The sequence below is a fragment of the Falco peregrinus genome, chromosome 4, assembly GCF_023634155.1.
Source record: "Falco peregrinus isolate bFalPer1 chromosome 4, bFalPer1.pri, whole genome shotgun sequence".
Classification (NCBI taxonomy): Eukaryota; Metazoa; Chordata; class Aves; order Falconiformes; family Falconidae; genus Falco; species Falco peregrinus.
Window position 1 is genome coordinate 42,806,520 of NC_073724.1, and position 288,358 is coordinate 43,094,877.

Genomic DNA, 288,358 nt, shown 5'->3' on the forward strand with positions numbered 1-288,358 from the left:
GCTCCCCATGGAAGATGTAGTGTCCCCCACCTGCACAGTGGCCTGCCCGTGCATGACGACCGTAGAGGCGAACTGTGCTGCTTGCGTCTGCGCACTGCCAGGCGACGTGGGCGAAAGGCTTGTACCAATGGTATCTGAGGTGTCTGCGTTGGGGGACGTGCCGGCAGTGGAATCTGATGGCTGGGGAGTGGTTGTGTCTGAAGCTGGGCTGTGTGTCGCGGAATCTGCTTTCTCAGCGCCCGACCCAGCACTCGTCACAGCGGGAGGGGATGAAGAAGTGGAGGATGCAATTGCCATGGGTGGGTGGGACGTGATGTCCACGTCCATCCCAGTGATGCCGCTGGCGCTGCTTTGCTGTGGGCTACGAGTGGCACGTGAGGAGCCCACAGGCAAGGAGGTGGGCCTGAGAGGCAGATTGGCAGCACTGCCACTCGCTGTGCCCACAGCGGTGTCAGTGGTGTCGCGCATCATCGTTGTGACGGCGGGGCTCTGCCCTGCCCTCGCGGCAGTCACTCTGAGGGAGCTCCCATCGCCACTTGGCGTCATGGGCACAGTGTCTGTGCTGCCTTCTCCGCCTGCCATGCTCGACATGGAGGCGGTCACCAAAGCTGTGGCAGGGAGATAAAGGGAGGACTTGGCGTCGGGCTGTGTGCTCGTGCCACTCCCCTGCACTGTGGTCGGACTTTTGCCTTTGCCGGGAGCCGTCATCTCGTGGCTTGACACAGAGGCTGTTGCCGCGTCAGGCAAGGGGCTCCCCATGGAAGATGTAGTGTCCCCCACCTGCACAGTGGCCTGCCCGTGCATGACGACCGTAGAGGCGAACTGTGCTGCTTGCGTCTGCGCACTGCCAGGCGACGTGGGCGAAAGGCTTGTACCAATGGTATCTGAGGTGTCTGCGTTGGGGGACGTGCCGGCAGTGGAATCTGATGGCTGGGGAGTGGTTGTGTCTGAAGCTGGGCTGTGTGTCGCGGAATCTGCTTTCTCAGCGCCCGACCCAGCACTCGTCACAGCGGGAGGGGATGAAGAAGTGGAGGGTGCACGTGCCATGGGTGGGTGGGACGTGATGTCCACGTCCATCCCAGTGATGCCGCTGGCGCTGCTTTGCTGTGGGCTACGAGTGGCACGTGAGGAGCCCACAGGCAAGGAGGTGGGCCTGAGAGGCAGATTGGCAGCACTGCCACTCGCTGTGCCCACAGCGGTGTCAGTGGTGTCGCGCATCATCGTTGTGACGGCGGGGCTCTGCCCTGCCCTCGCGGCAGTCACTCTGAGGGAGCTCCCATCGCCACTTGGCGTCATGGGCACAGTGTCTGTGCTGCCTTCTCCGCCTGCCATGCTCGACATGGAGGCGGTCACCAAAGCTGTGGCAGGGAGATAAAGGGAGGACTTGGCGTCGGGCTGTGTGCTCGTGCCACTCCCCTGCATTGTGGTCGGACTTTTGCCTTTGCCGGGAGCCGTCATCTCGTGGCTTGACACAGAGGCTGTTGCCGCGTCAGGCAAGGGGCTCCCCATGGAAGATGTAGTGTCCCCCACCTGCACAGTGGCCTGCCCGTGCATGACGACCGTAGAGGCGAACTGTGCTGCTTGCGTCTGCGCACTGCCAGGCGACGTGGGCGAAAGGCTTGTACCAATGGTATCTGAGGTGTCTGCGTTGGGGGACGTGCCGGCAGTGGAATCTGATGGCTGGGGAGTGGTTGTGTCTGAAGCTGGGCTGTGTGTCGCGGAATCTGCTTTCTCAGCGCCCGACCCAGCACTCGTCACAGCGGGAGGGGATGAAGAAGTGGAGGGTGCAAGTGCCATGGGTGGGTGGGACGTGATGTCCACGTCCATCCCAGTGATGCCGCTGGCGCTGCTTTGCTGTGGGCTAGGAGTGGCACGTGAGGAGCCCACAGGCAAGGAGGTGGGCCTGAGAGGCAGATTGGCAGCACTGCCACTCGCTGTGCCCACAGCGGTGTCAGTGGTGTCGCGCATCATCGTTGTGACGGCGGGGCTCTGCCCTGCCCTCGCGGCAGTCACTCTGAGGGAGCTCCCATCGCCACTTGGCGTCATGGGCACAGTGTCTGTGCTGCCTTCTCCGCCTGCCATGCTCGACATGGAGGCGGTCACCAAAGCTGTGGCAGGGAGATAAAGGGAGGACTTGGCGTCGGGCTGTGTGCTCGTGCCACTCCCCTGCATTGTGGTCGGACTTTTGCCTTTGCCGGGAGCCGTCATCTCGTGGCTTGACACAGAGGCTGTTGCCGCGTCAGGCAAGGGGCTCCCCATGGAAGATGTAGTGTCCCCCACCTGCACAGTGGCCTGCCCGTGCATGACGACCGTAGAGGCGAACTGTGCTGCTTGCGTCTGCGCACTGCCAGGCGACGTGGGCGAAAGGCTTGTACCAATGGTATCTGAGGTGTCTGCGTTGGGGGACGTGCCGGCAGTGGAATCTGATGGCTGGGGAGTGGTTGTGTCTGAAGCTGGGCTGTGTGTCGCGGAATCTGCTTTCTCAGCGCCCGACCCAGCACTCGTCACAGCGGGAGGGGATGAAGAAGTGGAGGGTGCAAGTGCCATGGGTGGGTGGGACGTGATGTCCACGTCCATCCCAGTGATGCCGCTGGCGCTGCTTTGCTGTGGGCTACGAGTGGCACGTGAGGAGCCCACAGGCAAGGAGGTGGGCCTGAGAGGCAGATTGGCAGCACTGCCACTCGCTGTGCCCACAGCGGTGTCAGTGGTGTCGCGCATCATCGTTGTGACGGCGGGGCTCTGCCCTGCCCTCGCAGCAGTCACTCTGAGGGAGCTCCCATCGCCACTTGGCGTCATGGGCACAGTGTCTGTGCTGCCTTCTCCGCCTGCCATGCTCGACATGGAGGCGGTCACCAAAGCTGTGGCAGGGAGATAAAGGGAGGACTTGGCGTCGGGCTGTGTGCTCGTGCCACTCCCCTGCATTGTGGTCGGACTTTTGCCTTTGCCGGGAGCCGTCATCTCGTCGCTTGACACAGAGGCTGTTGCCGCGTCAGGCAAGGGGCTCCCCATGGAAGATGTAGTGTCCCCCACCTGCACAGTGGCCTGCCCGTGCATGACGACCGTAGAGGCGAACTGTGCTGCTTGCGTCTGCGCACTGCCAGGCGACGTGGGCGAAAGGCTTGTACCAATGGTATCTGAGGTGTCTGCGTTGGGGGACGTGCCGGCAGTGGAATCTGATGGCTGGGGAGTGGTTGTGTCTGAAGCTGGGCTGTGTGTCGCGGAATCTGCTTTCTCAGCGCCCGACCCAGCACTCGTCACAGCGGGAGGGGATGAAGAAGTGGAGGGTGCACGTGCCATGGGTGGGTGGGACGTGATGTCCACGTCCATCCCAGTGATGCCGCTGGCGCTGCTTTGCTGTGGGCTACGAGTGGCACGTGAGGAGCCCACAGGCAAGGAGGTGGGCCTGAGAGGCAGATTGGCAGCACTGCCACTCGCTGTGCCCACAGCGGTGTCAGTGGTGTCGCGCATCATCGTTGTGACGGCGGGGCTCTGCCCTGCCCTCGCAGCAGTCACTCTGAGGGAGCTCCCATCGCCACTTGGCGTCATGGGCACAGTGTCTGTGCTGCCTTCTCCGCCTGCCATGCTCGACATGGAGGCGGTCACCAAAGCTGTGGCAGGGAGATAAAGGGAGGACTTGGCGTCGGGCTGTGTGCTCGTGCCACTCCCCTGCATTGTGGTCGGACTTTTGCCTTTGCCGGGAGCCGTCATCTCGTGGCTTGACACAGAGGCTGTTGCCGCGTCAGGCAAGGGGCTCCCCATGGAAGATGTAGTGTCCCCCACCTGCACAGTGGCCTGCCCGTGCATGACGACCGTAGAGGCGAACTGTGCTGCTTGCGTCTGCGCACTGCCAGGCGACGTGGGCGAAAGGCTTGTACCAATGGTATCTGAGGTGTCTGCGTTGGGGGACGTGCCGGCAGTGGAATCTGATGGCTGGGGAGTGGTTGTGTCTGAAGCTGGGCTGTGTGTCGCGGAATCTGCTTTCTCAGCGCCCGACCCAGCACTCGTCACAGCGGGAGGGGATGAAGAAGTGGAGGGTGCAAGTGCCATGGGTGGGTGGGACGTGATGTCCACGTCCATCCCAGTGATGCCGCTGGCGCTGCTTTGCTGTGGGCTAGGAGTGGCACGTGAGGAGCCCACAGGCAAGGAGGTGGGCCTGAGAGGCAGATTGGCAGCACTGCCACTCGCTGTGCCCACAGCGGTGTCAGTGGTGTCGCGCATCATCGTTGTGACGGCGGGGCTCTGCCCTGCCCTCGCAGCAGTCACTCTGAGGGAGCTCCCATCGCCACTTGGCGTCATGGGCACAGTGTCTGTGCTGCCTTCTCCGCCTGCCATGCTCGACATGGAGGCGGTCACCAAAGCTGTGGCAGGGAGATAAAGGGAGGACTTGGCGTCGGGCTGTGTGCTCGTGCCACTCCCCTGCATTGTGGTCGGACTTTTGCCTTTGCCGGGAGCCGTCATCTCGTCGCTTGACACAGAGGCTGTTGCCGCGTCAGGCAAGGGGCTCCCCATGGAAGATGTAGTGTCCCCCACCTGCACAGTGGCCTGCCCGTGCATGACGACCGTAGAGGCGAACTGTGCTGCTTGCGTCTGCGCACTGCCAGGCGACGTGGGCGAAAGGCTTGTACCAATGGTATCTGAGGTGTCTGCGTTGGGGGACGTGCCGGCAGTGGAATCTGATGGCTTGGGAGTGGTTGTGTCTGAAGCTGGGCTGTGTGTCGCGGAATCTGCTTTCTCAGCGCCCGACCCAGCACTCGTCACAGCGGGAGGGGATGAAGAAGTGGAGGATGCAAGTGCCATGGGTGGGTGGGACGTGATGTCCACGTCCATCCCAGTGATGCCGCTGGCGCTGCTTTGCTGTGGGCTACGAGTGGCACGTGAGGAGCCCACAGGCAAGGAGGTGGGCCTGAGAGGCAGATTGGCAGCACTGCCACTCGCTGTGCCCACAGCGGTGTCAGTGGTGTCGCGCATCATCGTTGTGACGGCGGGGCTCTGCCCTGCCCTCGCGGCAGTCACTCTGAGGGAGCTCCCATCGCCACTTGGCGTCATGGGCACAGTGTCTGTGCTGCCTTCTCCGCCTGCCATGCTCGACATGGAGGCGGTCACCAAAGCTGTGGCAGGGAGATAAAGGGAGGACTTGGCGTCGGGCTGTGTGCTCGTGCCACTCCCCTGCATTGTGGTCGGACTTTTGCCTTTGCCGGGAGCCGTCATCTCGTGGCTTGACACAGAGGCTGTTGCCGCGTCAGGCAAGGGGCTCCCCATGGAAGATGTAGTGTCCCCCACCTGCACAGTGGCCTGCCCGTGCATGACAACCATAGAGGCGGACTGTGCTGCTTGCGTCTGCGCACTGCCAGGCGACGTGGGCGAAAGGCTTGTACCAATGGTATCTGAGGTGTCTGCGTTGGGGGACGTGCCGGCAGTGGAATCTGATGGCTTGGGAGTGGTTGTGTCTGAAGCTGGGCTGTGTGTCGCGGAATCTGCTTTCTCAGCGCCCGACCCAGCACTCGTCACAGCGGGAGGGGATGAAGAAGTGGAGGGTGCAAGTGCCATGGGTGGGTGGGACGTGATGTCCACGTCCATCCCAGTGATGCCGCTGGCGCTGCTTTGCTGTGGGCTAGGAGTGGCACGTGAGGAGCCCACAGGCAAGGAGGTGGGCCTGAGAGGCAGATTGGCAGCACTGCCACTCGCTGTGCCCACAGCGGTGTCAGTGGTGTCGCGCATCATCGTTGTGACGGCGGGGCTCTGCCCTGCCCTCGCGGCAGTCACTCTGAGGGAGCTCCCATCGCCACTTGGCGTCATGGGCACAGTGTCTGTGCTGCCTTCTCCGCCTGCCATGCTCGACATGGAGGCGGTCACCAAAGCTGTGGCAGGGAGATAAAGGGAGGACTTGGCGTCGGGCTGTGTGCTCGTGCCACTCCCCTGCACTGTGGTCGGACTTTTGCCTTTGCCGGGAGCCGTCATCTCGTGGCTTGACACAGAGGCTGTTGCCGCGTCAGGCAAGGGGCTCCCCATGGAAGATGTAGTGTCCCCCACCTGCACAGTGGCCTGCCCGTGCATGACGACCGTAGAGGCGGACTGTGCTGCTTGCGTCTGCGCACTGCCAGGCGACGTGGGCGAAAGGCTTGTACCAATGGTATCTGAGGTGTCTGCGTTGGGGGACGTGCCGGCAGTGGAATCTGATGGCTGGGGAGTGGTTGTGTCTGAAGCTGGGCTGTGTGTCGCGGAATCTGCTTTCTCAGCGCCCGACCCAGCACTCGTCACAGCGGGAGGGGATGAAGAAGTGGAGGGTGCACGTGCCATGGGTGGGTGGGACGTGATGTCCACGTCCATCCCAGTGATGCCGCTGGCGCTGCTTTGCTGTGGGCTAGGAGTGGCACGTGAGGAGCCCACAGGCAAGGAGGTGGGCCTGAGAGGCAGATTGGCAGCACTGCCACTCGCTGTGCCCACAGCGGTGTCAGTGGTGTCGCGCATCATCGTTGTGACGGCGGGGCTCTGCCCTGCCCTCGCGGCAGTCACTCTGAGGGAGCTCCCATCGCCACTTGGCGTCATGGGCACAGTGTCTGTGCTGCCTTCTCCGCCTGCCATGCTCGACATGGAGGCGGTCACCAAAGCTGTGGCAGGGAGATAAAGGGAGGACTTGGCGTCGGGCTGTGTGCTCGTGCCACTCCCCTGCACTGTGGTCGGACTTTTGCCTTTGCCGGGAGCCGTCATCTCGTGGCTTGACACAGAGGCTGTTGCCGCGTCAGGCAAGGGGCTCCCCATGGAAGATGTAGTGTCCCCCACCTGCACAGTGGCCTGCCCGTGCATGACGACCGTAGAGGCGAACTGTGCTGCTTGCGTCTGCGCACTGCCAGGCGACGTGGGCGAAAGGCTTGTACCAATGGTATCTGAGGTGTCTGCGTTGGGGGACGTGCCGGCAGTGGAATCTGATGGCTGGGGAGTGGTTGTGTCTGAAGCTGGGCTGTGTGTCGCGGAATCTGCTTTCTCAGTGCCCGACCCAGCACTCGTCACAGCGGGAGGGGATGAAGAAGTGGAGGGTGCACGTGCCATGGGTGGGTGGGACGTGATGTCCACGTCCATCCCAGTGATGCCGCTGGCGCTGCTTTGCTGTGGGCTAGGAGTGGCACGTGAGGAGCCCACAGGCAAGGAGGTGGGCCTGAGAGGCAGATTGGCAGCACTGCCACTCGCTGTGCCCACAGCGGTGTCAGTGGTGTCGCGCATCATCGTTGTGACGGCGGGGCTCTGCCCTGCCCTCGCGGCAGTCACTCTGAGGGAGCTCCCATCGCCACTTGGCGTCATGGGCACAGTGTCTGTGCTGCCTTCTCCGCCTGCCATGCTCGACATGGAGGCGGTCACCAAAGCTGTGGCAGGGAGATAAAGGGAGGACTTGGCGTCGGGCTGTGTGCTCGTGCCACTCCCCTGCATTGTGGTCGGACTTTTGCCTTTGCCGGGAGCCGTCATCTCGTGGCTTGACACAGAGGCTGTTGCCGCCTCAGGCAAGGGGCTCCCCATGGAAGATGTAGTGTCCCCCACCTGCACAGTGGCCTGCCCGTGCATGACGACCGTAGAGGCGAACTGTGCTGCTTGCGTCTGCGCACTGCCAGGCGACGTGGGCGAAAGGCTTGTACCAATGGTATCTGAGGTGTCTGCGTTGGGGGACGTGCCGGCAGTGGAATCTGATGGCTGGGGAGTGGTTGTGTCTGAAGCTGGGCTGTGTGTCGCGGAATCTGCTTTCTCAGCGCCCGACCCAGCACTCGTCACAGCGGGAGGGGATGAAGAAGTGGAGGATGCAAGTGCCATGGGTGGGTGGGACGTGATGTCCACGTCCATCCCAGTGATGCCGCTGGCGCTGCTTTGCTGTGGGCTAGGAGTGGCACGTGAGGAGCCCACAGGCAAGGAGGTGGGCCTGAGAGGCAGATTGGCAGCACTGCCACTCGCTGTGCCCACAGCGGTGTCAGTGGTGTCGCGCATCATCGTTGTGACGGCGGGGCTCTGCCCTGCCCTCGCGGCAGTCACTCTGAGGGAGCTCCCATCGCCACTTGGCGTCATGGGCACAGTGTCTGTGCTGCCTTCTCCGCCTGCCATGCTCGACATGGAGGCGGTCACCAAAGCTGTGGCAGGGAGATAAAGGGAGGACTTGGCGTCGGGCTGTGTGCTCGTGCCACTCCCCTGCATTGTGGTCGGACTTTTGCCTTTGCCGGGAGCCGTCATCTCGTGGCTTGACACAGAGGCTGTTGCCGCGTCAGGCAAGGGGCTCCCCATGGAAGATGTAGTGTCCCCCACCTGCACAGTGGCCTGCCCGTGCATGACGACCGTAGAGGCGAACTGTGCTGCTTGCGTCTGCGCACTGCCAGGCGACGTGGGCGAAAGGCTTGTACCAATGGTATCTGAGGTGTCTGCGTTGGGGGACGTGCCGGCAGTGGAATCTGATGGCTGGGGAGTGGTTGTGTCTGAAGCTGGGCTGTGTGTCGCGGAATCTGCTTTCTCAGCGCCCGACCCAGCACTCGTCACAGCGGGACGGGATGAAGAAGTGGAGGGTGCACGTGCCATGGGTGGGTGGGACGTGATGTCCACGTCCATCCCAGTGATGCCGCTGGCGCTGCTTTGCTGTGGGCTACGAGTGGCACGTGAGGAGCCCACAGGCAAGGAGGTGGGCCTGAGAGGCAGATTGGCAGCACTGCCACTCGCTGTGCCCACAGCGGTGTCAGTGGTGTCGCGCATCATCGTTGTGACGGCGGGGCTCTGCCCTGCCCTCGCGGCAGTCACTCTGAGGGAGCTCCCATCGCCACTTGGCGTCATGGGCACAGTGTCTGTGCTGCCTTCTCCGCCTGCCATGCTCGACATGGAGGCGGTCACCAAAGCTGTGGCAGGGAGATAAAGGGAGGACTTGGCGTCGGGCTGTGTGCTCGTGCCACTCCCCTGCATTGTGGTCGGACTTTTGCCTTTGCCGGGAGCCGTCATCTCGTCGCTTGACACAGAGGCTGTTGCCGCGTCAGGCAAGGGGCTCCCCATGGAAGATGTAGTGTCCCCCACCTGCACAGTGGCCTGCCCGTGCATGACGACCGTAGAGGCGAACTGTGCTGCTTGCGTCTGCGCACTGCCAGGCGACGTGGGCGAAAGGCTTGTACCAATGGTATCTGAGGTGTCTGCGTTGGGGGACGTGCCGGCAGTGGAATCTGATGGCTGGGGAGTGGTTGTGTCTGAAGCTGGGCTGTGTGTCGCGGAATCTGCTTTCTCAGCGCCCGACCCAGCACTCGTCACAGCGGGAGGGGATGAAGAAGTGGAGGGTGCAAGTGCCATGGGTGGGTGGGACGTGATGTCCACGTCCATCCCAGTGATGCCGCTGGCGCTGCTTTGCTGTGGGCTAGGAGTGGTAGTTGGGGATCCATCTTTATAGGGGTAAGGGCTTCTTGATGCTGAGCTGAGGCTTTTGTAGGTTAAGGCAGCACGTCTATTTACTGTGACTTCTTTTTTGGTAGTGGATTCTGGCTTCATTTTTGGAATGGCGGTGTTGTTCACCTGGCTCTTGGCAGACACTTTAATTGAGGTCCCTTTACCACGTTGTGTCATGGTCATAGTCTCTGTGCTCCGTTCTCCATTGAGAGTCCTTGTAGTGGAGGAGGTCACCAGTGATGTTTCAGGATACGAAAGGTATATCTCCATATTTTGTTCTCTTGTCATTTTATTTGAGCTGTGTGCTACCAGGCTTTTTGTGCCTTCTGGCTCTGTATTCCTAGGTGTATTTACGTAGTTCTGAGTGCTGTTATTTGTTACGCTTGTTGCTTCTGTCAGTGCCATAGTAGTGTTTGTACCTGTTCACATTTTAGAAAGAGGGCTGTGGATATTTGCATTGTAATTATGTGAAGTACTTTATTACTCTCTCAGGTATAATTTTGTTCTTGTTTGAAGATTTCATTAATCTTTCTCATTTTCTTTTCTTTCCTTTTCTTCCTGTTTTCCAGTGACATATATTTTTTTCTATTCCTTAACTACCATGAGATTTCTATTCTATTTTTTTCATCTTCATAGATTTAAGGAGCTCTTTACCTTACTTATTTCCTGATAATATTTTTTTCTGAGTCATTTTAGAGATTTAAATTACCTTATTATATGCTTTACTCTTTCTACTCCAATAACCTTTAATTTTTTTATGTTCTTTTTTTCTTCCTAATGTGATCTCTTGTACACTTAGATATATGTTTTATTGGTGGATGGACTTGGTAGTGTTAGGTTTTAGTTGAACTCGATGAATTTAAAGGTCTTTTCCAACCCAAATTATTCAATGATTCTATCATCTCTCTAAACTATCTAGAAAATTAATGAGGGAATATAATAATGAATGGGATGCATTTTTTTCAGCATCAATTTCTCCTCAGCTCTTTGTGTGTATTCTATTATTTTTATTTCTGTGTTTTGCAAGGCAGTTATGTCTTTCTTATTTACTAGCTGTCAGGCAGGAGAGAAAGATTTTTCTGTGTGTATCTTTATGTTGATATTCCAAATCATTATAAACATGTGAGAAAATTAATTGTTTTCCTGTGTTTACCTGTATCTCTAACTATGAATAAATTGTAACTAGTTTATTTCAGAAGTATGAGAATGACAACGTTTCTAACACTCCTGAAGTTTCTTTGAACGTAAAATCAGATCCTTTTCCCTTTGTGGTTATATACTCTGGCTAATTTAGGCTCATTTTATTTACTTCAACAAGCAATCTAACCTTAATTTTGAGGAATGGTTTTGTTCCTACTAAAACCACAAGCATAGTCTTCTGTCTCATGTTAATATTACTCCTCAGCAAGAATTAGTTATAATACTGGGTCTTTAGTTTTGTCTATAAAACTTAAAGTATTCTCAGAGAGGATATACTGGAGTAGCTCTACCAAATTCTTAAGAACTACATTAACATCTTTTGACTCTACTTACCTGTAAAACCAAAGTGGTATTTTTCTGTCATTTGGTGCATACATAAAAGCCTGTAATGTAACAGTACATATTTTGCAAAATTCCTCCTGCAGACTGATACATTTTCTACATCCCAACACAGCTTGAATTGTAAGACCTTGTGCTTGTATCCCTTGGATTATTACAAAAAATACTGATCACTCAAGAAACTTACACTCATCTGCATTGAGTGACGTAAAACTAGACAGTAAGAATGAAATAATGCAGCCCTCTGAATTTCTGCTATTTCAAAAAACTTTTGCAGTACCATGAGAATACAACATAATTAATACAATCTAGTCCGTGCTGTCTTACGAGTCTTTTCCTGGAGAGTCTCTTGGGGAGGGGGGGGGTGGGGGGCTGGAAATTGGCAAAGCAGATCTTTCATTGGTTCATTGGTCTCATAACTAAGCCTAAGGGTAAAAAAAACTTAATAAAATCTGGTCAGATACTGCACGTTTCATCTTTTAGATGAGAGCTTTCCAAACATTTTGCTCTAGTTCTTTTGTCTACTTACAGCTTTATGTCCCTACTAAAATATCTGCTGAAATACTACATGTTCAAGAGAGATAATAATAACAAAAAAGTAACTGTAAATATTGCATGTTGTTACATTTTATATTGATTTTTAGCCATCCAGTCCCCCCTGCCCTATTATTGTTTCAAATATATCTCAAGGACATCCTCTAAATATGTATCAATGGTAAATAATCAAATAGATTTTAACTTACACAGAAAAGAAGAGAAAATGAAATGCCAAAGGTAATTCCAAGTCCCCATGTTGAGTTTTCACTCCTTGCAGTACTCTTTCCATTTGTAAACTGACATTTTGAATTGAAGACTTCAGTAATTTAAACAGAGGTGAGGCTGCATTGTTACATCTTGGCCTCAGCTAATCCCTCATGCCAGTGGGATCACAGCCAATGTAAGGAAATTCTCACACCTGACCCGTAGTATAATAATTTCCAAAGTTTTCTGATGAAGTATGCTTGCTTTTCTATAGTGGAAAAAAGTCTGAGTGTGATCCAAGGTCTAGTGAGTCAAAAGGAAAGACAGAATTCAGTGAGTAGTGCATCACACCCGAACATCTTTTTATTCAGGGTATTCAATAAGCAGAATATTCTAACAACCCTGGGCCTAGGCAATGCATGGCTAAGATACAGAACTGAGAGGCCTTGAGTCCAAAAGTCTTGCCCTAATCAGGAGATACAACTTTTTTCCTCCACATTTTCCTGTACTTTTAGTTATTTAGGAGTAAATACTTAAGTATTCAGTTCTACCTTGTATTTTTATTGTATTAGAATGCCAAATTGCTAGAAACGTACCAGACATCAGCCTTTGGTTTTCCAATACTGTAAAGAGCCTGGAGTGGTGATAAATCTCTGCTACTTCACCTCTTTAAACTAGGTAGAAAATACTGGATCAACAGGCCTCTCATTCTTAGCTGAGTTTCTCCACATTTTCTTTAGCAGTTAAGTTCCTCTTAGCCATAGGCAGTTGATGTGGACAGTCACTGCTGGTTGCCTGCTTTGGGTCACAACTTTACCCCAATGATATCACAGCCGCCTTCCTTCTTTTCTGTGACAAATCATTACAGAAACCCCAGACCTCTGGGTGCCTGTGGGCTCATCAGTAACTTCAGTATTTACATTATGTCATATTTTTAATGCCCTTCTCTGCCTGAGGTTTATGCTGATAAAAGCCCTTATTAAATTATTTTTGGTGGGATTTTTTTTCAGCCACACTGTGTGCAAAGGAATGCTGCTAAACAGACAGCACTTGTGGTCCTTTGCAAAGGGAAAGGGGTCCCTCTTACTCTGCAGGACACCAGGACTTAATATCTGCCTCTCTGGGGGGTGCTACCAGTGCTGGCACAGCAAGAGCAGTGAATGCACTTAAATTTCCTACCTTCCCTGTCTGGAGTAGAGTGGAGTGGAGCAGGGTAAGGCCTGAAGAAGGAAGACCATTACTTATCTGAACTTTTTGCAAGTTTTTTATAGATATGTCAAGACCTGGCATATCTATAACTACCTAAATTCTAGATTTTGCTCCTGCAGTTAAGTTTTCTGAAAGTGGTTTCATTTTCATTTTAGTTTGACAGGGAAGTAAGATGAAGGCAAATAGTCCTTTAAATGAACCCAGTAAAGGGTACTGTTCTCTGGTATGAGGTAGCAGATTTCAGCTTTGTGCCTTGTTTAATGTAGGAACTCCTGATGCCATCAGATGTTTTCTTAGCAATTGCTTATTTACAGCTTTAGCTGAAATGCTTAAAGAATGCATATAAGCTATTTCCTCTTGTATAAGTAATTGTAATTCCCATCTTCCTTTTATTTAGGAGGTCAATGTCTTCAGGATCCTCCCTCTCTTGGACTCCTATTAGTCTAACACCAGTCTTTAACTCGTACTCAGCTTGGGCACTCTAATGACATTACCATTCCACACACAAGGGTGGTGTTTGGACCTATGATTGTTTGGACAAAAAACGTACAAGCAACAATGCTCCTGCAAACTAGAGCCTTCTGTCCTTATCAAGGAATGGGCAGGATATGCCACTCCCTACCTTTCTTAACCAGGATCTTCTATGAAATGAGAGACATAGAAAATTGGCTGCAAAGTCTATTGTCAGGTTTTTAACTACCTTGGAAGTAGCACCACTGTTTTTTAGTATACAAAGACACTTACCTTGTATGAAAATAAGTCCTTTATGAATGAAAAGAACAAAGCACGTTCAAATTTAGTAGTATAAGCATATTTTCACTAACATACAGCAAATGACATATTAACTAAAAAAAAAATAAATTCTTTTTTCAGGGGAATAGATACAGCAGGGTGACTGGTTGCTTCGTTACAGCCTGTCACCAGAGCTGAGGTTTGGGTAAGCCTCTCTGTTAAGCAGCCTCGATTCCACAGTTTCTCTTTTTACACCTGTAACAATCTATGCCCCAAAAGTAAACTCACTTCTAATTCAGCTTGCTATATATTTTATGATAAAAGTTGCTGTCTGGCAAATACAGAACAAGTTTTACCACATGCCTCAAAGATATGAGATTTCCCAGTATGAAATTGGTGACCCCTTACAAATTTTTTAAATGCTTGTTGACTGATCTCACCAGCCTATGAACTCAAGACTGGACTGGTCACCTACTTCTTACATATATCTTTCAAAGCTTGTGAGCAAACTCAGGTTACACCTAGAGGCAGGAGATGAAGATAAACAAGGAAATAACAAGATTGCATTGCCATATAGTTCACTTGCTAAAACCTTGGCATTCCTTTGAGATGTTCAGAGACTCTGGACTTTACATTGCAAAAAAACCCTTAAGATATTGATTTCCATCTGCTTAAGAATACGTCATCAGAAACCTATGTTTACCAAGGCCTTAGCTTCTCAAAAAAAGGATGAAGCTAAAAGAAATACCGAGGGCAGCTGAATTGGCAGAGGCAGTGTCTTTTATTAAGTCAAAGAATAAAATGAGGAGAAAAACAAAATTCTTGTGGGCATCTAAGACCCTCAGCCAACTTGAATCACAAGCAGCAAATATTGGGGAGAAACACTAGTTACTTCACAGCTGAAATATAAACAACCATTTTGAGGTACTCAGTTTTTGAATGCTCCCTTCTGCCAGCTCTCACCAAACACTTCCAAACTCTCACTTGCCCATTTATTACTCAAAGATGAAATTTCTTGGGGAAATCACAGTTCAGGGGAGGAGGATAGTACTGTTTTTAACTTCTTTTATTGTGTTGTAATACCAAACTAACATATCCAAGAACCTCCAAAACTGTGTCAGTACTGTCAGTGAGGATGTGTATTGCTCTGTGGGTGTTGGGAGTGAAAGAAAAAGGGGGTTTTAGGTAAGAACTGTATTTTCTACAGGTATAAGGGTGTCTGTGAAGCCACATAACTGTTAATAATCATAATCTGTTCCACTATGTTCTTATAATAGTACTAAAGGAGCTCTGTAACCAAACTGTTCCCATACAGTAATGCCTGTAAATGAAACAGCCTCAGTCAGAAGCAGAATCTACCAGCACTGTCACAAAGTGCAGCCACAATACGGATTTCAGACAGACAAACCCTCTTGCCTTCTGCAGTCACTCAAGAGGTTTCTGCTGGAGAGATAAATGATTTTTTTTTTTTTAATACTAGCTGTGGCTCAGTGACATTTCCAGCTCACATTCTGTATCATTTTACAAGTACACTTGTCTAAGAATTGCTCTATCATGGAAATTTTTTTTCAGCTATTTAATATGTGAACTTCATTCCAGAGAATTCAGCCCACCTGAACAATGTAAAACTGCATTATTCAGTGGAAATCACTGAGTTTGTTCTAGTATCGGCCTATTATATATTAATTCAAGACTGTCTCTTAGGTTTTTTATTTTATGTTTTCTTTCTCATTAATCATGCATGGAAGTGAGGTTCTTCCCTGTCTAAAACTGCTTCCAGAAGAACTGCCTTCTCATTTTGCAATTTCAGCGCCAGAGAGAATATGGGTTTTTTTTCCAACAACTCTCCTAATTGCAACTGATTCAAGCATTTCTAATTCAGCAAATTTCTAATTCTTGTGACTCCAAGAAGCACAGATATGATATGTATTTCCTACTGGTCCCAAAAGTCCAAGACCATTCAAAGTGTATAAGTTTAAATGTGCACTCAAACCTTACTGGTCATGAGGCTTTGAAGTGTTCTAGAGAAAAGAATAATGCTGAGGAGCATTAAAAGTTAATCAGATATAAGGAAATTAGATGGTATTAGCACTAGGCATTCAAAGGAAATAAACTGTTTTGACCAGAGATCCGAACAGCACAACATGTTCCAGCAGGGTCCCTGCTCCTACATTATCCATACTGAAGACCTGATTGAAACAAGCTGGATTTCCCCCTTGTGTCTTTACATTTGGTGAGAAAGCAATCTGAGGGAGGTACAGGAGTATTCTTGTCCCTCACCCCAATAGGAAATCAGTGTTCAAGGGGCATTTCGTAGAATATGGGAACCATGTAACTCCCCCACTATAGATATTGTGCACATAGGTACTGATATAACTCTGTGAAGCCACTTGTTTTTTAACACACCATGTGAGCTACGTGTTGTGAGACCTCTTTTTCATAGACAAAGTGAGGGCTGGGGGCATTTATTTACTCACAGCATGATTAAGAGAAAAATTTCCTGTCAGGCTCCTGAACAATCCAGTTGATAAGAAGGAAGGAAATTTTTCTCTTGTGCTACACAGGACTTCCAGATACCTTTAGAAGGTTTCTATTCACTAAGGCTTACCTATACTTCACTAAAGACATGCCTGTGCCTGCAGTCCTCCTGCTCATGTGTGGAGGAACTAAGGAAACCCAAGTCATTTATGGGCCCTGAGGCCATAAATCATGCTACCATTTCTGAAATACTCAGTCAGTACCCCTTGACGATAAATCACAGTGGGCTTTATGCATGTGCATATTACATAGATGGTGAGACAATTCTAAGGTATGCTTTGTGACGACACTGACCCACTAAAAAGCAGCACATTGCATGTATCTTAGTCATTTGGGTCTCAGTACAATATGAAGGGAGGGAAGGGGAAGGATGCTCACAGGTGGCTAAAATGACTTTGTGGTTCCCTGACCACAAAATCACACAAAAGCCCACTTAATTCAGGGAAACAATTCACAGGAGCCTTGAACTCTTTCAGCTTCCATCTCCTCATACCGAACTATTTGAAGCTCAGCCCAATCAGGCTAAGAAAATTCATGATCTTGGCTTGAAAAAAAAATGAAAGAAACCAAAAGGAAACAAACAAGGGCAAGAGGTGGCCCTATTTGCCTTCTAGATTTGGGGAACTTTAAAGTTCATGTCAAGTACTTTTTGCTGCATTATAATTATTGAAAATATAGGACAGCTTGAGGCCTAAAAAAACCCAAGTGTCATCAAACAAGAAGTACCAGTCTTGCAATGAAAGAAAATGGGTTTCCTAGAAAATATTCCTGTTTAAAGTTGGCAAAGCATAGTTACTTTTGTGGAGGGCTAATGAGGCATGGGGCTGAGAGCAGAGAGCCACAGAGGTAATAAGTGTTCTTCAACTAGCTCTGATGAGATGAAATCCACATTTTCCTTTACAGACTTGCATTGGATTATCCCAGAAAGAGCAAATGGAAGAAAAATCAAGTACAAAATACCAAGACAATAGTAAACAGCATAAATAAAGAATCAGAGATACAACTGAAACAAACCCATACCCAGAGTTCACAATCTGACTCAGAAACTGCGGCTTCCAAACAGGGATCTCATGGACTGGTCAAAATGCTCTACTCCGGAAATAAGAATAGCAGAAAATAGAGAGAAGCTTTCTGTGCAGGAGAGGAGGTATGTCTTCTAGGAGAGAGGAGGTATGTTCTGCATCTGAGCAGGGCACAAAAACAAAACCACACCAACATCAGAGAATATGTCTGCCTCACCCAGTATATATATATAGCAGTATATAGCAATGCTGAAATTGTTGTTGAGAGGGGCTCTTTGCTCACTCCCCTGCTGTCTGGTTTTGCGTTGGTTGAATAATACAGCCACAAGAGACAGCTGACCAAGTTAGCTCATCTATCAGAAAGCTCTTTTCAACAATTTTTCATCTTCTTTGAAGGATCCATTTTACCAGTATCTGCCAGCCACCAAATCCTGGAATTTGAAACAACTGCTGAGTACATAAGGCATATGGTAAGAGAATAGGGTGGAACAGCTCTTCTTGGCAGCTGCCAGGTATTAGATTGACAGGGTTGTCAAGTCATGTTGCAGCTTCAGTGCTTTCTGTAAAACAAATCCTGGTGCAAAACCAGCAACTGCGTAGAAACATTTTTGTCCCACCAACATAGTCCAAAACCAGACCTCTGATACAGTATATCTACCGTTATGATCAATTGTTTTATTTCACCTACCACACACTGGAACAAAGAATTCTTTCAATAAGCACCTTTTTCCTACAAATAGTGTTTCATGATATTTTCAAGAAGCGTATTTTGTAACTCAGTTTCTCCTCTTACCAGCCTTAGTCCATAGAAGTGAGTGACACAATTTTGAAAATTCTTTGGGCTCAGCCTGGGTGCAGCAGGCATGAGAGCCACAGGAATCACTGTGTTCTTTCAAGACTTTAAACTTTTACCTCATATTGACTCAGAACTCAAAATGTCACCACTCTCCAAATAACTTCTGAAACAAAATGTTCTGAAAAAACTTTTCAGTCTTAAGGAAACTTTTGATTGCATTATGACTGAATGGTCTGGTTTTGACTCTTAATCCGAGTCTAAATGCTTTGATTTCCCAACTGTATAAAATTGTAATGTTATCTAAAAATCAAAATTATAAAGGCAAAATAAAACCTATTTGACAGTGTTTTGGAAATAAGTGTTGTGATAACTTCTCCCTGGTAATTTCAGTGAAATTAGTGTGCTTCTCAGAGAGAGTTTCTTTTCACATAAACAAGATTTTTTTCAATAGTGCTGTTCTCAAATCAGCAAAAAAAAAAGTGAAAGACCTTTCAATGGAGCAGTTTTTGTCAAGGATTCCTCTATGTTCATAATTTTCTTTTAAATAATTTAGGTAGTGACTATGCAAGAAAACCTTGCTCCATCTTAGGTTACCCTTTTCCATACCTACAGACCTTTCATTAGAAAGCATTAGCTCTGCTACAAAATGATGCAGAGAGTATCACCACAGCCAGGATCAGGATTCCATTGCCTTTTTCCTAAAGAGCTATGATTAGCTTCATGTGGCTGCACAGAAGGCACAAGGTCAAGGTTTTATGGAAAAAGACTGTCTTCATCTAGAAATGGGAAGTGAAAAAGAGGTGCCAAAAGATCATTATCAACACAGATATTGAAAAATAGAAGCTATGCTCCTGGACCCCAAAGCTAGAGACAACAGCTGGCTCAAAATTACAGTGCTTAGAGCTCATCCCTCTAAAGCAGGTGTCTCTTGGAGAGAACCAGAGAGTGAGCTAACAGTTGAGTACTGCAAAAGATCAGAGGTTTAGTGAGTCAGCTCTCTCCCTTATCTCTTTTTGTTCAGAGAAGACATTTGTGGAAGCTTTTCTCTGATTTTTTCATGGAGGCTCCAATCATGCCTTCTCCATTGCCTTACTGACGTGTGCCAGATCTAGAAGATTTCAGGACTAAAATCAGAAGATGAGACCATGAATAAAACATACTTATGCTAAGGGTATGTGGGGATCTCTTTTGGCTGTGGAATAAATGCTAAACATTAATTAGTTGCTGTGCTAAATAAGCGGTTTCTTTCCAAGAATTCACTCTATAACTTTGGCTTAATCAACTGTGTTTAGCAGCTAAATATTCCACGTTTGAACATCCTTGGAATACAGCTGAGTTTTTACAGTCTGGGTTGGATCCCCCTGCACAAATAGCACAAGGGCAACGGAACTGCTCCCTGCTAAACGTTCAAGTGACGAACACTGTATATCTCACTAGTCCAGTAGAGGAACACACAGGCTGTTAGTTCAAATATTCTTTCACTAGTTTAAGTTTTCTTTCACAAATAATTATTACTTTTGCTTATTAGCAAGAAGACAGCTACAGCCTTTTTTTCTAGACAGGTAGCCCTTATATGGAATTACCCCAGGGAAAGTCTGTGCTCTTTCCTCCTTAAATACAGTAAGTAAGTGAAGGCATAGGTAAGGTAAATGACAACATAATTAACATCTTCAAAGGACTGAGCATATACAAAAATGAGATAATAAGTGATGCATATAATTATACAAATATAAATATTATATGCATTATAACATGCATTACCCTGAAAGTATGCACAACATCAATATAAATATACAATATGACTCTCCCACCCCTCTGCCTATCCCCAGCACCACAATAGAATGTCAATGTAAATTACTGCAATTAGTGACAAAGTTAATTCCATGAATATGTGGATTATTGAATGCTTCCAGCTGCTTTTTTACTCCCCATGAAGTAACAGTCCCAAGCTTTGTGGATTTTGAAAAAAAATTAATTACCTGTAATGACTGCCTAATGTACCTGGTATGGCAGCACAATCCCTTTTTGTACTCCAGAGCTACACAAAAATGACCCTGTGCAACACAGGTGTGGGAACAAGGAGCTGGCAGCATTTGTGAATAGGGTACAGATAGCTTAAACAGTCTTGGCTTGCTACCATATCAAGCAGGATAGACAATTTTTTAGTGGTCTGCGTAAGTTCATGAAGGACGATTTAGCTTAAGGAATGACTTTTAATTTGCCTGCGATGTTGCTCTGGTGCAATTCAAAACCATCAAGCTCCTTTCTAAGTTAATGTAACTGCAAAGCAAGGGCAGCTAGGCTTCAGCTCTTCATGCCTGTTCCAATGTTATTTATGAGGAAAAATTTTGCAAGTCAGATATTGAAACAGCAAGGGCTTAGCTGAAATGTAAATTACTCTTCTGGAGCCTGCCACAATTAATGGGAGGAGGATGGGACCCATATTCTTGTTTTGTTCAGTTTCAGGATTAAATATAATGGAAAGCTTTGTTTCCTTGTTATTGTCTTCCTCTGGAGACTCCGTTGGGAGATCAAGGACTAAGATTTGTCCCCTAATGTTATTTATTTGAGCCTTAGTTCTTTACAATGCTCTTTTCTTCTCTCACGTTCTTTAATTTGGTCTGATTTGCTCTCTCAAAGTGATATTAATTTAATAAATTCCTAGCCTACCCTCTGACTTTGAAGAACTTCTCCTCCACCAGCCTTATCTGTCCATAGCTTTCAAAATACACATGCAATAAATTAGCATCTTTGTCTAGCAAGGATATTCCCAGAAACAAAGGGATTTATTCTAAGCAAATTTAGCTGAAGATCCTTCTCTAAAACACCAATTCTTTCAAAAAAATTCTTCATGTATGAGCTCTCCAAAGGAAATAAGCCTGAGAAAGTGCAAATTAGACACAACACCTGAAACTTTTCTTCAGATTGTGAATTTGCATCTAGTTATGGCTACAGATCTTCTCTTGAATTCCTCAAGTATTTAAACATTTTTCTGCTTCTTGAAACATTGGTCATTTAGCAGAAATACTGAATGCCCTGTGCTCATTGTTACTGCTATGACTTTGAAAAGTCATACCAGTTTAGTGGTAATGCCATAGTCACTTCAGGGATCTCGATAACTTGCATGGCAGCACATTGCTGATAGTGAGGATCACAGCTTAGCAAGGCACTGGAGTGTTTAAGTACAGAAGAAAGGCCGTAAGTACATGTTTACCATCAAGCAGGTGCTGCTGAATTACAGTTTGAGGCCACACAGATGAGTCAGGAAAGCATTTCAAGTGTAGAATGCACAGGATAACAAGAGTACCTATGATCACTAGCAAATAAAACAATACTACAATCATTAAAAATATTAACAATTAGCAGAGCAAACTCCAAGTCCTCCAAGCCAGCCACTGGCATTGCCAAAGTCATTTGACTTCAATGCCTAAGGACTGTGAAACACACCCTTAAAGTCTGCACCTTTATAGCACCTGTTGTTTGAGATTTTCAGAACATTTTCCTAGCATGATTTGGCTACATTTCATAAGGCACCTGCCCCAAGGGTTTCTCTAAGCTGTATTTCCCTGATTTTATTAACAGTGAAACTGAGTGGTTAGATATCTGGCTCAAAGTACTTACACAAAAGAGTTCCTGAAGCCTATGAATACCACCACTTAGAAGCTAGAAACCTGTCCGCTTTTGCCAAGGATAGCTTTCAAGTGAGTGCATGCAGCAGAGCAATTGGTACCACAAGAGGTGAAGAACTGGTATGTTGACATTTCAAACATTTGGAAAATTTTCTATTTCCTGGAAGAAAGCTTAAAAGCCAAATAAATTTAAGTGATTAAACAACATGAGGATATGTAACCTGTTTATTTACTTCTACAATAGGAATGCAAGTTGGAGAGAGCTGTAGGTAAAAATTCTTGCTATATGGTAGGTGAACAGAAACAGAGATGCTTTAGGAATAATACTATATTTCTATATTAAGAAAATCCCGTTTGTTTTTGAGAAAAAGGCCGCACCACTTCCTTATGATGTATGTGTCACAGTCATGGTGTGAAATCAGCCGTTCCACTGAACTTATTCAAATTTTGGACATTTCATTAAATGACTGGCAATACAGAAATGGTATTACAGTATGTACTAGAATCTGTCTTTCTCAAACATTTTATGTAAGATGAGGCTGGCATTCCTGTTAGTCCTGGTATGAACCTTGGCTCTACAGGCATCCTGTTGCACTAAGAGTGGACAGAGGAATTCTTTGCAGCACATTGCCTGACATACAAATTCAACTCAAGACCCCACAATTTCTATGTGATGTGATATGGGTAGAGACAAGCCCCTAGACTCCTATTATGAGGTTACAGTGGATGAATCCATAACAAAACTAGCAGTATGTGACCTCTGCCCCTGTACAGGAAGACTGATCACTGAAGCATCTGACATCAGTTTACTCTCAGCAAAGTCTTCCCAAAGGGTAGTGGTAAGGTGGGATTAAAATGAGAGCTCCTAGCTTTCAGAGAGCATTTAACCACTCCTGAATTATTTTTTTTTCTTCTCTTCATGAAGCAACTTTTCTGGGATTTATTTCTCCAACAAGGAATGTAGGGAAAATCCAGATATTTATGGCAGATTCCTCTAAGAGTCATCTTTCAAGCAAGGTTTCCTCGAGGATCTCTTTAAAATTTCAAAAGTTGTACTTGAGCCAGACAGTTCACTGGTTTGTGCATCCAGAGCCAGGGCATCACTGCAGGCCCTAGATGTTAGAAAATCACTGCCCTTTGGTCACTCAACAGAAACCCACTTGAGGATCTTCATGGTTGTGTCTATGCTAATCCTAATCTCTATATTCATACCATCAAACTGGGTGATAGATTCTCTTGCCATGAAATCATTAAGCTGAACCAATATTCAACAATCATGGCACATTGCAGAAGAGGTCAGGATACTTCTGTGGCCTTCCTGTAGAAGCTCACAACCATCTATAAGTATAGCACATATGCTTAAACTTTTAGTTCACCTTAACCTGGTAGTGCACCATTTCAGTTTTGTGCACCGTTTCACTATACCAGCATGACTTAGTATTTGTTAGAAAGTTCTCACAATCGCCTTTCACTAAAGACTTTGAGATGCACTTCTCCTCTCCAGGCTGACTAAGGAGTGCTGTACCTATAGTATGAATGAATCATAAATGTTCCTTCAAGAAAGGAAGAAACTGTTACCTACTGATAAGTAGAGTACTTCAAGATGCATTGTCCATATACACATTTATTACTGATTCTCCACCGTCTCTCTGATCAACAGGTTTCTGCAGGCGAATGGAAACCACAGTGTATAAAATAGGTTGGGTGTGGAGGGTGGTGTACACCCCTTTGTGTGGAACATAAGGGGAGGTGGGTGCAAAAGCTACTGAAATGAAAGTCTTAGTGCTAAGATCTTTATGACATATGTGTCCTTACACCATACAAGTACATAGAAAATATATAAAAACACATGAAATATAAACAACAAAGAACACTAGCTGTCGATAAGTAACTTCCTTCTTTATGATGTGACACATATTACTGTATGGGAGACATATTACTGTATTACTCAAAAATAAACATAAATCTTTTTTAGATCAGCTATTGGGCATTTCATATGATACTTTATTTCTTTCACTGTCACTTTTTACGCTGAAATCTCTTTGGAGAAAGGACAGCTATGTCCTACAAAGTGTCAGCACCATTCCACAGCCAATCTGGCCTCCCTGCTCTACTGTAACACAAATTATAAAAATATTTGTTTAGCATTTCTATCAACCTCTTCTTCTAGTTACTGTTGAAGACACAAAAGGAACGGTGAGCTCAACCTTAAGAAGTGAAAACTGGCTGCACAAACCAGATGATTCTGAATTAATCTTGCAACAAGCTGCTGACATCTCTCTGTTCAGCTCTGCTAAATAGGATGGGGAAAATTACACTGGTGGGTGAGGTGAAAGGGAATAGGAGACAAGCCAAGGAAGGAGCCACTCCTTCGTTGTATAATCCTCAGTGTTCACCTCACTTTGCAGTGCCAATGGAGAGGTGAAAACTGCCTTTTTAACCTCCACTTATCCTGTTAGCGACTCAAACGGCAGGTGAAAAAAAAATAACAGGGAAAGATTTACAGACAAATGTAAAAGAAAAGTACACATTCAGAGTATTTAAAGAAATACAATAATAGAAGTACTCTTGAAGTATAGTTCCTTTTAGGTTTCTTGGTTAACTGCAGGATTTGTTGGGTGAGTGAAAGCATTTTTATAAACCTGACTCCAGTTTTCAGTATAAGAACTGTCCAAATAAACGACACCACCCAAAAGTTAATGTCAAGTCTATAAAATTAACCTACAACAGTCAGAATCTGCATTCATTTAAGGAGAAAAAATGTAAGTGCCAGTTCTGATCTTATCAATTGCAGATCTGTGTTTGTTTTTTCTTCAGTACATTCTTTTCTCCTTGCTCCTGGAGCTGAGCTGTGTAAGCACCTCATGGCATAGCTTGACAACAGGATTGTTGAGGGCTTTTCCCATCGTCCATTACTATGGTGGCATGTTGTGGCTGACTGCACTTCGTTGGCACAAGGTACACATGAGGGAGAAAGGAGAGGGCCAGGACTACACTACCTGAGAGGAAGTTTGGTAAGAAACCGTGGCTCAGTCACAGCCCAACTCTTCCAAGCACAAAAGGGTAGATCTTGACTAGGGACAAAACATGCCCCACTGGAGTGTTCAGATGATGTGTGTTCTCTAGAAAGTGATAGACAGCAAGGCAAAGTCATGCTCTATCTCTTCCCTCCAAGTGTTACCAGAGACCAGTCACCAGGCTAAAAGGTATCACAGCACCATACAAGGACAACACCCTGAAGTTATACCCGAGTGCTAACATTTGTCTTTGCTCTAGTCACATTATAAGCACTTTGTTTTGTACTCAGATCTGCAGATAAGATGCACTTAAAAGCATCTTTTCTTTCTCCAAAGTGCTGTTTTGTAAAACTCCTCCTCATTGCTGCACAAGCAGGCAGGAAGCTGTGCTTTGAGTCACTGTCATAGCTGGTTGCAGGGGACAGGTAATCAGATCATTCCCAGGACCAGCAGATCTCTTGGTAAACAAGGCCAATCTCTAGGCTTAAGTAAGCAGCACAGCAGGCCCCTAAAAGGTCAGGCTGGCAAAGAGGCTCAGTGGGCCGAGCATTAAGGAATGAGCTTTGCAACTCTCTGAACAGCAGTGTGCATGCTAGACATACTGCGGGCTGGGCTGACATACTCACACACAAACTTCAGCACTTGCCTCGGAAGTCTCAGACCTTACAGCCACCTCTTTAAGTGAGCAGAAACCTCCGTGGAGAAAATGAAGGAGTCACAACTGCACTGGACTATGCTAAGGGTTTGCATACACCTTTGCCAAATGCTCATCCCACGTCCAGCTTCAGTGTCCTGGACCAACTTTATTAATATTTTATCTCCCTGCCCTCCTGCATCATCACTCCTTCAGATGTAGGTTCTCTGGGAGAGGAGTTATCTGATATTCTCTGCCTAAACTGTGTCTCTACTTTCCATAATGTAATACTCCTTTGGGAGCAGTGGATTGCAGTGTGGTATTGTTACTGTCCTAGCTCATCCAGATAATTACATAAAGATGGCAGGTAAAGGGGGAGTTTGTGCAATCCTAGATAAGCAGTCTTGAACTGCCAAGACTTAAAAACACAAATGTGAGGCCCCTCTTCAAAAAACAGCAAGGAAGGGGATCCAGAGAACTTCAGGCTGGTCAGCTCCACTTCAGTTTCTGGGAAGTTTATGGAGCAGATCCACCTGGAAATCTGTTATTCCAGACACATGAAGGAAAAGAAAGTGATTGGGAACAGCCAGCATGGATTTATTGATCACAAACTGTGCCTGACCAGCCTGAATGCCTTCTACAATGAAACATCTGGCTCTGCGGACAGGGAGAGTGAATGTCATTAACCTGGGCCTCAACAAGGCTTTTGACAATTTTTTCCACAGCATCCTTGGACCCTTGTGCCCAGCTGGGGGGGACATATGGATGGGATGGGTCAAGACAGGTAACTGTTTCCTCTAATTGGAAGTTGTGAGGCCACAGTGCAAGTCTTGTGTTCAGTTGTAGGACTCCCGAATACAAAAGCGATATTGTGATACCAAAGCAAGGCCAGCAAAGGGTTACCGAGACAGTTAAAAGGCTGTGCACATGACATTCCGGGGCTTGAGAGTGTCCCTGGTCAATAGGCATAAAAAAAAGTCCTCTCAACAGTCTGCCAATAGGTTAGTTCTGAGTATAACATATTTATACAAAGCCCAGGGTGCTTTCCCCACAACTCCGTAGACAGTGCTTTTGTTTGGGTGCTTCAGGCAGGGAAAGGGAGATGGAAACTCTGTCATGCTGTGCTGCTGGAAGACATTGGCCTGGTCTGTGCTTTGTTCTTGTACCGACAAACTATGTCAAGGTTGACTTTTTTAATCAAGAGAGATGTAGCTGCATAGCTTACAGTGCAAGTGTGGTTAGATGAACATGAAGGTGCCTGAAGCTGGAAAAGCTTCTGCCCTTTCCCATACAGCTCACTAATTCTAGTTTGAGTGCATCCTGGACAGGGGACTTTTGCTTTCACAACTCGAATACAAAGAAAGATGACAATACTAGTATACAGAAAAAAGGCATTTTTGTGTTTTGGGGAGCCTTAGTGGGTGTCTTCACTAAGACCATCAAAAGTTCTGGGAAATGGGTCATTGCTTTTCAGAAACAACTACGTGGCCTCTACTCTTTCCCAGATACTATTGTTCTCCAGCTGGATGTGTTTTTTTGGGATCCGCTCTCCCTTCCTTCTTCACTGTTCCCCCATGTTCACCTGTGACCAACGTCAGAGTGGAAGTATGCCTATTCACACAAAGAGCCTACGAGAAGAGATGTCAACAGCACAAAGATTAAGTGTGATCCAGCAAAAAAATTGTCTGTTTTTCTGGATCAGTCAGTGCATGCATGAATCAAACTTACAAATATGTACTCATATTTCTTTTTTGTTTGTTCAGAAACTGTCTATTTGATTTGGTGTGTTAAAACAGATAGCCTAATCCAACTGGCACTGCTTAGTCCATGATGATTTGTGTTCCTGTTTACATAAAAACTTATTCTTTAAAGGACAATTAGCTGTCTATGTCTATGGACAGGTTTCTGGTTTTGCTTGTTTTCTAAATAATAGCACTGGGAAGCAACTCTCTCCCAAACCCTGTTTGACTCACGTTACTTGAAATTATAGCTATTAATATTTCTGCCAATCCAGAAATAAGGGGGGAGAGGGGAGTTAGAGGTTCATTTTCTGACTGGAGAAGTGTATTTTCTTTCTTAGGCTGATCTTCTCTCTGCCAAGTTATTCATCCAAAGACATCCTCTCATAGGATCCCCAAAAGGACCCCCCCTTCTGCCATGAAGCCTGAGATTTTATTCTTTCTGGTTGGCTCCAAACTGCCTTAACATCCGAAAACTTTTTCCCCTTTCTTCAAGTAAGTAAAATCTTTGCTTCTCCAAGAGTCTCTCTGTGGATAAGAGGACAAAACCAGAAGAGGTCTGGTGAGATTTACCACCCGAACTGTGGTTTCTTTCCACCATGGGTGGGTTCATTTGGCTGTTGTAGTGAATTTACCTGTTACACTGTAGCCTTGCCAGACACTCAGTATTCTAGTTTTTCAAAGTATTTTCAGACAAGCTATTGTTCACTGAATGGCAAGAGGAGTCTGTCCACCCCAAGAGAAAGGAGGGGAAAGGGGAAAGGAGAGAACTTTGAATCACGAATGAAAAAGTAGTTTTCAATAGTGATGTAGTCAAATGGCACAAGACCTCAAAAAAGTAGAACTATTAATGCATTCCAGTTTTAATTGAGAAAGTTCCTGCTCACCTTCTAGCTGGTCAAAACTGGAAAAAAATGAACAGGTGTAGGACAGACCGAACGACACACCTAATCTTGATGTTGGCTCACTCATACCTCTCCTTGGCTTGTTCTTCTAACCTGGGGAAATTCCCTGTAACAATGTGAGTAGACAGTTAACAGCTTTGCTAGATGGTTATCAGCAAAGAAGTGAAACTATAAAATGAGCCATTTCATCATCTTTAAAGATCAGTGACAAATAAATGTTTTATTGCATATAAATATGGGAATGTGCAAATACATGCTCATCCACATATGTGAATGTAGTAGTTGGGAGAGCTAAAATATTGCATACCTGGATAAGGCCTCAAACCCTCTTTAGGTCATGGGATGCTTTCCAGAGAGGTCATGGTCAGATGAAAAGAAAATACATTCAACAGCACACCAGAGGCAAAGCTACATGAAGGAAGGGTCACACTACCCCTGCCCTCCAAAATCTGGGCCTTCACTTCTGCCAGAGGTCATACTGTGTGCTACAGAGTTCTGCGTTTTCTCTTTGATTTCAACCTGTCTGACCATGTAAGTGCTCAAATCATGCCACTGGCTGCAGCAGGAGAAGAGTTATTTGACTGACTTAAAGATATAGAACAGGATCTGTATTACGGAAGCTATTTACATTTGAAGAAGTGTAGCAATTACTCAGTTTCCAGTTCTGTAAAGGAGTGCTATGGCCCTTGATCTGCATGGCATTGTATAGAATGTGTCATTTGCCGCAGGACAAAAATGTGAAAGCCGTAACAGGCATTGTGAATTTATCAGATGAAAGTACACAGGAAACAGCAACAAACTGCTAACACCTAAATTATGATATCTGTTGCTATTTTAAAGGGAGAGGTTGAGAAAGTTGTAGAGGAATGACTGAAAAGCTTTTTACCTGCTCTCAGAACCACCAGCACAGATTTAAGAAGTAGCTACAGATCAGGCAGCTAGGGAAGAAGTTCTTTACATGTTTTGTGTGTGACCTCTGTATCACATACGGATTATCAATAATGAGTTTCTTGTGCATGGCTTCGCAAGTCCCTTTGACAGCTAAAACTACACACTGAGAATTCACATATATCTGTGGTACAAACAGATAATATGTGGTTCATATTATTATATGACATATATTACGTGGTAATAAATGCACCCTGCCAAAGCATGCTGTCATTAAGCTTTAAAATCTGCCAGCAAATATAATACTTTAAGTAGTTTATATCAGAAATATTAAACATATTCACAACGGAAAAAACAATTTTTTGTTTACCTGAAAATAATATGGTAACCTGTGGTATTCTTAGCATCTATACCTAGCACCTATTCAACAATACAGGAACAAGTATGTAGGGGCTATGCACTTCCTGGGATCTTAGTTAATGTAAAACTTGTGAGAACACTCACAGTTTCCCTGTCAGCAATCACCGAGCAAGCTTTAGAGGCAATTGATTCTGGTTTTGACAGTCATCTTACATGTATTTTTAAGATTAATTAGCAAATTAGAGTGTGCCCCATTTTTCCAGGCCATACAAAAACAGAGATAATCCCTTTCTAATAAGTATACATGTATCTAGCAGACAGAGCTTTTAGTAGGTGTGCAGCTTTCTCACAAGTGCAAGAATTCTTTCATACTCAGCCTTGGTGATTGTTAGGTGTAATGCAAAAATTAACTCAGAAATAGGAAGATCAACTTCAACAAAGGTCTGCTTTGTTTAGTATTTAGTGTTATGATGTTTATATTAATTCATGTATCCACCATCCATATCCTATAGTCAGAAAATAAAATTAAAACATGCATTGATTGATATATTTGGGGCATGGTTTCAAACTACTTTGAACAGTTAGTTATATGTCTTCTTCTGTTTAGCAGATAAACAGGGATAATGTGCCAAATCACTAGAAAGTTCTCACTGCAGAATGAAATACTGTAGTGAGAATGAAACAATACTTTCATTTCAGATACTGAACAGCTTCCACCTTCTCCTGGGAAGGAAAATTAATCAGTGCAAAATCCATGGCAAAGAAATAATGTGACAAAAGCACTTTTTCCATGCATGACTCATCACTGGCTTACCATAGCATGTGTAGTAGACTGGTTTCCTCCTGGTTTTGTAATTATGAAATCTGAAAAATGAGGCAACTGTCTTCACAATGTTATAAAGTAGAGCAAGAATTAAACACAAGTGTAAGAGATAAACTTTAGGGCTTGTTTATACTCTGCTGATGTGAAAGGGAAATTTAAATGCTTTCCACACCAACCTTTCTCAGCTGAGGAGATTTATCTTGCTAATGCAAGGTTACTACTTTAACAGCCCCCCCAATCTTTAACTACAACTTTGGGTCAATGCAGCCTCAGAGATGTTCCCTTGCTAACTTCTTTAAACATGCTTATTAGGATATGCTGCAAGTGGAGTTAGTCGCGGTGATTACAATCATCATCACTATCTCCTCCTCCTCATCTGGCCACTTTCTATCAAAAACAGCACACTCAGATTAGAGGTGCCTAGCGACAGTTAGAGACTCCATGGTCTGCATACTGAGTGGACAGAGGATCCTTATATCAAACACTAACACGGATAACCAAGCTGCAGAGAAGGGCAAGAGCTCATACCAGTTTCTTCATATCACTTGGCTGCGGGCTGTAGGCCTGCTCAGGATATCAGCTTCTTGCATTTTCCTCTGAAAAGACTGCAAAGGGCATTTAAGACCTGCCAGAAGTGGTATGGTGCAATTTATCCTGCCAGCAATGTGTATTTAGAAAATTTTAGGACTTGTGGCAATAATGCCAAAGAACTGGGCAATCGACATCTGCTGCTGCATCATAGTGAGCACTGGTGAAACCTGTCCCTGGAATGAAGTTGTTGTCAGAGTAATGTACATAAGATACAGAATCCCATACTGTAAATTTCACGTTTTTGTGGGCATGACCTTGATAAGGCGCAGCATTCATGGTGACAGTTGAAAAAAGAAACCCTCAAGTCCAGGGGGAACCTCACAGACCACCAAGGCTGCCTCCACCCTGCCTGCAGTCTTAGGCCTCTCCGCATCCCTATCTCTCAGCAAGCTGGGCAATTCCTGCTACAAAACCCTTGCTACACTTTTCCTCCATTGGCCCTGCCTCCTGCAAGGGGGGAGGTCCCCAAAAACATCTCCCAGGTCCTCAGAGGGGAGGCAAAAAAGAGCTTTTCATGTCCATCCTGTCCTGGGCCAACAGCCCCCCAACCCCTCATACTTCAGGCCTCCACAGGCACTTCCCATCCACCTCCCCACCACGGCAAGCAGTGAGCAGACACCCTCCAAGCAAGCTGGAGAGCCACCTGGCCAGCCTCGGCGTCCCCAGCAGCTCACTGACCCTCTCTGCCCGCCTTGGGTGCTACCCCACTGCTGGCACCAGCACACAGCAAAGCGATGACAGGACTGGGTGAAAAAAGCAAAGCCAGCACTGCTGGCAGGAGGAAAAACAAGGTCCATGTAGGAAGGCAGAAGAAGGGTTGCCCTCTCCCTTCAGCAGGAGGAGCCGCTTACCGCCAGCTGAGCACAGGCAGGGGTCAGGGACTGAACCCTCAACCAGGGGATCTCCAAGAGGCTGGAACAGCCCCCGAGTCCTGGGCTAGGAAGGAGGCCACGGTCCCAGCCCCTGCAGCAGGCCCTATGGCTGGTCACTGCAGGAGCAGCCTGAGGACAGAGCTCAGGAGGCACACTGACCCCTACTGCTGTTCACAAGGGCCCCTTGTCAGGGTGAGGCGTCTCCAGCGCCATCTGAGGAAGATGGGCCACCCTGGGCTCAGGGCTGGACCCCAAGGCCATTGACAACCGCCAGGGCTCAGGGCAGGTCTGGAAGGCAAATGGGGGCTGAGGAGGCAGGAGGGTGGCTGTTTCACCGTGGGGGTTGGCTTCAGGGTGGGCAACAGGTTGAGGTGAGGCCACAGGCAGGGACACCAGCACAGTGTAAATCCTGTCAGTGCCGGTCCCTGGTTTTCCTCCAGACACAGCGGCGAGAGGAGCAGCAGCACGGCTTGCCTGGCTAGGGAATGGCCTACATCAGGCAAGCTCCTGTCAGCCAGTCTCCTTGTCCTTCTGCTACTTGCCTCGTGACTGGCACCAAACCACTCAGCTCACCTGGCAAGGCGCTTCTCTGTAAAGCAAATCGGGGTTTTCTCTCTCTATTTTCACAGCAAGATGTTGTTATCAGCTGCCAGAATCCTGGTCTATGCCCATTCAAATCCCTCTGTGTATCTTACATACAGAACAGTCACATACAACTGTACAGCTGTGAGGAGCTGCTTCTCACTGCGGTGAAGTCGTCTTGTAGCAAAGCAGAGGCCAAAGACACCACCATGTGTCCCCAGGAGAGAGCACAGAGAAAGGGGAAACAGGTACAAAACATTAACTCACCCAGTTGTGCTGAGAGTATTAGTCAAGGCTGCGTTTACAGGAAAAATGCAGTAAAACTTTCCATGAGATTTTACTTAGACATATTATTAATGTAAGGTTGGTTTTCAAGGACAACATGAAGAACTTCTTAAATACAGCAGCTATAATCACAGATTTCGTGTGTAAATAGATACATGCAAGTAACTAAACACGTGTCACTAAATGTGCAGAGCGTTGCTAAGTGATTCTGTCAGAAGCCAGTTAGTAGGATCCATCTTACTCCCTGAGGAAGCTCTAAAATAAAAGGCAGTTCTGTTTGTGTTTATATGGGGACTGGGGAAGAAAACAATATCCTAGCAAGTGTGCTTAGAGCACAGATACATTTGTTCAGCTGAAAGTCACTAACGTGTTGCTTAACAGGAAAAATAAGCCATACAATCCCAAAAAGAATTTAAAGGCCTGTTCTCTCCTTTATCAGGTCTCCTGTTTCATCCACCATCTGCCAAATGCAGCAGGAACTCCAGTAAGAAGCTGACATGCAGATTTTCCTCAAATATCAGGAACTTGCACAAAGGGAGGTTGTATTTTTACTCAGCATCTCACTTTCAAAAAGCCCAGGCACCAATACATTAAGTTCAACTGCATTTTTTACTCTTAATTTCAAATTTCATTTGCCTCCATAAAATAACTGATCAGATGCCTGCATAGGCCTGAATAAAGGCTTCTGTGAGACAATGTATGTCACATTTTGCTCTCAGTGACAACTGGCTGAGGCAGTCACAGCAGTTAATGAATATGAATGCCACTGGTGCTTTGCTGGGGTTTGAAAGCAGTAAAAGAAAAGATGCACTGTACCCACACATGGTATAAATGTCAGTTGCTTGGATCAGCGGGAAGACAGTACTGTTTGTGGTTACAACAAAGGCAGGCGGTAAGTCAGTAGCATAGGCCATCTCAGGTGTTCCTTTCTCTCATGTGTATGGCTTTACTCCATTAAAATGCCAATATCAGTTTAAGAAACAAATTCTGGGGGAAGTGCTAGAAATAATAAACCTGGGAATTACTAAACATACCTTCCCAGGGAAGCCATGCAGCCTCCAAGGGTCTGTATAAGGGAGTACCAGAAGATGGATAGTATTTTATCTTCAGTAGTACTGTCTTAGAAGTCCAGGATATAGGACATCTAGGATACAGGACAAGGACCACAGCCTGGACATCGTGGCATACTGACTTTGGCTTTTATAGAAGTCAGGTGAAAGTTAGATGTCATTTCAGGGGGAAGACTAAAATTTACAAGGTGACGCTTCTCATACACCTGTAAGGCAACAGAGGTGCCTTCCTCCTTTTCAAAAATAAGATGTCACAGCTGTAGCCAAAAAAGTGAAAAGGAGGAGAACAAGTAGTCAAATAAATGCTGAGAAACACAGGAAATCGGCAGCAGTATCTAGTATCTCCTAAGAATAAGTCAGCTGATTTTTAAATAGACTTCAAAATGTAACCTCAAACAAACTATTAGCTGAAAATCTTTCTGGGACATAAAGAAAATGCCTCCAGAAGCCAACAGCATCTTGTTCAACTGTTACTCCTGACTTATGCCTTACTGACATAGTTAAGAGCTGTGGCTTTTGCTTTGGTCCTGTGCTCTGCAAAAGCTGTTCTGTAAAAATTACAGCTGGAGTCAGTAAACACCCCATTCCAATTCCATTTCAACCAAATTTTCACATTCTTTGCTGAGTAACTCAGTGGACAAACACTACATTCTTACTGAGCAGGTATAATACAGTGCACAACTAAGTGTGCTAGACTAAGCTTAAGAAAGCTATTCATATATAACACTCAGTAATTAGTATCTCAAAGTTGGCACTAGAACAAACACAAGACTGTTCTATCTTCATGTACTAGCAATGGCCATATTTGTTCAAAACATTGATGTGAAGCACTTCATCCTTTCAAATTGCCAGATGCCAAAGGCAACTAATAAATGGGAGCATTTTTTGTGGCTGGCATTTCATATCAAAGCTCTAGGCAGTACAAGAGGCAAAGCCAGGCATTTCCTGAGTGGATCTGAATAGTTTTAAGTATTACTGAACATAAGCCATGAAGAACCCACACTGTCAATAGTGTTATTAGCTGCCAGCACATTCCCAGGCATGTAGTGATATTGTTTGCTGGCAAGATTTTTACTAAATGAAAATTCTACCCAAATGCCTCTGTTAAAAAAAGCAGTCTTTGCTTGGAATTCAGTCACCTTCACGCTCCTGGAGTGAGCCAGGTTTCTTGGTGCTTTAGGATGGATTTGCATCAACCTGTTGAGAATACTACTTCCCCATAACCTACTGCACGATGCCTGATCCACTTCCAAATATCAGTGAAAATAGCTCCATAATGACACCATACTTGGTGTTCCCCAACATTTGTCAATGTTTAAATCAAGCTTTCCTATTTTTACCTTGGATTTTCCCAAAGGCTCCATCCAGGTGAGGAAGAAGTAAAATGTTCCATGTAGCAAGGTGCCAAATATGCACTGCACCATCAATAAACTGGGGCATATTTTCTCTTAGGTTTTTATCTTCCTTAGAATTATCTGTAGCAAAAGCAGACACAAAACAGTCAAATAAAAGCAACTGTCAAGAGATTGTGTTCTTCTCAGGATAAAAGAGATTTAAAGAGAATAGTGTGAGCGGACATTCTGGGATCCACTGAAGTACTACATCAGTGATTTATTACTGACACTTCCATACAGCATTTGAACTTCACTGTTTTGGTCCTTTACTGCTTTTTTCCTTGCCGTCTCCAAATGTTCTGACTTTTTCTCAGTTCCTCTTTTATGTTTGTGTTATGATTGTTTTTAGTGTACAAGTCTCCATTAAGTCTCTGAAACTCTTCTTTCTGTAAATTTCAGAGGAAATAATCTGCTTTGGGAAAGAAAAGCAGAAGAGGCAGAGAGCATTTTCAGGGGAAATTGCTGCGTGTGGAAAGGTGCTGCATTGGCAAGTCTTGTGTTACCCTCTGGCAGAGCGTCACACCCAGACATGTACCCAAGAGTGTCTTTAGCACAAGGTTGCAGCTGTCCACACAGCTAGAGGAAGGTGAGTTGAAGAAACAGGCAGAGATTCCTTGAAAACTCTAGGCTGAAGTACTGTCTACACTGGTCCTGCTAGGATCTGGAGATAGCAAGGACAGAAGAGAAATCTGCAAAACAATAGAGAGGGGTCTTGAAGAAAAATAGTACCTCTACAAAGAGGTTACTATTCAGTTCCAGGTTTGCCACAAGCCATGCAGGACAGATCCTCAGGCAGCACAAAAGTTAAGGAGCAAATCAAAGAAGCCATTAGGTGGCTCTGTGCTCTAGGCTTTCTACAAGATTATAGCAAACATCATGTTTTTAAATCAATTGCAGTCAAACATTTCAAGTTCCTTTAACTTGTTTCCTTCCGCAGCCTACAAACTTTCCAAACAGGCATTAAAAAGTCAGCTCTTCTGTATTTTAACGGCCAAGGAAATTTTCCAATTATCTCCGCTTTTTCTCAACCCTTCTGGGACCAGAGTTTGGCAGCATCATAATAGGAAAGGAATAATGATGAGTGTTTTGCATCAGGTATCAGCAGTGTTGTGTTCTCAGTGAACAATAGGGACATTAGGCACGCATATCACTGCTCTGAAGTGCTTCTTAGGAAACAGTGTAAGAGGTCAAAACTAAATCTTCATTTCTACATATTTTTCATCCATTGTCTCAAATAATTATCTAGAGCCAGTGCTTCATTAACAGAACAAAAGGTGGGCAACACCAGACTGGAAACAGGAGATGGTCGATGCTGCTCCTGTACAAGATTTCTCCTTGGTCTCAGAACTACTTGTTAGGTGAGATTGCCTGATCACTGATATGGGGAACTGACCACAGCAGTCTAAAATGAGCCCTCCAAAGCCATCAAAACTTGTCTGAGCAGCAGATGGGGTGAAATGGTAGAGACAGAGGGATCCTACTGCACCTCATATGTTTCCCCCTTCACAGGAAACACCTGTGAAATGCCTCAAAGAAATTAGGGTATATTCCTCTAAAAAGGTGACATGGTCAATAGCCCACCTTCTGTGCCTCTTTTCCAAAGCACACAGCATGGGTAACAAACAGGAGGATTTGGAAGCTGACATGGTGGAACAAATCACATGACTGGAGCACTGCAATCGATGGCTATAAAATGTTCATAAGGGACTGGCAAGGAAGGACGCATGAGGAGGTTGCCCTCTGTAAAAAAATTGATTGACTGCACAGAGCTACCTTTGAAAAACAGCAATGATCAGATCGAGAGTTTATGGGTAAAAATTACAGGCCAGGCCAACAAAGGAAACTTTGTAGCTGGTATTTACTACAGGCTGCTCATTCAAGGGGAATCTGTTGACAAAGCTTCATACTTGCAGGCTTTGGTCCTGCTGGGAGACTTCAACCACCCTGACATCTGCTGGAAAGGCAGCACAGAAAGATGTAAACAATCCAGGAGACTCTGGGAGTGCAACAAAGATAATTTCTTAATCCAGGTGGTAGGCAGCCCAACCAGAGAAGAAGCATTACTAGACCTGCTGCTGGCCAGCATGGATGAACTAAATATAGATGTCAATTCTGTCAGCAACCTGGGCTATAGTGATCATGCCCTGGTGGAACTCAGTCTTGAGGTATATGGGGTAGGTGAAGAGTAGTGTCAGGACACTGAATTGTAGGAGAGCAAACTTTCAGTTGTTTAAGGAATTAGTGGATGGGACCCCCTGGGCAACTGCCCTCAGGGATAAAGGAGCTGAACAGACCTGGCTGCTCCTTAAGGACATATTTCTTAGAGCACAATACCTCTCAATTCCCATGTGAAAGAAATCAGGAAAGGAAGCCTGGAGACCAGTATGGCTGAGTAAGGACCTCCTCATCACACTAAAGTATAAGAAGAAAATGCACAGGTAGTGGAACCAGGGATGTGTATCCTAGAAATAATATAGGGATGCTGCTCAGATGTGTAAGGATGGGATCAAGAAAGCTAAGGCACAGCTGGAGCCAAATTTGGCAAGGGATGCAAAGAATAGTAACAAGGACTTCAGCAGGTCCATTGGTCAGAAAAGGAAGATTAAAGAAAATGTCATCCCCCCTCCCTGTCCACTGATAAATGAGACAGGAGAACTAGTGACAACCATCATGGAGAAAGTTGAGATACTCAAATATTTTGGCCCAATTTTTAATAGTAATCTCTCTTCCCATATCACTCAAGCCCCTGAAACCTCAAAGCAGGGACTGGGGGAATGAAGTCTCTCCCATCGAAAGTGAAGATCAGGTTTGAGACCACCTGAGGAACCTGAATATACATAAGTCCCCGGGACACAACAAGATGCATTCCAGGGTCCTGAGGAAACTGGCTGATGTAGTTGCCAAGACACTCTTCATCATATTTGAAAAGTCATGGCAACCAGGTCGAAGTCCCTGGTGACTGAAGAAAGAAAAAAGAGGACCCTAGGAACTACCAAAAAGTCAGCCTCACTTCTGTGCCTAGTAAGATCATGGAACAGATCCTCCTGGAAGACATGTTAAAACATAGGGAAGACATTGAGGTAATTAGAGACAGCCAGCATGGCTTCACTAAGGGCAAATCATGCCTGGCTGATCTAGTGCCCTTCTATGATGGAGTGACTGCATCAATGGACAAGGGAAGAGCTACAGATGTCATTTACCCAGACTTCTAGAAGGCCTTTGATACAGCCCTCCCCAATATTTTTGCAGTTAAATTGGTGAGATATGGGTTTGTCAGATGGACTGTTGGATAAGGAATTGGCTGGATGGCTGTGTCCAATGAGTTACAATCAATGTCTCAGTGTCTGAGTGGAAACCGGTAATGAGTGGTGTCTCTCAGGGGTCCATACTGGGACCCATACTATTTGTATTTTCATCAATGACATAGTGGGATTGAGGGCACTCTCAGCAAGTTTGCAGTGACACCAAGCTGAGTGGTGTTGCTAATTCAGTAGAGGGAAGAGGTGCCACCCAGAGGAACCTTGACAGGCTTGAGGAGTGGGCCCATGTGAACATCATGAAGTGCAACAAGACCAAGTGCAAGTTTCTACACCTGGGTCAAGACAATCCCCAGTATCAATACAGACTGGGGTATGAATGGATTGAGAGCAGCCCTGCAGAGAATGACTTGGGGATACTGGTGGATGAAAAATTGGATATGAGCTGGCAATGCACTTGCAGCCTAGAAAGCCAGTTGTATCCTGGGTTGCATAAAGAGAAATGTGGCCAGCAGGTCAAGGGAGATGATTCTCTCCCTCTACTCGATTGTCATGAAAACCTGTCTGCAGTGCTGCATTCAGGTCTGGCATCCCCAGTACAAGAAAGACATAGTCCTGTTAGAGCAGGTCCACAGGAAGGCCACAAAAATGGTCAGTGGGCTGGAACATCTCTCCTATGAAGAAATGGTGAGACAGAAGGGGTTGTTCAGCCTGAAGAACACTCCAGGGAGACTTTATTGTAGCCTTTCAATATAAAGAGGGCTTATAAGAAAGATGGAGACTTTTTATGAAGGCCTGTAGTGACAGGACAAGGTAAAATGTTTTTAAAGTGAAGGAGGATTGATTTATATTGAATATAAGAAAGAAATTTTTTATGATGAGGCTGGTGAACCGCTGGAACAGGTTGCCCAGAGAAGCTGTGGATACCTCATCATTGGAAGTGTTTAAGGTCAGGTTGGGTGGGGTCTTGAGCAACCTGATCTAGTGAAAGATTTCCCTGGCCATGGTAGGGAAGTTGGACTAAAAGACCTTTAAAGATCCTTTCCAACCCCAAAAATTGTGTGATTCTTTGATGCCTCAACCGAACAAACTTCTGTGTCTCAGCATGAAAAGGGACACAAAGGGAGACAGTGCTGAGAAAATAGTGACTGCTAGCCACTGAAACATAGCACAGAAAAAAATGACAAAAAAAAAAAATGGGTGGCAGCTGTGCAACACTTTTGCACAGGGATGAGAAAGGAAGCATTTGGAGCAAGTGCTAGTGCTCTTCCTTACTTTTCACACTTGGATCCAGACAAGTCCAGTAATGCCCCCAGGGTAAGCTTCCTTGAGGGTAATCTCTGAATACACTGCTTTTGGAGCAGCTGTCAGAACTGTACAAATCAAATGCCCAGGGAGGCTGGTGTGCCATGAGTTTCAGATTGGATCACCACATTGCTGCAATACTATTATTGGACTGGGAATGTTGAATATTCTTTTGGTTGTCCTTGCTGCAAAGCATGAAACTAAAAATTTATTTGCCCTTTGTAATGTTGAAGAAAGAGATTCTTAGTAAATGTAGGTACATAATTGTTGCTAAGTGCAGTCCATTGGTGTTTGGATAAGGTCATGTGTTTTGAGTGGTGTTTGAACATTATACTGATACTTTAACAGTTCTTCAGAAGCTGTCACATCCACACAATGCACATGTCAATACCTGTGACTAAATCATAAAAGGAAAATATAACAGGACAAAAGTCAACAATAAGTTATGAGTGCTTTTATTAAGACATCAGAACTCCAATAAACAGCCTCAGATAGTCACAATAGCAGTTTCTGCCAAGCATGCAAAGTATCAAATACAAGCTACTGTTTTACATTTCTTCCTGAAGACTAGTGCTCAGCCTTTGTAAATGGCAGAGCTCCACTGAAACCAATAGGCAGATCTCTAGTCTGTCACTTTCAAGCAGTTCAGACTGTAAGTACTAAAAACTAGAAAAATATTTATAGTAAAATAACTTAACCTTTCACTGTGTGGAGAAGGCAAACACATTAGATATATTTGAGAGTAAATGGAGCAAAAGTTAAAAAACTCCTACATAATAAAAAGCTAGTGGTTATGTTCATCAGACTCTAAGATTGCAAAGATAATTTGTAGTTTCACTAATGAATTGCAACCATATGGATCATTTTTATGTCAGGATCTGGCAACTGATATTTCAGCAAGCAAAAGACAAGGATTTTTACTCCTTAAAGATCCATTTGACTCAAAAGCAGAATGCAAATGATCATTCCAAAATTTATTGATGCATTTAAAAGGTGTATACATAACCTCTAAGATCGATCAGTATGACCTTTTGCAAAATGTAGAAGTCCTTTACCCAGTGATCTTATTACCTAGCAGAAATTGGACTAGGAGGTTAGAAAAAAAGCTTTCCAATGTTATTCTGTACAAAAAAAATTAGTACCTAAATGCTATGGATACTAAGAGCATTTGCAAGTTCTATTTAATGACCAGTTTCCACTGAGTTATTTGTAATGGTGTCCATTGAGCTTAAAGAGGAGTTAACCTTATTCACTGTAAATTACTGAATTATAAGTGACCTAGATACAGCAGACTCTGTCACTGTGTAGGAGAAGTGCATGCAGCAATCAGAACCAAGGGGTGAGGGGACAAGTTACCACACTTCTTCACTCTCCATCTTCTCACACGTTTACTGAAGTGGAGGTTTGGGGCAGCAGAGTGAAGAGTGCCCTGGGAAAGAGTCCTGCAGGTGATGTTTACTGTATGGAAAATATTTTTGTTCTAGTTTATCCAGCTGAGCAGGCTGTTGTTGTATCCCATGGAGCATGTAAAATAAACCTTTACTGCTGCACTAATGGTAGGGTCTTGCAGCCAGGCAAAATTCAGCTCAAATTTATAATATTATGTTGCAAATGGAATGCTCTCAGCTAGGTAGGCATCACGCTTTGTGGCTTGACTGCACAATCATTGTGGTCTAATTAAACAGAATACGGAGGTACCAATTGACTTATCTGGAAATCATGGGCTGCCAGTAGCAAAAATAGTTTATTTTTTCCTTTTTCTTTTTTTTGTTTTTTGACTGAGTCCTTGTAGATTAAAGAGTTTACAATCAAATCCCAAAACTCATGCTGAAGAACATTCTGAGTAGGTTAAGCCCCAGATTCACGGTGCCTTTTCTTTATATGGTGGCAAATCCAATACTTGTTCTTCTGCTTCTGTGTACCTAAGGCGTTGCACAATTAGGTCTTCAGTGTTACGGCAGACCAAAGTTTCAACCTCACCTTAAGTAAATAATTAATTACAAACTGAAAAGTAAATCTTTCTAAGGGTCTGCTGATTTACTTCCTGCAAGATTTATAGAAACATGCAACTTGTCAATAGTAATGACACAAATGATGCTACGATGGGCACAGAGCAACATGGTACAGGACAGCCAGATCCTGAAACTTGATTAGAGAACCATGAAGTCTTTCTTTATTCCTCTCTATTTAATCAATGGGAAAAAAATGCCAACATTCACTTCAACCAGGAGCTGTGGTCACAAATAGTTCTTAGGACACTAGGGATGAGCCCAATGATTGCAAAAAAAAAAGGGGAGGGGGGGGATAGAAGCCTTTTATATGTGACATTAATGTGGAAGAGTGGAACAGTCGGTGTTGCAACTAGTCAAGGCCACCATTGTGAACAGTAATAAAAGCCAAATGCTGAGTGAAGACAAGCTTCAGTTCTCCATGTGATGAAATACGATCCAACTAGAAAAAATAAAAAAAGAACTAATCACAATTGATAAAGATGATTGGTTACCTTCCAAAGAAAGTAAATACATAGGAAAGAAGAGCTGAGTAGTTCTAGCATCTAAAAGGAGCCAATAGCTGAGGCTCCAACATGGCATATAAGCGTTATGAACCTGACAGTATCCCTTATGCTACAACCTCATTGCACAACTCCAGAATTCCCATTACCATCAAATATTGCAATCACTCATGACCACTGATAAGAGTGGCTTCTGTGAGAAGTTGCTAGAAGCTTCCCCTGTGTCCAATGGAGCCAATGGCAGCTGGCTCCAAGATGGACCCACTGCTGGCCAAGGCCAAACCCATAAGCAACAGTGGTAGCACCTCTCTGATAACATATCTAAGGGAGAAAAAAACCTGTGCAACAAAATTGCAGCTGAAGAGAGGTATGTGAAAGTAACAACTCCACAGACACCAAGATCAGTAAAGGAGCAGGAGGAGGTGTCCCATACACCAGAGCCGGGATTCCCCTGCAGCCCATGGGGAAGACCATGGTGAGGCAGGCTGTCCCCCTGAAGCCTATGAAGGTCCACGGTGGAGCAGATATCCATGCAGCCCATGGAGGACTCCATGCCAGAGCAGGTGGATGCCTGAAGGAAGCCACAACCCTGCGAGAAGCCGACGCTGGATCGGGCTTCTGGCAGGACCTGTGGACCTGTGGCTGAGGAGCCCATACTAGAGCAGGTTTGCTGGCAGGACTCATGACCCCACAAGGAACCCATGCCAGAGCAGTTCATGAAGAACTGTAGCCCATGGGAAGGACTCATGATGGAGAAGTTCATGGAGAACTGTCTCTTGTGGAAGGGACTTCATGCTGGAGCAGGGGAAGAGTGTGAGGAGTCCTCCCCCTGAGGAGGAAGGAGCAGCAGAGACAACGTGTGATGAACTGACCACAACCCCCATTCCCCAGCCCCCTGCGCTGCAGGGGGATAGGTAGAGAAATTGGGAGTGAAGTTAAGCCTGGGAAGAAGGGAGGGGTGTGGGGAGGTGTTTTTAAGTTTCAGTTTTATTTTTCATTATCCTACTCTGATTTGAATGGTAATAATTTCCCTAAGCTGAGTCGGGTTTGCCTTGACTGTAATTGCTGAGTGATCTGAGAGAGCCCATCTGTATCTTGACCCATGAGCCTTTTGTTATATTTTCTCCCCCCTGCCCAGCTGAGGAGGGAGCAATAGCATGGCTTTGGTGGGCACCTGGCGCCCAGCCAGGGTCAACCCATCACATCTCTGAAATGTAAGACTAGAGGAAGTAGAGCTAAGAGTGACTATTCAAGACTTTAAAAGCAGATAGCTGGGATATAGTGTTCCCTGTCCCTTCGCTGTGATATATATTAAGCATTATTGTACTTAGTGAAACTAAATTATCTGCAAATTCCATCATGGTGAGTCTGGTGAATTTACTGTGGCAGCTGCATTGTCATGTACAAGGCCTCCACCAGGAAAGAGTTATTAACTCTGCTAACAATGTCAAATAAGCTGGTTCCCTGGAACAGAATTGGATCCGCAGTAAACATCCTTGAGCTGTGAATCAATGTTACATGCTCTCTCTCTCTCTTCCTCTTAAAGGGACAAACATACAAATGGTGGTGAGCTGCTAGAACACACTCATTTTACAGAAAAAGTGCTGAATCCTACGGTATTCTGGAAAAGTGTTAAATTCCCAAGTTGCAGAGGCAGAACATGTGGTAGTGGTTAACACTCTTCCGAGCTCTCTTTTCAGGCTCTCTGCAGGTACTTGTAAGCGCTGCCTATCCATTATCAATATCTCAAGCTCTTTACGTCTAACATACCACTATTACCTTGAAAAACACCCCCTCAAAAAAAAAAAAAAAAAAAAGAATTCAACCCAAGTTTGGCAGAAGGGGATAACATTTGAAGCAAATCAGCTTATGAAGCAGATTTATAAAGATAACGATAAAGTTTCTGTCTTTTATTATACTAATCCATGATCCAAAACCAAAAGGGATACTTTTTTTCTAGAAATGGTTACTAGTGTCCTTCTAAAGTGGTGTGTCATTTACTTTGACTGAGACCAAAGCCATGAAGGAATATGAAAACTGTCTTCCTCCTCTGTAGTCTGCAGCATTTGAGAACAGGCAAAAGTAGGAATTTCATTGCTACTTCTATAACCTTCACCCACAGCAAACACGGCAGGATGTTCAAATACTCTTAAACAGAGGATGCTCATCTGCAAGTATTTAACCATTCCAGGAAGAAATAAACAACTAAAAAAAGTAACTGATCATAATTCACTACTTACATCTGGTAACCTGGAAATCACTAATCATAGAACACTTGGTAGCTAAAGTTGTCTGACTTGATTCTGAAGTTGTATCTTCTCGTCTTTCGCTGGTACTGGAAAATGAGAAGGCTCACAACTCCCAGCACAAAACCAAACACAGCAAAGGCAATGAGGATGATGTATCCAACTCCCATCCCAGCCTCCTTCCCTCTCTTCAGATCAGATGCTAAAAAGAACAAGGGGTGAAAGAAAAAAGTCTTGAAATTACTGAATCTTTTCCTGGGGTAAGAAACAAGCCTTTCTTACAAATTAGCCAACACGCATGTTGAAGCACAAATCTGTGATACAGAAATGCATCAGCCTTTTGGAGAGGGTGATTCTCATGTAAGGTCTGTGAGCCATGGTCCAAGTCCTCTTTTTGCATACAAGTGTATAGTCCCTGCAAACATGAATGTAATATGTCTTTGGAATTTGACACTACAATTTTCTGCAAAAATAAGAATTAAAGCATCAGCACTGGTGACTTTTTGAAATGTTGCCTTACTTCCAGAATAACCCTAGAGGTGAAGCATTCTCGCATCTTTATCCTGTCCCCATTCACCTACAATTAATACAAACAACTTGATTTGCTTTTATCTCATATGTAACACTTCTTTAAACACAAACTATTTGGGGAATGATTCTTTGTGTGTGCTGGGTCTCTAAGCTCCCATTCTAGTCAGCAGAGATCTGGCTGGGACAGTCAGTGGAGGCAGGTAAGTGAATCACACTGAAGTGGTCATCATGGGCTCAACTTTGCAGCCTGAGTGTAGGCATCCAGTGCCACCTGAGAAGCCAAAGGTTCCTACAGTGTCTGCACAAGTCTGGCCGACATGGCATGGGACCTGCAGGACACCTATAGTCTTTTGGAATAGCACTCAGACACTGAGGGGAAGGAAAGAATGGGCACCATGGGTCACGAGCACTAAATGCCTATGTGTGGGCAAGAGTCAAGTCCCTTGTTGCCAGCTATGTCCCTAGGCTCCACTCACCAATGACAGAACATGTTCAGATGGTTCACATGTAGTCACTTCCATGTATTTGTCCAAATCTGCAAGCAGAATTCTCTCTCCCATTAACATTATGCCTCTATTCATGTTTGTACACGTACTCTTGCAGACTTCTAATTCACTCTTGTAAATGCTTGATGCACGTACAAAAACATCTATTTGTCTGCATACATTTTCAGGAAAGCACTTATTTAGCCAAGCACTTGTGCAGCACCTGAGGTGCACAGAAGACAAACACTAACACATACATGCCTGTAGAAACAAGACCTTTGGCCAAAGATCACTGCTGCCAGCCACAGAGGTATGTGATAGTGGTGTCCAAGCTATGCAGTATCCAGGGCATCATTCCAAGACAGGCCAAAGCAGTTTTCCATAATATATTTAGGCTTATTTCTGAATTTCAGTATGAAACAAAGGAATCAAAAAGAAGAATCACAATGGAAATGGCAGCCTGTAGCCAGATGCAGACAGAACGGGCCTTTCTGAGGATGTTACCAGTGGTCTTTGCTATAGCATGTGGCCAAGCAGTATAGGTGGACCAGTTCAAGCTTTTTTCATGTTTCACTGCAGCAGCTTACCTGACATCATAATTCACGTTGCCTCCTTGAACACAAGAGATGTATAGCACTGTCTAGGTCTAGCCTCACACTTAAAATGTGATATGAGTACATAAATTGGAAATAAGAGACAACATCTAGTAGTACCACTTTTGCCTAGGAATCAGGGTATGTCAGCCCAAATAAAGCTGCCCTCACCAGAGTTCCTTTTGTGTAATGACCATTTTTCAATATTAGAAATACACTGGAGTATCCAGTGAAAATGAGAGTGAGATCTACTTGATCTAAGTGCTGTACAAAGAAAGCTGCAGTAATTGTTTTTAAAACAATTTAAACTTTGTTTTATTTAAACAATTTTAAACAAAACTTTAAAAAGTTTTTAAGAAAGAACTAATTCAGAAATGAACTGGAGGCTTATTCTAACAGAATTATACTTGCATATAATGGAATTAAAATACAAAATGCTAAGCCAAAGCCAGTTTTTATCACATCACAACTCAGGAGAAAAATATACCTGGGACCCACTAACAGTCCAGCATTAACTGATCTCCACAGTCATAAAAGCGTTAAGTGACTGGCAGAACAGGCAACTAGCAGGAGGCAAGGGGGTGATTTCTGTCTGTTCACAATAGCTACATGTTAATCTGATATCGATGTGTACAAATACTCTCAGTGAGTGTTTTATGCTAATAAGATATGAATACAAATGACTAGAGGAGGCCAGGTGACTGAAAATGTTAAAAGCTCACAGGCGCCCTTGAAAGCATTACTCAAAATAAATGCAGGAGAGGCAGATGCATAACAAATTAGACCTTGCTTGCACACAGTGCTCATGTTCACTCTCTGTTAACCTGTACTGTACCACTCCACCAGATTAACCAAGGTGCTTTGTATCAGCTGTGCTCTGTCACTTTCCCTCATGGTAGTAATGAAGTCAATAAGGAAACACAACAAGACATTCTCTTATCTCCTCTGATTTTGCACTTCAGAGCTCAATATAATTGCAGTCTAACAACAGCGTAAACACTTGTAAAACTAATTGCAATCTAAAAGATTCAAGCTGCTTTCGCACTTTACAATTGTAATAACTGTTTGATTTTGTGGCTGTTGTACTTGCTACTCTGTGCAAATAGCTACTTTATCCTCTTCCTTTCTACATTCCCTTGACAGTCTGACAGTAACTTCAATGAGGAGGGCACATGCTTTCCCACACTGTCACATGGCTTCAGGAAGAACGCCTGCTCTTCAGAAAAATATGTAGAGGGGCGGGAAAACCTTGAGGTTCCTTTGCCACTGAAGAAGAATCTTGACAGAATCTGTGTCCCCTTTTTGTAAGCATCTATTCACAACTCACCAGCTGATTTACACAGGGGTCCCCAGGATGTTCTGTGTGTAGCAATGGTTTCACCAGTCTTCAGGAATCGAGCTGCATGGCATCTCTGTAAAATCAATTCAAACTTCAACAAGTAATATCGTTTACTAATTAAAACTACAAAGTCTTCTCATAAGTATGTGAAAGCCCAGTGCTGTTCTCACTCATTGGGGGTTTGGTTTTGTTTTGTTAAACTGAAATGAGCACCAAATGGAAGTTCAAAAATAATGGTATTGGGGAAACATCAGCATAAAATCTGTAATTAGTTATACTGAAAAATACTGCTGTGAACAGACGTTTCACACAGACAATCTTTCTTTTTATTAACTTTCTGTTTTAGAGAACTCTCATGGGAGAATAAAATTCTGATGATTTCTATAAGCCAGGGTTTTGTAAACATTATTGTTTGGGTGCTTACGCTGCCCATGGCAGGCAGCACCAGCAAAAGCAGTGGCAACTTTCAGCCCCTGCCAAGCTGTGTGCCATTTTGGAGCAATGCACAACTTTTCAGTGACATGTAAACTACTCATCTGGGAACTACTAGTTTGAAAGCCCTGCCCTGTGAAATGCTGGGGGTTAGCTGCTTTAGCTTTGTGTGAGCAGCACTTGCAGAATACACAGCACACTCCTCTTCTGCATACTTCCTCTGTAGCACCTTTCAGTGTGTTTGCTGCCTTTTTGTTTTAAGTTGCAATCCATAGCCTGTTAAGATTATTCAAATGATACTGTGGCTCTCCTGGAAGTGCACATAAAAACAGAGAAACTGCAGTACCATACTACAATCAAGCAAAAGAAAGCAGGGTAGTGCAAAGCTGTCTTACCAGCTTGTCTACACAAGAATGTCTCACCAGCGTTACCAGCCTGGGTACGCTGAAAAATCTTTATAAACCACTGTCAGCAAGTGTCTTTAGCTGGGTCAGCCCCCAGAAAAATACCCATGCAGCTATGACTTTGGCCTACCCTCAAATAGCTTTCCCAACTAGGCAGACCCATTAGAGATTATGGTTACGTAGCTGCTCCCTGATGTCAATGATTTTTTGGTTCCATGTGGCCATGGAGCAGCCATGTCCCACTAAACGTATGCATGGCAGTAGCACATCACTCTTCTCCCCGTTCAAAGTCATGTTTCTTACTCATTTCTTACTACATGCTCCCCAGCCTATTTTTTCTGCTCTAAACTTCAGAGCACCTTGCTTTTTTCCACCAGAAAACAAGGAATAAAAAGACTGAGTAAAAAGAAATAATACAACATGTAAGTCTCAAATTTGTGGGCCAACAGATGAAGCAAATCTGCCCTGAAGGAAGTCAGATCAGAAGATCAGATCCCAGACCTGGACACTTTCCCAGCCACCTCATGTTATTTGCAAATATAACCTGTTCTTCCTCCAGTTTTCTTTGATATTTCTACTTCCTGCAGCTCCCCCTCCCTTATTCATAAAAGCCATTGTCATCCTGTGTAGATGTGCCTAGTAATTGTCTTCTCTGCATAGCATTTTAATCTCGATTTGAGATACAGAATTCACTAACTTTTCATAGGGAGTACGTTTTGCACAGGAGAAAGAACAATATACCTCATATAAATGAATAATACAGAAATTAATGGTATAGAATATATGAAAGAAGAGAGCCCCACAGATTAACTTTTCTGTGCTTTGTTTACTGAAGTTGTCAATCTCAACCAAACCTCATCCTGGGCTAGCAGAATTATCCCATCACAGACCCCTGTAGTTAGATCAAAGCCAGACATTTAATTAACGGTGTTACTAACCTTCAACCCGTACAGCTAAAGCCTGCTCTAAAAATAAACCCACTGGCTCCTAGCAAAGCAACTGTTTGACTCCTTGTAGCAGCCATATCAGCCCACTCGGTCCCTGTCCCGCCCATCCTTCTTATTCCCCTGCCTTGCACACACCACAGTGTCCTTCCTCAGCTGTGCGGGACACACGGGGAACTCATGGAGGGCACCACCTCCACTGAAGCACTGATTTTTAACACACAAATTCAGCTGTGGAAACTGGAGCCATCTTTCCATCTGTCAGTTGTGTTTCCTGCCCCAACTTTTTTTTTTAATCTGGAGGAAGCTTTATACTTTGAGAAAGGAAACAAGTTTCTTCTGCTAGCCATTTTTAATCCTTTAGGAAAAGATCATTTGCTTTATAATGGGGTTAAACTGAGTTATTTAGAGCTAGAGGAAAGTGTTAAACAATGGAGGAACACCAAACTGCTAATGAAAACATCCTTGGTAGAAAAAGAGCCAGGAAGGCTGGCAGAGGGACAGGAGAATTCCTGTGTGTCTGCTACAAAGAAAAAAAAAACCAAACAAACCCTCAACAGCAAAACCTATTTTCTTCTTATTTCTATGGTAGCAACGCACTTTCATATGAAGCAGTGTGCATCACTTACTTAGAAGTAAAAAGAAACAAAGCAATGCTTTGGAACACAGAAAATTAGAATCTGAAGTTGTTATCAGAACATTGCTTGGTTTATTGCTTCAAAAAGCAATACAGCTTTAAAAAATCATAAATTCTATTAGTCACGGCCCTAGAAACTTAATGCCACAAAGCTTCCTTTCTTGCCACCTAGACTCTCACCCGGAGAAGCAAATCTCTAGAGGGGAAAAAAAAAAGCACAGAAAAACATCCCAAATCAATTTACTCAGACTTTCCTGCTGACACTGCCGATATAGGTGCTTGCTTTTTTGTGACATGTCCATCTGAGCTGTCATATTTCTGAACAGCCTATCTCATTGTGACTTCTGTTCATTGCCTTCTAGACATCCCTATGCAGAGGTGAAAGATTCAGTTCTTATGTTCCCCAACTTTGATTTCCGCATCTTACATGCAAGCTACATGCTTTTAAATACAAGGATGAGGAACGGGAAGAAAAGCAGACACTTCCATATGGTTGCAGTTCTTCCCTGATACTCTCTGCTTTCAGCAGAGAATGAAAGAAAACTTCAAGCGCTATTTTAAACCCTGTTTGGAAACATTACTCCTTCAATTCCATAGCAGGAGTGCATATGGCACGTCGGAGAAAAATAGAATATTGGAGAAAATCACTTACTGTCCTGCAGGTGCTTCCTGGGCTGTCCATACAAATACGAATTTTGCAGTGTAAGTAAACCACAGAATTGTTGACAAAGGAAAAAATTTTCATCTTAAACTGTGCTTTGCTTGAATTCCCATTCTCTAGCAGTGTGGTATACGTATTTGGGACAGGACAGCTGAAAAGGAAGAGAAAAAACATACATAACCGCCAGGGCTATAGAAGGTTATAGCATGTAACTCAGATTGTAAGGCTCCTTTAGCAAGTCACAGCCAGACCCTCCGTGAAGCAGCTCTCCAGCACTGCAGGGGTGATAAGGGGCTATTTGCTGCTTTATTCTTATAGTAACTGAATAGAAAGAGGCTGTAGAGTTTGAAAAGAAGGGAAAGAGAGACAGTAAGGATTTAAAGTTGACTTCACCACACTCAAGTTGAAAGAACATCATCATATTAAAAAGAATAGATTTTTTTACTGAGTGAAAGGAGTATGCTGTATTTTAAGGTGGTAGGTGAGCCCAAAGAACATGACATCAGGGTGATGTTAAGGATCCAGACAGGAACAAGCCTCCTCTTTTACCAGAGGCTGTGTTAATATTGTGTGTGAGACATGACACATAGGAATCAACTAACCTATGTCTTCACTGAGGAGAGGTACATAAGCTCTTGGTAAAGCTGAACCACAGAGAAATAAAGCACACACTTTTCAAATGCTCTTTCGCTACTGATTGCCAAAACCACTATCAGGAAGACAACCAAACTGGAACAACTACCACATTACCCTTTGAAAATATTTTCTTTTCATACCTACCTTACTCGTTCAAAGCAGGCATGACCAGTCTAAATGGTAAGGAACGATGTATATAAATGATAAGAACACACATAAAAGGCATTTAAAATCCAACACATTAGTAGTTAGCACCACTGGAAGAGCTAAGACATGGCACATGTTATTGCAAGTGGCATTGCTGTACCTGTTGCTAATAAAAACAAATGAGAGGGGATCCACTGAGTTATTAGTTGGAGTTGCCCAGCAGTCAGTGAGGACCACCTTGAGCTTGCTGTCTGCTCTCTGGATCCCCACTTCAATCAGTACGTTGTCACTGGCAGAGATGCTGAAATTTTGGGGTATTGGAGAGTTTCCAATAAACAACTGCATTTCTGTTCTGAAGCGTCCAGATCCATGCAAATCCTCAAAGATGGTGTAAAGCCTGAAACGTCAATTAACCTCCTTTAAAGACCACAAATTTGACTGTGTGTTTCTGTAAGTCATAAATCAGTGCCCGTTTCTTCATCTCTTGTGCATTTAAGTAGTGAAGAGTTATCTGCAGTCAAAAATGTTAGAACACCATTCAAGAGGAAAGGGTGAAAATGCATCGAGTTTTCAGTTGGAAAGGTGGGCACCATGGAAAGCAAGTGGGAAAATCCAAAGGGTGGAATGTCTTATCAATACAGATAGAGCAGAGAGAAATATTTGAGTGGAATAGAAGGAGAAGACTATGAGCTGTCTTAAAGTTCAAAATAAGGAGACTAAGAGCTTAGTTCAGAAGAGAAAAGAAAAAAATGAGAAGGGCTGAAATTGAACAGTAAGTGAGGAACATGAGAAAATTACAGAGGTCAGAGAGGGCCTGACAAAGACTTTGCAGGAGGGGATTGAAAGGAAAATATGATGTCTGAACAGAAAGTGGATTTGGTGATGATAGCTTAAGCATGGTGCTACACAAGAGAGAGGATGTGCACTTGTATGAAGGGAGAACATTCACCATTAGAGCAAAGGTGGTGCTGCCACCTTTTCTCTCTGTGAGTGTGGGCTCGATTTTCTGTGAACAGTGGATTTGATTCCATCTTACTTGAAGATGGGGCCTTCCATAAAAAAGTATTTAGATTACATATCTTCCTTTTTTCCCAACTTAATTAAATAAGGATTTGTGGGGGTTAAAAATTGCCATCCTCAGAACCCACATAGCAGTCTGCATGCCTGCATCACTTGAAAAGATACATCATTTTTATGTTCCAAAAGCAGGAAAATACTGCTATTGCTACATGTGATTGCCCAGGAAGGCAAAGAGAAGTCAGAAATTCTGACTCCTGAACCTGCACCAGTAGCTCCCAAAGGTTTATTTTCACCTATGGTGTAGTCAGGCAATGGCCAAGCTTGTTGGCTGTTGGATCTATTGACAAATGGAGTCGAAGAGAAGCACATAGCAGGGGTCACTTGAGCACAAGACTCACAGGATGGCAGACTACTTATCATAACAAGTAATGTCACTGGATATAGCTAAGGTCCCTGGGGATTTTTCCAACGCAGCATTGCTCAGCCACACAACAGCATTTCAAAGGAGAGAGGGTTGTTACCCTTCCGCAGAGTATCCAGAGGAAGCCAGGAGATCATTTTGAAACACACAGTGAATGGGACTGGCAATTTTTAAGTGGTGAATTACTCTCTGAGCAGAAACATCATTCCGAAGGATGGTTTTCACTACAGTATTAGTCATGTTCTGCAAGACAGGAAGAGGAAAGTGCAACTTGTGAACATTCTCCTGGCTGCAAAAATCAAACAGATTAAACCTCTAGCATCTTAGTTGCTGTACTATGAGGTAATGAAAATCCACCAGCCTTCCTCCTCTTCCTTAGTCTGTTATGATCATTGCTCCATAAGGGAATTCCTGTGCTTTGGTGTGGCCTGAACATAACTTTTGGTTTGGGATCCAAAGACATAACCATCACTCTATGTCCCCACTACTGGTAGCAATTGGAGTATTGTCCAATACGATGATAAAATTGCTTTTAAGAAAAGAGAAGCTTCTGACAGCTGCAAAGGGAACCCAGAGAGGCATGGGAAGTGACTCTCAGTTTGGAGAGGCCCTTGAGTTTTGCTGCCTGGCCTCAAAGATTCCCCTTCTCTTTCTTGCTTGACCCTTGTCCCAAACAGAGGTAACTTTCCATCATAAGGAGGGAGTTTCTTTCTCTGAAGAAATTCCTTATCCAACATTTCAGCAACTAATAGGATGGTATACCTAGCTAAGGATCTGCCATTGCCCCTCTCCTCATCACCCCACCCCCTCACAGAAAAATTGTCCCAGGGCTTCTCCACATTCACTGGCTCAGGGGACTTACAGTCTCAACTTCAGTGCCACAGTCACTCCAGCCTGCCTGCAGCACAACGTGAGTGCCATTGCTGATGCTCACGTTGCAGCGAGGCTCCCCCAGGTACAGGGAAGTTTCTGGGATAGACTCCTGCTGTAAAAACCTTTTCTGGACAGCAAGGACAATCTTCTCAATTTCACAAAACACTCTCACTGCATCTTTAATGGAAAACTCCTGGGCAGGTTTAACAAGGGGGAGAGGAGATGCTTGAGGAGAAACATCAGGAGTTGACACGGGATCCACGGTGAAAGAAGGCAGCACCACGCTGGAGAATGTGGTGTCCTCAAGAGCTCTTCCTTTGTGTTCAGTAGCAGAAAAGTCCAATAAAGCAGCGGAAGAAACATGAGCTGAAGTTTGCAAAGATGTTGAAGGTAAAACTGTGCTGTATACAGGTTTCTTTTCCATCATTGTTGCCTTCTGGCTGATAGGAAATGCTGAAGAGTGCCAAAAATAAAGGTACTGTTGTAATTTACAGGTTCAGATTGATATCATAAGGTAAAAGCAAACTTTTAGGAGGAAATCACAGTTACTGGCAGGAAACTAGCTTCTTTTGTTTTTTTAACCTACTCTACTTACTGCCAAAGCTGTGGCTTTCTTAAAGAAGAAGCCAAAGAGATACATAAAGTGCCTGTGAGTAAAGCTGAAGTGCTCTGTTTCCTGAGAGCTGCAATAATTAGCATGCTCAAGTAAAACACATATACACAGCTTTTGGAAGATCAGTGATTGCGAGAGATCCCCCCTGTAAGTTGATCAGCAAGTGTTCATATGTTTTTGCCTAGTACTATAGGAGACTGCACACTTTGGGATGTGAGGTACGAACAGAAGCAGAGCTTGATAAAAAACCTGGCCCTATTTGTGACCAGTTAGTACCCAAAAGATGCGACCCTGAGCGCTTTGGAAAACCCATTTTGGGGAAAGTGCAGGACAAACCTCACAGTTTGCAGGCCCACATTGTACATATGTGTCTTGAGAGACAGAGTAGGGAGTTCAACAAATGTGCTTGAAGAAATCTTTAGTGGTTTCAGGAAGAAAGCAAGCAGGGGGAAAGGGGAAGCAGAGGCTGAGATCAACATCAGTGTGTATGTTGAACACTCAACATCCAGCACAAGCTCTGGGGTTACCCCATGACTCTTTGCTGGTAGAAACCAAAGTGCTCATCCACCACTGACTTAGAGAGCACCAAGATAACAAACTCCATTTGCAGTGGAACACAAAGAATGTGTCTCATTACACAAAAAATCTCTGAAATAATTTCAATGGGTTGTATATACAAATAGCATCTCTTTTCCAAGCAACATATAAACTCTGTACATATATATATATATGTATAACATATACACACACACACACGCACGCACATACTCCTAGAACTTCCCAGCTTTTGAAAATGCCCCAAATTAAGAGGTTGTTGATTTGAATATAAGAGGAAGAAAAAGAAAAATCTGAGCTCTTTCAGAGCTAAATTTCCCAAATGCTCGTTGTCATAATGCTAAATATCTTGGTTAAACAAAACTGAGGAAATGCTGGTATCAGCTGACAAATCACTGTGACTTCAGCCAGAGAGTAGCTTATCACTGTGGTTACAAAACCAAATATAAATTACTGAAGAAGCCTAAAAGAATTTAGGACCTTAAAGACGTCATACGTCAGCTAACAAATGATTTAAGGAAACAGTGAAGCTAGATGAATTGACTCATACAAAAAAGTAGTTTGTAATACCAACATATCATCCCTGCTGCCATACCGAGGTCAAACCATATACCTAGTGCTTTCTGTTACCTTCTTTATTATCTCTGCTGTCCCCTCTGCTACTGCTAATGAAAATAAGTAACAATCTTGACAATTCTATCTCATTTTAATGGCAAATATGAGAAAACAGAATTGTTAAAAGAATCTTATGAAGACAGCATAAAATATTAATATAGTAAACTTTCATGACAGAGTATTACAGTCAGAAATACTTAGTCTGCTGCAAGATTTTTCCCAATAGGATCCAGCTGAAAACAACAAACCAAATTCATCCCTGGCAAAATTTCAAGACCTGTGGCATGTGTGACCATGATCCAGTAAAGATCAGATCACTAAGCATTCAGTTAGCCATTAGATAATAAAACTGTATTTGCCTTCACAGCTTCTTCCAGGCCTTTCTGGATGCACATCAGCAAATCCTTCATTGCAGTTGCACTGGTAAAATCCAAGCATGTTATGGCATGATGCGTCTGGGGAGCAGTCATCGTCTTTGCTTTTGCACTCATCATAATCTGTCGGGTATATTTAAGCAAAAGGCAAAAATGGAAAGAGTATGAAAGAAAACGTGATGGTTCTGAAAATGGAGCACGGTCTTATCTTCATAATACTATGGTGGGATTACACCTCTTAGGTGTGATACTCTACTGTGTCATGCAGCTGCTGGGTCTAGAAGAGGTGGGATGCTGGAAGCACAGCCTAGAGGGCTAATTGCAAGGCACTGACAAAATCCTCCAGGAGCTGTGCTACCGATGGTCCTCGGCAGATACCCACCCTGCTGCAGAGCTCCTATCCTCCTAACCTGAGCAACAGCCTGGTGGGATGCTTCTAACCCCGGGGGCTTCCTCAGTTGCCTCCCCCATTTCACACTCCTGAGGAGATGGTTAGTAAATGCCTAGCATGAGTGAAGCAGGAGGGATGTGCCACTGGTCCAAGTTGCTTTCTTAATTTTTACCTTGCCAAAATTTTCACTTTTAGAAGGAAATTCCCTTTCTCTTCCCAAGGTCTAATTGTAACTGTGCAAGTAAGGATGTACCAGCACAGGTGAGACTCAGAAAGCAGCACTAACTGCCTGCTCTGTGGCGACCTGCCCCTGAAGCAAACTGTTTTAGCACAGGTTTAAGGAGGTCAGGCATTCTACAAAGCGCTGCCACAAGACGGTCATGATCTAATACTAATTGATGGGATAACTTTCCGAAGTCACAGCTGTGAGGCTAACAGGCAAAGAAAATGTACAGGGCAGATCATAAACATGTTTCTGAAGTCATTTTGCATGAGATTCTAATCGATAGCTTATAACGATATCCTTTAGACAAATGTATCATGTTAAGGATATAGAATTTGGTATGTTTTTCAAAGATGACACATCGACTTGTGAAACACAATTCAACAGCAGTTAGTCAGGAGACTAACATTTCTTTTACTGACATAAAATACATATACAGGAAAAGAAGTTGCACAATCAGCCATGGTACTGGTCTTGTTAAAATGTGGAATTTCACCTAAACTCCCGATTTACAGGTGTGTGAGGAAAACACATACTCCCAGTGCAGAAGAATTTGCATGTTTATTCATTTGTTTGTTGGAGTTTCTACCTCATGCAAAATTATCAGTGCAAAGCAGAGGGTAATGTGTTTCAAAATTATTTTAAACAAAGCTATTTATGTCTGTGTACAGGGACCTGTTTCCACTTGCTAGCTTATAAAATCCTCAGTTTGTTACCACTGTTTCTAATGTCTCTATACTTCTCTATAAAATTAATCTAGCTATAGACCAAAAGACCAATTGGTTTTGTCCTTTTGGATCAGGAGTACCTCACTTCTTATTTCATCTTTTGATGTTCCCTGAAAAAGTTTATTGATGCTTAAGCAGAAGCAGTATAAAGAGAATGGCTTTTCATCCATCTGTTTTACAGACACTTCCACCTCAAAAAAATACAGATTAATAGTAGACTTTATCACCTTTCTAGTTCTGAAGAACTATTGTAGGGCACAAGGTGCTCCTTACCAGTTATGGAGAGACTGCTTTTGTCAACCGTGAAATAGGAGCTGTGTTCAAAGGCATCACGAAAAGTGGTGATGATGTAGTAGATATCCACATCTTCTGCAATCAGTAAATTGAAGCTTACTACTGTGCTCCCATTAGTAATACCTGTTATCAACACTTTAATCAGACCAGCATCCATCTGCTGCAAAGCCTCCAGGGGCAGAGATTTATGTACCTGGAATAAAAACAAAATGCATGTGCAGATAGACACATAGAAGCAATTACATTTTAGGTTTTGTACACTGCCCAGAAAAGAGCATTATTGTCATGGCTTAACCTCAGCCAGCAACTAATTGCAATCGTGCTTCATATTCTGGAGGGAAGCAGCAGAAAACTGACTTTTTGCTTTATAATGTTTCCACTCTACAGCAGCTGAAGAATATGGTATATATTTAACCATTAATATTAAACAAGTTAAGCAAGTAAGATTCATCACTAAGAATCATCTGTCATTTGGCACAGGTCCTTGCCTCTGACAATAGAAAGGGAGGAGACTGCAGGGAAGCTCCCATGTTCTGCCTCTCAAAATGCCTCCAGGGAGTGGGGGCAACCCAACATGAGGAGAAGCTGCTGATGGAAGTAGAAATGCCTCCTGACACTCCACGCTGCATATATATCTCAGAGGGGTCCCTCAGCTCAGGTGTGTTACAGCTTAGAGCAGACCACCCTCAAGCCTTTCTTCACAGGTGGTTTCTCACCAAACAAGTGAGCCAAACAAGTAATGCCTCTTTTTAAATGCCTGGACCAGGGTAAAGAAAACAGAAAGGTGTTTCATTTCACCAGCACTGCCACACAGTTCAACCTCCCATCAAACTACTCTTCAATTTGATTTCAGAAATATTTCATTAAAGTCTTCTTTGAGGAGTATTGTATTATTTCTGCAAATTCTGACTGTCATCAGGGCACAGAGCCCTGACTCATGGTCCTCCTCAAGAGTCCAAGAGCCAGGCTAGGATGGGTCTGCACTATTTTAAATAGGAACAGTCACCCTCGGTGTATTGCAGCACCAAATCACAGCTGAACTTAGCCTAGTCTGAAAAATCAATAAAATAAACATCCACAGTCTGTACACAGTAACCTTGGACTTCACTAGCGGTCTAAGAAAGCAAATGCCACCTTTTTCAAAGCACACTGAGCATTAGTCATAACAGCCCCAGAAGAAGCCTCCTTTACCACACTGGAGAGCAGGATGGTCTGCTTCTGTGGGATGGGAAAACACAGCCCTATGTGAGGCTCTACATCACCTGGGCTGCTCAGCTTCTCCACCATCCAGCTCCAATGGAGGCACCAGCCCCTCTTGAAGGGATAAACTGACTGGAGCTGTATGTTCGACCTTTTCCCTTTCCACCCTTCAAGGCAGGGTTGGGTACCTCTGGAGAGCAGCCACCCACGGGAACATCTGCTCCTCCTCCTCCCACAGGAGAGCAGTCCATAGGGTAGGGCATCTAGACATATACAGGAGCCCTGGGCGGGGGGGGGGGGGGGGGGGGGGGGGGGGGGCATACAACAGCATTTGCGTTTCCAGCACCATTCCCCTTCATCTCCACGCCCAGCACCAGCCACTGGAGGAGCAGACACAGGTCAGATGACATCATCTCATAGGACCAACCCCAGGACAAGACACAGGGCTAATATTAATTTAGCCTTCAAGGCTATGTTGAGAAAACATTATACAGAGAAATACAGCCTATTTCTGAGAAACTCACCACAAAGAGAAACTGGTAAACATCCACAAGTTCTCCCCTCCGTCCTTTTCCTCTGGTCACCCAGACAAAGGGCCCGATTAGACTGCACTGTACTCCCTGCCAATCCGCATGTCCCAAGGGAAAGCAGGGTGCGCACACACACACACATGCACACAGATTTACATGCCAGGTCTTACCCCAACATCTAGCCACTATGCAGGAAAAATGCATACCTGAAGACCAGTTGCCAGGGTAAGCCCAGGCTGCGTGATACCATCCATCAATGTCCTGAATTTTTCCATTAGAGCTGTGTATTTTCTTCTCTCCCTTTCTCCAGGAGATGCTCACAGATCCTCTGTGTTTCGTAATATCTTTCATGTTTGTCTGGGAAGTCTTTTTACATTCTTCCATACTTACAAATAGTACAGCAACAGAAAGCGTGGGACATAATTTCAAAGCCTGCATCAGGCAGGTAAGACAGGCTGTCCTGAGCTACTGATATTAAAATTGACTTAGAAATTGCCAGCAACAGTGCAACAGGAGACTGTCCACAGTAAGAGATCAGCTCCCAGCAGCACATGAAGAATAAATCCCATGCCATCCCTGCCAGGCATCCTAAGCCTGAGATACACACAGCTTCCTTGTATGTAACAGCCACTAGCTTCAATACAGGACACAGAGAGATGGAAAGAGCCACAGAAACACCTAAATTTTTGTGATTTCTCAGCGTACTTGCTCTTTGCCTTCACCTTCCAGCAGCTATCAGGGTCCCAGGAGATACCAGTATAGAGGAAGGCGCAGAGCAGCAGAGCAACCACACCATATGGGCCAGACAAGCAGCACTTGGCCCAGGTAAGATCTGGAATGTTGCTGCCCTGCACAGGAGAGTTGCACCTCTTTCCCAGCACCTCACTTTGGTTTAGGCCCTGTGTTTATGATGTATTCCTCAATTCTCTAGCTCAAATTTCCAGATAATTAAGGGGGCAGGTGGGGGCTATGTTGCAGTCGCCTCCAAACCCTTCTTCCTCTACATGTCTTCTGCAGGAAGTATCTAGAGCAGCAGGGCTGGATTTCAACCATGAGTTTAAGGCAGGGCTTACGTCAGTGATGTAACACTTAGGGATGCAGGCAGAGACTCCTACCAGGGAGACCCTGGGGAAGAGGCAAGGCAAGGGGCAGCGATGGGGACCAACGGGAGAAGCAGCCTCATATCTCTTGCACCCATGCACAGAGCTTGTGCATTTTGTGCTGGATTCTCCCGGGACATCAGAGCTTTTGCACAGCTACATGCCAAGCCTGACTTACCTGTCTGCTGTCTGTTATCCAGCCCTAACTTACTTGCCCGCTACATATTATCCAGCCCTGCAGACCACCCTAGGTTTCGCAGGCATGCTGCAACCCTTTTCTGAGTTGTCAGAGCTGATGTGTGTTGAATGCACTTGGTGGCAAAGTAACATTGCACGAATCAAACCCCTTATGTGCACCTGGAAAGGGCTCCCATGCACCTGGAAGTCCTAGGCAGCAAATCCTGCCAGTGACCCGTGGGGCACACAGGCAGAGCCAGGAGGATGGGAAGAGCTAACTTCCCTACGGAAGCCTGGGTAGATCGTAGGCTGTCCTTGTCAGCCCAAACATCTCCTGTTTCACCAAGTCAGGGGGCTCTAGGGCCCTTTCTCCTCCCTCTTTCTGCTGTTTCACAAGCATGTAGTGAAAAGTTGGAGGTCAGCCCTATGTTTTCATCCTTCTTAGTTTTTGTCTGAACTTCTAGACATCAAATACACACACCTGTGATGTCCTCTTAGCTCACCCCCTATTTCACCTGGATTCCCTTCTCATCTATCCTGAAGGTTTTATTTTATCAGTGGTTCTTGTTACCTCAGGCTTGGGAAATATTTGTGTCTGGTTTTTTGTTTGTTTGCTTGCTTTTTTTCTGTCCTTGTTCATATTTTTCCTCACAAAGCAGGACTCAGAGCCTGAAGTGTCAGGGGAAATTCACGGTGTTTATGTTTAGCCACTAGATGACACTACAAAACCCTTTTTCCAGAAGGCTACAGGCTTTCACAACAGGTACCACACCCTAGGTTATCAAAATAACGGTTGATACAGAGGGGCTAGAACAAAAGGAAAAGAAAGACTGAACCTTTTTAGAAGGAAACATCCAGTATATAATACCCTTGAAAATAAAGTTCTCTTACTAGACAAATAAATTACCTTGGGATCCATCATTGTATCGACAATTTCTGTAGCACAAAAGGAAACATGAGCAATGCCAGACGAGGACAAATCAGTACGCCAGAAGAAGAGCCACAAGAATGGGAGAGAACATGAGAAAAATTAACACCAGCGTCGAGGGAAGGGAATGCACCTTGCTCAGGCAAGAAAAACGGGAGGCAGATAAAGTCCAACTTCAGGGCCAGATGGAAGCCACACTAAAACCGGTTTAACAGGGTGGAAAAGGCCAATGTTTTTTTGAGCAAAAAGAAAGTGGCAGACCCAGGCAGCCAGGCTAACCCCATGAGTGGCTGTGGTATGTTTGGTGGGTTTTTCTCAGACCACTCCTCTACAGGTCCCAGGTAAACAGCAGTTCATTGGAGCTATTGTGGGTACCCGCACCAGAGCCGGCATGGCCAGCAGAGCAGGGAACACACTGGCAGTCTGGAAACTGGAAATAAGTAAGTAAAAGGTACATTAATTTGAACAGAACGCTGCATTAAGCCTGGTTTTTTCACTCAAAAATAATCCTCTCCACTGTCTGTGCTTTGCTGCCCCTTCAGGGAGAAGGTACTGGAGCACACATCTGCCCAGCCACCATCACAGCAGCTTTCAAGATGTCCCAAATTGTGGATAAACGCAAATTAACAAAAGGAGTGAAATTACACTGGAATAATGAAACTGCCTTAATCTCTGTATCAACACTTATTCCACATTCAGACAGCTTTAACTGCCATCATTTTAAGTACATTAAGCTACATCAAACAGGCTATGTCACTTCCAGATGAGCGGGTCACCTTGATAAAGCAATGTCAGTTATTAGTTTCACACTTTTTGTCACTCAGATAACTCCAAGACACCCAAATTCAAAACACCCTTTTCACTCAGGAATTTAATGCGCCTCAGTGAATGCATTTTCAGTTCAAACCTTTTATTTTCCTGATTCATTTTCTTGAGGACAAGCCCTAGCTGCCGTGATATTCCTCTAGGCTGTTGCAAAAGACAGATTGAGCATAACCTAAGACGAGTAAAATACTCTTTCACCCTTAGCTATGTTGTTTTCCAGTTGCATTGCAAGGAGGATGGTGAAACTAGCCTGCACAATGACAGTCAAACTGTCACATCAAGTTTTCAACTCATTCTCATCTACACATTATTTAAATGACGGTATTTCCATTTGCTGTACTGCCAATTTAACTACATGGCACTCAGGCGCTGGGGCAGCTCTACACTAAAGAACTTTATACACATTAGGATTTATAAATCCTCTGAATTGCAGATGATGACTCCAAAGAGGTTTTAAAAAAATCTCTGCCAAAGCCTATTTAACTGGAACTTGACAGTGCTTTTAAAGCCCATGAAACTTTCCTCACTTACTTTAAAGGATCAACTTCTGGCCCTTATAACCTGAAAAGAAAACATGCAGATCTTTCTGTTTTCCTAAACTTCCTTTTCTTTGGCATCTAGAAACACAATGTTTGCAATAAAACACTCGCAACATATTTTGCCATATACAGTAGCTGTGCAACTATAGGCTATTTACTGTGGTACAGAGATAGATGGAATCAACGCTAAAACATCTCACCAGCTGATCCACAAAACCAGTGCACTGGAAAAAGGAGTTAGTTCCTCATAACCACAAGTGATCACTTTCTGCCTGAAACTTTGAGAACCAGGTAAAACTGACACAAAACTTACTTTAGTTCCTTTATGCAATCATTTTACAAATTTTCTGAATATATTCATATCTGTGATGTTCTGGATTAAGATATCTGACTGAACGAAGAAAATATATTCATTTCAGTCCATCTTAATACTATTCCAAAACAGCCTCAGGCAGAGCGTATTGCTGAATGAGAGTGAGGTCAGTGGAGAATTGCTCCCTTTTCACTTTGCTAATCATGTCACTCTCATTTTGTGACTGTTTTCCTGATGTGACGGCTTGGGGCCAAAAGAACTCTGAGAAAGCTGTGCTCCGCTAACACATCGAGAAACGTGTGAACCAGTAATGACCAGTGGGAAACTTATTTGATACCCAAGAAAACAGCATGCACAGCTAAACAGATTACACTTTGCCATCTTTGCAGTTGACTCTAACAAGACGCTGGCCTGACCTCTGCCCGAGCACACGCTGCTGTCAATGCCCCCGCGGTGGACAGCTATATTTCATTGACAGGTCATAACTCTGTAGACAGCGAGAGTTTGGGGACACCTCTGCAGGATTTGAAAATTCATACAATTGTCAGCGATGGATTTATCATCAGAGTTATTGAGGCCTCTAAAAACACAGATAGTTAAGGGAGATAAGGAAGGCAATAAAGCAGCTCAGCGTAAGTGGTTTTACAAGCACAGGTGTGTTTGAGTAAGTAGCAGCAGGAATAAACTTCTGATCAAATCACCAAGACATTTGGAAAATGATACTGTCAAGGCAATGCCTGGGAATTATGAGAGCATTGAAGGCACAGCTATTATCACAGTGTGCTTTGATATCCTGTGCTCTAATTAGAAGTGAGGGCAGAGGTGACTTACCAAGAAACCACTCCCTTTCCAGATACTGAGTTACAAAAACATGGATGGTTATGAGAAATATCAGCCTTAAGATTCTATGACAAAGGGTAATAACGGTCATACAGTTCATCAATATACCGCTGTGCAGAGCAAGGGTATCAGAGCACTTTGAAAATAACCATTAACTTTTCATCACACCCCTGGAGGAAATCAATAAGCCAGTATAACCAGGTAAGAGAAGCAGAGGAAACGGAGGCACCAGAGAATCCCAAAATCCTGATCTCACTCTAAAATACAGCCGCATGCTCATGTTGTAGTTTCCAAAAGTTAGGGGAACTCAGACCTTACAGGTGTGTCAAGGGACACACATGTGGCATATGGCCTTCATGGGAAAAAGAACGTATATGTGGTTTCATTGAGGCTGGTAGCAGGTCACATCCTTCTTAGCTACTTACTTCGTCAACAAAGAGCTGTGCAAAGGTTTGGTATTCCTCACTGCTTGTATTGCTAAAGCGTGGAGAGTATTTCATGTTTGTTATCCGTACTGTGCCGCTAAGTTTCTGGACAGCTGCAAAGTAAGAAAAAGACAATTTAAATGCATGTCCCATGGACTGTAGTCCATAAACAAGTGTGTGACAGTCACTGTCATGCCTCACCACACAGGGTATGCATCAACTCATAACAGCAGAAGGCCAGCCCTCTGAAATGTAGCCAAAACCCTAAATGCCTAAACGTAGCCACCCAACACCTTAGTCTGCCCTCTCTGACCTCCAGATGACTCTCAAGAAGGGCACCAACCTGCTGTAGGTCTTACATCAGCCAGCTCTGTCTTGGATGCTATGTGGCATCTGAAATGCTGCTCTATGGCTATGTTCAGTCACCTGAATAGCTCTCCCAGCTCCCTCTACATGCAACAGGGAGACACCAGTCCCTCCAGAGAGCAAATCATTGCAGCACCAAGGTCCTCTCTCCACCTTCAGAGTAAGGCTAGACAGCTGCCTGAGATCAGACGCCTACATTTTAGACAACTATTAAAAGACAAGACAGAATCACAGAACCATAGAATCATTTAGGTTGGAAAAGACCCTTACTATCCAGTCCAGCCATTAACCTAACACTGCCAAGCGAACCCCAGCAGGGTGAGTGCTTCCTGGAGCTGTATTTGCTGAATCACATTAAGGCGGTTTCAAATGTTTTAGGTTATTTCTCAACATCACTGGGTTTGGCATTGCTGCTACAGGCACCGAAAGTGATCACAAGCAGGAGAGAAATTGCTTCTCAAGATATGATTCACACCCCTAGTATCCTTTTAGTGGCCAGCCGGGCAAGCTGACTGCTATCACCCAATACCATGACCCTTGCCAGGCCACTGTCTTCACACTGCCTTCCTAACTCCTCGCATAACAAGACCTAAAGTTTCAATGTTTTATATGAATATAGGGTAGTCTTCACCAAAGTCTTCACCAAGAACTCTATCATCTGGCTAAGGATTCAGTTTAAAATTGTTTCTGAATCAAGTTACCAGTTTTTACTTTCTGGTGTACCAGCTTGCTTTCCTCCCTACAGACGTCCTGATTTCAACAGTATATAAGGCACCGGGTTCCAGCTGTGAGACTGTCAGACTCCTATACTGAGTTTTAGTCTCCCATGTTAGTTGTTTTCTCTGAAGCAGCAAGAATTGAAAAGCAGGGCTCTGCGTAAACTCCGTGGACCTTGTTACATCAAAGTCAGTTCTAGTCACGCTGGGAACAATAATCCTTTGAACTGGGGCAAGTACTAGAGGAAAAGAAATAATCAAGTAAAGCTTTGCAGGGGAGAGGAGGAAGTCATGCCTGCTTAAAGCCAGCCACCAAAGCAGGCTTCCTTTATCCTAGCATACTTCTGATCCCAAAGGAACTCTCACAACCACTGATCAGATCAAAGGATTTGGGCTTGCTTTTTGCTATGGCTTGTCCTGTCATGTGAACATAGGTATTTAGGAGATAAACCACATTCAGTTATCTGATGGTGAGAGGGGAAAATGTTCTGAACAGTTTTTAAATGGGGGGGAAAAAAAGAATTGGTATTTAAAAGACATGACAGACTATGAAGAGCTGGCTGAGGTTGACCCTCCAGGCCAGAGATGTTGCCACAGGGAGGAGCTATGTATTAAACTTCACTGAACGTGGAATTTTGCTCTCTGAATTTCCTGCCCCTGTTAGTGAGGTACCAGTATGGTGGCTTTTCCTCATGTTCCCTTATTCCTCTTGTTCTTGTCCCAGCAAAAGCACTTGACTGAATATTTGATTCATCAGACGAAGAAAACAAGTTTTTATAAACTGAACTTGTTTGTGTAGAATCTTTCAATTTGTTTTCCAGCTGGAAGAAAACGATCGGGGGGGGGGGGGGGGGGGGGGGGGGTGCAGTTTAAATAAGCTATTCTGATATTTTTACAAAAATAACATTTTTTGTTTTCATTTAAAACAAACAAAAATAAACACAGCACTTTTTTTTACTCTTCCCTTCATTGAAAGGGGCAGGGGGAACACAAAGCAAAGCAGTACATGCAGCTTTTCGGTTCAGGTCAGTGTTGTTTGGTCCAAAATTATTTGCTTCCTCCTTTTGGCCACTGAGGTCCCAAATCAGTTATTTGTCTGGCTCTGTTCCCAGGTATCACTCATGCCAGGCAGAGTGAAGAATACAACATGAAAAAGAGAGAACACAAAAGCTGAACAGAGGCATCGTCATGACTGCCCAGAGAGCTTAGCAGGACTGGAGAAGTGGACACTGTGACACTGGTGATCAGGACTGGTGGTACAAGAGAGGCTGGAGAAGCAGCATAGCTGGCCTTACATGGCTAAAAAAGAGGTTTTGCAGGCAAAAAGGAATGAGGGAGAACCAGAGGTAGGGCTGGATGAGTGGAGACCCCCTGGAACAGAAGATCATAGGGGAGAGGAAGAGAAAAGAGCAGAGGGGATTGTGGTTTGGGATCGGAAAGACGCGGAGGGCATGAGAGGCAGAATAATGACAAGTAGAAACAAAACTGAAATAGGTATCACTTATTAACACACTAAAGGAAAAACACATTTAGTGATGGGCAGACACAGCAGCATTCCTATCCCAAACAAAACCATAATTAAAAGACAAAATCTGATTCTAACCTTGAAATATGATTCAGCTGCAATCAACAGAGAAATCACCTAATTAACTGCAATACATCTGCCCAAACCCGAACAGATTAAGCCCTCCCTGTCAGCCTAGTTACTCTCAATTACAGCTCTTGAAAAAGTGGCTCACAGGTTTCCACGCAGCTCCTGCCCCACAGGGGATTTGTAGGGCTTTGCCTAATCCACCCTACACTGAAAGGAATAGGAAGGCAGGTCGTTTGCCTTCCCAGGTCTCTGAGGTAACTCTACAGGTGGCTGCTGCTGTTGTACCCTGGTGCCAGAGCATGCAGGAGAAACGCAGACGTGTGGCAAAAGGACAAGCAGCATATGCTTCAATGAGCCACGCTCAGTGCACTGTGTAGATTTGCGTCATCTGTTTTGAGATGAAGAAACCTAACATTGATAAATCTGTCAAACTACCAGAAAAAGAAATTATTTTGACATGCTGATTTAGGGAAAAGTGCCAATTCTTGCAAAAACATAATTTTGACATAGAAAAACTAATTTCAGACACCTTCATCCCAGACCACCGATTCCAGCTGTGCATCTTTCCTGAGTGAGGCTTTGCTTCTCACGCAGCCTAATTACCACGAGTGCAGGTCCCTGCCAAACGTATACTCACTGTGGTTCATGGTGGGGCCTGGCGTCAGGCTGGGAGCTGGAGAGGCCCCTGGCAAAGCTGGTGACCCCAAGGCACCAGCGTATTTCTCAGACCAAGAGCCGTTGTCTCTTCCCATCTCTACACGTGCTCTGAGAGTGGCATTGCGGGGGGGGAGTGCCAGCATCCCCTATGGCCGGCAGAGCTGTACCAGGGCCAGCTTGCGAGCTGGCTTGAGGCACAACAAAATCTGTGTGACTTCTGGTGGTAGCACAGGCTGTTGTGTGCAATGGCAAACTGAGTTGCTCTTGCCTGGCTGTGCCTATGGATGTATTTGTGGGAGCGGCCGTTTGCTGTGGTGCACCAGAGGAAGCTTCTGCCACAGAGCTCTGCTGCGGTGGACTTACGGCTGCCTGCCACTCTGCACTCATGGCCAGTTCCTTGCTGGCTGCAACCCCCGTGGCCATGGTGCTGTTGTCCCTGCTGAAGCCCATCTGTGGTGCAAGGTCTTTTCTCCAAGGGGTTGGAGGAGCACTGGTGGGAGAATGACTGTGGGGTGCTTGCTTGTTACCCAGGGGTAGTGCAGCAAGGAGGTGCACAGTGGTGCCCATCTCAGAGCCTACAGCAGCCACCATCTCAGTGGTGGCAGGGGAAGCAGGGCCTGCAGGGCTCACTTCTTCAGGAGCAAACTCTGTGCTGTTTGTAATTTCAGGAGCCATCGTTTCGCTGAGAGTGTCCACAATCTCACCTGCAACGCAGCAAACACATTGAAATGGGAATTCAAACTGGATGAGGAGGCACCAGGGTCTGACCTGAAAATGGGACTGCGACCACTCAGCCATGCATAACAGCATTACAGAAACTGGTCTTGGGTATGTTGTTAACACATTGTAGGATATGTGATTTTTATGGTGTTGAATCTGGTTTGTGCCTACAAAAACAAGCAGATTTGATTCCCTGGTCTCTTCTCCTGGTTGACAGGCCATGGATCATTACAGTGGGAGGAAATTAGCCACAGTCATACCAAAAGAGGAAAAAATTATGCCTCATGTTGCTCAGCAGTCAGTTATTAGGCTAATCAAGGAGGATCTCAGAGGGATTTCATCTGGAGATATATGTAAGCTTCACCTTTATGTTCAGAGACAGATCATATATAGTCCTTCAGCCAGAGACTGCAAAGGTGCATCTATATACACATTGTGGGCTATATAAGTTGCAATAAAAGCAGAGGTAAAAAAATCTACAACTTATTCCAGCCTTTTATGGCAAAGGGAAACTACATGACAGTCTTTTGCTCACCCTCACAGTTTCTTCCAGGTCGAGATGGATTGGTGTCCATGGTTGTCTTGCATCTGCACAGGTACGAGCCCATCAAATTGACACACTCTGCAAACACAGAGCAGTCATTCTCGGTGGGAGAAGCACATTCATCCCAGTCTGTAAGACCAAAATCACAACATCAATCAGATAGATGGCCTTCTGGCTGCATTAAGCTAGAAATAATCATAAAGTAGTCTTTTCTTCAGTTTTTGAATTTATGAATGTGTCTATCTTTTTCATCATTTACCTGACAGCCAAGCTCTGAGTAGTGCAGAACACTATCTGTGTTGTTATTCTCTCACATAAAAATCAACTTTTGTCCTTGTAATTTGAAAAATATTTTCTCCGGGTAAAGACTTTTTCTAATATTTTTTTTTAGAATTAAACAATTATTTGAAGTGTAAAAATACTGTAAGTTTGTACTATAGCTATATCAGAAGCATACATTATACCAAGTTTTGTGTACAGTACCTCCAGATACATCAGGTAATGAACAGGTCTTTTATCACTTGCTCCTTGTAGACAGAATATTAAATAGACACTTAAATCAAATAATCTTCTGCTTCAAATAAAAGGTAAATACAAGTAACTCCCACGAGAAGCACTCTTCAGTTCTTAACAGAGGAAGTGCTAAGGGCAAAAGCTTTTTGTATAAAATATTTTTTTTCAAAGGTAATACTGTAACACTGTGACCCTCTTTCTGGTAGTCTCAGAAAAAAAGATCCTGGTTCATCAAGGCATGAATATGCTCTAAGGGTGTTCCTTATGTTTAATTTCTGTTGCTCTGAATCAGTCAGAGATGCTTCTTTCACAGAGTTATAGACCTATTTTATTGCTGAGTCTCTTCGTTCTTGAGGGATTTAGATCTGGAGTCTTACATTACCATTCACGCCCTGTTCCATCAAACATGCAAAGGCTGAGTTAATGCTTTGGACATGAATAATCTCAGTGAATCCCACGTGAGCCCTCCCTGTGTGCACTCCCTTGTGCACGTCTTAACTGCCTCAGGACTGTAAGTGAGGGAGAGCAGAAAACTAGCCTGGAAACTGTGTCTTGGGACAAGTAATTCTGATCAGAGGCTAGAAAATTGTTTTGAATAATGCATTATTCTAAGTGCTTGTTCTGCAAACATGCAGAGATTAATCACTGTGATTATTTCTCCGAAGCAAAGTCCCATTCTAGAAAAAGAAAGCTTGGAGCAGGTGTGTGCATGCGCATACATGTGTTCATCTTTTTGCTTGCAGACAGCCTTCCCCTTTTACTTTCTTCCACCTAATATTTCAATTCTTTTTCCTTTCCTCATCATTAGACAGTGGTTGTATCCGTGATTGTTTCCATTAGACAATTTCATGTGCCTGTGGCCAGCATCTGCCTATTATGTTACAGCCTAAGCCACTTGGAGGGAATACAGAAGTATGCAGGACTGACTAAAGCAACAGCAATGAAAAGTGCTCTCATTAATGACTTACTATGCTATGAAGTAATTGTGACTCTTCATGGCTTCAAACACCATCTGAGAGATGCTCCCATGCTAACTGCCAAACAACTTACATTCACTGGCTCCATTGTCTCTGAGGGTTTCCTTTCTCATCACTCAGCATGGCTTTTTAAGCAAATTTCTTCAACTCTGATGGCCACATTCAGTCATGAATCAGGCCAAAACATTTATGTTGTCTTAGTGCTCACTGGCACTAGTACATCACTCATGCACATAGACACCCACACACACTGCCCTTTTTTCCTCTATAACCATTCCATCTAGCCAAGGTGTGCTCTGTGCTCTCTTTCTGCACTCTTGGCATCTCTCACCTTTCACATTTGGCGAGCACCTTCCACACACACAACCCTCAATGAACAGTCCTATTCCAAAAATTATTAAAAAAACACCTTTGTGTTCACTATGATTACCCATTATACCTGTAAGAGGTACATGCAATGGGTAAAAGTCTGTGAAATGCCTTACCTAATGATGTTGCAGATACTAAAGGTTTGCATGACTTCACAGAGAACCCTGGAGGAGAAATCCAAAGAAATCACTTTGGATTCAAGGAGTCCTGTAACTGAAGACGGTGGCTAAGAGAGTATTAGTGAGAGGCATCATCTACACTTGCTGTATTATTACACTTCTCCAGGAACTGGCTCCTGGCTGCTACTGAGGACTTGATATTGTGCTAGATGGATCTTGGACCTGACTCAGCACATGTCCCTTTGTCTTTTCTTACCATGCCTCACACAACAGACAGATATTTTAGTGTCTCTGTTCATCATGGCAGTAAGCTTAACAATTTCTGAATCTTCGAAGAGACATGCAATTGCCTCACTCCTTTCAGTTGTGCTATCCCTTCTGACTTCTCATCCTTGCTTTTTTGAAGTTGAATTCCTTGCTCTGCCACTGCCACTAAACCAGGCACACAGCCTTCTGTTGGCCAGGCTCCACAGAGGATCCAGGTTGCGTTTCTCCACTGGTGTAAGAGGATCTGTGCAGGTTTACTGTCAAAGGGCCCATTCCAGGGCTCTCAGGGGTCAGGAAGAAAAACAGCCCATTATACAGAACTTTCCTTTATGTACTTCATTCCTTCGCCTTGTTTTCCACATTTGACTTTAGGAAACTCATGTCAACCAAATGCTTGTTTGGGCAGAACTAAGAAATATCCCCCTTTTCTCTACCCTAAGGAGGAGTGGAGGAGTTGACTGTGCTCCTTGTTAAGAGTGGTGCTACTGGAAGCCATCTGGTCTTCTGATATTAAAGTAACAGTCCAGAGCTATTGCCTTCTTCCTCCCCACTCCTTCAGTCCCAGGATCAATTGCATTTGTAAAGTATTTTGGCAGACATCAGCACCTTGCAATTCAGTATCTGCTACCACTGTGATATTTGTAGGCTTCGGGTGCAATTTGTCTCTTCTTGTTTTTTCTTGTCCTGTTCTGATGAACCCCCACATGCTCTACAAATCCAAAGGGAGTTTTCCCTGATCACAGTAAATAAGCTTCTAAAGGGCTCAATACACTGGGAGAGAAGAATAACCCATTCTGCTACTCTGGCTTTGGCAGCTTTCTGAACTCTGGCTCTGCCAGCTGGGAAAGCTGAAGCCAGAACTTGGCCCTTTGAAGATAAAAATGGTGATTACTGAAGATCAAACAAATGCCTAGTTTAACATAAATTCCATGCGTGCTTCTTTAGTCCTGTTCATTGAAAGGACATTTGGGAATTTCTCTGGATGGATTTCTATAGTGAAGATGTTAGATTTCTTTTCTTAAACCCTGGCCCAAATACAGCCCCACAGCCCTGAAGTACAAAACTGTGTAGCGGGCATGTGTATCTAAAGGCTACAAATATTCCACAGTAATCCTATCTGCAACTCAGTGTGAGAAAGATATGGCAAACTTCCAACTGCTCGCAAAGAGGAGAGAGAAGAAAATTAATAGGGAAACCACGGGCTTCGCTCCTTCTTAAACACAGTGGAAGGAAGCAGTGTCTGCAGGTACCTGGGCACAGCCAATGTTCCTTCATCTGACCCTTCTGAACTTATGGATAAAAACCCATGGAGGAGTTCTCACATCACAGTTTTCCCTCCAACAAACCACATATGTTGTCTCTCTATAAAGTATTTTCCATGAAGAATGCTGGTGATACCATGAGTGATCAAAATACAGACCCTGTTTTCTTGTTTGAAAAAATAATAACAATAAAAATTACCTTCTACTACAGTGTTTTGCTGATCCACCAACAGCACAGAGCCATTGTGCAGGTAGGAAAGCACTGGGGCAAATGTAGAGGCATCAGCTGGGAACTCGGGGTCCCGCACAGTGATTCTGACCCTCGCAAAGACGCTTCCAGCTTGCAGTGATTCAGTCTGCACTTTCAGCTTCCCAGATTTGTATAAAGCAGAAATGTTGGGTGGAAATGAATTTCCAAGCTGAAAGAAGGGAGAGAAACATCAACAATTAGGAACCCAACAGGAACATCTCCTTTTAAAACTGAACTATGGTGGTACCATTTTAAAAATGTGTGTATGCACAACATAGAAAATGTAAAAAAAAAAGTTTCAAGGTGTTTCAGAAATCTTACTTTTCAGAGCTTACTGAGGCACAGAGGAGTGTGAATCTCCTTGGTGCACATAGGTACCCTTGAAAATGGTACCCATCTGATCACTGGTCTTACAAACGAAATTCCATTTCGACTCAAGGGGAGTAAAATTCCTTCTGCCCCTGTTTTCCTGCATCAGAGCTGAATTGGCATGGTAAGTCTGCATGCATCAGACCCTTGACGTTAGCTCTGTATGTCACACAAGCTTTTCATCCCAAGCTTTCTATATACTTACCTCTGCACTCCCAGACACTGGAACTTGGTCATCTCCACTGTCACTGGAGCCGGCTCTGGCTTGATTTTGACTACTACCAACTAGCAGTCCCCCAACAGTCCCCAGGCAGAGTTGGGACACCATGCGCTGGCCAGGGGCCAGCCCCAACAGGCAATCTGTATGTGACCATCGTGCTTTGGAAGACGCAACTGCATGGATGCAGGCTGGTTTGTGGCAGTTGGTGTTCATGCCAGAGAATGGTTCAGGAAATGTTTCATTTACTGGTATGGGCATAGCTTTAGCTGCCAGGGAGTATTTGAAACTAACCAGTCCAAGTCCAGCCTGCAGCCAAGACCAATGATAAAGAAATCTCAGGATGAGAGACAAGAAAAATGGGGGTGGATAACGTCACGAAAATGTGTTTAAGACAGCCCCAGCTTCAAGGGAATATCACAATTACATCATGGTTGATTACCAAACCAGTAAGTAAACACATCAGTTGAACAAATGGTGTTACTTTCAACATTAAAACTGTCATACTGCTGGCAATATTTGAGCTGTGCAGGAGTTGGAAGTTTTATCTTACATCTCTAGAAGGCATCTCCTTGCCTTTTGTTCCTACATACACCTCAAAGCACACCTTTGAGCATGCAATGCAGAGCCACAGATCAACACAGCTTTGTTCCCATTCAGACAAAGTTTGCTCCAAAAATTCCTACAAACAAGCTGTTTAACTGGTCTAAGCTCACATCAGGGTGGAGAGGCGCGAAAGAGAGAGAAGTGAGAGGGGTATGTTGCGCTCCCAAATACCCAAGGAGGCAGAAGCACACAGATGGGCAAGGCTTCTTTTCCCTCCTAACCCCATGATGCCAATTAGGTCTGCAATAGTCTCAGAGAAGGTTCACTCACAAAAATCTTCCTGCACAACAACAGTGAACAATTTGAAGCTATGGGAAATAAAACCATGTCAGGAACTTCAGCTTGCAATTTCTCATGAGCAAATCGCTCTTCCGTGCTGTCTTTGAAAGTATAATTCCATTACTGGTTTTTCACATCAAATTTATATTCACATATGTTTATGAATCACCCTTTGTTTTGGGAAAGTGTCGGTTTGGATGGAGATCCCAAGTGCTCTCTACGGGCCCTGCTGTCTACAGCAAAACTGCAAGAGATTGCTGTGTCTGAAATGTCCCCCCTGCCTGGGAAGCTGAGAGCTGGTAATAGGCTTCATAACTCAAGTTTCGTTTACGGTTGTTTACACCTGAACATGGACAGTGGCTATATGTGTGCATGCAATGAATGGGGCTGCAGAAGAAAGCCTGACACGGTCACTCTTCCTTAAAGAAGAATGAGCTTTGACAGCAGTCAGACATTTATTGAGGAGACAGCACTGAAATGAATGTCAGCAGCGTCATTTCAACAATCCATTAAAAAGCCTCAAGTCAATTTAGTGTGTGTTTATTGCCTAACTAAAGATCCAGGGAAAGGAGTCCCTGTTGCATGCCTGCATTTTTAGTTCCTTTACTCTTCGGTAAGGGAAAACTCTCATTGGCTCAATTGCTAATAAGGCCAAGGGCCTGATCTGTCTAGTCAGTTGAATTTTGTTTTAGTTATAAAGAAAGGTCACAGGAAATAGTGTGATTTTCAAGGGATATTTCAGCCAGGCATAAAATCCTCTATTACATTAAATAAATTCCAAACTGGAAAAAAATGTATTACCTACAGATATTCTAGCATTACCTCTGTAAGCAATAGTCTTGAAAATTCCTTATATGCTGAGCTGCTGGCATTATGGAAATCATCAGTGAAGTTGTAGTTGAGAATCCTCATAGTAACACCAAATAACTTGGCCTCTATAGGACACAATATTTAAATATTATTTTTATATTAAAAATACAATATTAAAACACACACTGACAAAGCAGAAGAAGAAAGGATTCAGTCAAAATTGATGAACCCAAACCAAAATCTGAGATGATGGAAGGAGAAGGGGGGGAAAGGTCGAGAGAGTTTGGTATTAAACCAAGAAAATAAAGCAAATATTCCACTACAAGCTTGCTATACATAGAGGAGATACACTTACATCAGGTCCATAAAGATATTTAGGTGCCTAACTGCAACTGCACGAGAACTGGGTATACACATATCCCTGTGGACCTGACCCTATGTAACTCCTGCATTTCTGTTACACCCAGGGTTGAATTGCCTGTGAACTCAACTTTGGCCCACCACTTAGAATTACTGTTTTTTTCCTCATCTTGGTAGCATGGATAGTAAATATATTCTTAAACTGAAAACAATAACAAAAAACAGTGCATGCCACTTCTCTGCCTGGTAAACCCTGACAGATAACACACAGAGAACATAAGCCAAATCCAAGAGCCAAGGAATTTATAACCACTTTAACCTGTATAAACAATCTGAAGCTGTTACTCTTTGGACTGATCTTTGGAAAACTTTTCTTTTTCTCAAGGGCTTCAACTTCATACTCTGAAGTTCAGCCCTCTGTTTCCATAACCACTAGACCTCCTACTTACCCTCTACAAAGGGAGTAATTTTCTTCTGCCCTAACCTAGAGTCATCCCTCATCTGATCAAAGCGAAGGCTCTTATGGATAAACGTAAACAGCAGCATTCTCACTGTGACCAGTATTAGATGGTTCACTGCCTGCTTTGCTGAGAAAATGGGGAGATATTTATTTATTTATTTGCATGAGCGTTTAGGAAATAATTTAAGGGTAAAGGAAAAGCAAAATTATGTTTGATTAACACACTAGGGACTTGGGGAGCTAGCATCACTAGCTAATTGAACAACATTATGCAGGTACTCTGCTGGCTTCCTTACACAGCCTTTGTTATTCCCTTTAATCTTGGTCACTCTCAAATATTAGCTGAATCTGGCCTTCCTCTGTGCACTCTTGTTAGCTCAGCTGAACCCTTGACAAACGAGCTGACTGGATTTCTCACTGGCCATGGCCATCAACCAGGAAAAATGGGACCTGATGGGAGATGGGTGGCAGCAGAATGCAGTGGTAGGCACAAAAAAATAAAAAAGTATTAAAGTTTATCCTGGTATCTGTAATAGTTTGAGTCAGGTCCAGCACTACTTTATGAACTAAAGCCGGAGTTCTGCTGCCTGATAGTCCAGGTTGCGTAAATGCTGGGGTAGAGAAGAGAAGAAGTGCTAAAGGGGTTGGGAAATGGAGTTTGGCAAGGACAGAATGGATCATCGTTGAACTGCAAGGGGATGGGGGAGTGCAGGGAGAGAGAGAGAATGTATATATATTTTAAAGTGACTATTTACCTGTTTTAACATTTTGATGAGAGGTGCTAGTTTTTCCACAGGTTTCATAGCTGATCTCTACTGAATACATCACACCTGCTTCCAGTTGAGACACATTCATTTTCATTTCCTCTGTCTTCAGGTTTTGTACAATCTCTTTACCCTTGAACACTTGGACTTGGAAAGTATGGTTCAGAGTAGAAGTGACATGCCAGGACATTTCAAAACTGTTGCTGGTAACGCTGAAGATTCGGTGGTTTGTAAGTGCAGAGGGATCTATTGCAGTCCCAGGAAGAATGGTCACAGAAAAAGGAACATTTCACCTTGTATTGTGCTACCCTAAATCCATTATAGATAAGCACTTTGACAATCAACAGGGGAAGCTCCTCTTTACATTATGTCAGGACAGCATCTGCCCCTTTGACACTACCAGGTCCCTTCACACATGAACTATCCCATGAAAGTAATTAATTTGGTGTTTATGCTTTTTATTTCTTTTTACTGTACGTATTTGTGTTGAATCTCTAGTAACACTAATAATCAGCCAGTGAGCTACAGGTTCACGCAACAGGAACAAGTTTGCAGTAGTGGATGTGCGTACTCTGCATACACTGACAGCAGCTTCGCCTCTTGTCACTTCAATCATCAAAATGCACCTCTTCAGGAAAAGGCTGCCTTGATTTATGCCTGGAAAAAACCCACAGCCCCCAGTTTACAGAGGCTGGAGGATAAATGGTGGGAAGTGTTTCACCTATTTATGCCACTCTAATCCAGTGCAATCATTGTCATGCCAATGGGAAAAGGCAGGATTCTTCAGAGATGATTCCTCTCCTTAAAGGAGGAGGAGGTGTCTAAATGGGATTAATAGGATTAATTGCCCTCCAGCAAAGCCAGTCTGCCTCCACCAACTAGAGAGAGAGAGCCCAGACTAGACACCTCTCCTGTAGACAGCTGGGGTCAGGTGGGATGAACATCAACCCCCACGCTAACCTAGAGACCATGGTATGTTGCTGCCACAACTTCAATTCTTTCATGCTAAGGGTTAGCCTGAGGAAAAGCTTGCTTTCTTAAATTGTTTCAATAGAAAACAATTGTTTCCAGGACTCTGAGCTAGGTGGCTGTCAAACACCCCCAAAGCCACACCACCCCTGCACTACAGGGCCTTCAGTTTAATTCCCCCGGCTGCAGCTTGGATCAGAAGTTGCAGATGAAGGATCAAGAAAATGCAGCCTGTCTCTCTGAACTAGGCAAAGAACTACTCCAAAGATATTTCCTCCCACAAGAGGAACAGGATGTTGTTAGATGGATTGTGATAAATCTTGCCTGAAAGGGCTGAAGTCACCCATACAGAGACAAACCTACCGGGGGCTGCTCCCACTGTGGTCCCTCAGACAGCTATAATGCGTAGCAGGGACAGTATTCACAAAGACTGCCTCCAGTGTAGGGTAGCTGTGGCCAGCCTCCTTGACTCATGTTCCCCCCCCCAGCACCTTCACGGACTCGAAAGCAAGAGACCCGCATCCCAGTGGTGTGACCAGGAGGAGCTCCTGTGGTCAGTAACAGAACCTCCCCTACCTTGTTCCAGGACAAGTCTGGGGCATGCAGCTGGGTCCAGAGCAAGTGAGTGGTACTGGCCCCACACCAGCCCTCTCCGGCATGCTGCCCATGCTGGAGGATTATCCAGCACAAGCCCCGTGATGGGATTTGCACTTGAATGGCTCACCAGGCACAAGTGGCTCAAGAAGCCCAGTGCAGCCACCTGTACTGCCAGAAGGCCAGCTCCCTTCAGTAGCCATGGGGATAACAGTGGGGCTTCTGCAGTGGTCACTCAGCACCACAGCTCCTGATCTGAAAGTCCTGCTAGGGAAGTGTCTGTCTTTCCATTTTCATAGGTGGAGATTCACTACCAGCCTTTGTGAAAACCCTCTTGTAACTCAACTAGCCCCAGGAAAAAAGGATCAAAGAGTGGCTGAATTAAAAGCAAGACAAGATTCATTCAAATCCAAGGTTACTCACAGCATCCAGCATCTGCAGATTTGTTAGTTATGGACAAGAGGCTTGAATTACTTATAGACAGGGAGCTATTGCTAGTGTTAATGGGTTCTAATGCTGAACTTGGAGTAGATGCTGCCATGCCTAGAAGAGAAATAATATTATTGAAGAGTTAAAGTATTCCTAACAAAGAAAACCCAAAATAATACCGTTCATGCTTTCTGCAGCTGAAAAGCAGTAATAGAAGTAATATAAATAGAAATTAAAATAAATGTATTATCATATCATAAAAGCATAAAGTAATACATTATCTTAATTTTTGAGATTAAAGGATTGTGAAATTGTTTTCTAACTAAAGCATTAAATGTGCAAGCACTTATTTATCTCATTAACTTAAAGCTTATTAGCAGGCCCATTGATGGCTGTGGGCTGTAAATACATGCCTCTATGTTCTGCTGAACTGGTACCACCAAGTATTACTTCCCCTGGTGCCAAACTCCAGCTGCCTCCAGCAGAAGACTCAGAGACAGTGTAGCAGCTCAGGGTGGGATTATACAACCACCGAGTCCTAGCTGCAGTCACGCAATCAGAACGGGAAGGAGGCACTGTGTACAAATAGTGTCATTAATTGTATTTTCCCAGAAGGCTGGGGAGCTGTACTGACAAAGATTTTGCTCTGAGAAGCAGTCAGGGTCTGACACTAGAGGTTTTGGCAGGTGACTGAGGACAGCTGAGGGTGAGACAGGAGAAACAGCAAGGAAATGTGATACAAATAAACTGCATTTTGATCAGAAATAGCTAACAGCTGGCTTACGTGGTGTCTTCTCCCAACAGCAGGAGAAGGGGCACTGCATGCTCCAGAAATCTTTGTCTTGCAGGTGATGTCTGCAATGGACCACAAAGGCCTGCAGAAACTTTCTCAGTATTTCCCAAGGTGAGACCTGCATTTCTTACCTTCCATTCTTCGACTCAGCTGGTGAGGGATGACATCTGCCTGTTCACGCTGAGGGTTACAGCGGTAATAACCCTCCAGATTCACACAGGTGTTTTTCTCAGGACAAGCATTGAATTCAGCATAGGAACATTCATTGACATCTAAGAAGAGAAACACACCTTGTACAGGTATTGATAAAAGCATCAAGCTTGATTTGCAACGTGTATGTAGACCAGGCTCTGGATACGATAAATGCAGTGTAAATCTGCAGTAACTCTGCTGAAGTAACTCTGGATGTATCTGGGTGCAATGAAATCAGAGCACTGCCCTTCCCCAAAACAGTTATAACCCGATCGCTTTTTACTCCAACTCTTTGGAATAAGAGGACAGTTGGTGGCAGCTCCTGCTTACGGTTGCAGGATGTCATCCAAAGCTAAGAGATGTCAGCAGCAGGAGCAAGATTTACCCAGTGATTTCACTGAAAGTTGGACTGAGTTTTCAAATGTAAACACAGAATAAGAAGTAAATGACTGGTGTTTATGGATGCATTTCGTGAGTGAAAATGTTCAGATAACTACACAGTACTAAGTCGATTAAAATAATTTAAACCAAATATATTTAAATATTTCACTAATATTTTAAAATAAAGTAGTAATACAATATAGCAATTATTAGGCTAATAGGCTACAAATATGACTTGTTTCATGCAAGTAACACATTTCTATACAAACAGTATATCTGCTTCCCAACAAAACACTCTTTTTATGAGCCTGTTTAATACAACCAATGATTGTGCTACAAATACGGACACCCTTGCTTTTTCATCTGAAGATGGGCTATGATATTAGGAGAAAGAAAATTTAGTTGAGGAATTGGGAGTATCCCCCTCCAAACTATTCACTGCAAAATAATTATTTACTACAACCCTCTCCATCTGTAATGGAAACGTTAGGGCCATATTTGGAAAGTTTACAAGGTCTGCTACGGTATTTTTGAAAGCAAATTAGTTCTATAGTCATATAGATGAAATCCCAAGTGAAGAGGGATGAACCCCCTAAAAAAGCTTCCCCCCGTGACAGGATTATAACAAGTAACCTTGCACTTCTGTGTCAATCACTTCATATGTGCGCTTCACAATGTCCTTCAGAGAAGAAGAAACCTCTGCTAGCGGAGCTGGCTGGTACAGTCCGATGAGAACCTGGGAGGCCACTGTCCCAGCATATACTTCTGCACGGTTGCTCTGGATATGGTGCACAGAGGCATTCAAGGGCTGTAATGCACCAGTAATCTGGAAATGGGGAAAAACAATTCAGTATCTCGTTCCTTTCTCAGCACAGCTGTATACCAATGAGGCATATCTTATGCAAAGATTATCATCCTAATCTGAGTGTAGAAAGAACCAATTCAGAAAGCATAGCAAAGTGGCATCATTTAGGTCTGTATTTATGCAAGGTGAGCTCTTCTTACTATCACATTTCACCACAGAGTTATGGTATAATGCTGCCAAGCTAAGGCAGGTGTGGAGCTGCAAGTCGGGTTTCAAAATGCTTAGGCAGGGGTATGCAACCCAGGAAGATATGGGAAAAGTCACTTTGGTTTGTAGTGTTTAATCATTACATAAACAAACCAAACAAACATTACAAAATCACAATAGAAAGAATATACATTAGACATGCTATTACAGTTCTTCTGTAATAAAGCTGTCCAACATTTCTCACTTTAAGCAGCTAAAAAGACTGCTGGCAAAGGAAATAGAAAGAAAAAGAAGAAAAGCAATAGACTGAGGAAGAAGGGACTAAGAGTCACAGAAAGACCCCAGGACTGATCAAGTCATCACAACTGTGAGTCAGGAATGAGGGAAGGGACAGGGTGGTGGGCTGAGCATTACAAGTCAGTGGAGCAGACAGGGCCTGGAAGACATTCCTCTAAACAGCAGCTTATTGCAAAGCTTCCGTTTATATTTCCTATTTCTGGTGTGTCTGACTTTTCCAGAACTTGATTCAGGCCAAGATATAAAAGTCTTGGTACATCATTACCCTCTACTCCTTTATACAACATCAGGACCAGGGTTTCTCGCTTTTTTAGGGTATGAGGAGTTCAGGTAGGAGGAAGAACTACACACATGCAACATCCCCATGCTACTGCTACTATTTCAGTTCCCCTGTGTGTCAGTCCTAGCTGATGATGGGAGAAGGGTTTTCTGTGCTACTTGCCCACCCCCAGCTTGAAACTGGGGAGAAGTTAGAAATAAAAATGGAGGTATATAGGGACCTGCCCTCTTAGGTATCTTTCAAAGACCACATCCAAGCGTGGTTTTCTCCATGGCATGGTGATATGTACTAGGGAAATGCTTTGGTTTTATGGCCTGGAAGGTCTCTGTCCTAGTTCATCAATCCATTTCTAAAGACCACTGAGAGGACAGAGCAAGCCCTTCTGTGCAAGCATGGCTTTAGTTTGCAGCCTAATTCTTCCTGCAGACACTCCTGTGCCTCATACCTCTGCTAGGGCTGTTTTTCTTGGTTGCCTTGGACTCTTCCCACCTGCTGTGTTATGGATAGAGAGATGCGCTGCGCTGCTGTTGCACAGCCTTGAATGTGTTGTTTACAGGCTGCCCAGAGAGGTTGTGAAGTCTCCTTCTCTGGAGACATTCAGAACCTACCTGGACACAACCCTGTGCAACCTGCTCTAGGAGAACTGCTTTAGCAGGGGGTGGACTAAATGATCTCCAGAGGTACCTTCCAACCCCGACCATTCTGTGATTCTGTGATTCTACTGCTTTGGCCACTGCTAATCTATACACAAGTCAGAGCCTTGGTCCTACAGCAAAAGCAACACCCTGCTGTCTCCCCCAGCCCTGCTCCTCTGGCAAGAATGACCACAAAATGCCCTTGATCCAAGACACAGTCGCCTGCTGTAATCCTGGGTTTTCACAGCAAAACTTCTGGTGTTGCCGAGTCCACCAGCCACGTAGGTCCCAGTGCCGTAGATCAGGTTTGTCTCTTGAAAGGTTTAATTCAAAACTCCTTATCATAAAGCATCACACTTTGCAGGTCTTGAAATCTGGACCCAGTCATAGGCCAAAAGCTGAACTGAGACAGAGCTGGAGCAAGCATCATTTAAGCAGGAAAAAGCCCTATACTTCTTGTCTTTAAAAACATATATACTATATGTCTTTAAATTGCCCTTGGAAAAGACCTTAAAAATTTACTAAAGAAGCTGATAAATCAATATTAATTGAGCTGCTTGAAGATCATCTGACATTCAGTAATTAGGAATAAATTAGTGCCATAAAGCATGATCTGACAGAACAAAGAGGGAGCGACTGGCTGGCAAGGTTATGCCCAGCACAGAGGGCTATGAAACAAGTGGTGGTTACTGAGTAACAGGAACATGGATGCAACAAGCAACACACAGGAACGTTTGCGTTTGTACATACCATGGAGTGTAAAAGGCGTGAGTGATTCAGAAGGTGGGAATCCACTCTAATTAATTCATTAAAATCCATTTTCACAAGCACTGTCACATTGTACCAGAATGTCCTTCCTGAAGCGTACAAAATAAAACAGCCAAGTCATCCGAGGTCTGATGCTATAGAAAGTGACAGAGCTATAGGAACACTCTGAAGCTTTAACTTGGCAAGTATGAAGGGCCCACGTACAGCCATCAGTTACAGCCTCATTCGCCATATGCCGCAGGCAGCAGCACCAGTGAAGGAGAAGCAGCCAAGGAAAGTACCTGCAGTACTCACGCACCGTTTAGTTCTCATGGGTGCAAGTGCTGAAGCCGAGTATCCTGGAATTGATCCAGAGCAGATTCCCATATTTGTTTTCTAAAGAGCTATGGTAACAGTTTTCCTGCCCATTCCCACCCTCAGAAGGAAAAACTAAGCATATTTCTATTAGAAGCAGTCTTAAATTTATCAGTAACATACCCTCTGGCATTGGATCCACACAGCCTGCTCCTTTGGATGAGTTGCAGCATTTTTTAAGCCCTGGACATTCAGTATCAAACGTGCAAGGATAATCACATGTTTCCATATTCTTCATTGGACAAATACCAGGTCTTGAGGCAAATACACTGGATCTATTGAGTGCTAAGTAACAAAAACATTTCTGAGAACAAAAATACAGAAAATAGTTTCCAAAAAATTGTGCTATTTAATTTTAGCAAACACCTCCTCCTCATTTTAGAAGCACATCTGTTCTAAGGTTTTCGTGTGGAGAAAATAGGAGCCTAAAATACCATTATTTCATTTTAAGAGTGTAAATATTCTCAGAATTTTCTCTTGTTCATGACATTCTTGTTACAGAAATTTTGAATTTATAATTTTCCATTAATAATTATGGGTGGATGGATAGATAGATAAGTTTCTAAATGTGGAGGTACTGAAGCACTGCAAAACAGAAAATGTGCCTGATGCCAGCTATGACTAATCCAAAGAATATATAATGATCAAAAGAAACAGGTAATGTCTGGGCTAGAAATCGGGAGGTTTTATTTAACCTTTGGTTGTGACAAAGTTAACCTTTAGTTATAGTGATTGAAGATGTCACATGAGAGTGGAGGCACAATGCTGTTCTCAGGTACAGTTAAGGGGGTTGCACAGAGGGACAGCAGAGCAGACCCGAGCCCGCGGTCTGCAGCCTGGCAGCACTTGCTCCGCATCAGCCAGCCGCCCTGGGAGGCCAGCAGCCCACGCCAGGCAGCCCTGAGGGCGCAGCTAAGGCAGAAGGTTACTGCTTCCCAAGCCAGGGGCAGACAGTGGTCCTGGCTCAATGCCCCCACGTACCCTTCTCCGGAGGAAAACAGAAAATACTTCTAAGCTCTACGAACATTACTTTCATCCATGCTCTCAAACGTAACTCTAAGTAAGGCTCAGCTCTGGTCTTCCCAATCAACCTAAAAGATTTCTCTTTTCCATTCATTTTGCACCTACAAACTCTTGATCCATTACTGATCAATTAAGGCCAGCCAGGAGAAAAATAAAAATGATTGTTGCAACAGAAACAGGTTGTTGTGCAGGAAAACCACACTCAGCATGATAAAATCCATAGCAAATGAAAGGTCCATAGCAAACTATAAATCTATCATGAACCATCATTTCTGTGGGTTTACAATTTCCATTATCCCAAGACTCTGAATAATAGTAAATCTGAGGTTTCCAAGAAGCAGAAGGGAATATTGAATCGAGGACTTTTGGCCTCAGCAAAGTAACCTTCTCAAACAGGCAAATGGTCTTGATTAATTAAGATTTAGCCTAAATCTATGTAACTTGCTGCCACATGCACATTCCAGGTCTCCCTCTCTGCCAGTCCGTGGAAGAGTAGAGGCTATTGCAAGCAGAGAGCCTCAGCTTTTCAGCCCACTCCTTAACAAATCTCATTTTTAGTACTCCAGATCCCAAGCTCAATCTACAATCCAGGGACTGGGCTCAAAATATGGCATACAAAACTCAACATGTATAATTCTCAGCCACTTCTGCAACTGGACATACAGTCATATTTGCAAAAAGAAATAGACTGTTAAGACCAGTGGTTTTAAGACTATGGTCTGTGTCTTTTTGGGGGCCCACAGTGTGCTTGTCAAGGGTCTCTGAAAGGTAATTAAGAAAAGTAAGCATAATTTAATGACAGGAGTCCACACCTCCACTGAAAAATCTGCCAAATCCCACAAGCTGGAGAACAGGGAAGGCACTGAATTGAGATCTCTCAGCAGCACACAGGTTACTTGCACGTGTATTTTAAAAGATTTGCATGCAGAATACATGGGACAGCACTTTCCCACACTGATTTTTATAGTATTTGATACAACGTGTGTGTATACTTTGTGTGCACACAGTCACTGAGCACATGCTTTAACAGTGCTGTGAGCATCTTTCAGGTTGGTGTTAGACCCACAGGAGCTCTGGGCAGCAAATTAGGAAACTACCCCCACTCCCAGCCCCAAAGGATGGCTGGCTGCCTTACAGGGAGCCGGATTTTTTCTGCTGCCTAATGCAGCCTACCTAGTGTGGGCCCCTTCATGCCTGCGAACCAAGGACCCTTGCCCTCCTTAGTCTTCCCCAGGACCAATACTGCCTCCAAAGTTCATTTAGAGTTGTAGACCAAGGTTTACAGTAGGAAGACAAGCAAAGAAAAAAAAATCCAGCCTTGTGCAATCTTACTCAAGTTACTTCTGGGTCCAGAAAGTCCCAGTAGTCCTGTTCTGCTTCCCAGCAGGAACCTCTGCTACTGTCTCTGGGGCTGGCACTACGGGTCATTCCCCCAAATGGGTCCTACTGCTAGAAAACCTCTTCCTGATTTCTAGTCTAAAGCCACAGTAAGGTGTGAAACAGCCTCAGTTGCCCTTAGATGAGTCTCCCACACATTCCCAGTCTCACATGATTGCTCCATCCTGGCCTCCTGTGCAGGGAGGCTAAGCAGCCTCTCACACTGGGAGCCTGCACAAACATGAGCGCCAAGGGATTTCCCTGCATTAGTAGGTCACCAGTGATCCTTACTATTCAAACCAGGTGGATCTTGGTAAGCTGGACCCAAGCATGCAAATGCCCCCAGCTCTGAGATTCAGGTACAGTTCAAGCAGGTTTGAGGTTCAAAGCAGCCTTTTTTGCACCTAGGTCTTTCTTTTTTTGGCATGTTTAACTGCAGTGTAAAAGGTTTAATGAGTCACATGCAATCTCAGAAAACACTACTGAATCAATGGCCATGCTAGCCATTTGCCAAAAATCAAAAGGTCATAATTTTCGGATCAGCAGAAACAGAGATGGATTCACATCACATTTCTGCCTAATTGTACCAGATGCACTTTGAAAATTCGATTTATACTCTCCACTTCAATCACCTTGGGGACAGTCACCTACCGAGCAACACTGCCAGCACTGGGGAGCAAGCCAGCTAACTCCTCTGTCAGCTGGATAAAGTATAGGCTTTTCTCCTTTGTTATTTGCATAAACATACAGCAGAAGAAATGCAGCACCCAGCGCTTAGCAACAAAAGGTCAGTTACCAGCATGCCCATGAGAGCCACTGTGTCTGCTGTGACCACAGGATGGGGGGATCCCCCAGGACATAGATGCTGAGGGACACCACAAGCTCAGCCATAACCCCCTTCCTCTCCCTCCTTCCACCTGGAGGGGACAGGTTTCATCCAGAGGGTGTGACAGACACAGGGACCAAAATCCTGCATTCATCCCAGGCATCAGGAGGTGGAGACAAATCTATGAGATTATAGAAAGAGCTCCTGGCAAAACCTATTACAAAGGCAGAACAGCAGTTTTCATCATATTACCCTGTTTTCAGGGTCTTTGAGCACTGCTAGACTCTGCTTGCTCAGATGGGTATTGTCCATCCTGGTTGCCTGACCGGGAGTTAATCAGGATGGAGAGCAGCGTCAGGATGTGCTGTTTCCGCATCTGACAAATATTTAGCACCCCTCCCTACGAAAAGCCATATCATTCACTAGAACATATTCAGGAGCCATGGACTGAAATTCGGCAAGGAAGGAGCTGTTGGATGATGGAGGAACATGGCCTTCAAAGCACAAAATCAGTCTGTGCATGCTCAGGAGAAACTTAATGAAATATAGGCACTGCCACTTCCAAGGGGTTCATCCTGCCGGCAGCACCGTGACGTGGCCACGCTCTGCCCTGTCGGTGCTCACACCTGCAGTCAGTGGAGGGCCATCAGGGACCCATGGTGAACCCACAGCTCGGACGTGGCCGTAGATACCCCTGCTCCCCCTGGGGATAATGTGGTCAAGAAAGGCACGAGGTGAGTAACTGAATGGAGCAGATAACTTGCAAGGAAAGACTACTAAAAAGGTTGGGATTTTTTGCTGTGGAGAGAAGTAGGCTGATCAAGGTTTACAAAATCCCAGAGGCAGAGGGTAAGGTGAAAGTGGAGCTGATATCCACCAGAGCCACAGTAATGAAATGGGTAGAAGCACACACTTTACCCAAATGGGTGTGAACTTCTGGAATTTGTCAGTGTGGGGGTGTGAAGGCAGACAGCTTCGGTGGGCTCACACAGGGGCAACTCCCAGACAGGAGTCCATAAGCAGGCACCATGAGGAATGGGCAGGGACATACCCTCCGACACCTGTAATCCCATTTCTGCAGCTGCTGAGGGCACACAAAAGACCCAAACTACAGGGCAGCCAGAGACATCTGCTTGTGGGTGAGGTCCCGTAGGGCATCTTGGCACCTTCCCACCCAGGCTGACGCTGCAATGCTGCCCACATGCCCCATGCGGTGACGCTGCTGTCCCATGGCTTTCTGGTGACAGCCCATGCAAGGAGGGGCAGCTGTGCCACTGCTCCCCACTGCTCTGGTTGGGCTCAGCAAACAAACATCTGCATGCAGGCTCTGAAAGGTCCCAGCCCTGCGGAGGAGCTACCTGGGCACCTAAAATAAATATGGGGGTGGTGGGGGGTGGTGGTGGTGTTATTTTACAGTTGTTTTCTGAAAACCTTAGGGAGTTATGCACACAAAGCATACTCTGATTAGAGTGTGGCCTTAACATTGCAAATCAAGCACTCTCAAGTTAAGAAACTCCAGGATTAAAGTTTTGGGGGCTTCTTGTTTCAAGGTATTTTTTGTATATGTCTGCTTAAAAGAAACAGCCTTCATTACATGCTGATGCACTCTTTTGCTCCCTAGCTGGGGATCAAGCAGGGTTAGATGGCAGATAAGGAATCTCTCTGGTTTCATCTTACGCAATAAGGTAGAAGGCAGGCAGCTAACCAGTCACAGGGAGAAGTAACCCAAGTAACCCTACCAGTGCTTCAAGCAGCTGGAAACAAGCCTGGAGAATTGGACCCTGTCTTTACCTTAAAAAAAATACCCTGCAAGATGCTGGGGAAGTTTTGCACAACAAACTTAAAACAACCTTTCAGAGCCGTGGGTTTCACAGGTCCAGGAACATGACCAGCAGCCCTGGGACCTGCTTAGCAACTGGGGGGCTGCTCACAGTCACCATCAAGGACATGGGGCTCTACACTCCAACCACACAAACTGTTAGAGGCAGCACTAAGCACTCTGAAAATCAAAATCAAAATAAATTTAAGAAAAAATTTAAACCACGCCCTAGGTGTCTTAGAGTGGGCACACAAAATGGTTTGATCTCATTTTCTCTGCAGTTCGGCTGCCCAGCTCTGAAGAACAGAGAACCTCCTTCCCTTCCCACAGGCTTCAGGAAGACAAATCGCTGTCTGTGAATTGCCCCAGGATTCACCTCAAGAGGTGATAAATAATTCTGTATTCAGAGAGAGGCGCGGCAGGGCACTGCACCACACAGGGAACGCAGAGGCCAGGGTGGCACACTGCTGAGGAGCTCCTTAGAGGGGTTCCATCATCCCTGAGCACCTCAGGGAAATGTGGTCCTCGGGCAAGGCAGCACTGCATCAGGTAATCAGAAGAGTTTACTACTCGGCATGCATAGGCACAAAGAGAGGAAACAAAGGTTGTTTTATTTAATTCAAACTTTAGAATTAATTCTAGCACGTCCTAACTTTTAGATACTTAATTTTTTTTATTTTATTTTAAAATGTTAAAGTTGTTTGTGTGTGCGTGTGTAATACTATCCTCAAGTGATTGACTGGCAACTAGTGAGAACTCCCAGAACAATCTGACTAATGATCTAAACATTTTTTCCCAACAGTAAAAAAATAAGAAAAGCAGGACCTGCCATATCCCTGGCAGGGGTAAATGTTTCCTTCTAGAAAGAAAGGGTGTGGCCAGGAGCAGGTTGCTGTGAAAGGTCATGGAGACCTTTCCACTCCTAGCAGGATGGAGAGCATGCCAGCATGGATAACGTCAAAGAAGAAAATAACAGTAGTTCAACAGTGTGCTGTGCAGTAATTTCAGCATTTCCAGTTTCTCTTCTCATCATTTATTTAAGACTGTGTCTAGACAGTGCATTACCATTCACCGAGTTTATGACTAATGCCCTGAAAAGCAAAGATACCGGAATAATGTAAACACAGAAATCACCTAGAAGCCATACAAATCCTTTTATGGTTTAAAATATTCCCAATTTAACTTTGACAGGAAAAAAGAGTCAAGGTGACCACAGTATTTCATGGGCAAACTTGCCAGGAGTGCCTATCAACAATGTGGCAAGGGCAGAGTAGAAATTCTGTAGCTAAGCTTTACAAGAGATTTACAGATTTGTTAATGTTAGATGAAATAAGCTCATCAAGAGCTCTCAAGCCTAAAATATCCCTAGAGATGCTTTTAAAAGGCATAGAATTATACTGAGAAAAAATATTTAAAGTCTTACCAGGCTGCCTTTCTTTTCCACCCAAGAAGATGGTCTTGATTTTCAGAGGTTCTGAAACACCTTGAAAATCATGATCACTCATAGTTTCTTGTGCAAATAGAGACAACTAGAACTAGCCAGTGACTCGTCAATGTTTAGCTCACACAGCTATTTCCTTGTACTACAGAATTAAAAAAGCAATTTTCTCCAATTGCTTCTCAGTCTTGTAATTTGATAAGTATGTGCACACATGTATGCATATGCATATTTATCAAAAATCCCTTACTGAAGTAACTTTTCAACTATAATTAGATCTACTGGAGATTTTCCCATGTGGAACTGATGCTTGGAAAGTACAGATGATCAACAGCAGGTCCTCTGCCCATCTGAGAAGACTGCCTGGACACACCATAACCTGCAGGTCAAGTTTTGCACTGGCTGACACTCCACAACAGCCACAGAGCCAAACAATGGCAGGATACAATAAATTAAGAATTATGTGTATCTAATTATGCTTTCATTTCTCTTCTTTAGCAAATAATTTTAAGAACAAGTGCAACACAATGACCACTTCTGTGTTTCCATCTTTCTGTTAAAAGCATTTTCCTGCTAGACACAATATTCTACTGGTAACTTTTGAGAAAAAACCTAGCAAAAATTATCTGGAGGTTAATATTCCAATGCTCTGAAGCAACTTAGAATTAGGATGAACACACAGTTCTCAGCAGATCCCATGACAAGACTTATGGCTCATATCCTCTCATGTCATGTTATATCGTCCAAGGCAGGAGCAGGTTCGGGGACATTCCCACAATCTGAGTCACTTAAGTCTTATGACCCAAAGCAAGAGCCAGGGCTGCAGTAGAACCTTTTCTTTTCAATATTCTGTTACAGTGTTGTTCACTATGTAAATTCCCAGGAACATAACTTTATAAAAGGGAAAACGGAGAATATGCAGTATCATACTGAAAATAGGAGACAAATTTTTGTCCTGCAGAACTTTTCTGGATGCTGAAACAGTCCAGTGCTGGCCTAGCTAATCCAAGATGCCTATTCATCTTAAAAGCATGTCTTTATCCATTAAACAAAAAGAAGTTACTTTTACCCAAGGAACCCCTTCCATCTACATCTCAAATTCTGCTAACATAGGGGTTTTCTTGTTGACAAGTGGTAGCCTTGATGTGGGAGGGAAAAAATCTTCCTCTTGAGTCAAAGATGATTTACGTCTTCTGGAGCAGAGTCTTTGAAACTCAGAAGTTAGATTAGATCCACCAAAATGTTCATGAGTTTCCAGACCTCCCTGGAAGGCAGTTAGTACCAACTTGCTCTGAGGCAACAGGTTGTTTTAAATTAACATCAAAATTGAGTTTGTATCCTGGAAACTGACCCTGCTCCATATCAAAGGAGTTGTTATCCTAAGTGCATCCTGAATCACTTTTGAGGAGAAAGCTCCTACTGTAAATGCAAGTACGCTCAGAGCAGGTACAGCATCAGGCAAGGCTACTTGGCCATGGATATTGGCCTGAACCGTGACGAGTAATTAGCCTTTGCAGGGGTACTGAGCAGGTGCTGCCTTCATGCTTACCTGGAACTTTAGTGACTTTTCAATTAGGGGTGGCAAAGAGCAAGGATCATTAGTCTTTCATGTCTACTCCTTACCATGTTGGACCAAGTTCACTGTAGATTTTTGCAGACTCACAGATTTCCATGAACAGGAACCTATTGTCCAGAACCAAATTAAGCCTTTACATGCCTCAGTTTAAGTGAATCCTCTTCTACCAGAAGCATTTATTTGAACTGGTAATCTGACTAAAACTTACCTAAAGAGCAGTAGAGTCCAACTTGTTCGTATCCTTCACAGCAATCTGTAAGAGTGATGGTTTCAGGGACTTCAACGGTATGATACTGCGTCTTGTAGTACGTCCGGGGACACACCATCCACGGTATCCATCCTCCACAGGAAGTGTTTTTCTCATAGGACTTTTGGTAGGCAACCATTTTAAACACAGTTTTGGTCAGGCTATAGTTGCACAGATGGTACCCTAGCAAAGAGAGGCCTTTTTCTAGGGAAGGGGGGGGGAAAAAACCAAACAGGAAAGAAAGGGATCAGCACTAACTTGTCACCCCAGAGCATAAGTTCCCTGCAGTATCTCATTAAAAATACCATTATGAGAAAGCAGTGACAGAACCAACACAGATGAATGGTTTCTAGGAAGGCTGATGTTAGGAAGAATGTCACTTTAGAAAACAGACAGAAAAAAGAATTAGTTGTGACTGTCATGGGCAACACTTCAGTCAGAAAAGAATGCAGATTGGCAGAAAATTCAAAGAGCTCTCCATACCTTCAGGTACAAAGCAGAAAAAGGGTAATTTAACTCAAGTAAGTATAAAGGAAATTAATATACATTAGTAGAAATTAACAGTAGAGCAGAATAGGCACTTCCAGGGCAGAGTCATCCAAGTAATTCAGATGTCCACTCCAGGCTCATGCTGCCAAAGTGTTCATCTATCTCTGCTGACTATAAATGGAACAAAGGGTGAGGAACTCACGGGCAGGTGTGTCACAGTAGATGTCTGGAATGAGGCACCCTTCAGACATCGCCCTAGGCTAAAACTGGGTACTCGTACATCATTGGGAAGGACTTTCAGGTATCTGACACAAAAGGTATTCCTGGAGCTCCTATGTTGCCTGTCTGTATTTGTAGCAGACTGTATTAGACCAGGCCTTTTGAGAGCTGCAGTGGTTCATCGCCTTCAATTTAAACAAAGTCAGTGATAAGTTCATTAACCATAATTTCACGCAGGTCTGGGAATGGGAGTCAGTTTCTGGAGTTCTGAAAGCAGCCATGATGAGGAGCAAACTTGTTACATGCTTTACTTAAAACTGAAATACTTGAGCAGGAGCAGGAAAAAAACCCAAACAATACAAAGAAACCCAAAACCAAACAACCGCAACAAAACCAGATGGAATTCAAGAATTAGCAGTAAGCAACCTACAATCATGTCACAGACAGCAAGCTGTCTTCTAAGGAGATGTTACAGAAGCCAGAGGGGCTGTGTCACCCTGTGTCCCATTTGGGAAGCAGATGGGACAGAATTAAAATTCTAGTATCATCCTCTAGACAAGGCAAAAGAAACTTTTATAAGGATAAATACGAATTAGCTGCAGAGATGCAAGTATGGCAAGATTGTTACTTCTGAGACCTCTGAGGGGACCAGGGCCAGTCAACAGACAGACTGAAGCTAACATAGTATACACAACAGGCACACAATTAAAATAATTACAGCTTACCTTTGTTTTGTACAACTTCTATAATATTTATATTTGTACAAATTATCTCCTGCCTGAAAATACAAAATGTAAAAACAATTCAAGAAAAAAAGAACTGTCAGGTTCTTGGGAATCATGTGCTTTTATCATGTTTAAAAGATATATGCACCATTTGAACAGGACTGGTACAAAAAGCTTTGAACAGGACAATCCGTTTGTAGTGCAAGGAGAGTCCAGAAGAAAGCATGGGATACCATAAGCCATGATACATCCCTCAAACTGTCTCAACCAAATCACCCGAAATGTCTTCCTCCAGCCCTAATCCTAGCCACTCCTTAAATAAGAACAGCCCGAAAGACATCCCCTGACTTAGATGTTTGAAAGGCCATGAAGAAAAATTTGCTTGGTGCAGTTTGCAGAGGCACAGACACCTCCCTGCAGACAAGGGCACTTTGGAAGAGCAGAAGGAAGGAGACGTGGCTGGGATTGACCACCCCCAGCATAAATAACCTGTGTTTGACCATACCCAGGGAGAGCATCGGCACCCTGAGAGTCCAGCCCTGCTCTGCCTAACCCACCTGTGCCTTCCTCCTGCAGCACAATGCAAAGTTTGATGCAGGGGAATGCTACAGAGGGCAAGTGTAAGAGCAGGAGATCTCCCAGCAGGCTCCAGGGAGCCCTGTGCTGCTGCTTAGAGTGCGTCAACAGGAAAACATTGAGAGTAAGAGAACATCTGGAAATCCCACTCCCTGCTGCTGCTTCCTCCTCAGCCTCAAGCAGGTCACCTCTCTGCCTGGTACCTGAAGCTAGACAGGAGCTGAAAGGTCTTAATTTTCCTAAAAAACCACAGGGCTGCTCATCCTTAAGAAGAGAATGAAAGGAGATGGTCATGAGGGGCAGGACGACACCCAGTCTGTGTCAAGCTGAGGGGCTGAAACCCATGCCCTGCCTGGCCCAGGAGAGCACCCAGTGGCCAGGATGGAGGTCTGACCAGGACCATGAAAGCCCATAGCCAGCTGTTGCACATAGGTGGCTGTGCAGGAGGGAAAGGAAGGTGAAGTGAGCCAGAGAAAGCAAGGTGGCCTCCCTCCCCTGTTTAACTTTAGGACATGCCTCTGGGAGAGGGGATATGAGAACAAATGTGAGTCCCAGAGCAGAAATCTGAGATTAAGGGCTGCTTTTTATCCAGTGGATTTGATCAATTACCACTTCACATCAGGCAAAAGTGCCTCACAAGAAACTGGTAGCTGTCAAGCATTCCATTGCCATGTGTTAAGAGTCCTCCAAGAATACCTACCCCAGCAAATGCTTCTAGGCACGTAGGCGGGGGGGTGGGGGGTGGGGGGGGGGTGGGGGGGGGTGAAGAAAAAAAATATCTTGTTTCAGCTTTTTTTTTTTCCATTACTTTGGGACCTGAATGACTGAATACCCAAAGTGGAATGGAAAGAATACCTAAGTCATTTTGAATCTAGTCTTCATGTGGAGAAAGTGCACAAACATCTGTTGGTGATCATGGTAAGTAGGAGGAGAAAGACAAGTTTTGTTCTATGAAAACAAGAAAAAGAAACTACTGTATTAAAGAATCATACTGTTATAGCATAAAATTAGGTTAGAGAGGGTAGGGGAGGTAAGGAAGAAGAAGAGTTCAGCTTCGTTCCTTGTTACTGTGATCCCTCCACTTCTCTTGAGCTCACAAATTACCATGGATAGAGCAAAGCAGGGAGTGGAAGAGAACAGCCAAGTAAGGTTGTAAATAAGAGCACTGAAGTTCCATGTTGTCCATGCAGAGCTGAGGCTGCAGCAAGGACGTAGCACTGGAAAGCTAAAAATTCCAGTGTCAGCTGAGCTGGCTCAGGCTCTACAGCAATGTGCCACATAAATACAGGTATGAAACTGAGAATAAAATGGTGTAGAATTAGACAGTTTATAATTAGAAGCTACAGCTGTCAGAGCAGATATGAAATCATATTTCATACTTAAACATTGATACTAGGTATAGAATGAGGCTGCCAAAGCCAAGAGAGAAAGCTGTAGATACGGCTATGGTGGTACAAAAAGATACCCTCACTGGAACAGGTTAGACTGAAGGTGACAGGGAAAGGTGCAGCACCACCTACCCTACCAACACCCACCACTTCCATACAGTTTAAAACAAGCTTTGACACTCAGAATTCAATTATTTGCTGACAGCAGTTTCCTGCTGAGCAATGTGGCTTAGATCAATTTGGGCTTTTTAGCAAATTGGCTTTCTGTTCTCATTACTCCCATCTTTGCGATTATGGCACCATCAAATGGAATTAAATTGCGCTGGCTGTTGTTTCCAGCAACACAAAGCTGAAGTCAATTGCAAAGTAGAAGGCAGTCACTTGACATTAGTAGGGCTACATTATGCCTATCATCTCAGGACTTCAGGTTTTTATCTTAGCAACCACCAGCTTTCAGCACTGTCAGGGAAAGTATAACATTTATCATCTTAAGCAAGAGCAGAAACAATTAAAGCAAATAATTTATTAATAGAAACAACTACTGAGGGGAAAGGCTGAAAGGAAAGTCTGCACAGGAACAGGCTGCTTATAACTCAAGGTCAAACCCAAATCAGAATTGAGAGCATGATCAAGTAATCAGCAATAAAAAATGCTTGATAGCATTTATGCCAGAGACTTAGCCGCAATGCTGGAAACTTCACTGCTCAAGTGCCAGAAAAAGCCACTGTGAGCTGTGATCTGCAAAATCTTTTCTTGCTGGAGAACAGCAAGAGCCAAAGACAAACCCCTTTCTTCTTGCCTTGACATAACCTTAAAAGTGATCTGTTCAAACAGGTTCCTGGAGGGCAAATTCAAACTCAGCTTTCAAAGATGAAGGCTCCAAAACATGAAGAAAAATGGATCAAGGGCTTGATTTTTCTGGGTATTCCAAATTCTTTCTAAATCAACACCATTTTAAGTGGCAGTAGAAAGGGTATTCTGCTGAATCTCAAACTGTAGAACCTGCTTCTCAGTTCTGAATTTGACTGATAATAACAGAAAAGTCTGCAAGGCTTTAGGAAATATGCTTTGTATTTTAACTCAGACTTGGAAAACCATTTAAGTAAAAAAAAATAAACAAAAAGCAGCCAAAATTCACAGTCTTTTCTCATCTGAATAAATCAAACCAGAAATTAAGAGCAAATTAGGATTTAATTTAGCAGTTACAGCCTAGCAATTGGGTTAGGTTTTTCCAAATTACAGCCCATACTATAGATGAAAGGTAAACATGCCTTCCACAGCTTCATTTTATGCACCTCTAGGAATTTGCCAGGTACATTACTACACAATTTCCTCCAAAAGTTTATTTTAAAGACTATTTTCATACAATTTTACACATTACTGAATACAAAGCAGTAATTCTACTCATTCATTTCCAGCACAAAGGAAATAACAAGGCTTTTTCCTGGGGATGACAAGTTGGGGACAAAGGTTGTATTTTGGCTTGGTTAGATTTTCTTTGTTTAAGAAACAAACAGAGGATTCTTAAATGGTCGCTTAGACATTGCCAGTTCTCCAGAGAGTGGCCACCTTGGTCAGTATATTTCAAATAAAGAGATATCCCACACCCAAGCTAAGCTGTCCTACATAACAGCCATGGTCCTCTGACCAGGTTTGCATCGCTTACCTGTAATTTCATTCCCGCTACCCTGCTGTGTGGCTGCCCAGAGGATGAGAACAGAAATAATAGTGATCCTGGCCATTGTAGCACCAGTGAATAAGCCCTCCTTATCGCTTCGTTTCCAAGGTGGTAGAACTTGATTGTCCTTGCATGTAGGCTTTTGGATTAGGGGAAAAGGTGCTCTGGTTTTTTACCTTTTGCAGGTGGATGATAACTACTGGCAACAGAAACAAAGAGGCTCCTTTGGGGCTTTCGCAGTTTCTTCCTACTTTGCACTCTCCTGGGGGAGCCTGCCTGCTCAGCTTGCCCCCCCCACCGCCTGACTTTGAGAAAAATGCATTTCAAAATTGCTGGTTTAATCCATGTTTATCCTTCTGAGCACTGATTCCCTCTCGCACCTTGAACATCTGACAGATAGGAGCCGGATTTACATACCTCGAATGTCAGGTACATGTATCTTGAATTTAAACTCTGTCCACACATCAGGTGATACCATTTTGTAGGTCTTTCATTCTGTATCTTGAAAACAAACTAGGAGAAAAAGTAAACGTTGATGTTGATGTTTTTTCCTGAATTTAAGCTGTTTCACTAGCTGTTCTCATTGTGCTCCTCATTTCATCGCAATTTCAGCATCACATAAACCAGAGCAATGCTAGGCAAACAAGAACCTTACTAGGCAGGGCATGAATCAGGAAAATTGAGAAATCAAAATCCCTTTCTTTTCATTGTGTAAATCACAAAAGATAGATGTGCTTGCAGCTTTACATCACAGGACAATAACTTCAGTGCAATATCACTTGGCTCCTGCAAAGAAAAGAAATAAATACAATATGATATTTTATGAGGACCTGACACTAAAGTTTGGAAAATCACAGGTACAGTTCTTGGAGCTGAAGCAGTGTGCTCAGACCTGCACTTAAATACGTTTAACACATCACTTTAAAACCATGGAGTTGAAAGTTGCACGATATCAACATTATTCTTCATCTCTTCAGCAAGGTGCTAGAAGTCAGTAAGAAAACTTCCCATTGCCACAAGAAAGAGCAATTTCAGTGTTGTAGGCAATTTCATGTGGATGAAAGAGCCAGACGTAAGGCAGCTGGAACCATAAACTCTCATATGTGTATGTTCAGAATATCAGTAATATCACTTCTGTAAAACACTGTTAGGCAATCACCGTGTTGACACTCACAAGGTTGGAGAGCTGGGGCCTGGAGAACATGTGGGGTCAACAGGATGGTTCAGATCCTGTGGCAGAGGGCAGAGCCAGAGCTCCATGTAGTGTTGAGAAACTTGTGAGCTGTTCTTCTGGCTTGGAAAATAAAATACCAAGTGCATCAGCAGGAAAAAAAAAAAAAAAGAGAGAGAAGAAAAGAAGAAAAGAAAAAGGGAAATTAAGACTTGCACAGACTTCCAATGAAAAATGTTTCTGCAGAAAATGGGAAAATGAGTAGAGAACATTTCAACAAAACAAAAAAAACACAAAACCAAAAAAAAAACCCCAAAATACATTCTGTTTTGGAAACATTTCTGCTATGTCTAAGGAGAACGTGTACTTTAGTGCTCCTTCTGCATGCACCAGGATGTCTAGTCAGGCTGTATCCCTCAGGTGCACCATTTGCATCTACCGTCAGCACAGGGAGGCAACAGGGAGACCCTGGCTGTAGGCTGTACAGAGGATGCCATCTGACTTTAAAACCCTATTAACAAATAAATACAATTTTAAAAAGAGGACTTGAGTCAGTGAAATTAAATTTCAAAATAGAAATATTTATCTTCATGATCTATTTTTTTTTCAGCAGTCTAAATTTTCTGAAAAAAATATCTTCATTAATTTTTTTCTGTTAGCACTCACAAAAAAAAGGTCTTTAGCCCTTACAAATTACTCGGCACCTTCTGTAAGAAGTGTATGCTGGCCAAATTCAAATACAAGTAATGCCAGAGAGGCATCTGAAGTGAATTGCATCTGGATTCTCCCACTTACAATCCTAAATTGCTGCATAGGTTTGTCACATGTCTTAAACAGCTGCTGCTTTCCAGAGTTAGCTATAAAACAAATGTCATGCTCTCCACTGAGGACTTCTATGACCAAAGTATGATCCTCCAAAGTGCAGTAAAGGACTGGTGTCCTCACTCTGAAAGACTTAAGTATACAAGTTCATCCTCAGGACTATGAAAAAACATCGGATAAAACTGCATATTTATAGGTCCTTAAATGTTCAGGGTGAGGAAGGAACAGTGAGTTGTGACTTTATTGCAGCAGTGAACAAAACAGTTGCTAAATACAGAATATGCAGAACCCCCTTTTCAAACAAAACTGTAAGTAAAGTCAGTGGGTGTTTAATCTAAACAAGAAATGGATACAGAAGTCCTGTGCATTTCAGGATTTACCTTGCAATTTCCAAATTCTTTGAGGTTCTGATTCTTATCTGCATTATTTCTTCAGTTACAATCATTTAGGCACAGCAACTTACTTTTTAGCAATGCAGATACTGGAGGAGACCACTCAGGCAACTAAGCATGCATCCTATGTCCTGTACAACTATTTTTACATCTTCCAGACATATTCTTGAACTTTGTTAACTACAGTAAGTTTAAGATGATGCCCTGCATCCCAGGCAGTAGCATGTGCTCTTTGTATTACTGCAGTTGGTGTAATGAGTTGCACTTACTCAGCACAAGTCAATGCAGAGTCTCCTGCAGGGAAACTAGATAGATTCATTGACCATCTTGGAAAACTGACACCTTGTACCTGCATGGCTGATTACATATAATTACACTTTTAGTAACCATTGGTGTATTTCATAGATAAATTTTTGCTCTTTTTTCCCTTACTTCTTTCAACTAGGCATTATCTTAGGACCCCACTAGAAAATTTGCTTGCTTTTGCTTTGGTGGTGAGGAAGGTCCATGGAGAGAGGAATGGAGAAGGAAATGCTTAGTGGAATAAAAACCCTGGCTGTGTGGTGGTAGTGAGCTGGACTACACTCTGGAAGGAGCTCATCACAGTCCTCCTGGCACAGTCATCTGGAGCTGATCAGTTCTCCCAGCTCTTTTGTCTATACTTTCTGCAGCTACCTTTGTAATGTCTGAATTGATCTAAAGTACACAATTTATACAAAGAAGAGCTGTGTGAATAAAAGCCATGTCAAAATCCATTCATGAATAATTTCACAATATCAAGAAGCAGATAATTAGAGATAGGATTTGACTCTCCTAGACTGTACTATCAGTAATTGGAATATTGCAGCTGTCAGCAGGCTTCCTCATCAAACTTTTTAGGCATTTATTTCTTTAGACAGATTCACTTTTGATTTAATTAATAACTTAGAAGATCCTGATCTTCTTTAGGCTAGAAGTTTGACACAGAAAGGTCAGTTGCTGGAAAATTGCTTTTTGCTTTGCATCATTTTGTCTATGAAGTAATCACTACTTCAGATGCCCAAAATGGTCATTACATTTCAAGACAGACTGGTTTGCATGCAGGAAACAGAACTATGCATTTGGGTTCCACAGGAACCTAACAAAAGCTGTTTGCTCCAGAAGCCAGCATGCCTTCCTGTAGATGTATAGGACCTAAGGCTTAAGAACCATTAAATCATTTAACCTGATCTCTCAAAATCAGCTGTCAGTACATGTCTCCCAGATACCTCTTCCAGACTCCCACCATTTCAATCTGATCACAGCCTGTCAGTCTGAGAAAACCCAGGCTATGGCCACAGCAGGCAGTGGAAATGGATGGAGGTGCCACAGTCCTGAGGATCTTATCGTGGAAATAAACTGATCCAGGTCATCAACACAAAGGCAAAACCATGCTGCTAACTGCCATTGAAGGTGACAAGAAGTTCAGATGAGACCTGATTTCCATCTGCTTTCTGTTCACGACTGTGTTCCCCAGTTCCTGTGACTGTCAGTGAATTTTGTCTCACCATTAGGGCTGTCTTAAAAACTGCCCCTGCTGTGACATTTCAGATGTGTAGTATGGGTTGAGCTCATACCTGTCTCTCCCTTAGTGGGGCATTGCTAAGGTTTCTTTCCTCTTCTCTGCTCCTGGTCTTTGTGAAGCCTGCAGAAACTGCCTTCGAGCCTGCAGCTGATCTGTCAACACTGGCTTAAATCGGTCAGCAAGGCCAAAAGGTGTTAGAAGACAGCAACAGGCTGACTTAGCCAGAAGCAACCTTTTTGCAGCTAAAGACAAAACAAAAAAATCACTCCTGCCATCAGGACACAGACTTATTCCAGCTTCTGAAATTCAGCATATATAATGGACACCTTAACGTCTACTCGCTACAGAGAACTGCTCAGAAATTTTAACTATTTAGCTCTCAGAGTTAAAATGCTGGTCCGTGATTCCAGGGACTTGAATTCCCTGCCCCTGCCATGGGCCTTTTGTGCAGCCACAAGCAAGTCACACAGGTCCGATCTGTCACTGTAATGAAATTGGGGGTGTGCGTGTGGGTGTGTGCAAGTGCAGAAAGCCCAGTATTTCAGACCTCGTGAAAGCCATGGCTACAATACCATAAATATGCTTTTGCTTATGTTACCTGAGAAAAAAAGTAAAATAGAAAAGGCGCTGTTTTGTCAGCATATGCTAGGCCTGTGTTAGGGACAACAGCTAAACTAGCAATTTTTTGAAAGGGTCCTTGTTTTCCTGAGCTTCAGATACATTCAAAAAATGGAATAGTAACACTTGCTTACCTCACTTATGTGTTTCAGAGCAAAATGCATTAAAGATGAAGGGACATACCCAAATGACAGTAAAAAAATATTCACTTAAAGCTCTAAAAGTTGATGAGCTGAACTATGCAGGCAGAACAGTCCCTGACAGTATTCAGTGGTTTGTTCTGTCTCACCAACAAACTGTTCCTCAGGCAAATCATCGGGTCTTGTTTTTTTTTCCCTGAACACGCACACACAGTTTTGAAGTTACTCATGAGGAAAAAGTTCTTATTGGTAACAGGAGGAAAAAATATGAGTCAAGCGGAGGTCATGCTGAACCTCTGCCTGGCCTTGCTCCTCCAACTGAGCGCTGGTTGTGCAATCTCAGCACAGAGAAACTCTTGTTTGCTCCAGTGCTTTGATGGCATGGTCCCATTCCCAATACCGACTTTGGTACCAGATGAGATTGTTGATCATGCCTCGTACGTGATTTAGCAGCACTGCAGGGAAGTAAATCAAGTCCCCTCCTAAGACATTTTGTAAATGCTTCTTGTTTTTAACCCTAAACTCAGGCATTTTTGAAAGAAAGCAGTCTGGGAAGATGGTATTGCCCTTTGATATGAAAGCTTACTTGGAAGAAAAGTCAGAGGGTCTCCTGCTCAGCATCCTCCCAGGGGGTACCAGGACCAAGTCCACCTGAAAGTCCCATTCAGCAAAGGGTATCATGCCTGGCCTGTATCAGCACTTAGTGACGGGACCAGAGCCCCTCCTTGCTCTGTCTTGCTGGCTGGTCATCAGCTCCCTGTAGCAAAGGGCTGGGAACGCAGCGTTGACACCAATCTCACGCTTCCTCGCGTCCACAGGCCTCAAAAACAGGAACTCCTTACAAAAATACCAGTGACCAGCCCATGGATGTGTCCAGGCTTCACTGGTTTGTGCCAGTGCTGCTGCCTGTAACCCATTTTTGACTGAAGGCACCAACTGAGCCTCTTGTAAGGATGACTTCCCATTCCTTATCCCTCCTAAACCCACCCAGCATACAGCCAGGATACAGATGGGAAGGACAGAGAACTGTGCATGCAGCTGGCAATTCCCCTTGTGAATCCATCTCTTGCACACACATGCAAAACCTGCCTCTCTTAAGCAGATGTGAAGCACAACATAAACCAACCAAAATGTATGACCTGTTTTTCGCTGTTAGCATAGGATTTGGCCCTTACTTCCAGATAAGAAATGCAGAGATATACACACAGGTCCAAGTACAAGTTCCTGATGAGAGATTTTTCTAAATTGTTGCAGAAGTTAATCTATAGTCCAAACCCCAGAAAATGTTTCACAATTTCTGTAAAATCTTTTATTGATGCATTAGATTTAAATGCTTTCAGGAAGCTTCTCACTTTGAAGGACCTAAAGAAAAATTGTTTCTGTGTTCTTCTGAGCCAGCTCAATTCAAAGCAGAGAAGCTCATGAAGGAAGAGGAGCCTTTCAAAGCAGAAACACTGGAATAAGAGAACCTACTATACAGACAAGGCAAATGATAGCACCCCGCTCCTATTGTGTGAATACTGAGTAAGGACTTCACGAAAGATTTGCAAAAAACCAGCACATTTGAGCCTGATTAGAAGGTACAAACACTTGAACAGTTTCATTTAGAAGTTGCTTTGGGAAAGTGTCATTTCTTTTTTTTCTCCCTGTTAATACCTGTAATTGTGATTGACCCAGACAAACACTGGATTACTGAGTACAAAGGAGGCAGGGAGCTTTTTAAGTGGGCAGAAAAACACCAAATGACTAAAAGACTAAATGATTAAAAGCAGTATGGAGTGGAAGTTTGGGAGTAAAGAGAAGCTTGGGCTGCAAGAAAAAGAATAAGAGTTTTCATTTTTCTGCCAAAATGTAATAACCAGACAAGTTATGAACCCCTATGTATGTCTCTGTGGGAATCTGAACAAACAGAAAATTTACTGGCAGTTTCAGAGATCTCACTGTATACAGCGAGGAAATGCTTTTTTCTTCTCTTTCTGTTAAAGAATATCCTGGCCTGCTGTCAAGTGTAACTATTGTTTTGAAATTACCTCTGTTTTGAGATTGATACTAAATCATCAGTGTGATTAAAAACAAAGGATCTATGGGTTTTCCATGCCCTCACTCATACCCTTCCCCTAAATAAAGGTTGCAAACTACTTGTAAGAACGCCTGCACCAGGTGTCTGTGAGAAACAAGCCAAGCCTGAACAAACATTCAGATTTGCCCAGAAGGCACTGCAGGGCTAAACCACCCACTGAATTACTCAGCAGGAGGCTATTAGCATCCTGCTCTGACTCGGCATTTTGACACGTATACATACACCATGGTTTCGCCCACCAAGTGACTTCTGTCATCTGAAGCATCTGTTGAGTTCAAGCTTTGGCTTAAACAGAGGAGAGCAAAGCTCCAGCTTGCACAGTGTTTTCCAGCACACTGGCAGGATTTATTCTGTCAGTACCTATGAATTAAGTAACAGAAGAGTGGAAGTCTAATATTAGTCCACAGGTCTCTTCCAAGCAGGGCACTCTGCAGGACTGTGCAGCCAGAAGGAAGCCTCCATCCTTGGAGTGTGAGTTTTACATTATACTAGGGAATAACTGTGCTCCATCTCAGCAGTTTCTCAGCACTGATGTTTCCACTTCTGATGGCAGGAGAACTGCTGCTCCTTCTACTCCCCCTCCTACATACAGCCCCTGCCTCACTTAGCACCGCCTGCTTCTCCAGGTACTCAAGAAAAGAAAATCATTCCTACCTCCTAACAGCATCAACTGCTGACACAAACATTGGCAGTTTGTCTACAATACTATAGTGCTGAAAGGGGAAGTAGAGATCTAAATGCTTGGTTTGGAATAAAGATCATATTGCATCACTGGCTTGGAAACAATCGATCACCTTCTTTGCAAACATAATCAGGAAAAAGGAGAGATGCCTGGCAAGGAGGTTCAATGTTTGGAGCACAAAGAGACTTCACACCAGCTTTTGCCAAACTCAGGTAAAGAGAAATATGTGGTCATGCACTGTAAAATAGGAGGGAAATAGTTTTCTTGACTTTTCTCTCCCTCCAGTTTTCAGACCACAAAAACCCCCAACTAAAATTATCTATTTAACTTTGAAAAAAATAATTTGCATTTTGCCAGATGTTGAGAGTTGATATTTAAAACTCAAAAGGAGATGCTTTTCAAAATGTTTATTGGCTTGTGAAAACAGTGGGTTATTTATTGAATCTGTTCTGCACCCTTAATTAGTACAAATGCCAGCAGGGAGACTTCCTGTGTGCTTTCTCCCATGCTGACCTTCCGCATAAGAAAAATTCCCTAGTGAAAATAGATTTTAATTCCCTCCTTGAAATCAAACATCTGGCTTTGGTTAAGGAGGCACACAACCCTGTCCTTTGTGATATTTGGACTGCAAGTGCTCTGGGGCAGGGAGTATTTTCTTTGTTATATGCTGCTGAAAATCATAGGGCCTTCAGTTTATAGCTATAATAATGATAATGCTACCGCTGAAGGATGATAAGAACATGTTTGTTGTCATGATTAACATTCAGTTGTCATTCAAATGCCAAGTATAAATATCAGCATGCATATTCCATCACTTTTCATGTTTGCAATTAATTTTTATCATAGTCTAAAAACTACTGAATATCATCCTACTCGAGACAGAACTCTGGAGCTCATGAGCTGATTTAATGCCTTAAATTCTCATTGAAAGGTGGGATTCAAGGGTGTCTCCTCCAAAAGGTACTACTGCTGATATAAGGAAGTGCATCAGTTACACTTGTTTAATGAGAGATAAGAGAATGTGTGTGCCCTTCTTAAAAAGTGTGAGGCAAAAGAAATAGGATTGCTTCTAGCACATTTTCATTTAGTTCACTGTTCTTCTCGGAGATCTGATGGGATGGATGGACCAGGGCCCATGGGCAAAGTCAGAAAAGGCTTTAGGATAGTCTACAAAACTTTCATGACTTAGCTGCAATGGATTTAGGAAAGCAAAAGCTTAGCTGATGATAAATGAATGCTATGCCTATATGCCCCTGATTCTAAGAAATCATGCACCTAGGAGGAAAAACATTGAAGTGTGATGTCATTCCCTGTTTGCAAAAGACCTGCTTTTGACAGACCTTGTACTTCCAGAAGCAAAAGGGGCAAGAATACTTAACACACCTTTAGGTACCGGAAGAGTTCACACGATGAGCCCTGAGGGCTTGTAAACAGCACCAACCCTTAATCATCAATCTTAAGAAAATCACCCTGATGTCAGTGCTGGAATTTGATGCTTCCTCCAGGATGCGGTGACTAGGTTTCTTCGCCAGCAAGGTGGAAATCTCATGCCATGGAAGGACACAGAAAAGTATCCTCATGGTAACAAGTGTATCTTTATGATAACAAGGGTCCAGTAAGAAAGCATTTATTATATGGTCCACATGTAAAGCAGTATTTCCATGACAAAAATGGCATGGCTGAAGCAGTTTTGCAGTCTGAAGAGCTGCAATGAGTGACAGAGAGCAGGCAAAAATACAGCAAATTACCTAAGCTTCACTTGGCACAAGGGTGATGTAGGCCTGGAAAAAAGGGCTCTGCATAATGCTCTGGTCCTTGGGGCAAAGAAAAGAAGGGACAGGCAGAAAATTTTTGCTGTAAGATGCTGCTGAAACACTCTCAAAAGGAGATATGACCAAAAGGAGGTAAAAGCAAATTCCAGCAATACTGGTATTCCTTTTCCTTTTGCTGTGCCAAGTACAAAAGCATGAGTTCTAGCTTCTTTTTTTTAAAACAAACATCTGAATGTTGAAGAGTCATGTGCCTACATTATGCAACTACGTAGTCCCTAACAAAACGGGCTGATTTTCAATCTAGAGTTGTCTAAAAATAAATTTGGGAGGGCTGTTTTCCCAAAAGGGTAAGGGTTATGCACATAACTCAATGTCCACTTGTGAAAATCTTTCCTGCATTCCCACAAACAGCCCTAACAATTATCCAAGCAGCAGGGTCTTTTTAAGCTAATTTACTTTTAGATCTTCTTCTGTCTTTCCCCTTTTACATTTCTATTAGTCTGAACAGTAAATGTAGATGAATGTTTTGCTTAGGTTTTTTTCTTACCACGTCTTTGCCATTACACACATTTATTTTTATATACATATATGTTTATATTCACACACAAGCATATGCACACACATATATATAAATAAATACATCCAGGTACATGCATACATATATATGGGTATATATAATAAGTGCAAAGATAGAACCATTGCAAGAGTAATTTATTTGACTCAACACTGTTGATATTTAAATTAAAAATGATGGAACTGTATCAGCTTGTTGAAACTTCGTCTTACATGATTATTACACTCTTTAAGCATCACAATTTATACAGAAAGCAATCGTGACAAGGAAAAACCAGTTCTGGCACAAGTAGATGAGACCAAGGAGAAAAAAAGAAATAGAAACAGTGGTTTGCATTACAGTCTCCAGCAACGGTGTGCAATCAGTGCGGAGGGAAATGCCTCCCTGTGCATTGGATGCTTGAGCTGGAAGTTGTAAACACCCTCTAGAAGCTTTTACTGATCAGTTCAGTTCAAGCCTCTATCCTTAACAAGTCTTTACATGCGCACCACAAAGGCAAGTCCCACAGCACCTTGTTAACTTGTTTATTCTTTCAAGCTCTCTGCATTCAAGCTATATCACATTATGCAATTAGCTGCTATGAAAACAAATGAAACATATGTTGGTTTTGTGTGTTTAAGGATCAGTTCAAAATCTGTTCTCTTCAAAAAGTATTCGACTCATTGACCAAGGATAAGTTTGAAGTCTGTACTATTTTCCTGTATTATGAAAAGAAGCTGCTGCTGAGGTTACATTTAAAACCATTGAGATGGTGCAAAAATATCTGTGACTAACAGTGAATTTTGATGACTTGAACAAGTTTACTACCTTTCCTATAGGAACAAAATAATTCATTATTTTTAGGAGATAGGTGTGACAGGGTGGTCTTGGCATACCACGAAGTTCATCCTGTAGCATATTAATATTTTTTCTGTTGAAAAGTTTTGCCTCTAAATTTCAGTGTTCAAGTGATTCAATTATTTGCAACTTCTTCTGGCAAATAAAAGGCAGCACATCTCAGCTATGCTACATGACATTTATTTGCACGGGAAAAGGAAAGAGGCAGTTACCATGTAAACAAAAGAAAAACAAGAACAAAAATCTCACTCGCTCAGTTGAGCTCATCACCAGCCAAGCCTAATTTTAATCAGCTCTCCCATCAACAGCAGGATCCACTGTAATAGAATTTACCGTAAAAGGAGACTTGGGGGGTTACTGTTATCAGAGGGTTGACCAAATGTTAAAATACCAACGGTGAGAATAAACTCAAACTATTTGAAGCTGTTGATTTTAGCATGATTTGTTTTCTAAATGTGTAATAGGTCCACTGTGGCTGCCACTGGAATAGCTCTGCAAGATTTATTTCATGACCTTCTTCATGGAGTCTGTTCATACAAGCCTATTTCCAGTGTTAATGTATTCCCCCATAAAATGCAGATTGAAGGCATGTACTGGGTGTATCCCAGGTCATAGGAAAGACTTATCCCAGCCCAAGAAACCATGAAAGTTTTTGTCCTTCTCTTATCAGTCTATTCCAGGAGAACAAAGGCATTCAACTTGCCCTTTTTACTGTTGCAGGCTGAATTCAGTCACAAAAGTATCCCAGTCCTACAAGAGACGGTAAATACTGGTGTTCAGGGGCCTATGTAGCAGCTTACTTGCCTGAAGCCTACTATGATATTAGGGTCTTCACACTCTTCCATCAAGCATAGGGCATTGTGGGTACATGAGGTTCCCTTTAAACTAAATAATGCACACTGTATGGGTAATAAAATGTCATCTAGAGACACATTAGAAAAATTCTTACTCCTCCTTGAAGGGAAAAGATTTTTGTGTGCCATGTGAAGACAGGATTATTAAAAAAAAAAAAAAGTATTTAAAAATAAACTAAATTTTAATAAGCCATATAGAATAAGTTCAAGCTAATTCCCACTGAAAATAAGTGGGATGAATTTGAGAAAACACAAGGCTGTCTTTCAGTAAATATTTATGGAAAGACAGAAAGAGGAACAGAAACTTGGTCATAAGTTTGCCACGATGAATAGGTGTCATTAACATTTGCTCACTCTGTATGAGCCATGGGTTCTTCCTCTTGGGGGAATCACAGTGGAAAATTGTAAACAATTTTTTCTGCACAGCTTCATAAAATAAATTCCCAGTTCTGTATTCAGTGCCAGAGATATTGCCAGGCAACAGGAAATGATTGCTATATCTTGAGAGAATGCCCTGAATTAATTATTTTTAGGTCATCCGTTAGTGACACAATGCAAAGTTTCGCCCAAGTTTCACTCCAATGAGCCCATACTTGAACCTAAGCAGATGTCCAGAAATTTCAGCAGATGAAAAAACACAAATGAATCTCTTTAGCTCACTAAAATCTGTAGCTATCAAGCAACAACAATCAGCATGCAGTTTGGCAGGAATGAAGAATTTGGATATGCCCACTCAAAGAAAAAAACTTCAGGCTGCCTCATTTGGAGCTTCAAGACAACCTGCGAGGGCTGATTCTCTGCTGACACTGTCCCGCGGGCTCTGGACACACAACCACACCTGTGGGAATAGGCTGGGCACATGCACAGGCTGTGGCACAACTTCTAGACAGGAACCTGGTCTTGATGACAGGGAAGCCACCATAACTCTCAGCAAATTTTTCCAGTGGTTAATAATCCTCACTGTTAAAATAACCCTGCATTTTATTTCTTTCTTGAAGTTACAGCTTCCAGGCCAGGAAACTTGTTAGGTTTTTTGCTATAACATTAATAACCTTTCTTGCTTAAAACATTTTCAGAGGAAATGCTCCTTGCTTTCCAAATTATTTTTTTTTCATTGGAGAGGAGATGATTTTGAAAGGTTCAAGTCTTTCAACCAAGCAGAAAAGAGAAAGCTCTACCAGAAGCTGTAAACTCAGTGCTAGGTTAATGAAGAGCTTTGTGGATTATTTACATGCACAGGTGTGTTACATGATTAGAGGACAACAGTCCTCTTTAATTTCAGAATTTTAAAACCCCAAACAGATAGTGCTGTGTAAGTAGTAATGACAAATGACTTCATTTTCAAATGCTTCCTTTAAAATGTAAATGCATACATCATCTTTGAACACACATCTATTAACAGTTTGGCATCATAGATGGCATTTTTAAATATTAAACACTACGATGTTCACTATTCTTAGTGGTATTTTATTTTGTTTGCCACTGGCTAAAAACACATTTCTAGCCAGATTTTTCAGTTTAGGTGGCAAGTGGTAATCCGTTAAACTATGGTTAACTACAACACTTGCAACAGCCTCTCCAGACCCACTAGCTGCACCCAACTGATAGATGGAGATGCAGTTAGGTTGAGCCCAGGTTTTAGTCACTGTAGACAGAAGCAACTGCTGTCTTTGTGTTGGTATGGGGTGGAGGTCTGTTCGTGGCTGAAGGCACACCTTGGTGGGAAAAGTTCAGAGCAGGAAGAAAAGCAACCATGTCACCCTTCAACAGCAGGGACCTGCTGCTAGAAATGAGTAGCATTAACAGCTGATGTAGTATCTGAAATACTCAGCAAACGTGCTGCTGGTCCAGGACATCTCTTGGCATCCTTTGCCAGCAAGAGGTTTTGTAGATACCTAGCTGCAACTTAAAACAGCATGAAAAGTCTTGAGGACAGGACTCTCCTCTGAGCTAACTTATGGCTAAACAACACAAGTCACATTTTAGCAGCAGAGTGAAACTCTCCAGCTCACTCCTGGAAAAGCTGTAGTGCAGTAAAGACAAGAAGAAAGGAACCAACTGGGACTGAGGAAGGTGAGGAGGGGGAATCAGAGAAGAGAGAGGAATGAAGGAAGGGGACAAATCAGTACGTTGTTAGAAATAGCATTTGCCAATTCCATATAGATTGTATTAACTCCAAAAGACCCAATTAAGGCAATGGAAATGCAGAACCAGTAATGCAGAGATGAATCATCTGACCTAAAATAGAGGGAATGATGAAACACGTAAGGGAAGAAAGCATGTCATTTTAACAGCAAAATATTCCAGATACAATCTCTCAAAACTGTTTGGCCAACCAAAAGCACAAGACCGTGTTGGTTACTAAAGCTTTATCCGGGTACAATAGAGAATTTATCTATCAGAAGCTATAGTTTAAAACGGACAGGTCTGCCCCTCTGCAGCCTCATATACAAAAGCTAGGCAACACCCAAGGTACTACACATGCCAACCAGCCTCCAAGAGCGACACTGCCAATCAAGGATACAAAATAAACAAAGATCAATTTATCAGCTTTTAAAAACAGAATGTGAAATATGTCATGAATTACAGAATCCCCTCTCATTTTCTCTCTTCCAGGTCAGCATTGTACTAATAAATAAAATGAGACCACAGACTACCTCTCATCGCAATGTAGGTCTGCAGCAGTTGTGAAGCAATGGAGAAAAAGTTTCCAATGCAGAAAGCCTGCACATATTCCCAGAACTTTTACAACCATAATTTAAATGAAGAAATGTCCAGCTGAAGGGGGGAAATCATATCCAGGCAGCTCAGCAGCCTGTCAGAGAGGAGAGGACAGAATTTCTGTTCCACATCACACATTTCTGCAGATTCCTGAGAAGAAATATGCCCCTTCAGTAACTCCAGAGTCCACTGACAAGGCTGCAGGGGTCAGATTCCTCAACCACTGATGTCAGGATTTAAGACTAGCTCTAAATCACTCAAACCTACCCTCTCCTCTAGCCTGGAAAATTCTAATCTCTCCTTTGAGTGTGTCAGGTTCCAGTAGCAATTTCCCTGATACAATACCTGGCAGCACAGCACTCTTTTCATGGCCTTTTCCCACATTGACTACCTCCATCATCCACACACAATGGGACATCTGTATTTTCACCACGTTCAACAGGGAACTTCCCTTTTGTGTTTAAAGACAACTTTAATATTCTTTGTGCTACTTCGGAAATAGGGGAAGATCTTGAGAAAGAACAACCACATATGCTGAAACGCAATAGCTAGGTCCTTCTACGCCACTCTGAGACTCAGTATTTTCTGTGCTTTGATTAGCCATCTGGCAAGCACCATGATCTTTTAACCCAGCATCAAAATATACCTGCATAACCTTAAAGCCAATTTCAATCTAAGAGCCAATGCCAACTTAAGATTTCTCTAGTCCTGAGCCATCAGATATCAGAGCTAGTGAAATGACTTCTCGTATGTGCAGTACAGACAATAATGTTTCAAACATACGAACATCACAAAGCACACACACACAAAACCCAAAAAAACCCCAACAAAAAACCCCCGAACAGTTTAAAGCCAGATTTGTGCACATCACTTCATCCTTTTTGCAATGGTTCTGTTTACCTTCATAATTTCTGCAGAAAAATGTCAGATACTCAGTGTCTTTTGGCAACACATCACATGGAGTATAATGCTGAGGCTTTACTGCAGTCTGCCCAGAAGTCTATATTAATAGCGAGGTGGAAGTCCACAGCTGCAGCAAAATTGATGCTTAGATGCAGTGCACTGAGGCATGTGCAGTCCACATGCATTTGCACCACCCTACAACCCTAGCTCAGCCTGAAGAACTGAGGGACACTGCCTGAGGACCTCCTTTCTATCATTTCCATCTCACTGACCCTGACCCTTTCTAACTCTGATGCCAAGTGAGGATTCTTGGTGAGAGACCTGGTGCTTAGCTAGCTGTGTAGGGACATCCCTTAGGTCTTCAAACTTTGATTAAAACCCTGGGTAGTCTGCCCATTTTTAAAAGAAGTTGTGACATTTTCTTTCCTCCAAGAATGCCCATGACAACACCAAGGGAAATGGTGTAAGTCATCAGAATCAGAAAAAGAAAAATCATCAGATTGTGAAGTCTGGCAAACAAAACGGTGCAGTTCATGTGTGTGATTTTACCACCGGAGTTGTTTTCAGTGAGAAACATTTGTCCTGTAGCTCTCCAGTACACATTCTAGTTGTACTGGTCACATGCGGTCTAGAGCTATGACCTCTGCCAACACTACGAGAATGACATTGGAGAAAGTAATGTTTGTAAATTGAGGGAGAGGAAGCCAACTGCGTAATGGCATGGCCAAATTTTGCCTCTTCACATCAGCATTCAAAATGACATGTATACACAGTGCTGTGTAAACAGACATACCTACCAAATCCCTAGAATATAACACGTTACAGCCAGTTAGGCCCCAAGCAAGATGCTTGCACTGGAGAGGCAATCGGCCTCTCTGTTGTCCATATATAATTGGCTCATGTATAATGAACTGCCACAGGGAACTGGGGGGAGGAAGAGCATTAAATTGACAGAAAAGCAGGTCAGGCGAAAATGCCTCTTCCAGAGCACCGCTTCTGTATAGTGAACTGTGAAGTAACATTTACTAAACAAATCCCCATTCTGGTTTTGGGTCTGAACTCATGGTGCAAAGAATGTAATTCGACAGCACAGAATTGACAATAATAAATAGTCAATGGCCTGAACATAAAGACATCAATAATTTGGTTATCTTGGTTATTTTTGTTATGCCACTTGAACTTTCTACTCAGTAATGAATAAACCAGTACAGAGGTGACATCAGTGAGACTGCAGAGGCCATAGATATGCAAAAGTTGACCCACAGTTGTTACAGGGCAGTATTTCTTTATTCATGGCCTGAAAGCAAGTTTCAGTTCCTCATCTCAAATCATAGGCATGTTTTTATAGTGCACACAAAGGCATGAGAATAAGTTTAAAGCTGTTAGAAATTGAAACCTCTCCTTGAAATATACCTTTTGTAGCCTTATAACCAATATGTTAACATCATATATGAAATGACTTATTGACACAACAGCACCCTCAGGTATAGTATGTGCACAAAACAAAAACCAGCTTTTTGGCTGCGCAAACTAAAAAATACCATGTAGAAATAACATTTCTGGCACTATTTGATGAAACAAAGGAACGTAGACACAATTTTTCAGCAAGCCAATAGGTTTGCTTCCTAACTTTTGCATTTTTTACTTGAGAACTTAGCACAAATCACCTCCATTTAATTTCATACAATCTTCTGAAAAGAAAAAGAATCTACTCAACACACACCACATTTTTCCAGCATCTTAGCAATGCACAAAGACAAATGTACTTGCTGCAGCTCTGAAAATTGTTATCTGTCTCTGTGTAATCTCTAACCCCAGAAGATTGTTGTTTGAGGCCAAACTGTCTGACTGATCTGAAGAATTAAAGTATCAAGCTGACTTTTAAAATATACAATAGCACTAATAGCTCTTGGGTGCTTTCTCTGATTCACTTATATAAAACTTCCAGAGAACTGAGGCTACAGTGACAGTGCTTTCTGCCAAGAAACTTGATGCCTAAAGCCACATTTACAGGAAAACATGATGATAAACATAATTATTGTACTAATGCAAAATTTTGCATTATCATTCCATTTCTTCTTCGTGAAAATAAATGTCGCTAAACATGAACAAAATCACAAGCCTTCCCTTTTTATAACAAGCACAAGACACTTCATTTTTCTTTGCTTTTCCTTGTTGGAGTTAGCATATGGACAGAATTACAGAATATGCTTGCTATATCAACCATCTTTTCATTTGCTTTTTCCTGAATTTCCTTACATACATTTTGTCTAAAATAAAGGGTCAGGATGTACACACTTGTAACTAGGAAATCAAAGCCACTTTTTAATAGTCTTACATACTTCCACTGTAATCAGAATACCCAGGATTTTATTTTTAGAAGACTCAGACATCGAACGCCAGCTGAAGTTAATCAGAGCTGTGAAAAGTGATAACACGAAATTGTGCCTGATCTGCTGCACTGTGACAGACTTAATTCAGTTGCTCCTGCAACTAGTTATCAACGTGTTGTTTAAAGTACCCACAAATTGCTTACTAGTTGCAAATGAAGATACATTGTTCTTTTAAACAACAATCACAGTACCATGACCCTCTGCCGGCTTAAGAGAATGCATGCCCTAATACTTGCAGCATATTTTTCTCTGAATCATTGTCCGACCTGTGGAACTATCACCTTTTGAAGTCAGTATCTGTTTACTACTACTTAGCAGTTTCCTAGGGTAATGTTACTATCTGGCTGCTTGTTGTCTCACAGTGTTTATCTGAAACTGCCCGATAGGCATGTGGATTCTGAGTGGAAAATACGAACTAGATTGTGCTACTTGCAGAATAATGACAGTGACAGCTAAAAAAGCGCAAGACTTGGCACTCAGAAACTGCAATACCAGGAATGAAGACAGTTTTATATCATACTGTATTATAGTTATTTTCCTGGTAGGAAATTTAAATTTTCAGTCTTGTCTGTGTTCATTGCTTCACGCTGCTTATGGAATCACTGTAATTTCTGTAATATTCTCATTGTGTATCTTACTGCCTGGTTGTCTCTCTGAATACTGGTAAGCATCCATACTTTCCTAACAACGTAAGTGACAGGTTCTAACTAGAAAAAGTAAGATTTCTTTTTACCTGCTAGCATTTGTTATGGGAGGTCTCATACAAACTTCCATGCACAGCTCCCAGCAATGAGAAACTGGTAGAAGACTCTGTGTCTGTATTTTGACAAGTCATTAAGTTACCTGTGTTTTGGCAGAATATTTCAAATTGATAAAGCTAGATCTCCAGTGTTTCCAGAAACATTTGTTACATTCAACAGTGGCTGAAAGGAACCGATTCATTCAAGTGTCTTCTGTGATCACAAGTAACAGCGCTTCGCTTCTCAGAAGTTCTGGGATAGAAGCTTGTATTGGAAAGAACAGGGTAACAGTCATGCCGTGTCCTGCAGCATTAGTTAGCATTTGCTCCACTGGTAAGATTTTCAGGGCCACCTGGGAGAGGAGGCAGCTTCTTAGAGATTAATTATCTCCCTCTGCAACATGTCCTTGGCAATAATAATTCCAGAGTTTTTGGTGGGAAACAAGACAGACATAACACTCTGTCCTTCGGGTACTGCATTCCTGCTATTACAGCAGCTGTGGGAGAAACAAGAGCTTGAAAAGCCACGCTGCCTAGGAGGGGATGTGGCAACAGCAGATACTCCTAAAGCTATCCAAGTACAGAATAGACATAAGACTCAAAGAAAATTTACCAAGATGAAAAATTTTAACACCTATACCTAGCCAGGGTTCCCTCACTGAAATGAAGCAAAATTAAGACTGTATATCCTCCCTTCTGAGGTGCATTCTTCTTTCTTTAACCCCTCTCCTTCCTCAAAACCAAGCTTTTCTCTGCAAAACTCTTTCTCAGCTGCTAATATAGGAATGCCTAAGGGTATCTCAGATACCCTCAGGCTCTCTGAAAGAAAATAACCTGACGTCATTAGTTTTAAATTAATCACATAAGGTCCAAACCTTCACTGAAAAATTTTTAGGGGTCTATACATCAAAAAGGCCTGAAACTAGAGATCCAGAAAAAGGACAGCCTAGCTTCAGGATATTTCTTTATTCCTATTGGTTTTATATTGAAAATGAAAACAAATGTTAGTATTAAAAAATCTGAACTATTCAGAGTACACAGCTTCGCCCTATAGTACAATATTTGCACCATGAAAAATAGTAATTTCTCGTACACTGCACATAAAACAAAAGCAAGTGTTTTAATTTTTACATGTAAATTTTCTCAAGAAGTCGGTGCATAATCATCCATATTTTTAAAATAGCTTGCTTTACATTCTACATTTTGCAGAGGTTCAGTTTTTAACAAATTTCCAGTGATTAAGCTTGTTGGCAAGTATGACCAAAAGTTCACCTGAGCAGCTATTGGACACTCTGAATGGACAGCAGACGTTATACTCAACAAACAGGCATCTGGTAGTAACAGCTGCAACCACACAGGTACAGATGAAAAATACATCAATGTAGAGTGCTCCATCAAAGCATTTAAAATCAGAAATGTTTGGGAAAAACGTTCATAAACAAGCTATTCTTGAAGAACAAGAAAGTATTCACATAACTGTAAATGGTATATTTGACAAAATTAACCAACTTAATAGACAAACCCGAAAAAATCCTACAGCATGAATTCCTTGCCTAGATTTCAGTAGAATCAAGAAAAATCTGATTTACAGGGAATTAAGGCATCCGTGCAACTTTAATAATATCAAGTCAATCAGACTCAATCATGAAATACAGTAAGATTGAGTCTTATGTCTCTTCTAACGACAAAATCTTTGAGAATTACGTTCAAAATTTTCTCAAAAATCATCTGGTTAAAGTAAGACCTACAGGGAATAACTGCTGTCTGGTGCCAATACTATACAAGCTACTACATGGGCTCTATTCTAATGGCTGCACTAAAGAAACTGACAAATTAAAAATAGCAGTAATAAATACCTGCACAGTAAGACATTCTTAGACACATGCGTGTGTTCACCTTAAAGGACAGTTTTTTCAGCAGAGTAATTCCAGCACAGAGGTTCTCCATCTGTGACACAAGCCCTTTTACAGAGGTGTGGAAGAGAAAATATGCAAGACTAGTTTGTTTCTGCTTGGCTGAGAAATAACCGAGTACGTATGAAAAAAGTTATCAGGGCCCAGCTTTGCTAGATTTATGAGCTGTTTAGCTTCACAAATGTTTCACTGGCAGCACAGATAGTGTCACTGCATACACTTGTTCATGTGAACAGATCCAAGTACTTCCCTAGTTGTTTGGTCCCATTACCACAGTAGGCCCCATTATGACAGAGCACTTGTCTGCACACCTGCTCAACAAACGAGGTTGGGGAACTATTCCAGGTGAAACCAAGCAGCTCGCTTCGTTTTCACACCAGCTCATCACAGAGCCACACTCAGGGCAGAAGCAACAGCGGCAGAAGTCTGAAGGAAAAAAAAACCCAACCACTTTTAACAGGCAGCTTAGCAAGTTTGCCTTGAGCCAGCAATGAGAAAAAATACATCCAGGGTGGGGAAAGAGGAGCTAGATCTAGTGAGGTACATCGCCATTTTTCTTGCACCAGGTTTAGTCTGTTTGCAACAAAACCTTGGCAAAAAGGTTTAAACACAGCACTAAACACATTACAGAAATTCTAGTAGCTGCCTCGAGTACTTGTGACTTAGGTGGAATATCTAAAAGCACACTGTTTGAAAACATGTATGCGGATTAGATATTAATCTCTAGAATTCAAGCTGTCCTTAATGAAAAGATAATGCAGCCTTCAACAAAAACACGGCAAATCTCCTAATTCCGATTTCTATTTTAATACTTGTATTTTGACACATAAAGCCCTATTCAAGTATTTAATTCAAAGTGGATAATTTCAACGAGAAGCAAGCCTAAAGCAATGATAACGCCCATTATAACGTTTCAAATCACATCGAGATGAATGAGCACAGCCGTTACAAGGGGTCCGAGCCAAAATCCGCCAGGGCCTGTGCCTGCGCCTCCCTGCCCCCACCAGGGAGCGGTGGGCCAGCTTGCAAGGACGCCACGTGCGCGCCACCAGAAACGGACCTTCCCCCCTAACGTTTGCGAAAACCACGAATTAAACAAACCCGAGCAAACAAACCAAGCAGGCACCGCGAAGCAGGCCAGTACATCAGGTGAACTGCAAATAAAGCCGCCCGCGGAGGCCTCCCGACCCCCGCCCGCAGCACGGGGGGCCCGGCCCGGCCCGGCGAGGGGGCGCGGCTGCCCGCAGCGGTGCCCCACCGAATCCCACCGCCGCCCACCCCGCAGCGGGGGTGGGGTGGCGCGGCGGAGGGCGGGTCACCCGCCTGTCCGCGTCCCCGCCGGGTGCCGTCCGGTCAGCCCCCGCCCCGCCGCGGCTGCCTCCGGTCCCCCCCCCGCGCGCGCCGCGCCGTTAGCGGGGGGGGGGGGGGGGGGGGGGAGGGGGGGAGAGGGCAGGGCGGGGCGGGAGCCCCCACACGTCCGGCGCCCTCCCCGCCGCGCGAGCGCCGGCCGCGGGAGGCCACGCGCGTGCGTGCGTGAGGGCCGGCGGCCGCCGCGCCGCTCGTGGGGGAGGGGCGGCGGGTGGGGGAACCCCCGTAACCGTCTCCAGCCGCTACCCTCCCCGCCGCGCCAGCGCCTCGCCCCCCGCTCCCCCGCCGGCCAATCGGAGCGCTGCGCACGTGACGAGCGTTCCCTTCGATGACCTCATCCCTGGTGTGGGATGACGTCAAATTCAAGATGGATGGAATCACGGCGGTGGCAGCAGCGCGCGCGGGCGAACCGTGAAAGGAGGCGCCGAGGGGGGCAGCAGGGGGGGGCGCGGCTGGCGGCGGAGAGGGTGAGTAACGGCCGCGTCTCGCGCCCGTTCCGGGGGCTGCCCGCGCCGTTTGGGTCTCCCCGTGTACAAAGGCGTCTTTTCCTGACGTAACTCTGAGGTGGTTTTTTTTTTTTCCCCCACCGAGCGGGGCTGCGGTCCCCGAGCGGCGCACTGCGCATGCGCCGGTTACGAAACGCGCCTCCTCGGCTCCGCGCATGCTCCCTTCGCTGCGAGGGACCGGCCGCTGCCCGCCGAGCCGGCTCACGCCCGCCACATAGACCTGCCCGGGCTGCCTTCTGCGCATGCCCCGCCCCGCGCCGGGATCCCGCGGAACGGCGCCTGCGCGGCGGCCGCAGCGGGGGCCGCGCCGCCGGTGGCTTGCCCGCACGGCGCATGCGGAGCGGCGCCCTCGCCGGCGGGGGGCGGGGGCGGAGCGGAGCGGTGCGGAGAGGGGGAGCCGGGGAGCGGGCGCAGGCCCGGGCCTCGCTGGGGCGGTGCGTGGGATGGCGGGAGGGCGCGAGCGGCCGCGCTACCTGCGCTGCTCCCGGCGGGCGGGCGGGCGGGCGGGCGGCGCCGCCTCAGGGGGCCGTGGTGTCGCCCCGCATTGGTGGTACCGACGCTTCGCCCGCCGCCTGCGGGAGCTGCGGCTCACGACTCGCGCCCGGGCGGACACCGGCTCTGATCTGATCCGTAACCATGACAGGTTCCGGGAGGGCTGTGCCTCAGTGTCATAGGTCCTCCCCGGTGTGCCGTGAGGGGAGAGCCACGCTAGCCTGCACACTGCAGGGCGGAAAGCAATCCAGCAAGGTTCCTGCGACCTGTAAGCACATGCAGGTATTAAGTGTAGCTTTACTAGTCCAGGGGCTCTTTGGCTGTATTATTCACGAGTAGGAAAAAGTACACCTCCTAGACCAGTAAAAAAATCCTCTGCAGTGTGTACCAGCGGGTGCTGGGCATTTGCAGAGAGCAGCGGAAGGTATTTTACCTAATCATGGCTGTCCGAGCGAGTTTTACTTTAATGCTCTTTAAAGTCCAGACTCTTCTTATGTCCGCATTGGATGTGGCTCATGTAAAATATCAAATGGCAAGAAAACTTAATTTAAAGGCATTATTACAAGACGGGAAATATTGTGGAATCTCATTGTGTACTGAGTAAGCTCTTCATAATAATTAAACAGCACTTGTTTTAAAACCTGTTCAGTTGTTTTGTTGTTGGACTTGCAGTGGAAGAGGGAAGTAGGCTGTAGGTATAAGAAGAGATTGTGATGAATTACATAATCACGCAACTTTTGGTAAATACAGTGAAGAATCTTAGTTAGCATTTTTATCCATATATGTTAATATGAAAATAGGTAATTTTTTTTTTCAGAATGCCTTTTTGTACAACAAGGTTTTTGATATTAAATCAGGAGTGGTAAATTTAGTACTGCTTTGTTTGTATTGCCTGAACACTACCAATTAGAGTGTTCTGTTCTGACTTTGGTCAAACTCGTGAGCTAACGGCTTCAGCTAAAATTTTCCACCAGGGTTATGCTGATGTTCTTAAGGGGAAGTTTTGAGCAAACTTTGGCAACTGTTTTTATAAACCTGGTTTGCAAAAAAATTATGTGGCCATCTTTTGGGTGGAAGGGGATCTGACATCCCTTCCTCTCAGAAATTTTATTGCCCATGTGCTATACTGTTGTAATCTCATAATCTGTAAGAACATTTGGTTTACACTATGTGTAGAAAACCCACCCAACCTGACTGGATTGTGTACATGTAAAGAACGGTCGTTCGCAGGTTCTAAGTAGGGACTTGCAAGGAGATGTCACAAATTACAACCTCTGGAGTTTTCACTTACAACGATGTGTGCCGGACCAGGATTTATTAGGGTTTCTTCAGCTGGGAGCTCCCCTGAGCCTGCTGGAGCCAAGATAACCCCTGGGGATCAGAACTGAGAGTGAGTGATCTTGTCTCTTGCTCTCAGTGGTGCTCTTGTTCCTCCACTAATTTCAACATTGCCCTGTGATCCAAAATAGGATTAAAGGCATTGTGAGTTGGGTGCTTTTTTAACACTTAAGGTAATTTATCCTTTAGTATGTATTGGCAGCCTTACTTAATATAAAAAGGGGCGATAACTTGTAATAAATTCTTGAAGTCCTCTTTGTGCTGTACATTTAATGGTACGAAAGCATGATAAATGTGAACTTTTGTGCTTCCTTTTGCTATTGTGTAGGGTCCAAGTGGCAGGGTGATACTCTCAGCTGACTCAAATTCAGCACGTTTCTCAGGACTGAGAACTCTCCTTTATCACTAGAAGCTTGATAACACAAAGATACTGGGGTTTGTGAGCTCATGTTTTTTGTGTGTGTGATGCTAGAGACACACAGAATTGAACAGTTGGTGCTCTGCTCATCTTCATAATAATGGCTGACGATGTTTTCCTTAAAAATAGTTACAGGCATGCCAACATTGGGGTTTAAAAGGATGACTTTACAGAAAGCCATGAGATTTCATACTGTATTGAAGTTTCTTTTTGAACTTCAGTAGCTGTGAAGTAGTTATTGTAACAAAAAAAAAAAATTAAGTATCTTCCCATTATGGTTTTCAAGGTTTTGAAAGTTGTTTTAACTGCCAAATAGTGATAACTATGGTCTATAAACAAGTGTAGACTTACCGGGTAGAGGAAGGAGGGGTTGGTGGGAGGAAGCTGGGCTGTAGCCACCATATGGTTTGTGCTGCACTGGGAGGTACTTATTGTGAGTCACACACTACAGTTGCAGCTATTTCCAGCTCTCATTAAAAGAAATTGTCAACTTTTGAGCAAGTGAGCTGTTTCATAATGAACTCTGCTACATTTAATGATCTGAGATCCTTGGAAGTGGGGGCTGAAATCTTCAGAGGCAGCAAAATCATTTGTTGAAAGTGGAAAGACTGCAATATGCCCTGCTTTAAAATAGATATTCTATGCAGAGGGAGTTGCTTTCCCCAAATATTTATGGTGTAGATTTAATACTAGTTATTCACTGTAATCTTTCTTCCAGTTTTTTTCCTTACTGATAATATTTAAGGCAGCAGTTCTGTTTTCTTTAATTCAGCAATGAAATAAAAAACCCCAATTGTCTGTTGTCTTTGCTTATTGGCTACTTTATGTATTATGTTGTTCTAAGATAGTTCAGGCATATTTTATGAACAAGAGAAGTGTTGAACAACTCTTCTACCTTCCTAAACTCTTTCTGCCTCTGCTACTACCACCACCAGTTAGTTCAGCAGCCTTACAGCCCATCAAAATAAGGCTTTAAAATCACCTGGTTGTGATTGTTGAGGGTGAAACACCACACCTCTTTTCTGCAAAATCTTTATGTACAATCTGTGATGAAAAGGCATGAAAAATCCGTTAGTCAAATTTCAAAAAATATTGTGACACTTGGCCTTTCATAGTAATTCATGTATATTTAAATTGCATTCTTCAGGAAAGGAAGAAGTATTTTCCCCTTCTTCATCTCAGAGCATTAATCTCTTTACCCGTGGTTTATCCTACATCAGCACTTAACATCGTGAGTAATCTTTAGGTTGCAATTCATTCTCAGTAATCTCTCTGATAAATTGTGGCTAGCACAGGGACAGTTCTAACACAGGGGACAGTGAGTGTCCCTGCCAGCCCCTGGCCCCCCCATCCTTTTAACTCACTGATTTCCCTCCAGCACTGTGTGACTCCTGCCTAGGCCAGGACCAAGCCTGACATCACAGTATGCTGGAACAAGGAGTGTACCAGCAGTCCCAGTGGGGTGGATGCCCACCAGCTAAAAAGTTCTGGGATAAACTATTTGGCATTCTGGTCTGAATACATTTATGAGTATCTTTTGGAGAATTTTTTGAGAATAGCGTACCTGGTACAGTAAATATGCTCTACAAAAATAATTTTAAAGTAAATTAAGAAACAGAAGGAAAAGGAGCAGAATTACAGTGATTTCTAATCACTGTTTGCCACAGCTTCATCTACATGTCACAACCAAAAGGAATTTGTTTGTTTTGTGCTAGGACATAACTTCGAGTACAGTCCTTCAGCTATTGAGGTCAATGGCCAAATTCCCTGGAAGTTCAGTGAGAATAGGACCGGCTCCTTTCCCATAAATACTTTTAAGGAATAAAGAAAAAATACATAGTGTTCTTGTTCATGGAGGAAGATTTTTTTAAAGAGTATGTGAGACATTGCCTACGTCCAAATGCAGGTGGACTTTGACTAAGCTGAAAATCTTCCACATGCTATTTATGACCTTGTAAATCTGTTACGTAAAACTCATGTAAAATTGCTTTTGTCTTTCCCCTTTTACAGTATCCTGTATTGCCTTCCCAGTATCTTGCCAATAGTTAATGATGACTGAATGGTGTTTTCTTTGGATCCCTTCAGCGGGTGGAAGATACCTGTACTCCCTGAATCATAAGTTTCTCACTTGGCAACTTTTTAGGGTCAGCTTCTGTATTAGTTCTGCATGTTTCAGATGAAGTGCATGACTTTTTCCCCTATCTCTTGTTTTCTTACAGAAACCTTAGTGCAAACACAATTATGAAAAGTACCTTATATGGGTATAATTGGCTTCTCTTCCCATCTAAAATATACTATGCCTGTAAAAAGCACCTTTATATTAATATAAATATTCTTCTATTTATTATATTATTCTATTAATTATATTAATAGAAATAAAACCCATAATTAGGGTTTGTAATTTTAATTATACCAGCAAAATGAAAAGCAGTATGTAGACAAGATTTTATTGTGAATTGGGCCAGTTAAACAAAGAAAGAGTGGCTCATACAGTAGAGCAGATATCTGAATATTATTTGATTTGGTAAGTATAACTCAGCATTACCAATAAAATAATCAACCTGTAGAAAGAGTACAAGTGTACACGTTTAGGGGGTATATGTCTCCCTGTCTTCAAATTCTTGTTTTCCTGCATCTCTTACCAAAAAATCACATTAAATATTTCTGGGGGTGAGGTTTTTGTAAGTGCTTAAATTGTATGGCCATCAAGTGTGTTAGTCTTGTCCCATCAGAGAGTTTAATGGCAATGTTACGAAATGTGAGAATGAAAACTGACGAACTCCTTAGGGAAATGGGTTTTAAACTTTTTTTAGTCTCTTGCTTTAGTTTACAGCAATAGGGATGATGAGTTACTTTTCAGTCGAGGCACTGAGGCCAGGACAATTATTTTGTCAAACTGTGTTTGTTGTGTTTCAATCTTCAAGAAGAATCAGAAAAGCTCACGGCCAGTGCTCATTCCTGCCCTCTCCCTCAGATCCAGTAGCTGTACAATCCCATGGTCAGCTGGATCAGTTCACTGATCTGACAGCAAGTTAGTCCGTCCTTAGTGGGGAGATGTGGACTGCTGCTTGCAGGAGTGATCTGTAGTTAGACTGGACTGAGAGCAAGATGAAATTGCACCTTTAGCTGCTGCTTGTTTGTAAACAAGAAAGAGAAGGACAAATAGAGCTTTGTGGTGTTACTTTGACATTTTGTGGTTTGCTGCAAGTCAGGAGGAGCTATTTTGAGTGTCAATTGGTCAAACTATGGGTATGATCTGAATATGAAAAGCAGCCTTTAATTTCTAAGAGAATTTCTAGTCTGTATCAGGATAACTGCTAATTATTTGTCTCTGGCGGAGGGCAAAATAGAGAACTGCACAAATATTACAGAATTTCTTCTTTTCCCTAAAGTTCTACTTCTGTATGTGTGGAGGATAAATAGCTGGAAATTAATACATAAATTTCACACACTAGCAAATATATTCTTAATCTAATTTTATGCCTGTCTTCATACCAGTGAGTCTGTCCTTGCTGCTGACCTATTGGAAATGAAAAACATTTGTCTTCATGGAGAAAGTTCACAGTATTGTCTGCAGTGGTAAACAGCGAGAGCAGTTGAAATCACATTTCATTAAATGCAGGAAGACAGAATCCCCAAACCTGCAGCAAGAGATTACTCAACTATGTAGTTAGAAAAAGATTACAGAAGTGCACACTCTTGCTCTGCAGATTTGGAGCTTTAACACAAAGCTTTTAGGGGGGTGTAAGGGTGTGTATGTCTGTAAATATATGTGTATTGTAGGAGAGTATGTTGCAAATGCAGTTGGTGGGAGAAGAGGCATTTGACAAACTGTTTTCAAACTCAAATAATAAAATCCAGCATAGGATCCTTGAGTAAAAGTTTAAGCAGTGTAGGTTTCTTTTGCATCTGGACTCTTGATGAGTAATGGTACCTTTCCCCCCCTTGTGTCTGAAATGGTGCATGAATTACAAGAACCATCAAATCCTCTGCAAAGCACTCAGCTGAGCATGACATTCTTGCATTTACCTGGTGATACCCCAGAAAGTCACTTGTATTTCTTGGCTGAGTCTTATAATCCATGTTTCTTTGGGATTTTTAGTGGGTTTGCCCCCACCACACATCTTATGTATGTTTTCCCTGTTGAAACCCCTGTTCGGTCTCCCTTGTTGCCTGTTACCTCTCTGTATGTTTCCTCCTCCTTCCTTGTATTCTCTCCTAACTGCAGTTTCTCACAGCCCTGGCGCCTCCTTGCTGCAACACTGCATCTTATTAATGTTGCAGAACCTAAGTCTTTCCCACTGCCACCCCCAGCGTGCTCTTAACATGGCTTTAACTGACAGCTGTGTCATTATAAGGGGAGTCAGCAGGCAACATGTTACTTCAGTTGCTTGTGTGTCTGCAAATGTAAGCAGTTACACTGAAACTGTTCACACAAAGATCTGCCTCATTCTATCTGTAAAGTTTTAGCAGTGGTGACCGTTTTTCTGGAGGTGAAGTTTCAGATGGGCAAAGCCGATTGAACAATTTGCTGACAAAGAATGCAGCTCTGATGCTCATCTGACCTCTCAGTGAGCTGATTAAGCTGATAACCTATAAAATAGCAAACAGGTATAAAAAGCTGGATTGCTTTTGTTTGCTTGTTTCCTGCTTCATTTTAGGGAGCTGAATCAACTTACTGGGAGGTCAAATGAGCAGCACAGCTGGTGAAGAGGAGGAGGGTACCACAGGGCTGGGAGGAGATGTGAGAGTAAGGGACAGAGGAAACAAAGTGGAACTGCCACTTCAAAGGCAGGTAGCTGTTGAAGATAATAAACTGCTGGGCTAAAGGTTAAGCTTTTTCGTGTTTTCCTGGTGGAGAGCTTCTCCAAGTAAAGATTACGTTTTCGCAGAAAGTAATTTTGAACTAGTAGAGGTGTCCTTTTCTCTCCTTGTTCAAAAAATAAAGTAAAATAAACCTTGTACTAAGCATGGTACTTAGGCTTCTGAAATCTAGTTTGCTGAGATCAGTAGAGGGCTGTTGAAGATTGACACTAAAATCTCTTTTTGGCCTCCTGAAGGCAGGTTGCAGGTGTTCCTGCTGCACTCACCCTTTCTGGAGTGTTGTCATCACTGTTGCTCCTGAGGACCAGCAGCTGCTATAGCATGTGGGGCCTGAACACAGACAATGAGAGAATTTCTGATATGCTCCTACAGTTTCCTTGATGTCCTGAACATGACGGAAGAAAAGAGGAAAGCTTTTGTTTCCAGTCAGTAGTGAAGATGACTGGAAGAAACGGTTGAAGGGAATAGAAACAGATTCTCTGGAGGAAAGAGCTTAGGTACTCAATGGCAAAATAATCTTCAGCTGAGGAAGTATGAGTCCTCAACGCCTGGAATCAAATCTAGTATTACAAGAGACTGCCGTGGTCCTGTTATCTACTCAATAGCTAGGCACACCTTTTGTGTCAGGGCTGTGCACTGTCAGCCAAGCATTGACTTTGATGAGAAACTGTTGTAAGGAGTTCTTGTCTTCCTACAGCTGCTCTGCTGCCACTATCTGCTGCCTATTCAGTTATGCCAATGCAATGGTTCTTGAGATTGTGGTTTAATATTAAAATTGACCGGCATTTGAAAATAAATATTATTTGTTTTTTATTTATTGTCTGATCTGCTGTGTTATAGAGATCTGTGAATATTTGTACTGGCACAGCTGGAGGAGTCAACAGCAGCGTGTAGCTACGATGAACAAAAGAGCAGGAATGTCATGGATCGACTTTGTTACTGAAAAGTGTTCATGTAGTGGAATTTTAATGCCATTTTACATTTACGCTGGTGATCTTTGAGGGGGTTTTACATCCAAGTATTTCAGGCTTTAAGATGATCTGTGTAAATGTCTTGAAATGGTTCTGCAAACCGGTTCTGGTTTTGTTTCTTGAAGTATCATAGCTTTTTTTATTTCTGACTGCTGTGTTTAAAGGCAATTAAGCTGAAAGTCAAGCACTTGTATTAGGAAATAGCAGGATTAAAGCTGCCTTTGCAGGATTAATTTGGTCCCTTGCCATTTGTGTATGTTGCAGCCTTGGTTACTGTTAAAGTGACAATTACCTTCTTCACTGGACAGAAGAGACTGCTCTGAGAATGAAAGGGAGGATTGTAGTGGGATGCTTATCTCTGCCTTGTTTAATGTAATAATTTGAGCGTGTTCTATGAATAAAAAAGGAGAATGTAGAAAGAAGGATGGGAGACTGTTGGATGGTGCTTTAGACATATAGATTTTACACGTCTCTACTAATAGCATTACTGAGGAACACAGAGCAATTAGATGGTGTTTATTCTGAGAATGTATTACACAAAACACAAGGCCTGGGTAAAGCAGATTAAAATTAAAGATTTGAAAATGTTTCAAAACATTTGACTAATATACTCCTTTCCCACAGTGTCCTTGAAGTATGGGTTCTGCAGCAACTTCTGTTGGGTGTCTCTGCAATACTGTTTTAGTTCAAGTTTCCTTCATAAGCACACTGTTGATCTGTTATCTCTATCTAACATGCTGCAACTTGCATCCAGAAGAATCACTTGAGTTTGCAAATTCAGCTTCTTTCAGAGGAAGCTAAAGGAAAAGATGAATTCCTGGAACACTTGTTCTAATAACACTCCCGAGTGTTAATGGGTGCTCAGACCACGAGACTGGATTAGGGCCAGCCAGACTCCACCGCTTTAAATTGCAGTGGCATCCACAAAGGAGAAGGGTAGTGCACTCACACCCTGCTCACCCAGCCCCATACAGTACTTTTAAGCAAAACATAGAAAGCAAACCAAAACAGATTGGCTTGTCAAATTCTTAGAAGCTTGACTGCTCTGCTATTTTTAGATGGAGGTGTGGGGGGATTGTGCATTATAATTATCTGAGGTGAATTAAGGATAAATTAGTGTTTATGAAATGACACTGCAAGACACTGAAACAGTCGGTAAAGACCTGGTGAGGAAACAGAATTCTGCTTTTGCTGTTGCCAAGACACTATTAACTCATTCAGTAGTTTCAGATGAAGAAGTGGTAGCTCAGTCCTGTGTTGTGATCAGTGCTCTGAAACACTGTATGCTGCACCCTTTAAGTTGTTTCTCAATAATACCAATTTAAACTCTGATCACTTATTTATGTCCATTAGTTGTAAGATTTATCACCCTCATCTATTAACCATGGGGTTACAGCTTCTTAATAGTTTTTTATTTTGATAAACTTTTCAGGTTTGCTTGTAAGATGATGAACAGTGAAACCTTTTTGTTGTAGTAGCATACATCATGTGTAAGTTATAAACTAAAGAGTAGTTTTTCAAATCAGCTGTAAAAAGAAGAGAATTGCTTTTACCAGACACATCGACTTGTTTTACTGCCACCATGGAGTAAGGTAGTCTCAAGACTCTTACAGGTTAACTTGAATGGAATTGTAAGGGTGTCCATGAAAAAAAAAATTGGATATTGCTGATTTCTCTCTGTGTGTACATGTGCACAAATATATACATTCCAATTCATGCCACAGAAGCTCTTTGTTTAAACTAGGTTAAAACCCGATTCTCTTCTTTTGTTAAGATCTAATCAGGAGCAGTCTATTGAGTTATTGAAGCATCCTGTAGTATGCAGTGAGCTGTGTTTTGAAGCATATGGAACATGGAGAGATTTCTACAGTTTAATTTGTGCTTATTGGACTCTTGGATGCATCTGAGGGTAACTGTTCCTCAAGTATATGGCTTATGGGCGTAAAGTGCTTTTATGCTAATAAGTAACATGGAGGTTCAGTTCTGTGATTGCTTTTAAGCTAGAACAAAGCAATGCAGGGATACTTCAATTATAATTGTGACATCTCCAAGAAACTAGATCCTGTCAGTGCAGTTGTGACACATATTTGATAGCTAGAAGTGTATATTAACAACACTTCCTAAGCATAATCAAACATGATGAATTAATCTAGATTACAGACAATAATCCTGCTTCCTTTTCCCTTCCCGGTATTAATGCCCTTTCCATCATCCTATTAAAAATGAAAACAAAACCCTGTTAATTTGTTTAGTCAGCAGGAGACTGTCAGGGTTGCTTAGCCTCAGAAAAGTGACTTGACAGAACTAAACTTTAGATACCTGATTCAAGAGTTTATCAGTGCAGTTGTCAAGGTAGATATTCACAAAGCTAAAGTTGAGAGAAAGATGATCAAGAGTGAAATGACCGAACTGTTCCTTCGTGTGGATAGGTACATTGCAGGCAGGGAACACAGCACCCCCACCCCCAAGTTAGTTAGGTGTAATACTGTAATATTCTTGGTGTAAGGTCAGCGATTAACAGTGTATTTGGAAGTGGGCTCTTTTTGTGCCTGTGCATCTATTGCAGGTAACAGTGTTCATTTCCATACCTTTCCTCCAAACAAGATGTTTTCTTCAGCGCTATTGATGGCAGTTTAGCCAGTGTATCGAGTACAGAGGGATTAGGTGTGTTTATCTCTAACAAGGCAACCTACAACTTCTTTTTGTTGTTGTTCTCTTTCAGAAACATCAGAATCATGGAGGGGCTCTTGCATTACATAAATCCAGCACATGCCATTTCGCTTCTAAGCACACTGAATGAGGAGCGTCTAAAGGGACAGCTGTGTGATGTTGTTCTTATAGTAGGAGATCAGAAATTTCGAGCTCATAAAAACGTTCTGGCCGCCAGCAGTGAATACTTCCAGACTCTGTTCACGAATAAGGAGAATGAGTGTCAGTCAGTGTTTCAACTTGACTTCTGTGAGCCAGATGCTTTTGATAACGTGTTAAACTACATTTATTCTTCATCCTTGTTCATTGAGAAAGGCAGTCTTGCAGCTGTGCAAGAACTGGGCTACAGTCTTGGAATATCCTTTCTTACAAACATTGTTTCTAAGAGTCCTCAAGCTCCTTTTCCAGCTTGCCCCATTAAGAAAATAGTGTATCAAGATGAAGACGAAAGCAGTTCTCAGAAGAGAAGTGTCATTGTCTGTCAGAACAGAACTGAAGCACAAGCAAAAAGTATAAATCAAACACATGATTCAAGCCATACTTCTAAACCTTCACCCTCTGTTGCTGTCAAAACTAGCAGTAGACCACAAGTAACAAAACCACCTGAAACCCTTCACAACTTACCACTGACTGAAAGAAGATGGCTAAAAGAAAGCCCTGTGAGCTATACCAAGCTTCACGAAACTTCTGGAACTGTGGAGGATCAGACCAGAGGTGGTTTAGTGAAAAGGAACACAGTACTGCCTCAGATGCCTTTAGCAGAGAAAGAAATTGCGAGCGATGAACCAGGAAGCAGTGGTCAGCTTTTAAGAGGAAAGGCTGCAGAGATGTCATTAAAAAGACTGCGTCCACCAGTCTTGTCTCTGCATGGCACATCAGAATCGACGTTTTTGTTGCGAGAGGCAGGAAAAGGAAATGGTCAAGGTGAAGACAGGAATTTGCTATACTACTCAAAGTTAGGGCTAGTAATCCCATCCAGTGGATCTGGTCCAGAAAACCAAAGTATTGACAGAAGCGGGCCACTTGTAAAAAGTCTCCTTCGAAGGTCACTGTCCATGGACAGCCAAGTTCCTATTTACTCACCTTCTGTTGACCTAAAACCTTCACAGGTATCATCATCCTCCTCACCGGGAACTAACGATTCCCAGAAGACATTTAATGTTGTATCTCAAAAGTCATCCTTGAAAGAGTCATCAGAGAAGTTGCTCTTGGATGAAAAACCACAGGTAATACACCCACATCGCCTTAGGTCTTTCAGTGCCTCTCAGTCAACTGATAGGGAGGTTGCTTCCCCTTTCACAGAGGTACAAATAAAAACTGAACCTAGCAGTCCACTTTCAGATCCTGCCGAAATAATAAGAGTTACAGTGGGTGATGCTTCAGCATCAACAAATAAAGACTTTCCTTTTAAAACTGAGGATAATCATAAGGAACCAAGTAGACTTCCAGCAAAAAGATTTCAAGCTGATAGAAGACTACCATTTAAGAAACTGAAGGCAGATGAGCAGGGTTCTCCTGGGTCAGAAGATAACTTTGAGGAAGGCTCAAGCCCTACGCACCTTGATGCTGATTTTCCTGATTCTGATGTCAGTAAAGATGAATACAGTGAGATGGAAGAAGCAAGACCAAATAAAAAATTCAAATGCAAGCACTGCCTTAAAATTTTCAGATCAACAGCAGGTCTTCATCGTCATGTTAATATGTATCATAATCCAGAGAAGCCCTATGCTTGTGACATATGCCACAAGAGATTTCACACAAATTTCAAAGTGTGGACGCACTGTCAGACACAACATGGAATTGTGAAGAATCCCTCACCAGCTTCCAGTTCCCATGCTGTTTTGGATGAAAAATTCCAAAGAAAACTGATCGATATAGTAAGAGAGAGAGAAATCAAGAAAGCTCTGATTGTTAAACTAAGACGTGGCAAACAAGGTTTTCAGGGACAGTCTGCTTCACAAGCACAACAAGTCATCAAAAGGAATTTAAGATCGAGAACCAAAGGAGCCTATATTTGTAGCTACTGTGGGAAAGCTTATCGTTTCCTTTCGCAATTTAAACAGCACATAAAAATGCACCCAGGGGAGAAACCAATTGGAGGAAATAAGGCTCCTAAGCAGAAAGATCATATTCATATTGAAAGTCCAGTAGAAAACAAAGAGGTTTATCAGTGCCGTCTCTGCAATGCTAAGCTCTCTTCACTTATTGAACAGGGAAATCATGAACGACTCTGTAGAAATGCTACTGTCTGTCCTTACTGCAGCCTTAGATTTTCTTCTCCAGAGCTGAAGCATGAGCATGAAAGCAAGTGTGAATACAAGAAGCTTACCTGTCTTGAGTGCATGCGTACCTTTAAATCATCCTTTAGCATTTGGCGTCATCAAGTTGAAGTTCACAATCAAAACACAATGGCTCCATCAGAGAACTTTTCTTTACCTATCCTGGATCACAATGGAGAAATAACGAGTTCATCAAGATTGCCTCCTCAATCAGAATCCAATAAAATGAACAATTTTGTTGCTGCAAAGGAAGATGGTGTATTCAGCGATTCGTCAGAACAAATAAATTTTGATTCTGAAGATTCCTCATGCCTACCTGAAGACTTAAGTGTTTCCAAGCAGTTTAAAATTCAAATCAAAGAAGAACCAGCAGATGATATAGAGGATGAGGTCACTGAGACAAGCAGAGAACCTAAGGAAGTAGTCTCCAACAAAGATGCTGGTTTGTGGCCCTGTGAAAAGTGTGGGAAGATTTTCACTGTACGCAAACAGCTGGAGCGTCACCAAGAGCTCTTATGCTCTGTGAAGCCATTTATTTGTCATGTGTGTAACAAGGCCTTCCGGACCAATTTCCGGCTGTGGAGTCACTTCCAGTCTCATATGTCACAGGCTGCAGAGGAGTCCACGAATAAGGAGCCTGAGATATGTCCACCAGCGAATTCCCCGTCACCACCACCCTTACCTCCACCCCCACCCCTCCCCAAAATCCAGCCTTTGGAGCCTGATAGTCCAACAGGCTTGTCTGAAAGCTCCACTACTACTGAAAAATTATTTGTACCGCAGGAGTCAGATACACTCTTCTATCATGCTCCACCACTCTCAGCAATCACATTCAAAAGACAATACATGTGTAAACTCTGTCATAGAACTTTCAAGACAGCTTTTAGTCTTTGGAGCCATGAACAAACACACAATTAGCTTTAATAAGTACCTTAAAAAGCTGGTTCAGTGGAGGCTGTGTTCAGGATCTCAGATGATGCTATATAAACTATGTATAAATTTAAGAGGAACAAAACAACGATAATGATGATGACGACAAATTTGGAATTTGTGGTGCTGCTTGAATTTGAAGATTAAGGTAAATTAACTTCAATAGTAGGCAGAAAGCAGAGTAATTTAAAATACTGTGGCCTGGGATCTAATAGTAACAGAATAATTTTTATTTCATTTAACACTGAAATATGATCACATCTGGATTGTATGCATGGATCTTCATCCTGTGATGTTGGTGTGTGCGTGTGTATTATATATAAAGTTATATATTAAATGAAAGAGCAACAACAATTTGGATTCTAACTGTGAGTTTATAGTAGTGAAATACTGTAACCAACTTCATTAATTTTTTTTAAAAGAAACCAACACGCAAGCTCCATATAAATAGTTGCCATGCACTTGCAGTTAGGGAGGAAGTGGATGGAGTGTCTTGCTGTATTGACTTAGGTCTTAGAAACCTTTAGCAATAACAAATAAACCTCAAGTTTGAGTAATCCTGATGTTATTGGATACGAATGTTTGATATTTTAAGGGAGCATAAATTGTTTTGTTGTTACATGGAACTTGTGCAAATTAAAATAGAATCTAAAGTCAGCAATATTATTACTAAGATTTTATATAAAAAAGTAGCAGCAAGCCTGCTTTCAGCCATTTAATTATAAGTTTCTAAGGGAAATTGGGGGGGGCGGAGGTGTGTGTGGGGGGAGTGTACTTTGCTTTATATAATGTCCCAAAGACTAATTTACTATAGATACTTAGGTAGCTAAAGTCATTGTATTAACAGCCATCATAATGCAAATGGTACCGTTTATAGTATGAACTGAGATTGAATGGATATCAGACAATTTTCGTAATTCTGTTTCCACTGTTTGTACAACTGTTTGTAATTCTAACTACAAAGGAATGTATAACTATTAAATAAAAAGAGAGTTCATTAAGGGACAGAAGATGAGTTGTGTGCCAACACACAGTAATAAGCTTGGCCGTGAGTACAAAGATATGTTTTAACAAAACCTAAAAATGTAAATATTTATATAGACAGCTGTATAAATGAAGAAGTATGTATTTGAAATTTGTATTAAGCATACATATCCAGCTCAAAGCAGAGGAAAAAACATCACACTACAATCACTGCGTTTTATGAATACCATGCATAGAATATTTCTTTCTGCCGCTTTCTATCATATGTGATACTGTGTTGCAATTTTCTAATTTGTTGAAAAACATGGTAAAGATGGGCTGCAGATATTCTGTGTGGTTCCATTATTTTACCTCAAATCACAGCTGGAGTGTTTAGTGTCAGTAGGATCACAGATACTTACCAGAAGCTACAGTAAGGGTCCCAAATTATTCTGTAAGTAAAAGAAATATTTACCCAGAAATAGGTGGTAAACTAACAGTGAAAAATTCTTCTGCTAGAATTTAAACTTAATGGAGTGGTGACAGATTAAAGTGAACATAAACGATGCAAACAGTATTTATGATCCTGAGTACTTTTAGCCTGTGTGGGCTGGGAGAGAGGGATTGCATTCCACACTACATAGTCAGAACTCAGTCTGTGTTTGTTTGCTGAAAGCAACAGGAGTTTGGTTACCAGTTTAGGGGAAGCAGGAGCGAGGCTTTGATTCTGTATGTAACCATGAATTTTTTTTCAGCATCCCAGACTCAAAAGTAAGAAGAATTGCAAGCTGACACCAAGATTTAGCAAAATTAAGCATAAGTGTATCATATGAGAATCAGGGTGGGCACCCTTAGGCACAGCAGGAATAGATTTTTCTCAGTGAAAGCCCAAGTGTGCCACCATTTTTTCCAACAGATTTTTGTTTTAAATTATTTTTTCTGAAGTTAAGTTTGAAAGAATTAGCTCAGGATGGACCCCTGATGTTTTTTCAGCTACCAAAAAATTGCAGTGTTAGTTTCAAGACTCTTATGTTTCATTTTTTATTAAAATCCAGAATTGTTACTAAACACTTCTTATAGTACATGTTGTTCTTTTTTGTCCTCTTTCAGGCAAATTGTAGCTGAATACAATTATGCTAATTTGTTAGAATATCAGTTAAACTCTTTTGGTGATATTGCAGTTAAAACAAAATACTTGTTTAATAGTGACGTTTCTAGTTATCAACTTTTTTACTCCACCTAATAAGACTAAATTTCTTTCTTACCAGAAACAATTTCAAATTAAAGTGGTTATTGCCCTTAACCTGGTTTAACAAAATCAGAAAAACAAAGCTTTGATAAGTATCCTTTAAATGTATTTAAGAAATCTGTGCATATAAAATACGAACATATTTTTGAAGATGGTTCCTGAGTTTTCACCAATTATTCCTCTACACAGCAGTCTGAAAGTTTATATGTAGCCTTTTAAAAATCAGTGCGCTTTCTAAAGGACGATGGCAACTAGTTCAGCTTTGTCATAGTCATCTAACTTCCAACTGGGATTCTGCTATGGAAATATGATGATAAATTCCACATACTTTACATCAAAAGCTTGTGCAACATTTTTGAAGAAACATTGACTTTTTTCCTAGTATACTATGTATTATAAAAAATCCATACAATATTTTTGGTCTAAATAGCCTCCTTCTAAGATTTTCTTTAATTATTCTGTTTTGGGTTTGTTTTTTTCTTTTAAAGTTTTGTTTTTAAATTTGAGTGTGTCTGTGCTTTTTTTAAAATTCAGTTCCTATTGTTTAGTAAAGGAATTCAGGATCTCTGAAGTTTAAATATGAGATGTTTATATAACAGTTCTGGTTTTCTATTAGCTTTTATACAGTATCTTAAAAAGCCCTTGATAGAAGTGTTTATTTTGGAGGATACGGAATAAATATGCTTCCACTTATAAAACTTTAATATATGTTTAAGAAGTTAAATTATGGAAAAAATGTTAGTTGCTTGTTTATAAATAAAGGTCTTTTGAAGAGTGTCTAGTTTGGCCACAGCCAAAATAAAAGGCAAATTTATTGATACGAAAGCCTGTCTTCATCATATTTTGTTTAATTTTGTAGCTGTGACTCAAGTGACACAAAGAGAGAGTTCTTATTAAATATAAAAAGTGTTTTGCTTTTTTCCTTAAAATTTGTGACAGGAATGTGCAGATGTTTTAATATATAGATTAGAATCTTTAATTCTTTCTCTTTTTTTGCTATTTTTATAATCTGTCAGATAAATCTCAGAGAACTATCCTGCTTCAATGGAGGTACAGTGGAAACTTCTATTGCATTTAAAAGAAGCAGGGTTGAGCCATGAAATGTATTTTGTTTGGGGACTTCTTTGCCTTTCAGGCACTGTGTTGGCAAAGAGTCTTAAGTGTATGGCTAAGTTCCATTAAGATCAGTCTTAATTTTTTTTAGATGTGCTTAATTTCTTTGCTAAATTGGGACCATAATCAACCTTGAAAGTGAGCAATGGCAGCAAAATACATACAGATTTTTTTTTTTTTTTAAGTCCTAGAACCAAATGTTAAAATTAGTTTTCCTCTACATAAAAACTGCATATACAGTTAAGGTGTAGTACTGTAGTTTTACAAAAAACAAAGGACATGAACCAGTAATAATACTGTCTCTAGTTTTGGGGGGGGTTTGGCAAAGGGGAGTGAAACACCCTGTGACAGTCGATTGAGCAGATAGCCTGCTGAAGCAGTGGGTGACACTAGAGTTTGTCTTGTGTATTTCAGAATGGAAATGTGGCCTTATCTGTGAACCAAAACACAGCTGTAAGAGACTTGTTCCTGCATTTCCTATTTAGGCAGGCCTTCTAGTGATACCCAGTAGATTCATTTGTCTGATGTTTGTTTTCCTCCAAGTAGGGCATGCAGGTTTGGTCTAAATCTACATGTATGCTGTTTTTGTTCCAAGCTTCCAGTGATAAAACTAGAAGTTTCTCACATGGAATAAGGACAGACTATGCCTAACTTCTTGGCACTAACAGAGAGGGTGCAAATATCTGGCATGAGCCTGTAATCTGGCATGTGCCTATACTGTTCAATAAAATTGTTTACATTTTCCTACCAGAAGATTTAGATAAAAATCAAAGCAAGCTTAGGGTTTTGTTTGTTAGTTTTGGCTTTTTTTAATGTTGCTGTTAATGAATAATCAGTGTTAAAATCTTTTTTGTTGTTGTTGTTGAACACAGCCTGATAGTATTTTTTAATGTCATTGATTCTTGTTTATTTAAAATGACTTGTGAAAAACTGTACTATAACTGTTGTACATAAAGGGACACTATCAAGAGAAAGGTTGTATACAGTAAATGTACTTACCTGTATTAAGAATACTTGATATTAATAAAATCAAAGAATTTTAAACCATTGAGTCATAACACTTGAGCTGCTTGGGCATGACAATGCCTGTTAAAGACATCTTCAATTGTTGCAATGGTGTCTGAAAAATGTATCTGAATTCTGTGGGTTGAGCTTATTTTTCATGTTGCTTTCTCTCTCACTATTCCAAAAGAAAGGACTCGATTCATTTTTCCTTTTCCAGTTTCTCAGCAACATACATTACCTTTTAAAGACAAACTTCCCACTGCTGCAGCAGCATCTTTAATTAAAATATGTACATAAAACCAGGGCAAACTATCTTTTGCAATGTAACATGCAAAATGCATATAAAGTACACATTTTAAGGCTTAATCTTGACAGTGTCCCTTTTTAAAAAGCAGGAAAATGGGATCACTTTTAGTGCTTGGGTACAGGGGAATAGTTTCCTACAGTTTCTAGAAATTGGAATTATCCAGTATATTTGCTATAGAATTTTCCAGTTAGTTACAAAAATCACTTGTCATTTTAAAGGATTATAGAAGTAAGGCAAAAGAAGCTGGCTTTATAATCCTGTATACCTTATAATCATTCTATATCTGTTCAATACACCAGGATGGGTTTTTACATTTTTTTTTAGGACTGAGACTTAATAGCTTAGGGTAACTTTTTTCTTTAATGTAATGTACATCCATTGCTGCTTTGTACAACTTTTTCTACTGTGTGGTTTCTTTACTTAGATCTTGCCTAAGAAATGTTGGCGTCCAATAAACTTACACTTTGTTTCTTTTGAATTACTGTGTCTTATACTGGAATCTTTTGGCAAAGTGTGATGTTATTGTACATACCATTGTGTCTGTGGGATAGGAATTTTATTTATAAAAGAGCATCTTTTGATCTCTTTATTGGAGGTAAATTATAGTTTTTACATTGCTAAAATAATGGCTTTTTGTTTGTTTTAGTAAGTGCCCCACTGAACCTTTTACTGGAAAATACAAGATAATCAGCTGCTCTAGGCAATCTCTTGAAAACTTAAGCACAGCCCAAATTCTGATTCCTATGCAGTCAGTGATTAAAATGGGACTTTGTGGAAGCAAGGTTACATCAACTGAATATCTCTTTCATCTAAAACTGGATTGAACCAGATGTTTGAAAATACATGGTCAGGAATGTTTATGGTGTTTTGCAGTGCTCTCATCGAAAGCAGTTTTGCTGCATGTATTTACCTCTTCAGAAACCCCTGACTGGGAACGTAGTGTGTGGAATGCAGAAAATGATCCCTGTATCTTTTGGGAACAGGGTCTACTAGACTCCTCTCTTCAAAACAGTTGAGACCTAGCTTTGAAAACTCTTAGGCTGGTTTTCTCAACTTCTGGGACTCCACATTTGCTGTCCTTTGCCATTTTAAATTTGTGCAGTTTGGTTGAACCCATTGACTCACGTTTAATAGAGGAGACAAAGTCTCAAGAGTTAATCTCCAGGAAGTTTCATAAAAATCACTGACCAGGTAGCAAAGAATCTTAGTGGGAAGGATAAGATTTGCAGCAAGAGCATGGTCTGAACAGTTATCTGTGCCTTTTTCCCCAGAGTTTGTCACTGTGTGCATGTGTACTGTCTTGTCAGAGTAAGTGGGGCAATAGGGTTGAAAGGGCACTCCAAGCTCAAGAGGATTTTGGCCTTTGATGCTCTTTAAATCTCTTTGAAAACAGAGGCAAAGGGCTCCTGGCCTGTCCTTCCATGGAGCCCTGGATGTCAGAAGTTAGGTGAGCTGTGGAAAAGGCACAGAGAGAGTGGAGAGCTGCTGTCTGACTTGTTCACAGAGTCATAAATCACCAAAGGTTTGGCTCCCTTTCTCCTTTCAGTGTAAGGAACTCCTCCAGCCCTTTCTGCGTCTCATTAAGATCTAAATACAGTTCTCTCACTGTTTCAGAGCAGATTAACATCTGCTTAAAAGCTTCACAGAAAATGTCTGTTCTAGAGACCATACAACCTATATTTGACATAAAAGTCAAGAAGCAAACCAAAATTATAAAAAGTTATGATAATACCATGAACATTGCACCTGTTTTCATGGCTATTTTTTGTTCTAATTCCAGCTGTCCACTTCTAACACAGTTGCTCTGCAAACAAATCCAGTAACGTTTACTTACTTTTCTGTTCATAGGATGTTTCCAATAATCACTCTTTTTTTAATATAGAAATAAAAACACTAACAGGATATTTTTTTCTATTAGACCTACATGGATAACATTTGTGTTTCCAGTCCTGAAATACTCTAGCAATAAAAATTTTCAAGGTGTTGGCTGCAATGGAGCAACATACACAACTTTTATTTCCTCTTCATTTTACACGTGTTGAAAGAGTACATTGAAAGCAAAGCCAGTTTCTGCTAACAAAGAAATTGCTTTAAATTGCCTCTGCAGTTTTGATACAAGCCTTAATAATTTCTTAATGTCTTGTCAGTCCAGGATCTAGCATGGGTACACCGCTTTGATGTCACGGAGCCCTGGTTGTAGTCGTTAGCTTAAGCTGATACTTGAGGGCACAGGCTTTCATCTGGCAAGATGCATCTCTCCAATGAAGTCCACTGGTGTTAAAAACGAGACAGTGATGAGGCAGTAAGACCTGCTGGGGTTACTAGCATCCAGGGATGCTTCTGGAAGGAAGAGACCATGCTGAAGTTTGCAGGCTCCACAGGCAGGTGTCTGAAGGGCAATGAGCCAGAAGAAGAGGTGGGAGAAAGTAGGATGACAGCAGCAGAAGAACTTAAGATATAGAAGAGAGCATGTTGTGGCCCTGCCAAAAACTAGAAAAAAATCGGCCTCTGTTTTAAAGTGTCATTTGTGATGAATATGGCTCTTGGGTTCCTGCTTTTTCCTTTCTTCCCTAATGAACAGCTAGGCTTTCCTGGGTTTTCACGCCTTTAACCCTTTTTGGCTGACAAAAACAGGATCCATTATGCTATAAAGTCTATGAAAGAGTTAAAGGGAAGAAATACTTCCCAAAAGGTTGTCTAATAGTATTTCCCCTACAGTCTTGCACTGGGGGATGTTTGGGTCCTCTTGAAAGGGGCTTTGAAAACTGCACATCCTGAGGGCTTCACCACGTGTGGCAGCTATCCCTGTGGAGATACGTTCACCGTTTCTCCACCTCGCCACCTGCACCTATGGTTGCTAAAAAGAGGGGGATCTAAAACCAGAGGAAAACCTACAGAACAGTATACACAGCTCTACTGACCACCATCCTACTTACTCCTTCCACAGCTGGCTAGTCCTTGGCTTCATGCACATCTCTTGCTCTGCAGGGCACATTGGGTGGCATCCAGTTTAATGGCAGAACAGACACAGCTGTTCTCACCAATAGGGGAAAAGAGAAAGATTTGCTCTCTGCAGGGCAGCCCAGGGCTGTGATTAACAAGGCTGTGATTATTTGCTGCTGCCTCTTCTTCACTCATCAATCAGCTGAGCAGCCAAATGCCACAAGATGGAAACTTAATTTTATTAGCTTGCATTCAGATTACTCATTTCAGGAGAAATTTGACTGAGGCAGATAAAGGCATGTAAATACAATTTTTAAAATCATGAGGGGGAAAAACTGTCAAAAAAACAGACTCTCACTGAGTCAGTCTGCAGGAGAATCACAGATAATAAAAATGAGACTTGAAATCGGGTAGTTTTTTCGCAAGTATTACTGTAAGGCTGAAGAGGGGGAGAAGCACCTAGAACCTTCATTTTACAGAGGTGATTCTATAACCTATTACATACCTCTAACACTGTATACAGGCCCTAGGAGGAACCAGAAACAAAAGGCTGCCCCATCACATCCACCTGAAGAGCTACACTTGAAAGCATCACTCCGAAGGTGAACCCCTCTCTCTCTATATATATATGTATATGTATGGTATGGTATGTACGTATATAAAAATGCATGTGAGTGTGATTAAATATAGCTCAGTTACATGGCAATTGCTGAGTTTCAGGAAAATTCCCTGTTAAGTCAAAGGCATGTTGCAACACACTTTTGTCTAAAAGTTGTTCTCTGGTATTGCTTCACTTAGCAGCATGGTTTCTGCCTAACTGACAGCTAGGAGTGGAGAGATGAGGTGCATCTCCAGACTCTTGAATCCTTGGTGCCCTGTTGGGGCTGCCAAGGAGAGGCCAGCCTGTCGCAGTGGTTTCTACAGTGCAGACAGTCGTCTAAGGAAATGCAAGAGCATTATTTGTAGCTTAACACCTGTTATGATAACGTGTAGCCAACACACTTGAACAAGGGACAATGGCTTTAAACTAAAAGAGAGTAGATTTAGATTAGATATTAGGAAGAAATTCTTTACTGTGAGGGTGGCGAGACACAGGTTGCCCAGAGAAGTTGTGGCTGTCCCATCCCTGGAATTGTTCAAGGCCAGGCTGGATATGGCCTTGAGCAACCTGGTCCAGTGAGAGCTGTCCCTGCCTATGGCAGGGGGGTTGGAACTACTTGATCTTTAACGTCCCTTCCAACCCAAACCATTCCATGACTTTATAATAACATGAACTCATGACTGAAGAGTTAAAAGCTTTTTACCCTTTGCAGGTGCCATAATACATTGCATTCTCCATCAGGTAACTGGCAGGATTTGCATAACCATCTTGTCCATGAGCCCATACCCGTGTGCTCCAGACTCAAGGTGGTTTAGCCTTAGTGCAGTACCTGCGGGGGTGTGCTCTGGGGTGACGTGCAACACAAAATTGGTACATGCCTTTGGATTTTCTTAGCTGTCTAGCTGAGTTGGAGCCTTTTCACTGTTCTAGAGGAAGGCATGGGTTCTGAGATTTTTCAAAAGCTTTTCTTTTATTTCACACTCTTCCTGTTGATTTCCTACAACATTGCTTCAAATGCCTTTGCTCTCAGTCTAAAATTTGAAGATCTCTGTTGCTACCTACAGAGTCCTTTCTTTTTTCTGATGCCAGACATTCCCAAAGCCAGTTGGTCTTACTGTCCTCAGGCATGTGTCTGAAGGGCATACAAGTATTTGTACTGCATGGGAGAGGCACCCGTCTCTGGGAAGTCAGCATCTCCTGGGCTGGAGACCAAGATTTAGAAAGAGAGGTGGGAATCTCTCCAGTAGTGCCTTGGCAGGAGATTCTTCAGCTCTGTCATGGGAATGGGAAGCCTTAGCCATTTGGACACAATGTTAACTCAGTCTGAATTAACCCATGGGCAAGAAAGTTGCTGTGGTGTCGCTGGAATCCCCCATCCCGCCTGGAGTGCCTGGAGTGCCGTCCCTGGGGGAGCCGCGCACAGCCCGCTCAGGAGCCTGCATCCCGGCGCCTCCCCCTCCGGGGGTACTTGCGCTCTCTGGTGGAGAGAACGTAACTGGCTCCCGCAGGTGAAAATCAAGGAAAAAAAAATAATAAAAGCTTGTCTGTCCTGTTTTAGTTTCTAAAAACTTACGGTATTTTACTGAAGTCTAGTAAAAATATTTTCGAAGAGTCATCACCATAGAAAAAAAATACTCTCAAAAATATTTTCCCTTCTGCAGTGCCAGACAGAAGTGGTAAAAGACATGATCAGCAATTCCAGACAAAATTTCTGTTGTTAGCCTTTGTTCCTTTCGCAGAATCACGACCACTTAGGAGTAGATTATTTACTGGATATTAGAAAAAGTGGAAAGTGTGATCCTACAGAGAAAAGCAAAATAGTTATAATATGACAAAATTATAGCAGACTTCTAAAACTAATGGGTGGAATACTGGTGTGCTATGATGAACACAAACATGGTGCCATTATCTGTCCGCTTTCTCATGTTTGTTTTTTTTTCTTCCTTTGTGTCCTGGATTCCAGGTTAACCCATGACACTTTGACAGGCTGTATTTCTGGTACGTGAATGGCTTCAAAAGAAAGTACAAGTATCCAAGGCGTATCAACTTGGGTCCACGCTTGCCCTAACAGAATTGAAACATAGCTTTGCAGTTTTGCTTTATATCTGAATACATAATTTGAAATTATGATTGGTCAAAATAAAGCATTGTGACCCATTTGTTTTGAAACTTAGCCAATTTGTCAACAATTATATTCATGGGGTACGGTTGTTTCTTCAAGGTTTTTTTTAGGACCAGGCCTGTATATTAATAACACATATAATAACAAAGATATAAGAGCAATTTTCTGATCTAATGGAAAACTCAGGTCCTGGCAGAATGCCTTCTTAAGCACTTAAAGAGATGTAGGCATTTGGGCAAAGAACTAAATGACCAAATGAATTGAAGTTTTTCTACTACGAGGTCATGGAGGACATACTACTTTTTCTTCAACAGAGACTGGTGTTTGGATGGATCAGATATCTCCTGTTTTTGCAAAAGAACCAAAAATAAGAGCAATTAGTCAAAGTGAAGATCAAATGATATCATCATCTTGGAGCTTTTTTTCTATGGAACAAGATTCCTTCATTAAGAAGAGGATGTTCTCTGGAAGACACAAGTTGGGTAGAGTTATTCCAGATCAAGAGCCAGCTGAGTCTCCTTGCCCCCACGCTAGCTCCTAGTTATGAAAGCTTGCTTACTGGCACCTCCTTGGTGCCAGACTGCTGACCATCTTCTAATAAGACTTCTCTGGGCATCCCACCCGACCCTTGTTCCAGCTCTCTGCACACCCATCACTCTTTCTCAGACAGCTGTCACAAAGCAGAGGACAACTCTTCTGGTATGTCAGGTCACATGAGACAAAATGGGTCACATGCTGAATATCACCTAGAAAGGGGCTACAGAAGACAGACTGGAGAGTACATATAAGGGCAGGAGCAAATGGAGGAGCTCATCTTCTGGCTTTAGCATTGTGCCTTTCTTTGCCCCACAGCTCCTGAGCCAACTTGCCACATTCAGCAGGTAGAAAGACATGCCTGTTACCTGCCTCTGGCACAGCAGGTAAAAAAGTGGGAGAGAGGCTGAAATACCACATGTGAAAGGGGAAATGGTCCCCTTTTCCATGAAACGTTACATGCCGAGGGGTCACATTTCAGGTCTACTTCTGCCAGCTGAGCTGTCAACGAAGAGAGTGCAGTGGTATCACCTCACTCTGACTGTTAACCTAGCAAAATCTCATGATGAAGATGTGGGTTTAGTCACCTCACAGGTAAAGGCAGCATCACAGAGTCCTGGAACACTGGAAAAAACTCAGCTGGGCAAAGTGCAGTTTTCCCAAACTAAGCATCTCTTACACTATTATGCTGTCCTGACAAAGCACTTGTTTCAGACTTCATGTTAGACTGCATGCACGGCCTCTTATGTACCTTCTCTTCACATGTGTAAAACTGGAGCTCAGAGGCAGAGAATTAGTGGGAAAGGTTTGGATTGATTTTATCTCTGTGCATTGTAATTGTATAACTGATCATTTAATTGCAGTGATTGAACCTACCGTGCTTTTTTTTTTTTTTTTTTTCTGCTTATGGCTTTACAAATGAAATTGATTAAATAACTGTGATCTCATTCTGTTCTCTTTGCTTGTGTCTATAACATGGGACTTGGAGTAGTCTCGGATCTAGCACTTTCTGGGTGCTGGATCTGAGTGCACACACCCTGCTGTGTCCCACTCTGGCATACACATTTGCCTGTGCCAAGTCCAAGCCATCATTCCACCCACCTGCAACAAACCTGGAAAATTCAAACAAGTAGTCAAGGTCCTAAAATTCTGCCACATTCTGTCTGCAGGGTGGAAAAGAGCATTGCTGAACAGATGTCTGATGAAATTGGCAGCACTAGTTAATGGGTGAGATATTTCTTCGTTGTTCATGTGCCTAGGGTAGCTCTACCAGCAAAACATTCTAGCACAGACCAGGTCAGGGTAAGATACAGGCCTGCAATTTTCCTCTTGCCTTTCCAGCACAGAGTGAAATGGTTAACAAAATTCATGCCTGAGAGGACCAAAACAGGACATGTGAGGTAACCACAATGAATGATGCATTTATAACTCCCTTGTTCCATACCCTTTGTAAAATCAACTCTGTACCAATCACTTTACATTTTTTAAACTTGCTTTGCAACCATCACTGACAGAGATATATACTTGCTAATTAAAAGAAAATTTGGGGTTTGGGAAATACGGAAGTAGCTTAATAGAAATACAGCACATACCAGAGCCTAGGAGCAAGTCAGAATCACCGTTCCCAGTTTCAAAAGTACACAGAATTATGAAAAATTACTTTACTAATCTCATCCCCAGAGCTATGCTTGGATAGGTAAGATCCTGAATGTTCAAAGGCCTATTCCAAGTTCACAGGTGCACAAAAAAAGGAAAATAGTTAATTATTCACTGCCACATATTTTTGCTATACTTTAAAAGTAAAAATGTAAAATATTTATAGTAACAAGATAGCTGATAAAGTTCTGTAAAAGAAAACAGTTCTTAATATCTCAGTATAATTTTTTACTCTTTTTTTTTGTCATTTCACGTTCACTAATTAGACTCACAAAATTCCTGCCAGTTAAAGAAAACTATCTACATGGCGTACGTGGGGAACTGAAATATGGGACAAACTAAGGGCAGTTTTGTCTGCCACAGTGCAGTGCTGTATAAGAAATCCCTGAGCTATCTGCAGACAAGATGGTACAGCAAAGATACCGGTTTGGATCTTAAAATGAGTCTGGTTAATCAATCTGGTCTCTCAGCAGGGTCAATTAACCTATGGACAGAGCTGTGCTAACATAGCAATATGGCTGTGGCTGTGGATCTCTGGAGATCGCAGCAGCTTGCTCCTTGGTGTCATGTAGGTGTACTCTAAACCACCCACCTGGAGTCAGGCAGGCAGCAGGCAGCTGGTCAGTGAATGGAGTGTGGGATTTCCCTGTGTCCCAGGCAAATACTTTGACCTCTGAGTAGCCCATTCTTCTTATGTCTGTACAGTAAACTAACTACAGCAGCTAAAAGTATGTTCTGGCCCTGTTAAGTTTGTAGCATATAGGTGCAAATGTGGACAATGTATTTACAACACAAAATGATTAAACTGCTTCTCAGGCAGCAACCTGTTCCTCCTCCCAGAGGCCTAGCCCCCATGTTCTAAAATACTGTGTTAAATGTTGATGTAACAGCCTTTCAGTGGCAGTAGCCTAAACCCAAATGGAGCAAGAGCTTCACTGCCAACCCTAATGACTTAGTGGATTGCGCAAAAAATACAAGTGAGGTTCATTGGCTGGAAGCTGCCATGGGTAAAGTCACCATGAAAGAAACAGCAGACAAAAGCAGAAGAAAAACAAGGACATGAACAGTGATGAGCTGATAAAGTAGCACTCTGAAAACCAAACAGGAACTTACTAAAAACGAATGTGACAGAATTCAAGACTGATGAAACTTTTATTTACTATCAAAAGATAATGTCCTCCCCTTTATCGCAAACCTCCTACTGATAACACCAGCCACTCAGCATGGTGTGCTGCATCAGCTCCGTATTTAGGCTCCAGGCCCCAGATCGCAATGAAGCACAGAACTGGTTTTCTTCTCCTTGCGGTGAGTTTGACATCCTGGGCAGAGGAGGTGAGGAGGCACCAGGAAGAAAAGGGAAGCTTGCGTTCGCCCTTTGATGGGAAGCAGAGAGAGAAATAAATCGCCTTGTAACCTCCTGCTGTCCCGCGGTGCTGTGGAGGGGTGCGCAGGGGCGCGAGCGCAGACCCACAAGTGTGGGCGCCCTGTCAGGCAAAGGGGTGCCTTCACAAAACGCTTGCTTGCTGTGAGGGGCAGCGTGGCCGCTTTATCCGCTGGGCTTTGCAATTCCGACATAAACTAGGTGAGTATGCCTCAGCCTATTGAACGGGAAGATTATCTGCTTTTTTTATATTTTTTGGGGGGGTGGGGGGTTAAGGCCTGTTTTGTAACTGACTCCCACTGCCCACAGGCAGGCATTAACACTTGTATTGAATGCAAAGATGTGAAGGGCTCTTCACATGACTTTTCATTTGCAGTTGTTGCTTAGTGTGCAAACGACATCAGTAAAACCTACTGATGTCAGGGGAAACCCTTTGTCGGAAGAAAAACAAGAAAAACGATGAGTTTGACACCTGCGCCTTCCCTGGCACTGCAAACGCCTTTCCTGCCCCACTGCCTCTCCCGCCCCACTGCCTCCACTGCAACGCCCCGTCCTGCCCGTCCCCGGAGGCGCTCCCCTCGCCCCGCGGGGCCCGCAGCACCGCCCGGGGCTGCCAGCGGTCGCTGCGGGAAGCGCCGGACGCGGGCGCACACGGAGCCGCCCGGCGGCAGCTGTCCCGGCCGCAGCCCGCGCCCCGGGCAGGCACCCCGAGCCCCGCTGTCCCCGCTGCCGCGGCCCGGGGCGCCCCCCCCACCCCGCAATGCTGCGGAACGCCGGGGAAGCCGCCGCCTGAGCGCCCCGCGCCGCGATCCCGGGCCGCCGCGCCGCCGCCTACGCCGGTAGCGCCGGGCAGGGGCGGGGGCCGCGGCCGCGGCCGGGTCGGGGCCGGGCCTCCCCTGGGCGCCCCGCCGGCGGGGGCGGGCCGGGCGGTGACTGCGCCGTGGGCGGGCGGTGCGGCGCGGCGCGTCCCCGGGCAGGGGGCCGGTCCGTGCCGCCGCTCCCGGCTCGGGCCCTGTGCGGGCTGCGGTCGCCGCTGCCCGGCCCCGCCGCCGTGCGCGCGTTGCTGGGGGCCGGTAGCGCGGCTCCCATTATGGTCAGCCATGGCGTGGCTGGCGGGCGGGCTGGCCGAGCTGCGCTGGTGCGCGCTGGTCGCCCTCTTCGTGGCGGCGCTGGCCACTCTGGCCGTCTACCTGGTGCAGTATGCGCTGCTGGCCCTGCGGCGGGGCCGGCCGCCGCCACCGCTGCCGCCGGCGCCGCGGCGGGACGAGCTGCTGGAGGAGGGCGGCTCGGTGCTGGCCTGGGCGCTGTCGCTGGGCAGCTGGCGGCGGCAGTGGCGGCGAGCCTGGGTGGCGGCGCTCAGCGCCGAGGCGGCGACGCGGGCGGTGAGTGCCGGGGACGGAGCTGAGGGCGGCGGGCGGGAGGGGAGCGGGGCAGCCCCGCCGCAGGGCCCGGCCGGGGCGCTCCGGGCGACGCCGCCGGCCGCTCCTCCGCGCCCGCCGGGCCGGGGCTGGAGCCGGGGCCCTCCCGGCCGTGGGGCGTCCGACCGGGCCGGGCCGGGCCGCGGCGGGCGAGGGTGGCGTGTGCCCCTGTGCCGGCGGGGGCTCTCCCCGCCCGGGGCGGGGGGCGGCGGGGGGGCACTGGGACTGGCTCCACAGATCTGTCGGGGCGCTGCCAGGACAGCGACTGCCTCTGTGTTACAGCCTCTCCTGCGCATAGGGCGGTGTGTGTGTGTGTATGTGCGCATATATATGTGCGCGTGTGTGCACAGATGTGTTTCCGTGTGAATGTGTATATCCGTATGTATACATTTGGTGGTGGCTTGGCAGGAATTTGCAGGAAGGGCCTGGCTGGGGGCAGGGAGCGGGTGCACGAGTGGGAGCAGGGAAGGCTGGGGGGGCAGCTGTGACCCTGGCCCAGGCAGCCGGTGACATCGCTCAGGTGCGGGCAGATGGAAACGACAGAAACTTCCCGGCCTTCGGTCGGTCCCTCAGCAAGTGGCTGCCAGAGCTGGGCTCCTTCATGTTCTCTTGGGCCAGGCTCGGTGTGATGCCGAGGGCTGGTGTTCTCCAGACAGCGGTGGGATGGTGGGCATCTCAGGTTTGGTCGGCTTGCTTTAAACCCAAGTCAGGTAAGGTGCACAGAATGTGGCACCCCCTCCCTTCCCATCCCGTCCCGCCCTTCTTGTGAAGGGCACAGCCTGGCATCCTGCTCATCGGTTTGCAATGGTATGCCCGGACCTAAGAGGCAAGGAGGTTAGGTGAGACCATGGCAACCTGATTCCCTGGTCCTGAGGACTGAACCGTTGTTGTGTCCGTGGAAAATGCTGAGGCTAAACTATCTAGGAAACAGCACGTACCCAGGCCTCTGCATTTGCGGACAGCCCCCTCCCTGGGTCTAGGAGGTTCCTTTGGCGGCCCCAGAGTGCTTTCTTCTTACTTGTCAGGGGGCAGCCTGGGCGAGAAGGAAGAGTGGGGCAACGCGTGTGTGTGAAAGATAAGGAAAGCAGGTTAATGCTTTCCAGACCTTACAACAAGTTAGAGCTGTGGAAAGAAAATGCCTTTTCTGCCCTTTCAAGTTGCATAGTGCAGCTGAGAAAAGCAGCATGGGTTGTGCTGAGAATCAGAAGTTTGTCTTGTGCTTGTGGAAGAGGAGAGCCCAGACAACTTGGATACAGGTGCTAGGAACTGAAAGTAACTAGAAAACAGCGGCAGCTTCCTGTCCCAGACCAGAGACCAAAGCCACTTTGACTGGGGCATGTGCACCCTCCCTCCCCAGGCGAACAGCTGGAGCCATCTCTTGCCATGCGTTCACTGCCTGGCACTGCAGCGTGGCGTGGCTCCCGCTGTCAGGCTTCCAAAACTATGTCAGCAGCCCACAGCTAAAGAAATTCCTGCGAGCAAAACAACCTCGGGTGACGAGGGAAGTGGCAATGACCACTTGGTGTGGGTAGCAGGTGAAGAATGCAAGTGCTGATGCCTCTGAAAGTGTTACCTCACTGCCAAAACAGGTATACGCCATCTTTTCCTTGCTGTCTAAGTGAAGACTGAGTAGCTGTCATCACTGCCTGCTGTCATACACAACGAAGGACTGGGGAGGGGGTGGCTTCTTTCCTCTCTTCTGCAAGATGATATTTGGGGTTTCTCAGTTTCAGCATAGCCTAGGTCAGACCAAAACCACCTTTTAAAACTACAGCACTGATTAATCCTTACTCAAGAAGAGCAGTTTCACTGAACTCTGTCGCTGCTCACGGGCTTCACTCTGCACTGTGCTGGGTACCTTGATAGTCTGCTACAGAGAAAGATGACATGATTAGGCGCATAGTTATGTCTTAAGTATAGGTTTTCAGGCTCTACCCTGTATTATGTAGTGAGGTGTCATGCAATTAATACATACAAATGTTAACATACATTTGCAATTCCGTCTCCGGTTCTTCCAGGAACTTCACTGGCAGCGCTGTTTTATCACTTGTTTTCAAGCAGTGTGTTCGTCACCTAATGATGCTTCTTTTTTTCTTCTTTCTTAGGATTCACTGTTGCTTACATTTGAGGAAGATGACCCACCAGAACCACTTGAGCTAGAAGTTAAACAAGTTGTTAGTATTGTAAAGTCAGCTCAAGAGAAGGTAAAGTTTTGTTTTGTTTCAGTTGCATGGTTTTGTTTTACTTTTTGGGCAGGAAATGTTAACTTCTCTTATTAGCATCAGTGGGAGTTTTATTTGCCAGTACTTCTGTACCCTTGATCAAAGTTTGTCAACACTGGTAAGCGGCTGCCTCTCTAATGAACCTGTGCAGACTCTTTGCATTGATTCACTGCTTTTGCAAATCATGAGCAGAATGGGCTCCAAAGCTTCTACCACATGAACAATAACGAGTGTGATGCCAGGTTTATAGGTACGCCTTCAGTGTACTCATAGAGCAGCCTTCTCCCCCCACCCCCATGATTGGTACAATGGTTCCTCATCCTGTTGCTGAAGTGTGGGGTGGAGACTCCATGAAGAAGGAAAGTGATAATTCTCCTCTGGGACAGGAAAACATCTTTGCCTTTTGCTGTTTGCGGGGCTGATTACAAGTTTGCTTTGAGTTGGGTAAGGATCGATGGAACAGGGGCAAAGTCCTGAGAGTGAAGTCTTGACTCTACTGAATCCAGTGTTCAGTGGGGAGTGAATGGTCTCTTTCTTCCTCTCCCACCCTACATACTCGGAAGTGGTTTAGTACATGGAAAATTAAGATAAGGCAGAATGTGGCTCTTGGAACAGAGGAAAAATGCATTAAAAGGGGAAAAAAAAGTTTGTATGCTTATTAGCCATGACAGCTTCTGCATATTCATTCTAGTGTCTATAACTACTAGTCACACCTGAACTGAGGCTCAGCTTTAGGCACCTGTATCGAATTAGCCTAATGCTTTTCTTACAGTTTTGCTTTGTTATTTTGGTTTGCTTGTCGAATTTAGGTGTTAAGCAGCTCTACTATGATTCCTTTGAAACCTATGCATGCTTATCTGCCTGATACACAACTTACAGGCACACCCTGATTGGTGGCAGCTGGGTATTGCCAACAAGTAAAGTTGTTTGTGCACTTGTTCTCTCTCTCTTCCTCTCCACCCTGCACCCCAGCAGTGTGGCTAGAGAGACTGGAGTTGGTAGGGCCGTAGAGTTGCCGCTAGTGTTACTCTGTGCCACTAGAAGACACCACGGTGGGAAATTATAAGGAGAGGGTACTGCTAGGCCTAAAAAGTGGTGTGCTGCGTAATGTGTGAAGCCAGCAACCAAGGGAGATCTGCTACAAATAAAAGTCAGCAATTAACAGGACAAAACCCATGTATCTTGCAGTGCGTGTCTAAAATGTTGCTGGAACGGCTGCAAATGTGTTTGCATGGGAGATGACCAGGAGGTTTTGATCTGCTGGCTGCCCCTGGTCAGTGTCAAAATTCAGGGCCAGCTCTGTGCTGAGTGCTGCCTGTGGCTAGACCGCGATGAGAGCAGCATCTCAAGGCTAAAACCTGCTTTCGTCTTGCTGGCATGCTAGAACCAAGGCACAACACTGCAGTCCTGGATTTTCCTAAAGTTCTGTTGTACCGCTGGGAATGTCTCTGCTGCAGTCCTCAGCTAACTTCTGTGTTGTTTAACTGTAGATTCCAACAGCTGCTGTAGCAGCAAGGTATTTTAGTGCCCGCTGCACCCCATGGGCACCTTAACCTGCTGTGGCAGCAGAAGGTATCAAGTGCTGGCTCCACGGCAGCCTCAGCCTGAGGAACTGCTCCCTGCTGTAGGGCTGTTTTCTTGCGCTCCTTTACCTGTGGCTTTGCAATCCAGCACCCTCCCTTGTACAGTCTCTGGTCCTTGGCTGACTTTGGCTTGAGCCATTTCAGTATGTTAATTGAGCTGTTATACTGTAGCCAACAATCTAATGCGGTTTTGCAGCAGCTTAAACCAATATAAGCACATATAAAACTGTATCTGATTAAAACATGTTTGCTTATGTAAACTGGGTTGTTCTGAACTGTCCCAAAACCCATTTCCATAATCTTTGGCACAGCTGCTGGAAAAATTTCTCTGAATTATTCTCACTCCTTCAGTTAAGATACAACCTGAGTATTTGTTTGGATTGCAGTATACAATAACCTTAGAGTGGCACTCTGGTAGCTACTTTCCCTCCTTCCTTAAGTGTATACCTTTCTCTAAACACCTCAGGAGTCCTCTCATATAGTAATTGTCTCTTTTACATATTCCTCAAGTAATACCAAGGGTCCAAAGGTGGTGTTTTTGTGGTGTTTTCTTCCCCCTGCCCTTACTCTTCAAACTCTTAATCTTTGCACATGAAATTGAAATATCTCTGCAGCTTGTCCAAACCCAAACTTCTGATGCATGTTTGTAACTCACTGCTGGTGCAACTGGCTCTGAATGTAGTTTGTGACCATATGCTGCATGTTTATCAGTGTTGTAGCATCCCACAGAGCTCTGCCCATGCCTGAGGCATCAGCTGGCACAAGCCTCTTTTCCTGCAACCGGTTCAACATGCTGCTTTACTTGTAATCTGTATGGCAAGAGCATATAGGTACCTTGGTTCAGCAGCCAGGGCTTGATTTATTGCATGTTGTTTCAAATATGTATTTGACCTTGCATCAGAGAGGTTGTGGTCATCAAAGGAAGTGGAGGATTGAGGGTGAGAAATCAAAATAGCAGTAAACATGGGATATGTAATACTTCAACGCAGCTGTATGCTTATAGAGCCCTGTGGTATGTCTTTTGTGGTGGGTGGTCCTCTGTCCTCTTGAATGCTGGGCCATGGAGCACTGCCAGGTGACGAGCCTGCCTGGTGCTGGGAGCAAGCCTCCTGCCCGGGAAGTCTTGCTATGAAACAATACGGCATTGCCAGCCAGACTGTAATTGTGATGTTACTTCTGACAGCCCTGTTTATGACCAGGACACAGGGTAACACTTGTAATCCTTAGGTATATACATACTGTCCTTGCCTTAAGAAAGCTGGAAGTTGTAAAACTGTTGTACACTTCACAGTGCAGTGCTGCAGACATGGTTGGGGAAGCCACTGATTGTCAGCTTTGCCAGCGCTGCTGTGCTAGGGACAGAGCTCTCTGTGGCTGAAGGTTACACCACACTGCTTCTTGACAAAGCCTCTATTTATACATCGCCTTCACTCCAATTTTGGGCCAGAGCCTAAACATATAGAATGAAGTGGCCTGTTTTCATTGTGTGGTGTTGGTGGTTTTGTTTTAATAAAGTAAACATTAGGAATATTCTTAGCTAATTCTGCCGGCCTTTCCATTACTGCAGTCTGTTTCCAGAGGCTTTGAACTTCACAACAAAAAAGGCAACAAAAGATGATTCTCTTGTTGGGGACTTGGCACAGAGGGTTTTGAACGGAGCAGGCTACAACAGAAGTCTCCCTTCTTTTCCTGCTTCATGCTTAAGTAGAAAAGGGTTAAATGCCCTTAGAGTACCATTACTTTAATATGTGATAATATGTTTCTATACAAGGAATGACTGTCGTGGATCACAACATGCAACAGTAAATATGAAAGCTTCATTAATTTTTCTGTGAGACTTCAGACAAGCGTGTAGGTGTCTCTAGAGATGCGTTCTGCCCTGAGTTGCTCCAGGAATGGGTTTGGTGGACTTGGCAGTGTTAGGTTTACGGTTGAACTTGATGATCTTAAAGGCCTTTTCCAACGTAAATGATTCTATGATTCTGTGAATCTGGCTGAGGGGAATGGTGGAGAGAAAGGGGGACTGTTTTGCAGGCTTGTGAGAGGTCCTGTTTTCTGCTGAGCTGTGCAGCATGCCTGAAGAGGCCTTATTCACCCACACAGCTGTCGTAGTTTCAGCTTGGCATCACTTTGTCTGCAGCCACCCTGCTGTGAGCTGGCAGCCTGTGTTTGTGCCACACTGGGGCGTCGCGGCTTCCAGTTCCAGTTGCTTTGAAGCAGGTAGAGACGTTTTGCAGCAAAGGCTGCTTTCTGCTTCGGGAAAGACTGGATTCTCATTGTAACTGCTCCAGTACTAACTGGGATCATTCCTGGTTATGTACATATGTTATTTCTGATTATTTTTGGTCGGGGGAGCTGCCCTGACAACCATGTGCAGTTCCTATTGTCTTCTAGCTCCCTGTTGTGCTTGAAAAGCAGTCCCAGAGCTTTGCTGCTTTAATGTCAGGGTTTTTTTTTTACAAGACTAGGTGGAATCATGGCCCATGCAGGTTTTTTTTTTCTTGGTGTTTTTTTTTGTTTTGTTTCTATATTCATATAATCCTTTATTCTTAATGTATTTACTTTTCTTCCATGCTGCTTGCTGTCAGTAAATATATTGGGAAGGAATTATATTTCCTTCCAGCCTTTGTTTAGCTTGGCTAGGTAAGTTGTTCCTTAAGTCTCCTTTCACAATGTTGTCGTACCTTGTAAGTCAATTCTGTGCACCCATTCTTTGCAGCAGCTCCAGTTAAATCCATTTTCTCGAACTTGGTGGCTGAAGTGACACCCGGCTTTGCAGGTGAGGTCTCACCATGCAAGGAGATTACTGCTTCTTTGTGTCCCTGAAAGTACTTGATGTGTTTTAGGCTTCCGATCTGCCTCTCCCATGGCTGCTTGGTGCTGTGACTGACAATGTATCCAGATCGCTCTTCCCTTGGTGTTCTCCCGGTGATAAGCTGCTCTCTGCCTAAGCAGGATTTGTTAATTCTCATACACACATGTTCTGTACTTTGAATTGCATTTATCTTCTAGTCTTCAAGGTCTTTCAGCTTTTCTGTGATGCCCTAATCTTCCTTTATATTACTGCTTCCCAGCTTGCTTTCCTCAGCATCACTCTTACTTTCAGATTTCTCCTGAGGGGTTTTGGATGTTAACTACACAATAGGTTGTGTGCCTGACAGGCTCCTTTGTAAGTTGCCTCCAGCTTTCACCTCCCTTGTTCACTGTACTGTCCTTTTACTTTCAAGCACATCTCCATTCACCTTAACATGGGAATGGTGAAGTATAAGCTTAATTATCAGTGGGGTGGCCCTACTAAAATAGACAAGACAAGATAATGGATCTAACCTACTTAAGAACTGAGTGTCTTGTTGAAGGAAGACATCAGACCGGGGATTTGTTTGCTTCAGTGGAAATAATACTGGTTTTGGCACTGCCAGGTAGCCTGCCTGTCTTCCTGCTGCTACTGCAGTTGTGGGTGGGCCTCCTGTAGGCTTGTGCCACATCTGCCAGCTTGGTACAGTGGTCAGGGATGCCTTAGCACCCCAATGGCATGATGTGCCTGTGTTTTTCTCTCCAAGCTGCTGTAGCACAAACTGGCAAACCTCTCCTATGTGTTATTGTCTTCTGTTGGTCTCCATATCTTCACTATGCTGTCTCTCAAATGGTTTGTAAAGGCTTGTGTGTTAGTGAGACCAAACTAGCAAGTCTATTTTTGGTATTTATTTATTTTCCCCCTTCTTAAAAGTAAGTATTGCTTTCGATCCTCGCACCATTTGATATTCACTGAACTTGTTAGACATATTGAAAATTCTTTCTGTCCTGTCTCTTTGTACTCGCTACTTGTTTTATCCTCCCTCCCCTTTTTTCCAATTCTTTGAACTTGTACGTATATGGATCTCAAAGGAGTGGATACATTCACATTTTATCAGTTTCTGCTTTGTTGTTGCTGACGTGGTAACTCTCTCTCCCCTGTACTCATTCCATCACTCACCCTGCTTCACCCTGGTGTTTACCATTGTTTTTTAAAACTGGTCTATGGTTATGTCATTATATTTGCTGGCAAATTCGCATTGATACTGGCTTCTAAAAATCTGCCCCTAGCTGTGGCAGAGTTAGATGTTGCATTTGTCTTCTTCCCTGCGGTCTGCGTCACTGGTAAACTGCTTGGGTAAAGAGGGAATGGTGGAGAAGCTAGAGAAACCCCCTCAAAAAGTTGATGCAATAGGCTCTGGTAACCAAGGAAGATCATGTAATTCTTCTTCTGAATTTTCTTATGGTGAGGTTTTAAGCTGAGCACACAAACTGTCTGTGTGGCCATTGACAAGATAAGTTTTCCATGCCAAAAAAAGAGCCTTCTCCTTCTCAGAGCAGTACTCCCAAATGTGGGAAAAATCTAATAGCATACTGATCCATGTAGTTGAGATCAAGGCAGCTTTCACTGTGTGGCTGACTCGCGGAGTATACTAATTTTCTTGTGAAAAGATTTGTATTACTTGAATACTATTGAGTAACCTCAAGTAACTTGTTCTTTCTGGAAATAAATACCAAATGCAGTAAAACTAATTTCCTTCCAGAAAAAAAGGAATCAAGGCTTATAATGCTGAGGGTTATACACATGCATGTGGTGTGGTTGCGGCCTGGGGAGGGTGAAGAAGACCTTCTCTGGTAGGGCTGTGAGAACTTCCCCCTGACGCCGTGGCCCTTCACCCTCCCTTGGCCATGGGACAAAACCTGCTGTGGCATGTGGAAGGGGGAGGAAGGAGTAGTGAAAAGGCCATGTGTAATGCAAGATCAGTGGGGTGCCAGTGCCAAAACGGAGACCTCAAGGAGAAGGGGACACCACGTGTCAGGAGCAGAGCCATTGTGGTGCTCCTTGAGATGAAACGGCTTCCACTGCTACTTCAGGAAGGAAAGAAACTGAAATTTTGCAGCTCTATCCAGAGGAACCACAAAGGGAAAACATGAAGATATACAGGGGGCAGGCAAAGCAGGAGGAAGGGCTTCCGCAGCTGTGGGTAGACAAGTTTGAACACTTTTTCTTGAGAAAAATATTTGTCTAACTGTAGTGCTTTTTCAGTCTCCTTTGTTCGTGCAGAATTTATTTTTTTTTAGGATAATTGTACTAACAATTTTAGGTACATATAAGGAAGGTGTGTTACAGCATCTGCAGCTCGTTGGAGCCAGGTGCCTGTGTTGGGCAGATGGGGAACAGAGCCCAGCCAGGTCAAGGAATTCAAGGAGTTTTGCCACAGCAGCTCACCCACATTGTAGGCTAGTGCAGTCAGGGATGGAGGCAGGCGAAGGGGGGCGGTTGGAGGGTGTTGAGGTGATAGCAAGAATAACCCTGGCGTGGGGGTGATCAAGTGCCAGGAGTCAGCTGAGTGTGAGGAGGGGTGGTGGAGTGCTGAGGAGGAGCAGGGGCACAGCTTACTTGAGGAAGAGCTGGGAATCCCTTCTGTGGGAGATCCCCCAAGTTCATGGAGAGACCTTCCTTAGCTGGTGAATGGGATGTTTGTGCCGGGGGAAGCTAAAGCTATGGAGGTGCTGGAGGGAGAAAATGCCTTGGTCCTGCTGGTACAAGAGACCTGGTTGCTTTGTGCTGCTGTTTCATCTCACCCTATTTCTGCTGATTTAGGAGGTCTCGTCCAGATGTAGGATAACAAAAGAGAGCTAGGTTGTGACTCCTCTGGGAGTCCAGAATTAGCTGGCCACAGCTGCTGTGCGGTGGTGCAAGGGCTTAATTTTTAAAAAGCAATTTGTTGTAAAAATGACAAGTTTTCTAGACTCTGAAACACAAAGTGTTGATGAATAGGGGTGTCCCTGTTAAGGAGGAGTGGGAGAGAGAGATGGGGAAGATAAATGAAGTTGAAGAGCAATTCTCTTCCGATCAGCCCACGTGCTACTGTTTTCTTGTGAACTTCTATCCTTCCTCTTTCTCTCCCTTGTCAACCAGAAAGTGGTGCTTTGCCTGACCCTCCCTTCTGCTGCTCGTCATCTGTGCAGAGAAAATCAATCTGAGGAAGCAGGTTGAATGGGGGCATGGAGGAAGACGAGCATAGCACAGGAGGCTTCAGTATTTTTCTTCATGTGGCTATTCTGGGGAAAATGGCCTACATATTTCTCCTCTGGTCTGTCAAAATCATCCGTTACACTTCTAGAGGAATGTCACTTAAAAAGGGAAGTGACAGTTGTGTTATCTTTAATCAACTTCTCACCACTTGTGGCAGCATCTTAGATGAAAACCAAATCACTTTCTCTTCAAATTCTATTCTGGAATTCTGCTTCTGTCAGTATTCTGACTGCATAATCTATCCCACTCCCAGAACAAAGGGATTCACCTGATATGAAGACATACGATTTTTCATTAGCAAATGTAGAACCCCATACCTTTTTCTGACTGGATTAAAAATTAACAGACTTCTGTACCTGAAGACCATAGTTATTTTAATGAAACTGAGGGGAGGAGGGAAGTAGAATTGGTAGATAATTTTGGCAGAAAATAAATTAATCAAGCAGACTAAAAGCCCAAACCCTACTGGTTTGGACTCCTAAAGTAAAGGTACAAATACAGAAAAAATAGATTTAGCATCTCTTGACAAGGTGTAGAAAGAAGAGTGAAATTTCCAGCACCTGCAGTGTTTGTTTCCATCCTTCACTTAGAAGTAAACATGATTAGGAAAAAAGAGGCACGTGAACTTATCTACCAACTCTCCTGCCACACTCTTTTTGTTTAAACAGAAAACAACTGTGTACTTGGCAACCTGGCTCTTAGACATCCAGAAATTCCAGATAAATGGGTCCACATCGCATATACAGCAAGTCCAACTTGTTCTGAATGCACTGAACTACTTATGCATGTGTGAGTGAAATGCGCGTGGATGAGAAACCACTGCATTTAGGGCATGCAATTGTCAAGAGCTTTTGCATCAGGCCTGTCCTTTTCCCTCCTCTGCCCTTGAAAAAGAGGGAAGAACCTATTAATTTTTCAAGTCTTAAAAGAACAACCATGCCAATCCATCCTTGTGAATGAAAGGAGTGATTGTGATTCTGTGTTTCAACTCAACTACAAGTAAAATAAGCAGCCTAGGCTCTTTGGTCTTGTTACCTTTTAAAAATGCTTAAAAATTCTTTATGTTGTATCATAGTAGTGGGTGTTTGTGTTGATTATGTGGAATTAAGGGTCAGAAATCACTTCCAAAGGAATTTAGACCTTGTGGAAGGGGAGAGTGAGGGAAACTGCTTTGTCCACTTCTGAACTGTAATTTGCAGAAGACAAACCTGAAAAGGCAAATCTTGTTGCTTGTGGGTGTGGTTGGGATTTTTATTTGTTGTCCATCCCCTCCCCCTGCTCCTTTGTAATTAAGTCTCTACCTTAATGGATGTGCTCTGAAGCCCTTGATAATGCTCTGATCCTTCTTAAAATGTGTGCTATAGAGCCGAGGGAGATGAAATACATTTAAGGAGAGACTGATAAGGATCTTCTGGAAGGTACATGATTAATTTTAAAGCCTTCAGCTTCTATTCCAGTGCCCGTAAGTGAAGCAATAAGTGTGCAAATATAATTTAACAGCATGAATACTGTTTCCGTCAAACAAATCTTGTAGCGAATTATTTGTCTGTGCATTGCATTAACCTGGTTAGCTTTGCCTGAGTCAGTCTAAGGAGGGCTCAGCTATCCTTTCCAACAGTGGAGCTGTGGGGACGGTAACTACAGAGGGACAGTGACAAGCAGCTGTCTTCAACCAGCAAAGTTGTTTGCAAAGTGAGCTTCTCTCCCTGGTGTAATGAGTGATTTCTGACTTACGTGCCTGGGGCTTTCTTGTGCCACGAGGTGCTTTCTGCACAGTCCGGGAATTTTGCACAGCAGGTCCAGCACCTCAGTCAGTTTGCGGAGGAGAGGGAGGAAAAAACATTTGGTGTTTGTAAACTCAGTGTGATAACAAGTTAATTAGTGCTCAGAAAAGTGAGGGAGTGTATTCAACAAAGTCTATTGCAGTCAAGTAGCATACAAAACTTTTCCCAGATACTTAGCTGTGTCACCAAATTTCAGGGCCTTTCTTGGTTTGGTCAAAGACTTGAATAAACTTTTAAAGGCTCCTGCCCCTTTCCACCCCACTGGAACAGGAATTACTCAGACAAAATCCTCTTGTGCAGCAGCAGGGTTATATCAAAGTTCCACGTTTTTAGAATATCACTAAACCAAATATTGTTTGGTAAAGCCATGGTAGGCTACTTAGTTTGGAGCAGGTATTTTGTGTCCCTTATGCAAAAGTGCGATCTTTGAGCTTTTAATATTTAGATATGTGAAGCACAAATGAGTCTTTTGTCAGATGAGGAGTTATTTTTGTATTGGATGACAATACAAATTTTGGAAAATACCAGCGCTTCCAGGTATTAAATTCTGTGTCCAGAAGTGAACACTTGAACTACAGTTTTTAGAAGTGAATGTACTTTGGACATTGGGATGTTAATGAAATTGCTTAGAAATCTCCAACCTCTGGAATTTAGCTTAGTTCTGGTAGCTTGAAGTCCTTCCTTTTCTAGTTCCTTTCTTGCATTTACCAAGTCATCATCTGAAGACTAATTTTTTTTCCCCTTCCTTTGCCTCCTGCCACCCCTTTCATTTCTTTAGGTGGTTTCTTGCAACGTTGTGGGAGATTCCGTTAAATTTGTTGTCACTGTCTCACATACTTCGCCTGCAGCTGCGGAAGGTCAGTCGTACAGTGTGAAACTGTCTCCACTTCACTTGCAGGTAAAGTGTTAAGTGTTGTTCTCTCTCTTTTTTCTTTTGTTATGTCTCATCTCACAGCTGAGCTGAACCTCCTGTTTGCAAAATGCATACAAGCTCAGCTTAACTCCAGCAAAACATTCCATAATATTACAGTTTCCCTCTGGAACAAATGATAAATTCATAAATTAAGCCACCTCTTGAGGAGACTGTGCATAAGTAACACGTTGGGTACGCTGCTTGTGTATGGAACAACAATTCGCTTGTTTGACTGGCATGCACTCTCAACGGTTAAGTAACTTCTGCCCCCTTAGACCGTCACTTTGAATTTACTTACTCAGAAACTGGTATCATTCTTCCTTTGGTGGGCCTTAGTATGGAGCTTGACCTACAATTCTTTACAGGACACCAGAATGCTCTCTAATAACTGCTTTCCTGTCCACAGCTTCAGCTCTACATGAAAGACAAAGGGGAAGATGTCAAAGTTGAGTGGTTCCTCATTAATGCTGATGAAATAAACTTTGAAATCCAGCCAATAGTGCAGGAGGTCAGTAAGTTTTACTTGTTGTGATGGTAGAGAAGATTGGTCTGTGTCCTTTTGGTAAACCCAGTGTAATGCTTTAGCTTAGCAGTAGAAGTGCCTAGAGCAAAGGTATCGGGTGAAGCTGGAAGAGCTGAAGCAAAAATGCCTGTTCCTTTCTGTCAGCTGCCTTTGGTAGAAGCATGGGGCAGTTACATGTCAACAGTGCTGTCAAGCTGCCTCAGTGAAATCTACCATGGCTCATCCATCAAAACCCTACATCTCTGAAATGTAGGAACATTTCTCAAGGTTACTGAAGCATTAAAGATAAATCAAATCTGAATCTGACAGACAAGTGACTTTGCAAACATTTTTAATCCCAATTCAAATATGTGAAAAATGTCTGTTCCTAAATACCTTCTCTCAGAGTGCTTCTAAAATAATTTAAAAAAAACCAACTGTAATGGTATTCCTATCAAAGTAATTACAAAGTTGCCCCTTCCTTAACTTAAATGGGTTTTGAAATCTGGCAACAATAGTTCAGAAACAGCTATGAAAAAATATAGTTACTTAAAGAAACAATGGGTGATCTAAAAGTGTCTTGATGCTTTTGGAATTGCACTTTATCTTAGTATATAAACACTGATTCATCGGGGGTTTTTTTTACTGGGACATCCCCTAAGCGAGTTTCCTCATGACTCAGACTGTCTTCTGCCTTTGGCTCTTCACGATATATTTTTTTTTGGCACAGATGTGGTTACTTAAGCCTTTCTTACAACAGTGGGTGAAGACTTGCTTGTATTATGTGAAGCTGGTTTTCTGAGTGCAGGCCTCGTTAAAAAGTAGGTTTATTGTATGGTAGACCTGCTTCTAAGCACCAGTACTGAGCGTACCAGATGTAATAATTTATTACCACGGTTTTTGTACACAAACATGTTAAACTCCTAACTAAAGACAGATGAGTCTTTTGAAGTGTGTTTTAATATAGATTTTACTGTGCATGCATAGCAGTGTGAATGACCTTCACGTGTTGGGATGGTATGCTGATTATCCACATATTGAACAGTCATTAAGTACTTAACTGACAAATGCAGATGACTCTGGTACTTCACAACCTGCCTTTTGAGAGATGCCTGAGTCCACAGCTGCAAAGGAGTTGCGACTTGTTGTGGTTTGCCCACATTCTTAAAATGAGCCTGTTAAGTTTTTAGTAGTTAAGGGCTTTATGTTGACTTCAAAGTTTCTGTTGGCACTTAGGGAAGGGGGGAGGCAATAAACAAAGACCTAAAACCTGTGAGCAGCCTACACCTCGGAAATTGCTTCAGCTTCTCAACTTAAATGTCAGCTTTTGTGTTTTGTTTTTTCCTCTTTTGGAAGCAGTATTGTGCATACAAATAAATACCCTTACTTGATTGTGATTGTTGACACAGTGGTTTTGTCATCAGTCAATAATAACCTGTTTTCTGCTGATCACAGCTGGGTGAACCTGAGTTGTGTTTGACAACCTGGCTGACTGGCAGGGCTTGGATGCGGTGACTTCATGTGCTGGTGTGCCCCAAGCTGCCACGGTAGCTGGCGGTACTCCCCTAGCCCATGTAAAATGCGTTGGTTGAAGCCTTTTTGAGTGGCAGTTAAGCCATTATGGCTTTCCTTGTAGAGGGTGTTGTGATGGAACATTACTTTCCAAGTAAGGATGGCTAAAAATGAGGTTGGGCTGACAGGAGGCTCTTTAACGAAAGCCCTTTCCAAATAACTATGGAAACATCAGAAAATACCGATGAGTAGAAGTCAAATGACTTGACTATTGTTGCTATTGTTACCATGAACAGCAAATGTCAGATTGTGTTGATGTCCAAGCGAGAGGCAGCTGGGATTTTAGAATTTGACAGTATTTTTCATCAAACAGTGTTTAGGTAAGGACAGGGGAGAGAAATTACCTCCAAAACAGCGAAAACTAACCATGATTTATTTGCTTATTTAAACAACATTAAGTAATGAAATTTCTGATACTGAGGCTTTAGATAGCTTTAGACTTTAAAAGTAAAAGAGTATTATCTGCAAGTTGTAGAAATCTGTCACTGTCTCTTTCCTTGGTGGTTGTTCGAGGGAGCACAGTGTGAATGAAAGAGTTTCTGTGGAACTGGTCGATGCTGTTGCATGTTTTGAACTGTAGCGACCTGTCATCAAAGGGCACTTGGGTAAGAAGGCAGTGAAACAGGATTTCTGTATACAGCATTCCTGGGATTTTTATCAAACACCCTGAATGTTTCTGTAACACTTGGGTAATTGGGAAGGGGCTGTTATTCCAAGTCTGTTTGACCTGTTGTGCAAGCTGCAAGCATACCTTTAGGAGTGCAGAAGTCATTGTGCTATCATTCTACACCTGAGAAAGGACTGGAGGCTTTAGAAATGACAGATTGCCTCTCCTGCCGAGAGCTGTCTGCAACGGGGGAGTGTGGTGCAGGGTGTCCAGAGTGGCAGAGCAAAGCCTGTGCTCTGCCCTGGTGGCAGAGATGCTGTTGTTTGAGACTTCAGCTGTTACTGCCTCGCAGCTTCGTTGTGCTGTGTGGCTGCAGCAGCGTGCGTCAGGTAGCACTGAAAGCTGATGGTGCACAGCCGTAGTATTATCAAAGCTGTCTGCTTGGATTAGGCCTTCAGTCCCCTGTGGGATCTCCCTGCTGTGCAACTCAGGTGTCCTTGTCACCAGTGTACCTTGTCTTTGCAGCAGGGCCTGTTTGCTGGCCATGGCATGCTGGTTATAGGCAAGCTCCCGTCAGACAGCGGCATGCGGAAGGGTACCTTTTTTCTGCTTTATGTGATTATTTCATTCTCCAGCTGTTCTGTATCTGCATCTGTCAATCAGTTCCCTTTCCTTTAAAGCCTTGCTCTGTAATAGTGAAGTCTCTCAGGTGTGGTATCAGGTGAGAAAAGATGGATAGGTCTTCTGTTGCTTAGGTCAGGTCTTAGTCTCCTTCTTCAGTCTTGTCTTTAGAAAAGAAACCTCACTGAGATTTCTCCTGTGCTATCTTCAGAGCAGTTGGGTATCAGACTGCCCTTTCTGTGATGGCTTAATTTAAAAATCCATTCCCTGTAGGTAACTGAGCAAAGAGACTTTCTGAGGAGCATGACATGGGAAGCAGGCTTCTCCAGGAGCACAGGGAGGGCAGGGGTGGGTCACCATCTTCATACACCTTACAGTTAATTGTGTGAAGCTGTGTGTCTAAGCAAAATCTGGTCTGTTCTGATCCTTCAGAGATAGTGGTGCTAAGCACAGACTGCCATGAGATTTCTGAATGGACAAACGTACAGGTCAGTCCCCCCAGAGCAGCATGACTGGTATCTGTCCATACAGTGCACTTTGCAGCAAGGTTGAATACTTCCAAGGGATGCTATAGTGTATTTTTTTTTTTTTTTTAGCGTGGCACAGGATTAGCTTCTTCTCAGCTGTTGCAAGCTGGCATAACTCCCATTAAATCAGTGGAACAGTGCCGATCTGCTTATCTGATGACCTGATCTGCTCTCAGAGTGCAAAGCAATACAAAAACTTTAAAACACCATCACAAGATATAAACTGTTAATGAAACTTTTGGTTTTGTGGCTAATAGCTGTGCCTTCCTAACTCTCAGAAGAGCATGTGGCTTTTTCAGTGTGTATTTCTAGTTTTCATTTAATGCATAATATAAGAATTTAAGTAATTATTTGCATGATCTCTTGTAACATTTTGTTGGCAACATAAACGATGTCTGTGTCTGAAAAAGTAAATGGTTGATAGCTTTGGTGGTTTCAGTATACCAAATTAAGTTTTGCCTTAACTTCTTTCTTCTGAGTCTAGAGAAACGTGATTGTTTGTTTCCTCTTAGGGACAGGCAGCAGGGACGTGTGCAATATCTGAAACGCTCAGAGATGTTTTGAAGAACCTCTTTAGCTCGGTTTCTCCATCTGTAGTGTTGAGTACAAGGCCTACAGATATAAAGGAGGTTCAGGTAAGTCTTAATCCTACCTAAATCTTTTGACAAAAGTGTCCTTCTGCTTAGTGTTTTAATTATATGTTCATGACTCACAAATAAATAAGTTAACACCATTCAGTGATTGGAAACAAGTGGAATGCATTCTTTGAAACAACATAGCCTTTGGCAGTGAATCCTTTGTGGTCGTAACTCTCATGTGGCTACCTGTTGATGTTACACCCCATGGCATGTCTGCTTCCCTGTATCAACGTGACAGAAACTAAAAGTACTTTGTATTTGCATATGTGTGATCCCTCTTGTTTTGCTTGCTTTTCACAGAATGTACACAACATAAGCCTTCTCCCTCAGGGCACTAGTCCGCCTAAACCTCCAAGGGCTCATGAACTCAAACTGCTGGTGAAAAACATCGCGGTAAACCTAACTGATCACAGTGCTGCAGGTAATACAGCCCGTGCAATGCTGCTCATTTTCAGGTTGGGTTGGGTTGGGTTTTTTTCCCCTTGTGGCTGAAATAATTTGGAAGCTTTGGGTTACAACCTTCTCTCAAAAGAAGATGTAAGAAATTGCTGTACTCGGAGAAACAGACTTAGTCATGCTTGTACAAAACTGTGTATGTGTTGGTTTATTTGAGCATTTAGACATCTTGATCTTCTTGTAAACAAATCCATCATTGTTGACAAGAAGTTGAAATGACCAATTTATAAAGTTGCTTGGTTATTTTCTAGATTTTAGCTTCAATTTCTAGAAGTTACCACTTTGGGTGTACCCAAGATGAGGGGCTGAAATCCAGCTCTCCATTAACTGTTAGTGATGACATTGGTTTGGTTCGATATTACCTTATTGTTACAGCTGCTTTTCTTACTTTTGAGTAATTTGCTGATTTATCATAAACTCTCCTCAAAGGTAGTGTTTTGTTGTCAGGCATTTTTTCCCCTTAATAAAGTACGTGTGTGGGTAGGGGAGGGAGTATCTCTTGCAAGTGGAGAGTGAAGCCAAAAAGGAGGTCACTGCCTAGTGAAGTTGCAGTGTTGTTTTTTTGAAAGAAGCACCAAGCCTGTCTCGCAAGTATTCAGACTTCTTCAAGTGCAAGCACGCCTCCATCACTGATTGAGGCATGAGCAAGCATATTGCAGATTTCGTCAGCAGTAATACAAATCTGAGGCTCTGTTATTTATGGTCGCTAACAATTCTGTAACAGTCTTTTCAATGGAAGCTTGTGGCTGCTAAATGGGGCAAGGCACTGGTTTTGGATAAATATATCCTACTTACTGTATTCATTTTTTTAGTTAGATATAATATGTTTCTGCCCTAGACTCTTGCATAATGCTGCTTTGGTCATTCTCATTGGAAGTGATTTCCCTAAAGCTTTCTGCAGACTGTTTTTTTAAAAAAACAGATTATTTTTAAAGCAGTTCTGAAACTCTTCACAGTGAAATGTCCTATATAAATAAAGCTGTGCTGGAAACTATAATTTGCAGGAAAAGTCATTCAGAATTCGTTACTACTCTACAGTTTTGTAGTGCAAACTAAATTTTTCAAAACAGCAAATCATTTGGGCTGCATTTAAAAGTCATGAGATACCTTTACGTGCATACAACAGAAAGTTCATCTTATGGGACATCTCTGGCCCCTCCCTGAAAATGAGAGCAAGAGGGGACAACTAATGTGCTGTACTCTGGGAACCCAGATATTGGGAGGCAAAATCACCGTTTGATGTTTTAAAAGGAGATGGAGAGATTTTGGTGGTTCCCTAGCAACTCTGGTAGTGTGAACGCTTTGGAACTACGTATGAGAAATAAAGCTTCATAGTGGGGTTTAGGTGTTACACTTGAAATCCAGTGGAAATACTGTGTAGCTGGGAAGATGCTAGCTTCTGGACATGGCTTGCTGCCTTTTAATTTTTACTCCCTTCCCTTTTCCTGGCCTTGTCTTGCCGCAATAATTAATTATCCTGTTGCAACTCTGAGACTAACCTGCATAGATGCATTGAGGGTTGGGAAGAGGCAGTTGTATGTGTCTTGATCATTATCATCCTATAAACCATGGATGCTGACATGGTTTATAGGAGCTTGTGGCTTTCCCATAGATATGTTAGTTCAGCCGGCGAGTAACCAGTAGCAGAACTGGTCTCTGCTTATAGATGATGCACATTTTTATCTCCTTAGTTTGTGTATGTAAACAAAGATTATCCTAGATTTAGTACTATACAGTCCACAGTGTATCATCTAGGGCAAAAGTGATTTCTGCTGTTAAGGAAAAAATTGTTAGCTGTATACAGCAGGGTGTGTGGGGCAGAAATGCTGAAATACCCTGTTCAGTATCAGTTGGTCAGTGACTCCAGTGTAATTTCAGGCAGAGCTATACAGGCGTTTCTGCCCCAGGCTGCTGAGCGCTGCTGGCAGCCAGAGCAGGCTGCAGTGACATATGGCTGGGTTAACAAAAAAACACCCCAGGTTCATTAACCCAGGCTCAGCTCACTGTGAAAGCAGCTAAACTACTTACTCCAGGGTTAGCTTGGATCCCAAATACACAGTGCTTTATCTCCTCTAATAACCTTGCCAGGCCCAAGCTGCTTCTGTGCTTCTGTGCCTCATCCAGCCCTGATGCACCACTAGAGGACAACTGAGACTTGATGATAGTAAATATAAGCCTAGATTCTTCTGGAGAACTGGAGACAGCATATCTTTTGTTTGCTTTTAACACAGTCGATACTGAGCTTTTTGCTACTTTCCTTGACGTTTTCAATTGGTGGGACTGAAATGGTTTCTTATGCTGTGAAAGTTGTACAAAAGAAATTGTTTTAAGGGGAACACGGTGTGCAAACTATTTCCCCTTGGAGCAGCAATATAACTGCTCTAATATGCCAATTTGCTGTGCTATCAAATTCCAAGATCAAGGTAGAGATAATTCTGCACCAGTACTCTAAAATGCCATGAACTTGTTAAAAACCGCAGTCCATAAAGCCATTGTTAATTAACACCACTGTCAACATTCACTGGCTAGCAGAAAAAGCTTGCTTTGATGTCCAAAGAAACCACTGTGACTGTGGCCAGTAGGAATTTTGAAAATTTCTGGGTTTTTTAAAGCAGCTGAAAGCAACTTTACTCCCTCTCCACCACACACCCACACTGCCGGCTCTTTGCTGTTCATTCTGTCTCCCCATCCTTTTTGATTCATTTATGCCTGTACTTTTTTACTTCATGCCAGAATTCAAGTCGGGTTATCATGTTTCACACTATGTAGAACAACAGTGCATAAGACAATGATGCAATCTTGACCATTGCCATTAATGTAGACAGTATACAAACTGAGGGAAGAAATTTATTTTGTGGCAGGTGAGAAAGTGTTTGCAGTAGTCTGTTGCAAAGCACAGTATGTTAAGAAAGGGAGTTCTTCACTTTCTTTTTAGTAAGCGCACCTCTTGGTGATGGAACATTAATAACTGGATATTCTTTTCTTGCCCTTACAGGCAGCACAAACCTTGCATGTATAGTTCAGTTGAATGACCCTATGCAGAAGTTTTCCAGCTCTGTAGCCAAAAATGCTGCAAATCCCTTTTGGAAGGAAGAGTTTATCTTGTAAGTAACTTATGTACTGAGAATACTTTTATAGTAAAGCATCTTTTTTTACTTAAACTATGTGAGGTTTTTCAAAGAAGAATGGGATTTTGAAATACAGCCAGTCAGGTGGCCTTAGAGAAATCTGGAGCTGGTAGGGACCTCAGGATATCTAATTACCTTCTGCATGCATATGAAATCAAATAGGTCTGTAGGTCTTTGCTGGTAGGTATCTGGTTCTAGTAAATGACAGCAGTAACAGGCATAATAAATCACCCTGTGCTTTCATACAGTGCCAGAAAAAAGCACTGGCAAGGTTTTGAAGTCACTTTACCTTGAACACTGCATTTGAGGAAATCTGATGTCTCTCCATTCCCTTCCCTGAGTGGCAAATGTGAATGTGCAAAAAATTTGACCATCTAAAAGAATGGTGGCTGTGATTAAAAAGGAAGTGTAAAACTAACTGTAGATTTTTTTTCTGTAGAGCCAAGTGGGACTTTTGGGCAGCCTGCACGGTATTCAGTGATTCACACAGCTTCTGTGTATAAGGTCAAAAGTGAGCAGTTCTAAAACTATTTTAATTTCCACTTTCTAGCAGCAGAGCAGAAATATCTGCTAGCTTCTGTATTGTATGAGTTGAAGAAGGGGGAATCACTGATGGCAGGGTGGACCAGAGGGATGTTTCTCTAGTGGCTTTAAACACACACACACAGGCAGGCAGCTTCCCAGGGGAATGGGGTGGAGATGCTGCCATACAACCTACTGTAGATACTGCTTGCTTTTTTTTTTTTCTATCAGGATATTAATGTGTGAGGCATTTCACACACAGTGGAGTGAGTCTCTCTGATTCTTTCTGTAGCTTTCCTCTCTCCTCTTGGTTACATTTCTTATATTTCAGAGAGTAATGCTGCTTATTTTCCTGTGACATTTTTCTTCACTGTCTAGTCACAGCCTGACATCTACTGTATCCGTTCCTTAGCTTACAAGGAACTGAGCTTGTATTTGGACCTTTGCCTGTCTGTGCCAAGTGCTTTCTTCCTCAAAGAGTGGTGTACAATTCTGTGTGCTTCTTCTCAACTTGAAGGAGGTCTGTCTGTGGAGTGCACAGATCTTTTCCTGCCTCCTCAGTGCAGTCTGCTGGACTGCGCCTGTCAGTGTTGTGGAGCGTGCACTGCAGAAACAGAAGAGCTGAGGGGAAAAGTGACAGGGGCTGCTTGATTTAAAGGAAGACACCAGGATCAGTCATCACAAGTTGTACAGGACTTGGAGAACACCAGACCTCTCTGCATGTCTGCAGTGGGTGGAAATAATTAGAAATCACTATAGTCAGCAAAGAAAAAATTGGAACACCACCGAAAGGCCTTACCTTTTTATATTGTCTGAGGGAGGTATGTGCACCTGGTTCTTATCCTGCTGTCAAGTGGAAAACCCAGCTAGAAAGCTCTCTTCCTACAGACATGCACAGTCCAACGACTTATAAGGTCTGATTTTAGTTACGAGGACCTACAGCTTTTGTGGAAAGCCACAGCTCAGACAACATTTTTCTGTAACAGTGTGCTGCATCACCATCAAGACTTAAGGATTAACATGATGCAATTTCTTCTCCACAGTGAGAATGGGGAAAAAATGCCTTTCTGTAGCAGCTTTCTATTCTGGAGTATCTCTAAAGTGCTTCAGCCACTGGGGCTGTGAATCACTTCAGCCATCTGTTGGTAGAACAGCATCCGTGCTTGGTGTTGCAGAGCAGACACGTTCCCAGCAGTTTCAGACAGGAAGTTTGTAAGAATAATACCCTTTCCAACTAAAAGTGCAGAGAGAGGGCAGGCAGGATGTGATTAAGTTGACTGGAATTTGGCCTTGACACTAGGGATAATGCTGGGTTTTCCGCACTGCTTTTCAGAAGTGCATGAGGTAAGCTGGGGGACTTTTACAGAAAAATGATCAAGATTTGGCTGCAAACCTTCTTTCAAGTTCATCCCCATGCCACCCCCCCACCCCCCATCCTTTTCTTTCTCCAAAAATGAGAATACCCACCAGTCTGAACGCCAGTGTACCGACCACTGTGTCAGGCTCTGCTTTAGCTTCATGGGAAGAGCAGCAATAGTATCATCAAGGTGCTTCCTTTCAAGTTTTGGAGGTATGGGAGAGGATGGTAGCGGCAAAGAAAAGCTTACAACCTGCTACATAGATGGTGTCCCACAGCATCTAATGGCAGTGGGGTACCTGCAACCAAGATCACACCATCCTGAAATGGAGACATAAAAAAATAAAATACCTATGTGCGTGCCCTTAAGCTTTTTTGGCAGTACACTGACTGAGAAGGTTATAAAATCAAATTTTACTCAAAGGTTCATCAGTAGGTACCCAGTTTGCTTCACTGTCTCAATTAGAGGAAAGGGTCTGTATCTATTGTGTAGTCCATCTTACGAAGTACCACATATGCCAGTAATTCTGCTAATAGTTCACATCAGTTCTGTCACACAGAAACTAGCTCTTGTTATCTTGCAACATCCTTGAGTCTTATTTTGAAAAAGTAATACTGACTCTTCTCACATAAGACTGTAACTACATCTATTTACTTGCATCTATCCTGCTTTTGCAGGACACTTTCCTACTTTCACACAATACCGCACAGCTTTGAATGGGTTGTTGATTGGACCTGTTCCAGCATCTTGTCTTACAAATTTGATCCTGCCAGGAAAAACTAGCCTCTTACTGTTGTGGTGTAGCAGTCAGACTAAGGACCAATATCAGCTTGAAGGGCAGTGTTAGTCAGCTACTGGGGAGGTGAAAAGCCTCTGAAATCTTAGGAAATCAAAGTTTCCTTTGGCCATGGTTTTCTGACTGTGATCCCTTTAGTCAGTCTTGCCTGAGGTCAGAAAGATACGATGCACGCAGGTTTAGCGCTGCCTGGCTTCGTGTGGGCCAAGAAAAGTTAGGGTATTGGCAACCAGAATGGGAAAGGGGAAAACCTACGTGGAAAGGAAAATCTGCTCGCTTGCAAAGACCTAACATTAGTTTCATTTACTTTACAGTGAACTAAGTGCCAAATCAAAAGCATTGCAACTGCAAATAGTAGAAGATGGAAAACTGGATAGTAAGTATTAAAACTGAAATTTTTTGCATGTTCAGCTTGTGAGCATTGCTAAATGTTGACATAAGTCCTCTTTTAGTTCTACCCAGCTGTACAGCCAAACAAGAAGCTGTCAGATTTCTGAACCTGCATTAAAGCGTAGATGTCTGCTGCTAGCTTGTCCTGGTAGTGAAATCAGGTATGCCTCAAGCGTGGCTCTAGGCAGCTGGAGGGGGAAAGAACAGCTGTGGAAGAGAGATCAGCTAAAAATAGCCAGCCAAACTTGTATGAAACAGGCAGCTTGGGGAAAATTTATAATGTAAGTTTATGTTTTTAAACTCTGTAAGCCTATCTTCAAATGTAGGTCCCAGAGTGGAAATCCATGGAAAATCATGGAGTTCTTGGACAACACTGATTGACCTGGGTTAAGTGCTGCCCATATACCCCATTACTTCCATCTGTAGTCATGGCCAGAAGAGAGAACATCTCTGTTTTCCTCTGAGTTAAGGTTACATAGAAACCTTGTTTCATTTTAGACTGTAGACATACTGAGTCTTCCATATGCTCATATCCTAATTTTTCAGCCTTCTAAACATTTAACGGATCCACCGTGAGCAGTGTTGGTTTCAACTTCAGCTTTCCAGGTCTTTCTGTGGCTGAAGGGGAATCATGAGTGTTAATCCTAAATCCTTCCTTTTCAAGCCCCAGAGGCTGCCTAGCAGTTACCAGGTATAAAACACACTAATTCTGATTATATTGAATTAAAGGTAAAACATGGGGGCTGAAACATTTTTACTACTTAATTCTGTTGTTGCAGTTTGCATTTAGCCTTCAGTGGCAAGAAAACCCCTTCGCTGAACTATTGCATTTGGTTTATTTGGAGAAGTGTTACCTTCCTGGTGGGGGTAAGAGGTAGATGGGTGCTGAGACCAGAGAGCACGTTGAGGTGTTTTCATGAGCTTTGTAAACTTGCTGCAAGTACTTCATTACTTGGGCTTTATTGAAGTGATGACACATCATAAATTGTTCTCATATATGCTGCATGTTATTTTGCTGATTTTTTTTTTTTTTGCTGGAGCTAGAAATAGTAACTGTATTTCACCTCTTGGATCCATTTGCTTTTTCCTTCTTATGTCAGATTTCAGGTTCTTGACACTCAGCTATTTCTCTGTGGTTTAGTACTATCAGGTATGTTCAGCTTAGTTCAGGAAAGAGTTACAAGGTATGGGCCAAAGCTTTTCATACCCAGTGATTAAAAAATATGTGCTTTTACTCATGGTGTCTTGTGATAGTGGACGAAGGCTGGGCCAGTAATTTATTAGGCAATAATATTTTATCTAAGCCTTGGCTAGTAAGTAATATAGCCAAGTGGACTGTGTTTGATTTTTTTTTTTGTTTGGTTTACTGTATTTATTTTTATGTTTAATAATTTTTATATACAAAGTTGTGCAATACCTTGCATACGATCTGCGATTATTGGAGGGATTGGGAAGTCAAATGTAAGCAAATGTTTAAAAAATTTTTCTGATATGGATGCTGGGTTTTGATTTTTAACAAAAAAATGGGATCTATATATAGTCAGCAAATGTATATTGTTTCTTGCACAATGTTTAGTCTTGCCTGTACCTAAGCATCTTCAGTAATGGGTCTTTCAAACAATACCAGTAATGTTCCACATCCTATTGAGAGTGTAACTACCAGCCTGGTTTCCTGAAGAAAAAGGTCCCAACTGATTGTATGGAGAATTGTCTTACTCCCCCTCCCCCCATAACATCTTAGCTGTTCTTTTCCCAAAAATGTGAATAGAAAACGCAAAAGTAGCATCATATTTATGAGGAGAGAGCCAAGTAGTGTGAATATAGTATAGATCTCTACTTGTCTTTTGAATTTTGCAGAAAACTGGGATTTCATCTCTGAAATTGTGCAGCACTTCGGCTAATGGTTTGTTGCAGTCTAGTACTAATAAAGTAGGGGGAAGAGCAAGAGAATGGCTGAACTTGCATTAAAGTTCAAATTAAGAGAGGCTATTCTTAATGATGCACCAGTTTACCAGGAATCCAGAGCATTTTCTGAAATGAAAGATGCAGGTAACCGGTTACAGAGATTGTTCAAGGATCTAATAGTAATATTTCTAAATGTTTTCTTTTCCTTTAAACATTCTGTGTATACAGGGAAAAATAATGGCCAGAAATAGTGGCAAATAAATAATATTTCATGTCTCCATTCTTTCCTGTTGTGCAGTATTAGGCCAGGCTGAGGAATAGTCATAAAATGGAAAGAAAGCTGTGAAAACTCCCACGTTTCTGCCCCATGGTATAGGACCCATTCTTGCTATTAGCTGCCTGTGTTCTTCCACCTCCTTTCCCATCTTCTCACCCTTAAACATACTGACAGCATGGATATACGCTGATTTTGTAAATTTTATTTCTTCAAGGTCCTTTATCCACAAAGGTGACTGTACCTCTAGACTTGTTCAGGAAACAACCTTCTGGCCAGCAAAGCTTTGCACTGAACAGCAGGGCCGGTGAGAGCAGCCCAGAGCCAGGGCCCCGGCTGGGATCCATTAGTGCAGAGGTACTACTGCGTTTGGATGGTTTTACAGTGGATCTTGTGCTTTGGGAAGTACCTGCAAATGCTCGTCTTCTGCTTCGGACTGTCACTCACAGCACAGTGTAATTTGTGGGCGAGTTAGAGCAGCATATTCAGATTGCACGGTGTTTGTGTCTATCAAAAGAATTAGTTGTTTGGCTCTTGAACATTAGCAAAAATGTTAAAGGAGTACTAGCTAGAAATATTAGTGTCCTTGCTTGACTGTTCTAAGGCAACATTTTTTGTCTTCCTAGTTCTCTTTTATAGAACCCCATGAATTAAAGACGTGGCAAGTCTCTTCTCCAGTGCTGGCCACTAAGATAGAAAAGGATCGCACTGTGATGCCCTGTGGGACTGTTGTCACTACTGTAACTGCTGTGAAAACCAAACCTCGTTTAGAAGGGAGATCGTCTCCACTGAGCACAGGTGAGGAAGTCCACTTCTTCCTGTGTTCTCTTGGGGTTATCTGTGGGGACCAGGAGAAGTTGCAGGGGTGGGATGTAAGGAAAGGCATTGTTGTCCAGACTTCTCTGATATGTTGGAGGGGGGACATTATTTGTATTCTTCAGAATCAGAGTTTTTAATTTTCAAGAAACCTTGTCCTTACAAGAGGAGTGGTTAATGTTCCTTTTAATATACACTGTAAAGCCTCACAGCAAAGTGATAATGCAGAAGAACTTGGTTTTGGTGGATGGTTTTCCGCATGACAAAAGTATCAGGCTCTTGGAGTGTTTACTGCTGGCAGACCATCCTGTGCCTTCTAACTGTGATCTGTACTATAATCTCTAATGAAGATCGATATCATGTTGTGACGAAGTAGTTTTTTTCAGTAGGTCTTTCAGGAGTAGCTTGTCCGATTCTTCTTGGGATAAACACGAAAGCAAAACCTGTAAACAGTCTTTCTGTGAAGTCTCACAAAGAGCTACATTCTTTAAAGCTATTAAAGCAGATCTTTTACTTAAGTGGGTGTTGTCTGGCATCTTACAGTAGAATGTTTAAAACCAATACATTCACACTTCACAGGTCTTTTGGAATCAGGTTACCATAAAGCATGCACTGAGAATTTGTATTAAACAACTTTCTCAAATGCTTATGATTTGAGCAGGTTTTAACATTATAGGTATAATAAATTCTTACTGATTTCATAATAAATGTCTTGAATAGTTTAAATAATAAAAAACCCTGGTCCTCAGATTCTCCTGCGAAAACTCCAGTTAAAGTAAAGGTGATTGAAAAGGATTTCTCTATTCAAGCTATCCATTCTCATGGTGCTCCAGTCAGCAAAACTTTATCGTCTTCAGATACAGGTAATAGAAATGTTCAAAGCTGCTAATGTGATGTGTGATAAAGAATATGTGTGTCTCTGCTGCACATGGGATTAACGTAATCTTGTTAAAATAACAGCAAACCCATATGGCTACTGCCTTGCAACAAGCACTGAGATGTTTATGTTAGCAAGTACTGTGGTTAGGGATATAGCAGTCTTGCAGTAGAAGTCTGTTTTTAATCAGTGATTTTAATTACTAATTTTGAATAAATAATAGTGAGCTGTGGTTTGGAGGGGGGAGGTGACTGCAGAAAAGCCAGGCTGTCTTTTCTTTTGAATGACAGATTCCTCCTTTATAAAGGCGTGAGGGACACTGCCCAAAATTAAAACCCTGTGACACTCTAATTCTAAGGCCATTGTGAAGTCCCCTCTGTCTGAAAAGAAGGCATGAGGCTGGACCGATGTAAGGAAGACTGCATTCTCTTCCTAGCCCTGCCACTGGGTGTTTTTGTGCTAATGCAAATAGACAACCTTGCTGTGCCTGTTGGTCCACCTTCCTAAGTCACCTGGCATACTGCTGAAGAGCCGCCAGAGCGTCAGGTGGCATTGATAGTAACTTTAATTATAAATTCACTTTGACTATACTAAATCTGATTTTGACTCCAGGGTATTTCACCTTTTCAAGCTGCAGCTTCTGAATCTTCAGCATATTTTTCAGTCCTGTGTGTGGTTACCATTTGATCTTTCTGTAGCTCTGTAGGCAACAGTAATGACAGATGTGACCCAGTCTAGCTGCAAACAGCACATGGTGTGGGTTTCAGTTCCCTTTGTGCAGATTTGAGTGGAAATGCGACAATCTGGAGATGATCTAGACTGCTCCTGGTGCAGTCAGAAGGCTTGCTGAGAGATAGAAATGCATTGGCCAAAAGGCAGAAATCTGTGGAAGAGCACAAATCAGTAACTATGAATAGCTGTAACAGCACTTGAATCTTTCCCTACTTCTAGACTAAGAGGTACTCGGTATCATGAAGCAGCATGGTATTACTAAGCCAGTTTGGGAAATGTTAAAGTAGTGCTAGACTTCTAAATTGAGTCTCATAACTGTTTATGATACTAAAGATACAAAACTCTTACTGGAAAACTCATCCAAAGACAACTTCGAGCACATTGATATGAACAGTGGATTTATGGGAGTGCAGGGGAATTTCTGTGAAATGTTTATACAACATAGCAGGAAGAATTACTCATTAGAACAGGTTTAAGCCAAATGAAAAAATACAAAGGAGCATTGGGTATGACAGTAACTGAAGTAATGGTTATTACAGGCATCATGCCAAAATAGCAACAAGCACTATGGAAAAGATGCTGTGGCCGTGCCATAGTTCTAAGTGATGACAACAGTAAGAACTAGCAAATGCCAGTGATGCTGTCCTGGATGCTCTCAGCTGTTCCTGGCGGCTTTGCAGTGGAAGTAGAGGTTTTTAATGAGTGTGCAGACGTGTGTGGGTATGCATAACCCTTGTGCACACATACTTCTAAGTTCCAAAAGTATCCAAGATACTTGGTGCAGCATAATTATTCAGGCCTCATCTTTTATCGCATTAATGTCACGGTAACAGAAGACACTGCTCTGTTTAATGAACATTGGTTCCATTGCTGCCTCTGTTCTTTTGTTGTTAAAAGCCCACCTCAGACAGCATGGGGATTTTTGTCACGTTAACTTTCTTAGCCTTGTTTGTTCCCAAGATTGACGAGTTTGATTAGTGTGTATTTGCTGTGCCCAAAGTACTTGCATAGTAGATGCCAGAAGTGGCCATGCTTAAAAATAAATTGTGTTTGTCACTAAAAAGCATTTAGTATAATCAACAGTTTTGTATATACTACAAACAATTTTGTATTCCTGTGCAATGTTTGGAGGGGAGAATGGGGTGCACTTTACAGGCTTTGGAGACAGCTGATAAAGAGCAGAGTGACTGCTACTTTGCCTTCCCCATCCCGTCATAGTGCCATAGCAAATCTGGAAATGCCAAGCAAGGATGTCTGGAAAAAAGAGCAAAATAGCTACCCGAAGAAGTAGTAGCACATACTGTGCAGTTTTGTACAGTGTTGAAACTGTGGCTCTTCATGATTGTGATACCTAGTGCTCTACCTATCCACCACTTCTGGGTTATATATATAGTTATATATATATATATGTATAGTTATATATATATATATATATAGGGGTTTTTGTATATACTACATAGTATATACAGTGTGTGTGTTTATATACATATATATACCCACACCACAGTGTAGTGGTGACTATAAAATAATTGGAAATAGTCGTATGTTTTGTCTAGGCTTCCAAAACCTGCTGTGTGCTCAGAGCAAGGCTTTGTAAGTGCAACTTAGGTACCTCTTCTCAAAGAATGGGTAACAGAGGGGAAAGACAAGACCCAATAGCTGGGAAGTGAGTTGGAAGATGTTTTGTATTGCCTGGTGTTTGTACCATTTTTGCCATTTTCTTTGAATTTTAAGTCAAGAACAAACTCTGCCTTTTCTGTTTTATCCCATTTTTCTTTTCTCCCTCTGAAATAATGCTTTCTTTTCAGAACTGCTGGTCCTGAATGGCACCGATCCTGTTGCAGAAGCAGCCATTCGGCAGTTAAGTGAGTCTGCAAAGCAGAAGCTGAAGTCTCCTAGAAAGAAAAGCACCATTATCATATCAGGGGTGTCCAAGGTAGAGCAGAAAACAACACTTTGTACTAATGCTTAGTACTGTAAAGTCTTTACTCCTCTAAATGCAACTTGAAATTAATGTGTCCTATTCAGCAGTCTCTGCAGATCTAGGTCTGTGTGCCTGTTTGTTTCAATAACTGTTTCAAGTTAAGCCAAATCAGGATGGATTTGTTGGGGAGGGTGTTCATTTCTGATTGTTAGATTTGACAGCCTGACTGAAAATGCATGGTATCCTTGGATGGGAATGAGATAATTAGGGATTTGGGAAAAATTATTAAGTTGAGAACAGAAGATAATTAGTCCTTCTCTGCGTTTCACCCATGAAAGGAAGATGCACGGAAAAAGTATGATTTTTTTTTTCCTATTTTTTTTCAAAGTTGTTAAAACAAAACCTCTGAAAAATCTTCTACTCGTCTGGGCTCGGTTCCAGAGGGAGGGCAGACAGAAGACACTTTCTCACATGGTGTATAGCATTCCTCCAGACTTTCTTCATCCACAGCCTCAGTGTCCCATCTGCTGCTTGGTGCCTACCTGTAGTCCTTGTCCATCAGCAGCCTGCAGGGAATTTGCTGTCAAGGCTTGCTGTTATGCACGGGACCCTTAAAGAGCTTTGGGTGAAAGCCAAGTCAGTGGGAATGGCTCCCCTCATCATCACTGTGCTGTGATGAGGCGGGGGGAAATGAGAATCGGCTGCCACAGTGCCAGATGTAGCCTCATGGGAGATGGAGGCACTGGGGCTACATGGATTTGTGTTTAGCTGATATGGATGACACTAAGTCCTTTTACAAGATGAAATGCTTTGATGTTTATTTTCTTAAAAGGACCAAAAGATTGTTTATGCATCCTGATACTTCATTACAGCAGCACATGTAGGAAAGAGTTATTTGCAGAGGGGCTGGGGATAGGTGAGAGGCACACGCTTAATGGTTTTCCAGTCATTTGGCTTTAACAATGTGATTAAAATTTGGCTGTATGCTTCTAGCCTTTATTAGAACTAAGGAAGCACCAAGTGGCATTCTGATAGCCCTGAGCAATACAAGTAAAAGTGTAAAGAAGAGAAAAGAACTTTTGCAGGGAGACTTGATTTCTTCCAGCAGAGCGGCTTGTGTCAGTGTTGTCTCTTATTTTCGCTGGGCAGACCTCTTTATCTCAGGACAGTGAAGCTGCGCTGATGATGGACTATGCTGCAGCCATGGACAGCTCCTGCAAAGAAGTAGATCCCTCCACTGTGGACGAAGCTGTTGCAAAAGTCACTTCTGATGAAAAGCTGTCAGTAGGTGCTTCAGAAGTAGTACCCGATACTGAGCCACAGCAAAGTGCCCATAAGGCTTGGGGATTGGAGAATGGCAGCCAACAGTGGGACACCAACACGCTTTTAGACCAGACCTGTGAAGAAATATCTGGGAGCTCATTAAGTGTTTCAGAAACTGGGAGCATGAAAAAATCTAAAGGTATGTGAATCCTACCCCTGCTTCAGAGAACAACTTCTTTCTCTATGTAATTGGCAGTATCATGCAACACTGTAGTAGCTCATCCTTTCTTACTGACTTTTGTCCTTAAACGCCTTGTGATTGTGGTGTTTATTGAAGCTGTCCTACTAGCAGCCAGAAAGAGTGCAGTCCTCTGGCTCTCTGAGCCAGGTCAGGCTCTCTTACATTTCCCTCCATCAGGAAATAGAAGGGCTCATCCTTCGAAGTTGAAGGGCAGCTCACTTAAGCTCAACTCAATTATCTGGGAGAGAAGTAGCTAGCCATATCGTCAATTCTTTGATGAAAACTGTGTTCTTGTAAACAAGGACTTGTGCTATATCAGCAGCTCCATTATTAACGCAAAAAGGGCAGGGGTCCACAGTTGCTTTCTGATACTTTCCCTCTCCTTCACATCTCTGAGCACAAGGCTGGCTCGCCCTCACTAAAGCGTGTGTTCAGGAAGCACCACAGCTAAATCTTAACTACCTTGTGAACAGTTTCACCCTTTTCTCTGATTTAATTCATACATAGTTTTCTAAAGAAAATGGTAGCTGCAGTTTGAAAATGTCTTGGGATTCTTTGTGTTTCCTTTTTAAATCCATAAATCTCTGAGCCTGTATGACTGGTTTGTGGCTTAGTGGTAAACACAGTCTGACACAAGAGCCAATGCGGTGGGCTGTGCCCTGAACAGGTAGCACACCAGTCTCATGGGTTGCACATTGAAGTTGCAAAAATTGTGTTTCTCGCCCATATCCATCCCTCTTTTGCTTTATTATTTTTGATTGTTTCCTTACCTGGAGTTACTGTAAAATGGCTTACTACAAAATGTCAAAATATTATTAGATTATTGTAACCCACACACACATAAGGCATACACTGGAGATCTTTACCAAGGCTCTCCCTTAGAGCATCAAGGTTTTCCGGCCTCCTCACAGCTGTATAGCTCTACCTGATAAATTGGGATGGTACAGCAGCAATCATTTTTACATAGATGGTCAGGCATTGGAAAGTTCTGGGTGTGTTTGGGGTGGGTGTAGGGGTTATTTGTGAAAGAATTTGTCTCAATTGGAGCCTAGAAAAGTTTAGGAAGTTGTATGAGATATTGCAAAACCTATGGACTCTTCTTTAACATGTTATTCTAAAACAAGCAAATGGAAGTTTGTACATGAGCTGTTGTCTAGTTTTGTTTTTCCCTGTGCAGTATGTTGCAAAGAGATCAGGCTTCTAAAGAGCCTGTTTACAGAGTGTAGTATTGGACTGCTAAAAAGCTCAAAGTATCTCTAATATTTGAAAGAGCTGTCTCATCTTGAAAAAATATTTTAAAAAGCTGACTCAAATCCCTTTCTTCATCTGTGGATATATCTCTGTGGAAGTCTTGAATCTCTGCTTTATCACAGCTGAGTAGATTTTGTGGAGTGAGATAGAGAAACATTTCAACCCCCTGCCTTCAGTTAGCTTTCAATAGCTCAAGGTTTCTGTTTTGTCAAATGCTTTCCCTTTAAAAAACGAAAACCGCAAAACCAAACACAACAACAACAAAAACCCTAGAAAACTCAAACAAAGCAAACAAAACCCCTTCTGCTTTAAAAAGCCTTGTGTGTGTATTAATGTCTTAAATTTAGCGCTGTCTGGGTTTTGGTTTTGGGGTTTTTTTTTACTTTTGCATATTTTTGGTTTTTACCTTTCTGACTTCCTCTTTCTTAACCATTCCCTTTCATAAACTTAAGAGGACTACTGTGCCAACCAGAATTAATTACCTACACAGTAAGTTATTTTTGTCTTTTTTTAAGAAAATGTAGCTTTACAATGGTACACTCATTGTAAAAACTGAAGCAAAACATAGTTTGGCACCTGTTTTCTTCTTCCTCCATCCATTTCTTTCCTCCCTCCAAAATTACCTTCCTGTGCTCAGGTGTCTTAGCAGACTAGTCTGCTGTAACAAATCATTTCTGATGGTCATGCTGTCCAGGTGGGCCACACAGAATGGACAGAAAGGAAGGCTTGGAGGGGTGCTCTACATTCTTGATCTCTCTGTTATGCCCATTCCTGTAGCGTCTGTTTATCAATCAAAATCTGCTCATGCAAATCATGTGTGACCCCATAACTGGATGTGCATATGCAGAAAGCTTATTTTAAAACCTGCTGCTTACAGTTTTCTAGATCTCTTTTCTAACCTCACTTGTAGAGCTGCCAGGACCTCAGCAGGTATTTACAAAACCACCTGGATAAAAACTGGTTTGGAAGTTGGGAAGGAATGGAAAGAAGCGATGTCTATTCATATCCTTGTAGATGTAGAAGGAAATCTTACTTCATTAACAAAAACGAGATTCAGAAGTGATCCTAGCCCCACAAGCATTTTCAGAACACCGTAAACTGGTGCAGAGGAGCCTATGAAGACCTGTCAGTCTGTATGGCACTCTTGGCGTGCTCTCTGCTTGTCTCCTGGTGTTAGGGGCAGAGTTGGCATATGGATCCTGTTGAACTCGAGAAGTAAGCATGCAAATAGCACGAGCATTGCCAAGCTTGTGATTTGCCCTACCCTGCTGCCTTAGCAGGGGTGCATGCCTCCACAACAGCTGGAGCCACTGTCAGGCAGCAAGTACCAAACTGGTTAGCAACTGATGGGTGGCAGTGGGGATGTGGCAAGCTTCCAGATAGCAATGACCACAGTGCCTCCAGAAACACAGGGAGCTTTCATGCTGGGGGGCTGCTGCTTGTGCTGAGCCTTTGCTGCTCTCAGGGAAGCGCTGCCTGCAGTTTTTCAGCTGCAGTGAGTTGTCCCAGGCCACCGGCACAATTTTTGCAGCGTTCTTGGTTTGGTTCTATTTCCTAGTATGGGAATTCGGTCTGAATGGATAGGACTAAACAGCTGCTTATGGATAAACCCTTCTGTCCTACTCCTCCTGTTGGCATAGCTTCAGCTGCAGCTGCCAAGACTGCTGGGCAGAACAGCTGACTGCTAAAACAAAAGCCGCACATCAGCGAGGCCTCATCAGTCCCCCCCAGCCTTTGCATATTAACAACTGTCAGTGTCATGGGGCTGAACACTGTTTCTTTTATGCTGTCAACAACAGCTTGAAGTGGTACTGCTTTGCCAAAAAGATCAATCAGAGGGTGATGGGAGAGCAGTCAAGATTCAGATCCATGAGTTACAGTTGCTTTCAGCTGACTTCTCACAGGGCACAATGGAGTGGAAGCAGAAGAATCTCAGCAGCAGCAAGACAAAACATGCTAGAATATGCTTCCAGGTGCTGAGTGGTTAGTTCTTAAAATACAAAATAATAAACCCAAGCACGTGTTTGTAACTGCTCTGTTCTGAACAAAAGCATCTGGCTGTGTGCAACAGAACTGCCATGGACATACCTGTTCTGCAGCTGTCACTGTGCAAAATAACATGTAGCCGGGGTCAAGTCCTTGGAGGACAAATACATAATTCCGGCTATTGCACAGTATCGCATGAAATAATTGGTTTCTGTGTTGCTTTTTGTATCCATTTGCAATGGGAAGAAAAGCAGAATCAAGGCCATACAGTGACAGGAATTAATAGCTGAACTGAGAAATTTGAATCGGGAAACCTCTTAGTGGTACAGGAACGAGGTGTGGAAGCTTTGCCAGGAAGATGACTGTCTTCACATACTAGTCTGACTGCCAGAAGGCTCCTGTGTTGGCTTGCTACCTGGGTCCTCCTCTGTTCAAATTGGCTCATGCCACTTGGACAACACCGCTACCCAAGTCTGCACAGAACTGTTGCTGTTTTAACATGGGGCTGATGTACTGACACGAGGCTGAGTCTTGCCAGTAGCTCAGAGCGGTGTCCCTGCCAGCTGCAGCCAAGCTGCCTTACACATCAGGCTCACATGTGCTCATGGAAAGGGAAGGTGGAATTTGGCAGAACGGTGGCTGCAAAAACAACCCAAGCTTGCTGAGAGAGGAGTATTGGTAGCTATTGTTGGCAACATGAGTCCCGAGTCCCTGTTGAGATGACATCTGCAGTTGCCTTGGCTGCATAACAGGTTTGTCATGGGATCAAGGGAAGGAATGCGATAAAATAAAACAATTTACTGCAGAAGGGATTTGAGCAAATTTCTGAACCTGTTGGAAGCAGATGTAACATTATTTTTAATCTACTTCAAGTGAATTGCTATTCCTAACAGGATTTTAAAATAGCAAATGCTTTGTGATTGTTAGCTCTAGGTGGTGCTGCTGAATTCATACAGAATACATGCTGTCTGGCTCGTATGGGCCTACTGCACACAGGTTGGCTGCCAGGTACTGTTCTCTGGCACCAAGAGCCTCCTTCATCTCGAATTAAAATGCCACCTTCATGTTGTGCATCACAGGCTAATCTTTCCTTTTTAGCTCCTTTGATCACTGAAACAACAGAGAGTAACATGGCTTTCTCTAGTTTAATCTTTTTATGTACTTTTGTTGTATTGGAAAGATTGGATATGCCTGTTTGACATGTGAGAACCCAGCGTACAACCCACACCAAATGCTGTGCATGTGTATGTGTGACCACTAACATAGGAACATTTGGAACTAATGAAGTGTAAGGAAGGAGACTTCCACAAGATGTGTGGATTGACTTTAGAACCTTAAATCAGAGGATTAATATTCAGTTGCTCATAGGCATGTTTCACGGTAGGTTTCCCTCCTTTTCAACAGTATAATTTCTGAAAGAACTGAAGGAAAATTCCTTTTTTCTTTAGTGCTTCTGTAGAAATGTATGTGAGCTCTTCTCTCCTGAACATTCTGCCAACAGTACATGTGCATGTATATGCATATAACTAGAACTACCGGAGTCTTTCATGATTCAGTTTGCATGTTACTTGCATGGAATTAGGAAAAGCAGAGAAATACATACTTCCGTGGAGTCTGAATTTCTCAGTGGTGTTCAGTAGGGAGAGAGCTGGATCAACAGCAGGGCAAAGAGGATTCAGTAGCATGTAGTGTGTAAGTATGTGTATGTGTGTCTCTGGCTGAAAGCACGACAATTGCTCGCATTTGCCAGTATCTGGAATCACTTATTCCAAGGTGGAACTCATACTATTATGGCCCCTAGGTTATGGACCATCAATGTTCTTGCTTTAGATTCACCACACTCTTAGGTTTCTAACATTGTTTGAATAGCACAATGTTTAAACTAGAAATGCTAAGACCAAGGCTTTCTTCAGTCATGCTACAGTTTACAATTGAAGCTGAGCTTCAAGGGGAAAGCAGCCTGTTCTGTCTAAAGTGCCCTGCACCTCTGCTGTTTGCTTCTGCAGGTGGGATTTTGAAAAAAAGTGCAAAGCTCTTTTTCCGCCGGCGACATCATCAGAAGGATCCAGGAATGAGTCAATCGCACAACGATCTTGTCTACCTGCAGCAGCCACTGTCAGAGGAAACACGCAAGAAGGGAGGCACTCTTTCACGTATTCTGAACAGAAAGCTCCTTTCCAAAAACAAAAGCAAGAACAAACTGAATGGTGCTTCAGCAGAACCATACATATAAGACTGAACACTCTCTGATGGGATACTTGCACATCAGTTGACCGTTTGTTTACAGAGCAGTACTAGAGAATACAGATAAGACTGATTAATTGCATAAAGTGATGTTCACTAGTACAGTGGTCCAAGAATAAACAGAAAGCTTGTCTTTTTTGTTTATTTTTTCTAGAACACTTTTTCTCTCTGATTATAAAGTTGCTCCTCTAAATACAAGCAGTGCTAATTGTATTGTGACAGCTTTTGAAGGACCATGTGGTTTATTGTAGAAGATGAGAGAGGATGAGAAATGGTACATGTGGGAAGGACCTGCATGTAAGCACCTAGTTTACATTAATGTGGAGCTAAGAACTGAAACATCATACCTGCTATATGACTGAACCACTGTAAAGAGAGAAGATACCACTGTGCTTCCTTACTGAGCCTGGAATAGTAGCAACACAAGCCTCAACTTGTTTTTCTAGTCAGGCTGAAAGGGAAAAAGAGAGGCCCAGATCCAGTTTGTATTGTGGTTTGGAAACTGGTAAGTTTTCAGAAGCAGAACTAAAATGCTGATTAAGATAGCCTACTGTAATAACTCTAGCCTGCTGTAATAACTGCTCAGTCCATGTAGGTGGAGAGATGCCTTTGATATTAGCCATAAATCAATAAATTATGCAAATACTTATACTAGCATATTGTTTCATGTTCTGTGCATAAGTTATGCCTGAAAAAAACAGAACTTTCTCTAACGTCTACTTGAATCTACTCGCAAACAAAACATTTACAAATTCTTATATGTAGCTTTTCTTCCCTGTGTGAGAAGCTGCGTTGCTAATGCAAAAACCTGTCTTAGGGGCTCTAATTCCTTCTCCCAAGTACTTGTTAGACAAGTATATTAACCATCATACCAAATGCAAAGCTAGGAGCAATAAGTGATGAATAGAGCATATTTAACCCTATAATGCTTTTCACTGGACAGCTTGATTTACTTGCCAAACACTTACTGAGATCTTGGAAAACACAATTGTGAAAAGAGCTTTTTTAAAAAATACTTCCCTCAGTCGTCTTTCAGTTTCTGGATCTACCAGTGTTGTCATGTGGCGAGTGGTTGGTTGGGTGAGTTTTTTAACTTTTTTTCCTCATTAAATATTGCAGCTGGCTCCTTTAAATTAAAAGAAAAAACTGGTGGCTTAAGTAAAGGCATAGTTCTTGTTTTGGCTATTAAGAAGAGTAAAATGTCAGTATTTCACAGGTACCATCTTTCATGCATACCTGTACTTTTCCATCATCTACATTCCTCCTGAGGACAAAGCACCAAGCCTGTTCTCTTTAGCCAAGAAAAACATCCATTCCATCTGAATTACTGACATGAATGGATGATATGTTTGTACCTGCTTTGCCAGCAGTGTTCCTCCCCACTGCCTCTCCCGCCCCCTGGCCTTTTCTCCCCTTAAGACATCCAACACTTTAGCAGATATTTGGGCTTTCAACTTAAACCATTCTTGCGAATAGAAAGTCACTGAAGAACAGAAACACATTTCAAAACTTATGATGGACTCTAGATTCCTTGGTAAATGCTTTTACAAAGAATATAAAAGTAGAGAGGTGTTGGTTTCTTTTTTACCAAGAAAATAGTAGAAGAGATGAACTGACAAAATCTTGCAACTAACTGAGCCTGTTTAAAAATACTGTTTATGTGTGTAACCTCCTAAAATCACTGTGGTAGTACAGCAGTTCAGACTATCAAATAGTTGTACATTTAAGCATGCTGCTTATTATGAAAACACTTGAAGGCATTTTAATATTCTGTATTTTGAAAATTGGCTACAAATGAGTCTTCTAGAGCTGTAATGTGCTTAGAAATCACAGTTCAGTAGTACATTTTTTTCCAGCTTCAATGTGCTTGAACACATTTGTTTATTGTTAATTCAATATAAAGTAGAAGTTAGGTTTCTTCATTTGTTCTACAGTGGTTCACAATATGAGTGTTAAAAAAAATGGTTCTCTCAACGTAGACTTTTTCCCTTGACTTAAGTAGGAGCTCTTTGCATGATGGGGCCAGCTGGGGGTCAAATCTCTGCCATGTTGTAAATCCTTAGTCTTGTTTGCTGAAGGAGAAAACCACAACTGGTCATTGAGTTCAAGAAATCAAGGTGAGACTGAGCTCCATGGGTTACACCCCCTTACACTAAAAGCAAAGAGCTGTGGAATTGGGAATGTAAAGGGAGCACATAACACGTCTTGAAGTCTGCTTCAGTTACTGAACTGGGATTTTAATTTACAGAAGTTTTGTCGTGTACGGTGGAATGGGATGGAAATAACACTGAATAACTTGCAGAATACAGGAGTAGGGTTTGCTTGTAGCTTACCCCAAAGAACAGATACACACTGAAGTGGGTTGTTGGTTCCTCTTTCTTTTAAGGTCTTGATGATTGCCTAAATGCAAGTCTTGATGGTGGGAACCAGGAACATTCTATACTGCAAACTGTGTGAAGGTTTGGGCTCACATATATTGAGAAAGAATGAATTCTGAAGATGAGAAAAGTAAGGCATTTTGGGTAAAAAGGGAACCTTCTTTCTTAATTGTCTTCACTCCTCAGGAAAATAAACATTATTTAGTTTGATGTTTGACCTCTACATCTGGCTGGTGTGTTCCCCACCTTTTGCTATTCTTCTACAAATAATTTGTGTTCTATTGTCAAAACAAGGTAAGGTACTAAACACAAAGGGACAATTGAGTTGGTTAGTTGTGACAACCCCAAAGGCCCACGATACTGAATCCCATTCCTCCCTTCAGAGACGATTAGGTTGTCATTTATGATCAGGAGACCTGAGTATGTACATATTTTTTTTTTGTTTACTAGTATTTAGGTCAGTGTAAGTTGTCAGTGGATCCTGACAACTAGCGGGAGCTATGCTACAGGTTTGGGATAGGAGGACTGGATTTGTAAACTGGCGTAACTAACACTGAGATGTATCCTGCCAGGTGCTGCATGTTTCATGTGCAGTTGTGTGAAGGATGCTGGAGAGAATTACTTTGTTCTTTTATGTTTTGCAACCTTCATAATTTTAGTAACTATACTTTTGAACAGTAGAACAAATCTCTGCATGATGTTGCACTGAAAACTTGTTTTCTGCCTTCCAATTTAAGTATTTCAGAACAATAGCTTGGAAACAACCTGTGAAATCTTTCTTCCTTTTTGCCCCTTTTCTTACACTTTTGTGTCTCTGAATATTCTATACAGCAAAGAAGGCATGGCATTTAATGAGCACTGAGAACTGAAGGCTTGCTTTTCCCCTCTGAAGAATTTTTCTGCCCGTAGTTGAAACTTCTTAATCTTTGTTGTTTTTCTTTATGGCATTTTAGCTTTTCATTTACCTTGATGAAGACAACCTGCATCCTTACCTACCCAAGATTTGCCTTGACTTTAGTCTGAATTTTGACCAAGCAGTAAAAGAATTAGATTCCTCTTTGTAGATCGAAGCAATAAACCTACCTAGTATCTCAAGTGTGAATATAAGCTACATAACTTTCTTAAAGTGACTGAGATCACTTTAAGAGTCACTTTAAAGAGGAAGGGGTTCTTTATCCCTAGATTGTCGGTATTTCATATCCAGTTCACCTCAGGAAAAAATTATAGTTATGTCACTCCTAACTATACATGAAACTTGTGAATCTGAGGTGGCAGGAAGGAGTGGAAGAAAATTCATATTCATTTAAAAAGCAAAATAGTTTTGGCAAACTTGAACTTAATGGACAGGTCATAAACCGTGCAGGCATAAATACTGAGCTTTATTCTTAAGCTTTCTGTTAGATTTTCTTTTTCCCCTGCTCTTTCTTTGGGAGAGAGGTGAGGCTCCAGGTCATACAGAGCTGTAGTTACTGCCTTGCTCTTGAGAGGACGTGGCTTGCAGCACTGCTTTTTTTGAGGTGTTCTGTTGCCTGGCAATGATAGCAGCTTTGAGGATCAGTGAAATTCTACAGCATTTTGTAGTACTGCGTCTCCTCACTGGTTGTAGGTGGTTTTAAAGTGAAAGCTTTCTGCTGTACATTTCTTGTAAAGTTTTGGTGTCCTTGATATGCAAAAGAAAAATCAAAGTCACCTACATAAAATGCTACCACATGCATATAGGGAAGCAAAGTAAGAATCTTGTTCTTGTAACATCTTTTTCAGCTCTGGTAGCTCTAGGTGTTACAAGGAGCAGGAGCTCTATACAAGGTGGGAGCCGCATGGCTTTTTCATTGTAGTTTATTGCAGTTTTTTAATTGTAGAGCTGAAGTTTGAGATAAGTGCTTATCCCAGTACAGAATTAAGTATACTGTAGCTCCAGGCTAAGACATTCCTGTTGTGAGTGGGAACAGCTGACCTCATGCTTTGACCTCTACAGGACCTAAGTGGATTTATTCATGTGTTTAAAGTCAGCATATGCTTCTCTACATTGCTAAGCCACAGCCTTGGTGACAACCAACTGAAGATTAACTGTGTAACAAGGGTGATTAAGTTAAGGGTGAATAATATAATTTCACTCGGGATATCCAAACTGCTGCTATGCAAGATGCTGGCATGGTGTGAAAATACCTGGGAAGCATGGGTCTGAGGTCTTTCCAATACTATAACTCTGTATTTCCCAATAATGTATTACGCTCTGATATTCCAGGTGGAGTAAAATATTTTTTCTAGCATTCAACTGTGATACTAACTTTTTCTGTGGTGGGGTTGTTTGTTTGTTTTTCTTTTTTTCTGTGTGTACACTAAGTCAGTGTAATTAAGAATGATATACAGATTTATTATACCACTAAAAAACCTGAGAAGATGATTTTTTTAAAGAAATAACTGCTGCTGTACATACAATAAAGCAAATTGTCTCTGTGTAGTGCGCTGTCCTACATACCTAGTCAGCCAAGCGTAACAGATGGTTTTCTACTCTCCTTCACTAATTTGACCTGTTGCTTAACAGACCATTTACCTGTTTACTCAGGAGCAGAGTTCTCCACTGATGCTGTGCTGACACCATGGGTTGTTTCTGATAACCCTGGCTATATCAGGTAGCCCCTTCTTGTTCCTTGAGAAACTGCCTGAAACATGGACTGGGTGGGAATCTAATGGAAAAAGGAATTATGAACTCATTGCGGTTACTTGTTATTTTTTCTTTCATTTATATTCTATTACCCTGAAACCATTTGTTATTTTGGGGGCAAAGAGGGAGGAGTGTTATGGCCTATACCCTGTAAAGAAGACACCAGTACTAAAATGAGCACAGCCTGGGAATAAGGTTCTCTTGCAGTCATTTTACTGAAAAAGGTATGTTCTAATTAATGCTGCTACAAAGCCCTACCAGGCGGGGGGAGGGGAGAGCGGGGGGGGGGGGGGGGGGGGGGGGGGGGGGGAGGGGAGAGGGAGGGGGAACAACACCAAAACCAGGCATTCATATGAAAATAGCCACAATACTGTTTTTATTTTCCTTCCTAAAGTGAGTGCTGTACCTTATTTTGCAAGGAAATTGTATGTTACTTTACTGGAAGTTGCTGTCCACATTTCTATGCCTGATTATTTCATACCCTTGAAGTGTTTAGCTGAAATTTCCTAATGGTCTCCCAACAAACCTTCTTACTTTTTGTCCCCACTCTAATCTTGGGTGAGGTTTTTTAACTTGTATGATGCCATTCATGTATGCTGGCAAAAGTGACAAGACTTATCAAAATGAGAGCAGGAATGGATGTAGCACTATGTCTGGTCCATACTCTTTCCTCCAGTTCATCATTCTTAAACAATGAATAGAAGGAATTTTCATTTTTTTCATCTCTCTACCCTAGCAAGACTGGCGTAAAATGCCAGTTCACAGTCTGATGTTAACTCTGCAGAGAAGGCAGGCATACTGGCAAAAAAAAAAAAAAAAAAAAAGTTGGAGCTGCAGGATCCAGAATCACATGTATTGTAAATCCAGATTGCTTCAGCTAGGAAACATACAGATAACTATTCTGAATTAGTTAATACTGACAAAGTGAATGCACTGCAAGCAGGATGTGTACTGGATGCTGAAGAAACCTAGGCAGAGGCCCAAAGACAGCACTGTGAACACGAATATGCACTGAGATGTACAGGGAAAATTAGTAAAAGCAGACTATACAAAACTAAAGACCAGTCAGCTTCGATCTTTGAAAAAGCAAATGACCTGTACTTGAAAAATTCCCCTTACTACTGCTGTACTCATTGAAAACTTCAGGTGAGTCACTTTTAGAGAATAAACAGTTCCCCCTCCTTAAATTGCCACCTTTTGCCAAGAAACAGTGTTGCACATGTTCAAAATTAAAATGCTGCATTGTTACAGTTTACCCAAGTACTTAACAAGTGGAGAGCCGCAATACTCTACCCATCCCTCTTCAAACCAAGTACTTGTGCCGAAGGGGATATAGGATGGGTGAGGTGAGAGTGAGAAGGAGCCTGGCTTTAGCCAGCTGTTAAAAGACGTAGCTGTGAGAAGAGCACATCCCCCAAAAAGGACAGAACTAGCACCTGCTTTCCATCATCTTTAAATCTTCAGCGGTGCTTTTACTGTGAAGACTGGCCAGCCGCACCACAGTGGCAGGGAGCACTGCGTAAGGCTTTGTGGGGGGCTCCGTTGTAGGCGATGCTTCTTCCCAGAGGAAAAAACTCGGCGTGTCTCTCTGGAATACAGAAAGCATAAGTGGTTCCTGCCCCCAGCCTCTGCCTCTGGAGGGGTGTTCTTGGCTGCACGGTGCACACTTCGCTTGGGGCGGGGTAAGCGCTGCTGTAACCTGAACTGAATGCTTAAACCCCCTTGAGAGAGGAGCTTTTGTTCCCTGGGCACCAGATTTCAGTGGTAGCCCACGATATGAAAAAAAAACCCCTCAGATATTACTGGTTGCACTTACGGATGGTATGTGTGGCCGCAGTGTTCGCTATCAAGCACAGCAGGGCTGGGCCCTGATAACATCCTGCTCAACCAGGCGGAGGGGCTCGGGCGCGCTGTCCGTTGGCCTCGGCGAGGCTCGGGCGCGGAGGCAGGCGCTCAGGTGCTTGTTGAGGGGTTAGCAGGGGAAGTGGCAGCGCCGGCAGCCTGCCGTGCGCCTGCTCGGCTCCTGCGCGCCGCCAGGCCGCTCCTGGGACACCCCGCCGGCGGCCGGCACCGTCCGGGCGAGAGGGGAAAACCCAGCTGGTGCCGCCCGGCTGCGGAGCCACCCCCGACGGCAGCCGCCCTCCCGCTCCAGCCCCGCCCGGCACCGAGGCGCCGCGCCGGCAGCACGGGGCAGCCGGCCGGGAGGGGGCGGCCGCCCCTCGCGCAGGTGTCGCACGGCCCGGTTGGGGGGGGGACCCCGGGGACGCGGTGCCGAAGGCCCGGCCGCCGCCGCTGCAGACCCGCCCCGGCAGGGACGAGCCAGGGCGATGGGGGCGCCGGGAGTAGGACTGTGCCTCCGCCGCCCCCCCCGCTAACGACGGCGGCCGCTGGCGGGGCCCGGGCCGCGCGGCCCTCCCCGCCGCCGGTGGACTACGCTTCCCACCGTGCTTTGCGGGCGGCCCGGCCGGTTTCCGGTGGCGCGTGGTTTCCGGAGCGGATCGGAACCCGGAGTCCGGATCCGATCCGGGTCTGGCCATTCCCCAAGCAGGTAACGCCGGTCCCCCGCGCTCGCGCCCGCCGCGCCCCACCCCGCCCCGGCCCACGCGCGGCACTCCCCACGCGGGACCCCCGCCCCGCCGCCCCGCGCCCGGCCCGCGCGGCTCGGCCCCCGCGCCTCCGCTCGCCGCCCCGCCGCTCCCCGGCCGCGCGGGGCCGAGGCGGGGGCGGCGGCGAGGGCTCCCGGGGCGGCGGCGGCTCCCGGCGTGGCGGCGGCGGCGGCCCCGCCGCCTCCTCCTCCGCCGCCGCCGCCTCCTCCATGCCGCCTGTTCTTTGTTACAGCGGCCGTGCCGCGGCGCGCGGAGGGAGGGCAGTAGCGAGGGGGGCGAGGCGGGTCCGAGGCAAAACCCGGCGGAGCCGCTCCCGGATCCCGGGCCGGGGCCCGCCGCCCGTCGGGCTCCTGGCGGCTGCGGCGCGGTCCCGCCACTCAGCGCCGGCCGTGCCCGCGCTGAGGCCTCCCGCCGGCCCCGCTCGCACACACGCACGCACCCCGCGGCGCCGGGAGGCTCCGGCCCCGCCGCCGGGCTGCGCCTTGCCGGGCGCCGGCCCCGGCAGCGTGTCAGGCGGGCTGGGGGGGGTGGTGGCGGCGGGGCGCGGGGGCTGTGTGACGGCGGCGGGGGCGGGGGGGGTGTCCCCGCAGGCGGGGCTCGGCCGGTAAGGCCGTTGGTCCGGGGCGGGCGCGGGCCCTGTGAGGGAAACGGCCCCTCTGGGGCTGGTGCCGCCGGCAGCGGCGTTTCCCCGGCGGCAGCCGGGGCGAGGGGCTGCGGTCGCCGCGGGGCGGCCGAGCCGCGGGAGCGAGGAGCGCCCCGGGGGGGTGGAGGGAGTCGCTTCCAGGTGTGAGGGCGCGAACCCCGGGGGAGGGGGCGGCAGGTTCCCCCGAGCTTGGGAACCGGGGCCGGCGGCGCTGCCCGGCCCTGCCCGGGCTCCGGGTGCGCGCCGCCTGGGAGAAGGTGCGGTGCGTTCGCTGCCAGACAAAAGGAAGAAAAGCCCCGGCCGGCAGTGCTCCCCGCGGACACGGCCTCTGCAATGCGCTCGTTTTCTGCTCGCGTTCATTAAACTTCGCGTGTGCTTTATTCAGCCTGGGCAGCGTGAGGTTGCAACGCTGGGAAGGGCAGGTGGTGTGAACTCAGCACCCGCTCTGTTACTGTGCTTCCCCTTACTGCTGTGGAAATTGTCCCCCTCCCCCTTCCCAACAATAACTGATGGAGTGGTTGTAGATTTGTGTGGATACAAGGTCTCAACGTAGTTTACCAGATATTCTGCCAGATAGCTTCTGATTACTTCGAACAGTAGCGTGAACAAATTAGGCTACATTATGAAGATGACAATGTGTATTTTTAAGCGTGTTCTGCTTGCACATGTGTATTTGCAGTAACCATCCTCTTGTGTTTTCTGGTTACTTATTCACCTTAGCAGAAGCCCATTTTAGAACTTTAATGGAAAACTGAAGAAAGGGAAACTTCTGTTTTACTTTGTTGGTCATTAAATTCAAATACAGGTTTTTTTAGGGATTTGGTTTATTTTTTAATTCTTCTTAACTATTTTTTTTTTAAATCCATTTGCAATATCAAAATTACTCAACTTACCACTGAAACCCGATTTCTTTCTTCAGCAGATTATAAGGGGAAGGTATGTTTTTTACACCCGGTCTTACATTTTTGGATAGCTTACAGCTCAGGTGGTTCCCCGACACTAATACTGCAGCACATCATGCTCCACAGGCAGATACCTGTGACACCGCAGCCCCTCCGTGTCTTCATCTGGGTTCCCGCCAAAAGTGTCCAGAGGCCTGTGTTGCAGCTGGAGTTTGTGTGCTTAGCTGTGTGCTTTACACTGGGCACAAAGTCACTCAGTTAATTATACAAGCAGCTTTTTTACTGCTGTCAGAATGAGGCCTTGTACCTGTGGTCTAGTTTCTTCTACGTAGCTTTTCACTTGATTATTCACTGCTTGGTGATTGGTCTCTGGTTTATATAAAAGTATCTGGTATTCCCAGAAGCTTTGATTACCTCTGCAAGACAAGAACGTAACTGCATGCAGTAGGATGAGTTAATTTCATGGAATATTTTTCTGATATGAATGATTGAAAAGGAAATCAGACATGGGTCAGAGCAACAGCAGATGAGGGTAAAAAACTCTGAAGTCTGTCTTCAGTGCTATCATGTGAGCTAGCGTGGCCATTGTGTGATTGCATTTACCAGATAGAGTGGGTGGCATAATGTCATTTATTTAAAAAACTCTTGGGAAATACAGTTGAGATTTGTGAGTTTTGAAGCCTACGAGTGAGAAGCAGTATGTGTCTGCAAAGCAGAATTGTTAGAGCCATTTTGGGGCAGTTCTTCCTTTCTTACGCTTTCAGTAAAGTACGGAGGGGGGGGGAAAAAAGGACCACATGAGAATTTGTAACAAGGTGCAGATACTAATGCAAGGTGGTCCTCTTTTTTTGCACTTGCATGTTGAGGTGTGAGTTTATTTGATAGACAATACATTACCTGTTCCTGTTTATTTCAAAGCATAGCAGGTCATTGTGCTGAACATAGGAAAGACACATGACAAATCAGAAATGTTGTGATGTGGAAAACAGAAGTACTTGCTGCAAAAATGAAAATTGCCCTAATGCAGATAATAGCTGTAATGTAGTGTCCTTACCAACTACGCGAGGTGTGTTTGAGGGACCTTTACGTTTTCTCCCCATCACCTTGAACAACATTTATGCTACTATGATTTCTCCGCCCCTTTGTTGCTATTCTCGTCTGATGGCCCCTAAAACAAGACTGATGTTGCTGCTTCTGTAATACTGCATGTCATCAGTCTGTTATTTGTGAAGAATGTGACACAGGAAAGTCCTAGAAAGAGAATGCCTTTGACAAGCAGGTCACACAGCAGTATTGCTCATCTTGCTGCAGTGTCCCCTGCATATCTGAACCATTGACCAAGAAGACTATTTGTTAATTCAGCCATATTTAGGATTAAAGTCTTGTCAGGAAACAACCTATCTAAAAATAACTGGACATACACCTCTTGAAATAGTGCAGAGCATCCTCAGTACATCTTGGTTAAAAAGCAAAACAGAACAATTTTTTACATCAGCCTACAATGTGCTTTCTGTGGCTTGTTTTGCACAATTGTACTCTGGGTTTCCCTAAATACCTGTTGCATTGTCAGTGCTTTCAGAAAAAGAACTTTTGGGAAATTCCCTGAATTGCTGCTTGTGCTCAGCACTGGACTTTTGTATAAATGCTTTATTATATGAGTTTAGTCCCCAAAAGCTGTAGCTGAGAAAGGCCTAGCCTGTGCCACAGACAATGCTGGCCCCTTATTGGGGCAGTGGGTATTAGGAGGGATCGTGCTGTTGACATTAGGTGGAGTTGGGGAAGGTAGGGCTTGGAATGGGCTGTGGGGGAATGCTAGGGTGGCCAGACTTGGTGGCCAAAATCCTTCTTAGGCTGCTGCTTAGATGACGGAGCAGCAGGAGGCAAGAGCCTCAGCGACCAGGTGCCCCTTTATATTCCCATCAGTTGACTTCCTGGCTGTCCACCCAGCACATCTCTGTGTGGTGGTGGACTGTCCTTTGCTAACTGGGAGTATCCTGCCGATTGGTGAAGGAACCTGTTTGCTGCTTGTGGTGGAGGCTTGAGGGAGAGTGGAGCATGGGTGCAGCTGGCTGCTGCTTATCAGACACGGCTTCCTGGCATGTGCAGGTGCCATTGTAGCTTTAGCATCGGATTTGACACAAGTACAGAGTCCTTCCTGAAACGGTGAAAGGGGTTGTGTGGGACAGGGACTTCACTTGCGCTGAGAAGTCAGTAGAGCTGGTACCTGTGCAGAAGTAGCTGCTGCTCCAGGCTCCAGCCTGAAGCATATCCATGGCCCAGCCAGGCAGAGCGCCTGAAGCATCAGTGGTCAAGAATAAACTTGTTAACGGGAAGTCCTGCTTCTACACTGATGCTGAGTAACGGCCATGCTTGTGTGTATCTTTAACTTTGCTTCTGTTGTTACAGTAGCACATGCTTTATCTTTTTTCCAAGGGGGCTCAGCTGGCTTGGTGTGTCTTTGGTCATGTTTCCTCCCTTCCTGTCCTACTCCCCCTCATGGGTTCAGTCTCTTACTCCTTCCTGTTCTCTTCTTGACCAATGTGCTTGCTGTTTCTGCAGCCTCATTCTGTCGTAGCTCTGGGTCATGATCTTCGACTTGCTTTGCCTCTCACTGGGCGTTGGGAAAATTGATTATTGGAAGAGGAGAGCCTTGTCATGGTTAGAAAAGGGAAAACTATCTTCTAGATTCTGCTTGTGCCCTGATCTTAGCCACACATAATCAGATTATTTGCCAACCATAATTTAGACTGTCTAGACATCATTGAGGAGCAATAGATAGTGTTTATGCAAGTTTTTAATGCATACCTCCAAAACTGATTTATGTAAGTGAATATAGATTATCCTTATTCTATGGGTGAAAGTAAATTGGTGAGTTACCATTCATGGAAGGTCAGTGACAGAGACTGGATTTTTTCCAGGTTTTCTGACGCCCTTTACCACAGTATAGCTTTGCCTTTGAAAGAAATCTGTGATCGTATCTACAGGTTTTAGGTTCTTAAGATTAATGTCTTAAGTAATCCACCCTTCATAGATAACTTTTTAAACTACTGTTCAATAAAATGTTCCATTGAACCAAATGGGCCTTGTTTCTGCAGCGGTTGTTGCTGGCCTGGATTAGTCCCCTCGCTCTGCTCGTTCTGAGGCTCTGTGGGAGCTTATAGCAGGGGACACAGGGGTGGCTGGAGGTTGGTGAGGGAAGGGATGGGGAATGGCATGAGGCAGCATGGCCTCGCCGAGAAATGGCTGTGAACCTGCAGACATGTAGGCTTCCTGGTAGTGACTTCAGCAATACATGTAATGATACAGCAGTCACTGGGGGATTTTTAGCAACTTCAATTCCTTTAACTTTTCACTGATACTCCTGGAGGGGCAGTAATGTGTTTGGGTATGCTCTGGGCCAGTCAGCATCATTAGTCCATAAAGGGGTGTTTCCATAATACAGAAGGTAAAAGTCATCCAGAACTAACTTCGTCTTTGTATTTTGACAGGTTTGAAAAATGGCTGAAGATGGCAGTGATGAGACTATGTTTATTTGTAAGTATTAAAAGGGAAAATTAACTTTCATGATGTGACCTGTCTACTCAGAATGATTGAAGACTAAAACAGACTAAGTTTTTATTTAGGAAAATATTTATGTAAAAGAGGCTCAAACAGCTTATGGAGGAGTAGAGAGAAAGTTGCTCATTTTAAGCATACACATTCTCCCAGTTTTGTTGGCAAACACAGAGACCTCTGAACGTGAGTTAGCAGAATAGATTTGTAATGGTTGAAGTAAGTGAGATTGAAGGCCTGACAGTAGTTTAAGCCTTTCATTTATACAGCCAGCTTTAGCACCCAGGGGTGTCTGTGGGGAACTCTGACCTCTAGCCTGAGTTGAAGATCTGCAGCTCCACAGGAGGGTGCAGGCTCATTATTCTTTCTGGACAAGCCCAGCTGGAGATGCACCGACTGCCCTGACGAGTTTCACTCATGGCATTCACTGTGTTTTCTTGTGCCCCTGGGCCAGTGCTTCATGCAGCTCAGCTCTGTGGTCTGTCTTCTGTGTAGCCCTGTATGCTGCGTCGGGCTCAGTGACCTGGCATCTGGACTTGTGGGGTCATGACATGTGAAGAGAGGCTGCAGCGGTGGTGTGCCCAGGGACTGTGGTGGGCAGTATCCCATGCCTGATGGAGCTTGGCTAGTAGGCATGTTTCCCAGTGGCATACTAGCCCCTGCAGCTTCTCTTTTTTCACCAGCCTGGATATGTAGGATCTGGTGTCACAACAGAAAAAAGCAGAGTCCACTCACCTGCTTGAATTAGCAGAGAGGACCCAGATACTGTGGAACCTATCTGGAAGAGCAAAATGAAGCATACATCACCGGTCGTATGGATCCACAGCCTTTTACTCCTGATGGCTCCACAGCTGTACATTAACCTTATGGCAACTATGCTGGAAAGTTCCACTTTTCCCTCCACCACAGATTCACCAGGTTTCTTTCAAAAATAGTGTTGACTCAGTAGGCAATCTTGCTGAGTTGCAGGTACCAGTAGTGAAGTTACCTTATCTTCCACTTCATAAAAAGACGCTGGAGGATAGCAACAGGGATTAGGATGTGACACCCTAATTTGTACAGAAAGAAGGTGTCACACAACATGGTTTTCCCCCTTCCAGTGGGGAGACCGGTCATTTCTTTAGCTTTCTTGTGCTTTCTGTAAGTTTTTTCCATGGGATATGGGAACTGCTTTTGTTCTGAAAAAATAAGTTGTTGTAAATGATACTATGCACTCCCATAGTTAGCATAATTGAATATATATTTCATAGACCTAAGAGAGTTTTTGAGTATTTTTTGATAGAAGTCTGTGAATATACTCCCCCCAGGGTATTTTACCATTTGTCCCATGCTTAGTTTTGTATTTCTCTAGTGGCTGTAATCTCTTGAAAGTGTCACATATGGTGAGCATAACAGCCTTGGGGGTATGTCTGCTGTAAGGTGCCCCTTAGATTTTGAGAGGCATACTACACAGTATCAATGTCGTATTCCCCCCACTATGATCATTCATTTGCAAAGGAGCGAGAGGAATGTGTAGCTTATTCTTGCATGTAGTTTTGGATAGTGCTGTGTGCACTTTGTTGAACCTGTGCAGTGGCTATCTTTGCAGAAGTAAGGGGCGCCTAGATGCGGTCAAAAGATAAGGGGAATGACAAAGTGCTTAATTTCCTTTGGCAGCAAAGCCCTTCTAAGAAGTTGTCGCTCCGGCTATTCCTTCCTGTCCCCATTGGTTATGATAACCCTTTGTGGTTGATAATCCAGTTCTTTTCAGCAGTCTGGTTTACACATTCCTTTGTGGCTCCTGTGCCTTCTCTGGAAATTTGTATGTAGCCCAGATTATTTCAGCAGTATTAAGCTCAGTGTGAGCTACAGGCCCACCTAAGGGTGGTAGTGGTACAGTAAACAGTGTGGGACAGCTGTAGGCTTCGTTTTGATGTTGGTGCTATGTGAATAGCACATGCCTGCAGGTCCTTTCCTCCGATACAGCTATCTGCTGCTGTACAGCAAACTGGACTGCGAAATTCATTCAACTGAAAAATAAACTGATGGGAAAAGCTGATTGTTTCGTTCCTTGGTTCACCAGAGGGCATCACAAACAGCTGTACAGGAAGCAGCAGCCAGGCTTGGGGGTTACACCACATACATTTGACAAACCAGCTTGGATTTTCACTGCTAAGCTGTTCTGTTGCCAGAAGAAGCAGCAACACGGAGCTGTGCATTATAGTTTGGGATCCCTTTTCCATGTCTTAGAATAAATCATTTTTTTAGTTCACTGGGACAGATGCTGCAAGGGAGAGGTTTCCAGTTAGGAGTACAGAGTAGCTTTGCCAGAGGGGACATACCCTGGAATGACATGGCTTTTGTCCTGTTCTCTTCCCAAACAAAGCATAACCACCATAACTTTGCATCCTTACTGAAGTTACCTCACTTGCCCTTGTGAGTGTGGAGCTCAGATGAAAATCACGCTATAGGAATATAACCCTTATGTGATGATCTCTTCTTAAGCTGCATTAGTAGCTGACCAGGCAGGGCAGTTTGACAGCTGTTTTTCACAGTGAAGCAATGTGTATGTGTGTGAAATCCTGTTAAGTTGGCTTATTTTAGAAAGCCTCAAATTACCTTGGTCTGGAAATTGTTCCTTAGGAACTATTCAGTTCTGACTAATTTACAGCCACTTAATAAACTAAAAGTTAATTTAGGTAAGCTGACCGTGAATTAAAAAGTGGCCAAAGTGTGTTGCGCAGCCAGCTGGCTTGTTTGGAAAGGCACCAGAAGGTATCTTGGAGGTATCTCTCCCTGCGCTGTGAGTGAGGAGCACGAGCGGGCCAGGCATGGCTCCAGGCAAAGCTGGGTTCCCACAGTATGCTGTGCCTGTCGAGGCCCTGTGCCAGTCCCACTGCTGGTACTCAGTTTATGCCTCCTGGTGCTCAAATGACCATGCTACCCAAGCTGTTTCTGAAAGCCTGGGTTCTGGTGAAGGTGGTAATGTGGTTTTCTTCAGTTGCTAGATGTTATGGCACTTTACCTGACAAATAATGCCACCTTTAAGTAGAATATTGACTGCGGATGCAAGGCAATTATTTTCCTTTGAAACAGAATTTAAACAATTGTATTTGGACAGTACTGATCATGGTGTGTGTTATCTCACCTAGAGGTGCCAGCTATCAACTTGTTCAATTATACATGGTTTTTAAAGTAATATAAACAAACATCTGCCTCTGTATGTACGTACTTTGCCTGGTGCTTGGTTTTGTATTTGGCTTTTGAAAGGAGGTGGCAGCGGTCCTACAGTGAAAGTATTTTCCATCAACCCTTCTGTACGCTGTCTGCTTCCTTGCAGGGTGTGAGGACTGTGGGCAGTACCATGATTCAGAGTGTCCAGAACTGGGCCCAGTGGTGACAGTCAAAGACTCCTTTGTATTGAGCAGGGCAAGGTAAGGAACGTTTATGTTACTTCTGACTAACCCCCCATGTTAGTTCTTTAAAACGCATTTGCTGTTTAATGGGTGTCACGCTGACAGCTGAAAAATGAAGTCCCGATGTATGGAGAGCACGTGGCCTTGATTAAATAGAAAAACTGATGCATACGCTTAAGTGCTTTACTGAACTGAAGCCGAAAAACAACTTGCTGCTCATCGGGACTTGGCTTCTTTGCTGAGGTTTCTGCCACAAAGTTAGATAGTGCCAGGTGGGGTGATGTCTTCTGTCTTAGTCAAGTACCTGCAACTTTTTCCCCTCCTCAGATATACCATATTAGTTTTAGAGAAGTGTATGAGAATTTCTCATTCTTATGAATGGTTCTGTTCTCCTGCTTGGTATAACCTCGGTAGTTCCTCCACTATGCAAACCAAGTTGTTTATCCTGGAAGGCAAACAGTTTGTCAGGCATGAGTTGCCATTAATCAATCCAGAGTGACTGTTTCCAGTCACTTTCTCCTCATGAGCCGATAAATGCCTCCCAAAAGGTCTTGTTCCTTGATTTTCATAGGGACTGAAGTGAGGCTGACCAACCTGTAGTTCCTTGTATCATCCTTTTGGCTTTTTTTAAAGATGGGTGCAACATTTGTCTTCAGTCATTGGGGACCTCCCCTGATGCCCATGATCTTTCCAAGACAATAGAGAATAGTCTCACTATGGTGTTGGAGTGCTCTGTCAGCACCCTCAGGTGCAACCCATCAGGTCCCTGGACTTACATGAGTGAAGCGCTTTCAAGCAATCACTGATTTGGCCTCTTCCGCTGCTTGTGGGTTTTCCTCTATGTTTGTTTATAAATCCTCATGGAAGTTAGGGTATGTTGATCAAAACACTTTGCTGTCACTGGAGATGGGAGAAATAGATGTTGACTTCTTTCTTCCATGGCTTCTGGCAGTGTTGTCCCATGTGTAGCTGGGTTTTTTTTTTCCCTCAATTCTCTCTTCAATTTTTAGATCATCTCTGCCTTCTAATTTGGAGATAAGGCAATTGGAAGATGGGACCGAAGGAGTGTTTGCTCTCACTCAGCTAGTGAAGCGTACCCAGTTTGGCCCATTTGAATCCAAGAGAGTTGCCAAGCTGGAAAAAGAATCAGTTTTCCCCCTAAAGGTAAGACATGACACATGAAAAGCAGTAACAAGGAGTCAGTTTTACCTGTGATGAATTTATGCCATCTGACACTATGGGGGGGGAAAATGTGTGTAGGGGCGTTATTTGGGACACCTTTTAGGCATGCCCTGCCATGGACTAGCTAAACAAGCATCGTCAAGATGGAGGGACAGAGCATACCCTCAGCAAGTTTGCTGACGATACAAAACAGGAAGGAGTGGCTGATTCACCAGAAGGCTGCGCTGCCATTCAGCAAGACCTTGACAGGCTGGAGAGTTGGGCGAAGAGGAACCTTACGAAGTTCAACAAAGGCAAGTGTAGGGTTCTGCACCTAAGCAGAAACAACGCCATGCACCAGTACAGGCTGGGGGCTGACCTGCTGGAAACCATTTTGCGATAGACCTGGAAGTCCTGGTGGACAGCAAGCTGGTCGTAAGGGCACACTGCTGGATCATGGTTAAGAAGGCCAACGGGATCCTGGGGTACGTTAGGAGGAGCATGGCCAGCAGGTTAAGGGAGGTTATTCTTCCCCCCTACTCTGCCCTGGTGAGGCTGCATCTGGAGCACTGGGCTCCTTGGTTCAAGAGAGACGGGGAACTACTGGAGAGGGTTGAGCAGACGGCTATGAAGATGATTAGGGGACTGGAGCATCTCCCTTATGAAGAAAGGCTGAGAGAGCTGGTCCTCTAGATACACAAATACCTTAAGGGTGGGTATCAAGAGGATGGGACCAGACTCTCTGGGCAATGGGCAGAAACTGAAACACACAAGTTCCATCTGAATATGAGGAAAAACTTCTTTACTTTGAGGGTGACAGAGCACTGGAACAGGCTGCCCAGGGAGGTTGTGGAGTCTTCTTCCCTGGAGACATCCAAAACCTGCCTGTATGTGATCCTGTGCAACCTGCTGTAGGTGAACCTGCTTTAGCAGGGGGTTGAACTACTCCAGAGGTCCCTTCCAACCCTGACCGTTCTGTGATTCTGAAAATACAGAAGAACCAAACTAGAGGCTTGTTCTGCATGTTTGAAGTGAACATCCTTGTAGGAGATAGGGCTAGGATACAGTCAGCAAAACTGCTTATCTTCCACCTTCTGCATGTGATGATACAAGAGAGACGACTATGGTAGTTAATTTCGGTTGTTTTAAATGAGTCTCTTCAATGTCATTGTATTTGCTTGATGAGTGACATATGCATTAGGTTTATGGAATGTGCAGAATATATTTTTTTTGTCTTGCATTTGTTTTATTCTTCTCTTGACAGTTTTGGTAGGAAAAATGCTATGGTAAAAATTTAATTAACTCTTAGTTTTCAGTAATACCTAACGCAGAAGTAAAAATTTAGAAATGTGACTTGGGTTGATGAGTGTTTCACAGCATGCTGTTTGGATTCCCCTCCATTCTTTTGTATTCAGTCATTCATATTTTTTGAGAAACTGGTGGCTATAGCAAGAATTCTTAGGATCGAAGTTCAGTTTGTTTCCATCCTGCCCCAGTAGTCTCTCAGACTTACTCATCTGTAGATGTGACTGATATATGAAACATGCCTGATGCAAGTGTTGAGGCTTTCTTTGTCTCTGATGTACATTGAATGGGAGCCATTGCAAAAGCAGAAAATAAAAATTCTTCTTAACTTTGTACTATTTGTTAGGGTTTTATTACGTAAATATTTTGCTTGGCAGGTGTTCCAGAAGGATGGGCCCCTGGTATATTTTGACACCTCAAATGAAGATGATTGCAACTGGATGATGATGGTGCGACCAGCCACCGAATACGAGCATCAAAACTTAACTGCCTTCCAGCATGACAATGATATTTACTTCACCACCTCCCAGGACATCCCACCAGGAACTGAGCTGCGAGTGTGGTATGCAGCTTTTTACGCCAAAAAAATGGAAAAGCCAGTGCTGAAGCAGGTCACTAGTATTGCCAATGGTATGTGTGGGGGCCTTTTTTCCTTCCTAAGGGCCCAGTCCTGATAGGGACTGATAGTTGCCAAACTGTTGTAGTTGGCAGTGCTGTTTATCAGATAGGCTATGACCCTGAGTTTGGTAGCCTTTAGAGTCAGGCTAACCTGTGTACATGGTTGCACTACAAGAAAAAAACATAGATTCTACATTTTTCACCATGGTATATCTGAGATTTTGAAAATGGATGGCCTAGTTGATGAATCAGCCTCTTCAGTGTGAACAAACCGGGTAAATAGTTCTTATCTAAAGAACTGGTGGTTGCGTCAACATTTCTGGATAGAAGAGCAAAGGAACCCAAGTGTAGTGTAAGTCTAAAGGCATACCCAGATTTGCTAAAGAAGCCATTCTTTTTTAATAGTGAAAATGTTTTGGTTTTGCTCAAACTGTTACACAGTTTTAAAAAAATACTTTTATCTTATGCAGCCTTACGTGGGACCCACTAGAATAAGATAAGCTCAAGAGTGAACTGCCATTCCACATGATCGCTTGTGCATTGTCAAAAAAAGGCAGCAGATATTTTAGAATCTGAATTAGAATTGCTAGAAGTCTTTTGTTCCTCTGCCCCTTCATTTTCTTCAACTTTTGCATTTCTACATTTAAAAGGCATGTGATCCTTTAGCATTGCAAGGGTATTTTCTTTCTGCTCTTGAGTTGGAAGTACTTCCTGAATGGTATTACTGCTACACTGAGTATAATTTGGGGTGACAAATGGCTTGAGGAGAGGCTGTTGCTATCAGCATGCTTTATGGCTCATCTTGATGGTAAGCACAGTCTTACGTGGTACAGCTGAATCAGTGCAGTTAACAGGTTTCTGAATTCTAAGCTGTTTCCAGTTGGTATTGAAACTGAGAGGTTTCATCTTTTTCCTCTTTAGTTTAACCTATTTGTGTATTTTTATGTATATGGGTATTTAGAAATATTGTTTAGGTACATCCTGCTTTCTCTGTTCAGCACTTTCACTTTACAGTCCAGAATATGAAAGGCACATTGTATGAGGTTCAGGCATAAGAATGTCCTGTTTAGGATTTTGCAGGAGAATGTTTTTTGTAGGCCTGCTATAGGGCAAATTTTCTGACTGTGGTTACTGCCCTCAGCACAGAGCAAGAGAATCAAAGGTCTGGAAAGTAAAGGAACTGTTTTTCCTCTTCACAGATATGTGCTTGGTAGTGACAGAGTCTGATAAAGAGGGGAATAAAATCTCTTCAAAACCTTCGTCTGCTGTCTTCCCCCATAAAAAACCGAAGAAATCCAGCATACCAGCAGCCGATCCAGCAGGTATGCGAAATTATGGTATTTGTAAGGGAGGCAGAGGACAGGTATAGATCTGAAGAGCTGTTAGGTGTAGCACTTCTATGTAGATACTATGGTTATATAACTTTCAGCAAATGTTAATTTAGAGAGGATTTGAAAGACTGGATTATTCTTTTCATGGGCATGGTGCTTAAAATACATATGCAGGTTAAAAAATGACAGAGGGGCAAATAAACCTTTAGGCAGATGATTTTCATGAAAACCTCAATTCCTGACTTTGGAGGTGGTTATTGTTGGGATGGGGCCTTTTCCAAAGAAAATCTTCAGATACTCTGTGCAAAGTGTAATGGTTAAATGATCAGGCTCTAGAAGAAAACATGAGACCATGAGTGAGTGTAAGAACTGTTTGGAAATGACAAGAACATTGGTCATCCCCAAATTAAAATAATAGCAGAAGCCTAATAGCATTCAGACTGTTCTAGATTACAGGAATTCATATTTAGATAAACTTATAAGCAATAGATACTCTTGGCAAAAAGAACATATGGCTCAGGAAATAACTAGAGGTGTCATAGGAACTCGATCCTCAAGGTCAGTTATGAAGCAATGTGCCCCCCACCTCCGTATTCTGTGATAAGTGGAACAATGAAATTAAGAACCTACTTAACACGAATTGCCGTGTCTAACAGGAAACTCCTAGTGTGTAGGGTGGAGAACAGGATCAAAGTACAAATTCTGGGTTTATTCTTTGAAAAGGTTATCTTGTTAAATTTTGCTTACTAATACTAAAAGCAGCCAGGAGAAAAGGAGGAGAGAGATGTGTACAGCGGAATTCATCAGAAGATCCATTGATTTAACTTGGATACTGTCATAGCTAAAATATAAAGTTGACTGAGGGGTTGTCTTTCAGTTTGGCATCATTGATTTTTCCGGGGAGCATGGGTGACTGGACTGTACTGCACTGTGAAGAGTTTGAACAGCCTCTCCTGCATCCTACTGTCTTGAAAGTCTGACTTCAATAGAAACAAAATGCTGCCTCTTACACTTCGGCAACCCTAAGGTGTTCCCACTGATGTAGTGTTTTGGTGTTTCTAAAACAAAATATGCCTCTCTTAATTCTGACTGTTTGCCTAAAGTCATACAAAGCAGTTGCCAACTGCCAGACCTGTGCTTCCAAGTAAACTTGGTTGCCCTGCAGCTGTCCTGGAAGCCCGAACAAGTGGGAACCTAAACAGGACCTGACTCTTCCTGGAAAACCCAGTGCACAGCTAGGGTTTCTAGGTTTCTGCCTGAGGCAGCTAAAGGAGCAAGGGAAGTGTGGAGTCGGGGACAATTTTCCAAGACAGACTTCAGTTTTGCAGATAGTGCTTTTTCAGTTTTATTAGCCTGAAACTCCATGAGACAGATACAGTAGCTTCCATGTTGCTTATTAATCTTGTTGGGGTTTTTTTAAGCTATGCAGAGCCTTGGGGTTTAGGTTTGCTGGTTTTGTCCTTCTGGACAGAGCTCTGAAGATAAGTCCTTTTTGTAGCCTGTGAAGAAGGAATTTCTGGTGCTGAATTGTCTAGTCATTTTTTATTTACTTATTACAGCACAGATGAGATCACACCCCTGTACTGCAGAACGCTTGTAGCAGGGAACCACCTCTGCTTCAGAGAAAGTCTTATTTTTGTTAAAGAGCCAACACTGAAACGGAGGAACTAAGTTTATCATCCCATTACAGATTGGGTCCTCAGGCACAGAGATATGAATGACTTCCTAATGATCATACAGGAAATCTGTGGCAGAAACTGAGACACAGTTTGAATCTCCTGTGTTGCCATTCACCTAAGCCAATTTCAGTGTTGTCCTCCTCCTCTGGAAGCATCTTGTAGATGGTGGAATATTCAGTTTTGTGTGTACCAAAAAATCTCTGAACCAGTCCAGATTTATCAGATCCTCTTGACAAATTCAGACATATAATCCAAGGACTTAAAAACAATAAGTTATGAACAGAGTAACTATTTTCCTCTTTCTTTTGTTTTTTATTCCAGTTCCATTTTCCCCCAATTTCTTCTTGATCTTCTTTATCTGGTGTGAGCTGATAACATTAATTAAAACATTAATATGGTGTTTTCATAGAAAATCTATTTAATGAAACTGCTCAAACCCAGGTTTTCATTGTCCTCAGCCTTACTTCTGTTAATCCAAATACTCTTACTCTGCAATGCTCTTCACAGAGAGCCAGGAGGCTTCTCCTGCTTTGTCCTCAGCTGACCCAGAAAAGGACTGGTAACCTGGTTTTAAAGGTGCTAAAAATTGCTTTATATTGTGCCTTTGATAATCACAGTTCTTTAGAAAGTGATAAAGAGACTCTCAGGACTTTACAAAAACACTGATACTCTCTCTCCTAGCATCATCTAGTTTCTGTTCTGACTTTTCATCTGATCTGATGTTTCAAGTGTTCATGTTTGGAAAATCCTGAGTTGGTCCCAGCTGCCCCTGTGTGCTTCTTACTGCTTAAATTGTAACTTGTGATACTTGGGGAGTTATTGCAAGATAAACAAAGCTACAGGGATTTACCACCTTCCCATTTTCAAAGATTTTCAGTATTTCCTCTTGTGACTTTAGTGAACGCTTCGGAAGGCAGTGGAGCTGCAGAAGCAGAGTCCAGCCAGTGGATGTGTAAAGTGTGTTCATCTGCTTTCCAAGAGCCTCAGCTGCTGACAGGTAAGAAGTGCTAGAAATTCATGAGAGAGTACTGAGAAGCATCAGGACAATTCTGCTCTTCTTAGAGCAGGACACTGTGAAGCCATGCCCCATCCATGATGCAGTAAGATAAAGTTTTTTATTTTTGTGTTCCTTTAAGAAAAAGGGTAGGTAGAACAGTGATATTTTGGATATAGCAGTGGTCAGTCTCTGAGGAAACAACTGTGATGTTGAATCTAAAATAAAACTGTTGTCTAGAAGATGACGTGAGGATTAGGAATATCAAGGATGGAGAACAGCATGAGCAGTGTATAAGGTCAGTGATACCAGCTTATACTTAGTGATATTGTCTGTCTGGTATTTATGGCACAGATTTAGTAAAGATAATGAGAGACTTTTTTACTGCATTGAATTTACAGCTATTTTATGCACTTTTCAAAAGAACTTAAAATATTTAAGAGCTCTGACCATTTGATGAATAATTTTTGAAAAGGAGACTTGGGCTGCTAAGTAATGTGGGCATTTGGAAAAATGTGTCCATTATTAGGGAGCACAGCCTTTTTGCAGTGATAACGAACAAATCTCTTAAAATAATCCGTCCCTCTGAGTAATTGTTTCAATGTTTAGTAGACTGTATGCTTTTATTTAGGAAGGTATTGTGACTACTTTTGAAATAATTTTAGGTGAATCTGCTAAGTGAGGTTGACCCAATAGATAGGCTTCAGCTGGATCTATCCCTTTGAGTATTTAATGAGCTTCTTTCCTCCTTACTCTCTTTTCTTTCCCATCCACCCAGAGCACTTACTGAGTCACCTGGAACAAGCTAAAGGTGCCCCCCAAACCAGCCAAAATGAGGCTGTTGCAGAGAAAGCTGTAGAGGGTCCCCCTGTGGATCAGCCAGTGATTTGTGATGCAGCCAGTGCCAGTGCAGATACAGACTCAAGGAGGAAGGCCAGGCGGGGAAGAAAGCCCAAAACAGCAAAAGCGGAAGCACCTCTTGTCGTTGCTGAAGAGAAAGATTCTGCAGGTAAAACAAAACTTAAGAAAATGCTAAGCACATATCCCCACATATGTCTGTATTGATGCCTTCTCAGAAAGGTTTAAAAAGTAGCACAGAGGCAAGATGGAGGTATTTAGTTAGATCACTAAAGCAGATGATTTGAAAACTTTGTTAGTTATTTTGGAGGGCCTTGTCTATACTAAATGTTGCGGCACCTACACTTAATTAACCTGCATTCTTCTGTGACGGTTTTAGTAATAGAGAGGCACAGAGAAACACGGAATAATGGTTATGAGAGACCTGCCTGGCTTTCTGCAAGAAGGAACAGGAGAGAAAGCATCCTCCCTCTGAAGAGGAGATACCTACCTCTCTCTACCTTAAAGTTTATTCTTGAAAGGGGCCTTTTTCAGGGCCTCACCTTCCTTCAGGGGAAGTTCTAGCAGGAAATTCTGTGGTGCATAGTCAACTGACCCCTTAGTGATAGGTTGGAAAGGTAAGAAATCATGCCTTCTTAAGAGGTGTTGGCTACATTTTACTTGACGTTCAGTAGCCACTTTACCTTGCAAGTACTACCTACTCGTTAGCAATCAATTATTCGTCATTGGCAAATAACATGTTTGGTGCCACATCTCGCTACAAATTCTGCATTTGAGGTTTGATTTCTTTCTATCTATCTATATTAATCTAGATATTTCTAACTATTAACACTGTATTTTTATGATGTGTTTCTAGTGGAACGTGTAGCAGATGTTGTAACTGAGGTCCCACCAGAAGAGGTGGCCCTGCCTTCAGCTGCAGAAGAGAGGATTATGGAATTGGTTTTAGGAAAGATGCCTAGCACCACAAATAGCATCAGTTCAGTGACAAAGTAAGTGTTCTGGGATGCAGAATTTCCTTTTAGGCTTAATTAAGGTTATGTAGCATGAAACAGCTCTGCTCGACTTCTGGACCCACAGATGTTCTTTCTTATTACTGTAAAACTGTGTAATGCTGCTGCTGCTACAAGAGCTGCCTTTGAGTGCCACAAGGATGGCGTGTGCAGTGGAAGATGGTGCACAGATGGTGAGGTACTGGTGGTAGAATTTTGGAGCATAAACAACGAGAATTTCATTTTCTGTCATGTTACTGCTTTTGTTCAGTGTGATTCCAAAAGCCTCCTGCAGCTGCAAGGTGAAACACTACTCCTGTTGAATGTTGGTGGTAAACCAGGAAAAGACATCTTTGCTAAAAAAATTATGCTAACCACTATTACTTTTCAGTCTTTTCATCTTGTAGTTGACCAGCTTGCAGATACATGATTAATAGAAGGCCAGTCTGTTATTTAACTTGAACTTTAGACAAAATATATGAATATCTATAATGAAGAGCAAGAGAGAGTCTGAAAAACAGAGGATGTTACAGACAGTTGGTAGAAAGTGGCCTTGGGAGAAGGGATAGACACGGTAAATGTATGAAGCTGGGCATAAGAAGATAAGCTCAAGGAGAACCAAATGGTTGATGAGACCAAACAGAAATACTTGAACTATAACTGTCCAAATCGGCATACTAAAAGATCCACCCTCGAGCAAAAAAAGCCCCCTCCCCACAGAACATGTGCAGTGAAAAAGAACTCTGTGCCTTTAAATGGAGATGTGGCTTGTAAGAACTAGTGAGATTTAAGTGTGACTGAACATAATTGTAAACAGTTGTTCAAAGTGTATATGAAATTTTACTATGTGTTAAGAGGTGTGCCAGCTTTGTGGATTTACCACCTAGCACCCGTCTCTGCACAGACATGCAATAAATGGTATCTTGGCTCTGTGTCTGAGATTGGCTCTGTGCACACTGGGTAATGAACTCCATTTGTGAGACAGCAGTCTTAACTCATATGAATGACTTCATGTTGATTTGTGTGTGTCATACTTCCGATTTAGAGCAGTGGGGGGGGAAAGCTTCAGTATATTAGAACCTCAGGGAGACCCTTAAATATATTTGATCAATTTAGGTTCTTTAATGTCGTTTTGTCTTGATAAAACCGGCTTTTAAAATTCTTTTTGTATAATAAAGCACTTGATTTTTCAAAATTAGCTAGTAATGCTATATATTGAAGTTCTTAGCTGATACACAGCCATCAAAAATGCATTCCAGCAGGTGGTTGTGCTGGGAAATAGAACAGTACTGCTTCTTGGCACCCTGCTGCCCTCTTACCATATTCCTCCTGCATGCGACCTGCCAGGCTTTCTAAGCTGAAGTAGTGCTAATGTTTTCAGAGGATAGTCAGAACAGTTCCTTTATGTTCCTCTGAGGAGCCTGCAAAGAGAATCTCTGAGGCTGGTGGGCTGCTGCTTTTTTCCTTGTTTGTGCTGGGTGAAGATAATTTGGAGTTAGCCGCGCTCTGACATCTGCTGCTTCCAGAGGATGGCCAGGAGGGCACCTTGGCAATGAGGAAGCTCCAGGCCCCCTCCCTCCTGCCAGAAGCTGAGCATAACACTCCTTTAGCTTTAGCCAGCTGGTGGGACTCTTCCTTGCAACCTGTGGGATACCTTTCAGTCCCTGCCTTTCTTTCTCTAATCCAGTAGGTTTGCTCATCACCAAAACACCATGTCCCTCAAAAGAAGTTTAATTCTCTCCAGTAGACATGGTATACGGCGGAAGCTGATAAAACAACTTGGGGAGCATAAGCGAGTCTACCAGTGCAGTATCTGCAGTAAGATCTTCCAGAACAGCAGCAACCTCAGCAGGCACATCCGTTCTCACGGTGGGTTGCTTTTACCTCGCTTGTGTATTGATTTTGTCTCTCATTGGCTCCGCCATTGAGTAAAGGAACTAGGCTATTGTTAGATACTGGGATACGCAATTTGAAGAGAGCTATTTTTTCTTTTTTTTTTTAACGCTCTCTAGGAAACTCTTAGTTATGCAGAACAAAGCATGAGAAGATAATAGTTGAAAGGTGAAGTTAAGAGTATTTGGAGCTTGAATTTAGGTACATATTTTAAGCAAGGGCAAGGACGTGATGTTTTCTCCAGAATTATTCTTGCCTTTAAATATACACATATGTATCTCCCCCCCCACCTTCACAGGCACATGGGTAACATTGCTATGTAAATGTCACCCGAGTGCATTTTAGCTTGTGAGCTAAAGTTCCAGGGGTCTGTGACCTACTACAAAGTACTCTGTGAAAAATAATCACTGAAAAAGGGTGGGGGAACCAAACAAAATTGTTGGAAAAGGTTAAAATCCGCTACTTGGATCTCCTGTATTACTGAAGTTTCTCATCACTAGCCTGTTTGTTTGCTGTTGCTTGTGCTTTGGTTTCCCCTGTCTTGCCTAGAGTTGATATTATCAGTCACTGACTACTTTCTTTTTATCTTGATTGATCCCCTCAGGTGACAAACTATTTAAATGTGAGGAATGCGCAAAGCTGTTCAGCCGTAAAGAGAGCTTGAAGCAGCATGTTTCATACAAGCACAGCAGGAATGAAGTGAGTGTAAATGACTAGCGGGCTCTTTCTGAGGTTAGGTGAAAATGTAGTGAGCTTCCAGGTGCTAGCTGGGAAGCTTGGGTCAATTATATTTGGGTAGATGTCTGTGTGAATAAGTGAGACAAGACTGATAGGGAGAGGTAACATCTTCTGTTAGAACAGCTGATGAATTTGCAAAGCGTGGACGTGCTTTTGAGTGTACAACTCCTTTTTGTGTCCGAATTTCCTATAGAATATTGTTTTCAGGCATCATTTACAGCAAGACAAGCTGGAGTTAGGTGGACCTGTATGATCTAGAGGTGAGATCTGACTTCAGTTTATGGTACTGTATAGGATTGTTCCAGTCTTGTTTGCTTGTTCTGTTGCATTTATCCCCACCGGACATGCGTAACTCTCTGGGTAAAGGCTGTGTCGTTAAGGGCTACACACATGTGTGTAAACCTACAGTGCTTACAGCAGCAGCACCATGTCCATTGGTGAGGGCCTTTTAGTGCTGCTGCCAATATAAATATTAAACATGCCTCTAGTGGTGCCTTATCAGAAAATATTTCTGTTGCTACTTGGCATCAAGGTCCTAAGTTCTCAGATTGCTGGCATCTGTTCTGGAGCTGAAGGATGAGTCAGATTACATCCTGCTTCTCAAAAATTGTCTCTGTGTTGGACCAGGGGTTGTCAGGAAGACTGTTAAATGCACACAGGGGCATGATCTACTTTTTTTTTTTTTTTAATAGAGCTCAGATATAGGAACATGGGAGGATGATATAGTGTCAGAATTTTGCATCAATGTGTATTTGAATGTCCTGTTGAAGGAAGAAAAATGGGAAAAGACAGAAAACAGCAACAAAAAAAAAGTAGTTCAGATTTACAATTTCTCTGTCAGGCGTGACTTGACTTTTTCCCCGCTTGAACATTTACTGTTTGCAATCCTCAGGTTGACAGTGAGTACAGATACAAGTGCAGCACATGTGAAAAGGCCTTTCGGATAGAAAGTGCATTGGAATTCCATAACTGCAGGACAGGTGAGAATGGCTAATTGTTCCACTTCCTCTGGCATCTCTACTCCATTTTGGGAGAACATCCACAAATCCATCTCAGCATAGAAACTGCAGAAGGGGAGTAGGAATTTGGTTTTTGTCATCATCACAACAAGCAACCTGCCCTGCTTCCCTTAAACTCTGTGATAAGTGTAACCACTAATCTGTAGAGCAACACATCCACTTATATATTGCTTTTTTTAGTATCTCCTGCTTACCTGTCTAATATCCTCAGTGGTATTTCATTTGCATGTTCACAGATACCCTGTCACCATCTCGGTTTAATTTTCTTTTTTGCAACTAAGTTTCACTTCATTTATCTGTAACAGAAGAACTGGAAAGGGGAGCAGTACTATTGATTGATTGTAGTTTTCTGGAATTACAGTTTTCTTAGGTTTTTTTTATACTTGGAATAGTTTCTCTAGATTTTTTTTTCTTAGTATCACTACAACCTGTCCTTTCCTCCCATAGCCATCCCTTGTTGTTACTCGTATTATTTATGTTGAGTGATTTATGCTTAGAAAAGGACATGTTGGTTACTTTTATGGACCCATGACTGACATGATAACTGTCAGTCCAGAATCACCTGGGTAGTTACCCCTTACAGCACCATTCAAAGAAGGTTTTCTCAGTTCCTTTCAAGAGGGTACAGGCTGTGTGAAAACTCAGCCTTATGAAGAATGGAAACTAATGCCAAGTAACCTCGGTATTCATTTTATTTAAAGGCAGCAGCTCATTTTTGCTTTTAGACCAAAATGAGCAGCAGTTTTTGCTCTGTTCTTCAAGGCATGAAACAGTTACTTCTTTGTGATTGCTGTAGCATTGGCAGATTCCATCTACAGAACCATGCCTTCATGTTCCAAGAAAAGTCTTAACTACTGAATACAAAACAAATTCCCCATAGGCCTATCGTCATGTAATGGTATATTTTTGAGATTTTATACTTTCTTCTGGAGTATTCTGTACTGGCTGGTATTAGAAGCCAGTGCTGGCAGAAGTGTTCTGGTGCTTAGACACAGCTGTTCATGTTATGCTATGTTGCTGTATGTGTAGTGATTTTACCAACATTAAAAACTTGAATCAATTGTAACAGAAGCCACTCCAAGCATAATTTTAATGAATGCTAGATCACAGTGGAAGTAGCCCATGTGAGGAAGTTACAATGCTAGATTCCATGTTCAAGTTAGGATTATGTATATTTGTTGCCTTTGAAAAAAATTTTAAAGTAGAAGAAAAACTTAGCTTTTGCATTTCCCTCCTTAGTCCATACAATGATGGGTTATAGCTTAAAACTCCTCAGATCTAACAGAAGAATTACCTGTCTCACAAACATACAAAACCTGTTTTCGTCTGTAAAGAACTGCATGGTTTCTCTTGCTGACAGATGACAAGACATTCCAGTGTGAGATGTGTTTCAGATTCTTTTCTACAAACAGTAATCTTTCAAAACACAAGAAAAAACATGGGGATAAGAAGTTTGCATGTGAAATCTGCAATAAGATGTTCTACCGGAAGGATGTCATGCTAGACCATCAAAGACGACACTTGGAAGGTAAGTATGCTGCAGATCAATTACTACTCTTGAAATGGCAGTAGAGGTGGGAAGGTTAAGGAAACGATTGTGTATCATATTCTTCTGTATGCTAGCTGTCATTTTTTTTTATCAGTTACCTGATCTGGCATAGCAAGTTTCAGCAAAATGAAGGACAAGAGTAAATGGCCTCAAGTTACACCAGGGGAGGTTTAGATTGGATATTAGGAAAAATCTCTTCACCGAAAGGGTTGTCAAGGATTGGAACAGGCTGCCCAGGGAAATGGTTGAGTCACCATCCCTGGAGGTATTTAAAAGACCTGTACGTGTGGCATTTAGGGACATGGTTTAGTGGTGGACTTGGCAGTGCTAGGTTAATCGTTGGACTCAATGACCTTAAAGGTCTTTTGCAGCCTAAATGATCTGATGATTCTATGATTTATTTAACATAATAATAATGGATCCTGGAGGGGAGTTATCTAATTCTATGAAAAACTTTCTAGGAGGGGCACCTACCCTTTTTTTCAGCCTCATGTGATTGGATCCAGTGCTACTAATGGTCATGGGGAAGTTGTTTGGCTTATTATACAGTAGTTTAGACTAGCAGATTTTAATTCAATCTTTTTCTTTCTTTAATTCTGTTCTTTCTATTTAAAAAAACGGTGCGGTAACTTGAAAATTTGAAGGCAGATAATTAACTTGCAATGTACAACTGGAAATGACTAGTGTATAAATAGTATAAATCAAATGCTGTATGATGATATCTTTCAAAATCTTAAGTATGAAGAAGAGGTTATACACTGTTCAAAATCTTAAACATCTAAAGATTTTATAGGTATTCAAAGACTCTGGAAAAACCTGAGTGATGGTAGGTATCTGAAATATGTATTCTTACCTCTAGTGATATAAAATCATATAAAATCTATATGTAAAATCTATATATAATATATATATATAGAGAGAGAGATATAAAATCTAGATATGAAATCAGAGGTGATTTTAAAGAAGCAGCCAGATTGTCTAACTTTGTACTGTGGACATAGCTGACTGTCACTGGCCTCTCTTGTGATTCAGACCTTTGTGTCATAAATGAGAGGACAGCTAGAGGATGAGGGGTTGAATGGCAATGGCAAGGCATCTCTTGCTTAGCTGTTACAGCACAGCAGCCCTCTTCCCTCCTGAAAGTAGCAGAGAAAGATCTGAAATTCTCATTGAGCATTAGAGATGATGCTGGGTGGTTGCCCCTCTCATTAGAGACTGCAAGGGGAAGTTTCTGGGCCAGCGATTTGACTGAAGTGCCAAGGCCTACTAGATCTGCCTGTTTCCGGGTGCTGACAATCTGTGCCTGGTTTCTGACACTTTATGATTGGTGTGCTGAACAATAAGCAATAATACTCAGTTCAGCAGACTGCTTTTATATTCTTTAGGCACCGTTTTAATTTAGAAATCATCCTTTTGTTAGCAACTAAATTCTTCATTGAGGCTTTTCCCATGATCCTAAATGATCCTCTTCTCTACAGTATTCACCTGAAAGGGCATGCAGATTGGAGTGGAAAACCATGGTTTATTTTTTTTGTTTTGTTTTTTTGATGGGGACTGTTCTGTTAAGGGGTGAGGCGTGTGAAAAGAGAAGACTTTGAGCACAACACGGAAAACATGGTGCGCTACAAAAAGGAGCCTTCGGGATGCCCTGTGTGTGGGAAGGTAGGCACCTTTGCCAGCATGTGCCATGTGAAGCTCTGCATTGTAGCTGCAAGGATACTGCAGGGGTATGGTGTGCCTCAACCCAGCTCCTCCAAATGAGTTACCGTGGCATAACGAGTTGCCACCCATGTATTAAACCACAACAGCAGCCTACCTAAACCACAACACAGCCTGCCAAAAGGTTGAGGTAAATTACTTGCACTGAGGTATATGCCAAGTCAGATTACCTCGCAGCTTGGACAGGCATGTGGCTTGTTACCAGCGAGCCTCGCCATCCAGCCACGACGTTATTCTTTAAACTGCCCAGCTCCATTATACATCCAAGCTCACTGTGGCCATGCATGGTGGCAGCTGTCAGGACAAAGATAAGAACAAAACTACTTTTCAGGATATGTAGCACAATGTAGAGTGTAACATGGCCACTGTCTGTCAGTGAAATCTCATGGCTCATGTTATTTACAGTGAAGCTTTTCTTCTGGAATGTAAACAGTTGGAGTTGACTGTGATTCCATGGTGTAGTCATGGCACTGTTGCATTTGGGTATTTAACACTCATGAGATTAAGTTGCTGTTATCACAGGTACAAAGACTGTGAGTTTAACTAGTGATTTTATAAATGTCTAATGATTCATGGTGCAAGACATACTCAAGCAGCTCTTAAGTTGGTGTGTAGACCTTTGGTTTTGATACTTCAGATACGTTACATATCAATGAAGGTAGATTTTGTGGATGTGTCTATTTATAGATAGGTGGAACATTCATGATTCAAAAGGCATTATAAAGACTAAATATTTCTAAATCTACCCTGTGTAATTCTGCTGCAGCTTTTTTGGAAGTCCACCTCTGATGAACAGCCAATTTCAGTCAGTTCCTTGGAACTGTACACCTGTATTTTGCTGTGCCAGTAGTTTCTGGGGTAACCTGCTGGCTGGATAACAGGAGCCCCTACATGTTTGTGGCCAGAATGAATGAAACAGGACAGTAAATATGTTCTGTGCTCTCCACTGGATAGCTTGTAAAGAACTCCAGCCCTGATGGACATTATACAAAAACCATTCCTTCCTTCTTCTTTTCTTTTAGGTGTTTTCATGTAGGAGCAATATGAACAAACATCTTTTAACACATGGAGACAAGAAATACACTTGTGAAATCTGCGGACGTAAATTTTTCAGGGTGGATGTGTTGAGAGATCACATTCATGTCCATTTTAAGGTATTGTGCTAATAATTTATTAGAAAAGTTACTTGGCAGACATGTAAACGTACCAATATATTGAGACTGTTGCGGCCACGTGTTCATACTGGCAATACAACAGTGGTTATGTACTCTGCGCAGTGATGTTTCTACAGCAGCTTAACATGAGTTGTGTTCTGATTTACCCACGGCTCTGTTTCTACATCTGGATTGCTACGGCATATATGGACCAGTTTAAAGCAGGGAGAATAACTTAACAGGAAGGCTGCAGACAGATGTATTGTTCCAATTGTAGTTTGGTTGGGCTGAGGGGTTACTGTCATACTCTCTCTTTGTGGGGAAAAAAACAAGAGAACTAATTGTTCCTGCCTTTTGCATGCCAGTGACTGTGATCCTCTTGCATATGCCACTATAACTGCCTGTATATTGAGTTCTTTACCTGATTTTATCAAAATGTTCCAAATCACAAAAAAATCCCCCATTTTAATAGTGCTTAATCAGACCCAGATTATTTTGACATAACCAGGTTAACACTAAATTAATTATATGGATTGAATTGAAAGTTGTATAACTCAGTGGTGCTCATAAGGATGTTTTTATGAATAGAATACTGTACCAGTTGAATCTCTGTTTACATTGAAGTTCCTTTTATACACAGAAAAATTGTTTGGATAAGCAGTTGTTCCTTGTTTATTCATGGACAGAGGAACTTTGTTTACCTGATTGAATGAAGCAGGAGGGTATTTTAAATAAATAATGTTGCAGCAATTGTTAATTCAAGGCAGTCTGCATGGCAACAAAAGCTGACGAGGTGCTACCTTTTGAAATAGAAGTTTAATCTATTAAAACAAAATATTCTTTCCCACCTACACAGGACATAGCACTAATGGATGATCACCAGAGAGAAGAATTCATTGGTAAAATTGGAATCTCATCAGAGGAAAATGATGACAACTCTGATGAAAGTGCAGATTCTGAGCCTCACAAGTATAGCTGCAAAAGGTGCCAGGTAGCTTTAAATACTTTCAAATTAACTTTTTGGGGGGATGGGAGGAAGGAGTGGAAACGTTTATAAATCATTCAGTATTTTAAATAACATTAAGGGTTCACAAAGAGAAGGCCGGTCCACAGGTCTGCTCTCTTCCACAGTGCTTGTTACCTCTAATCTGTTGATGCTTGCCGTAAGACTTTAGGTGATGTTCTGTAAGGTGAATGCTAAACACTTAAAATGAGAAATACACATACATATGCTTGCCTGTGTGGAAAGAAGCTAGCAAGCAAAACTGGAGGAAGAAACAATAACGGAACATTCACATCTTACACTACTTTTTAATTATGTGCAAGTTAAAATTATTATAGCATTTCTGAATTATACAATCCATAAACTGATTAATTTTTATGAGATCCAATGGTCCTCTAGTAGACACCCAGTTCTGGAGACTTAAGACTGCTGCTTATGTTCAGTGTGACTGCTTATTCTTGGCCTACTCTATTACTAACAGGACAACATTAGAAGTACTGATGGAACATATTTTACTCAGTTGTCAGCTGAGACCGGAAGACTTTTTAAACCTTTTGCATGGCTTTTGCCATTTTATAAAGAAGTAATGGGGAAGAATGGAGTCCTTAAGGCCCATTTGGATTCCCTTACTGGGCAAGCGTGCTGTGCTGGGTGGGTGGGATGCAAAAGCAATCAGTGAGAACAGCAAAACTGGCCAAACTGACATAGGGACAGGGGAATTTCGGTAGTTAAGCCACTGACTTAGCTGCTGGAAATCAGAGCTTCTATCACAGTCTACACTTAATGTGATAAAAGTGCTTAGCTTATCTTCATTTTAAAGACATGGATATAATAATTCAGTTGTATGTTTTATCTGTGCACTGGTTTTAAGTGCTAAGTGATTTTAAGCTTATGTCAGTGAGCGTAAGAAGATGTGGTATCACACCAGTTTACCACATTGAAAGCAACCACATGATTATTTTAACACCTGACACTTTATGGGTACATAAACTATATAAAATTGTATGCTTCCAAATGAGGGCAATTGTGCCATTTGGATTAGAAAGATCGTTTTGGAAGCTGGGATTTTAGCAGTTTTGCAGGTGTTTGTGAAGTAAATGGTTGTGTAAGGCAGCAGCTGTGGATAACGAGTGTTAGCTGTGATGAGATGGGGGGGCTCTTTGTGGCTGAAAATATCTTTCATGCATTCCTAAGGGAGAACAACATACAAATGAGTCATAGTGAACATACCTCTTCTGAGCTCTTAAGAATCTTTCTCTTTTTTTCTCATCCCAAAGCACACCTTCACCAAGCTGTGCAATGCTGTCAGAAATACCCCGGCTACTCCCAAAATTGGAGCAAAAGATGATGTCATTAGGGCACTTTGCCTGATATGTTGGAGTATATATGTGTATGCAGGGTTACTTAGTCCAGGGAACTGAGTCATGGAGCACCTGTCTGTTGTAGTTGTAGCAGTTCCAGGAGCTGAGCTAGAATCACTGCCCTGCAATGTCTAGAAATACCAACTCTTCTGGAGAAAATGCCAAAGTTTACTATGCAGACTAGAGCTTACCATGCCCCTAGAGCCCAAAAGACTTTTTTTCCTTCTATGGCATCCTTGCTTTGGCAGCTAGTGGAGGTTAGATGTGGCCCTCTTCAAGGCTGTTCTTCAGTGCACAAATAATTGGAGGTCCTCTGCTTGTCCAGTGTAAGAAGCAGAGATACCATCTCAAGCTAGTTTTCCAAATGGTGTCCTGTAGTAATGTGTTTGTAATGGCCAAAGAGGTTCAAGCCTAAATCCGGCTTTCACAGATTTTTTCACCTAGGGATACACAGGATATTTATGTCTACTAGCTCTGACTAGATCCCAGTGATGTGTTACTAGACTGTTACTGTTCCCAAGGACTTTTTCCCCTTTGATTCACTATTGGTTCTTTCCACAGTTGACTTTTGGCAGAGGGAAGGAGTACCTGAAGCACATAATGGACGTGCACAAGGAGAAAGGCTATGGCTGTAGTATTTGTAACCGACGTTTTGCCTTGAAGGCAACTTACCATGCACACATGGTCATTCATCGGGAGAACCTGCCTGATCCTAACGTGCAGAAGTAAGATGATGTGTTGGACTGACAGCAGGAGCTATCTTTCTGAAGTTACAGTGGCTCTGCCACCTGAATTGGGCTGTACTAAAATATCTGAAACTGTATAATAGGCGTTAAAATGTTTATTAAAAGCTAGAGATGTATACCACTAATGAATCACTTCACACAGAGATTAGTCAACAGCCTCCCAGTTTGGGCTTTGTAAAGTATAAATCTATGATTTTGGTAAATATTTTTACAAACTATGAATTGAGAATATAGGAATGCCAGACTGCTCCAAGCTTGCAGTGAACTTACAGGTTTCTTAAGGCTAATTTAAAAAATGCATTTGTGTTTCAAGGAACTTCTGTAGTAATTATTATTACCACATGAAATACAGTTACTGATAGAGATGCCTGAAAAACACCTCTGTCTCAAGAAATGAGTCACAGTTTTTGTTCTTCTTGGTTCCAGGTACATCCATCCATGTGAAATCTGTGGAAGGATTTTTAACAGTATAGGAAATCTGGAAAGACATAAGCTTATACATACAGGTAAAAATGTTGTATTTCTTTATTATTATCAATACTAAGAAGACATTTCTGTTGCCAGTGCCTGCCTTATTTTTTTTCAGGAGGAAATAAGTTGTGAGTTTTTACTATAGGTTACAATGAGATAAATGTTACATTTATGCTTTTAGGGTAGACCGGTTTTCTAAAGCAGGAGGTGTTAATGAGGGTATTTCATCTAGGCACACAATCCAGATTCCTAGTTAATATGATGCAGGATTCACCAGCTAAAAATCCTAATTCTGTATTCTGTTCTCCCCAAATTCTTACCCGTGCCATCTTCTCACCATTACACAGGCTGAAAACTGCTATCGCAAAATCATTTTTAACAGCTCATTATTATTTCACGCTATTCAGTATTTTCCTGCCTCAGGCTTTATCTTTTTTTTTTTTTTTTTTTTTTTCCCAGATCTCACACAAAAAGCCAGCTTTTCTGTCTCTCCAAAGTCTTCTAATTTAGTTTGGGCTACAATATGCATGAAAGATGTGGTTGACAACACAGGTTGCCCTCTTATTCACCAGTTTAGTCAGTTTTTAGGAGATGCGCATTTTTCATTAACATCTTTTTTTTATGTTGTCTTTTAAATTTACTTTTAAGGTGTAAAAAGTCATGCTTGTGAGCAATGTGGCAAATCATTTGCTAGAAAAGACATGTTAAAAGAACATATGCGAGTCCATGATAATATCCGAGAATACTTGTGTGCAGAGTGTGGCAAAGGTATGTCTAATGCCTTGTTTTCCATTAATTGTGATACTGAATAACAGGTGAATATCTGAATTGAAACTACTGCCATTCTTAGGATATTGGGAAGGTCCTCAGAGTGATGTAAATCCTGCATTTTTGAGAGGTAGAAACTGTATTAATCAGGAGTCTTATGGTTACATAAACTACCCCTAATTTTATGCAATTTAAGTTTCATGGCCTGTAAGACAAAACTGATTTTAATAAAATTTGCCTCTGTCAGACTGAGGATTGCTTGCCTGACCAAGTTCCAAGGCATTTGCAGCACAAAAATGAATACAAGTTAATTTTGGCATTCTAGGCTGTTTTTAGGCTTAAGAAATAGAGTAATTTCTCTCTGTAAGAGCCTTAAGAGTTAAAGTTGCTTTGACTTTCTGAATTGTTCATGTTATAACTTGAACAAATCTGCACTGGTATTTTAGTGGAGGGCAGTAACTCTGAGATGTCTAATGATGTTTTGCCTTTGCTTGTCCCTGCTGTTTTGCTTCTTCATCAGTGGTTACTCTGATGTTTTCCAGAGCTTTTTCTTGGAATTAAAATAATAATAATGATAACATGCACTGCTGCCTAAACAATTAAAAATATGCAATTGTGGACATGCAGCAAATATAATCTTAGAGCTTATGGCTAACAACACGGTCATCCTGAGTTCTTCTCTGAAGGTGGGAGCAATGGACTAATTGTCATGCTGTACCTTTTGTCTCACAGGAATGAAGACAAAACATGCACTTCGTCACCACATGAAACTTCATAAAGGGATTAAAGAATATGAATGCAAGGAATGTCACCGAAAATTTGCACAGAAAGTGAACATGCTGAAGCATTACAAAAGACATACGGGTAAGGTCTCTAAAGATGTACAAAAGTTGCACTGATTCAGTTAAATGTTTCCTGAGAGAACTCTTATGTAGAGCAATCAGAGGGTATGAGGAACACTAATAAAAATATATATATTCTGCTTTTTGAAAAATGAGATTTAGTCCTCTCACCAGCCAAAATCACCTGTTATAAAGTTTATATATTTAGATTACCTGGTTTCGTGTTTTGCTTTTCTAAGAGAGGTTGTTTTGGTCTAGGATAGGTCTAGAGCATTGGTTTTGTTTTAAGTTAGTCTTCAGTTTCTCATTTTCCAAAACAAAACTCTACCTTCCACATCAGTTTCTCTTGGATTCATTTTCTGCCAGATATAGTGGCATGGCTTAGTTAAAAATAGTTGGTGAAGCTGGGCTTCTACTTTTTGTAGATAAAATCTACTTTTTGTAGATTTGGCTGTGATATTTTAATATTTTTTTTTAGTAATATGAGACTCTGAATTGTCCCAGATGCTTAGATTGTTTTCACTCTGATGCTGCCTGTGCTTTTCATGCAGGAATCAAAGATTTCATGTGTGAGCTGTGTGGCAAGACGTTTAGTGAGAGAAATACAATGGAGACTCATAAGTTGATTCATACAGGTAAATCCTCTAAAAAACAGTATCCAAAGACAATATTTTAGTTTTGTTCCTGGGCTTGCTTTAGTCTTGCTAGTCCTGGAACTAGTGTTACACATCATGTTACCAATATAAAATTGTTCCTCTTGTTGATATGCCGACAGTATGATACTCATCTTTGGGGGCTGTTGCTAACAGCGTTTCCTTCCATCTGCCACCAGTAGGAAAACAGTGGACATGTTCAGTCTGTGATAAGAAGTATGTCACTGATTACATGCTACAGAAGCACATCCAGCTCACTCATGATAAGGTGGAAGCCCAGAGCTGTCAGTTGTGTGGGACAAAGGTTTCTACCAGAGCATCTATGAGTCGACACATGAGGCGTAAACATCCAGAGGTGAGTGAGTTTGGCAGGTAGACTGTGGGGTGGTTGTTTTTTTCTTTTTGTGTGTGGTGTTGGTTAGTTCATGGCTTTGAAAGGAATTACTTTTTCTCCCTCCCTCTCTCTCTCTCTCTTTTTTTTTCTGTTCTTCTGGGGCCAATTTTAGGTAGTGTCTGTTAAACATGCACTTAACTGAATCAGCCTTTCATTATGTTAAGATTCAGTAGTAAACATATCTGATTGTCAGTCTCGAAAAATGAAATTCTTCTGATTATTTAAGTCCTTTTTCTTTTTCTGCCTCAGCTTAAATGTTATTTTTTTCATGTTTTGTCTTCATCCATTAATGAGTATAATTGATTCTTTTTTCCCTATTGTGTTCTCTGTATTCAGAAGTGATCTGAAAGAAATGGTGAATAGAGAGGTGATGGCAGCGTCTGCTGATGATACAAAATTATTCTTAGTATTAAAGATGAATGCTGACTGCAGAGAATCTGGATTAGAGCGATGTTTTGTCTGACCCCAGTGGGGGTTTTTCTGTGTTCTAAATTTCTGAATAGCTATTGTGTTTCTCCTAAGCATTTTTTGTTTAGGTTGACCAAGGCTTTTCTGTTCCCTTTCAGGCTTTTTTGCCCCACCCCTACCAATTTATCATTAGTATTGCTTTCCATGAACGTTTTTTTATCATGATGACTGGGAAGGAAGTCAACAAAAAGCTTTGTTTATTGATCTTTGGATTAAAAATACAGCTGCATATCTGCAGTCCAGAGGGCAATGTGTTCTTTGATAATGAGATGTATAGATTCAGCTGAAAATAATGGAGTAAGACACAGTTGATAAGTTTATAAACAGAAACGCGAAAATAATAAGTTTTTTCAAACACACTGTTTGTTTTCTATAGAAGTCATCACTTCCCAGAGGGTTGTATTCTGTCTAGAATATGAAAATAGTCTTCTGTTGTTGTCTTTAAACTTTGCTGGTTTTCAGCAAGAAGGAAAAGATTATAGGTGAAAAGGTTATTTTAAAAAAAGCCATAGTTAAATTGCTTGTGTTAAATGATATGTGTAAAATGTTAGATTACATCGTTTTTGCTTTGTGACAGGATTTATTAGGACAATGCTGTCTTGTTTGACTGTGGTATGCAGTGGTGCAGTTCACCAGCTGATAACTCTTTGCCTACAGATTCTTTCGGTGAGGATTGACGATTTAGAGCAGCTGCCAGAGACGACGACCATTGATGCCTCCTCAATTGGGATTGTTCAGGTAAATTCATCATTGCAGAATTCTGGTGGCAGCTAGGTTCCAGGCCTACTGGACGGTGAGGTGGGGACATCACTTTTTGGGTACATAATGTAAGGTGGGCGTAGGCTGATGGGAAGGAATGTGCTTTTTTAGAGAGTCAGCTCCAGCTTAACATGTATGAGCAGATGCAAGCTGTTGATCTGTTTTTTTGTATAGCACAGGTGCTGGTGAAACAGAGGTAATTACAGGGTGAGGTCTCATTCCTCACCTAATTTTTTTTGTTTTTTTGCTAAAGTGTGTTTCTTCACTTGAGAATTGACCGTAAACCAACTTCAGGTGATAGTCTCTTACTTGGAACTTCACTAAGCAAAATGACTTGATGTTTTGTTTGGAAATGTGTTGCTCCAGCCGGAATTAGCCTTGGAACAAGGAGAATTACCAGAAGGGAAACAGCATATGAAAGCTCCTAAACGTGGCCAGAAACGAAAACAAAAGTCAGGTGAGGAGGAGGAAACTCAAGTGCCTGAGGACCCTGCCTTCAGTGAATACACAGAGAAGGAAGGTGACTTCACAGGGAATGTTGGAGATGAGACTAACTCAGCTGTACAGAGCATCCAGCAGGTGAGCTCCAGTAGCAGGGTGATGGGTAGCAGGCACTGCTTAGAGGAATAACCCTTCTTTTTTCCTAATAACAGACACAAAAGAGTGATCAGAACATTTAGAGCTAATTTGATCAATTGTGGCAATAAGAAGATGAATAGGGACTAAAAAAAGAAGTTGGTCCAGTAAGCTCCTCATGTTTATTTTCATTTATTTTGGCGTTACCATCTCCTTGTTTGCCAGATACCACTAACCAGCAGAAGCTGTGACTAGAAGTGCAAAAGACAATTCAGCTGCATGTTTTGAATGTTGCATATGCCTCTCCCATTACATTCTGTATGTGGAGGTTGTTATATTCCAAGCTTTCTATGTTCCCCTCTGTGTGTGTGACTTCTCTTGCTGGCAGTAGCAACGTGTGAGCCCATCAGCACTTGGGTGATCATTCTTGATGCTTGATACTTCGTAGTCAGCTGCAAGATGTAAGGTTGAGGTTACCTTTCTGTTTTTCCTCAGGTGGTGGTGACCCTTGGCGACCCAAATGTCACAGCCCCTTCCAGTTCCGTTGGGCTGACAAATATCACTGTTACCCCCATTACAACAGCAGCTGGAACCCAATTCACAAACCTCCAGCCAGTGGCTGTGGGCCATCTGACTGCACCTGAACGTCAGTTACAGCTGGACAACTCAATTCTCACCGTCACGTTTGACACTGTCAGTGGTTCTGCCATGCTGCACAACCGCCAAAATGACATTCAGATCCAGCCGCAGCCAGAGGCAGCCAATCCTCAGTCTGTGGCCCATTTTATAAACCTGACCACCTTGGTGAACTCCATTGCTCCTCTAGGGAACCAGATAACAGAACAGCATCCTCTGACATGGAGGTCAGTGCCTCAGACTGATGTCTTGCAGCCCCAGGCACAGCCAACGCCACAGCAGTCAGGACAGCAACAGGTTCAAACAGAGCAACAACAACAGATGTATAGCTACTAATTTATACTTCAAAAAGTTTTGAAATGGACAGTACTTAGAGACAAAACCACACAGATGTTTGGAAAATTTCTAATAGGATTGTTTGCTGGATACCAAACAGAGATGGGAAAATGTTTATATAAAGAAATGTAAGCTAAAATTGGCATAGCACCCTGCAACACCCTAATCTTGAGATTCTTGTGCTGTCTCCAGATCTTGCACTGTCTTTAAAAAAAAAAAAAAAAAAAGGGAAAAAAATCTCACCATAAATTTAGCACCCCTTTGCACTGTGTATTTTGTGCAGTAAGATTGAGATTTGACAGGAGCATCATAATTTTAACCAAAGCAGGGAAATCCTAAATATTACAGCACCGGTGATTTACAAAACCCTTTCAACCGTACCATGTCACTTCTTTCAAGTCTGGAAATTACATATAAAGACCTTGTTCACAGCGAGGTGGAATGCACCTGTGGTCAGCTGGTAGAGACTGAAATGTAAAGGCACAAATGGGCAAAAAGATAATTGTCTTGGGTTTTATCTTCTTTAGGTCTTGTATCTAACAACATTGGTAAAGTAGGTGGAGGTTGGGGCTTTGGGGTGGGGATGTGTGTGGTGTGGAAGAAAACACACCAATTTCACAAACTATTTCCATTTTAGTCATGGGAAAAACCCTGTACCCATAACACAGTGTTAGTGCTACTTGAATCAGCTGGTCTAATGCTAAAGCAACTTTTATGGTCTTCTAGTCAAGTTTGAATCAAACCAGTTATGAACTGAAAAAAAGAATGTGATACAGTTTTATGTAATTTTTCAAAACTGCTCTTTCAATCTTGCTTTTAGCTATTAGGCCTGAAGAGCAATCAGTCCCCTTTGATCAAGTTCAGGATGTGAATTTTTTTCAATTAGTCTTCTTTCATCGTGTAATAAACATTTGAGAAAGCATTCTTTTTATTTATATATATATACATATATATGCATATATATATATAGCCTTTGTACTTTACTGTGTGTTCCTGGTGAGTATTTGTGCAAAAAACACTGTTATCAATATGATTTATTAATTTTTTCACCCCCATATTTCCCTTTCTCACAGGAATAACATACGGATTCTATTCCTTCAGTTCCCAAAATTTCCAAAATTCATAGCCACACACAAGGTTGTGTGAAGTGCAAGAAAAAAGAATGTTTGAAGCATATTCTGCCACACGGAGGCAGTATGCCCTAGTGTATAATGGGCAAGGTTTGCATGACTGTTGGGAATATAAATAGTGGGTCGGGTCGAATACATCATTGCTGATACTATGCTTTCATTCCATTCTCCATACATTGATGTGCAGTCTAGACTTTTGCACGTCACGAAGACAGTATCATTCCCACAGAGGAAAGCAGCTGATATAAAAAAAGAATAAACTATAAAAAATGTTGCTGCCTGGAATCTTGAAAGGGAAATCTGTCCTTCCAGCTGCGGCTGAAGAGCAAGGTCCTTTGGGGCAGCAGACTGAGCCACAGAACCGTGCTGAAGGTTTTTGCTGAGGATAAAGCAGCTGCTGTGTTTGACAGTGAAGATAGATTGATGGTTGTCAAAATCCTGCTTGTGCCTATGGTATTTATGAATATGTTCTGTATTAGCAAAAATATGAGTAGGAACGAGTTCAGCTTTGAAAGTCTTTATTAACATGGACTACTTGACCCCTAAAGGATGCCTTATAATCTCTACAACAAATTTCTCCAAAGTATAAATGTCTGGATATTAAAGTTAACCTCCAATGGTTTTCTTGGTCCCATAGCAGTGTCTACAGGCTCACTGTGCTAGGCTCTCTGTAAAGCTGGGTTGCAACAGGACCTGTATAGGCCGGGGGCTTCTGGTGACGTATTTTTTATGTCAGAGGAGAACTACTTTTCTGTAAATGTCAACAAGCCTGTAAAATGTCTGCATGAGAGGCACCTATATTAGATGGGACAATAATGTATGTCAGAAAGAGAAAATATCTCACCAGTGTGGGAAAGAGAATTTGTCATTCCCTAGCTCCTTCTGTCTTCCTCAGATCCTTTTCACACAATACTGTGAGATTCTGTAATTTTCTCAGCCTCCCAATATCCTGAGAAATAGTTTTATGCCACTCATCACCTGGATTATTTCACCACTGGGCTGAGAAACAGTTAAGTTTCTTCTCAGCTGCCCTGTCTGCAAATGCTTCCCCTTCACACCAAACCCACAGGTAAAGAGGAAGCTAGGTTTGATTTATGAAATACACTGTTTATGTACCTGAAAGTACTTGAACTCCACTCACCCACCCACCCACCCCCAGTGCTTGGTGCCTAATTAGTAAAGGTATGTTATCTTTCGGCAGGGCACTTTGGAGAGGGGAAAAAAAAAAAACGGCAGGGAGAGGAAAACAGAGAGGTCCCTAGGTCAATTTGTTATAGTAAATAGAAAATGGCTAACATCTAAAAAAATACTTTTTAAAATATATATATATATGTACACACACATATGGAGGGTTACAGTGCTATGTATAGTTTCTACAAGATGAGGGTTTTGTTTAGACATGTAAATGGCGATTAAGCTTTTAAGTGGGGAGGAAGAGGGGTTTTGCCTTAGCTGCAGAGGGAATACATCTGTTCTACATTGACCCTACTGATAGTAGCTTTCATGATGCATCAGATCAACCTCAGCCATTTTAACATGTAAATGCCTATTTAATAAGAATTGCACATGGTGGTAATCAACCATTATAGAGACCTCTCTGACTTCACAAAATCTCTTTATCATAATGTGATCTTCAGGTATACTGTATTGTTACGTTGACTAGCATCCCTCCCACTCTAACTGGTCTACATAATCCCATCCAGGCAAGTCCAGCATCTTGCCTTTCTGGTAATGATTGATTCTAGCTGATTTAAAAAGGAATGATCACACAATAAATGTTTGCGTATCGGTGGTCACATAGAAAAGAAACATCTTTTTTCAGTCTCTGTATCCCCAAAATCAGAATTGTGGAACAGCCCAGGTTGGAAGGGACCTCAAAAAATCATCTGGTCCAGCCTTTTTTGGGAAAGGGAGCCTAGAGGAGGTTATCTAGCACCCTGTCCAACTGCATCTTAAAACCCACCAGTGACAGGGACTCTACCATGTCCCTGGGAAAGTTCGTTCAGTGGATGATTTACAGTTCTTACTGTAAAAATTATCTTAAGTAATACTCTGTTTCAGGAGGGAAAAAATATAACCACTGGAAGGGCTTTGACTAGGCCAGGCAACAGAAAGTTCTCTAAAAGCTATTCTTCCCAGAGCCCTCCCAGAAATGATCTTGACTTTCTCTGCAACCATTGCTATGATACCACATCATCTCTCAGCATGATTTTAGTATTATTATTACTGTTCTTAACATCCCTATGAGGACACAACTGTATCTTGGGTGTACTGCAGCATGAAAAATTTTGAAGCAAATTATTTTGTTTCAAACAAATTACTTTGTTTGGAGATGTTGGAAATTGATGCCTTTTCAGACAGAGCTTACCTTGGACAAGTAGTGACTGCCAGCTGCTCTCCCAGCTAAGCCTTTTTCAGATGAATACCAAAGTTATACTGATGCCGTTTCAAACTGCACAAGAAATAAAAACAATGTAAGGGATGTGCAATCTAAATTTCGTTTGCCAATTTGTTACTATATAGGATGTGAAGGTTATTGTTTTCAGCCATGTGTTGGAGATTTTGCATAACAACTGTTCAGTAACAAACTGGAATTACTTTGAGCCAAAGGAGTGATGTTGTGTAGTGTTCTGTGTATTGTCATTGTTTATTGCTGAGACTATTTAATCGAATGCTGTCTGTGGCACATGGGCTCTGAAGTAAAGGAGCATCAAGGTACAGAACCCTTTCTCTACCAGTGTTATTCTTTTCTTAACTAATGCATTAAGCTGCTTTTTTTTTTTCCCCAAATCATGTAGACTTGCTTCAAAAGCAATAAGCTTAATCATGATCTTATAGAACTTTGTACATACCACAATATATAGAAACATGGGGTAGCATTTTAAAATATTTATTCTATAGCTTGTTACTGGGTAATAACAAAAAGCAGAGAAGATTGAGTCTTTCTTGGCTATGGTCTATGGTGAGTTCTCTCAGGAAAACCTACCGTATCAAGTGCTGTTACGCTCTGTAAAATTAAAATCTTCTTTTTAGATGTGTCAGTATGAAAAGTGAGTATTTTTACAGCAACCTACCAATCAGTCTCCTATCAGACTAACCAGCTATATTTCTGTCCCTTTTTATTGTTCCCGAAATTGTTAGAAGTTAACAGCCAGGTAACAGTTGAACTTATTTCTAGAACTGAATTTTCTGTCAGTTTGTTGGAGTGATTTGCTATAGGTGTTCTGCATATATAAAGATGCCTGAATTTCTCATCTTGAAAACCAGGAATGGAAAAAATACCATAAATCCAAATGACAATCACATAAAAATTATAGGTACTACATGAAAGCAGATAGGGTAAATAGCTTTGTTAGCATTGCTTTGTGAATTATTGTTTAGTAATGAGATTTGCTTGGTGCTATGTAAAGTAATAATAACGTCACTCTTAATTACTTTTGGCCTTATATTTATTATTGATGTAGGCATACCTGTTGGAAAACCTTTAAGCATTTGAATTTTTGGCATGCCTTTCCATGGTGGTTGTGTGTTGGCCTCATCTAGTGTAAGACAGAAGGAAACATATCGGAGGAGGAGGATGCTGATCCACACACACCACGATGCACCTCAAAGCTTCGTTTGAAGTAGTGTTGGAAACAGACTGCACCCAAGTGTCGTGTGTCTGTGAGATGAGTTACCCAGGTTTGTTTTCATATAAGGGCTTTTGCTCTATAGCAAACCCAAAGTGTCATGTTTGGCAACAGGATAAAGGAAAAAAAAATATTTTTATCATGTTTGTAATTAACTCCAGAGTGATTTTCACTCAGATGCTATATGATATTTGTACTATATGGAAAGAAGCCTTTAGATTTTCTTGATTAAAAATGTTGGAGTGCTGTAAAAAGCCACAGGTACTTCACCATATAGTGCAGCCATGGTCAGAAAACACATTTCTTGCCCTAAAATGCTTTGAGAAAGCTGTTCTGGATTTGTTTTCCCTCCTGGGTGCTGAAGTGCTGTTCTGCATATGTACTGCTGCCAGTTCTGTTCAGAGTGGGGATCCAGCATACTGAGCCCCTGCAGTACAGCTAATGGATGGCTGACATGCATCGCTTTTCTGGAGAGTCCAGCCTCACTGTTGCTAAACTTAAATTCCCAACGGCTGAGCTGAAAAGGGCAGAGTGTGGCAGGGAAGGCGGGATTTTTCCAGGAGACTTCAGTTTCACCCCTTGAGTCAGGATTTCAGCAGTCTGTAGTGCTAACGCTATTGCCTTTCTGACTTATCCATGAGCTGTTTTGACCAGTTACAGTGCCTGGTTAGTTGCTAACACTTTTAAAAAGCTGGTTATGAGGTGCAGTGGCTGTAGAGCTGCTGATGTCAAAAGCAATTAAAAATACTGAGTTTGGGTATTTATTTCATCTAAAGCCAAGCTTTTAAGTTCTAATGTCTTTTTTGCTGTTAGTTGAGTTCTTTCCTGTATTTTTCTGCTTACAAATTTTCTAAAAAGTTTCAGGTGTCCTGTAAGCGTAGCAAAATTTAAAAGGCTACGAAAAGAGAAGTGTAGTAATGGCAGAATGAGGAGTTAAAATTAGGAGAAACTAATGATGCTCATTTTCTACAGATTTCCACCCTTCTACCCACATGAGTCTGAGTTTCTTCTGTGATGCTAGCTCAGGGAAGGAGACGGCACATGCTCTGGCTTGTTTTTCAGAATTACTCATGCAAGGATTGATGTGCTGGGTGTTGTTAATGTGAGCAGATACCAGCTAAGTTCTGCCAGCCTTCCCCTCAAGCCACGTGCTCATTTCAGTCTGCCCAACACAGCTGGCCGTTTTCACAAAGCTCACAGTAAACGTGTCTCGGAGACTTGCATCTCTCATGTTTAGCAAATGCCAAGAAACAGATTCAAAACTTGGGAAAGAGGGACCTGCGAGCTGAGGCAATGAAATACGTTGGAAGTACAGCTAAAAACTATGTGGGAGAACACACACTTAGCCTCCTTTAACAAACTGTATGGTGAGTTGAGGTGGATGCAGTGCTGTTAATTATTAGTTATTATTGTGTTCAGGTGCTTTTTTCTAGCAGAGTCTATATTCTATTACTTGTGTAGGATAAAGTATTAGTGTGTGTTCAGTTTACCATAAATTAAATTCAAAGGTTTGAATTCACATGCTCTGTGTTATATGCAGCAACATGCAGAAACCGGAGTAAGATGCTCAGGTGATAAGAGAATGAAGCAGGTCCACATTTCACCGCTTTTGGGAAGAGCTAAAGCAAGATTGTGGGCAGCGTTTTCTCAGGAGTGAATGTCCTTTCTCACACACAGAATAGACCTACATGACACCTGCATACAAGTCAGGCACAGGAGTGTCATCAAGGGGATGACACTGGAATAGAGGGGTGTTTTACAATAAAAACAAAAAAATGAAATCAGCTCATTAAAGGAAAGGGTGGGGAAGTTCTAATCTTAATCTCTTGCTGTGCCACAGAAGGAGAAAAAGAATGGCTTTTAATCTTATACTGGCTGGTAGGTTAAAAAAAAATATAAATTAACTGCATGTGTGAGATCTTCTTCCCTTCACACCCATGCCTGTGTTACGATCATAGTCTGAGCTTTCAAAGGAATAAATACCTTTTGTCTGACTGACATACAGATGGCACTTGTGCCCAAGGGCCCTAGTTATTGTATGGAATTCAGGGTTGCTTTTCCAAGTAAATACAGGTACATAGGTTGGGTGTATTTGGGCATGAACCAGGTTCTTTTTGGGCTGTGTGTCTCTTAAAAAGTAAAGAATAGCTGCTTTATTGTTCCACTGCCGAGTCCATGCTGATGCAAACAGATTTTTGCTGAAGAGACAGTGGAATCAGTGACAAAGCACCGTTTTTAAAGATGCAAAAGAGAAGAGCTTAGATTGCATAATCAAAGGAAAAAATGAGAAACTTTGTCCTGAAGGCAAATGCACCTACTTCTCATTCACTCTCCTCCCTTTTCCACTACTTTTTTTCCCATGAAATACATGCAAATCCTGACATGCACTTAGTTTTCCTCCAGGCATGATATACTTGTGTAGTTATTTAAGTAAGAAGTGGGTTGAAAAGAGGTATGAGGTGTTCCTGGTAGAAAGGTCTTGGAAAAGAGTGCTCTATTTACTGCTGCTGTTTTAAAGTAGTCCAGTCACCCCTGAGAGCATTTGTAGTTAGTAAAGGGATAGCTGTCATTCTAATTATACAGCATACAAATTTCCTTCTTAATTTACTTGGTCTTCTCACAGTATAGCCAGTATTTCTGAGTCAACCTATGTTAAAAAATGTCTAGAAATTAAAGAGTAAGCATTTTATCAAAATGAAGAGTGGTTTAAGAAGTAATTCAAGTAGAGCAAGAATTTGCTGTAATCGATTAATGCTTGCAAGGAAACACCAGTTCTAGTTGCACAGGACACTTTTACCAGAGTTGGAAGCAGTAAGTGAATGTGTGTGGTCTCCTACACTTGGCGACAAAGACTTCCAGCTCTCAATGGCACCTGTTGCCAGCTAATACACTTTTACCTTTAAAGGTGCCTCTGTTTGGTGTGGATATTGAAAAGGGTGAGGGCACTGACAGGGCTATAAATGGAAGAATTAGAGGGCGGCCAGTGGTGGGTGCGAATGTTCGGTGGTAGCTACAACAGCAGCCAAAGGAAGATATTTTTTAACCGCCCTAAATGCCTTCGCAGCTCGCTGCCAGTCTCCCTTCGCCTCCTCCCCCGTTCCTGCGTGCGAGCTGGCAGCCCCGCCGCCAGACCCGGGGCCCCGGGGCCCAGTGCCGCAGGTGCCGCCGGCGCCTCTCGCTGAGGGGCCCCGTGGGCCGCGCCACGCGCGCCACCGCCGCCCTCTGAGACCGGGGCGCTCCGGGAGCTGCGGGGCCCGTTAACCCGTGCTACAACGGAGCAAAATGGATCGCGTCCAGCCAAGGTGCGGCCCTGCTCATACCACCCCCGGCCGGCCCGCACCGGGGCCCCTCGGCTTGGGGAAACAGCTCAACGGGGGCGAGTTTGACAACGGGGCAATGACCCCCCCGGGGCCGCGCCGGCACAGCGCGGAGCGGGGAACAATCACGGCCGTTAACGGCCGCCGGGCCGCACACACTCGCACCGACTCCGGCCTCGGGTGAAACCGCGGGGCAATCCACGGCGCCACCCGCGGGAGGGGAGCGCTGGGCGACGAGGCTGAGAGGCGCCGTAGGCAGCTCGGAGGGCTCGTAGGGCTCGGAGCAGCGTCCCGTCCCCCCGCGCTGCGAGGGGCACCCAGCGCGCTCCGGCTGGGAACGGCCTCCGCGCCTGCGCGCGGGCGGGGCGGGGCGGGGCCGGGCCTGCCTTCCCGCCCGCCAGCCGCTGAGGGGGCTGAGGCGGGGGCTGGGGGACAGCGGGGGCGCAGGGGGCGGCTGCGGCGGGATGTAGGGGTTAACGGGGAGGGGGAGCTGGGGCCTTGCAATTGCGGACGAGAGGGTTTCAGGGTCGCCCCCAGAGTTTTCGCTGTAGTCGTTGCTGCCTGTAGTTTAGTCTGCTTGTTAGGATATTGTGAATACTGGCATTGGTCAATTAGAATAATTAGAACTTGAAATATTTTGTTCCTGTCATACTAATACTGTGTTGGAGTAACTTTATTAAAGTACTTGACAATGCATTATTTAATGTGTAGCATAAATGATAGCTGTCTTACCTTCCTGTCTGTCTCCAGAGGTGCCAGCATTTCCTGCTGCAGGTCAGTAAGATGGAGTGTTGGTGAAATAACAGGGCTGGTTGTAGCAGTTTAAATTAAACTGTTACAACGTGAGAAGAGTCCCACTCACAATATAAGACCATCACTTCTTTCAGAAGCTTTCCAGTAATTACCTTTCCAGTAGGGAAATGCTTCCAGATGGGTATTTTTAATAGCTGAAGTGCAAAGATACTGCCAGTTAAGTTGACAGTGTCAGTTTAATACTATTGAGTTAATATAGTGGTTCTTGCATGGTTTTCCCCTTGCATGCTTTTTTTTTTTTTTTTAACCCAGTATTATGTCAATGCCTGACTTTTTTAATCAATAGAATCAGTAATAGCATCAGGGAAGACACCGTCAGACTTTTATACTGATGCTTTAGGCTATCGGACAGAGTTTCTTTTCCAGATCTGTATGTGTTCATGAGAAAATGAAGAACCTCCTCCCAGCTGCTTGTTACTATCCTCCCAAAGTTTCCCCATGACTGAGATCCATCAGCTGATCTGCTTGGAGGCTATTTAAACTCTTAAAACTAATCCAGATTGCTGGGAATAATGCAGGTTAGGGAGTGGTCCTGTGAGCAGCTGAACTGGCAGATCTTTGAAGCTAGTAACATAGGGAAGAAAGAGTAGGGAGGTGGCAAACCACTGAGAACGGGCTAGTAGTTTTTAATGAAGTTTGCTGTTGTTGCATCTGTTCAGAGTCATGGAAAAACAGTGGAACCATTTCTCCATGGTTTATACTCCTGTTGCTTCCTTTATGCTGATACAACATGCATCTACTTGAGCAGAAAACTGATTTACCATCTGTCTGTCATTCCCCACAAGAACTGGCTTTTCTCATCAGTTGAGTGGCTGGCAGTGCCAATTCCAGAGCTGGATCTCAAGAAGAACAAGAAGGGGTGGATGGAACCAGGCCTGTTCAGTGGGAGCCCCACTAACGTCAGGTTAAAGTGACTGTGGAATTGGACCCATGGGCATGGTTGCTTTGGCTTTCTATGTGGAAGGAGTTCTTACACTGCTGCCATGAAGTTAAATTACAATAAAGGCATCCACCACAGATGTTTGGGATGGTGATCATAGGACTCTTGCTATATGGTGGTAATGAAAATGTTACACCTCGTGGCTCTGGCAAGATGTAATTGTTTGCAAAACATGGCCTTAGATTTTTAAAATAACATCTAGTAATTAAAAAAAAGAACAACCACCACACCTACAAAAAAAAAGTTTAGAGCCTATAATCTTAACTGCTACTTTTACAAGAGAAATTTACAGAAACGTAATACAATAACTAAAACTTTTCTGTACTTCTAAAAATTTTAGAATGGGCCCCAGAAGCAAATTTAAGAATGCTGAATTGATACTACCATGTGAATGGAAAGAATGCTGCTTTGTAGGGAAATGCGTAGAGGAATTTTGTAATCATATTGTGGAACACTTGGAAAAGCACCTACAGCACCCCCTGGAAACAGCAGGTCATTTGTCTCATCTGTCACAGAGATTACATTGCAGTTTGGAAGATTATTCCTAGCCTAGAAAATAATACTGACTTAAGTTTACCTGGACATTAGCTTTTCTAAGACCCAGCTGCATGAAGCCCTTAGACTTGTACCAGCTTATACCCACTTTTTTTTGTTTCATATCTGATTGCCCTGGATTTTTTTGTTTGTATTGATACCTATTACTAAGGTGGAAAGAGACCAGAGAGGTGGTGTAATGAGAACTTCTGCTGAGGATTTTTTTCTAAGATTAGAGCCTTAGCAGGTGCAACTGTCTAAAACAAATTTTAGCAAATTGGTTTTGAATGTTGAGAGTTCTTCCCTTTCAGGGAACTGGCCTGCTGCTTAAGAATTCGAAGTGTGAAGTAGCAGTTGTATGAATCTTTACAGAAAAAAGGAAGCTTTCATTGTTTGTGTGGTATTTACCTTATTTGGATACATATGCTGGTGTTATTTTATGATGGGTATTATATTTTATATCTTTTTAACAATATTAAATGTACTTGAAAACAAAAAAAATATCTGATTTTGCAGAAAATTATAGGCAACCTCTGCGGATGTAATAGCAATAACATACTAGACTTTTTAATATAGCTATTTTGGCTCTTGTGTATCCTGCTCTTTATTCTTAACACTGTAATCAAGTGTAATTACAGGTGTAGGCATTTTAATTAAAGGTGAGTGAGTTTTAATTAAAGGTGAAAAAAGTAGAATTGGACAAACATTAACAATGTTTCTGTGACCTAAGCTGAAGAGTGTTATGGTATATAGCTAAAAAAATACTTACTTTTACAAAATTTTCCTATTGAATCTATGAAGTGCCTTTCTGCAAAAAGTTGTGTTTTAAAGTACAGAGCACTCTAGTATAGCTGCAATTTTGAGGCAGTGGAAAATCTGTTTGCCACTGAGATTTGAAAATTTTATGTAGTACATTATCAGTAGACAGCAATTACTAGCTTCTCTGCTAAGGTCACTTACAGATTGTGAAGTCATTACAAATGTAAGTACTATTGGCATTCTCACTGTTGTGGCACACGGTTGCAGATTTCATGCAGTAGTCTGTAAAATGTTACTTCTTTCTTGTGTTTAGATTGGTACAGGTGTTGGTGGAGAAGTTGTGAATTTAGGGGGAAAAATCCCAGAGAGCTGATAACATATGTCTGTTTTCACAGTTACCACACCAAACTGAAATCCATAGGCTCTCATTAACAGGCATTGCACCACAATTTGACGGCATGTTTGCAGAACAGCCATAGCTGGCATCAGTTACCAAAGACTTCAGAGGAGTTTGTTTGCCATTGGGAGAATTGTGATGTAAGTGAAATACGTTGAGGTATTGCTATTTTGTTCCCTTTCCTAACTTCACCTTATCATTCTTTGCATTTGACTCAGTATTAGGAATTTTTGCTCAATCTTACCTCTGAACAATGTTTCCCACTATCTCTGTAAGTAATACATGATAATTATGGTAGCATTCACGAAAATGTAAGCAGCATATTTGCATAACATCTGTGACTTTGGATTCAAATTTTCTTTCTTTTTGTGGTGACTTAAAATGACCATTTTGAGAAAGATGCAGCTTCTCTTGTGTTTTAACAGCATACGTGCAAAATTTTACCCAATTTATTGATAAATTTATGAAGTTGGTAATTTGTAGAGAGTTTGAGAGTGTTTATTGTTAGTTTGTCTGAAGAAAGGCAACAGAATATCTGATGTTTCCTCAGTCAGCTGGAAGTGTGGGGTTTTGTTTCTTTTTTTCACTGGGACAGAAATCAGACATTTGCAACAGGCTGTTCATACAAGTCTGATGTTCTTATGTGGCCAAGATTGGTTCCAACTAAAAATGGTGTGCCTCGACCACTTTTTGGTGTCCTATATTAAATAAAATCTTTATCCGTTCTGTTTTGACTGCTATTTCTCTATCAAGTAGACCAAGATGATCAGCAGTTGCTATCTTTTTTTGACAGTGTTGATATAAACAGTGCTGCTTTTATACATTTTTTTCTGCTTCTTGTAGGGGTTCATCCTTGATCAAAAGTAGTTTGGTATTGCTAATGACATTATAGGGAAATATTTTCTCTGTTAGTGTTGGCCTCAGAACCTCAGCTGTTATTTATGGCTAGTGAGCATTACCTTTGCATCCACAAGTGTATTGCCTTGCAGATGACATTTTCTTGCCACCTCTTGTTGTGTAACTGTTGAGTAAGATAGTTTTTAGAGCAAGTAGTAGTGCAGGAAAATAGTCTATCTGGTCTACATTAATTTTTTTCATGTTGTATAAGGTTTTTTGGTTTATTTAAGTTATATAACCAAACCCAAATACACCATTGACGAAGAAGAAACAACTGAAATGAGTTGTGCTGTGGAAAACAGAAAAACTGTAAAACTAACCATTTTTCAAACCTCATGTGGGCAAATCTAATGTAGGTACAGTAATGTTGAACTGCAAATCAAAACAAAAACTTCAACGTTTTTCAAAGGCCTTTGATAATTTTTTACTTATGTCTCTCTAGGCCTTTCATTGATTCATGGGTTATCATCCTTAAATCCTATGCCTCTATTATCTCTGACTTTTTCATATCAAAGTTGTGATAGCAATGAAATAAAGTATGTTTTTTGAGGTTATAAACAAACACTATAATGAGGATGAAAATATTTCCATACAAGGAAACGTCAGACTGGTGGTGCTTTACATAGGTATTGTATCCCTTATGCGCATCACATTGTTGAATTAGAATCAGTGTGATATTTGAGTAAATATACTGCAGTGATGGGAGTGAAATTACTTGTTTTCTGGTGGTGATTATAGTCCATGCTTTGCTTTGCTAACCTTCTCCTTACTGGGTCTAAAGCTATTTCAAGTTTCCTCTTAACATTTCAGCTGACAGGTTGTGCCATAGCCTATATAAAAGGTGAGCTCCTCCTCATCTGTATGTTGTTACTGGGCAGCATGTCTACAAATACCCATTTGGATCTTTTGGCTTATGCATTTAGAATATCTATACTCACATAATGCTTTGATGCCTCTCTTCATTAATTTTTCTTTACATGAAATAAGGAATGACAAAAATCTGAGAGTGAAGTTTATATATAGAGAGAGGTAATCCTGTTGTTAAGTCAATCTGTGAGAAACTCTATCTCTGTAAATAAAGGCTTTTATTTACTAGTGGATTACACATGGAGGTACCCATTCTCCTCTTCCAAAGCTGTAAGCCTAAACATATAATACAGAGCATTACTTATGATAACTTCTGTATTGTTTGCATAGCTTGATTACAAACTTCTGTTACAAACAAATCTTATTGCCATTTTGTCTCATAGCTTATAGGAATCATATTTCTTACAGTAGTTATTTTTTATACTATAAGCTTTTTAATAGATACCAATTAGTCTTTACTCGCATACTGCCATGATTGGTCTATTTCTTTAAAAATTGAGAGGTTCATAAAAACTTCAGAGCCCTCAGAATTTTATTTTGCTACATCTACATCTGTCAGTAAGCACAATCTTTGCTTGAAAAACATGCTTAAAAAAACCAGAAGAAAAATCTTTCCGTTAATTGATTTAATGTTCCATTTTTCATTTATGTAAGTGGGCAGTTTGGGCTGATGGAATCCTTTAGTCCATAGCATTTTGCTAAATCGTTTTATACATGATTTTTCAAGTTCAAACTATGTTGTGAATTTAATTAATTAAAGGAATGTTTCCCAACTTAGTAGGCAAGCTAGACTAGACCCAGGAGGTGGGGTAGGGCACACTGCAAAAGAGGAGAACTTTGAGGGCAGGGAAAACTGCTTACCTTTCCCACCCTCCTGCAAATATGTTCCCACAGTTATGAATATAATTCTCTTTGCAAATCATACATAACAGCTTTCCCCAACACTTGTGGTGCCTCCTACTGTGTCAGATTCTGTTTCCTCAAAGGTAAAGCTTCTGACTTGGGCAACAGCCCCAAAACTTCTGTCCTGTCCTATTTAAATATAAAGAAATATTCAAGAAACTTCCCACAAAACACTTAGAGATGGTGCCAAGAAATTAAAACAGGTTTAACCCCCATATGGTTACCCTGATAAAGAAGTAAAGAAGTTTTCGATCACTGTCTAGCTAGCTCAATACTTTTAGTTGGTTCACCTTAATATGCCTATATGTTTTCATATATACAAGACCTTGGATTTCTCAGATCATGTTTCAAGCCCTTCAGAAGAAATAAGGGCTTGTCTCCCTGAGGGAGCTATTGTGAAATACATTGGAGTATGAATTTAAAATGCAGCAGTTTACCTGCATTAACTCCTTGTGTAAACGTTCTGTTCTGCACACAGAATGCCTAGCAGTTTAATCTACCCTGCTAAGATTAAGATGATTAAAACCAGATAATACTAAATGAATAATTTTTTCATTTATGTATTTCTCTTTTTAAAAAAAAAAAAAAAACAACAAACCCAACGCTGTTTAAATTTTAATCAACTGTATATGACCAGCAGTGGCAATATCAGCCTGAGGAGTTTCACTTTCCTTTCCTATCCCTGATGTTTTTATTTGGTTGAAAGCCTGATCAATTCCTTGTCCCAATTCAATGTGTAGCCTTACAAAACTGTGCCAGCACAGCAGAGAAGTTAAGGGATTAAATTATTGGGAACTGAAAGGAGTACTTTGAACTGCAGCTGGTGACAGTGCATGGTTGAATGACACCCTGTGTTACTTGAAGAAAAGCCAATATGTAGTCTACTTTCACTCTGCAGGTGTGGATTTTTGTGGAGTGAGGCAGAAGCTAATTCAGGTTTAATCCCCCTTGCCATGTAAGTACTGACTTGTGGCGCACAGTGTCCGTAACTCCTAATTCAGTTTAATCATTGCAGAACCTTCCCATTTCTGTTGGAATTATCTGCGCTGTCCTCACAACCTTCTCGTGAGTAGGAGCAGGTAGAAGTGAAAGGAAGGGAGAAGTTAAAAATATACCAAAGAAATAAATCAACAGAAATACATTAACAGATGTATCCCTGCCCCAAAGAATGGGTAGAATTCACTCAATTAGTCTAGACAGACTTTTCAACTACTAGATGGTAGCTGAAAATTGAGGACCTGGTTTGTGTGCTGTTCTACATTTTTGTAGTTCATGTAATTGTCCCTGTGTTGGAGTGAGCTAATTAAACATTACGACAATATTTACTGGTGTCTGATTGCTTTCTAAAAACACTTAATCCTCTGTTCCTGTCAGTTGATTTTCTGCCAAAATTATCTTGTCTTCCCCGTGTTTCTCTTTTGTTTTCAGGCTACCTTCAATAACCCAGTGTGGTTTTATCAACATGTTGCTATTCATGCCTATGCTACTGAGGAAAAAACTGCTACAGATCGGAAGAAAGCTGTTTGTTGTCACTGGAAAGGTAGTTCATATATATATAAATATATATAATATATTTCATAAAGTATTTCACTGCAGCATTTCTTATAAAAGTCACTTAATTCTACATATTGCATAGGAGCTTGTGAGAGCTCTTCAGGTCTTTTTTTCCATCTAAAATAATTGCAGAAACATTTCTATTTCCTAGGCATCGTGATAGTTCTTATCATCCCTGGAGTTGAATGAATCAGTCTAAGCTGAGAATTGCCAGTACTGAACGAGATTGGGTTTCCTCATAATTCTCACTGTGCTTGGTAGTTAATATACCATTCAAACAGACTTTTCACTTATATTCTACCACTCGGGATCAGGGTTGTCTCCCTTTCAATAATATTTCATGGAGAGTTTACTCTGCTTTTCCTTACATGTTCCCTTCAAATCAAGGGAAGCACACCTGTTGCTGTCCTTGTTTTTCTCAACTCTGTGTGAGAAAGAGCATTTTTAATGCATTCTACCTCTTGTGTTAAAATTACTGTTATGGCTTCAAAGCTGATGTTGTGCCCTTGGCTCTATTGTAGAAGCCACATTCCATTGACAGTCTTTCATAGCAGATGCCTTGATTGTTTGAGTAAGGGCTAAACTATGGACTGCCATTTGATGTGCATGCCATTCAGCTTCAGACCCATGAAGTGTATGAGCAGAACCTCTCCAGAAGAAAAGACTTTCTGCTGAAGAATGATGAGACAATTTATGGGACTCTGGTCCTGGAACAGATCATTCTGTGCTTGCTTTAAACCAGTCATTTTGGTTCTCTTGTGAAATGTGTCAACAAAGTCCAGGTTTGATTGGAATCCTAATGGTGAACCCCCCAGATACGTGTCTCTTAAATCTATGGGTTAAAGTTACTTCTTGGGTTAGCTATTCACTGCAACATTCTTTTGTTTCTTTTCCCTCTTGAGTTAGCTGACATGCCCTGGTTTTTGGCTGGGGAACAACCTACTGCTGTGACCCGACAGAGTAGAATCTGTAGTCCTTGGAGGAACAAAAATTGCACATCAGTGTGGTCATAGTTTTAGAAAATATAGCCCATTAGGACAGGTGAAGGGACTTCTTTGATTGTATAGCTGAAATAACAGAATGGCAGAAAGGGAAATGCAGAAGAAAAGGAATATGATATGTCTTCAGATATGTTTAAGAAATGCCCTGCTGTTATGAACAGTGAAATTATTTGTTCTCCATGTCTGTGCTGGAAAGGATGAGAAGTAATGAGTGTCAGTTTTAACAAGAGAGGTGTAAGTTATAAGTTAGGAAAGCCATTTTAATAGCGTATTTTAAAATAGTGTAGCAGTTGCCTCTTGAAATTATGGAGGTTGTGTGTCACCAGGGAACTGCGAAGACCTCTTTTTCAGACCAAGGTGTAATTGATCCTGCCCTGGAACAAAAGAATAGGTCCCAGGTTTTTACAGGGTCTGTTGCAGTCTGTGATCTTGATGTTGAGGGTGGTGGTATATGTTTCAAAGTGACATGCAAAATCATAACGTCCAGGCAGTGAAAGACAGCTTTTCATTCACACCCCCAAATTTAACCAGCAAGGACAGGCCAGTAAGGTCTCATCTCTGTGAGGAAGCAGTTTCCATGGAGCTGGGACAACAGGCAGAAGGTGATCAGTTTTTTCCAGGAACCCTCAGTATGCTAGCTGGTGGTCTAAGTTGGTTTGAATTTGTGAGGCTACAGCAAGAGTGGGCTGCTCTGCAAGGTTAGGCAAACGGGGAGTTAAAGGTGACAGGCAGGCCGGCAGGTACCTGACTGACAGGGTGCAGTCTCGCAGAACCTGAACAAGAACAGGGCAGGTCAGGTGGTGCTAGCCAGGGTCAGCCATAGCCCCACAATCACCAGCCAAGTCCCCTGTGACAAGACAGGTCTGACCTCAAGCCAGGACTTCCATGTAGCAAGTCAGAGAGGGTCAGTGCGGCACAAGGCAGGGGTAACCCCAGCTGCCAGACAGACAGTGCAGAGTGTGTGAGTGGAGGTCCCAGATGAGGCTGCTCACTGCTCTTTCTCGCAACTTAGCTGTTTTCACAGAAGTGTGATTGAAGCTTGAACAGTGTCGCCATATCGGAGCATACCTCAAACACAGGCAACTAAACTTACAGATGTGTGGGGTGGAATTGCCTGCAGAGGAGGATTACAGAGAAATATGGCTATAGGCTGGTCAGGACACCCAGAGACTGTTGGTGTACTTGGAGCCCTGGCGGAGTTCACAAAAGAGGGATATAAGGGAGAGATGCAATCTGATGTCCCGTATATCACATTTTGAATTTGGGGTCAGACAGACACAGAAATCTTCATGTTGCACTAGAATCCAGCTTCTAGACATGGAAGCTTGTCCTTTTTCTATGGCCCTCCTAATCAGAAGTATTCTGTACACACTAGAGGTGAAAGAGACACTGATGCTCCTGTTGCCTCATTGTAGGCAAGGTAAGGTTTTAGGATTTCCTGTGTCTTTTAATAAAGAGTCTGGAGTTCTGTCCCTTTACTAACTGTTATTCTGGAGCTCAGAACTCCTTTCCAGGAAGCTGCCTGTATTCTACCCATTGGGGTGGATGTGGGCTATTATCAAAGCTATTGCATTCTTGTTCTACTTGAGAGAATGTCTTGATGAATAGGAGAAATAGAACTCATGATGCATCTACTTGGTTAAATGAACTAGGCAAATCCTTTTTGTTAAGTGAATTTCGTGTATTAATTTCTGAGACCTAAAAGTATCCAACCTGTCATTGAGTTTGATTCACGTGATTACTCTTATCATGCACCATCCACAAAAGAATATTTTATCTTTCTCTACCTCTTGCTTTTGCATTTGAATGTAGTCCTCTTGATTCTTAAAAGTCTTTGATTGAGTCCAGGCTGTTATTTCACCTTTTTAGAAAGGTGGCTTTCCACATAGCTGTTATCTTTGTTAGGTAGGTGAGAGGCCCGTGGCTGCTTCTCCTTGTGTGAGAGGGTAGGCTATTCCTTCACACCTGTCTGAAGTTTTTTCCTGAAATAGTATTTTAGCTCCATTTACACCAGTACATTAACCTGCTACGGATTTTCCCCTTTTTTGTCACATGTGAATAGCCAGAGCTTTCTACTTGTACTGTTAAAACTTGCACTGTGTCCACAGTACCAGTCTGTTCCTGAGCTCAAGATATCTGAGGACATAGCTATTCATATGCAAAGATTGGTGGATAGCTGATTGCTTGTGGTTAACCACTATGTGAATGTGTATGTAAAGATAGAAAATTTGAAGATAAAAAAGTAAAAGACAGCAGTAAGTAGACTTCTTGGAGATGTAACGTTGACATGTATTTACTGCCCCGTCTTGTTCTCCTGGTTCTCCAGACACCATGAAGATTGCTATAGTTACATGACAGGGGGTGGGCAACAGGAATAGTAATGCATGTTATCACTGTTCTAGTGTATGAGCATGCATGCAGAGTCAAAAACTTTGATACGTGAGGGTGAAAGTATAGCAGCAGACTACTGATTCAAAACTGAAATTTTTGAAACACACATATGGCCAACAGGGCTTGAAGAATTCTGATTACTGGCAAATAATCTGGCTTTGGCTTGAATATTTGAGGGGTTAAATGTCACATAATGTTTGTAATAGTATCAGTCTGATTTTTTTTTTCCTAGAAGAATCTTTGTGTTTCTAAAAATGTAACAGTTTCTACATAAGAAAGAGCACAGTACTCATCTGCAGCTTTTTTCCTGTTTGTTTGGTTTAGATTGTTAGGTGTATTTAAAGGAAAGTATAAACTGTGGAATCATTTAAGAACCCACACGCCAGAAAGAGTTGTAGCATGTACTACTTGTGGAGGAATGTTCTCCAGTAATGCTAAGTTTTTTGATCATGTAAAGAGACAAGTTTCAGAAAATAGTAAGCGGATATGCTCTCATTTCTGTTTATATTTTTAAGAGATCTTCATTTAAGGTGCTTTGTGATAATGTACACATGTAATTTAATAAATATTTCTATTTTTCATATAAGTAAATTGCATGAAAGCAGGGTTTACTCCAGGAAGGCAGTTGTTTTCATAAAGCATAGAAGTTCTTTTGACTTTGCATGTCTGACAAATTAGGGTAATGAAAGTGAGCAACAGAACACCCTTAGATCCCTGTTTCAGCAGAAAAGCTATTCACTTGGCAGCTGTGGCATCGCACTGCCTCTCTTCCCTTGGTGCCCGTGGCACAGCATGACATTCCACTGACACTGGGAAACTGCCCATGAATGGGAAAGACTTGATTATTGAAGAGAAAACTTCCACAAGAGCCAGGCTTGGATTACAAAATCTGCAAGTAATCCCAATGAGTATTTAACTACTTTCAGGTCAAAAGACAATTTTTTTCTCTCCAGCTTTGCTTTTCCAGTATTTTCTTCACCAGAACACTTCCCACCTTGACTAACTGTGTATTAGTTGTCATGCTTTCCTGCATGGTAAAGAAGAAGGGAGTGGTGGTTGGTTTTTTTGTTTTTAAGTGCTTGGAATATATTTAGGAATTGTGGATGTTTTGGTGATGGAAGGTAGGTACATTCTAAGTAATGGACAAAGAGCTCAAATTTCAGACTGTTAGTGTTTTGAACAGATTGTTACTCTGTTTGGGATAAAATTAACTTACTGATAAACAATCTTTTTTATTAAGCCTAAACTGAATTTTCTTCTGGAGAGTATTAGTAATGAAAAAGAATACTGAAACTGTCTTAGTGCTGTGTTAGTTTATTAATTAAACTGGCAGCTATAGGTTATTAATTAATAAATGCTTCCTAAGTTATTTGTATTGTCAATAAATGGTTTCTATTTAAATTCAGAATGAATGTTTATTTGCCAGAACTGTCAGAAACATTTTGCCAGTGAAAGGCTGCTACGAGATCACGTGAGGAGACATAGAAAGTCAGAGCTTTTTGAAGTAGAATATACTTTTCTGAAGGTCACCTTGTACAGATAAACTACAGAGTTATAGCTATAATTAGATCAAGTAAAATAATGTGCAAAACTAGGATGACTGTGTTACAAATGCTGAAAAGTAAGAATTTCATTGCCAGTCCCTCTGAAGCATGGAAATTCCTTTCTTCATGCCTTCTGATCAAAAAGTGTAAAGCGTTCTCTGTTTTGCAGTAGCTCTCTTGCAGAAGCTTATTCTTCACTTGCACCTCTGTTTACTTGCTTGCATGACTAGGGGCATGGTTAAAGCCAAAGCTGTGTTTTAGCTTGGGTTGCAACTCTGCTCACCTTCCAATGCATAATCAGCCTCACTCAAATAGTGTAGTCCTTCGTTGACCTAACCACAATCTCCCTGAGGTCCCCAAACCATTCTCACAAGTCATACTACAACAGCTATGACTTGCTGGGAAAGAATCCTACAGCATCTAAGCACAAGGAAACGTGTGATATTGCAGTTGGATATACAGGAAATGCAGAAGCCAAGAGGCGGGTGGGTCTTTGCTTTGGGAATAGGAATATTTGAACCATGTAGCCAGGCCTGGGTACCAGTCATTTAGGTTGTATAAACATGCAAGTAGCTTTGTGAAGTCTTGCTCAGTCAGGGTAGATTCTACTTTCTAGTTGCGTTCTTAAGGAAACATGATTTTTCATTGTCTGCAAGTCAGTGCATTGATGCTTAACAACTGTGCATTTCCTTTGGTACTTACTGTAAGCTACCAGGACTGACCATGTTTGTATTTGAATGGTTTTATAGTCAACATGCATCTGACTAAAATATCTTTTTTTTTATTTTATTTTATGTTAGAAAATAGAGAATCATTTTTGGTTTGTTTGCTAGATTAGTTTTATTCCTTTGTCTCAAGGTGATTTTGGATAGAAATTGCAAATAAATACAAATTAAGATACTGTTTTTATTAGCTAATGAAACAGTTTAAATATGCTGTATTTTTATATTTATGTTTATATTTATGTTTATATTTAAACACATAAAAATAGGTTTGATTTATTAAATAAAGCACATGGCTAACTGAACTATTTGTTTCTGGTCACTCTGGCTGCACTTAAACCTTTGTGAATTGTACAGTGCACCCAGCTGTCCTTGTCCTCTGATAATTGAGGCTGTGTTCTGCTTACATAGCCAGGGAAAATCACAAGGTGGCTGGAGTTAGCAACAAGGATAACATGAACCTGTGTCATGTCCCAATAAGCCTCAGCAAACCATGTACAAAGCTACAATGTAAACTTGGCTGAGGGAGTTGGGAGGCATTCCTTGGTCCAGCTGTTCAGGCCCAACCTAAATGCCTACAGATACTAAAGCCAGTTACTTCCCCAGTTCACAATTCAGCTTTCTTTAAAAATTCTGGCAGCATACATGTCTGCATGTTTGTGCAGACTGCCGGTGCAGACGTGACAGTCTCAGATTCTTAACCCAGTGTATTTCATAATAGCTTGCTGGTATAGATAAATAATGACGTTTTCTTTTAAAGAGCTTGGCTACCTGTAAGAAATTCTTCTGAAATAAGCTGTGAATGCAAATGCTGTAGATAGCCTGAAATCACTCCCTACATGGACATGGGAGACAACTAAGTAAACTGTTGGATACTCCCATTTCAAGAGACTGCTGAACTTGACTGATGCAGTTTTGGAGATTAAGTTATTCCAGACTAGTTTTCCACATGAGGTTATTTATTTTAGGGAGAGGAAAACAAAACAAAAAAACACAAAAACAAAACAAAACAAAAAAAACCCCAAGTAATTTTGCTGGTTAACGCAAACTATGAGGAAAAGTGGCTATGCAGGGATTGATTCCAGAATAGTTACAGTGCATTGTATTTACTTCCTTTTTTGAGGATACACGGGCACTTCAACTGCATGGGTTTTTTGGACACTGATAAAGCACTGGGCTGACCATAAGATAATGCATTGTTTCAAAGTCCTAAGTATAACAGATTTTGTCTAAATCCAAAAATTCTTTATTGAGATTCTTTCCTACTGCATTCATCAGGTTGCTGATTCACATGCAGCAAAGCAAGCATTTGGTTCAGCTTAAGGTGTTCCAGTCCTGCCTGCCCGTCTGCCAGAGATTTTCCCCAGTTCCAGAGACACCAGAGCAAACCTGTGTCTCAGCCACTGCAGTTCGTAGCCTGGCCGCTTAGCAAGCGCCTGGCGTTACTATGCCTTAAGGCTTAAGCAGATCTATCTGAATGTGAAACCGGGAGGCGGAGGGCAGACACGTATTCTTTCTACCACTTTTTTATGAGTGGTAATACCTTAAACGCTGGCAGTCGATTTGCCAGTGCTTGTCTGTCAGAAGGTCTGCAGACAACATCCACCTTCCAGAAAACTTCCCAAAGTGCCAAAGGCAAAATGATAATCATCCTTTTGGTTGGAGCCTGGAGGGTGAAACACAATCCCCTACATCGATTTCCCTTACCATCTGTTTTTTGAGAGTAACTTGAAACATTGTAAGACTGACCATGATTTCACTACCCTTTTTATTGCATCTACATTCCAATTTTTATCTCGGTTTTTTTCTCTGTGTATTTTATTCCCAAATGTATTATGATCTGTTAACTTTAATATGATATTTTAATAATATTTTTTTTGGTCATATGTCATAGCAGAGAATGTCCTGGTGAAGCTGTGATACAGAATTGAAAGTATCTTTCCACTCTCTTTTCTAGTTACTCATGTTACACGTGCCTTTTGTGATACGGTATGCACAAGTGTCTCCTCACTGAAAGCCCACATCGGGTCCTGGCACTGTAATGAACATCCTTTCCATTGTCACCTCTGTGACAGCAGGTAAGAAAACCTGAGGCTGATAGCTACATGAGCAGAACCGTAGAACCAAGTTGGTGTTCTCAGTAAGAGGTAGTAAAGAAGGAAAACTTTTCAACCACTAAAATCATCAGCTATTCCATGAAGAAATCTAGTAGATTCATCTGCCTTCAGCTGCTGAAACGTTGTAGTTCATGAACTTCTGGTGCAAGTAGGACTGATGTGCTGAAAGGTGAATTTTCTTGGCATGACTATGTGTACTACAGAATGGTCATCACGACAAGTTGAGAGGTGTAGCAGCAGTACCTTAAACTGTGGATTTTGCTATCCTAAATGATTGCTGGCTGTTTGTTGGGAGGGTCGCAGTCTTTTCCTTTGAGTGATTTTTCTGCCACAGGCTTACTGTATCTTCTGCTGTCTTGCACTTTTGCCGTGGTGATTTCTCCTTTCACTAAGTGATGCCACACAGTTTTAAAAAACCCACAAAACTGGCATTGTGATGCGATAGACCAAGCTGAATATATAAGCATTGGCAAATTATGTTGAATTTTGCCAGAGATGAGCAGTGTAGCCTTTGTATGCTACAGACGTACATACAGATGTCTGTAGCATCAGAAGGATGGGCAGACAGAAGGAAATAATCTGACTTTCTAGACCAGAGGGGATGAAGTGACTGGTAATGGACAAGAATTTTCTTTACTCGAACAGAAAGAGATGGCGATGCCTTGCAACATGGTTGTGGAAAAAATACCTAAATTTGGGCATGGTGTGGATGTGTGGGAAGAAAGAGGGAATGGAAAATGAAATCCAAAGCACATCAAAGAGATGTCTGTAGTATTCCTTTTCACAGGTGGAAAAACTGAGGTAGAAAAGCAGTTTATATATATTCCACTTTCACTTGCCATTGTCAGAGCCAAAAATTACTACCTCCCAGTCCTAAACATTAACCACAAGACTACTCCTGTGTACTATTATATCTGCTATTTGTTTTACCTTGTTTTCAGTTTTAAGAATGCGTACGATCTGCATAAACATGTTGAAACACACAATGGTTCAGATGCCTACAGCTGTGATGTTGAAGGATGTGGTTTTATTTCATGGACTTTACGAACTTTGAGACAGCATTACAAGAGAAAGCATGTGGTGAGTATATTAAATAGCAGAATAAAATACATTGCTATAAAATATATGTTCATTTAGTTTCTTGTGAATTAATTAAATTTTTGTTTTCGATTAAATCAAGTATTTATTTTCACACATTTCTAGGACTCTTGCAAGTATTATGCAAATACCTGATTCACCCTTACCTATAGATTCTGAGTGCTTACTTTAGGTGCATGCAGTGGCATTCTCACAGTCTTGAACTCTGGCCAAACCCAACCCACCCTTTTTTTTAGAAAAAAACCACAATGTGCCAATCCTAAACTCAACAGCAAAGTATTTCAGGGATTAAAATCCAATGTCACATTTCTCCTCATGTTGGTACTTCATCCTTAGAACTAATATGTTACCTGAAAATAGAGAAACTATAAAGTCTGTAAAGCTTACATCACTTTTAATCAGGTGAGTCTGACCACAACATTAAAATACAGTTTTGGTGGCTGTAGTTTATGCATACTTGTTACCTGTTTCTTCCACTTCAAGTTATGATCACTGCTGTGTTTTAAAATTAATATATTTTAGTGGAAGCTGTGTGTCACACTGCTAATTAGAGATATCTGCAGTATTGATGGCCAATGCAGAGAATTTCCATGTTCACTGGGGTTCCTTAATCGAACAAGTTCTAAAACTCACAAATTTTAAATGTTTTAGGAAGTTCACTGCAAAAAGGTTTTCAGCTAGTGTGGCTTTCCACTTTTCAACAAAGGATTAATTTTTGTTATATATACACACGTGCAAGCCTTCAATGACTCTAATGGTCTTTCTTTCCAAGAGTAATGGCATTCCAACATATAAATGCCACGTCTGTCAGAAATGTTTCTCCTGGAGTTATACATTGACCCTACATCTTCAAAAAGCTCATAAACTCAGCAGTCATTCTTGTTTCAGGTATGTTACTAGTTAATTCTTGTTCAGTTTGTAAAGTAATGGGTTTTTTTAAACATTTTAAGAGATCCAGATATTTAATTAAATGCTATCTTAAGTTTGATTCTGTTTTAAACATTCCAAGCATGAAACAATTTACTATTTAGATTTCACTATCATGATGGAAAACCTATTGTAAATATGGTTAAACCAAAAAAATAAAAGGATCTTTTTGCTTTTATAGCTTTTCCACTTTGAAAAGCTTGGTAACCTACGTTGTTGAAAGAGATTTTTTTGACCCTGTGCAAGTTGCATCCGCTAAAGAGAGAACCTAAATATATCAGCAGCTTCTGTAGTATAAACAAGCCATATTCTCCATTTTGAAGCGAGAAAATCCAGCAAATAAAATCTAATTATGAATAGGTATCTCTTACTTTTTGTTACGTGATGTATATTTGATAAAAACTACTTATTGGAACCCTCTTGCACGTGTTCCTTCACATGGAGTGTTTTTTTGTTTGAGTGCCACCTAATATATAGCAATCTAATTCATCTTTTACTTGCTGACATTCTCAGTTTTGGCAGTCTACTTAGATGTTATTCTTCTTTTGTCACCTCTGTGACAGCAGAGATGTCAAGAAAAGATGAGTGAGTTAATCTCAGTTTGTGGTATGTTGAGGTAAAGTGGTTTTAATATAGTCTAGCATTAAATCTACTTGAGTATTCCCCCCGTACACGTTGTGGAATGATCCTCGGTAATGTTATTCTGCTGCAATTTGCTATGTTTGTGAAGTGTATTTTCAATTTTATTCCCTTAGGTATAATGAAGATGATGAAGGTCATATGAGTTTGAATGTAGCGGTATGTAATGCTGCCATGGGTTTAAGTCAGGCTGTTAACAGTAAGGTGGTAACAAATAAGTCTTCACCAAGTCAAAATAGTTTTGGAAGAGAAGGAGGGGACGACTTTTACGAAAGAGGCACTTCAGCAGTAGAAGTACTTTCCACACTGCTTCAGCCATGGTCACAAGCTACTGGAGAAAATGTTCTGGTAGGAGGAGAGACTTCTGTGCCAAAGGCAGTGTATTCTGAACGTCAAACTGCTGTACTACTGGGCTACTACAGACAGCTTTCTAGAAAAGCAGCCTTTTTATGGATGTTTACTGTGCAAAGTATACTCTTCAGAAGAGATTTATTTTTTAAACTAAACATGTTTTAAAGTCCTCGCTTTTATCCTCGTTGAATCTTGTATATAATACTGTGTTTTCTCGGCTTTCATGTTAGATTTTTCTAATATGTTTAGAGAATATATGCAGGATACACACAATATTATGTACGTATAATACTTTCATTTACAACCTTTTGGAGATGAAACTTTTAAGTTCCGTATATTCATATAGTGTATATATGTGTGCATGTGTGTTTGTTGATTAAAATAATATAGCCCATGGGGAAAGTGGTGAGCCAGTGCATGAGACAAACAGTTTGAATTGATAGGTAAAACACCCGAGTTTTTATTAGCCCAGTATGTTATTAGAAGTCAGATAACAACTTGTGAGATGTATATAAAAAGTTTACAACTTTGGCAGGTTTCTTAGCTTTACTTAGTGACTTTGAAAATATTTAAAGAGTTACTAGAGAGATTTTATTATTATAATGGCCTTTTAAGCTACAGTGTATTGTTAAATGAATACATTTAAATAAAAAAGTTATGTCCAAATAAAACAGTTACAGATGTTCACAGAGCTGACTTCAGGATTTATATACCATTTGGTATAATGGAAATTTCATAATTTTTTGTTGGATGCTGCAGATACAATGACGAGAAAGCAAATGATACTGGCAGCATAGCTATATGTATCTAACTGTATTTTCATAAATAATTCCACATAGCCGTAGTTATTCTGACTTGTTAGAAAAAGTGCTTGGCAATAATATTTATTTGATTCTTGTATAAAAGGCGTAGGCAAAAATATCTCATCACAGTAAAAATGAATTGCAATGTTTGAAACTATTTTTAAAACAAGAACTGAATGAGCCCTCCAACAAAAATACGTAAGACTTACACACAAGAGAAGGTAGTGTTCAGTCGGCTAGAAGACTAACTTACCCTGTAGTAGCTACTACAGGCCAGCATCCCTTGAGGACCCTTTGAGGTATATATATGAATACCTAAAGAGGTATTCTGCCGCTTTGAAAGCACCTGTCAGTGCATACGCCGAGCAGTACTGCATCCCCACTGCTTAGTGCACGTTCATTTCTTTATGTAGACAAACTGATACTGCGAGCCCAGAAGAAGCAATCGGCCTGCACACAGATGAGTCCCGAGCCAACCAGAATGGAGTATCAGGCAGACTGGGAAGAGTTTGAACAAAAATAGGCCATCTGAGATGGCAGCGAGCTTGCCGTGTGACCCCAAGGATCCTGGGGCGCTTTGATCTGGAAGGATTTACACTGTGCGTCTTCTGTAGAGAATGGTCTCCCCTGAGCTGGCCTCACATCCAGCTGCTGCCCGCTGCTGCGTGCAGGACTACAGAGCGTGGGGCCAGGGGAAGGACGGACCCCCCCTCTCATCCCCACCGCTGGAGGAGCACAGTGCTCTGCCCAGGGTCCTCACAAAGGCTGGCCGGAGTGGGTGAGGAGGTGGTGTCAGCATCAGATCTTTTATGCTCTTAGGTGAACTGTTCCCTCTGCTTCCCGTGTTTGCTGTCGCAAAGAGCATGGAGGGAGCGAGCCAGCTGAGGGGGTCCTGCCGTTTTGCTACCACTGCGCTCTGAACGGGAGCGGGGCTTGCTGGAGGGAGCCTTGAGTAACGTCATGCCTGTGCTCAGACAGCAGCGCTCACTGCTGCTTCAACCTAGCAGCCTGGACCAGGCTGTCTACAATGTTGAGCAATCTTGGTGAGGAAGTTTAAGACCTGTCACAAATATAGGCAGGTTAAAAGTGATGGCTGTAAAGATCTCCTTCCATAGCTGTCCACCTCCTTACTGCCTTGAAAGTTCTGCTTTGCAGGCAGCCGAGAGCTTTGTGCTCAGGTTTTAGTACTATTAAATATGCTGGGTTGTAATTCGTGGCACTTCAGCTGACGTCTAAGAGCAGCTGAGCCATCTGTGCAGTGGGGGCAGGCCAGACAGATGTGGGTGGCAGCCCGATTTTAATCTGCCTTTGTGCGTGAATCAGAGAGCCAGCATTTTTAATACTTTACAACGCGGCTAAAACTGACTCACGTTTCTCTGGGCAGTGAATAGCTACCACTATAGCCTCTGGGATTTCCCCTGCTAAATATCAAAGGCCTGCAACAAAACAACAGAGTTAATGCTTCCCAAAGAAAGAGTTCTTTCTAATGGAAAGTATTAGTCAACCAGAACACAGAAGAGTCTTTCCCAGATCTTTTACAATAGCTTACCAGAAGCCTCTAATCCAATATCCAACAATTTACTGCTTGGGCAGATCCCCACACCTGCCTGATCGGGAGGCTGCTGCCTTCAGTGCAAGCTGCATTGCAGGTACCAGGTTAATTTACACAAAGGCCATTCAGGTTTCACAGGACAGATTTAAACATGGCATTAGATTGTACTTGAGCTGGGGAACCACGCTTGCAGGGCAAGGGAATGACCTGCAAGTTCTGAATTGCCACAGTTTCGTGTAAGCCTATTAAATACATCTTGGAAGACAAAACCAATTGTGGGGGCAGACACAATGGGATGATAGTTTATTAAGACAGACGCATTTTTGAAAATAATATTTTAAATAATTTCCTTCAGTTATGCTGTTTAATGACATGTCAGAGTTTTATTCTGCTATTGCTTAGGTACCTGTTCCACTTTATTATTGTTCACAGCGTTTGCATTCACACAAGGGCTTTGCAAAACTCAAAAGTTACATCCGTTTTCTTGTCAGTAACCCAGTTCAGAATTTACATTCTTACATTAGTTTGTATATAGAGTCTTTGTTAACACCTGTGTATTTACTAGGCAATGGTAGTTGGCTATTAGACAAAGGGTTTCAGAGTTTTCCAAATTTTATGTCAAGATTTAAGTGTTATGTTAGCACTCCAAGGTGCTGGATTGCATGTACAAAGCAAAATAAAATATCCATCTGAATGAAAACACTTTGGTGAAAAGAGGGTTTTTTTCCTGATTTTGTTACCAAATTATAAACTTTTCATGCTAGTTATGTGGACTAAAATAACTGTATTTAAATCTATTCGATTTTGAAAACTAGGGTTTTGTTTCTGCTGAATTTTCAATGTGAATCTGAAGCTGCTTTCTCCCCAGCAAGCGCTGCTGAGTGCTGTCCCTTAGAAGAGCTACAGGGGACTGAACCCTCTGACTCACCCTGCCACCTTGTCCCACGCCACTGTGTGACTTGGAGTACCTGGCAAGCAAATATCTCTGCTGAATGCATACTTTAATCAGTGTCTCTGGGAAGAAAGGAGCTTTACGAGACACATTATTTGCTGGGATTTGTGGGACCCAGCTGGAAAAACAACTTTTTCCCTTGCATACCAGGTATGAGGTGGATGTGAGTCATTAGGGCCTTGTTCTCATGGAGCCAGATCATCTGATAAGGTAAACTGGCACGGATCCACTTGAGTCTGAAAAACCAGCATATTATCTAATTGCGGCTCTGGCACGGGACCTTTGTGGATTTCAGTGGGACCAGACTAGCCCTTGGCTTTGTGGAGGCAGGAGGAGAGAGCTTGCCAGGCTGACAAAGAAACCCTTTGATAATGACCTCGGAGATGGTGCCCTGCAGCACAGTTAACAGCAGGGAAAAAATGTACCTAAAAAATGACGGTGTCTGCCAAGAAGCAGAGCAAGACTGAGCTTGAGGAAATCATGCAGAACACCCTTTTTGTTCTCAGAGGTCTGAGACCAAAAGTTTAAGACTAGGCATTCTTTTACACAATACTACAGACACAACTGCTTGCATGAATGTGATTAATTTTTTTTTTAATTAGTATTTTTTCACTTGGTACAGGCTCTCTACCATCATAAGCAGAGCTGATAATGAGTTATATGTAAAATTTGGGTTATTTAATACTTCTCAATTAAGTTCCTGAATGCAGGGCTTCTTATTAACCTTACAGAGGAATAATGTCAGCAAAAATAGTTCCGTTGTGAAAAAGCACAGTATTCGTCTCTTGGAAAAAAAATTCTCAAAGCTGGATCAATAAGCAGTGCTATCATTTTGAACAGGCTTTAAAGTTTAGCATCTGGGAGCGGTTGCCCTCATCTGGTTTTTGGCATGTAATTCCATGAAATAAGACATGTTAAGAGCAATCTCCAAAGCTTACATAAAGCCCTGGAACAGTGATTTTCTCACTAGGACATCAAATACAGAGTATGTCCTTTTACTGTCTCTACAATGAGGAGCTTATGTGGTCTCCAGCAAATTATGATGTGCCTCAGTTTTCTGCCTCTAAAGAAGAGTTCTCAGTTTTGCAAGAGAGCCACAAGATTTTTATTAACTTGTGTTCTGATTTGGTCAGCTATTACAGTCACAAGCACTAAAAACATGCTGATGAAGGCCCAAGGCTTACTTTTATACATTCAAATCAATTCATAAAGGAACTGACTCTTGGGGTGCTGAGCAGGCAGAGCTGCCATTAACTTAAGCTCTGAAGTAGCAAAAATTCATACATGTGCCTGACTCTGGGCACTAGGTGCAGTCCAGCTGGAGTGTGTCATTGACTGCACCTACAGAATTACCTACACTGTACATTTTTTTTTTTTTTTAGTGTTCTTCAGTGGAAAAGTTGTGTTAAGAATTCCCACCCTCTTCCTACCACTCATTTCCACCTCCACACCGCACTTCTCAGTTATTTGTGGGGCAGTGCTTTAAATGAGATCAGCAAGGAACTCCAGCATCTGCTATGATGTGTAACTATGCCCCTTTCATCAACTTCTTCAGAGGTAGTTTCCTTCCAGCCTGCTTGCCTCCCTTTCTGTTGACATTAACGAGCATCTGGTAAATCAGGCCAGCTTTCTTAATCTGTCTGAAAACCAACTAAGGGAGTTTTTTTAAGTGAGATCATTGAGCTGATTCAGTTACTATTGAACCACGTGAATGTGAACACAACCGTGTGAATACTAGCACTGGAACAAAAAGGGGATGGCAGCCTCCTTCACAGACAACGGAGTTTTACATTGGCTTAAGCCAACTGCAGTATTGCACCGTTTGTGTATAAAAACCGAAGCATATCTTAAATGTTTGCAGAATGGGTGAATAGATGGGGTTTTGGTTTATCTTTTTGGAAAGCTGCAAGCTGTAAATTAGTGCTCTTTTGTATCAGCTTTAAAGGTATTACATAGTTGCCATCTTCTACCTGTTGACAGGTCATAGAAGCAAAATATTTTAGCTTTAACAGAGGACCAAGGTGCCCTATGGCCTGTTTAAGCTTCAGGTGGGGTGACTTCATACATGCCATGCAACCCTTCAGAAGGATTTCATTCTAGAAAGAAAAGGCTAAAGCACTGGATTAAATCCTGTTCTCTGGAAGGACGGAGAAATACTGCAAGCAATGACGCAGTTTCTTCCTGATGCCCCTGTTAATATACCTGCACAGAAGAGAAGGATTTACACAAGACTGGTTACCTTGCCACAAAAAGATACATTAGGCTGGTTTCACGTGATTTACTCTCAACTGACCTAGTATTGACTGTTGTCAGCCTCCCTAGCTATTAGCATATTTCATTTATTTATTTATTTTTGGTCAGGGACCTGACTGCTCTGGAATTCCCTTGCCATCTTCTTTTTCTGCCTCTTGAAGACAAACTCTTCTGGTGCCCTCTTCCAGCCTTCCTACACTTCACCAACTAAAAGCTTGGGGCCTGGGCAGCCAGGTCTCTAAGCACCTTAAACACGAATTTTATTTAGGCCTAGCCCTTTCAAAAGCACTGAAGTAACTGAAATTCTCTTCAGTGAACTCTTTCCATGTTCTGTCATGAGCTCTCACTCCTTTATTACTGATGTTTGTTGAATTAATTCTCAAATCACAGCGCAGGTAGAAGGTATACAATCTACTTTTTACTTAAACTCAACTGCCAATTAAGTGCAAGATGGGTTTCGTCTAACTCAGTTTTACAACTTTCACCATCTTCTCAACGAAACAGGAGTTTGAGTAATAATGTATCATTAGTGGAATAAAATATCTGGGGTGCTATTTGGGACAAAGTTGTGCACGCCTCCAGGAGGCATTCTGTCCAAAGCCTTGGTTCTCAAAATCACTCCAACTTAAGCAGAGTTTCCAACTCCTTGAGAGCATGGCAGTCTCTCCAGGCTGATCCAATTACAGCTGAAGTCCCAAATCAAAGCAAGGAACAAGCTAGGATGATAGCTGGGAAAAGGAGGTCAGACAGGTGACCTAAGGGCTCGTCTCTATACACAGCTATTTCTTATTCCTGATCTATTTATACATAGATGTTCTTATTCAGAGTAAGCCATTGTTTAGTTTAATCCGGAGTAAATTAAGCAGGAACAAGTCTACATAGAACAAAGCCCTGAGAACAGACTTGATGTCCCATGTCTTTTGAAAGTAATTAAATGTCTCCATAGATTCTTTTCAAATGGAGCTTTGCAAAGACGAGACTGGCTGCCTCTATTATCCTAACTTTAAAACACATTGTCCTCTATCTATTGCCTAACCTGCCAGGTTAAACGATCATGCGCTAACTTCCTACAACAATCAACTACTCTGATACTCAGTATAGCAAACAAACACGAGCTTTATTAACCTTTAGACATGTGATAGGTGTGAAGGTCACGATGCAGATTGGAACAGCCTCTCCACCACCGTGTTACATACCAAAGGCTACAGACTCCTTCCAACTGCAGCATCTCGGCAAGACCCTTTATCCACTGGTCCGAGTCCTGCAGTACCTGCCATTAGATCCACAAAGGGATTCAGGCACCGAAATCTGCTGCGGGGATCATCAAAGCTTCTAATCACAGGGCGACTAGAAACCAGAGACGCATGGCTCCTTGGCGGGGCAGCTCCCCAGAGCCTAAAGCCTGTTGCTCGGGCGCACGCCAGGGCAGAACGCGCCTTCGGGATGCCCGGACCGGGGGCTCCTCCCCCGCCGCGGCGGGCCCTGTGCAGAGGAGGGGGAAGGGCGCAGCTGCTGGCGCTTCGCCTCTCGTTCCTTAACACCTTAACTGTCGCCGCGCCCCCCTCCCGCCCCCGCTCTGGCCCGAGCAGCGCCGGACACCAGCCCGGGAGGAAGCCGGGGGGGGGGGGGCCGCCCTGCACGGGTGTCGGGAGAAGCCGGAGCCGGCCCCCAAGCGCTGCCCCGGCCCTGGGGACATCCCGCCCGCCGCCGAGAGAGGGCGCCACGGCCCTCGGGCCGCTACCTGCGCCCCGGCGCCCGGGTACCGGCGGCCGGGCCGGGCCACAGCCGCCCCCGGACGGCGCGGGCCGCCCTCAGGCAGCGGCGGGGGGCGGGCCCGGCCCCGGAAGTGACGCGGGCCCGGCCCCCCCGGCGCACCTGACTCACCTGGGCGGGCGGCGGCGGCGCTGCACCGCGGTGCCGGGCGGGCGGCGGCCGAGGAGCAGCCATGGCGCGGGAGAGCGGCTCCCCCTGGGCCATGGGGCTGCTGAAAACCTTCGAGGAGAGCGAGTTCGGCAGCTGGGAGAAGATCGGCTCGGGGGGGTTCGGGCAGGTGTACAAGGTGCGGCACCTCCACTGGAAGACCTGGCTCGCCATCAAGTGCTCGCCCAGCCTCCATGTGGATGAGAAGTAAGGGGCGGGGGGCGCGGGGGAGTTGCGGGGCTCCGGGGGGGCACGGGGCTCCGGGGGGGCAGCGGGGCGAGGCGGCTCTTCTCGCGGCAGCGTCCCTGCCCCGGTGCCCCGGAGCCCGCAGTCGGCTGGGGGCTGCCCCTCCGCAGCCCTGCCCGGCTCCCGGCAGCTTAAGGATTTTTTAAAATTCCTTTTTTTTCTTGTCATTACCACCCACCCACCCTTTTTTTTTTTGGCCCAGCGTACACAAGGCATGCAAACGTAGGGAATTGTGCTTAACAGTGGCTCAAACGCTTGTGAGGCCGAACGAGACGCTAACAGTGCTTGCCCTGCCGGCGCAGCGCCCTGCTTTGGAGAAACAGCCCAGGTGATGTAGCCCAGAGTTCCAGACCTGGGGAGCGCCGCTGAAAAAGGACAAACCAGGCCAGCCCAGCCCCGTGCCAATGCAGCCAGGCCACCGTAGCTGCAGCGCTGGTTGCCACCAGCAAAGGGTATGGCCATCTGGCTAAATGCAGCCCAGAGAGCCGCGCGATTCAAAGTTCCCTCGGCAAACGTGGCCTTTGCCGCCCTTGAGCGAAGCCCGGCCCGACACCTTCGGTTATATTGTACGTAATGGGGCTGGTGGCCCTCAAAGGGTAAGTGATGTTGCTCAGCTGCTTGCAGCAGCTTGGAAAGAGCCACCATGCAGCTGCAGTGTAGGTCTTGCCTGTTCCCTCGGAGCAGTTCGGAAAAGCATTTTGCCCTGCCCTGGTCGTGCATGTGGTGGCTTGTGCTAAAGCGTTATGCCTGCTGCAGCTCCAAAGGTCACGGAAGGCAGTCCTCAGCAGGAAGCGCAGGAGGAGCGAAAACCCTGAATGGGATCTGGGGGGGCGTCGCAGGCCTGTCAGGTCTGGCTCCAGCGAGCTCCCCACCTTGGGAAAAGCCAGCCCTTTGGGTTGTGTTTGCAGGTGCATTAGCTGGGACTCCCGTGTAGGAGGTGGCGGTGGTTAGCAGCGGGGTGAGCAGCGGGCTGGGGCGGGGGCGCTGGGATGTGGGTGCTGCAGCTGTGAGCACGCTGTCTTTCAGGAGCGGGTGCTGAATGGAGACGTGCTGGGAAATACGTTCTCCTGCTTCAGTTCAGGGCCAGCGCTTTTCTGTGCGTCTGCCCAGGATGAATCCCCACTGGGCAGTCCGGCGGGGAGCCGTACTGCATTGCAGGGAATGATACCGCATGGCGAGAACCCCTTCCAGCTTACCTGCCCTCTGTGACTAGTTATGGCCGACAGTGGAGGATGACCAGCTATGCTGTGCTCACGCAGTCTGTGTGTGATGGGGGCCTGTCAAGGGTAGCTCTCCTTTCCTTGGAGACGAAGGCAGTCAGGTGCGTCTTCAGAAAAATCCTTCTGTTTTGAGGGCAATAGTCGTTTCCCAGCAGGTCAGCGTCTGTGCTGACAGAGGTGAATATGGCCAAGTCGCGTTCATGGAGCTTTTCCAGCTCTACCTTGATCTCTGGGATCTCACGAGCTGATTCTGCAGTTTGTTTTTTGAGATGTGGGTTGGTTCAGTCACAAAAGGCTTCCCTTGTTGTGGTTCCAGCAGGAGGAGAGAGATAAGTTGGCCCAAGACTGAAAATGTTTGTAAGCTTGTCTTCTCCAAGATTACTAGGGTAGTGCCCTAGTAATTGGGGCCTAGCCTAATCTTGCCCATTATCTGAATTGCTGACTTTGCTGTAGTTGTGCCTTGCATAGTATAGTAAATGAGATAAAATGTCCCCTTCCTAAAAGGGGAGGGGTAGATTTTAGTGTATGCGTAGGGTAACTCTGCTGCCTGTGAATAAAATAGAAACTACCTCAGAGTTGCCCTTCTACCATTAAAACTTCCAAGTAGATTTCAGACTTGATGCTTATTGAGGCATAACAAAAATAGTACTGTAGCTGACTAGTTTTGCAGTTAAAATATCTCTTAAGAATAAGCTAGAACATTTGTTACGCTTTTCATTTGCAGAATACATCTAGAAATTTACTCAAGTTTATTTTCAGTCTGAGACAATGGATGCTGTCATCTATTTTAATATGAACAATTAATTTTGAGAGTTGTTACCAAATCTCTATTAATATATTCAATGTGCAATAAAGAGCCACCTGTCCCTCAGTGGCTGTGAGGTGTGCAGATACTGGAGGGACTGCATGAACATACAGTGCAGTAAACAGAAACGCCAGGAGAATTTGGAAACTTTGAGGGTGTGGGGCTCCAGCAGCTCCTGGTTAATTTTAACAAACCAATCCCTGAAATGCTGATTTACTTGTTTCACTGCAGACTTTGTGCTTCAGACGCTTAAGGGGAGCACCAAGTAGAAATTGGAAGATCTCTGGCCTTTGAAACAGCTGCTTCCGCAGAATAAAGCTAAGCTGAATTTGTGTATGCTTCTCCTTTGGTTCTTGGGCTGCTCTACCAAACCCCTTCCAGTAGTTGGTAACGCTGCCCCCACCCCCCGGTCTAAGAAACTTGTGCCATTCAAATGGCAGGGTGGGGTGGGGGGCACCAACAAAATTAAATATTAGCTCTTTAGTTGGCAGGTTGAAACAAGCTGGTGCAATTACATTGTTAATCCAGGAGATTAACTTGACTAGCCATTTCTTGGAACTCTGTGAGGCAGCCCAGTTAGAAGAATTACCAGTGGTATCAGAAACATTAATTGAAAAACACGGAGGCTTTTTCTTATTTATTTGGTACCACACTAAACCCCAGTTTGTAGTGGCTTGGTGGTGGTAATACTCTAGTGTCTCTTACTGTGTTTCAGAGACAGTAAAAGATTTGGAGTATTCCCTTGGCAGTTATCACAGTGTAGAGCCAGGTGGCCTCAAGCAGAAGAAAAACTGAATGTACAGCCAGAAGTGTTTTTACCTTTAAGGCCAAGCCCTCTCAGGCAATCAAGCCAAATTCCATTCCTAATGCCTTACTTGCTCCCACTTTCCATCTCCTGAGATGGAGTTTCCTGCATGGGACTCAAGATGCTGTCAAGATGGGGAGGTTCCATGTAAGCCTGAAGAAAAGTGTGTGTGACCCAGAAAGGTGGAGGAGCCTCTTCCCCAGACTGGCAGTGAGGAGCGCAAAGTCTCTTCTTTTTACCCCCATTGGCCAGAATGGAAGTGTGGTCTGGAGAAGAAGGATGGTGAGCTCAGAGATAACAACTTGGAAGCCTTTATGGATTTCTTATAGCTGAACGTAAACATGCAGACTACGAGTATGAAGGATGTAACAGTCCCGAGAGAGGGTTCTTCACCGGAGGTGTTAACTGGTGGAGGTGTCTACAGGCTGTGGCTTCTTGAAAAGAAAAGGAAAAAGAAAAAAAAGAGCAAAGGTCTACATTTAATTCCCTCTGCAGGACCTGGATTTAGGAATGGCATAGGACTAAAAAATTCAGGAGATCTTAGAAATGCATTACTGTTAGCAGAGGCTGCATTTATTTGTGGTGAAGGTGAATGAATGCCTGTTCTGGCAGTCTCTGCATGTGTAGGTAGAACTTAATACTCACCTCTTGCCCCTTAAAGAATAGGGGTGAGCATAGCTGTTCGTGTTAACCTGTAATCCTTTTGTACCAGGGCTGTGCAGCAGAGATCTGTTAGCAGGGCTGAGATCTATGTTAACCTGAAAGATGGGATTTTCTGTTTTTTTGTTTTGGTTTGGTTTTTTTTTTTTCCTTCCCCCCCTCTTTCCCCTAGACATTCTGCCTGACCATGCAATGGGGTTTTTTTGTCTTCTCTTATTCTCATTCTTCTCTGATGATCAACACTATGAAGGTCATTAAAGATGTACCCTGCAGAGCAGAGGTCACTGTATGCCCTTAAACTTGTGCCATGATGCAGATGGAAAGGGTCCCTGAAAAAATTCAGAGGTGGTGTAATTTTCTGGACCCCATCTTGACCACCAGCAGTCTGTAAAGAGGTAACTTACATTCCCCACTGAAAAGCAGCGTGGCTGTGCAAGGCTTGATCTCCCCTGGGCTGGGAGAAGCCTGGCTGCTCTGTGTCTGGAGGTAGTTCACACAAACGGCCCCATTACAGGTTTTCAGGGCTTTTTGAGTTTCTCTGGAGCCACCTTTTTTGTCTCAGACTCCATTAGGGAAATGTGGTGGTAGTGGTGGGGGGAATATAAAAAAACTGCAAGGACTGCTTCGTGAGTTGAAAATTGTGTTTTTGTAACGCAGTGTTATCTTTAGGGCATAAAGATTGCACACATGCAAATCGGTTACAGTTGTAATTCTTGCTGTTCTCGTGGCAGGGTTTGTGGTACAAGGGTTGGGCCCTGGTACCTAGGGAGTGAGGCAGTGGGCCGGAGTTGGGTCCCTTGTCTCTCCAGGAGGGTCCAAAGAATGCAGCCCTATCCGTTTAGAGTCTGACTGAGCAGCAGACAGCTGTTTGGGGGATGTGGGAGGTTCCCCCGTTCACGTAATATTTCTGAATCCTTTGAAAATGGCTGTTCGACCATTGATGTCTCTGACAGAGATGCTATTTGGCACTGAACCCAGTACTTTATAACAGAAGCTAGCCCCATGCTGCTTGGCTGAGAAACCTCATAAGGAGCTTTTCTTTTCCTCCACTTTGGAGGGAAGTGTTTCTTGGTGATATTGCGAATAATTTTTAAGCACTGAGCAGCACACCCCACCCCCTGCCCCATCCCTTACTTTGATCTATTAAATGTGAGCCTGAAGGATACTGCAGCATCCTTTGCTGCAGCCTGAGCACGTGTGTATTGAGGTGATGGGCGCATGGAGAACACCTAAAACTGCCGAGTGCCAGTAGCACCTTGCACTAAGGGAAAAGGGAAGGGAAAGACCTTTCATCTTTGCCTGATGGAGATCTTGGTTTAATGAGCTGCTTGTGTTAATACAATTAATGCAAGTGCTCTCCAGCACTTGGCTAATGACCGAGTTGTATTTTGGCTCTCTATTTCTTTTGTCTTTTTTCCTTTTCTGCCTTCTAAAGGTGACAGGGGCCTGTATTTGAAAACTGCCGGTCTCCCTGGCTATACCAGATCACTGGTTGATTCGGTGTTGAAGCTCTGGGTCTGGGAAGATGCTAAAGGTGGCAATTGTTCCAGGGTTTTATTTGAACAGGCAGATCAGATAAAGGGCCCTTGCCTGTTAATTCACTAAACTAACTGGGTCTGGTCCAAGAAGAAAGGGAGCTTGTTTACATTTTGTTCAAAGTGGGAATTCTCTCTTCATAGGGGAAAATGTCCTATTTCAAGCAGCTGATCTCTGTGATTTTGGTGATGCTCTCTGAGGCTGTCGTTAGCCCAGGAACCCCAATCCCGGGAGCCTAGTGGTTCTTGTTAGGCTTTAGCTGTTGCTGCATTCTTGCCTTGCCTTGGAGGGCTCAGACAGGTATTTTACATCCCTGACTCCAGAGCCCAGCCTGCTGAAGCCTGGTGAATTATGCTGGCTATGCATGTGGCTTGGGGGCAAGGAGTTGGTTGTGTTATTCATAGGCGCTCCCTTCCAGCGTGCCAAAGAGCAAACTGGGTACTTGCCTACAAAGGCAGTTATTTCACAAGAAAGTTGCTGTAGGGAGCAGCAGGAGCCAACATGGTTAATAGACAAGGTTTCCCTTACCTTCCCCCCCCCCCCCCACACACACACACACAGTGTATACATCCCTCTTAAACCATTTTTCAGCATGATCTTGCCTCTGAAATAGGTCTGCTGCTTCTCGCTAGGCTAGACTCGCCCCTAGCGTGGAATGTTAACTGCATCGGGTTATTGCAGGCTGCTGCAGCTGGTGAGGAACAGGCAGCAGACCATGCTCCCAGCCTTGTCTGGGCGAACATCAACTTTGCACTTCCCACAGCAGGTGAAGCAGAGGGGAAGGGGATAACGCGGTTGCAAGAGTGTCCTAATGCAGAGTCAAAGGGTTAAATGATGGCTCCCAAAATCGCTCCCACATGGGAGCACTGAGGGTCCCTTGCAGGCTGCTGGTTTCAGCATGGGTGGTGCATGCTCCCCGTGGGGCATCCAAGTATGGGGGGGAGGTGGGGGAGATATACGCAGGAAGGGGAAACTTCACTGCGCTAAGATTGAACTCGGCATTCTCCTTTTAGAAGCAAAGAGTGCTGCTAGCTGTCCTGGGGTTTTTAAAACCCAACAAGCCTGACTGAGCTGATAGCTCTGCCATGGCAGAGGCTCCCACAGTAGTAACTGTCATCACGTGGTAGTGGCACGTGGCACAAACTGCAGCTGGGTTGGCATCGGTCCCCAGGAATTTTCCAGCTCTTGGGGACTGGCAGAGGGGGCAGGTGACAGAGCTTTCTGCCTTGCAGAGGGTTTGAACCTATTTCCTCTGATCAGTTATTGCAGCTGCTATGAATGTTCTCTCTGAGCTTTATTTTAAAACCTGATGTCTTCCAGGACAGCTGGGCATCTCAAAACGCCTGCGTGAGGTGGGGAGTGTCAGAGCAATAGTTTTCTTCTTTTAATCTAGGACTTTTTTACCAGGCATCTGTGTTAAAACTTTGTCATATTGTTTCAGGTACTGTTTTCCATTAAATAACTTGGACGTCTTGGGTACATTGCAAGAGCTGTTGTGTAATAAGAGAGGCTCTGTTCAGGAAATACTGCCTATCTGGCCCCTCTGTGTCCTCTTTTGTGAGTCGGTGGGTGACAGCAACGGTGATGCATTGGCAGCTGTGGCCCAAAGCTGCTCTGGGTGCAGCCCATCATCACTAATAATGTAGTTTTTGACGGACTGAAGGTTCCTTCACCCATCACGTGTGGCTCCTTTTTGTGGGTGCAGTTGACCTGGGGACAGGACCCTTGTTTCCTCTTTCCAGCTTGACACCCAGTGGGTCCTCGTGGGCTGTTGGAAGGCCGTGTGTGAGGTGCAGAAGGAGGGCATAGCAATTAAGGGTCTCGACCTGGGAGGCTGTAGTTTGGACTGAGTAATGCTTAGCACTCTGCAGGGTCAGGCTGAAGTGACCTGTAAACAACCCGGGGTGCTCATTACACGTGCTGGCATGCCAGGAGTTTTCAGCATCCACTGGAGCTGAGCGAGCATAGCATTGGAGTTGCCAAATCTGGAGTCTGAGTAGAAGGAAGCTTTTGCTGTGTCCCCCCAGCTACAGCAGGTGGCTTGCTGCCCTAAATAGTGGGTCCTGGGGATCCCTCTCCCAAGGCCAGGGCCTGTGCCCTGCCAGCCTGCACCAGCGGGGCAGCTGAAGCAATGCTGCCTGTGCTCTGTCTGAGTAACGCAGTCTTATGACTCACAGAAAGTTGATGACTTTAGCCCAAGGAGTTACAGCAGTGGTAAATCCGGGCACTACGTGTATTGTCCTTATTCTTAACAGCACAGCATAAACATCAAAGCGGGGAGATGGGTTTTACGCCAGGGATATTTGCGCTGTTGAAGGGTACAACTCGCCTGTGGTTCAGCAGCTGTGAGCTGCCTACCATTAGAAGCATAAAACAAAGTTAATAAATGTGGAAAGATGCCTGGAGTCACAGTCTGGTGAGATGTAGCATGGTTCAGCCAAGTGATGGTCATGGAATGTGTTCAGTTGCGTAAGAAATGTTTTTGTGCGTGTTGGTGGGGGGGAGAAGGAGGAGGAGAAAACAGCTTCTCCAACCTTCACTTTCTGTTCTCTTCTACCCAGGGAGCGCATGGAGTTATTGGAAGAAGCTAGGAAGATGGAAATGGCAAAGTTTCGCTACATCCTTCCTGTTTATGGCATCTGTAAAGAGCCAGTTGGCTTGGTCATGGAATACATGGAAACAGGGTCTCTGGAAAAGCTCCTGGCTTCCGAACCTTTGCCCTGGGAATTGCGCTTCCGCATCATCCATGAGACAGCTGTGGGGATGAACTTCCTGCACTGCATGTCCCCTCCGCTGCTCCACCTGGATCTCAAGCCTGCAAACATCCTGCTTGATGCCCACTACCATGTCAAGGTATGCACTGGGCATTGTGTGCCAGGGACCCACCTTTGGATATTCTTGCATGGCTCCTGCCAAACTTAAAGGCCTGGAGAAAGCAGCAGCATTGCTTTTGAATTAGAAAAATGCCCACCGACCCAACCCTTCCCATCTCCAAACTTGTCTACCTGAGTTATGAACTATTTTGGTACACAAATAGAGGTAGAGTTAGGGAGCTGGTGAGAATTCTCTTGAAATTTTAGGAGGGTGCTAGTGCAGTGAACTCTGATTTTGAGACCTAGGGGGTCCTGCTATATATTTCCTTGCAGTTGGGTCATGAGGCAGATGAGAACAGGGAGAGAAAAGCAGTGTGAGCCTCTAAATCATCTCTGCCAATTCCAAAGCTCCCAGTGGTACCCTTGTTCTGTTTAGGTCCTTCTGGCTTTGTATATTCCATTAAATATGTAAATCTCATCTACAGCTGGTGTCCAGAGAAGCCTTCCCAGAGGCTATTCATTTTCTCTTTCATTTGCTCAAGGCATATACAGTAAAAAAGTATTTCTGTCCTGACTGTTTATGCACACCAAAGGTCACTTAAGGGAATATTTGTGGCTGTATCAGCGTGAAACTCTTCCTGTTATTCATTTCCAGAGTAAGCTAGCAAACTTGTTGGCCTTCTGTTTTAGGTTCTGTTTTGACAGCTGGACTAAGGAGGTTGCTCTTGCTTTCTGATCTCTCCTTTTGGGAGACGACAGAGACTGAAATAAATCTTTTTGCTGATTCTTGTTTTTTTGGGTGGTTCTTTTCCCCCCACAAATCCATGGCCAAACTCTTAACCTTAGAACTGCAGGATTACTCATGCTGGATAGCTGATATAACTCAGTACAAGTAGTCATAGATTTTTATCAGTTCCATCATCCATCTGCTCCCTGTTTTCCTGTCCCCCTCAAACTGGCCAGATGGCTTTGGTCTTGATGTACCCTTTTAAAAATAATTAAGTTTTCTTTAAATAAAACCATCTCTTCTGATGTCACAGGAGGGTTGGAGAGGTGTGTGCCTCCAATGAAATCACACCTGTGTCAGTCTCAGCTTTTTTTAGTAGGCCATTTAGTGGTTTACTACTTAAGATTTCCTTTCTGAGACAGGAGGCATCTACAGGTGGTCCATGGTATTATGACCAGAACATCAGGATCTGAACTGTTGAAAGTATGTTCTTACACTTTGGTGCTGAGAGGCCTTTGCTATATATTTATTTACCTGAAGTTTGTGCTTGCTTGCATAACTTCTTGAATTCCTAATTCTTGACTCATCCATGAGCCAAGATATGAAGGCTGTGTTTTTCTCATTGTTTCAGGAGGTTGAAATGCTGCCTGATGTTCTGCCTCCTGTATAAGCTATGCCTGGGTGGTGATGTAATAAAAGGGGGTGAAGTGCAAAATGTACCAAAAAACCCCCACCATTTCTGGTGGGGTCATTGCTGACATCCCTAAACTGTTGCTACTCGCTCTGGATATGGAACACATGAAGGTTTTCAGACATTTTCCATTAAGTTTGGAAAGGAATGGTCTAATCCAAACCTTTTTCCAGCCAGCAGTCTTTTACATCTGCAGGTATCTTGGAAACCCCTCCATGCAGCAAAGCAGACATAGGAACCTGTGTGCAGAATAAGAGATGTACATGCTCTGTGAGCTGCCTTCACTTTAAAAATGTGCCCCCAAACCTTCTTTTTGTGTGATGTGAAACTTGTAATTAAATTTCAGACCCTGCAGCTTGATTTAATGTGCATTTTCTTGCTGGAGGGCTAATGGACCTGATAATTGAAGTGTTTTTACCTTTTAAAGGTTAGCGTTAATTTAGTAGGTGACCTGTCTCTAATAGAATCTTAAGGTGAGTGCAGAGATGCTGCAGACTGAAGAAGAGGAGTTTGGAGGTGGGGAGGACTTTTTATAAACTGTTTGCCCTTGAGCCAGGAAACAGGCAGTCTTTCAGTGGAGCACATTAGAAATGCTTCTGTGCCATATTGCTAGTTAAATGGAAACACGCCCTTCTTTTATGAGCACAATGCTTACTGTAAAAACCCCAAGTGAGGAGGATGACTAATGCAGTGGTGTTATACAGAACTTATCATCAAGTGGGTGCCTCCATATCGTAAAGCCGTCTCCTGTGTATTACATAAGTGCCTGCTGAGTTTTGTTCTTGGGATGATAATTAAGAGGATGGGATTAGCCTGAGCGCAGAGCAGGAATATAGATAGACAGATACTAACTTTTTCAAAGGCATGTTAAGGGATTTTAAATATGTGTATATAATATGTACACCACAAGGTAAGGCTTTGCAGTTTTTTGGAGGATGGATACATGCATGCCTCCTTCCCTGCAGTGGTGGTATAGCTCGGTACTGACAGGAGCCTTAGCCCGGGGGCTCTCTTCCCAGCCATGTCCTGCTCAGTCTTGGTTGCCTTAAGCAGTGTGGTTTGCTTTGAAGGATTATTTCATACCCAGGCAGGCATTGCTAGCAGGCATCAGCCTGCATGGTTTTTTCCCCTTAATGTCAACCTATTTGTTCTCAACAAGATCCTCCCCGCCCCTTTCTCCAGTGTTCCATGTATGCAGCCTTCCAATACTTACGAGCTGTTGAACACCTAGTTTTTGTTTAACTGGACCATGTCTTATGAGCTTCTTTAGCTCTCCTGCCCTCCATGTGTGTTCTGGATGTCTCTGCTGAGCTCCCGGTGTTGTGGCAATGACAAGTGGGGCACTGGTGCTGTGGAAGCAATGCCACATTCCAGCGCTGCCCTTGCAGGCTGTTAGATTGCTCATTCCCTGCTCCAATGTGATCTCTCTCCAGGGCCCTCAGCAGGAGAATACACCCCTCCCATGCAGTTACCTCGTACCCTAACTTGCTGCCAGCTACCGTGCATGCATGCTCTCTCTATTGCTGCTTCCCGTTTTTTTTAGCTTCAATATCTCTTGGTTAAGAGTGTTACTTTTTGTCCAGGTATTTAAAATGAAGTCAACCTGCAACTTAATACTTTGGGGCAAAACCATTATTTGTAAGTTCTTGTTTCTCTTATTATCTAGCCTGGATTTTACAGCTCTTCACCTTGTCATATATATGTATATATACCCACATGTGTACATGTGTGGGTACACTCATACAGAGGCAAATCCCACCAGTTATTTTTTCATCTCCCAGATTCTGTTTTTAAAGTATTTGAAATGGGATGACCTGGTCTTGGCTGTGCACTGCTCTAAACTGGCTGTATTTGCTTTTATTTTTTTTCCCCCAGTGCTCTAGTTTAAACCGGTGTGAAGAATGAAGTTGCTGCTGTTGTCATGCTGTGCTGATGGTCTTACTAAAAACATGGATAGGTTGCCTCTGTGGTTTTCACCCTTATTTGCTTCAGCTGAAGAAGAAGAGGCCGCAAAATTTTGTGTGTGGAGTTAGTTGCCTAGTCAGGTGGCAAATTTGTTAATCAGAAAGCTGCTTAATGTAGGTCATTAACTGTAGGTCAAAGTAATACCCAGAGGCCAGGCTGGTTAAGGGTGGTTGTCTCTCTTTATTAGACTAGCTGATGTAGTTAACACAGCCACTTCTTTTTTTTTATCAGCTGCAAATGCTCTCCTGTTATTAGAAATGACAAGAGGCTTTGTTTTGTGCCCCTTCTCCCTGTTTCCCACCCCTTCTGCTCAAGGTTTCCACGTAGGGCTGTTGTTACATGGCTTTTTAATCCAACCAACAAAGCTGGTTTTCACCTTGATCAACTCTCTAATTGATCTAATTGTGGTGGCACAGAGGAGGGAACAAGACCATCCCTGTTATGATAATGCAGATTTATGATGGATTAAAGTGGATGTTTGACCATGGCTTTGGTTTCTGCAGCTTCTGAAGAGCCCATTACAAACATCACACCTGAAACAGGTTTTGAGGAGGTAAGGTTTTAGGGCAGGTTGGAAAAGGATGGAAATGGAGTCTATTTCAGAAAGACTTCATTTATTAGCTAACTGAAGCGTGTTCATAAACACTAAAGACATTAGTTTGAAGTGCAGATGCTGGTTGTGTCTACGCTTGGAATTAATTTTTATTTCTAATTTTTAGTAGTCCAAATCTGTGACTCGTGTAAGTCTCTTAAAAATTTCTGGCACTTCTTAAAGAACAAAATTGAAACAAACGGCCCTTTTCCCCTACACCAAGAAAACCAAACAAGGCAAACACCCCCTGCCATGGCCCCTTAAGCACCTGAAAACCCCACAGACAAATGGGGTGGCATTCTCAATATCCGAGTGCACAGAGACAAATACTGGATATGTCAGCAGCAATTAAAAATTAATCTGATGGCTTTGTTACCCATTTGATGAAGAAAACCTTTTGGTGAACTCTATACCTGAGTCCATTGCAGTGGGTTCTTCAGTCTCATTTGCAGAAAAATGGCATGCAGCATCAGAAGCTAAGTGCACACTTCAGGTTGGCCTGTCAGGAGTCATCAGTGAAAGCATGTTCCGGGCACTAATTTTGCTCCTGGGAGCTAGGTCCCTGCACTGTTTGGGAATAGCTGCCTTTAGAAACCACTGTAGTTATGTGAGCATATGTACGAGTTGTTTGGTTTTGGTTTTTGTTTTTTTTTTAAAAAAAAATCCAGAAAATAACTTGACAAATTCAAAGCATCTAACACTTTGCAAGTGAGTGGGGTTTTTTTATAAACTAGAATGGAAATTTCCACAAGTGACAAAAGCAGAGAGAGGCCTGTGTGTACAGTATTCCTGATTTAAAATAAACAAAACCAAAAAAGAAAGAAAGAAAAATCTTCAGATCTTGGAATCTCTCAGTAAAGCAAGCATGGCTGGGAAGTGGGCAGGAAAACATTTTTACCACTACCATCACCAGTTGCTGCTCACGTGTGTGTTCTGGTGCAGACCTTTAAAAAAGGGCAGAGATGGAGCGAGCTGTCTGAACATGAACAACCCTACTGTCTGCGTGGGCTTTGGCCAATGTTTTTTCTCTCCTTCCTACCTTTCCACCACGTGTTTTGCATGAAGCAGTCTGTCGCCTCTGTGTCTCCTCCTAACTGCTGATACTAAGTATGCTTTTGAAGCCTGATGGGATCCACCTGAACTAACTGATGTGAAGAGTGAGATTATGGGTTCTGTGGGATTGTGGGGCAGGGCAGAACCCGGGATGGGCTGTGAGGGCTAGCGGGGATGTGGAGGAAAAAGTGGGGAGAGGTGCTCCACTTTCACTGCCTTTACCAGCAGGAGTGCCTTGTGTTGCAGAACTAGATACCTGGCAAGCAATTTAAAGGCAAAATAGGCAAGTTAAATGGCTGTGTCTTCCACCCACTGCACAGTTCCCACTGATGTTTAGAAAAACTGCATGACTAAATACACCATACAGTGTGGAAAATTTACCCTAAAGGAACTAATAAAAGCCACAAAAGCTGTCTGCAGACTCCTACCATTTTGTTGCAGTCTGGAAGATAACAGTTCTTCAATTTCCAGTGCTTTCTGCAGAATTTGATATGGTTGAAGCTCTGGTCTATAGATTAATTTCCTGTTAATTGGTATAAAAGCTAGTCCTTCACAGTATGTAGGGGCAGGATCACAAGGGAAAGTTCTTGCTAGCCGCGTGTGTGTATGTGCTATGTACCTTAGCTGTTTCTTGGTTTGTAGGCTGGGCATGAGACCTTTTCTATCTAGTGTGCTTGGCCTCCTGTCTTAGCCCCTAGCCTTAGATTCACACAGCATACATAGCTGGTGGCTGTTAATGCAGGAGCGTCACTGTGCTGTCTGTATTTCATCTTTGTTTCTTAACTTACACAGTAGGAAACCCGGTGCTGTTTAGACAGAGGAAGGTATATTGCTTTAATTATATCTGCATGCCATATGGATTTCTTGAGGTGTATACAAGCCTCTGCTTCACGTTAATCAAAGGATAGCAGCGCTTCACCAAGTTGGATCTGTTCAGACTTGCAGCAGTTGGTTCATTTATTAACCTGACACCACGGGCTTGTGTGATGTGGGAGTTGTGCTTTTGTTCTGCTGTGGAGCACTACGTGCCCCAAACTCATGCAGCACTTCCTGGGGCAGTTGATTCAGCTCTACCCTGGGTAGTCTGGCTTGCAAACCTGGGTTTTCGACTACTTACTGTTTCCCTGGTCTCTAATGCTTGGTTTGCTGAGGAGGCCAGCAATCCCCCTCTATAACAGTGTAGCCCTACAAGCATGAGATGCTATTCCTCCAGATGACTTTGCTTTTTTCCTCCCCCTCCCACCTACCCCCCCCCCCCCCCGCTTTTTTTTTTCTTCTCAAGTAATTCCCACATGACCCTACAGATTTAAGATACAGATGGACAACAGGTTGGATATACATATGTGCTGGGTACAGGACTTCTGCAGCTCCTGAGGTTGCCTCTGTTGAGCTCTTTGTACCTGGGAGAAGTTCCTCCTGAAGCTGTGTGGGTTGCTTTGTTTGGTTTATGGCGAAGGGAGATTCCTAGTGTTTGAAGACCAGTGGCTGCGTAGCCTGCCTGTTCTCCAGGAGGCTGAAGCTGGCAGCAGTTTGCTCCCTTTCCAGTAATGAATGCATGTTATAACTAGCTTTGCGGTATCTTTGGACAGAAACTTCTGAAAGTGTAAAGTTGGAGCCTATTTAAAAAAAAAAAAAAGCAGCTTTTTTTTAATTATGCTTATTGTTTTGAGGGAGAACTTTCTCAAAGGAGAAGCTGTGAAGATCAAAAGGGGAATGAGTCACTGAAAAACCTGAGTATTTATTAGATAAAAAGAATGTTTATGTCGGGGGGGGGGGGGGGGGGTGTAATCTTATCTTACATGTAGACAAAAATCAGTGGGCTGAGTGGTCCAAAAAGACTTGACTTTTCTTGAAATTTTCACTTAGCATAATAGACATTTTTGACCAGTGGGAAATAAGGCAAAGGAAATTCCTTGCCTGTTTGCTTCATGATTGGTGTGCCTTTGAGAGCAAATGAATGCATATTTGTTTGACACTTCAAATTAAAAGTGGAGGTGTGTTTTCCTTTTTTCAACTTGCTGTCACTTGTTTTCTTCATTTCAGCTGTGTTCACTGTGTCACTGCACCAACTTGCCATGCCTCCTAGTTGCCAAAAAGAATTCCCTGTGTGGGTTTTTGCAGGGGGGGGGTGTTTTGGTTTGGGGGTTTTTTAACTCTTGGGGCCTCTGGTGTTGAGCTTAGCCCTTGCTGGCATGGTCAGTTAACAGTGAGCGATATTTGAAAGAGCAATTCTCTTCTGCTCAGTGGAGAACTCATGGTCTTCATGAAAACAGGTGCTCAGAATACTTAAACATAGCATACAGTGTGAGGTTACGTAGGGAAAGGGGTGGCAGGACTAATAATTACATTACAGTAGTTTGCACTGGCTAAATTTGACTAGTTTTAAATTACAATACATTGTCTTAACTGTTTGTTGCATTTGCTACGTAATGGGCTAACATGCTGCTGCTTGCAGAAAACTGCTTGCTTTTGTTGTTTGTTGTTTTGGGGTGGGTTGTTTTTTTTTTTAGCTTAACCGTAAAGAAAAACCTACCATACTGTAATGCTTCCAGAGATGTTTTCTTAGCTTTGTATTTCTGAATGGCAGCTTGCTATATTTTGTTGGGTCATCCTGTTACATCTGCTGTTCTTTACAGAGCAGTTTTTGTTAATGCCTCCAAAGTCTTAACAGTAGCGTGCACTTCTCTTCCCCTCTTCTTCCTCCATTTTTTGCAGATTTCTGACTTTGGACTTGCAAAGTGCAATGGCTTGTCCCATTCCCATGACATCAGCATGGATGGCCTCTGTGGCACAATTGCATACCTTCCTCCAGAGCGCATCAAAGAGAAAAACAGGTGTTTTGACACCAAACATGATGTGTACAGGTCAGTTAACTATGAAAACGCTTAAAAGTACTTTGAGTAATACTGTAAGTTGAGCCCTCTTTTTCTGGTTGTAAAACCTAATTAAGCATGAAACCCCTAAATCTACTTTGAGCCTCATCTTGCAAAGGGTCATGTTTGCTTTGCTTTTTGCGAAGTCTTCATAGGGTAGAGGCCTTTTAACAAACTGCAGCTAATTCTGGGTCTGGAATGTTACCATTCAAAGTAACACTTACTTATTAGCAACTGGCATGGGAGGCACTCTGCCCACCTTTAATTTCCCCATCAAAAGGTACATCCTGACCTACTTTTCGAGTCTATGACAAAATTCTTAGTTATCTTCAGTGGATTTCATCATTAGGTCTTTGGTTCTTCTTTCATGGTCAGATTATTAGGAAGAGGAAAACATAGCTGTAGATTAAAAGATATGTCATATTCTAAATGGAATACGTTTCTTTAAAGTCATCTTGCAGGTAGAAGTACTAAATAAAATCTACGGTAATGCTTTGCTGCTCTCTAGTTTTGTCAGCGTTGGTGTGGAGTAGTTGATAAATGTTACCAAAGAACTCAGCAGCCTCCAGCAAGTCCCTATGTTTGCTGCCTCAGCTTCTCCCTGGAAAAACTAGACTTTCAAATCATGGTTCTTGGCTGCATCTTGCTGTGTGTGTTCATCAGCTGAATTAGATGCAGAAGTGAAGGACAAGGAAAAAGAACAGGAAAATAAAGTGTACTTCTGTTAAGTTTTTTTTTTTGGCTTTTTTAGTTGGTGTTTTATGATTTTTTTTAAAGCTTTTCTATAATTATTTTTTTCTTTTGCATTTATTTGTAGCTTTTCCATTGTGATTTGGGGAGTTCTTACACAGAAAAAGCCTTTTGCAGGTAAGTTTGATGTACTGGGTTGTGTTGGCATTTTTTTTTTTTCCTTTCACTTCTTGATAAGCACTATTCCTGCCCCACCAGTCCCAGATTACATGCACGTCTTCCTAATGCCTACAGCCTTGTGTGGTGGACACTTCTGAACTCGCAAATGTGATCACAAATGGAAGTCCTCCGTTGTCCTACACTGTGAAAGCTGAACCCGTATTGCCGTGGGGGGGCCCTAGTCTGCTGGCGTTTGCTGTGCAGACCCAGGTTAGCACGTGGCCCGTGCAGACTTCTGACATGTTTGCAGCCAATGAAGAACAGCACAGAGCAAAGCCAACTGGCAGGCAACTGTGCTGTTTTCAGAAACGTCTTCTCTGTGGAGAGGTTCTGTAGTTTATTTGTAGATTGTGGGTACAGATCTGCTCTTTAAAAAAAAAAAAAACCCAACAAAAAACCACCAACAAAGCTGTCTGTGAGAATAAGCCTTGTTCCACCCCACAGTAAATGTACCAATCTACAGGCAGCTATTTATTCTTTGACTTTTCCTGTGTGTATGACTAGCCTGTGTGTAGCAAGCATGTTTGAACAGGTTCCGGTCTACTATTAATTTTTCTCCAAGTAAGAGATCCCATTTAGCCCAGTGGTTGAGTTCAGAGTCAAAAGCCCTGTTACTGCACTTCCTGATTTGTGTTCTTCCTTCACCTTTATGAAAAGTTCAAGTACCTGGCCTAAATAAAAGCTGTGGTTCAGTTTTCTTACAGCAGATACAGAAGTTCTGAGAGGTAGCAAAGAACCATTTTTTTTTCCTTTGGTTCTGTGTGTTTCATGGGTGGAAAAAGACCAAGAGTCACTCACTGATGATTGATACATGGGAAGCAGGTGTTATGCATCAACAAATATATTGTAGGAGAGTAAGACCAACAGCTTTTTCCCTGTCGATAAAAGAAAGCACTCTAAATCTAGAAATATAGCCATGAAGACAAAGTTGCAGCCTAATACAGTTAATGCTCTTAGACAAAAGAGAAATCATTCCTTTTGCTGGGAAATCTTAATTTATGTGCTTTTGCTTTACAGAGGAAAACAACATTTTACATATTATGGTAAAAGTAGTTAAAGGCCACCGCCCAGAGCTACCTGCTGTTTCTAAATCCAGACCTCATTCATGTAATAACTTGATCAAACTGATGCAAAAATGTTGGCAAGATGATCCTGGTGAACGGCCAACATTTCAAGGTAAGATTTCCTCGTAACTTGGCTGCCCATTTATTCTTCTATGAGTCACGTTATTGCTCAGGACTCTGTTAATCCATGGGTAAATGCTGTGAACCTCTGTGACAGGATAAATAGAGCACATTGTATGGTAGAGACAATGATACAGGTCACTTATTCATTTGTGGAGGAAGGGATTATCTGGGGACAAGTCTGACCGTGATGGTGTTATGTAAACACGTCACGAATAAGACCTGTGCTGAAGCAGCTGATCCATTTAGCCAGAAATTATGTTCAGTTCTGATTGTGTGTATCAGGGCACATGCCATGCCAAGTTGGTGTGGTTTTCACCATACCAAAGTGTTGAAGGCCCTGGCTCTTGAAATTTACTGTTGTGTGCTGAGAAACTGAATTGGTTTATTGTAACAAAACAATTTGTACCATCATTTTTCTGCCAATAAAATGCAATGTTGGTGAAAAGCTTGAACTTGCCCAGAGCATCTGTTATGAATTCAAATGTGCAGAAGGATGTAGCAAGTGCTGTCTCCAGGTAGTTTCATTTAGTATTAATAGGAGAGATTTGCCTCTTCCCTCTTCTCCTGCCCAAACAAGGTATGGGGACTGAAGGGAAGAGGGATCTTGTCTTTTTAAACACATATGCCTAAGTTTGCCAGCAGTAGACTGGTTCCCATTTCACAGTCTTGCAGTGTAGCCACCATCTAACATCAGTCTGGTCTGAATGTGAAAATGAATTGTTCAGTCAGCCCTATGCACTCTTTGCTTAGCTACACACTTGTACCTACCGATGAAGTGCTAGGTGGAATAGTCAAAATTGGAGTCTTTCTCCCACAATGTCTCAAGGTGTTAAGCTCTAATGACAGATAAGGCAGCAGGACATTTCAGAAAAGTCTCCTATTAAAAGAAAAAGAAAAAAAAAACCACCACAAAACCTTCTCTTGCTTTCTTCAAAGAAATCACTTCAGAAACAGAAGCCCTTTGTGAAAAACCAGAAGATGAAACAAAAGAGATGATAACTCAGGACCTGGACACCAAGAATTCCCCAGAGCAGCAATCTGAGGTATTTTCTTTTTCTGCTTCTTGTTCAAGTACACCAGGTTTTGTGAGGAACAGGTTCCTCTGTGACCTGTAACTTCCTGAGCAACCTTCTGTATTCTGCGTTTGAGCACCTTCTTGCCTGATGGAAGTGGATCTTGGTGAAGGACTGGAATGCAAAAGTGACAGCAGATGCATGGACCAGCACAGGACTAGACTGTTAAGGGAGAGCAGGACAGTTAGGAAATAAAGGCTGGAACTATGTGGGTGTGACTGATCTTAAAAAACGCTGTAGGAGAGAACAACCATGTGGCTTTAGTGGCTGTATAAGTACTGATGAAAGCTGCCTTCCTGCATCTGAAAATTTTCAGTGACGTTATTCATAGGTTTCATTTAATATGAACAGTGTTTAAAGGCTACCTGCAAGCTAACAAACTTGATTTTCTTTACTGACCTTTCTAAAGTGCTTGTGTACTTCTCTTGAAGGGGATTTCTGCATTATCCCAGACGAAACAGGAGCCTGCTCTACCATCAGTTAAGGATTACAGTCTCTCAGAGTTGTTGTCCCAGCTGGATTCGGGGATTTCACAGACTATGGAAGGCCCGGAGGATCTCAGCCGCAGCTCTTCCGAGTCCAAACTTGCCTCCAGTGACAAGCGGCTTTCAGGAGTTTCATCTGTAGATTCAGCTTTTTCATCCAGAGGCTCCCTTTCCCTTTCCTTTGAAAGGGAGAGTTCAGGTAATGGTCAGGGTCTTCTTTGTTGTTGTTTTTTTGTAGTTGTTTGGACTAGGGCATATGGGAGTCAGTGGGTTGGTGAGTAGTCATATGAAGAATAGCATTGTGGAAATCACTGTTAGCTTTGCTTTCTCTTGCTGTCAGCACTACAAATTTGTTTACTGGAGGTAGTTATTTAAAAAAAAAAACAAAACCAAAGAGGTGGTTCCTAGACATGATCTAATGACAAATAATAAAATTCATTTGGTTTTGAAAAGTGACCTGACTTCCCATTAAAGCCATTACAGAATCAGTCACATAAAGGTTGGTTGGAAGGGAGGTCATTCAGCCCAGCAACCTGCTCAAAGAGGGACTAAAGCCAATGTCCAGTCAGGGCAGCTGAGTCTGTGGCTTTTTCAGTTATACTAAGCCCAAGTCTGAGCGCTTTTGTTGTTGTTGAGAAGACTCAAGCCACCTTCTCAGTAGCCCCCACGAACATTGTGATGAAGACCTCTGCTATTGTGCACACACCCCTCCCTTTTCAATCCAGTGCTGCAAAAAACAGGCATCTGTTTTCCAGTTAGGCAAACAGTGATTAGTGCAGGGAGATCAACCACAGCATCGTTCGTTTTTGATTTCATATGAAACAGAATAAGAGTAAGTGACCTGAAATTGTTCTGAAACTACTATATGGGGAAGGATTTTTTTGGCAGTCAAGTCTTTGCTGATGCCACCAGATATGTCAGCCACGTGCAAGTAAAGTTTGGCAGGTATCAGAACTGTGATGGTGTCTTTTTACCAGAATAGTTTGGGTTGGAAGTGACCTTTAAAGGTCACCTAGTCCAACCCCCACCCCGCCCTGCTATATGCAGGGACATCTTCAGCTAGACCAGACTGTTCAGAGCCCTGTCCAACCTGACCTTGAATGTAGATGCCCCATCTCTGGAAACCACCTCTGTGGGCAACCTGCTCCAGTGTTTCGCCACCCTCATTGTAAAAAATTTCTTCCTTATATCCATGTAGATATTGGTACTACAGACATACAGAAGAGGAAGCTAACGGAGGCCATTTTATCTGGGGATACCAGCAAGCTGATGAAGATCCTCCAGCCTCAAGATGTTGACATCGTTTTAGATGGGAACGCCAGTCTTTTGCACTTGGCTGTTGAGGCTGGTCAAGAAGAATGTGTCAAATGGCTCCTCCTGTACAATGCTAACCCTAACCTCACCAACAAGAAAGGATCCACCCCTCTTCACATCGCCATTGAGAAGAAAGTTAAAAGCATTGTGGAGCTGATTATGGCTAGGAAAATCAATGTTAATGCCAAAGATGAAGATCAGTGGACTGCTCTTCACTTTGCTGCCCAAAATGGGGATGATTTCAGCACCAAAATGCTGCTTGATAAGAATGCATCCTTAAATGAGGTAGATTTTGAAGGCAGAGCCCCCATCCACATAGCCTGTCAATACGGCCAAGAGAATATTGTGCGGATCCTGCTGAGAAGAGGCGTTAATGTGAACATCAAAGGAAAGGATGACTGGGTGCCACTGCACTATGCTGCCTGGCAAGGTCATCTCCCCATTGTAAAGCTTCTGGCCAAACAGCGGGGTGCAAACGTGAATGTGCAGACCGTGGATGGAAGGACCTCACTACACTTGGCTGCTCAACGAGGACACTACCGTGTTGCTCGCCTTCTTATAGACCTAGAGTCAGATGTCAACGTGCAGAACGCACTCTTGCAGACTGCTCTCCACATAGCTGCTGAAACTGGCCACACAAGCACATCAAGGCTGCTCCTTAAACATGGTGCAGACATTGAGGCAGCGACAGCAGAAGGATACACTGCTCTGCACTTGGCATCTCGCAGCGGCCATTTAGCAACAACAAAGTTGCTGATAGATGAAAGGGCCAGTGTTCTAGCTAGAGGCCCTTTAAATAGGACAGCGTTACATCTTGCTGCAGAAAACGGGCACTCTGAAGTAGTAGAAGAACTTGTTGGTTCAGAAAACGTCAATGTTTCTGACAGTGAAGGGTTGACAGCTCTTCATCTGGCTGCACGAGGTGGGCACGTGAAAACAGTTGAGGTTCTTCTGAGGCATGGGGCACACATTGACATGCAAAGACCCACGTGTCAGACCCTGCTACAGCTTGCTCAGCAGAGCAGTAACAGCTCGGTTGTGTTGTTAAGTGAGACCTAAGCAAAAGGTACAAAACTTCCTACCTTTCTACCTGGTGTGAGAAGGCTGATGGTGCTTGACTCATGAGGGCCTTCTTCAGTTGTGCAGTGACCCTGCTCTTCAGCAGAGTCAGCTGATGGACTGAGATGTAACCAGCAGAAGCTACTTCTGTTTGAGTGTGTGAGTGAGAGCACACATGGACTAAGGCCAGATGTAAGGCTGAGAGCTGGAGTCTGCCGTGCTTGGTCTGTATCAGTCATTCTGCATGTGCCTGCCCTGTCTGTACATTGATATTCCCCTCCTATGGATGTTGTGAGAGAAGGATGCAACTTACAGGTTTCCCTCGTGCCTTTTTTTTTTTTTAATGTGCCAAACTAATTTAAGAACTAACATTCTGCTTTTTTATCCCTGCCAAAAAAAAGTTGGCATAGATTCCTGGTTTCTTGCAATGATCTATATTTTGGGCTGGGAAGCCTCCAGCGTAAAATAAACACAACATAAATCTGTTTGAAATTAATGCAAGAGATGAGGAAAGGGCTATTTAAGATATAGTTGATCATGTTTCAGTGTTGGAAGGTACTCTTTTTAATGGAGACATCAATTACAGATTTCCATGTACTCAAAACTGGTGAGGCAGACTTAACTGACAAGGCAGGATCCCAAAAATACATAAGCAGAAGTAAAAGCTTAACACGGTATCTTCATATACAATCCTACCTTGTATGTATTCTAAGATCAGTAAGCTGAACTAGGTCCTTAGTGCTTTGTCTTAAATGAAAAAGTTAAAAGCTAAAATTCATACTGGACTGTAACTGGATGGTATATTTAACACCATTATACTAATTTGCAAAACAATGTTTGGAGGGGCCAATGACTAAACTGATATACTGTGTATATAGTAGTTCTACCTGTCGTATGCTTTTTTTCTACTGAAGAAAATAGATTGCTTAGAGTGGGTATGTTTTAATACACCTTTTAACTTCATTCTTTTCAAAGTTGAAATGTGATCTGTTATTAATAAAAGATTGTGTTCTAATCTGTGTATTTTGTAGTTGTTAGAGCAACTGAAAACCCATTTACCAACAAAAACCATTTACCAGCAGCAGCACAAAACTGTACTGGGCTTAATGATGTTGAAGCCCTAACTGTTGACATATAATGCTGTCCTCAGTTTTACATTCCCTTTAGCTTTTATATGGAATGTAAGGAGCTTGAATGAATTGGAGGTGTTATTTACAGAATAAATTTGTAGAAATAACCTCCATATAACCTAGTCTTTATGCACCTAACTTGGTGTACAACTGTGATGCTTTCCTCTTATGCTGTAGCTGTTCTGGGAGTTTAGTTTTTCTCCTCATCTTGAAACAGAGTCAAATGCTTTTGCATCTTCCCTGTTGACTGGTGGGCTGCAGCCCAGAGAGGAGGTACCTCACCTCTCCTTGGCGGTGTGTTCCCACCACGTGTGCCACAGAGCAAGCAGTACTGTTACGCTTTGCTCCCACCTTCCCTGACAGGAAAGCTGCTCCTGCTCAGGACCTTTTTTTATATACCTGATGGCAGTGGTATGAATGTCAGTGCTACATCAGTATCTGATTTTAGGAGTCAAAGTGTTCCTGTGGGAATCTAGCCCCAGGAAAGTCACTGCTTTCTTTAAAAAACAGCCTCTTGTCATGGGAGATGGTAGTGGCTGAAGGTGATAACCAAAGGATGGGTGCTTGCAGAGGGGGCAGGGAGCCTGCTGCTGTTTGATACTGTTCCCAGCTCCAAGTAAGTACCTCTACGTACCTGCGTACAACTCCCCTAGTTCAATTTCTTGAATTTCAAGACAGTTCACTGACTGCCTAATGAAACTGCATTAAATAACAGATGGTGAAGTCATGCTCGTGTCAATATATGGAGGTTACAAAGCAGTATACTTGTTACTGGAGTATGGCAGTCACAGCAAGCTTCCTAAAGATGCTGACAGTGAAACTTCTCATTAAACAACAAAAACTAATTTTCTAACTACTTCCTTCAACCTCTTTTGAGGCCAATAAGATTGTCATGTTTTATTAAACTGTACTTTTAATCAGGCATTTTTAATAGCAAATTCAACCACTGACCACTTAGTCTCCCAAGTCCTGTGCCACTGTGATTAAACACCTGGCCTGGCCTAGCCTAGCCCAGCACACACCACATCCTTCTATTTCAAAGTCTTCCGAACAGTGAGACTTGAGATATTTTAATTCCAGCAGTATTTGCCTGAACTGCAAAAGAGCTGTAAGACCAGGTAACAGCAGTCTTGTGCCTCCTAATAAAGGAGGTGCATGCTGGCTAGGCAAGGGGAAAGTACACTTATAAATTGCTTCTAAAACAGCTCAAGCACTCCTTCGCCAGTACATTCCTTCAGTGCCTAATAATAATAGCACATTAGCTTCTAATTAAACATGAGGCCACACTCATGAGTCTTTATTTTCCGTGCCATCTTTCACAATAACAGGCATCAGCTATGCATTACACAGAAGGCAACACAGCTGGCACTGGGAAAAAAAGAAGGGATTGCAATGACACACTGCCAGTATTGGAGTGGGTATTTGTCCCTGTGAACCAGCCTTCCTTGGGGGCAGGAGGGGTGAACAGGGGTGAATAGCACTAATGCAGCAATTATGAATTACTGTTTTGTAAAGATCTCCTGCGGGTGACTTTCCTGGTTGTATTTGCACGCCTCTGACTTAGCTGAAGTCCTAACTGGGCTGCTGACCTAAAGCTTACAGGCATTTCTTTGCCTCTTTCCAATCTTAGCCATGTTCTTAAAGAAAAAAAAAGAAAAACAAACCCACAGCAAAACCAACAACAAAACCAAACAAAAAATACAAGCAGTATCAGGCTTACTTGCCTACAAAAAAAAAAAAAACAAACAAAAAACCAACAACGAGCCAAACGACCCTCTACCAAAAGAAAAGAAAACCCCAGGCTCCACCATAAATGCACACTCAGTATCACTTGACTTCTTTTCCCTGGCTGAGCTGGCAGGTTGAACTCAGCTGCCCCAAATCTGAAAGGAAATCCGTTCCCCACACCGCTTTCTGCCAGCTTCCCTCCCTCGACTCCAGCTCACACCCTGAAGCAAGCCAAGGCAACGGTGTGAACCAGCTCCTAGGCCACGGGCTCTGCCCACTCACCCACCAGCTCCAGCCTCACACAAGCCTCTCAAACGTGCACAAAACCCTGCATGCTCAGGAAGTGAGTTGGAGAGGCACAGGGGGCTCCATGGAGGCGAGTCTTGTTCCAGGTTCCCCATGCTGCCTAACTGCTCCCTTGCAGCAGAAAGGACTGCAAGAGGAACACAAGTTCCTCTTGCTTGCCTCCAGAATCAGGTAGAGGTTCCTTCAGGGTTTCTGCGTTCCCTGGGCTCGCCTGCTTCCTTAGGGCTTCTGACTGTGGCCCCAGGTGACTATTTCAGCCTAAGGAGTAACAAATGTAGGAAAAAAGATACAGTGAAATGGTGTCAGTGACCATAAGCTTCACCTTTTCATCTCTAGACACGCTTTTTCAACCTGGCCTCTGCCTGCATGCCTGTGGTAGCATAGTCTGGGTTTCTGCCAGCACCCGCTGGTGCCAGCCCCCTGTGCAGGAGCCCCAGCAGCAGGGAAGGTGCTTCACACCATCCCCGCTCCCCACTCCTCCATCCCAGCCTCTGCCTCCAGGGGATAGCGCAGCCCCTGATGGCATTACCCATCTTCGCAACAGTTTGTTCCCAGCACCCCGTAGCATTATTTACCTGCTGCCTAGGACAAGGTGCTGCAGCACCCTGTTTCTACAGGCCTTGAGAGGACTCGACAAGCCTGCGGTTCAAACATGCGAGGGGAGAATTGCTGGGTGATTGCAAAGAGGCCCGGAGGCAAACCGCAGCCCTTTCATTCCTGCCTCCTCTCTTGCACCACCTTAGCTCTGCACAACAGGTTTGCAAGAAAAACAAGGCATGTGGGAGCTGCTCTGCAAGGTCTCCTTTAGCAGAGAGGTCCGGGGAAGGGGAGTGGCAGTGGTGGTATCTGCTCTCCTCCACCCTCCTTTAACCCCAGCTGAGTGGCATAAGGTGCAGACCACCTCGCAGGTGTCCCCCAAAACCCTGGCAAAGTCTTCAGGTGCTGTGGTGCAAACCTGTGTTACCTCCCCAGCTGCCCCTGAGCCCAGCTGCTGATCAGGTCCCTTCATCTCTGCATCCTGGGGTGGGGGCATCCAGCCTTTCCCCATCTCAGACAGGAAGACTTTATTCAAGCAGCATTGATTTTGATCTATTTCTTTGAAGAGGATCCACACAGGCAAGGAAGAAAGGGTGCTGGGCTTCTTTACACATGAGTTCTGGGGCCAGAGATTCGAGATATCAGTCACACTTAACCTGTCCTGTTCTCTGGCCAAAACCACCTGCGTGTTTGCCCAGGTCTCTGCGTGAAGCCTTCAACTGCTTTTGCAACACCAGTAGGGTACTGCAGAGGGATGAACCATGCGCGGGACTGCTTCACTCCCTCCCTTCTTTTTGGGACACACTTTAACCCAGGGGCTACAGCAAAATGCAGAACCCCAGCACTCCTATCACCGACCTGAGCCAGGAAGAGATTCACAACCCAAAGCGAGTGCTGATTAAACAGAGCAGCGTAACAGCACGGGCCCTTTCAACAGGCGAGGCGGCAGAAGGCAGATCCCAACACGTTGGGCTGCTGCAGTCCCCGGGTGGCTGAGCGTCATGGGGTGCCGGCAGCGAGACGCGGGGCCGCGGGCAGCGTGCTGCGGCTGGGAGCGGCGCGGGGAGGCTGTGCCCCTGGGGAGGCAGCGGGTAGGTTTGCCCTGTACTGCTCGATGCTGCGCCAGGTAGTCCTGGGCTTGTAGGGGAGCACGTGGCAGGCACTCGAGCAAAAATGGGGTTTAAAAATCGCTGCTGCCACCTCACTTAGCTCATGTTTTTGAAATGCTGTGGGAGAGGCTTTCAGGCTTTTCTCAACAGTTATGTAGAGCAAAGGCCACTTAAAAGCTAATCAAGAGCAATTCACAATCTGCTCAGAAACACCTGGCTCTGAGAGGCTCGAGTAGAAACCTGCAGAAGCAAAGATAGATGCTAAAGCTGTGGCAATGACATGGGGAAAGATGCTCTGCAGTCTTCCCTGGAAGACCAGGCAAGAGCCTGTTTGCAGGCTCTGTCCTGCAGGCAGAGAGTAACCCTTGACATGGCAGGAATAAGGACCCGTGGACTCACGATAGGTACCAAGAGACAGATTTGCCTGACAAGCCTCCCCCACCACCCAGTCTCCATTACCCGATTGGATCAGAGGAAATAAATTCTGGCAGAGCCAGTTCTCACATGAGTTCATGCCCTGACATTGGCTCAACAGGGACTGGGACCGATACATTTCCTTTTTATCTATTTAAATACTCTTTGCAAAGATGCTTAGCTAGGGGCATCGTCGGAGGTGGAGCAGGCCACAAATATAAGTGATGTTGGAAACATTTATCACAGTGGCTATACCCAAAAGCACATGTGCAACGAGGTTTAGACATTTGCAAAATCAAAGTCTAGAAG

The 288,358-nt window shown here is 43.1% G+C and overlaps 5 protein-coding genes and 1 long non-coding RNA gene across 16 annotated transcripts; 5 read left to right on the forward strand and 1 right to left on the reverse strand.

Annotated features, from left to right (window-relative positions):
* Positions 1 to 8,974: 8,974 nt before the first annotated feature.
* LOC106112503 (uncharacterized) lies at positions 8,975 to 17,388 on the forward strand. Its single transcript, XR_008747058.1, has 3 exons — positions 8,975 to 9,130; positions 9,477 to 9,648; positions 17,053 to 17,388. It is a non-coding gene; the product is annotated as an uncharacterized LOC106112503 (long non-coding RNA).
* Positions 17,389 to 39,778: 22,390 nt separating this feature from the next.
* UMODL1 (uromodulin like 1) lies at positions 39,779 to 114,622 on the reverse strand. Its single transcript, XM_055801975.1, has 24 exons — positions 97,348 to 114,622; positions 96,591 to 96,959; positions 91,060 to 91,302; positions 82,916 to 83,077; positions 82,421 to 82,527; positions 80,080 to 80,272; positions 79,005 to 79,145; positions 78,075 to 78,194; positions 76,080 to 76,334; positions 74,517 to 74,629; positions 72,173 to 72,392; positions 68,458 to 68,595; positions 67,275 to 67,906; positions 67,183 to 67,243; positions 63,870 to 63,982; positions 56,972 to 57,185; positions 55,342 to 55,479; positions 53,189 to 53,652; positions 52,427 to 52,569; positions 51,046 to 51,282; positions 50,094 to 50,253; positions 47,013 to 47,097; positions 44,071 to 44,278; positions 39,779 to 41,769 (listed from the first exon to the last, which is right to left on the reverse strand). Exons 2-23 carry the CDS (start codon positions 96,649 to 96,651, stop codon positions 44,091 to 44,093), a joined length of 4,188 nt encoding a protein of 1,395 aa, XP_055657950.1. The 5' UTR covers positions 96,652 to 96,959; positions 97,348 to 114,622; the 3' UTR covers positions 39,779 to 41,769; positions 44,071 to 44,090.
* Positions 114,623 to 117,440: 2,818 nt separating this feature from the next.
* On the forward strand, positions 117,441 to 137,277 carry ZBTB21 (zinc finger and BTB domain containing 21). Of its 3 annotated transcripts, none has more exons than XM_005229478.4 (2): positions 117,441 to 117,476; positions 128,967 to 137,277. In XM_005229478.4, the coding sequence occupies exon 2, from the start codon at positions 128,980 to 128,982 to the stop codon at positions 132,148 to 132,150; it is 3,171 nt and encodes a 1,056-aa protein (XP_005229535.1). In that variant the 5' UTR covers positions 117,441 to 117,476; positions 128,967 to 128,979; the 3' UTR covers positions 132,151 to 137,277. The 3 variants fall into 3 exon arrangements, with proteins under 3 accessions (XP_005229535.1, XP_055657581.1, XP_055657582.1); XM_055801606.1 differs by lacking the exon at positions 117,441 to 117,476 and adding an exon at positions 118,040 to 118,162; XM_055801607.1 differs by lacking the exon at positions 117,441 to 117,476 and adding an exon at positions 128,131 to 128,153.
* Positions 137,278 to 146,981: 9,704 nt separating this feature from the next.
* C2CD2 (C2 calcium dependent domain containing 2) lies at positions 146,982 to 185,292 on the forward strand. Of its 2 annotated transcripts, XM_055801969.1 has the most exons (15): positions 146,982 to 147,418; positions 149,560 to 149,658; positions 159,874 to 159,993; positions 160,415 to 160,516; positions 164,350 to 164,472; positions 164,776 to 164,896; positions 167,927 to 168,035; positions 171,050 to 171,111; positions 173,522 to 173,661; positions 173,931 to 174,102; positions 174,870 to 174,983; positions 177,538 to 177,665; positions 178,803 to 179,115; positions 180,861 to 180,897; positions 184,401 to 184,531. In XM_055801969.1, the coding sequence occupies exons 1-14, from the start codon at positions 147,137 to 147,139 to the stop codon at positions 180,884 to 180,886; spliced, it is 1,911 nt and encodes a 636-aa protein (XP_055657944.1). In that variant the 5' UTR covers positions 146,982 to 147,136; the 3' UTR covers positions 180,887 to 180,897; positions 184,401 to 184,531. The 2 variants fall into 2 exon arrangements, with proteins under 2 accessions (XP_055657944.1, XP_055657942.1); XM_055801967.1 differs by lacking the exon at positions 180,861 to 180,897 and having other exon boundaries at positions 146,985 to 147,418; positions 184,401 to 185,292.
* Positions 185,293 to 192,112: 6,820 nt separating this feature from the next.
* Positions 192,113 to 230,966, forward strand: PRDM15 (PR/SET domain 15). Of its 8 annotated transcripts, none has more exons than XM_055802117.1 (25): positions 192,113 to 192,229; positions 197,321 to 197,366; positions 200,704 to 200,797; positions 201,790 to 201,943; positions 203,623 to 203,875; positions 205,063 to 205,185; positions 207,772 to 207,870; positions 208,646 to 208,876; positions 209,582 to 209,717; positions 211,405 to 211,586; positions 212,215 to 212,309; positions 213,241 to 213,328; positions 214,728 to 214,895; positions 216,484 to 216,578; positions 217,658 to 217,789; positions 218,646 to 218,780; positions 220,715 to 220,878; positions 221,326 to 221,405; positions 222,019 to 222,138; positions 222,871 to 223,002; positions 223,532 to 223,615; positions 223,813 to 223,988; positions 225,153 to 225,233; positions 225,621 to 225,833; positions 226,326 to 230,966. In XM_055802117.1, exons 2-25 carry the CDS (start codon positions 197,330 to 197,332, stop codon positions 226,800 to 226,802), a joined length of 3,549 nt encoding a protein of 1,182 aa, XP_055658092.1. In that variant the 5' UTR covers positions 192,113 to 192,229; positions 197,321 to 197,329; the 3' UTR covers positions 226,803 to 230,966. The 8 variants fall into 8 exon arrangements, with proteins under 8 accessions (XP_055658092.1, XP_055658096.1, XP_055658095.1 ...); XM_055802121.1 differs by having other exon boundaries at positions 223,816 to 223,988; XM_055802120.1 differs by having other exon boundaries at positions 211,408 to 211,586.
* A 29,809-nt stretch (positions 230,967 to 260,775) lies between these two features.
* Positions 260,776 to 283,840, forward strand: RIPK4 (receptor interacting serine/threonine kinase 4). Its single transcript, XM_055803107.1, has 8 exons — positions 260,776 to 261,019; positions 268,646 to 268,937; positions 276,641 to 276,789; positions 277,616 to 277,665; positions 278,725 to 278,883; positions 279,831 to 279,937; positions 280,399 to 280,651; positions 281,651 to 283,840. The coding sequence occupies exons 1-8, from the start codon at positions 260,838 to 260,840 to the stop codon at positions 282,823 to 282,825; spliced, it is 2,367 nt and encodes a 788-aa protein (XP_055659082.1). The 5' UTR covers positions 260,776 to 260,837; the 3' UTR covers positions 282,826 to 283,840.
* The last annotated feature ends 4,518 nt before the right edge of the window (positions 283,841 to 288,358 follow it).

Bases quoted from the DNA above. Each gene is read 5' to 3' on its own strand.
- UMODL1 (XM_055801975.1), bottom strand. From the start codon at position 96,651: ATGGTATCACCTGATGTGTGGACAGAGTTTAAATTCAAGATACATGTA. The intron at 63,983-67,182 runs GTGAGTATACGT...CTTACTTTGCAG, and splicing joins AGGCCCCACCATGAACCACA to CTGTCCAGAAACTTAGCGGC. The intron at 53,653-55,341 runs GCAAATACAGTT...GGCACTCTTCAG, and splicing joins GCCTGGAAGAAGCTGTGAAG to CATTTCCTATCAGCCAGAAG.
- ZBTB21 (XM_005229478.4), top strand. From the start codon at position 128,980: ATGGAGGGGCTCTTGCATTACATAAATCCAGCACATGCCATTTCGCTT.
- C2CD2 (XM_055801967.1), top strand. From the start codon at position 147,137: ATGGCGTGGCTGGCGGGCGGGCTGGCCGAGCTGCGCTGGTGCGCGCTG. The intron at 164,897-167,926 runs GTAATACAGCCC...TTGCCCTTACAG, and splicing joins AACTGATCACAGTGCTGCAG to GCAGCACAAACCTTGCATGT. The intron at 171,112-173,521 runs GTAAGTATTAAA...TATTTCTTCAAG, and splicing joins AGAAGATGGAAAACTGGATA to GTCCTTTATCCACAAAGGTG.
- PRDM15 (XM_055802117.1), top strand. From the start codon at position 197,330: ATGGCTGAAGATGGCAGTGATGAGACTATGTTTATTT. The intron at 207,871-208,645 runs GTAAGAAGTGCT...CCATCCACCCAG, and splicing joins AGAGCCTCAGCTGCTGACAG to AGCACTTACTGAGTCACCTG. The intron at 217,790-218,645 runs GTATTGTGCTAA...CCACCTACACAG, and splicing joins ACATTCATGTCCATTTTAAG to GACATAGCACTAATGGATGA.
- RIPK4 (XM_055803107.1), top strand. From the start codon at position 260,838: ATGGCGCGGGAGAGCGGCTCCCCCTGGGCCATGGGGCTGCTGAAAACC. The intron at 277,666-278,724 runs GTAAGTTTGATG...TTTGCTTTACAG, and splicing joins ACAGAAAAAGCCTTTTGCAG to AGGAAAACAACATTTTACAT. The intron at 278,884-279,830 runs GTAAGATTTCCT...CTTTCTTCAAAG, and splicing joins TGAACGGCCAACATTTCAAG to AAATCACTTCAGAAACAGAA.